This window comes from Cervus elaphus, chromosome 27 (genome assembly GCF_910594005.1).
Source record: "Cervus elaphus chromosome 27, mCerEla1.1, whole genome shotgun sequence".
Classification (NCBI taxonomy): domain Eukaryota; kingdom Metazoa; phylum Chordata; class Mammalia; order Artiodactyla; family Cervidae; genus Cervus; species Cervus elaphus.
The window spans coordinates 15,294,029-15,582,386 of record NC_057841.1 but is presented as its reverse complement, the minus strand read 5'-3'; the positions used below and the strand labels follow the sequence as shown (position 1 = coordinate 15,582,386).

Genomic DNA, 288,358 nt, shown 5'->3' with positions numbered 1-288,358 from the left:
AATTCTTCCTCACTCTCTTTTTTTGAGCCTGTACTTTAGAAAACTTGCAATTATAACTTCTTTCTCAGTCTCTTTGAAATGTATGTAAATCTTTTCAAAAGCTAAATAAGTCTCTCACCAGCTTAGCAACACAGGAATATCTTTCTCAAAGACCTGGGAACCATCTCTTTGAAATGTCATCATCAAAGAAGTGAACACCCAGTTTCTGGGAGGTGAGGCTGCGGGAGGGGTGGTAGGAGGCTAACCTGGACCGAGGCTGAGGCCTTGCTCCAAAGCTACATCCTGTCCTTCAGACAGAAGTAAAAGAAAGGAACAGGCTGACTCCACTTAAAATACTTTACCTAATACATTAGGTTAAGAATTATGTCTAACAAGTATAAACTGCAAAGTACTGGGTTCTCCTAAGTGTACAATTGAGGAATTTAGACTTCCTTTCAAATCCCACCTGTCTTAACCTCCAGCCTTTCAGAAGTAAATTAATAATTGAGTAGAGTATGTGAGGGTCCCTCAGGTGAGACCGTAAAACCTCGTCCTGTCTGCTGTGTGTGGATATTAAACATCCCCTGGCACTCTTTTACAAAGATAGAGTTAATCCTGATATGACCTTGGTCAAACTTCTTTTTTCTCTTTCATTTGTAGGTTGTAGCAGGCTCCAACTGCAGCTCATAGAACTCTGTATCGTGTGACCGTCACTTTCATGCAGTAATCATAAACTTTAAAAAAGATTTAGATATCAGTCAGAATTTTTTCAAAAATATGTACATTATACTGGTTTATTATACAGCATTTAATAAAATGCTACAATGTTATATATATGGGGCATGCATACATATTATGTTTATATACTGCTTCCCTGGTGGCTTAGAAGGTAAAGCGTCTGCCTGCAATGCAGGAGACCTGGGTTCAATCCCTGGGTTGGGAAGATCCCCTGGAGAAGGAAATGGCAAACCACTCCTGTATTCTTGCCTGGAGAATCCCATGGACGGAGGAGCCTGGTAGTCTACAATCCATGGGGTCGCAAAGAGTCAGACATGACTCAGTAACTTCACTTCACTTATACTGTATGTAATAGACAGACATAGGTTTTCATTTGAGATTACTAGAGAGATAAGTAACGCATCAAATACCTGCTTAACTATAAGTCAAATCGATGTCTCCCCATAAATGGAAATAGTTTCACAGCTTTATCTTGAAGAAAATTAATAATTAGCCATGCAAATTTTAGTAAGTGTTATGTTAGTCACTCAATCATGTCCGACTCTTTGTGCCCCATGGACTGTAGCCCGCCAGGCTTGTCTGTCCATGGAAGTCTCCAGGCAAGAATACTGGAGTCGGTAGCCTTTCTCATCTCCAGGGTATCTTCCCTACCCAGGGATTGAACCCGGGTCTCCAGCATTTCAGGCAGATTCTTTACCATCTAAGCCACCAGGGAACCCTATATGATGTAATAGAATAATATCCATATATTGAAGAAATATTAAGTCAAATCCCATAGAGGAATTGAGTATCTTTGTGGGAGGGGGGTTATGAAACTAGAACATTTTGAATAGTAAATGATCTATGATCAACAAACCTGTGATTTTAGGCACTGGCCACATTTAATTTTTTCAGATTAAGAAAAAATATAGCCTATCTGCTTAAAACAGAAAAATAAATCTCAAAGAGTATGCCTATGATCCCTGAAAGATGACACTTTAACAAGCTGTATGTTGTTTAATGGCCAGTGAACCAATAAAGTTTTCAGTAGTTCTTCCACTCACTTGTCAAATCATATCAAATTTTTCCTTAATTTTATAGATATGGTACTGTTAGTAATTACTAATTCTATCCATAAAAGAGAGAAGGTAAAACTTTGGAAAAAAACTAACATCACTGAGCGACGATTGTTAGTTAACTTTTATTTGAAGCTATCACTAGAAATTGGAGTTTTGCAAATACCTGATTAAGACTTTTCCAAAAAGTTACTTTATTAATGTTCATTCTACAATGTTTATTACATGCCTCTTTGGATTGACAAGTTGTTAATTTGATTATAAAATGTAACCATCCTCATGATTAAATGTTCTTCTGGTATAGATGATAAATTATGGACTCAGAAGCATTTACCTTTTCTTATTTGAAATATTGTTAATCATTACTCTTAATTTTCTTACAATATCCTAATTCTCACTATAATTCATAAAAGGTGCTCAAAAAAAGGCATATAGATGAGTTATAGAATGCTACTGGGAACTTTACAAGAATCTTTGCAATAGTAATACGGCAGAGACTCAAACTTCATTGTTATAATCTCTATAATTTATATCAAATAACAAATTGAAACTATTTTGTGTTAAATAAGTTGTACAATGAATGACATTTGTTCAAAGTAAAAAAAAAAAAAAAAACCTCTAAGCTTTTATGATATGCTGAAGTGTCATATAACTTAGTCTGACAGTTTGGGATTAGGCAAAAAAAAGAAAACTGAGTGATGACTATTTGTTTCCCAACCCCTGATGCATTCAGGATTGCTCAGTGAGTTTTCAGGACCTAAATCTATGTTCCAGGCCTATTTTATAGAGATTATATTTGGACTTCACTAACTGACCTGCTTTACATCACATTTTGATTTGTATTATTGTAATTGGCCGGAAAGGAATGACTGTATAAAGTAGTTACGCGGTGATCCCATTTCAGTAAGGGAAGTCTGGGTGATCAAATGGAAAGCTTATAAGCTTAAAATTAACTGAGTCTTCTGCCCCAAATGTTCTTCCCCATGTAACCTACTTTCACCATCAACTTGTCTTTCCTAAACTCTACAATCTCTCTAAGGCTTTTTCTGAGGTTTAGTTAAAATTTAGACCATATCACTCATCTTCCTCCTTGTCTTCTCCCTCCCTGCTTTTTTTTCTGTAAGCCATTTATCAGCTTCTAATTAGTTGCTGTACCCTGCTTCACATGTAGCACACGTGGCTTTTAACTGAATCTTCTCACTGCTGCTCTCTCATCCCTCCCAGCTTTGACGTCATTCATCTCACTGTCCGTCCATGTGCTTCTTTTATCCTATGTTGTAATATGTTGTTAATATCAATAGTTTAATCCAGTAGCTATCTCTTTGTTCTCATCCACTTCCTAAGTCATGTCTGACTCTCTGTGATCTCATGGACTGTAGCATACCACGCTTCCCTGTCCTTCACTATCTCCTGGAGTTTGCTCAAACTCACGTCCATTGAGTCAGTGATGCCATCCAACCATCTCATCCTCTGTCACCCTCTTCTCCCCTTACCCTCTGTCTTTCCCAGCATCAGGGTCTTTTCCAATGAGCTGGTTCTTCCCATCAGGTGGTCAAAGTATTGGAACTTCAGCTTCAGTCCTTCCAATGAATAATCAGAGTTGATTTCCTTTAGGATTGACTGGTTTGATCTCCTTGCAGCCCAAGGGACTGATACCTGGGTGGGCCTTTCCCAACATCTCCTAAGCTCGTCTTTATTTCCCACTCCAAGAAGGAGCCCCTCGTCCCAGGGTCTGCCTTGAACAGCTCCAGGTTCCACACGCGCTTCCTGGGTGAACAGCTCCAGGTACCCCATTCACTTCATTTTTCTGCAGTCTGAATTTTATATATCTCGATGTGGATGGGAGGATGGGGGTGGGGCTGTGTTATTATGCTTAGTGAACTCAGTTCTCTGGCTCAGTTTATTCTGTATTTTTTCTTGTTGTAAGGTGGGAGTGACAACTTTCCAGCCCGTTCAATGTCAGAACTGAAACTTACCTTTTTTTAAACGGCACCAAGATGGTGAATAATGGTATATTTGGGTTTCATGTATCACCATACAGAGAACGTTTGGCCATGAGCATTCTGAAATGAGGCAAGCCTCACTACACACTGCATAACATTTTAAATTCAATGACTTTCTAATACAAAACACTAAATAAATACAGGCCAGAATACTGGAGGAAGTGAGGATTTTACTTAGTATTTACTCTTCATGTGGCATGGTTTATTGTATGGTGAACACACATGCATACTCTTCTGTAGTCAGCATATATAAAAATAACTCACTAAAATTTTGCCACACATCAGGCAGTGTGCTTGGTAATGGTGATTCAAAGTGGGGAAACACATCCTGTACCCCAAAAATGTGTGTGCACTTGACCTTTGAACCACTCTACCCCTCACACAGCTGAAAATCCAAATAGTGCTATCTCTGCCTCAAAACAAAATGATTCATCCAAGGGCAGGAAGATGAAACAGTTTGGATAAAATCTGGACTCAATGTTTTTTCACTCCATATACTATTATCACTAGCAAAACACAAACTTTGCCCAACGCAAAAAACAGGAAGCTGAAAATAACCTACATTTAAGTGGACTGCAAAGTTCAAAACCATGTTGTTCAAGGATCAACTGTAATTATGTATGAAGGAAGCAAATAAGGAACAAAAGCCCTCTGCAGCCCCCCTGCCTCTATTTAGCCCAAACTTAATATCTTCCATAGTGATATTTGATAATATTAATGACATTAATTCTAATAATTCAAATGCAAAACATTATATTTCCATCCATGTTATTTAGAAAGGTCATCTCACTACCAAGCTCAGCTGAATAGCCATATGAATTTGCCAAGACGCTTGTACATGCTTCCGTGTGGGTTGTGGGCGTGTGCCGTGAAACATGGCGGCACATACACCAGAACACGAGTGAGTCCCAGCCTTGAGACCAGCCCTGGGCTCACATACACTGTGAAGCCACATTTTGAAATGCAATTCGACAACCATTTACTGGGAACCAATAACTTTACTCTGAACGTTTTCTCTATCTTTTTATTTAATAGTTGAGTCATTACTATGAAATATTCCAAGTATTTCCAGATGGGCAAACAGGGTCTGATATTTGCATTGCTAGTTTAATTAAACGACCATTCTCCATCCTCTTAAGAAAGTGAAGTCCCTCAGTCCTGTCGGACTCTTTGCAACTCCATGGACTGTAGCCCACCAGGCTCCTCCATCCATGGGATTCTCCAGGCAAGAGTACTGGAGTGGGTCGCCATTTCCTTCTCCAGGGGATCTTCCCGACCCGGGAATCGATCCTGGGTCTCCTGCATTGCAGGCAGATGCTTTACCGTCTTGAGCCACCAGGGAAGCCTGCTCCTCCATCCTCTTAGTAACCCAGTAACACAGACATCAGTGGACACATATGTGTGTTTGCATATTCTTAAGCACTGTTTCATATACTGTAAAGTAAATCTTTACTAGGGTATTTATTTTGTAAAATGGTGCCTTGCAAAAATTAGAAGGTGAAAGTTGAATAAGAGACTGGTGTATTATTCTTTCCAAAAGCATATTGACAAAATCTTCTCAAAATATTATTAGGAATAAAGTTTTGCTGACATGGCTGTTTTGTTTAATTAAGATAATTACATTTTACTTAATTAAAAATAACCAAATGCTAATTTGGTTTTCTCTTTCTTCACTGAATTATACAAAGCTTCAGTTTTCATTTTGTTCACCAGCATGTTCAGTGCTACAAGAAATTTCAAACCAAACAATTTTCCAAGTGCTAAAATTACTTTTTCCATTTGTAACTCCTTAATCTAATTTAGAAGTATGCATTTTAAAATGTGAAGATTGCAAAACACATACTGAATTTGGTCTTTGGAGCAAGACTGTCAGCTGAAAATGACCATAGAGTGAGAAAAGTCTTTTTTTTTTTTTTGGCATACTGATGAGAGTTTATGGTTTCTACTTCTGCAGATGGTAGTCTATCTTATTTCATAACCATTTTAGAGGTAAAGAAATTTTGCCATGTTTCTCTCTAGCACATATTTGTTAGACCAAGAAAAGAAATCCTAGCTCTATTTCTTACTTTTTTGCTCTTCACCTCTCTGGAGTAAGTGGAGTATCTTTCCTAGGTGCCAAAAATAAAATTAATAACTCCACCTTCTTACTCTCATAGATGACATAAACTTTATTGCTTCGAAGAAAAGAGTATCACACTCTATTTCACTGATTTCATAATTTTCTGGTTACTGTTTCCAGATGTCTCTTATCAGACTGTTCTGAAGAGAATCAGGAAGGACTTAACGGGACAGACAGTCTGACCCCTGGGGTGCTGGGCCACCTTCCCTCACAGAGAAATGTGGGACTTCTCTGCATGCTTCAGTTTTCATCATTCGGATGAGTTACGGGATTCTGTAGCTCATTATTGGCCATAAACCATGGCAAAGTGGAAAAGGAGCCTGTTGGCAGCAAGAGAACCTCAGACAGCTTGGAAAAAGAAAGGGAGCCTCTATAGTGCAAAGATGCAGTTTGGGAGCAAACAGCTCTCTGATTGTGAGCTATGCTGGGAAGATGCTAAAGAACAAGGACAGCCCTCATAAGTGCTTATAGTACATGTGGATGTTTTGTTCTACAAGTGATAGAAAGATTAATAGTTGGGCTCAGCTATAAAAGTATGTTTTCTAACTAGGGCAGACATAATAAGAGGTATTTGGGTTCCAGATTAATATTCTGTCATCAAGTGTCAATGTATTTAGGATTGTTGAATCTTTTGAGGCCCAAGGTATTTATTATGTAAAAGCAGCAACTCTTTCTTCCAAATGACCTTTGACAAATGTTGTTTTCTCTCATAATGAACTGAAGGAGTTAATAGTAAATGAAAACATAGGGCAAATTTTAACCTGCCATACTAATTTACACTTCTCTGAGTGGTCCTACAGAGCCAACTAGGATATTGATGTCTAGGCCAGCAATTTGCTAGCTTATGGAGTGTGTGTGTTAGTCGTTAAGTTATGTCTGATTCTTTGCTACCCCATGGACTGTAGCCCACCAGGCTACTCTGTCCAAGGGATTCTCCAGGCAAGAATACTAGAGTGGGTAGCCATTCACTTCTCCAGGGGATCTTCCTGACCCAATGGTCAAACCCAGGTCTTCTCCACTGCAGGCAGATTCTTTACCATCTGAGCCACGAGGGAGCGTTCAGAAAATCCAGGGACCCATCAGTCAGAGCTTCCAGTGGAGCAGGGCAGGTTTTGGGGGTTTTTTTGGCTGTACTGGGTCTTCATAGCTGTGTGCTAGCTTCCCCTAGTTGTGCCAAGTGGGGGTTACTCTCTAGCTGTGGTGCCCAGCCTTCTCATCGCAGTGGCTTCCCTTCTTGCAGAGCACGGTATAGGTGCCCAGCTTTCAATAGCTGTAGCATGAGTTTAGTTGCCTCGCAGCATGTGGGATCCTCCCAGACCAGGGATCACATCCATGTCCCCTGCGTTGGGAGGTGGATTCTTATCCACTAGACCACCAAGGGAGCCCAGGACAGTTTGATGGGTGCTTGGCTGCAGCAGGTGCCCTGAAGATCAGGCTGCCCCACTCCAAGCAGCCACTCTGGCGGCCCCAGAGCAGGGTGGCACATGATGCTCTTAGTGTAGAGCTTAGTAGCAACTGATCACAAGGGACAGAAGCCTGGCTGTGTGTGTGCACAGTCGTGTCCGACTCCGTGACCCCATGGACTGTAACTCTCCAGGCTCCTCTGTGCATGGAATTCTTCAGGCAAGAACACTGGAGTGAGTCACCATTTCCTCTTCCAGGGGATCTCCCCAACCCAAGGATGGCAGCCGCCTCTCCTGTGTCTCCTGCATTGCGGGCAGATTCCACTGAGCCACTGTGAAAGCCCTAACAGTCTGGGAGCTAGTCTTTGTCACATGTTCGCTTTAGAGCAAGCATCTAAGTTTTAAGGTATGATTGAGCAACTTGACAAAGACAGAGTGAAACAACTTCCAAGTAATCCCGTAGGAATGAGAAAGAGAGCAAGCTCTTCTGTTCTTTTGCTCAAAATCCTAACACGTTGCGTGGGAAGCATTTATTCATTGTGGTCTATCGTCTTCTAACATCTGAGGACAAAGTAACTTCTATATACACAAATTATACAATGTGGGGGGAAATGACAATAGTGTCAGGTACAGAGTGACAAGGACTAGGTAATTCAGAAACTAGTTTCTTTTCTTTAGTCTCCTTATAAAGTACTTTTGGCATGTGATTGATAGATATTGTGTTAAATCTAGGAGGAAAAGTTCCAGGAGAAAACTTAGATGTAAACTTTATCTTTTTCTTCATATCCAAAACATACATACAGAAAGAAGCAAGTGACGTCTCAAGGTCATACTGATCCAGCATTTGAAAGGACAGAGTTCAATGTCCCGCAGGGTGCACATGCCTTAAACCCAGTTCATTATGTGAAGGGCTAGAAGGAAGTAAAAAGCTTTTTCCAACTATGTGCATGCTAAGTCGCTTCAGTTGTGTCCTATTCTTTGGAACCTTTGGAACCTTAGCCCATCAGGCTCCTCTGTCCTTGGGATTCCCCAGGCAAGAATACTAGAGTGGGTTGCCATGCCGACTTCCATCTGTAAGTCATTCTAAGGCCTGAGTAGAATCATATGGTAAAGGCAGAGTCATGGTTTTGAATTTTAAAATTCTAAAGCCATTTGTGTTTCATCCATGAACATTTTTTTTTTATTTTGCTTAATTGGAGCCTGATTGCAGTTGCTAAGATTAGAAATACTACATCATTTGTACTCATTGGCATATTGCATCAATTCTCAAGTAATTTCTACATGTGTGTTCCTTACAAATCTCCATGTTAATATTGTTAAGGCCTCTCTCTGACACAAAAATTATATACAGTGTGTGTTCAGTAAACAATATCAATTAATAATGTAATTGCTCATCTAGAATTAAAATATCATCCTTATGTATATATTCTGTTTTAGTAGATACCATTGTCATGAGAGTAGAAAGTGTTCCTGATAGAAACTATATTTACTATTACATTTTTATTTTTTAAAGCCTCTATGGATTAAGAACAGAGATGATATCATACAGATAATTGATTTTAATTATTATTACAAATGTTTCATATTATTATTTTGCCTATTGTATTGCATGCAATTGCTGTTACCAAAACTCTTGAACATCACTTCAATGAATGGTTGAATTACTTCTCTCGGCAAGATATAAACGATGGATGCTGCTGGGTATTAGAATGAATGCTGAAGATTAAGTTACTATTTTACCTTCATCCTTTAGCTACATACATAGGTATACATACATAACTACATAGGTAGCCTTTCTACTCATTTAGCTTTCTATGATAAATTTTTTAACCCAAGAGAATCCTTCTTTCTTTGCTCATGATTGTCCTTCTGCTCACCTCTACTTCTCACATGGAAGTTGCCTCCCAATCTTTGATGATTATTTGGTAGTCAGTTAATGACTAATAATTAGCTACACACATATATATATTACCAAGATCTTAATTTATACAAAAACTTAAGAAAATTCATAAGTGGACACATAGGGCTTCCAGCTTCTGCATGTCATAGCTCAGCACATTTGCCTTGCATTCTAGCTAGAGCAGCCCCTGCCAAGGTGCGCTCCATCGCCCGGGTCTTTGGGACAGGACCTTGCTCCTCCATCATTCCCGCACACCTGCACTTCACCTCCCTCGGGGGCTTCTCTGTCCACTGAGGCCCTAGATTGTCACTGTCCTCCCTCGGTGAACTTACCCCAGAGGAGACAAGATTTATAGGAGCAAGCCTTCTGCCTCCTAAATACCAAAAAGATTTAGGAACCCGCAACATCAGTACGTTTTTAGGAATCCAGAAATCTGAAGCACCCTTGAATATCTTCTCTGAGATAGAAGATAAAATGCTGCTCCTCACATTCCATCACATTAAGTAGGACTTAATGGTTTGACTTGGGCTTTCCAGGTGGTGCTAAGTAGTAAAGAACCTGCCTGTCAATGCAGGAGACGTAAGAGACACAGGTTCAATCCCTGGGTCAGAAAGAATCCCTGAAGGAGGGCATGGCAACCCACTCCAGGATTCTTGCCTGGAGAATCTCATGGACTGAGAAGCCTGATGGGCTACAGTCCATAGGGTCACAGAGTCAGACACGACTGAAGCGATGTTAGCATGCAGGTACCCAGTGGTTCTACCTATATCATCTCAGATCATGAAACTTTGTGGCAGATGACAACAGGACTCATCAGTCCTATGTGCATTATTAGCCACACACACCCAATCTGGAAGCTCAGTGCCAAGTGCCAACTCAAGGAAAGTAACTTGCAGACTTGGGACACTCTCCTCCATCGTGCGGTGTAGGCACTGACCCAGTGGCTGATATGAAGTACTGCATCCCCTTGGCCTGCATACAGGAACCAGTGTCTGTCACCACCAGGCTCAGGGATTGAATTGTGGAATTTATGCTTTGCAGTCCACCTTCTTAAACTCTGCCAGTTAGAAGTTCTGATTGCTGGGGGCAGCTAGCTTCTGTCAGGTTCCATTGAGCTGATTGCTCTGACCACCATCTGATCACTTTAGGATCCTGCCAAAGTACCAGAAGGCAAGTAAAGGAGTTACAGGACCGGCAGGGATAATCAACTCCGATCATCATAAGCTTCCAGGGTGGCTGCCACACAGGAGCCGAGAGGAGGAAGTCAAGAAACAAGGACCTTCACTGGGATGTGGCACGGTGCCTGGTGATGGCTATAATTCATTGAGATGTCCGTAGTTCGTTTCAGCAATTATGCCCCAGCAAGGCAAGACGGCTAAAGACAGAGCACTTCATGAAGAGACTGTCTGCTCATTGTATTATATTAGCTCCTCTGTCAAAGATCAGTTGGCATGTTTGTGACATATGGCTTGGGTAGGAGTCTTTGATTTACTTGTCTGTTCTCCCACCAGTACCGCCCTGTCTTCACTACTTTGCTTTGTAAGAAGTCTTCAGGTTGGCTGGTGTCAGTTCTCAGACCGTCTCCGTCGGTCTGCGTCTCCAATTCTTTCTGCCTCTCCATATAAACTACAGAGTCATTTTGCCAACATTCACAAAATCATTTTCTAGGATTTTGATTGGCATTGCAATGAATCTGTAAGCCAAGTTGGGAAGAACTGGTAATCTGAACAAGGTTGAATTTTCCCATTTATGGCCACAGACTATCTCTTCCTTTATTTAGTTTTTCTTTCTCTTTGTTCTCAGAATTTTGTAGTTTTTCTCCTATAGATCCTGTATGTATTTTGTTAGATTTTTACCTAGCTATTTAATTTTGGTGGGTGCTAATGTAAGTGGTATTATGTTTTTAACTTCAAATTCCACTTGTCTTGCTAGTATATAAGAAAGTGTTTGACCTCTCTCTTTGGGGAGTGTTTATCTTAGAAAGCCTATAATTATAAACTCTCTGCTCCTTTCACATATATGTCTTTTAAAAACCTCTTTCCAGTTTTATACCTCAGGAGTGTATTTGTCAAGGACATGGTAACCATCCCTTTGAAAGGTAACTATTAATATCAAGGAAAATAGTGTAGGAGTCTCACTTAGATGGGTACCTTTCTCCAAAGTGTAAAACTACCTCCTGTCATGAAGATATGAAAAGTTTACTTTCTCTTTGGGTAAAACCAATTAGTAAACACGGATGGTCTATGATCTCTCCTCCCATGAAATTCCTGTTCCTTTTATTTCACTCAGACTCACTTGTGGCCTTTCTCTCCTATCTCAATATCCTCAAACAAGGCCTTCCTTGCCAGCTTTGCTTTGTCCAGTGCAAAGGTTTACTTTGAAAGAGATCATACTGTTTGTGGTAAAGAAGTCAGGAAAACCTTTCATAAGAAGGTAACATATAATCAGAGACACGAATCATGTGAAGGACTAACTGTTATAAAACATGAGGAAATATACTCTAGGGGGAGGAGGAAGCAGATATTCTCTGGGGCAGAAATGGGTACATGCAGTTAAAATAGATGGAGAGGAGAATAGCAACTGAGATGCAAATATTTCATCTAGTTGTTGAAGCCCTTGTAAAACATTTAACAAGGGCCATTTAAGACATTTAACGCCTTGTCTTTATGAGATAAGATGCATTTTTCACTAGGAGAACTGGCATGCTCTGATCCACTTGTAAAAGAAAATTCTGGATTCTAAGCGGAGAACAGACTGAAGGAAAGTCAAGAATGTAAGCATACAGACCATTTAGGAAGTAGTTCAGACAAGTGTCAGATCATGGAGGCTTGTGCCAGAATACTAGTAGTTAATGTGAAGTCAGATTCAGCTGTGGTTTCAAGTTAAGTGTACCAAGGTTTGCTGAAAGGCAATGTTGGATGAGAAGGAAAAATGCGAACCTAAGACACTGCTTAGTCTTCTAACTCAGGAATTGGACTTGACTGTGGTCAGTGGATCAATGATTTGGAACACAAAGCAACGTTTTGTGGAGGAAGCAGTGGATCAAGAGGATTATTGTGAACAAAACTGATTTGCAATGCCTGCTAGATATTCACATGGGATTTTCTAGTCAAAAGTTCCATCTATGCATCCGTGGAAACAGTGACAGACTTTATTTTCTTAGGCTCCAAAATCACTGCAGATTGTGATTTTAGCCATGAAATTAAAAGACGCTTGCTCCTTGGAAGAAAGGCTGTGACCAACCTAGACAACATATTAAAAAGCAGAGACATTACTTTGCCAACAAAGGTTCATCTAGTGAAAGCTATGGTTTTTCCAGTAGTCATGTATGGATGTTGAGAGTTGGACCACAAAGAAGGCTGCGTGCCAAAGAATTGATGCTTTCGAATTGTGGTGTGGAAAAGACTCTTGAGAGTCCCTTGGACAGCAAGGAAATCAGTCCTGAATATTCATTGGAAAGACTGATGCTGAAGCTGAAACTTCAATACTCTGGCCACCTGATGCAAAGAACTGACTCATTGGAAAAGACTCTGATGCTGGGAAAGATTGAAGGCAGGAGAGAAGAAAATGATGGAGGATGAAATGGTTGGATGGCATCACCAACTCTATAGACATGAGTTTGAGCAAGCTCTGGGAGTTGGTGATGGACAGGGAAGCCTGGTGTGCTGCAGTCCATGGGGTCACAAAGAGTCAGACACAGCTGAACAACTGAACTGAACAGATGCATCTGTAATCAATGAAAGCTCATGACTGGTACATGAACTTGGTGTAATTGGCTCTCTGGCTTCACAACAGTGGTGTGGGCTGGGGAGGGAGGAGGCACAGGTGTGGTGAGGTGGATTCAGTGAGTTATAGGTAATGGGGAAGATAAATCATGCAAGGAGATAATCTAAAGATACAGGAGTAACTTGTTAATATAGTCACTTTTTTTTATACATGAGTAAGTAGTCAACTCCTTTTCTAGAACTCAGAAATTTTAAGAGAAAGAAGAAACTTAAAACATGTATTTTTAAAAAAACCTAAAATTATAACTGGAAAGAAAAATAAGTGAATAGCTATTAAACATCTAAAAGTCTGTCTGTTATTTTCACAAAATGAAATATTAGTGTATTAAAAATTATATGGTAAATATTGTAAGATATAATTCAAATATCCTCTAAGGAAAATGTCTATTTTCTAATCAAATTCGGGCTTTTTATTCCTTCAATGTCCTCATAAACCAAATTGCAGATTTGGACACTAATAGCATCTTGAGCCTGTCCACTTAAATTACATTTAATATGTAAAGAAAAAGGCTAAATATTTCCCCATCAATCAAAAATAATATCTTCTTAATAGATGTCATGTCTCCAGTTATTTAGCCAGCTTGAAATCTGTATTTTCAAAATTATATACTTCTATCACACAAGGCAGGTCATTTTGGATTGAACATAATAAGATATGTATCTGAAAAAAATTTTGTTCTCTCTTTAGCATATCAATAAATATGACTAATATGTCTAAGTATGATTTAAAATATTCATTAAAAATCTTTGTTTTTGAGAAATATTCACCTAAAATCTAATCTCCAAGTATGGTGCATTTTGGCTATCTTGATTAACAATCTTCCTGTTTTTTTCCCCCACCAAATTCCATTAGGAGAAATAAAGTATGAGAAATTACAGATTTTTATGACATTTTAAACATTATTTATACTGATTAAACTGCTGCAGTAAATCTGCTCAGAGAATGAATCTTAAAAGTACTCATCACAAGAAAAACATTTTATAACTGGTGACAGATGTTCACTAGACATTTTAGTGATCGTTTTGCAATAAATACAAATATTGAAACATTATTGTATACCTGAAACTAATATAATGTTATATGTCAATTACACATCTATTAAAGAAAAAACTCAGATACAATCTACATTTGCCTGTATAAAGCATAATGGAGTCCCCCACACAAGCTTTCTGCCTGGCGCCCTTACTCTACAGAAACCATAAGTTCTGCAAAGTCTGCTGCTGCTGCTGCTGCTAAGTCACTTCAGTTGTGTCCGATTCTGTGCGACCCCATAGACAGCAGCCCCCCAAGGCTCCCCCATCCCTGGGATTCTCCAGGCAAGAACACTGGAGTGGGTTGCTGTTTCCTTTTCCAATGCATGAAAGTGAAAAGTGAAAGTGAAGTTGCTTAATCCTGTCCGACTCTTAGTGACCCCATGGACTGCAGCCTACCAGGCTCCTCCATCCATGGGATTTTCAGGCAAGAATACTGGAGTGGGGTGCCATTGCCTTCTCCATCTGCAAAGTCAGTGCACTGTTAATATCTTGTCAGAAAAGCCTTAAGTAGATGTGACACTTAATAGTGATTATTAACCTGGCATTGAACCAGTAATTAAACAATACAGTCTGAATGGAGGGGGGTGCATTGCCTACTCTTATTCAGTGATCCTTCTGATTCTAGTTCCCTAATCTAACCTTAGTTAAGACCATTATTATTTTCTGTCAGAGCTTAAGATCTAAATCATCACATAGGACATTTCTTTTTATTCTATATTCCTATTTTATTCTCAGAGAGATTTGTTGTATTCTTCAGAACTAATAAAAAGTAAAACAAAACAAAAACCAGACTCAATTCAGGTCTCAACTACCTTTATTACACTAGTTTGACAAATTCCCCAAATGGACTGGAACGTCAAATGAAACACGTTCTTTGCGTTTGAGTCCTTCCATGAGTTTTAGAGGCTTCCTATTTTCCCTGTCAGTGTATATTTTTTGTCTTGGCTCATTTAAGATATGTAGGTGATGAGGAGGTCAGGAGGGACCAAAGGGACATTCATCAAATGCCTTTTAAGTGCAATGCATTCTTCTTACTACTTTATTCTCATTGGCCCACTTAATCCTCCTTAATACTCTTACTGTCATTTTAATTAAAAAAAAAATTGAAGCTCAAAGTGTTTATGTTGCTCTGTCAAAATTACACTTTCCATTTTACAATTCTGTCTCTCCAGGGACTTTTAAAAAAGTTTACATTCTGTAGTGGACAATGAGAGATAAAGCCAGGATTTGCTGGATGAAGAGAAACTGGACATAAATTATGACTTCACTATGAATAGTTGATATCAGCTCATGAAAAGAAAACTACCTAGAAGTGCAGTAAATGAGTCTTTCTAAATGATCATGATTTATTAAGTAACTAATAAATAGCATGCTCCTGATTTCTATAACGTATTTATTCTGAAAATCTATAATGATACAAATTACCAGCCATTGACCCCCAAGAAATACTGATGAAGAGCCTTCTACAGGCCAGACCTGACCTGGGAACTGGGGGATCGATGACGTCCCTCAGAGGTAGAGTTCCCATGTTTAGAACATAAACATGAAGGATGCCGAGTTAAATTTGAACTCCAGGTCAAGAACATATAATATTTTAGTTTAAGTATGTTTACTGAAATATTGGAATGTTTTTATACTAAAAAAAATTATACATTCTTTATCTGAAGTTCAGCTTTAACTGGGCATCTCACATTTTATCTGGCATCGGTATCAAAGGACCTAAGCTGGAATCAGGAAAAATGAGAAATAATGGAATATATGTCAAACCCAAAAGATGAGTAAGAGTTAAATATACAAAGATGGGAGGGAAGGGCTTTTCGGGAAGTGATATGAACAATGATGCTGTGGCAGGAGGCACGGCAAAGAGAAGGCGCTGCGAATCGGGCCGGAATGGAGAGAGTGAGAGGGTGGGTTTTAAGGGGAACCTGCTAAGCAGAGGGCTTCCCAGGTGGTTGAGCAGTACAGAATCCACCTGCCAATGTGGGAGACACAGGAGATGCGGGTTCGAATCCCTAGGTTGGGAAGATCCCCTGGAGGAGGAAATGGCAACCCACTCGAGTTCTTGCCTGGAGAATTCCATAGACAGAGAAGCCTGGCGGGCTACAGTCCCTGGGGTCACAGAGAGTCAGACATGACTGAGTACACAATGCCCCTGCTGAACAGAAATGGGGTCTAAAGGTGAAGGTCCATGGTGGGCTTGGGGTAGGCAGCCTCTAGGGGGCCCGCAGCGATTCCTGCCTCCTTGTGTTAAAGCCCTCAGATGCTTTCGATTGCTCATAAGGAATGGAATATGCAGACGTGACCGTGGGTCGCTTCTGAGATTAGGGACAAAAAACTGTGACTTCTCTCTCACTGGGCCTTTCTCTCCTCTTCTCAACCCCTTCCCTCCCATCTCCCTTCTCTCCCCTCCTCCTCCTTCTCTTCTCTCCTCTCTTCCCCTCTCTTCTTTGCCCAGCAGAACCAGTCCATCCCACCTTGGAGTTCAGTTAACCCTTGTGTTACTTGCATACCGCTCTCTTCTCGGGGACCTCTGCTTCTGGCTGCCAGGCCACCAGGAGTTAATGGTATTCCCAGAGCACATATAATTAGTTTGGAGGCACATCACAGTCGAACAACTTGCTTTCTGTAGATTTGACTTCCCATTTAGAGGACTGCTTGAACTAGGAAAATTAGCTTGCACACATCACCAGAAAGTGCAAAGCAGGCTCTGAGAAGACACAAACATAGCCTAGCAGAGAATTCATGTTCTGCCACAAATGATCTACAAAGTATTCCTCAACCTTTCAAAAAATAAAATAAAATAAAGCTATCTTTCCCCTAAGTAGCCTTTTAAGGAATACTTTTTTCTCTAATGGTGTTACCCCATGAAATTTAGTGCCGCACTATATTGTACCTCTGTTTACATAGCGTGCTTGAAGGCTCCGCATACTATTGCCATATCTAAATTTTTTTTCACTTCCACAAGAACTGATCTTTTATCTCCCTGGAAACATCAGTCCCATTGAGACTGTTTAATATACAGAATGGTTACTCTCAATCAAAGCAGGCAAATAAAAGGCAGAAGTTTTTCAGTAAATTACACACTCCTTGTAACAGAAAAATTTCCACTGTATTATGCATGCATGCATGCTTTGCTTCAGTCATGTGCGACCCCATGGATTGTAGTCCACCAGGCTCCTCTGCCCATGGGATTCTCCAGACAAAAGTACTGGAGTGGGTTGCCATGCCCTCCTCTAAGGGATCTTCTGGACCCAGGGACTGAACCCATGTCTTTTGTCCCCAGCATTGGCAGGTAGGTTGTTTACCACTAGTGCCCCCTGGGAAGCCCCTCCATTGTATTATACATGTACTTTAAAAATCATATTTATGATGTGCAAAGTTAAGTTATATTTCTGCCATTACTGCTTGCTTTAAACTTCCTGACATTATTTCCATGATATAAAGCCTTTGCTGTGGCCAGGAGACTGTCTTGATGTGATCAGGGCCTTTGGTTGGCCCAGTGGAATCATTTGCTGGGTAAGAAGAATGAGATTTTATGTATTTTATGTCAGGCCCATCCCTGCAGTGGAGAGAAAGGTCACTCTCATCCAAACTGTTAGATTGTTGAGGACTTTCCTAGTAGTCCAGTGGTTAAGACTCCACACTCCAATGCAATGGTTGCAGGTTCAATCCCTGGTCAGGGAGCTAAGATACCACATGCAGCACAGTATAGTCAAAAAATATATTCAAAAGGAAAAGGTTGCCCTATAGATGCTGCTAGGAAATAGGAGTATCTCCTTTGGGTCACATTCTCCATCTTCAAGAGTCCTTGAGTTTGTTGATCAATGGATTCACCAAGGACCTGATACCACAGACCTTCTGCCATGTCATAGCCTCAGAAAGCTCTCTGTCCATCTGAGGCGTGAGTCAGCCACTCCAGCAGCTGATGCCATAGGTTAAGTTCCATGGGGAGCAGAGAATCCCAATCTGAAGTTAACAAAAATTAACCCCTGCTGCCTGAAAGGTGATTTCATACTGGAAAACTGAATCCTTAAATCTGATGGAAAACAAAAGTTCAGAACAAGTTCATGTACATTTAAAAAAAACTGTCTATTTGGAGAAACTCTAGATTATTACCAAGTCATGTCCTTTAAGATAGACACTGTCTATTTTGTATACATTTACTCATTCAACTAATATTTATTGTGTGACTTCTGATTGCTCAGAACACTGTTGAGCACAAAGGATACAAACAAGGGAATAAAACATTGGCCTCTCTGAGCTTGCAGACTAAAGGAAGCACAGATAACAAACATCATTTGTGGAACAGAGAAACAGCTCAGTATCAGGGAGCAACATCTGTGCCCGGATATCAGGCAAGACCTCACATCAGAGGTAGCAGTAAAGCTAAGAAATGAAGCCTGACAAAAATAAACAAGGGGGACTACATCAAACTAAAAAGCTGCTGCACTGCAAAAGAAACAGTCAACAAAATGAAAAAGCAGCTTGCGGAATAGAGAAAACATTTGAGAACTACATATCAGATAAGACCCACTCCTAGTGGCTCAGACAGTAAAGAATCTGCCTGCAATGCGGGAGACCCTAGTTGGATCCCTGGGTCAGGAAGATACCCTGGAGAAGGGAATGGCTACTCACTCCAGTCTTCTTGCCTGGAGAATTCCATGGACAGAGGAGCCTGGCTGACTACAGTCCATGAGGTTACAAAGAGTAAGACACAACTGAGCGACTAACAATTTTCACTTTCAGATAAGGGGTTAATATCCTCACATACAAGGAACTCACACAGTGCAATGGTAGAACAACAAATAACCCAATTTAAAACTGGGCAAAGGTCCGGAATAAACACCTTTTCAAAGAAGATATACAGATAGATGGAAAGCTATGAAAAGGCAAACAGGTATATAAAAAGATGTTCAACTTCACTCATCATCAGGAATTGTACATCAAAACCACAGTTAGATATCACTTCACACCTGATAGGATGGCTATCAACTAAGACAGCGATAAATTCTGGCAAGAATGTGGAGAGAAGGAATCCTTGTGCACTGTTGGTGAGAATGTAACCTGGTGGAGCCACTATGGAAAACAGCACAGAGGTTTTTGTTTGTTTGTTTCTGTTTTTTAAATAGAACTGCCATACAGTCCAGCAATCCCAATTCTGGATATATATATATCCAAAGGGAACAAAATCAGGGTTTCAGAGAGATATCTATTCCCTTGTTCATTGCAGTATTATTCACAATAACCAAAGTATAGAAATGTTTGTACCTATTGGTGGATGAATGGATAAAGAAAATGCAGAATTCATCCTTAAAAAAGAGTAACATACTTCCATTTGCAACAACATGAATGAATTTGGAGGACATTTTTTAAAGTAAACTATGCCAGATAGAATACTGCAGGGTGTAACTTCATGCAGAATCTGAAAAAAAAAAAAATGTTGAATGTATAGGAACAGAGAGTGGAACTTTGATCGCCAGGGCCTAGGGGTGATAGAAACACGGAGAGGTGGGTAAAAGGTACAAACTTTCAGTTATAAGATGAATAAGGCCTGAGATCAAATGGTGACTTGAGTTAAAAATACTGTTTTGTATAAATGAAATTTGCTAAGAGAATAAAACTTCACCTTTCCCAACAACAACAAAAAAACACAGAAGTAAATATGTGAGGTGATAGATGTGTTAACTAACTTGACCCCCAGAATCCTGTCACAAATCATGTTTGTGTAATACTTTAAATATATTACAATTTTCTATATTGATAATAAAGTTAAAAAAAAGAGAGCTTGAGTCACATTGTCCCTAAAAAGTGTGAAACAGTCAAATATACACCAAAGTATCTCCCATAGAGATTAGAATTCTCAAATTATCCATTCCTGTAAATAAAGATACATTTATTTAAAGATTGTATGGCATTGAAATGGTATCTCAGAAATTAGAAAGAAGTGATTATTACCCTGATTTAAATGCATTGATCACATCAGTTATTGAGCCACGTAATAAAGCCCAGGAATAATGAGTAACAAAGTGACCTGGTGGAGAAGCCTGGAAGGCAACTGGTCTTGGAATTTACCCAGAAAAGGAGGCCAAGGGAGTCACTAAAATCGGCAATCCAGCTGCCTCACAGCTGTAGGGAGGATGGGAAGAGATTTTAGACTACTGTAGAAATACTGCTTCTTTCATTATTTTTCCTTTTACCTGTTCTGATCTTCTGTTCTGTTTACTGGGCAAAAATGAACTCAGTACTTCATGCTTTCATTGCTTAGACTGGCTTCTACTGCTTTGCTACACTCTGCTCAACTTCTCCCACCAAGCCAGGCTGGTGAACACCTAATTGTCTTTTAAGTTATAAATGACTTTTCCCCCTGCTGTTTAGTTTCTTCCTTCCCTCCTTGATACAGGTGCACACAGTTCATCCTCCCCTGTAACATGGGAGGTCTTCCATCAATATCGAGCACTTTACTTTCGTGCATCTGTTCATTTACTCATCTCACAAATATTTAGTGACTGTTATTTACCACAGGAAACATTTTCATGCGGGCCAGGAGTGCAAAGAATGGACAACACAAACCTGATTCCTGTTGTCATGGAACTTACTTTTTTAAATGAAACATAGCCTTTCTCTGTTGTCCCTAAGAACTTATGAGTTCCATAAAAGAAAAAGCCATAAATTATTCAGTTTAATATCTCATAATTTTAATGCAGTTACTGGTCCTGGCCATAGAGAATAAATTTAAAATATTTTCAGTGATACACAATGAAAAATAGGTTTTTTTTTTTTTTTTTTCGCTTGTTTCTTTTAAAGGATAGGCACATTCAATGTAAGTTCTGCTACTGAGGATGGCAATTTATGTCTCAACAGGTATTATTATTTATTTTTTAATAATATTAACTTGAGCACTCAGAGATGTTTAGTAATTTTTCCAAAGCCACAGAGACCGGATATTGTACTGCCCATATTCAAACCCAAACCTATCAGACTCTAAAGCTCAAATGATTAGACCTCCACCACCTTCCACAGGCTGAGCACCAAAGAATTGATGCTTTTGAGCTGTTGTGCTGGGAAGACTCTTGAGAGTCCCTTGGACAGTAGGAAGATCAAACCAGTCCGTCCTAAAGAAAATCAACCCTGAATATTCATTGGAAGGACTGATGCTGAAACTGAAGCTCCAATACTTTGGGCACCTGATGTGAAGAGCCGACTCATTGGAAAAGACCCTGATGCTGGGAAAGATGGAGGGCAGGAAGAGAAGGGGACGACAGAGGACGAGATGGTTGTATGGCATCATCGACTCCATGGACATAAGTTTGAACAAACTGCAGATCATGATGGACAGAGAAGTCAGGCGTGCTGCAGTCCATGGGGTCACTAAGAGTCGGGCATGACTGAGCGACCAGACAACCACCAGCTGCCTCACTGCATTGCTGTGAAAATTGTAATAACTGTCATTTATCCTCTGAATCCACTGTTGGTTTTCTCTAGGTCTGTCTCTTAAAACTCCTGGTAATATATAACTGAATGCCGATGTGTTTATTTCCCAAGACTGCGGTAACAAAGTACCAAAAAGTGGGTATGTTTTGCGGGGTCCAAAAACAATGGAAAAGTGTTCTCTCACAGCTCTGAGAGCCAGGAGTCTGATGTCAAGGTGTCTGCATGCCTTGGCTTGTAGCTGCTCGATTCCAACCTCTGATTCCATCATCACATTGTCTTCTCTTATAGTGTATGTCCTCTCCTCTTCTCATAAGGACACCAGTCATTGGATGTAGGTCCCACTTTAACCTAGCATGATGTCAAAGAAGCTTGATTACATCTGCAAAGACCCTATCTCCAAAGAAGGTCACATCCACAGGTTTCAGAGTCAGGGCTTGAATGTGTGTTTTTTGGATACACAATTCAGCCCACTGTAGCTGGATACTACATGTGGAATGTTTTCGAGAATTTGATAATATTATTATTATTTTTTTAATGAGTTTAGTCTATTTTTTTTTTTCACAAACATTTTCCAGATGCCTTGCTCTACTCTCTCTGGTCTGTTACTTCTTTGCAGTAGAGCAGAAACTGAGCTCACTTAAGTGTGAGTACAGTTTCTGTATGATTATCCTTCCGATTAATCTCAAATCTTTAGTTTTGTATACCACAGGTCCTCACTGAGAGCTGGGAATAGCATCTAGCATATTCTAGATTTTTTCCTTTCTAGCAGATTCTTCTTCCAGCTTTTGTGTCCCTAGCACTGTAAGACTGATAAAAAAAAATATATACTCTTCTTTTTAGAGACTTTTAACTTACCATTTTATTTCTTTGCTTTATGCAGCTTAAGAAATTGGCATATGTATCCAGTGGAAAACTGGAATGTCAGATTGATTTCTCTGTACTTCATTTTCTCTGAAATTGAACCCTCAAGTTCAGAGTTCCTTGACACTTCCAAACTAAAAATAATTGTCTCTATAATATTGTGAGTTTGCCAGAAACTCTGATGACTTGTCTACTCTTGATGGCTGAAATGTTCTCAATGTGTTTTCAATGGCCCTAGCTTATACCTTGTGGGTCAGAGATAAACTAAGCAGTTTGTCATTTCCTAAATTCTTCAGAATTTTTTGAAAACTAAATTTGACAATCAAATGAAATTGTTATCCTGAATCACTAGGTTCTGAGATGGCTTGTTCTACCATAGTGAAAAATAACAAACAACAAAAAACAAAGGAATTGACAATGTTAATTCTCTAAATATCTATTATCAACTTTCTTTTCACTTGATTTTTTTCACTGTAAGGACTAGTAAATCAAATATTCCATCTAATAACATCCCTTCCAACTGGGGGTTCATACAACATAAAATTGTTTAATAAAAAAATATAGGTACAAATCCTTGAATATGGAGCATCTGCCTAAATCAAAAAACAAAAAAGAGAGAGAGAGAAGAAAATTCTTGGTATGTGGGAACTTTTTACCCCTTAAACATTCATTCTTTTCTTCCTTCCTGGAACATGCACATGAATAGCAGAACTCTTACTTCCATTCAGACAAACCTGGTGATAGAGGTCTACTGTCAGGAAGCATTTAACAAGAGGCTTCCTGTGTGCTGTTTTGGATCTGTCTGGAACCCTCTGGCCCTTATTAATTCCTTAAGAGGAGAGGCACGCCTTTCCTGGGGCTAAGGAATCCAGGCATTTCTCATTACGGTGATAAGTACCCTCTTCCTTTTTATGAGCCATATGGTAAAAGGTGATTGTTTGCAACTCTCTCTTTGATAGGAATCGTCTTATGTTTTGTAAGTCTGGAATTTTAATCTTTATCTTTGCTGAGAATATCCACCTTGTAAGACAGTATATATGCCCACGCCATGTAGATTAAAACACCTTTGCTCCATCAGAGCTTGGGTCCCCGTGTCTTTCTTTCTTTCTTTCTTTCTTTCTAGTCTCTCTCTCTCTGTCTCTCTCTCTGTCTGTCTCTCTCTCTCCCTCTCTCTCTCTCTCTCTCTGTCTCTCTCTTTCTCACTAAGTCCTTGGAGCGCGTTTGGAGCGCGGAGGCCCCAACAGTCTACCTGCTGTGAATAACAGATATAAGAGGTAGAAAAGCTTGACTGGACTCCCATATTTTAACTTGTTATTGTTCAGCCCTAAGTTGTGTCCTACTCTTTGCAACCCCGTGGACTATAGCCCTGTCCACCATTATCTCCCAGAGTTTGCTCTGGGAATTTGCTCAAGCTCATGTCCATTGAGTTGGTGATCCTGCCCTCAATCTTTCCCAGCATCAGGGGTTTTTTTTCCCATGAATTGGCTTTTTGAATCAGGTGGCCAAAGTATTTGAGCTTCAGCTTTAGCATTATTAGTCCTTGCAATGAATATTCAGGGTTGATTTTCCTTAGGATTAACTGGTTTGGTCTCCTCGCAGTCCAAGGGACTCTCAAGAGTCTTCTCCAGCACCACAGTTCGAAAGAATCAATTCATTGGCACTCAGCCTTCTTTATGGTCCAACTGTCAACATCCATACATGACTTCTAGAAAAACCACAGCTTTGACTATATGGACCTTTGTAGGCAAAGTGATGTCTCTGCATCTTAATATGCTGCTGAGATTTGTTATAGATTCTTTTCCAAAGAGCAAGCATCTTTTAACTTCATGGCTGCAGTCACCATCTGCAGTGATTTTTGGAGCCCAAGAGAAGAAAATCTGTCACTGCTTCCACTTTTTTCCCTTCTATTTGTCATGACATGATGGAACTGACACCATGGTCTTAGTTTTTGAATGCTAAATTTTAAGCCAGCTTTTTTACTCTCCTCTTTCATCCTCATCAAGAGGCTCTTTAGTTCATTTATACTTTCTCCCATTAGAGTGGTATCATCTGCATATCTGAGGTCATTGATATTTCTCCTGGCAATCTTGATTCCAGCTTGTGCTTCATCCAGTTCAGCATTTTACATGATGTAACCTGCATATAAATCAAATAAGTAGGGTGACAATATACAGCCTTGTTGTACTCCTTTCCCGATTTTGAACTAGTCATTTGTTCCAAGTCTGGTTCTAACTGTTGTTTCTTAACTGCATACAGATTTCTCAGGAGGCAGGTCAGGGAGTCTGGTATTCCCATCTCTTCAAGAATTGTCCATAGTTAGTTGTGATATGCACAGTCAAAGGCTTTAGCATAGTCAATGAGGGAGAAGTAGACATTTTTCTGGAACTCATTTGCTTTCTCTGTGATCCAATGAATGTTGGCAATTTGATCTCTGGCTCCTCTGCCTTTTGTAAACCCAGCTTGTACATCTGGAAGTTCTCAGTTCATGTATTGCTGAAACCTAGCTTGAAGGATTTTAAGCATTACCTTGCTAACATGTGAAATGAGTGCTGTTGTATAGTAGTTTGAACATTCTTTGGTATTGCCCTTCTTTGGGATTGGAATGAAAACTGACCTTTTCCAGTCCTGAGGCCCCTGCTGAGTTTTCCAAATTTGCTGGCATATTGAGTACAGTACTTTAACATCATCTTTTAGGATTTGAAATAGCTCAGCTGGAATTCTGTCACCTCTACTAGCTTTGTTTGTAGTAAAGCTTCCTAAGGGCCACTTGACTTTGCACTCCGGGATCTCTGGCTCTAGGTGAGTGACCATACCATCATGGTTGTCTGGGTCTTAATGACCTTTTTTGTATAGTTCTGTATATTCTTGCCACTTTTTAATTCTTCTGCTCTGTTATGTCCTTATCATTTCTGTCGTTTATCATGCCCATCCTTGCATAAAATGTTTCCTTAATATCTCTGGTTTTCTTGAAGAGATCTCTAGTCTTTCCCATTCTATTGTTTTCCTCTATTTCTTTGCATTGTTCATTTAAGAAGGCCTTCCTATTTCTCCTTGCTATTCTCTGGAGCTTTCAACTTACCACATGGAACAAATAAATTTTTATTGTGTGAGACACTCTTTGCTAAGGTTTTCTGTTATATAGAGGTAAATACATTACTAAACAATACAGATGTACTGTGATATATTCCTCTAATTGGGACTAGAACTCTTCTAAAACATTATTGCATTGCTATTTTCATATAGCTAATTCCTAGAATAATAAGGTGTATATATAGGTAGATATAGATATAGACACCCTTTCCCAGTTGGTCATTTTAAAAATGTATATTACCTTTCAGACTCATTAAAATGAATAATTGGCAAATGTGTTTCATATACTAAGGCCATCAATTTTTCTTCAAAGAGAGATTGTTTTCTTTACATACAGAGTCACCCACAATAAAACTACTTCTTGATAATTTGTAAAATATTAAATTCCAAACCATACATTGACAAAGTATTGTGTTGTAGGCTACAGATAATTTATGTTTAAGAAACCTAACATATAACTATTTGAACTTGATAAGGTTATGAAGTAGTAACCTAATTTACTTTATGAAACCATAACACTCAATCATAAAGAATTTTGAGGTGAAAATAGAGTTAAATTCCTTTAGGCAATAAATACTATTATAAAACAGGAAGAGGAAATCAATTTTCTAAGATTAGAATCAGAGGCTTATTAAAATATTCATTATGTATATGAGATACTCTTGTGGTCCACAAGAGTACCAGTTGAGTGACAGAAAAGACACTGAGGCCAAAAACTTGATTTTATGTAAGTGACAACTCTCAGCAGTTAAAATCAGCTTTTGTGTAACATTATGCCACATGCCAGAAAAACTCTGTCATATTACTCTCTTTTTTCCAAAGTTTTTTACTTAATTTTAATTTCATAGTAAAATCACATTGATATTGTGTGGAATAATATAATTATCTATATTATCTATCTATAATTCATAGCAAATTTGCTGGAATTTGAAAAATCACAAACTATGTGATGCATATATAGCTATGAATTGTGACAAAAGATTTCTATCATAGTCTCTGTAGCAGAGAGAAAATTATTTCTTGAAGAATTTTTACTTTGTTTCATAAGTTTTATTCCATTTAACATGCCTAGAAAAGAAATAAGGCTGACTGCATTATAAGGAGACAGCCCTGAGTGCCACTGGGGAAGAATTTTCTTCCACTAGACCCTTTAAAAAAATCAATGTAGTGGATCTTAACCAGAACCAATATAAGAAGTAAAGGAAATGATTTGCCCTTCTCTTGATAAAAGTCAATGGAAATGTCCTATGAAAAAAAACTTGAGTTCTTTTTAAGAAATGGTGCTGTAAGAACTGGACATCCATATGCTAAAAAAAAAAAAAGAAAAAATAGCCAAGAATTTACACAGTTCAAAAACATTAATCCAAGATCGATCACAAACTTACATGTAAAGTGTAAAACTATAAAACTCCTAGAAAATAGCATATGAGAAAATTCAGATGGCCTTCATTTTGGCAATGACGTTTTAGATACAACATCTAAGAATGAAATAATTGGTAAACTGGACTTAACATTTAAAAAATTTGTTCTGCAAAAGACACTGTCAAGAAAATAAAAAGACAAGACACAGATAGGGAGAAAATATTTGCAAAAGAAACATCTGGTGAAAGACGGCTATCTAAAATATATGAGGCCTCTTGAACTTTAGAATGAACATACTCTTGCCATATGATCCAGCAATTGTATTCATTGCTGTTTACCCAAATGAACTGAAAATTATGTCCACATGAAAATCTGCACATGGGTGTTAATAGCAAATTTATTCATAAATGCCCAAACTTAGAAACTAGCAGGATGTCCTTCAATAGGTAAAAGGATACATAAACTGTTGCTTGTCCAAACAACAGAATATTTTTCTGTACTAAAAAGAAATGAACTGTCCAGTGAGGAAAAGACATGGAGAAGATTTAAATGCATCTTACAAAGTGAAAGAAACTGATTTGAAAAGGCTATATACTGTATAACTACAACTCTATGACATTCTGAAAAAGGCAAAACTATAGAGACAGTGCTGGAGCAGACTTTTGAGAGTCCCTTGGGTGGCAAGGAGATCACACCAGTCCATCCTAAAGGAAATTATCCCTGGATATTCATTGGAAGGACTGATGCTGAAGCTGAAGCTCCAATACTTTGGCCACCTCATGTAAAGAGCTGATTCATTGGAAAAGACCCTGAGGCTGGGAAAGATTGAGGGCAAGAGGAGAAGGGGATGACAGAGGATGAGATGATTGCATGGCATTGCTGACTCAATGGACATGGGTCTGAGCAGGCTCCAGGAAATGGCGATGGACAGGGAAGCTGGGCATGCTGCAGTCCATGGGGTCGCAAAGAGTTGGACATGATTTAGAGACTGAACAACAGCAACAAAATTTGCCATGACGTGATGGGACCAGAAGTCATGATCTTAGTTTTTTGAATGTTGAGTTTTAAGCCAGCTTTTTCACTCTTATCTTTCAACTTCATCAAGATGCTTTTTAGTTCCTCTTTGCTTTCTGCCTTTAGGGTGGTATCATCTGCATTATCTGAGGTTATTTATATATCTCAGTTTACTGAAATTCATTTTCATTTGAAGAAATAGGCTTTATCATTATTTTACTATCATTATTTTACTTATATTTACATTATTATTACATTATATTGTTATTAATATATTATATATATATTATATAATTATATATTATAATAATTATATTTGTCTAATTATAAAATAAATATAAATAAATATTTAATATATTTATTATATATTATGTAATATATTATATATAATATATAAATATTTAATATTTATATAAATATAAATAAATATAAAAATAATAATTTATATAATATAAAACTATATAATATTATAATACTATAATATATATAATTATATTATTACATTATATTATTATTACATTATATTTACATTATTTACTTTATTATTATTTACTATCATTATTTTACATTCAATTCGATTCATTCGCTCAGTCATGTCCAACTCTTCGTGACCCCATTGACTGCAGCACGCCAGGCCTCCCTGTCCATGACCAACTCCCAGAGTTTACTCAAACTCATGTCCATTGAGTAGGTGATGCCATCCAGTCATCTCATCCTCTGTCCTCCCCTTCTCATCCCGCCTTCATTCTTTCCCAGTATCAGGGTCTATCCAAATGAGTCAATTCTTAGCATCAGGTGGCCGAAGTATTGAAGTTTCAGCTTCAGCATCAGTCCTTCCAATGAATATTCAGGACTGATTCCTTTAGGATGGACTGATTGACTCTCCCTGCAGTTCAAGGGACTCTCAAGAGTCTTCTCCAACACCACAGTTCAAAAGCATCAATTCTTCAGTGCTCAGCTTTCTTTATAGTCCAACTCTTACATCCATACATGACTCCTGGAAAAATCATAGTTTTCACTAGATGGACATTTGTTGGCAAAGTAATGTCTCTGATTTTTAATGTGCTGTCTAGGTTGGTCATAACTTTCCTTCCAAGAGTAAGTGTCTTTTAATTTCATGGCTGCAATTACCATCTGCAGTAATTTTGGAGCCCCCCAAAATAAAGTCTCTCACTGTTTCCACTGTTTCCCCTTCTATTTGCCATGAAGTGATGGGACCCGATGCCATGATCTTAATTTTTTGAATGTTGAGCTTTAAGCCAACTTCTTCACTCTTCTCTTTCACTTTCATCACGAGGCTCTTTCGTTCCTCCTCACTCTCTGCCATAAGGGTGGTGTCATCTACGTATCTGAGGTTATTGATATTTCTCCCAGCAATCTTGATTCCAGCTTGTGCTTCATCCAGTCCAGCGTTTCTCATGATGTACTCTGCAAATAAGTTAACTAAACAGGGTGACAGTATACAGCCTTGACATACTCCTTTCCCTGTTTGGAACCAGTCTGTTGGTCCTTGCCCAGTTCTAACTGTTGCTTCCTGACCTGCATACAGGTTTCTCAAGAGGCAGGTCAGCTGGTCTGGTATTCCCATCTCTTTCAGAATTTTCCACAGTTTGTTGTGATCCACACAGTCAAAGGCTCTGGCATAGTCAATAAAACAGAAATAGATGTTTTTATGGAACTCTCTTGTTTTTTTGATGATGCAGAGGATATTGGCAATTTGATCTCAGGTTCCTTTGCCTTTCCTAAAACCAGCTTGAACATCTGGAAGTTCACGGTTCACGTACTGTTGAAACCTTGCCCTGAGAATTTTAATGCCATCACATTTAGTTTATTCTAAACCGTCATATATACATATACATATATATATATATATATATGAGAGAGAGAGAGAGAGACTCATATGTAACCAGAGGAATAGAAAGAGATCCTAATTAATACCATAGACTGAAGGCATCATGTTTTACCAAATCACCAGCAAATGGTTTATTTCCACCTTTTCTGTTTATTGGAGTTGTGTGAAACAGATAAAGTAATAGGAAATTTAATATTTTAAAAAATCAGTCCAAATAATAACAATAGAAGCTATTATTTACAAAGCTCTATGTTAAATATTATACTAGTTGTTTTATTGTTAAGAAAACTGAGGTATAAAAGTTTAAATGGCTGTTCAAGGTTAAAGAGTTAGTAAGTGAAAGAACAGGGATTTTAACTTAGACCCTTGCAATCTCACTCTGACCCCACGACCAAGGCAAAGTGCACATTAATAGACTTCACACTGACTATTATTCTCACAGTGTGCTTTTCTATTTCAGATTTCTTTGGATGTTCAAATTCATTACATCCTTCCAAATGGTATCCTTTATTTGTCTGTCCTTAAATGAAATCACTTTGTAGGGTATATTATCAATTATGAAGGTGATGAATTGCTGCATTACTTTTCAAAGAGCTGCTTCAGCAGGCTGTCAAGTACAACATGTCTTCAACAAGCGCTGAGGTCACGAGTCGTCTTGTCTCAGCCCTAACAAGGACTCTTCCTTTGCTAGTGATGCAATTAATTGTCAGGTCTCATCACACGTTGTTTCCTCATAAGTAATTCAAGACAAATATCGAGTTGCATGAAAGCTCATTTTAAACAGGATTTCAACAGTCTTTTGAGACTTACTCATTGAAGCATGGTGAGCAAAACTGGATGTTCAGTTGGTACTCTTCAACACATTTAAGTATATTTCATGAAAAATATTAGACAGAGGGAGTATTATGAAAATCTGTTTAATTAAAACCAAATAAGAAAGGTTATGACGATAACCTCAAATAAGAAAGGAGCTTATGAAGACGTTGGCATAAAACTTATAATACCAAATACTGCTACAGACTTTGTATTCCCTCTTTTCTCTGCATGAATTTCTTCCTGAGATCTTTATGATACCTGCGTCCTTCTCATCATTTAGTTGTAACATTTTTTAAAATATTTATTTATTTGGCCTCATCTGGTCTCCAGGACTTCCCTGGTGGCTCAGATGGCAAATAATCTGCCTGAAATGGAAGAGACCCAGGTTTGATCACTGGGTTGGGAAAATCCACTGGAGAAGGGAATGGCTACCCACTCCAGTATTCTTGCCTGGAGAATCCCATGGACAAAGGAGCCTGGTGGGCTATAGTCCATGGGGTCTCAAAGAGTCAGACAAGACTGAGTGACTAACACTTTTACTTTTTATCCGGTCTTTAGTTGTGACATGCAATGTCTTTGGTTGAGGCCCAGGGACTCTCTGGTTGTGGCCAGAGGGCTCACTAGTTACAGCCCATGGGTTTAGTTGCCCCATTATGTGGCGGGATCTTAGTTCCCCCACTGGGGATCAAACCTACATTTGATCAAATCCCTCACACTGCAAGGCAAACCCTCAACCACTGGACTGCCATGTGTAACATTTAATGCTGATTCTTAGGGACATTTCCTTATCACCTTTCCTAAAATCATGTTCCTTTCTCATTTTATTCTCTATCACACAATTCTTTATTTCACTCCTTATGTACCATTAGGGATGGAATGTTTGTGTCCCCCTAGAATTCATGCATTGAAATCCTAACCCCCAATGTGATAGCATTAGGAGGTTGAGCCTTCTGAAGATGATTAGGTCATGAGGACAGGGCCCTCAGAGATGGGATTAGTGCCCACAGAAGAAGAAGAGACTGCAGGGAGCTGGTTCATTTTTTCTGTGATGCACTGGGGAGCCAGGAGCAGGCCCTCATCAGACACTGAATGTGCCAGCCCCTTGAACATGAACTCCTTAGCCTCCAAAACTGTGAGATATAAATGTTAAGATGTATGATTTCAGGCAGATGTATGATTTCAATTTTCCTTCTACAATACCTGATCTTAAACACTCTTTGATAAGTCATTAGCCAATTTGCCAATAATGTCCTGGTTTTCATGCTGTATTGTGATTTTTATGTAATCTGTGTCCATATCTGTATTTCATGACACATTAGCAAGAAATTTAAATATTTTTCCAACATGTTTATATGTTCATGCCACTTCATTAATCGGATTGTCAAGCAATGCAAATGTTAGTCACTCAGTCATGTCTGATTCTTTGCAATTCCATGGACTTTAGCCCACCAATCTTCTCTGTCCAGGAATTCTCCAGGCAAGAATACTGGAGTAGACATAGCCTTCTCCAGAGGATCTTCCTGACCCAGGGATCAAACCTGGGTCTCCCACATTGCAGGCAGATTCTTTACCATCTGAGCCACCAGGGAAGCCCAAAACAATGTAAAAGCCTATGAATTATTTGCATTAAAATGTATTGCTTCCTTTAATGAGTTACTGCTTTTGGTGTGATCTGAAATCATTTTTCATTGCAATTAGTGTTTCAGTGGCAGAATTATCTTAATTTATTATTTTTTTGTTTTGCATTTTATTAATTTTATCTACGTTTCCTCTCAGGTCTTTACTAAATGAATTTAGTATTCATATGTACTTTCATTTCAGAAGTTTGCAGTTTCTTTATTTTAATGATACTTTTCCTAAAATTTTCTTTTTTTTCAAATTGTAGGTCTCCCAGCCTGTTTTCACTCACATGTGACTTCAGTCCATTCCAGTGAAATCCCAAATAGGAGGAGTGTCATGGAAGAAAGTCATAATGGAAGGAGACACCAATCTTGAATAATTTTGGTAAAAGTACATAATTTTTGAATATTTTTTACATGTATATGACCACATGCTTACATCAACAGGTTCTCCTGAGGTAGCAGAAGAGAGGCCTTGTAACTTAAGCTTACTTCATTCTATGGAGAGTCCATTGCTGTCAAAGGTATTTTTTTTTTAATTTATTTATTTTTAATTGAAGGATAACTGCTTTACAATATTGTGTTGGTATCTGCTATATATCAACATGAATCAGCCATATGTATATGTATATATATATCCCCTCCTTCTAGAATCTGCCCTCACCTTCTACCCCATCCCACCCCTCTAGGCTGTCACACGGCGCAGGGCTTGAGCTCCCTGAGTAACACAGCAAATTCCCACCGGCTATTTTACATATGGTAATGTGTATGTTTCTATGCTACTCTCTACATTCCTCCCATCCTCTCCTTCCTACTGGTCACAGGTATTAAGGAGAAAAACCACAGGCCCAAAATGGAATCACTTGTTTGATAGCCCATGATACCAAAAGTATCAAATCTAGGTCTTTACTAAATGAATTTAGTATTCATATGTACTTTCATTTCAGAAGTTTGCAGTTTCTTTAATGGTACTTTTCCTAAAATTTTTTTTTTTTCAAATTGTAGGTCTCCCAGCCTGTTTTCACTCACATGTGACTTCAGTCCATTTCAGTGAAATCCCAAATAGGAGGAGTGTCATGGAAGAAAGTCATAATGGAAGGAGACACCAATCTTGAATAATTTTGGTAAAAGTACATAATTTTTGAATATTTTTTACATGTATATGACCACATGCTTACATCTACAGGTTCTCCTGAGGTAGCAGAAGAGAGGCCTTGTAACTTAAGCTTATGTCATTCTATGGAGAGTCCATAGGTAGGTATTACCTAATTGCAGTTCCAGCCTTCACCAGAAATGGAGTCTTAATCAACCAGCCTGGAATTTTCTGATTGGCACCAAGGAGGTAATCTGCCAGTGAGACCCTCTACTTCTCCTCCCAGGGAGAAGAGGCAGTCTCCAGAAATGCTGGTGATTCCTTCCCATTTCCCCCCCAAAAAGGTGTCCTGCTCTAAAAATAACTCTTCATTTTATTTTGCTAATAGCTCCCTTGCCCCACCCTTCTTCCTATAAAAGCCTTTCATTTTGCACAACCCCCTGGAGCATCCTGCTAGTTATCAGATTGAACACTGAGCAAATCATGAATTGCCTAGTGAACCCAACTAGATCTTCAAATTTACCTGGTTTAATTGTTTTTTATTTTTACAAAAGTAAAACTAAGACTAGCATCTTGTTCAGTGTATTTGATAAATAGGTATATGCTTTCTATGCTAAGCTCCAAAGACGATAAGACTCACACTTTTTTTTTTTTAATTTGTATTTTATAAACAAGTTGGAGAGAAACTTTAAGAAGATAGGTTAGAGCATCCCCAGAGAAAGAGAATCAGGCTTGGCCTTCTTGAAGTAGGAGAACTCATTTGGCCTAAGCCGTTTTGTGACTTGAGCCTGGCCACAATGCTCGCCCTATAACAGGTGTTGGCAATTAATGATCTTAAGGTAACAAAGGAATGTAAAACAGAGAAAAGGCAATGAAGTAATTGCTGTTGTTGCTCAGTCACCCAGTCATGTCCAACTCTTTGCAACCCCATGGACTGCAGCAAACCAGGCCTCCCTGTCCCTTACCATCTCCCAGAGTTTGCCCAAGTTCATGTTCATTGCAGTGATGCTGCTGTCCAGTGAAACTATAGTGCGGTGATAAAGCAGGGTCCTAGTTGCAGTCAATGGGGTCGCTATGATTCAGACACTACTGAGCGACTTCAGTTTCACTTTTCACTTCCATGCATTGGAGGAGGAAATGGCAACCCACCCTAGTATTCTTGCCTGGAGAATCCCAGGGACAGGGAAGCCTGGTGGGCTGCTGTCTATGGGATTGCACAGAGTCAGATACGACTGAAGCTACTTAGCAGCAGCAGCAGTTGCCCCTCAAGGGATAGACATAATATATCTTTGAGTTCTGCAGGAACAAAGACCCCCACCCAGGTGGAGGATGGAATGATGTTGACCATCGTGGCTTCAAACAACAAAGACTTGGATTCTGTTGACCTTTACCCCAGTAACGTGCTGAATTCTCCTCTGCTCACACCCCTTTATACATATGTATGTGCCCTTAGCTTAAACTTTCCCCAGTTCTGCTGTTCATGGAAACGTTGCTTTAATAAAGATCCAGTGTTCTTACTGAAGCCCAATTGTGCTTCCATACTCCAACACCAAATTAAATTGTTAGGTAGTTAGAATAGGAAAAAAGAATCCAGAATGTCGGTGGCTAAAAGACAAAGAAGGAAAAAGCCTGGGAAAATAGAACAAAGGAAGGTCTGAGGACCAGAGTGAGGACCTCAGGTAAAATAAACAGACCTCCTGGCTAGCCCAATTTACATAGGGCAGGCTCAGGAGGAAGAGAAAAAACATATAAAAAGAAAAGCCAAAATTGAGCCAGGGGGCTTGGCTTCTCTTCACATCTTTTGGGTTGGCCCACCCTCACTCCTTGAGGATGTTTTTTCCTTTGCTTGTCAAATAAAACTGAGCTGTAACATGGAGCTGTAACATTGGTCCATCCATCACTTCAAATTTCTGCTGTGGTGAGACAGAACCAAGGAAATTACAAACTTCCCCAACAAAATCTCGGAGACAACAATTTTGGGTAAAGTCGAAAAGAATAGCCTTACTGCTTTCCCAGGCAAAGGGGGCCTCAATGGGCTAGTGCCCTCAGAATTGTGTCTTTTGACCACAGGATGTAGTGAGGAGCATTTTAGAAGTAGATCAAGAGTCCATGATCAGCTCTTGGACATTCTTCTGTTTGGTTGATGGTGATTTAAGTGGAACATTATCAACTGGCTCTGCCAACGAGTCTGAGGTCTACATGGGCAGCCTGCAGTTAACTTCTTCCACCTGGTGGGGCTTTCAGTATCTGCAAAACAGCTCAAAGATATTGTTATTTATATCCCTTGAGGGGAAAGGAACCAGGACCTGCCCCAAGGATACACTATTGTTTCTTTTGATTCCATCCCTTCCCTAATTAGTGACTGTTTGAACAGCCCCTTGGAACTCAGGGAAGGTTTTGGAGACTGAATAAAGCCTATTTCCTGCAATCCAGAAATTCGGGACCCAGGAAGGAGGTGTGTCCAGGACCCCACAGGGTTCTGCTGGGTGTCATTACTTGTTGCAATAAATCTTTCCTCCTCCTGCTGTTCGGCTTGTTTATGGACATTGACTCAACACACACGAAGAGGTGAACCCAGTTTTCAGGTGACAAATCTATGTAACTCATTGAAAGTAATTCTACTTAAAATATGTGTTGAAAAGTTGATATATTAAAAAATGGACACAACTTTAGGAAAAATAAGAGCAAGTTTAAGAAAAGCTGAGCAAATTTTAGACTATAAACCCTTAACAAATTTTGCTTAATTTATTAGTGATTCTTAATGCCTACCATGCAGATGGAGCTCAATAAATATTTGTGACTGAGCACATTAATGAGTAAATGAGCTACAGCATTTGAAATAATTAAGAATCTAACAACCTAATATTTAATGGGCAGGAGGAGCAGACAACATGATAGAAGGAAAATATCCTTCTGATTGAGAAAAAATATAATGGGGAATATAATGTATTCACAGTAATATTAGTTTTCATTTAAAATTTTCCTTCACATAAGGGAGGGATAATGACGCATAAAGTTGTGCTGTTCAAGAGAAGAGATTCAGTTCTGGGGCTGGGTATTACAGTGAACAATACATAGTGTAAGGCGAGCAGAAGTAACGCAGCTTAGATTAGGAGTAGGCCTTCCTACTTGGTAAGATTATCAGGCCACCTAGATACAACCAATTAGCCAATTAGGACCAATTAGCTTTCACTTAATACTGACCGCTCGTTGCCAATTAGGAAATTAGGAACGGGGCGGAAACCCCCAGGAAAGTCCCGCTCGCCCAGAAGTATTGACCAATGAAATTGCTTTGCAAACGTGTAACCAATCCGCTTCTCACCCTATAAATTTGTGTAACAGCTTGGGCTGGGGGCTCTCTGACTCACACCACTGCGTTGGTTGTGGGCGGAGAGTCCTGGCTCGAGTCAGTAATAAACTTCCCTTCCTGCGAGTTGCATTGTCTTGGAGGCCTTCTCCCTTCCCGCTGGGGGATTCGGACATCAGGCATAACAATAGAGAGCTATCAGAAAACTAATCAGTGGCCAAAGCAGAGATGAAAGTTATCCGCGTCTCTGGTAAACCGAGGTGTCTCCATAGGAAACAGCGCTACATTTTCCCAATTGTAGTAAGTCCCCTGCGTATGAATGAGCTCTGTCCCAAGAGTGCATTCATAAGTCCAGTTTGTTTGTAAACCCAACAAAGTTAGCCTACGTACCCAACTAACACAATTAGCCGTGCAGTACTGCCCCATGCTCTGCCCAGTTGCTCAGTCATGTCCCAGTCTGTTGCAGGCCCATGGGCTGTAGCCCACCAGGCTCCTCTGTCAATCTGGTTTGGATTTTCCAGACGAGAACACTGGAGTGAGTTGACATTTCCTTCTCCAGGGTGTCTTCCTGACCCAGGCATTGAACCCATGTCTCCGGCTTTGCAGGCAGATTCTTTACCACTGAGCCACTGGGGAAGCTGCAGTACTGAACTCTAAGAGGTTTATGGTACTTTTTACACAAATAATACATCAAAAACAATGTATTAGATTGTTTATGATTAGATGTATTAATGATGTATTAATATATTAATTAATCATTAATGTGTTAATGATTAGATGTATTAATCTTAGAGTACAGTACCTTGAAAAGTACAGTAATAAAGAACAAGAGCTGGCTTACAGGGGCTGGCATTGAGTGAACAGGCAAGAAGAGTTACTGACTGGAGGAGGGAGCGGAGATGAGAGATGATGGAGCTGAAGGATTATCAGCCAAAGGAGATGAGGGGCAAGCTGAAAACTCACTCACACCTGTCTTTGATAGCACAGGTTCTAATTCCTTGCTGGATTCAATTCTGTCTACTCTCTTGAAAAAAAGGTCTAGTGATATCTGAATAGTTCTGTAAAAGCCACATCATCACTGCATTTATGCTTGCTTCCAAACATCCTGGGCTTGAAATAAAGGTACTGTACTGCTATGCTCTACACAGTACCGCACAATAAAGCACACAAAAGCACCACCGCCTGTAGGGGACGCACACGTGTGACAGGGTACGCCAGACACATGAACTAACTTACATGGCTGGACATGCAAGTGCATGTTTGCTTCTTTGAAAATTTGCAATTTGAAGGTTCATATGTAGGGGACTTACTGCTCTATGCTTCCCTTTTCTCAGGTATATAAACCCATACTCCTTAATGGTATCTTTCCCAAACTATTTAACTCTAACTTTGTAGTCACATCTGTTATTATTATGGTCATGTTTTTGTGTTTAAGGCATGAGTGCATGCGTGCTCAGTCGATATGTTCTGTCCAACTCTTCAGGCCCCCACGGACTGTAGACCACCAGGTTCCTCTGTCCATGGGATTTCCCAGGCAAGAATATTGGAGTGGGTTGCCATTTCCTTCTCCTGGGGATCTTCCCAATCCAGGGATCAAACCCGCATGTCCTGAGCTTCGTACACTGGCAGGCAGATTCTTTACCACTCCACCACCTGGGAAATCCGTTTAAGGCATAATTATGTTCATTTTAAAATGGCAGCCACATAGCTAGGTCAAAGGGTTTCTCTCCAATGTGCCAGCTTCAGGATTCAAGAGTGTGTAAATATGTTTTTGTGTGACCCAATGTGATGGGAAAGGAGTATAGAGGTGATCTAAATCTCTGATTCTCTCTTCCTCTTCTTCTGAGCTCCACCTCCACTGGCATTGAGAGAATTGGAAAAGGGGGCAAAGACAGTGAGTGCAGCCTCATTCTGTTAGTTCTTGATGCTTCCCTGGTTAACATAATAATCGGAAGGAAGGTAGATTATAATTATTATGAATATACTTCTTTGCTGAAAGTTTCCTCTCACAGTGGGAGCTTGACTCTATTAGTAGCAGGTTTGATTTTCTGTTCACTTATATCCTTTTGAGATTTACAGTCAACTTACAAGCCAGTAATCTGCATGAAAGTGTTAGTTGCTCAGTCTTTGTGATCCCATGCACTATAGACTGCTAGGCTCCTCTGTCCATGGAGTTCTCCAAACAAGAATACTGGAGAGGGTTGCCATTGCCTTCTCCAGGGCATCTTCCCTGACTCAGGGATTGAACCTGGGTCTCCTGTGTTGCAGGCAGATTCTTTATTATCTGAGCCACCAGGGAAGCCCAGTAATCTGCATGGTTGGGTGTTTGCCCCCAGTTGAGAGTCCAGTCATTCATTTTCAGAGACAAGTATTGTCTGTGATCAGGACTGGAGTTTTCCCCAGAGTAAACAGGAGGAACGGACAGGACACAGAATATGCAGAATGTTAATGAGGACACCTGACTATGGAATCTAATTTGGAGGGAGGAAAAGAGGTGTAAAGTTGTTAGGTTCAACAAAGGAAAATTCTGTTGATGCTGATAAATTATTCAAATTTGAGTTCTTTGCATGAAATTTTGAAAATTCTATTTTATAAGTAGTAAGTAAGATCAACTAACACTTTCACTTTTCAAGTAAGGTCTAGAATCTTGTTTGTCAAACTGTTGCTGGGGGCCCAGCATCACCTAGGAGCTTTTTATAAATGTAGAATTTCCAGATGAATCAGAATCTTTATTTTAGCAAGCTCTGCAGTTGACTCAAATACACATTAAGTCTGAGAAATACTGGTCTAGAATAGCGGTTCTCAACTCTGGTTGCATAATAAAATCACTGGAGGAGTTTTAAAAGAACTCCAGATTACAAGTGAGAAAGTCTTGGGAGGCAGCCCTGGCACTGATATTTTTTAAAACCAGAATTTGACCTTGACCGTGGCTGGTAAGTAAGGAGTCATCTTTCTGAAGACAGAAAGCGTCAAAGTGTTGGATGGCTCATCTACTTGGATTTTCAAGTTACTGAATTACCACATTCTAACCAAATCCAGCCAGTTGTGACCATGTGGAGATTGTTGATCTTGCTGTTGCTCTTGCTTGTTCTTGGTCAGTTGTGTCCAACTCTTTTGTGACCCCCATGGACTGTAGCCCACTGGGCTCCTCTGTCCGTGGGATTTCCCAGGCAAGAATACTGGAGTGGGTTGCCATTTCCTCCTCCAGGGGATCTTTCTGACCCAGGGATCAAACCCAAGTCTCTTGCATTTGGCAGGTGGATTCTTTACCACTGAGCTACCAGAGGAAGAACAGCCATGTGGAGATACAGATTGTCAGAGGCAAGAAATCTGCTTTTCATAAGAAATATGTTTTAAAATTGTGGTTAAAATGGCAAAGAAAAAATAGGCTCACTAGGAAATACACAGACAATAGTTTAGATTTTGACATGGAAAGAATAGAAGTTATGAACCTTCTGGAGTATCAGCACACCAAAGCTGTCTCTCTTTTCCAACAGCTGAGTCACTTTAAGTTTATAGTTACATAGAGTGGCAGTGAGTAAAATAGCTGAAGATTTTATAGGGGTCAGGATAGTCACATTGACTTTAGCATTTTCTTCACTCTGGATCCACAATGATCAGTGGTGATCAGGGGAAAATGTGGCAGAAATTAGAGGAATTCAAAGAAGACTCATGCTTCTGTCTTCAGTGGATGTAAAATTTTTCTCTGTGGCATTTATATATATATTTATGTTATATTAGCATAAATTATTACATAATATATTAACTTATTTACGTTAATATATATGTGCATATAAATTAATATAAGTAAGTGTTCATTTATATATTTGTTTGTATATGTTTGTGAGCTCCAGGCACATAAAACTGAATTATATACATGATATTAGAGGCCAAGTTTAAGTAGAATATGACTGCCTTCCAGCATTTAACAGACCAATGGCAACATAAATGTAAACAGGGGACAGTCCAAATTCCAAAAAAGAATGATCAATATTATCAAATGCCACATCAAGATGTCAAATAAAATGAGGACTTAAAATTGTGTAAGAAGTTCCAAATCAGAAGGTCAAAAGGATTTTCCTATAGTGATGCTAACTGAAACCACTCTGCAGTAGAGAGATGAATGGTGAGATGAGATTCTGGAGACAGGAATTATAGATTATACTTTCAGTGAGCAAAACTCTGAAAGGAAGGGGAGAAATAGAGCCAACAATGAGATGGGAAGACAATGAATGCTTGAAGGATGGCTTATTTTCTTAAAATTAGTTATTGAACCAACAGGGAAAGATAAGTTCGACCACAACCTTTCTGGCACCAGGCATCCGTTTTGTGGAAGATAATTATTCCATGGATGTGCAGGGAGGCAGGATAGTTTGGGGATGATTCAAATGCATTACATTTATTATGTACTTTACTTCTCATCTAATGCCACTGCTGATCTGACAGGAGGTACTGGTCCATGACTGCGGGGGTTGGGGACCCCCGAGTTAGACAACAGTGACTGACCAGATGTGCCCTGGATCCAGATGACAGATGAGGGGGTGAGCCTTAGAGAGGGTCCAGGCTCTTTCTTCTTCTGGGAAAAGGAAAAAGGGAAGGCTGAGCAGGGCTGCAACTAAATTATCTGGACGCAGAGAAGTACGTCAACAAGAGGCTTTTCTTGCCTCTGTCTGAGATGACATTTGACTTATTTTGTCACCACCCTAGTTTTCACCACCATTGCCTCTAACCTAGACTGTTGCAATTGTCTCATAACCATTCTGCTTGCTTTTAACTTCATCTCTCTTCTCTCTTTTCTCAATGCTGAATCCAGAGTAACAATAAAATTGAGCCTGATCACATGACCCCTCTGGACAAGACCCTCAAAATATTTTATTAACATAGTCAGAGTCCACATGGTGACCTATTTGATATGCCGGTGTTCTACCCCCACACCCACCCCTGGCTCACAGGAGCCATTTGCTTCTCTTCTTTGGTTCCCTGGCTCCAGCCATAGCGGTCTTTGTTCAGGCCTTCAGCTGTGCTTCACTATCACCCAGGACTTTGCACTTGATGTTCCCTCTCCCTGGAAAGCTCCTCCCAAGAATCATAGCTCAGCTTCTTCACTCCCCCAGACACTGCAATCACTGAGGCCTTTTCAGGACACTATGTCTAAAAATTCTTCAATGTTCCTCTGTTGACATTTTCTATCCCAATTGCCTGAATCACATTTTCAGTTTAGGCTAGCTACTCAAGGAGATCAGACCAGTCAATCCTAAAGAATATCAACCATGAATATTCATTGGAAGGACTGATGCTGAAGCTGAAGTTCCAATACTCTGGCCACCTGATGCGAAGAGCCAACTCATTAGAAAAGACCCTGATGCTGGGAAAGATTGAAGATAGGAGAAGAAGGGGACAACAGAAGATGAGATGATTGGATGGCACCCCAACTCAATGAAAATGAGTTTAGGCAAACTCCAGGAGATGGTGAAGGACAGGGAGGCCTGGCATGTTGCAGTCCATGAAGTCGCAAAGAGTTGGACATGAATTATAGACTGAGCAATAACGATGTGAACGATGTAACAAACAACTTGTTTTCCTAAAGTGCCTTGTGTTTTGTCCGACTCCACCATGAGAGTAAGGATTCTTATCTCTTACTCACGGGTCCATCCTCAGCTCCTACACTGGTGACTGGTATGGTTGGCACTCAGTACACATTTGTTGTGTGAATTGTGAATAGACAGTTGAGGGCTTGAGTTCCCTGGGGACAAGTTAAAGGTTGCCTGAAGTGTAGTGATGGTCATTTTAGGCTAGAAATGGACATTTTAGGTTAGAAATACACATACTTGTATAATGTCTCTCACCAAGTTTAATGCTCAGGAGCTGACAGTGAAGGATATAAGCTCCTTGACAATGTTAATCAGGATTGCCCAAGCACACATATGATGCAGACCACACATGCAAGCCATATATGTAATTTGAGTTTTTAATTTTTTCCAGCTTAATTGGGGTATGATTAACTAATAAAAATGTATATTTAAGGTGTACAATATGATGATTTGATATGTGTATGTATGTATACATACTCATATATACACATTGTGAATTAATTATCACAACCAATGTAGTTAATGTGATTTTACATTCTTGTTTTATACTAAGTCAGTGAATTCTGGTATGTATTTCATACATACAGCATATTTCAATTCAGAGTAGTCATATATCATGTGCCAAATATGGTTAGTGGCTGCCATTTCAGGTGATGTAGAGTTAGACAAATGTGGCATTGGAATTGGTTGGTTCTAACTGAAAGGTATGATATAGAGGCAACTAAGTATGAAAAGAAGACAGCCATTGGAATGACACAATAGAAAACCAACAGCACCAGTAGGCGGAATGAGTGGGACAGAAGGGAATTATGAAAGGAATTCCAAATTCTGGCAAAGGACAAGTCCATGAGATTAAAGCATGGGAGCCTGTGATCAGAGACTATCTGAAACATGAGATGGAAATGAAAGTTGTTATAGGACAAAAAGTACAATTGAGAAGCAACGATGGTCCAGGAGGATGAGAGGTGCCATGAACAAGATTGTTGCTGAGGTCCTCAGTGAATGTGGGTGGAGGCGACAGGCTTTCAAGTCTGTAGATGACAACAGTGGCGTCTGGAAGACTTCAGCACAGGATGAAATGAAAATCTTTTATAAGTGTTAATGTGGGTTCTAGAGGTGACTAACAGAATTCATCAACTTGACAGACGGGGAGTGATAAGAAAGGGCAGAGTGTAACAGTAGGGGAAATATTAGAATAGCATTGAAGACAATTAGCTGCAACAGTAAGGGTAGCCCAGATTGGAAGACCAAAGCATACCTGTCATTAAATCAGAAGATGGGACTATTTGATTATATCTCGATAAGGATATTCCCTGGCTGGCTGTGAAGGAGAATTTTTCCTCAAATAAGCTGGCACCGTCACACTACTTTAATCTTTTCACATCCTACAGTTCTTCCCAAGGGCAGAAGTACTCTCAAATAATGGCACTTAGATAGCCAAGATGAACTACTTAAGTCTGAGAAGCTTTATCAAGGCAACTCTCTTGTAGAATTCAGAGTATATTTATTATCCTTGATGTCACTTTTCATATTACCTCTTTCAGAAGCTTCTTTAAAGGGATAAAGCAGGCCCCAACTGAGTCCTGAGTCTCAGAAGAACTTGTCTGAGACTTTAAAGGAGAATCTTAATTCTTAAAGCTGTAAGGCAAGAAAGAAAAAAAGTCAGTACTTGCATGGGAATATCTTCTTTATTTGCCTAAGAAGACTGAACTAGTTGTGAAAGGAATCTTAAATTCTTCATTCAACTTGTTCATTATTCAATATTCATTCAACGAACATTTCCTAAATTTTAGCTAGTTATCAGGCTCACTGCAAGCTTTCACAGTGATGAAAAAGACAAAATCCCTCTCAACGAGATTCATAGTGAAGCCGGAGACTGACAATTAACTAGGGAATTAAAACAGAATGTGGAGGGACAGTCAAAGGGGTCCAGGGACGTGTGGGTTGTAGGTTCATAGAGACAGAACATCATCTCAACCACCATATGGCCCCCTCCCAAGTAACCAACACTGCAGAGCATGCACTGAGCATAAGAACGTAGAAGAGACCACCATACAGCACGTCAGCGCAGAAGGACTGCCTAACGCGCCTTTCTCATCTCTGTTTTTTGCCTAAAATCTCCTCTTCCTGTATTTAATCATGATGGTGTGATCACTCATCTAGAGCCAGACATCCTGGAGTGCAAAGTCAAGTGGGCCTTAGGAAGCATCACTATGAACAAAGCTAGTGGGGGTGATGGAATTCCAGTTGAGCTATTTCAAATCCTGGAAGATGATGCTGTGAAAGTGCTGCACTCAATATGCCAGCAAATTTGGAAAACTCAGCAATGGCCACAGAACTGGAAAAGGTCAGTTTTCATTCCAATTCCAAAGAATAGCAATGCCAAATAATGTTCAAAATACTGCACAATTGCACTCATCTCACACACTACAAAGTAATGATCAAAATTCTCCAAGCAAGGCTCCAATGGTACATGAACCAAGAACTTCCAGATGCTCAAACTGGATTTAGAAAAGGCAGAGGAACTGGAGATCAATTTGCCAACATCTGTTGGATCATCAAAAAAGAGAATTCCAGAAAAACATCTACTTCTGCTTTATTGACTACACCAAAGCCTTTGACTGTGTGGATCACAACAAACTGTGGGAAATTCTTAAAGAGATGGGAATACCAGACCACCTTATGTGACTCCCAAGAAATCTGTTTGCAGGTCAAAAGCAACAGCTAGAACTGGACATGAAACAACAGACTGGTTCCAAATGGGAAAGGAGTACATCAAGGCTGTATATTGTCACCCTGCTTATTTAACTTATATGCAGAGTACATCATGCGAAATGCCAGGCTGGATGAAGCACAAGCTGGAATCAAGATTGCCGGGAGAAATATCACTAACCTCAGATATGCAGATGACACCACCCTTATGGCAGAAAGTGAAGAGGAACTAAAGAGTCTCAATGAAAGTGAAAGAGGAGAGTGAAAAAGATGGCTTAAAACTCAACATTCAGAAAACTAAGATCATGGCATCTGGTCGCATCACTTCAATGCAAATAAATGGGGAAACGATGGAAACAGTGAGAGACTTTATTTTGGGGGGCTCCAAAATCAGTGCAGATGGTGACTGAAGCCATGAAATTTAAAGACGCTTGCTCCTTGGAAGGAAAGTTATGACCAAACTAGACAGCATATTAAAAAGCAGAGACATTACTTTGCCAACAAAGGTCTCTCTAGTCAAAGCTCTGGTTTTTCCAGTAGTCATGTATGGATGTGAGAGTTGGACCATAAAAAAGGCTGAGAGCTGAAGAATTGATGCTTTTGAACTATGGTGTTGGAAAAGCCTCTTGAGAGTCCCTTGGACTGCAAGGAGATCCAACCAGTCTATCCTAAAGGAAATCAGTCCTGAATGTTCATTGGAAGGACTGATGCTGAAGCTGAAACTCCAATACTTTGGCCACCTGTTGCAAAGAACTGACCCATTGGAAAAGACCCTGATTCTGGGAAAGATTGAAGGCAGGAAGAGAAGGGGATGACAGAGGAGGAATGGTTGGATGGCATCACTGACTCAGTGGACATGAGTTTGAGCAGGCTCGGGGAGTTGGTGATGACAGGGAGGCCTGGCCTGCTGCAGTCCACGGGGTCGCAAAGAGTCAGACACGACTGAGCAACTAAACTGACTGACTAAAAATTTCCTCTTCCTGTAGGAGTCATCACAACTCTGCCTCTAAAAAATTCTCAGATTCTCTCCTCCCTCATCCACATACCACCTCAAAATCCAATTTCACTCACACTCCTTTCAAGAAGACAACTCTCAACTAAGAGAAGGAGGTCTGCAGCTCTGCTGCACATTAGAAGCACCTCAGGAATGCTTGCAATGCCCTCTGCCCAGGGTCACCCCAGATCAATTAAAATAGAATCTCTGGGGGTGGTAGTCAGGCTCCAATATATATATGTTTAGCAGTTCCCCAGGTTCTTCCAATGTTCTGGCAAGGCTGAAAGCCACTGCCTTAGCATATTCACCAAGCCCAAACCTGTTGAAATTCAAACCATGTCTTCTTGTGCCTCAGGATGACTTCTGTAACAAACTCAAATTCATGGATCCCCCAAACAGTCCTGGTCATATATGTTGGTGTTCCAAGGTCAGATGAAGACAGAATCGTGCAGCTTTGAGACTAAGTGGAGTCAAAGCTGGTCTTGCAATTTCCGGTCTGGGCAGCAGTGGAGAATGTAAATGCAGCTAGTTACATATAATTCATAATATGTTTGTAACACCTAAGGGTGACTGGAGTACCTAACCAGAAAATACCCAGGTTGTTTTAGAAACTTAAGGTTGCTTGTTTTTTAAGAAGAATGCAATCAATTGTATTATATTTTTGAAATGAAACAATCAGAGTTCACAGAACGCTGTGGAAGAATTATCAACCCTAATGGAGTATGTTTCTGGATGATATTTAAATTGAGAGAATATCACAAAGTATTATGCTCTATTTGACTTCCCTGGTGGCTCAGATGGTAAAGCGTCTGTCTACAATGTGGGAGACCTGGGTTCGATCCCTGGGTTCAGAAGATCCCCTGGAGAAGGAAATGGCAACCCACTCCAGTACTATTGCCTGAAAAATCCCATGGATAGAGGAGCCTGGTAGGCTATAGTCCATGGGGTCGCAAAGAGTCGGACATGACTGGTGTCATAGACACTATGCTCTATTTGGGGAGAGATTGAGATCAGACTGTGAAGTAGACAGGTCATGTTCTCTTTTAAAAGATATCTTTTATTTTTCCACCTTCAACCCCACATTCTTTTAACCATTGAATCTTCAAATCTCAGTACTATTCTAAAAGGAATAATGCTTTCCCCCAAGCATTTTCATGTGGGAGCTTTAAAAAAAAGCTAAAGAAAAATAATTATTATTTTGTATTTGAGGAGCCCAAGTGAGTTCCACCCTTCCATCAGGATCTTACCAGCGTTCAGCAACACAAAACATGTTCCTCAAATTTCCTCACACTATAATTTTATGTACTTTTCTTTATTATTCTCCAAGATGTGTTAGAATTTCCACCATTTTTTTTTACAAATCTTTTATGCATTTCTTCCCAATAAAGTTGTAAAATAAAGCCACTCTGATGCTTCTATCCATGTGGGATTTTTGCACCCAGGGTGTAAATGTAGAGCTGTGAGTTTGGTTTTAGCAAACAATGTATGTGTCATACCTTGTAATTCTTTCGTGGCTTTGGTTTGACATTAAAATAGGAGAGGTAGCACACTCAGAGCTCCGTTACCTTTTACACCAGGCATGCAATGTTCTCCGAGAAGACGAATGACTGGATTCCATTCTGGTTATTAAAGTGAGGTTTATAATGCTGCTCAACAGAAGTGCATTTAATAGCATTTTCATTATATTCAAATCATTCCCAGAGTTATACACTTAAAAAGTAAATGAAGTGTAGTTCTGTAGAGAATTACTCCTGTGTGAATTCAGGCAAGGTAAGAATAGTATATTATTCTTAATGGAAAATCTTGAATACATATTTGAGCTATAAATACATGTAAAGATGAATGATATGTTTTCCAAGGGTATTTTACTGTGAAGTTAAAGGTGGTTAAGGCAAAAGTTTATAAAGAAATTTGAAAATTTCTTATGGAAAATGGGTGGCATACTCTTCAATTCCTGTAGCCTTATTGCAGCCCATCCCTCAAGTCGCTCCATTTGCTCCAGAAAACACCTGCTTTGTGTGTGGCTTGATGTTCACATGCTGAGTGATGGTATTTCTCCTGCTTCCCCAGGGACACATGTCATTTGGGCTCCCAGGAAGACTCTTCATGCATGTCTATGCATAATATTTTCTCTTACTTTTTGCTTTTGTTCTTTGGGACTAGGTAAAATCCTTCCACATAATCAGCCCTAAAAAGCTAGTAATCATGTAACATAAAGAATTAAGGCCCAATAAAGCTGGAGGAAAAAAAAAATACAATGTAAATAATAAAAAACAGGATAAAGAGAGAGAAAAGTTGTTTTGTTGTCTCCACAATATAAATTATGATATTGATCATCCAAAGATGGGAATTATATGAAAGAGGAGTGAATTTTGTAAATTTAAATAAAGGGATGATTAAAAGTTAACCTCAAATTGACAAATCATGTATATTTTTCTTGTTTTTACAATTTAAAAGTCACCTTTAATCATAAATAATAGGTAAAAGTATAACAAAATAAGACTTCATGGGATTACTTAATATCCAGTGGCAAAGTGTGTTGCTCTGTCTTATCTGTCAATTCCTTCTGCTTAGAATTATGGCAGCATATTTGTAAGTAAATTTCAGTTTGTAGAATTATATGAAAACTTCAGTATTTTTCATTCTGGCTTCTTGCATCAGTCATGTTAACCTGTATTGACTTATAATCTGGAAGAAATTAGATCAGGCCAAATAGAAGTGAGGCTGTTGGTCAGAAAACAAACTAAAAAAAGAATTGAAAATATGACCCACAACACTATTCTTTATAACAGCAATGCCCTCTACCACTAGTTGTTTATAACTGTGAAACCCGCAAGACTATAGAAAATGTGTTTTCCAAAGCTGAGTCTCTTAAGAAAGCTCATTGCAATTTTTATTTTGAAAAGAGACTCTATTATAGAATTGAGCCTGATGTACAAGGTGGTAAACACATGTTTGGTCAAGGAAAAATATTTACAGTAAAAGAGTACCTAAGTGTCAGGATTCAGTATTTAAAAATTACATTGAAATTAAGATGCATTTAAAGTTTTTCAGTCAAAAATTTAACAAATATATGATCTAAAATAACTTCAGCTTTATGTTAGTTTTTTCTTTAATTTTTAGAGCAATTTCAATGATATGCTCTAAAGTGCATCTAAAGCTATAGTTTAGGCCTATTTAGAAGAATGTCTTTGCCTTAATATTCTTCAGTATTATTTTTAGTATTATTTTTTATTCTGTTTATCCTAACAATTTTTTATACTACATTTGGGTTGTATATGATTGAACAAATATGAGCAGTTATAATCTGAATTTATGTTATTCTAACCCCATGAAAAACATGGATGAACTTTTGCTTAGGAATAAATTTTAGTTTTCTAATAAAAATATCAATATAATTTTGATAATTAGATCTTTTTTGGATAGCATTATTAACATTCAGACTATGAGATTACAATCATCCCTTGAACAACACAGATTTGACCTGGGAGGGTCCACCTATACTCAGATTCTTTTCAGTAGTAAATACTACATGATTCGTGGTTGATTGAATCCCTGGATGGCAAGATTGATTGATCCCAGACGTAGAGGAACCACATATTCAGAGGGCTGACTGTAAGTCATATGCAGGTTTTTGACTGCACAGAGGTTCAGCACCCCAATCCCTATGTTGGTAAACGGTCAACAGTAGTATTCCATTTCTTTCTTTTTTTAATAATCTTGGGTTTTCATTTTGTTCTTTGGTTGTTTGTTTTAGATTTCACATATAAGAGAGATCATATGGTATTTGTCTTTCTGTCTGACTTGTTTCCGTTAAGATGATGCCCTTTAGGTCCACGCATGTTGTCATAAATGACAAAGTTTCATTCTTTTCTATGGCTGAATGATATACCACAGTTTTTTTAATCCATTTGCCCATTGATGAACACTTAGGTTGTTTTCATGTCTTGACTATTGTAAATAATGCCGCAATGAATGTGCATTGGAGGTGCATATATCTTTTTAAGTCAGTCATTTTGCTTTCTTCAGATATACTAAAAAATGGAATTTCTGGATGGTTGTTCTATGTTTAATTTTTTTAAGAACATCCAAACTGTTTTTCATAGTGACTGCACCAATTTACATCTCCATCAACAGTACACTATGACTCCCTTTCTCCTTGTCCTCAACAACACTTGTTACTTCTTGTCTTTTTGATAAAAGCCATTCTAACAGGTGTGAGGTGATATCTCACACAAGACCTGAAACCATAAAACTCCTAGAAGAAAATATAAGTGGTAAGCTTCTGACATAGGTCTTGGTGATGATTTTTTTTCATCTAACATCAAAAACAAGAGCAAAAATCAATAAGTGGGATAATCTCAAACCAAAAGAACTTCTACACAGCAAAGGAAGGCATTTACAAAGTGAAAAGACTATCTACTAAATGGGAGAAAATGTTTGCAAGTCACATACCTGATATGCAATATCAGGCTAATATCCAAAATACATAAAGCACTCCTGCAACTCAATAACAAAACAAAAGAAAACAATTCAAATAAAAAATGGCAGAAGATCTAAATAGACTTTTTTCTCAAAGAAAGACAAACAGATGGCTGAAAGGTATATAAAAAGGTGCTCAACATTGTTAATCATCAGGGAAATATAAATCAAATCCATTTATTTCTAAGGCAAGTGATACTAGCAATTTTGAAAACTTCTTCAGATTCAAATTGCTAAAGTATGAATGTCTCATATGTGTTCATCTCATTATATTACAAATTTATTAGTTATACTTTGCATATTGATTAGAAACAATAAGGGTTATCTTTTGAGTCCAGTTTTAATGGTTTCATTGAAAAATACACTGAGAAAAGAAGGTATTCTATTGAATTTATTTAAAAGCTTTGGTTACTAAATCCTTTATATTTTTATGATATTAGAATTCTGTTCTATATCAAATGAAGCCATATACAATTTTTATTGCATGGTTAGCAGTAGCTAAAAGAAAAAATTAAATCACTTAAAAAAAAATTTATCCAAGACCTGGTGAATCAAGAAAACAACAACAACAACAAAAAAAAAAAAACCAGACTTTCAAAAGAGGTGGCAGCATATCATGCAAAGTAAATATAGTTACTGAAAAGATTTAGCATGCAATAGTAGGTTCCATTTGAATTTTTAAAATATATTCCTCTGGTTGTCCAATTGTACAAAGAAGCTGAAATCAATGCTGAGATTTACATCTCCATCCTCTCAGTACCCAGTTTGTCCGATAGAGCAATATGGCACTTTTTAAAAGTGCATCAATACTCAGTCCACCAGGGTTTAACATATCATTTGGGCTATGCAATGCATTATTCCCTAGGTTTGCAACAAGTTAATAATGCTGTTCCCAAAAAGTCCTCAACACTCATGGGAGGAATTTATGTGAGGGTATTCCCTGTATTTCAAAAGTCCACTTTATACCACTTCACTTTTACAAAAGATCTACATTAGTACCTGTTTGTAATAGCCAAACAAAATCCAGAAAGGATTTTCATCTTTACCAAAAAATCGGAAAAAGTGTAAATAGCATTCGGCATTCATCTTGTAGCAGCTGATGCAGGGCAGTAGATACCCCAAATCCTGAGAGTGACTCCTCCAATCTCCTTCCCAAGATACTGCACTCAGCATCTTAGTAACAACATCAAGCTGCCATAGCTTTGAGCTGCATCTGTGAGCATCTATGCTTTATCTTGATTTATTTGTGTCTCCTAGTAAGATGTGTCCTAAGGTAATTGCTTCTTTGCTTTATGCCATTTGGGCTTATAAAAGGCTTCATAGAAACACTACTTTCTGATAGTAGGGAAACCCATACTTAGAAAATCAAGTTGAATATGATTTTAGCTATATCATTTTACTGAGCTATTGCTTTTTGGGTTTGATAACTGCAAGACCTAGAAAATAGGGGTCACTTTTACATGGTATCTCATCTAATGTTAAAAACCATGTGGAGACCTGGAACTGTGTTGCATTTCATGCTGTCCTCTCTGGACTGATGGGGTCCAATTTAGTTTCAATGGAGTCAGTTGAAACTTTCAATGGAAAATTTTCAACCTAGTTAAATGAAAGACTGAACAATTAACTCTCAAGTAAATGTATATACGTATGTGTGTATGTATATATTTCTTAAACATTTTCTGATTAAATACATGTGAGTCTCAGTAATAGTGTAAGTACAAATTAAACAAAAAATTGTTTTCATCATTTTTCTCTATTGGTTCCCTAGTCCCTGCTGCTGCTGCTGCTAAGTCGCTTCAGTTGTGTAGCCTAACCCTAATTCTAACCCAGTTTGCATTTTAAAACCCTTCTTCCCTTGCAAGGATTTCACAAACAAGAATTAATCTGATGTATTAACTGGTGAAATTAATCAGGATCTTTTTCACTAAACCAGAACATGTGGTCATCCATTCATATCTATCTGTTGTTCAATTAGTTGCCTTGGAAATTTTAAGCACTTGATATACTTGGCAAAGATAATCATGACTTCCATCCTTCCACTGTGATTATCTGTAAACCAAGATGGGTTGAAGGGGTCTCGTATCTGGACTAACTTTAGACAGATTTCTTCCTGACAATATGCCCTTGACTCCCTTAGAAATTTCAGTTGAGAAACCTTGTGATTGCTCATTCTTTCTCTGCTCTTGTGAGATGGAAATCTTCTACAACCCAGAAATGTTTTGCTCAAAGACCTGGGAGTTACCTCTATGGAATCTAGTCATATAAGATAATGCACCTACTTCCCAGTCTCTGAGAAGGCAGCAGCCCAAGATTGTTCAGTTCAGTTCAGTTCAGTTTCTCAATAGTGTCTGACTCTTTGCGACCCCATGGACTGCAGCACGCCAGGCTTCCCTGTCCATCACCATCTCCCTGAGCTTGCTCAAACATGTCCATTGAGTCGGTGATGCCATCCAACCATCTCACCCTCTGTCGTCCCCTTCTCCTCCCGCCTTCATTCTTTCCAAGCATCAGGGTCTTTTCAAATGAGTCAGCTCTTCACATCAGGTAGCCAGAGTATTGGAGTTTCAGCTTCAGCATCAGTCCTTCCAATGAACACTCAGGACTGATCTCCTTCAGGATGGACTGGTTGGAACTCCTTGCAGTACAAGAGACTCTCAAGAGTCTTCTCCAACACCACAGTTCAAAAATATGTAAATCTATGGCTGATTCATATCAATGTATGACAAAACCCACTGAAATGTTGTGAAGTAATTAGCCTCCAACTAATAAAAAAAATAAATAAAAAAATTTAAAAAAAAAATCAATTCTTCAGCACTCAGCTTTCTTTATAGTGCAACTCTCACATCCATACATGACTACTGGAAAAAGCATAGCTTTGACTACATGGACCATTATTGCCAAAGTAATGTCTCTGCTTTGTAATATGCTATCTAGGTTGGTCATAGCTTTTTTTCTAAGGAGCAAGTGTCTTTAAATTTCATGGCTTCAGTCACCATCTGCAGTGATTTTAGAGCCCAAAAAAATAATTATTAACAAGATTCTTAACATGTGACAATTAGCAAACACAGGTGGCCTCGTCAGGTTGACCAGACTTCCCCCTAATGTCCTCTAGCACTTTTACATAAACTCACTCTGGCAATTAAAATTTCTTCTTCCATCCAGCAGAGTTGAGTTCAATCTCTCTTCTCCTATAAAAATCTTGAGTAGAAGACTTGACCTTATTGAAATAGTCTTGAATAAAGTCATCCTTGACACTTTTAACAAGTGTCCAATGCAGTTTTGCTTTTGCATCAGTTACTTAGTTTTTTCTCTCTCCTGTTTTTGCACTATTTACACATACATTGTTGCCTGTCTTTTTTATCTATCTCAATATTTTTGAAAAAATTTTAATAAGAACTGTGATTTGCAGGTTGCATCTCTTGAAACCAAACTAAATGAATGAATAAAAAATAAAGGGAAAAGAGAAATGAGGCAAGCTCCCAATGTGACTTTTGCAAAGGATACAGTATACATGTAAGAAGCTTATTAAATTATGAGTACTAATTTAATATTCTCATAGTCTAAAGGCGATGTGGAGGACAGAGGAGCCTGGCATGCTGCAGTCCATGGGGTATAAAGAGTTGGTCACAACTTAGGGAGTAAACAACAAGTCTAAAGGAGAGCTTACAAACTGGATGGTAGTAGGCTTGAGGACGGAGAAGGAAATGGCAACCCACTCCAGTGTTCTTGCCTGGAGAACCCCAGGGACAGTGGAGCCGGGTGGGCTGCCGTCTATGGGGTCGCACAGATTGGACACGACCGAAGCAGCTTAGCAGCAGCAGCAGCAGGCTTGAGGATAGATTTTATTTGACCCTCTCAGTGCACCAGAAACCAGACACATTTTCACATAGTGAAGTGAAGTAAACGTCTCTCAGTCGTGTCCAACTCTTTGTGAGCCCATGGTCTATACAGTCCATGGAATTCTCCAGGCCAGAAAAATGGAGTGGGTAGCCTAGCCCTTCTCCAGCAGATCTTCCCAACCCAGGAATTGAACTGGGATCACCTGCATTGCAAGTGGATTCTTTACCAATTGAGCTATCAGGGAAGCCCAATTTTGTTTCCCATAAATTTCACTTAAACTTTCAGGTTTCTAGCGTCTTAAGCAAGTTGTGTAATTTCCCAACCCTAGATATGCATTCCAGCAAGGCAGAGGAGTCAACTGAGGAAACAGAATAACAATAGCCTTCATTTAGAGGTAACTTATAAAAGATCTGGGGGTTCCCTGGTGGCTCAGGGCTTCCCAGGCGGCACTAGTGGTAAAGAACCCACCTGGCAATGCTGGAGACGTAAGCAAAGAGTCGGACGTGACTAAAACAACTTAGCACATAGCACTGGTGGCTGAGAAGGTAAAGAATCTCCCTGCAATGCGGGAGACCCAGGTTCAATGCTGGAGTCAGGAAGATCCCCTGGAAAAGGAAATGGCTAACCACTCCAGTATTTTTGCCTGGGGAATTTCATGACAGAGAAACCTGGGAAGCTATAGTCACAAATATTCGGACATGACTGAGCATCAAGCTGTATTGAGCATGTAATATATTCATTTCTGCCAAATACTTAAAGTAATAATTGACCTCTGATGAAATATTTTGAGTTTCTGGTTTCTAAGAAATATACACTTTATTTTTCTTGGCTTTTTAATATGTCAACAAAGCTAATAAGCTTTTAGACCACTCATATTTTATACAGAATTTTAAAGTGGTTTTCCTTTTTTACTAATTTTTTTCCATGTAACAAAATACATTTACTAGCATAATTTGTTATCATATCATTTTATTGATAATAACCCTTATGTTTTTATACATTTCCATTTCTCTTTTATTTTGAGATAAGAGTGACTAAGGTTAATTCTGGACTTAATACTTGTTGTTAAATAAGTAGTGAACACTTTAATAAACAAGACTGATTATAGTTGGTGTGTGTGTGTGCTGTTTTCATTAGAGGCAAGCTAAACCAGCATGTTTTTAGCTGGTTTCTTATTCCTTTCACAGAACACTGGCTTCAAGTCAAGGTTCCACCCATCATTAGTTGAATAAATTTAGACAAATCACTTAAGCCCACTCAGTCCTGTTTCCTCACAGTAAAATAAAGAGGCTGAACTACACACGCTCTGAATTTCCTCAAGTTCTAAAATAAGATCACATACTATGGAGATTATTGCCACATTGAATGTTCATGTATCCGGACAAGAGAGAGTTCTGAAGGGAGGCAAAGGCTTGGTGCAGGGCCTGTGGCCTGTATGCTCAGTCACTGGACCATGTCAGACTCTCAGCGACCCCGTGGACTGTAGTCCACCAGACTCCTCTGTCGGTGGAATTTTACAGGCAAGAATACTGGAGTGGAGTTGCCATTTCCTTCTGCAGGGACTCTTCCAGACCCAGGGATCTAACCCGCGTTTCCGTGTCTCCTGAATTGGCAGGCGGATTCTTTACCCCTAGGGTCACCTGGGAAACCCCCATGCCTGCTATGCTGCTAATACTTCAGCATGAAATATAAAGTTTACTGTTGGTTTTTTGGGCTTCCCTTGTAGCTCAGCTGGTAAAGAATCTGCCCACAATGAGGGAGACCCTGGTTCACTTACTGGGCCTTCCTGGGTTAGGAAGATCCTCTGGAGAAGGGATAGGCTACCCTCTCCAGTGTTCCTGGGCTTCCCTGGTGCCTCAGCTGGTAAAGAATCTGCCCACAATGCAGGAGACTTGGGTTCCATCCCTGGGTTCGTGAAGAGCCAGACACAGATTTTTTAATTACAGAATTTTTGCTACTGATTTTTTAAATTATGTTTAAGGTGTTTTTTTTTTTTTTATTCTGTATTTCTAAGAGCATTTATCATGGATAGAATCTGGTTTTAGTAAATGCATTTCTGCACTAAGATAATATTTTGTTAATGTAGCAAAATATATATTTCCTAATGTCAAATAATTTTTACATGTTTTAACTGGGATAAGGAGGAGGAGAAGGGGATGACAGAGAATGAGATGGTGGGATGGCATCACCGACTCGATGGACATGAGTTTGAGCAAGCTCCGGGAGTTGGTAATGGACAGGGAAGCCTGGCGTACTGCAGTCCATGGGGTCGCAAAGAGACAGACATGACTGAGCAACTGAACTGAACTGGGATAAATGCTATATAATATAATTAGGTTTTACAAATGTGATTTGCTGGCTTATATTCATTAACATTCTAATATTGACAGTTTTTACACTTACATTTTTCTTGACCTTGGAACATAAATTTTCTTTTTCCTACTGTTTTTGGTATAAAAGTTATACAAGGATTATAAGGCAAGTTGCAGGTGTGTGTGTATTTGTGTGTGTGTGTGTGTTTATTCATAATCACTGGATAAATGCTACAACAGTGATGATTATATGTTATTCATATTTTAAGGTTCAAATCACCTGTTTGAGCTATCACTAGAATTTGAGTGATTTATCTTAGTTCACCAATTTTTCAATGGTTATAAATATATTCTTGTTTTTTATTAAATTCTGACTCAATTTGTATAAGCTGTAGTATCATCTTTAGAGAACTACTGCCCAAAACTTTTTTTCTTCTAACTAAAGTATAATTGACTTACTATCTTAGTTTCAGGTAAACACCACTGTGATTTGATATTTTTAAAGGTTACACTCAATATAAAGTTATTATAAAATGTTGGCTATATTTCCTGTGCTGTACATTATATCCTTGTATCTTATACCTACTAGTTTGTACCTCTTAATCCTCTTCCCTTATATTGTTGCTCCCTACCAGCCTTGATCCCTCTGGTTTATTTGCTTTATTTTTTAGATTCCACCTATAAATGAAAACATAAAGTGTTTGTCTTTCTCTATCTGATTTATTCTATTAAGCATAATACCCTTCATGTCCAACCATGTTGTTGGAAATGGCAAAGATTTCATTATTTATGGCTCAGTAGCATTCCATTATGTAATGTATACCCATCTGTTGATGGGCAGTTAGGTTTCTTCCGTATCTGGGCTCTGTGAGAGACCTCATTATTACCATAAGGGCTGAAATAATTCAGAGGTAGTCACATTTTCTATCACATTCTCACTTACCTGTCAGTATTTGTAAGTACAGAAGGTGGAGGAATAATGGAAAGCAACAGTGGATTTTCTAAGGTTAATTCACTGGTGACTCCAACTGAAGCTGGATACCTTCTATTTTTTACCAAAGTAAATAAACAGGCTTCAGTATCTGGTCTGCAGCCAGTGATTTGGTGAATGTGTGTTTGCCCTTCCTGACAAGTCTTGAAACCACAATAGAAGGTGTTTGGCGTTTATACCTGGCAAGTCCAACAGTACACTTCCATTCACTGTGCTGTCTCAGGTTCCCATTGATCCGTGACTATATCCACAGCTTAGTCTGAAAGAAACTGAAGTGTTTTCATCACTGAAATAATATGAAACCAAATCATTCCATTGATGATAACATATTGCTAGATCATAAAGAACAAAGAGGGGAGAAGTGAATCCCATGAAAATATTGGATCTTAATATATTTTCTGTGCAGAGAAGAGGGTTACAATAATCTAGAATGATCTGGGTGTTACTTTTATACTATAGAGGAAGATATGCCACTATCACTTTAAAAGACATACATCTCTTGTTAGACCTTTTTGGATTTTAGAAGAAATAAACCCTAAAGTTAAGCATATTACACATGATATGACATGTGGTCTAAAGTGCTGTACTTTGATTTGAACACAGAACAAGGAAAAAGCAAATGTACCTATATGATTCACACTTGAATGTGAGCAGTTTGCACATTTGGACCTTATCATTGAACCAACAGGATTGGTTGATGTGTGTTTGATGGACAGACTATTGTATGCAAGTTTTGCCAGGGACTTATATCTGAACCCTAGTGACTGTACATAGGTTTGTGTGGTCAAAACTATGGTTTTTTCCAGTAGCCATGTGCAGATGTGAGAGCTGAACCATGAAGAATTGATGCTTTTGAATTGTGGTGTTGGAGAAGACTCTTGAGAGTCCCTTGGACTACAAGGAAATCAAACCAGTCAATCCTAAAGGAAGTCAGTCCTGAATATTCGTGGGAAGGACTGATGCTGAAGATGAAGCTCCAATACTTTGGCCACCTCATATAAAGAGTCAACTTATTTATACAACCCTTTTAGGACCCAAAAGTTTCACAGAAGTTTCCATTTTAACTCCCCATCTTGCAATTGAGAGCGCTCATGCCTTTTCTTTCCCCTGCTTGGGTTTTAAAATCCACTAATCACTTTCTGTATCACTGCCCTTCTCCACCAAGACAGGATTACCTGCCCTCCTCATCAAGTTGGGAACCCACCGTTCTTGCTCGATGACCTCTTCACTACTGATAACTCTCACTTCCCTTTCTTTCTGGCAAGCATGTGTTGTCATTGACGTTTAGTCGCTAAGTCATGTCAGACTCTTTTGCGACCCCATAGACTATGGGGCTCCTCTGTCTGTAGGATTTTCCAGGCAAGAATACTGGGGTGGGTTGCCATTTCCTTCTCCAGGGGATCTTCCTGACCAAGGGATCAAACCCATGTCTTCTTTTTGGCAGGTGGATTCTTTACCACTGAGCCTCCAAGGAAGCTCCTCTGGCAAGTATTGTTGCTGTTCAGTCACTAAGTCAAGTCAACTCTTTGCGACCCCGTGGACTGCAGCATGCCAGGCTCAAACTCATGTCCATTGAGTCGATGATGCCATCTAACCATCTGATCCTCTGCTGCTTCTTCTCCTCTGCCTTCAATCTTTCCCAGCATCAGGGTCTTTTCAATGAGTCAGCTCTTAACATCAGGTGGCCAAAGTATTGGAGCTTCAGCATCAATCTTTCCAGTGAATATTCAGGGCTGATCTCCTTTAAGATTAAGTGGTTTGGTTTCCTTGCTGTCCAAGGGACTCTGAAGAGTCTTCTTCGGGACTACAATTGAAAAGCATCAGTTCTTTGGTGCTCAGCTTTCTTTATGGTCCAGCTGTCACATCTGTACATGACTACTGGAAAAAACCATAACTGACTATACAGAACTTTGTTGGCAAAGTGATGTCTCTGCTTTTTACTATGCTCTCTAGCTTTGTAATAGCTTTTCTTCCAAGAAGAAAGCGTACTTTAATGTCATGGCTTCAGTCACCATCTGCAGTGATTTTGGAGCTCAAGAAAATAAAGTCTCTCACTGTTTCCATTGTTTCCCCATCTATTTGCCATGAAGGGATGGGACCAGATGCCATTATATTAGTTTTTTGAATGCTGAGTTTTAAACCAGCGTTTGCACTCTTCTCTTTCACCCTCAAGAGACATGAAAATATTTTTTATCAAATTAATATTTAGTTAGCTTTTGTAGGTATTTTATAGAATTGTTTGAATGTTGTGCTGTTCAGCTGTGAGATGACTCATGTCTTTCCAGCACATCAGACCTTTTTAATACTCATCTATATTTTATTTGCATTACTAAAGGTTACATGTAGAATTCATAAAGCTACACAGTGATGCTGTGTCTAGATCTAAGGTATAGTACATATAATCACGGTGATTATAATAAAACATTCTGATTATATAACATTCTATGTAACATCCCATTATATAACATTCTGATTTTAATGCAGAGCTTAATATGACTTAATAATAAATTTTAAATTACCAATTTAAATGCATTTAGAAATCAGGAGTCTATTGTCAAATCTTATGACTCTATTCAAAAACAAAGTATAACAGGATTACTTAGTTGTAGCATATTTTCTTAAAACTAAAATTGTAGGCACTGTTTATCTAGAGTTTGAAAAGTACTGTTTAGTGCATCTACCCTCAAATGCATGCTTAGTTGCTTCAGTTGTGTCCAGCTCTTCATGACCCCATGGACTGTAGACCACCAGGGTCCTCTGTCCATGGGATTTTCCAGGCAAGAATACTGGAGTGGGTTGCCATTTCGTTCTTCACAATCTCAAATAACATAGTTATTTTGGCATATTGCTGTTATAAATTATTCCTTATAATTTATTATAAGAGACCTGGAGCTTTAGAGGCTATAGTATAACTGCTATGTAAAATCTGTAATACTCAAGTACACAAAATAGATGTAAACGCACACATATTAGAAAGGCTAAATGAAGGTCTCTTAGAGATTTTTTTTCTTAAAATGATGTTTCCTGGAACTGTCTTGAAAACAAGATTCTAAACACATTAACCATGATTGGACAGTTTACAGAAGCACTAATAGTGAAGGGCAAATAAAGTGCCTTTTCTTTTCTAACTAAATATTAAGTTAGCTCAACTTCAGCGTTGCCTGAGTTGCAATATGCATTATAGAATACAGAGCTAATTGCCTTAGTGTTTCAACCCTCCAAGCAGTGCAGATGTTATGCAAATGTTTTAGTGCTCATTTTCAGAAAGTAAACAATTGTGGTAAATTTTGCAAGGGTATTTTCTTTTTTCGCATTAGCACTAAACTTCCTAAAATTGTTGTTAGCTACAATGTTAGTGCTCAAATAAATTGAAATTTTTGTGGGGCAAAAACCTGTCAGATATGGAAGTAAAATGGATCTTTTTTTTTTCTAATTGTGAAATCCTATTATATTAGAAAGCAATGATGGAGTTAAATAGAACAATTAGTATCACATAGGCACCCTAATTTGATGAAACACGTTATTGGTATCCACAGACAAGAAGAACCCACTCCAGTATTCTTGCTTGGGAAATTCCATGGACAGAGGAGCCTGGTGGGCTACAGTCCATGGGGTTGCAAGAGTTGGACATGACTTAGCAGCTAAACCACCACCACCATCATCTTTAATAAGTATATAATACACACAGGTTTATTTCTTCACATGAAAATTATACTTAGAAAGCTTTTAAGATTTTTCATAATCCTGTGTTTATTTTGTGTTGACAACAAAGATGAATTTAGGAAAAATTTCCATTATTACTAAATTCTCATAAGGATGACTTTGGAATTCAGTAGCAAACTAATTTGTAATCATTTGTAAGTATATCATCCATGTGGCTTAGAAATCTGAATCTTAACCATGTATAAAAATTCCTCTCCTAGGAAGGTAGTGTCAATATTTCTTGATGGTGGGAATTTGATGGGGTTTCCTATTGCTGCTATAACAAATGACGACAAGCTTGAAGGCTTAAACTCATTATTTTAGGTTTCTGCAGCTCAAAAATTCCAAATTCAAGATGTCAGAGGGCCCAGTGCTCCTTCTGAAGTCTCTAGGGGATGTTCTGTTTCCTTGTCTTTCCCCAGTTTCTAGAGGTCGACTGCGTTCCTTGACTTCCAGCTCATTCCTCCCTCCTCAAAGCCAGCAAAATAAATCTTCAGAGCCCTCTCTCGTTTCTGTCCTTTGCTTCCATTGTCACACCTCATTTTCCCCCTCACCCATTTCCTTAGGAGGATTACATTGGGCCCATCCAGGTCATCCAGAATATTCTCCCTATCCCAAGAAACTTAGGGACTTCCCTGATGGTCCAGTGACTAAGACTCCATGCTCTCAATGTGAGGGGCCCAGATTCAATCCCTGGTCAGGGCACTAGATCCCACAGACCACAACTAAATGATCCTGCCTGCCACAGTGAAGACAGGAGATCCCATGTGCTGCGAGCAAGACCTGGTGCAGTCAAATAACAAATAATACGCTTTAAAAATAAACAGCTAAATGAATATTATTAGGAGATTTAGCTTAGGCATGTCTGCAAAATCTCTTTTCCATGTATAGCGGGTAGCCTCCGAAAGATTTGTCTACCTGGAACTTCAGAATATGACTTTATTTGGAATGAAGATCTTTGTAGATGTAATTAAAGATCCCAAAATGAGATCATTGAAGATGAGAGTGAGCTCTAATTCCAGTGAGGAGAATCCTTATAAATGATGGAGAAGTATTCATTAGACCCAAAGAGTGGAAGGGGGTGGGATAAACTCTCCCTTGGAGACTCCAGAGGATTCAACCCTGCTAGCATCTTCATTTCAGACTCTGATCACCTTACCCATAAGAGAATACGTTTCTGTTGTTCAGAGCCCCGCAGGTTGATCATTATTATGGAAGTCCTAGGAAGCTAATATACCATTTAAGGTTACATAACACAGGATCTGGGGATTACAGGATGTGTATATTTTTCAAGGAGCATTGTTCTGTGTACCACAAAGTACAAATACCCTACCAAATTTGAGAAATTGCACTTGCGTTCTGATGTGTTATGTTGTCCTGTTTCTGTCTCATCAGCAGAGATGGATGCTTAAAAACAAGGTCTTCGCATCTCCTTTCTTGGGTGATAATGATGTGATTGATATTCAAACGCAACTAGTTTCCAGTAAAGAATGTTATTCCCTATGAAACAGTTTTCTAAAGGGCTGATGATGACAAAAGTTTGGTGAGATCACACTGGAAGATACATATTCTGAAATCTTTGTGTACTGGCTCTATAATATAGAAATATTTACCATTCTCTTTGGACTGGTCCTTAACTGCAAGAACAGTGAAATTCATGGAAAGTAGTTTATTAACTGAAATTCTCTGAACAAGACAAGCCCCAGTATCATTTCCATGTTTTCTTTATGAGCTTGGATTGATTTAAGCAAAAGTCAGGCTTAACTATTTCTCCGTTTGTTTTCCAGAAGTTAATAGCTGCATCTAAAAGGCCTGAACTTTAATTTGGCAGTGAGTTATTATGAAATCTTCCACAGGACTCCACAGTGTTAGGTTTTTTTGTTCACAATTTCACTTTATTAAAAGTCTTAATAGTAATTATAAATCTCTGTTAAATCTAAGCAGAGATCTTTTCCGTACTAGACAAAGATATTTATTGACTAGTAGATCAAATAGAATGGATTTGAAATACTATCAATAGCAAAATTACAGTTGTTATTTTATGTGTTGAATTTGAATAACCACAAATCAACAGTAAAAAATTACAGACGTCCTTTGCAAAAGATGCTTAAACACTGGTTTATCCAGTTTGCCAATAGTTCACTACAGGTGTTTCCAATTTAATCAGACATCTTTTCACAACTACCAATTAAGTCTTTTTGTTGGGTTTACAAGATAATAGCTAAAGGCAAACCACTCCTGTAGGTATTCACGTCCCCACTTACGTCTTCAAACAATAATGACATATATACATGGAAAATAAAATATGCTTTCTCACTGCTTAATGTTGGACAATACAAGGTAATTCAAACAGACATATTTAAGCACAGTTAAGTAATAAATACCACATACAGACATAGCCTGAGAATTAAGCATTTAATACTTGTGACTATAATTTCTTGCTGCCTTGAATTTCTTTTCAGAAGAGACATGAAGTATAAGAGTTTTCTGTAGATTCTATTTATAGTTGCCTGTTACAAGAACATATGGAATGTTATGACTAATTGAACTTAATTGAATTACAAGGGGCTCACTGTTTCTCAGAAATGTCATTATCTTTTGGGCATGTAGTAATAGATAACCAGCAAGAGAGTCATGAAAGCATTCTGCCAAGACCAAATACTGCCTCTACTTCAAATAATACTGATTTTTTGGAAGAGAGGTCATCTTGTGATGTAGAACCAAAAATATTAGATTACTTTAAAAATGAATGAAATAGACAAAATCTATGATGTTATTTTAGTTTTTCTGTGATTTAGGACAGAAATTTCCAGAAGTACAGAAATATTTATACTACATTAAATCTCTTCTGAATATTGCAATGTTTTCCTTTTAAAAATCACATGAATCAAATACCATGCATATCGCTAGATCACTGGACTACATGCAGATGTTTTGATATGTTCGCAGAAGTATAAACCTCTAGGTACTCACAAGGCTCAGTAGTACATACTTACTACTGTGTGTACAATAGTATATATTTGATCACTTAAATGTTTTCCCCTGTATTGTTATTCCAATGTGGATGACCTAATTTTCCTTGATTGAAATAAAGTGTCACTAATTACAGAGCAACTTCTTAAAAATACATCTAAAAAAAAAAAAAATACATCTAGATGTATGCATCTTTTAAGCTAATAAAAGTCATCATCAAGGAAGAAGTTGATCCATGCTTGCTCATATAATTATTAATAAGTTAAAATTAGATACAAGTAACACCTAGTATATTACTCTGCAAAAATGCAGTGTAAGAAAAGTGAGTTTACATAGAATTTCTTATTTTACCGACATTATTTTTTAAGACACTTCCTTTTGTTAAAAAAAGGAAAAACACATTTTTATTTTGTAATGGAATATAGCCGATGTTGTGATAGTTTCAGGTCAACAGGGAAGGGACTCAGCCATACACATGCATGTCTCCATTCTCCACCAAACCCCGCTCCCATCCAGGCTGCCACATAACATGGAGCAGAGTTCCCCGTGCCCCACAGTATGCCCTTATTGGTTATCCACTTTAAATATAGCAGAGTGCACATACCCATCCCAAACTCCCTAACTATCCCTTCCCCTCATCTTTCCCAAAACCAACCATAAGTTCACTGAGATGCTTTCTTTTGAATATTACAAATATAAGGGAGTAAAAGTAAAATAAAAGAAGCATGGAAACAAGATTCCCAGAGGAAGAGGAGGAAAAAATAAAAGGAAGGCTAGAAAGATGACAGAAGGTAGAGTCATTAACAAGAAAAGCAAGAAGAAAATAATTCCTGAACCAACAGTGAGTGGCTGTGCCGTGCTGACTCACTCAGTTCGTGTCCGGCTCTTTGGCAACACATGGACTTTAGCCCGCCAGGCTCCTCTGTCCATGGGGATTCTCCAGGCAAGAATACTGGAGTGGGTTGCCATGCCCTCCTCCAGGGGATCTTCCCAACCCAGGGATGGAACCCAGGTTTCCTGCATTGCAGGCAGTTTCTTTACCATCTGTGCCACCAGGGAAGCCCTCATCCATTATTGGGTGTTTTTAAATACCTGTTTAATTATACAAATATCGCCTTACTTTCTCCCTTACTTTGCTAGGGCTGCTGTAACAGAGTATGACAATCTGAGTGGCCTGAAAAGAGAAATTGATTTTCTCATAATTCTGGAGGCTAGAAGTCTAAGATCAAAATATCAGCAGGGTTGGTTCCTTCTGTTTCAGATCCCTCTTCTTGGCCTGTTGATGGCTGTGTTCTGCCTATGTCTTTACATCTTCTGTCTATATCCGTATGTGTCCAGATTTCCTTTTCCTGTGAGGATACCAGTCATATTGGATTAGGAACCATCCTAATGGCTTCATTTTAACTTAATTACCTCTTTAAAGATCCTATCTCCAGAAATTATGGGCTTCCCTGGTGGCTCAGAGGTTAAAGTGTCTGCCTGCAATGTGGGAGACCTGGGTTCAATCCCTGAGTCGGGAAGATCCCCTGGAGAAGAAAATGGCAACCCACTCCAGTATTTTTGCCTGGAGAATCCCATGGATGCAGGAGCCTGGTGGGTTCATGGGGTCGCAAAGAGTCGGACATGACTGAGTGACTTCACTTCCACTTTTTTCACTTTTCTCTAGAAAAGTTTACATTCTGAGATACTAAGGGTTAATACTTCAACATATGAATTTGGGGAGAGACAGAATTCAATTCATTTATATTTTCCCTGAAATCATGTAGGATGGCATAATGCATAATATTAATAATGTGTATTAAAAGTGTAACATAAAGATTTAATCCAATTATTTGGATAGTTTCAGAATGAAAAAGCCATACTGATTACTTAAAAATAATAACAATTAACTCACAAGTTCTAAATCAGTTAAAAACATGATGTGGTTTTTTGTTGTTGTTTTTTTCTTAATAACTTCCCTCTCTTCCAGTTTTCTCTGTTGTCATGGTTTAAAGTCACAGGAAGTGCATGGAATAACAACAAGTTTACACATTTGTTGTTAAGTAAAACCTTTGTAAGAGTCACTGCAGACCTTTAGCAAATTATTGCTGAGCTGTGGCATTACAGGCACTGGGAAAAATTCAATCATTTTCTGCTATATTCAGTTAGAAAAAAAAGAAACCCTAAAATATGATTCCTGAATAGACTTTCTTGAAAGAATACCATCATATATAATAGTGTTATTGTTTGGCATTATTTCCTACAGAGAATTGGTTTGGATAGAAATAATATGAGCTAAAATACGAAGATTTTTCAATGATATTCCTTGTTGTTAAATGAACAGCATTATGTCATGTTTATAAAGTACTAAAAACACTTAAAAATATCTAATGCTACTGCTGCTGCTAAGTCACTTCAGTTGTGTCCGACTCTGTGCGACCCCATAGACGGCAGCCCACCAGGCTCCTCCATCCCTGGGATTCTCCAGTCAAGAACACTGGAGTGGGGTGCCATTTCCTTCTCCAAAAAATACCTAATACCTTTAAATAATTATCATTTCTGTGAATAGAAGACAAGATATTATGGCATATTTTAATTACTATGAGTGAATCACTTAACAGACTTATGTAGATCATTTCTAATAAGTGTTAAAAGAATAATAAAACCATAATTTACCTTTGTCATCGACAAATAAGACAAATGATCAGCCTTAGTATAAGTTTATTTTCTTATTTTCTGTATTACATGATTCAAACATCTTGCAAAGCTTTTCAGAATCATAAAAAGCAACTAATCGATTAATTGATAAACTCGAATTTCAGATTTGTGGAGAGCTGAGATCATGTAACCCAAAAAACCCACTTTTTTTTTTAACTGGAGGATAGTTGCTTCACCATGTGTTATTTTCTGCTGTCGAGCAACATGAATCAGCTGTAAGTATACATATATCCTCTCCCTCCCAAGCCTCCCTCCACCACTTTTATTTTCAAATGAAGAAACCAAGGACTATACGGGTTGACTCCCTGATCAGTAATAGAAGAGGTGCCATGAAAGACAGAAATGGGAATTTTATATAGCTCACCGTTTCTAAGAGTTTATGCATAAAAAGATACGAGAAAGTCAAAGTGAAAGTCTCTCAGTCATGTCCGAATCTTTTTGTGACACCATGGACTATACAGTCCATGGAATTCTCCAAACCAGAATACTGGAGTGGGTAGCCATTCCCTTCACTACGGGATCTTTCCAACCCAGGGATCGAACCCAGGTCTCCTACACTGCAGGCAGTTATGTTACACATTAAATAAGCAAACATAATCATGGCAAAATGAGCAACTGCCATAAATAAGCCATTTTAAATAATATGTATTCTGTTTGTAAGAACATGAATGGAACATGTGAACACAATTTTTGTCAAACAAACCAAAATCTCATTTCTAAACTATTTTCTAAATTTCGGGGGTAGTGTATCACAGCATACTTTTTAATGCTGTCTCAGCTACTAAAGAAGTAAATGGCAAAATGCAGAGATTTTAATAGTTTAATCCAGCTTTACATTTGAAAGATATCACATTATATGGTTTATCAAAGATCAGTGTATTGAAAACTCTCAGGATTGGAAGAAATCATTCAGGTCATCTAGTTACTCCCCACCCAGTTGCTGACAAGTTTCTCAGTGACTGAACTGCAAAAAGACCATTTGGGTTTTATTTTTCCTTATGACATGTATATGGGCGGCAAATAGTTGTTTGAATTTTGGAAAGATTAAATTAACTTCATCCAAAATGCCTTTCAACTTTGTTTCAGAATTCACTTAGAAACTCCTGAAATAAAATACATAGGAACTCCTTACTATCTTAACTCTTCTAGTTGCCATAACAACTTCTGAAAATTTCCCAAAAGTCTATGTCTGCTATGACAAATCTGCTCGTTCTTGCAAGAGCAAACATTTGAATTGTGTGAGTCTAAGTGAGAGTCTGCTGGGTGAGCTACCTCCGGATCTCAACTGTACCCTAATGGGATCGAGTCTTCTATTCCTGGGTGTGAATTATCATTTGTATAGGCTCCTCATTTTTAAGTTAAAAAGAAAGTCTTATACAGACTATAAAATCCTGGGGGGAAAGTAGATGAGCCAAAGAAGCCTAGGAAAAAATTCAATAATAGAAACTTTGGTATCAAAATTTATTGAGAGAGGTATGGTGCTGAGCTTAGTCATGCAGTCATGTCCAACTCTCTGTGACCCCAGTTACTATAGCCTGCTAGGGTTCTCTGTCCATAGGATTCCCCAGGCAAGAATACTGGAGTAAGATTGCCATTTCCTACTCCAGGGTATCTTCTCGAAACAGGAAGGGAATCCGTGTCACCTGTGTTTCCTGCAATGCAGGTGGATTTTTTTATCACCCAGCCACTAGGGGAGCCCGAGAGGTGTATGTATGCCTAAAAACCATAAGCTCCACCATGCAGGATACTTGAGCACTGTGTAATATTTCTGAAGTACCAGATGAACATTGTTGCAGAAGATTGAGAAGCCATAGGCAGGGTGTTTGCCAAGGAGCATCTTGCTGATAGAGCAGAAAGTGTTGGAGGATAGAAAAAGAAGATAAAACAAAGTGAGATGATTGAAAGGACTGAGCCACAGAGCAACTTTCAAATGACTTGGGAGATTGTAGTATAGTCCATGACTGTAATTTGAAGATCACACATGAAGCAACTTATTTAGAATATAATACTACATCATACTTTCCTGGTAACAAGTTAGCTACATTGCAGATAGTCTAATTTGATGGAAAGGTCTGTTTGGAAACAAATGTCGCCTTTTCTGATCATTTCAGAAGATTAAAAGTAGTGGCACCTTCAGTGCTCAAGCATAGTCTCATCCTTGCTCTAGTATAGAAATTGTGAAGATAGAAGTTAAACCTTTGTTAGTATCACACTCCCAAAACTCCAGACCCTTAAATTAATGTTGAGAGGGTACTTCCTGTTATAGAGTATTCAAATCATAAAGCCTAAATGAGAAAGGAGATTATTTAACATTAGAGAAATTTGTAGCACAATAGGAAAATCTTACAAGTAGCATTCTTTGATAATATGTAACTCTTCATGAACTTATTGATTTGGGGAGGAGTTCCCAATCAATGGAGGGGCTTCCCAGGTGGCTCAGTGGTAAGGAATCTGTGTGCCAATGCAGGAGATGCAAGCTCATTCCCTGGGTCAGAAAGATCCTCTGGAGAAGGAAATGGCAACCTACTCCAATATTCTTGCCTAGAAAATCCTATGGACAGAAGAAGCCTGGTGGGCTACATTCCATAGGGTCAAAAAGAATCGGATACAACTAAGCATCCACTGATTTATGGAGGTGATAAATGAATTGTTTGCCTCCTAATACATGATTGTTGAAACCTTTGGGACCAGATTGTCTTACAACCATCCCAGCATATTCTATAAGCAGTGTCTGCTTCAGGGTACTGATAGAGATGATATGGATTCAATGAAGGATTCACAAAAGAGTTTTGGCATCGAGGAGACATTCAAGATTGAAAATTTCACAGCAAAATGCAGAGAATGGGAGAAAAATGTTTTTACCATTTTCTTGCTGATTTCCAAGTTGTTTGGGTATAGTCTGACTGCTTCACTCTCAAAGGATTAAATATATCTTATATTAATATCTTCTGGAAAGGCCAGGACTTAGTGAACAGTGAAAATGTGGCAGAACTGTCAGATCTGATAATAAAGCACTCCCTCCTAATGTATTCATTTTCATGCTCATCACTGATCGGAGGAAGAGGAAGATAAGTAGCTATGAATACTAGATGCCAAAAATTTAGCTGAAATTTTGGGTTATGCAAAAATGATCTTGTTAGTGAGCACAATTATAATATGAGCAGATGTGTCATATTAAAAAAAAATACACTGTAATGACAAGTTGGTCTTCTATCAGGGTTCTCTGAGTTATCATAGTCAAGTATATGGGTTTCTTGGGTTTGGTCATGGATGAACCTTCAGTCAGCACTGTTGACCCACCTCCCTCACTGGAATGAACTTTAACCAGCTGCCTGTACACACAGCTACTGATTCCTTCAGCTCTGCCCTCTCAATGACTTATTTTGCTAAGTTGCTTCAGTCCTGTCTGACTCTTTGCACCCCTATGGACTATCACCCTCCAGGCTTCTCTGTCCATGCGATTCTCAGGGCAAGAATACTGGAGTGGGCTGCCATTTTCTTCTCCAGGGGATCTTCCTGATACAGGAATTGAATTCATGTCTTCTGTGTCTCCTGCTTTGGCAGGAAGGTTCTTTACCACTAGCGCCACCTGGGAAGCCATGTACTCTCATTACCAAGCCTCATTTAAACAACCCCTCTATCGATAAGGGGCAGTTTTGCTCCCTGTTATTTGAATTCCTTATCTGTTCTTATCATGATATTTTGATTTTTAATAACAGATTTGAATGACCATCCATCACAGTTTATGACTGTTGTCCCTATGTAATTTTAATATCATACCACTTACATTCAAAACATGGAGTTTATGTCTTAAAATACATAGTTATTACAGTTATAGCATATATTTGTTGCAGCTTAGAGAAAAAATGGATTTGTGCTTGATACTGTGTACAGGATCATGTTATGCAAAAAATAATAACCATCAAAGTCCGTTAATTGAAAAATAATAGTTTAAGTTGTGTTCTACAACTCCTCTGTGGGTTTTTATATAGGTATTTCACAATGTTCTCAAGATATGTGAAGAAATTTGGCATTTTGTATGGACTGGAATGGAGAAGGAAATGGCAACCCACTCCAGTATTCTTACCTGGGAAATCCCATGGACAGAGAAGCCTGGTAGGCTATAGTTCATGGGGTCACAAAGAGTCCAACATGACTGAGCAAACACACACACATGTACAGACTGGAAATGTGTTATTTTTCCTATTTAAGTGAATGGTATATAAAAGCTCACTATCTAAAAATTCATCATCCAGTCTATTTTCAGGAACTGATTAATTATAATAAATGAGGAATATTTGGGCTACCATTTGGTAAGGAGGTGAACAATAGATTGAAAGAGTATTCATTGATTTTTATATATTTCACAGAGCATTACTGAGTTTGTTTTGTTCATAGAAACAAGGTACAATAGGGAGAAAGTCTAATCCTTCTAATCCACTATTTCTGACTCAGAAGTAAAATCACCGGTCAGCATCCTTAGATGAAATTGAGGAATGAATTGTGTTTATATATCATCAAATTAGAGCAGTGTTTGTATTTATCTGATTTGTGTTACATACTATTTTCTCTTTTAATTACAAAACCAACAAGGGCAAATTTATTAATCTTCTTGGAAAGAAAATTATTTTGTTTGTTTTTTAATCTGGCATAGATTAACAAGTCTACTTGTATGTCTAACAGAGAGATAATTGTTATAAAAATATAATGAGTTATCAAGATTAGTATTATTTCACTACCATCATACGCTGACACAGCTTTCACTTAAGTGCACAGAATAAATGAATAGATCTCTTCTGTGAGAAAGATTCAGCTGGGCTTTTATTTGATCATTCTGTTGCCTGTAATAAACCAGGGCTTATTCAAATAGAGTGAGCCAGCTCTTCTCTTTAAAGCTGAATTAGGAAGCATTTGAACAGTGGGTGAAAGCTTCGAGATTGCATCTAGCATGCGCTGCCTCCATTGGTGGGAAAAAAACTAATGCCAATTGAGGACATAGATAAGGAAGAGCTGGATGACTCTGAGAAATTAACAATGCTTCTTCCTTTTTCTTTAAAGTGGAGATTTGAATTTTCTTTGTAACAGTATTCACATTTGAGATTGAGCATATAAATGTTGAATTTTTTCAAATTTCATAAATATTTAACTGAGGGAATAATAAAGAAGTATACTCATCACACTAAACAAGAATACAACTGATGCTTGATAGGGGCCAAGTCTCGAGAAGTTATGGCCAATTTGTGATCCAATTTATCATTCATTTCTCTTCACTTGAAGTGGATATGTATGTAGATCATAGATATGTATCAGTTCGGTTCAGTCCAGTTACTCAGTCATGTCGGACTCTTTGCCACCCCATGGACTGCAGTACGCCAGGCCTCCCTGTCCGTCACCAACTCCTAGGGCTTACTCAAACTCATGTCCATTGAGTCAGTGATGCCATCCAACCATTCATCCTCTGTCGTCCCCTTCTCTTCCTGCCTTCAGTCTTTCCCAGCATCAGGGTCTTTTCTAGTGAGTCAGTTCTTTGCATCAGGTGGCTAAAGTATTGTAGTTTCAACTTCAGCATCAGTCCTTCCAATGAGTATTCAGGACTGATTTCCTTTAGGATAGACTGGTTGGATCTCCTTGCAGTCCAAGGGACTCTCAAGAGTCTTCTCCAACACCACAGTTCAAAAGCACCAATTCTTCAGCACTCAGCTTTCTTTATAGTCCAACTCTCACATCCATGCATGACTACTAGAAAAACCATACCTTTGACCAGATGGATCTTTGTTGGCAAAGTAATGTTTCTGCTTTTTAATATGCTGTCTAGAGTAATCATAGCTTTCCTTCCAAGGAGCAATCATCTTTTAATTTCATGGCTACAGTCACCATCTGCAGTGATTTTGGAGCCGAAAAAATAAAGTTTCTCACTGTTTCCATTGTTTCCCCATCTATTTGCCATGAAATGATTGGACTGGATGTCATGATAGCAAGGAATTATCTTTAATATTAAAATATAAAACATCCAATATATTCTTAAAATATAGCCTATACCTAAGCTATATTTTTTTTCTTTGACAAGAATTGATGACTCGTCTATTAGAACAAATCAAATTCTGGCAGGGAGTGCCACTCATACATGATTACCAATATGCTGTCTTCCCACTAAACCAGTATGCTAACATTCACCAAATAGATTTAGTGATCATGCATTTCAAGTTTTGAATTGAAACTTGATGAGTCCAAATAATTCATTACAGAGTACAAATGGTGATAACAAACCACCGTTTCCTCTATTTCTTTATAACTATTTTCCTTTAAGCAATAAACCTATTTAGAAGAAAAGGCAATTTACAAGAGTCTGGGTAAACTCCGGGAGTTGGTGATGGACAGGGAGGCATGGCGTGCTGCGGTTCATGGGTCAGACATGGGTCAGACATGGGTCGCAAAGAGTCAGACACGACTGAGCAACTAAACTGAACTGAATCAATTTTTAAAAGTCATGAGGAAGGTATTTAATCTGTTCACGTAAATCTATAAAACAGAGAAGAGATAAAATATTAATTTTATGGTGTTCTGTTTTCTAAACTTGAACTTATTGGGGCTTCCTAAGTGGATCAGTGGTAAAGAATCCTTCTGTCAATGCAGGAGACATGGATGGGATTCCTGGATCCAGAAGATCCCCTGGAGAAGGAAACAGCAACAGACTCCTTGCCTGGGAAACCCCATGGACAGAGGAGCCTGCTGGGCTACATGTAGTCCATGGGATCACAAAAGAGTCGGGCATGACTTAGCAATTAAACAACAACATATATATGTGTCACTTCACTTATTCAATTATTTGTTCAATTATTCATATAGCTTGTCAGTCAATATCTGGTGACCGCTTCCACGTGTTAGCTATGGTGCTATGTTGTTGTTCAGTTGCTCTGTTCTGTCCAACTCTTTGCAACCGCATGGACGGCAGCATGCCAGGCTTTCCTGTCCTTCACCATCTCCTGGAGCTTACCCAAACTCATGTCCGTTGAGTCAGCGATGCCATCCAACCACCTCATCCTCTGTCGGCCCCTTCCCCTCCTGCCTTCAATCTTTCCCAGTATCAGGGCCTTTTCCAATGAGTCAATTCTTCACATCAGGTAGCCAAAGCTTTGGAGTTTCAGCTTTAGCATCAGTCCTTCCAAAGAATGTTCAGGACTGATTTCCTTTAGGATTGACTGGTTTGATCTCCTTGCAGTCCAAAGGACTCTCAAGAGTCTTCAACACCACTAGTGAAGTAGAACATGTTTAAACATGTTCTTAATGGTCACATATAGTTCATTTTTTTTATAAATTGCTACTTGGGGCTGTTTTCAACTAAAGGCAGAAACTTGCAAATAACTTATAAAAATACTTTTCATATTTACCGCTTGTTAATGCGTGCATTTTGCACATTTTCTTTCCCAGTTTGTAGTTTTCCTTTCAATTTTGTTTGTGATGTTTTTGACGTTCACCTTCTCGGGTATGTCACCATATCTACTGGCTCTTTCTTTTATACACTCAAAAGCTGGTTATTTTACATTTGGTACTGTACCTAGAAATCCTGTACCATCACTATAGCATATAACCATCTACATTTTCTTTTTATGTTTTGGGTTGTTTTTTTTTTCCTTCACATTTTAAGTCTTTGGTCTCACTGAAACTTATGTTGGCATAAGACATGCAGTAGGGTCTCTTTCTCACTCTAATGATTAGCCAGGCAATCCAGCACTATTTGGCAAAAAGCAAAGAAGAACTAAAGAAACTCTTGATGAAAGTGAAAGAGCAGAGTGAAAAAGTTGGCTTAAAACTCAACATTCAGAAAACTAAGATCATGGCATCTGGTCCCATCACTTCATGGGAAATAGATGGGGAAACAACGGAAACAGTGAGACCCTTTATTTTCTTGGGCTCCACAATCACTGCAGATGGTGACTGCAGCCATGAAATTAAAAGACACTTACTCCTTGGAAGGAAAGCTATGATCTATCTAGAGAGCATATGTAAAAGCTAAGACATTACTTTGCCAACAAAGGTCCATTTAGTCAAAGCTATGGTTTTTCTAGTAGTCATATATGGATGTGAGTGTTGGACTATAAAGAAAGCTGATCTTTGAAGAATTGATGCTTTTGAACTGTGGTGTTGGAGAAGACTCTTGAGAGTCTCTTGAACTGCAAGGAGATCCAATCAGTCCATCCTAAAGGAGAGCAGTCTTGGGTGTTCATTGGAAGGACTGATGTTGAACCTGAAACTCCAATACTTTGCGCACCTGATGTGAAGAACTGACTCATTTGAAAAGACCCTGATGCTGGGAAAGACTGAAGTCAGGAGGAGAAGGGGACGACAGAGGATGAGATGGCTGGATGGCATCACCAACTCCATGACCATGAGTCTGAGCAAGCTCCAGGAGTTGGTGATGGACAGGGAAGCCTGGCAGGCTGCCATCCAGGCGGTCACAAGGAGTCCGACATGACTGAGTGACTGAACTGAACTGAAACAGGCACAGCTTTGCCCTTAATTTTTTGAAAGAGGATTCAGGGGAAAAAAAAAAAAAAAGGCAGCCGTGTGTTTCTGAGTGATTCCATGGGCGCTGCACACTGGCTCTGCAGCGAGACTTGCCTGGCAAGAGCCCCCCGACTTCGCCCCCCGCCCCGTACACACACACACAAGAGTCCCAAGACTCTGGGGCTATGCATGGTGACATAAACGTAAAGTATACTACATGCTTGATCTTTTGAATTTACCAGACTTGGGCAATGTAACAAATAGGCGATCTCAATATAGGTACTCAACATAGATTCTAATATAGAGGTGAACTCAGAGTAGGCAAGTACCAATTTCCCCATCATCAGCTCAACATGGGTCCCATTGGGCTAAAGTCAAGATGTGAGCTGGGCTGTTTCTTTCTGGAAACTTTAGGGCAGGAGCTATTTCTTTGTTCTTTCCAGTTGTTGGCAATGAGATCTCCATTTCCTCCGTGGCTGAAGTCATTTCTCATCTTCCAGAATCCACCCACATTCCTTGGCTCATGGCTCTTTCCACTTCAAAGCAAATAATAGAGTCAAATCCTTCTCTTGTCCATCTCTCCTGTCCCTTCCATTACCATATCTCTCTGACCAACCCTCTTGCTTTCCTCTACCATTTTTCAGGATCAAAGTGATTATGTTGGGCTCACTTGGGTGAGTATAATGTGCCAATCTTAAAGTCAGATGACTATCAGCTTTAACCATCTGCAATCTTAATTCCCTTCAACCATGATGCAAAATGTATTAATAGATTTCAGAGGTTAGATCATGATATTGATATCTTTGCAGAGCCATTGTTCCACCTATCACAATATTTCTGTTCATTTCAGCATATATATTTTAGGCAGATACAACTGTTTACTAATTCTTGAACCTAAAAATTCTTCTGGGAATTGACAAAACTTATTTCAAAATAGTCCCTCCTAATTTCATTGTAGACTGTTCTCCAATATATGAAGTGATTCTGTTTTGTTAATTATTTTGTGTCAATAATTACTTTTTGTATTTAAAATGACTTTTCAGAGCTTCTTCTATTGGTATTGACCTTGAAGTAGTATTTACTGGATTATATTTTATAGTACTATCCTACAACCTATTCATAAAACATTTTATCTTTATACTTATTACTGGAATGAAGTTCACGGTTCACATATTGCTGAAGCCTGGGTTGTAGAATGTTGAGCATTACTTTTTCAGTAATTTATGAATTTTTAAAATTTATTTTCAGCAGTACATGAGCTGTGAACTTCCAGATGTTCAAGCTAGTTTTAGAAAAGGCAGAGAAACCAGAGACCAAATTGCCAACATCCTCTGGATCATCGAAAAAGCAAGAGAGTTCCAGAAAAACATCTATTTCTGCTTTATTGACTATGCCAAAGCCTTTGACTGTGTGGATCACAATAAACTGTGGAAAATTCTGAAAGAGATGGGAATGCCAGACCATCTAACCTGTCTCTTGAGAAACCTGTATGCAGGTCAGGAAGCAACAGTTAGAACTGGACATGGAACAACAGACTGGTTCCAAATAGGAAAAGGAGTACGTCAAGGCTGTATATTGTCACCCTGCTAATTTAACTTATATGCAGAGGACATCATGAGAAATGCTGGGCTGGAAGAAGCACAAGCTGCAATCAAGATTGCCAGGAGAAATGTCACTAACCTCAGATATGCAGACAACGCTACCCTTATGGCAGAAAGTGAGGAAGAACTAAAAAGCCTCTTGATGAAAGTGAAGGAGGAGAGTGAGAAAGTTGGCTTAAAGCTCAACATTAATAATACTAAGATCATGGCATCTGGTCCCATCACTTCATGGGAAATAGATGGGGAAACATTGGAAACAGTGAGAAACTATTTTTGGGGGGCTCCAAAATCGCTGCAGATGGTGATTGAAGCCATGAAATTAAAAGACGCTTACTAGACAGCATATTAAAAAGCAGAGACATTACTTTGCCAACAAATGTCCATCTAGTTAAGGTTATGGTTTTTCCAGTGGTCGTGTATGGATGTGAGAGTTGGACTGAGAAGAAAGCTGAGCACGGAAGAATCGATGCCTTTGAACTGTGGTGTTGGAGAAGACTCTTGAGAGTCCCTTGGACTGCAAGGAGATCCAACCAGTCCATCCTAAAGGAGAGCAGTCCTGGGTTTTCGTTGGAAGGACTGATGATGAAGCTGAAACTCCAATACTTTGGCCACTGCATGTGAAGAGTTGACTCATTTGAAAAGACCGTGATGCTGGGAAAGATTGAGGGCGGGAGGAGAAGGGGACGACAGAGGATGGCTGGTTGGCATCACTGAATCAATGGACATGGGTTTGGGTAAACTCTGGAAGTTGGTGATGGACAGGGAGGCCTGGCATGCTGTGATTCATGGGGTCGCAAAGAGTCGGACACGACTGAGCGACTGAACTGAACTGAACTAGAATGAATTTGTCATCATAACCTTTATTAATACTTATACTTTTAGTCTTCTTTATAATATCAGATATTTAGAGTTTCTCTTTCACTTTACCATTATTTTTCATTAGTAATTAATTATTCAACATCATATGAACCCCCTCAAAGAGACTGAAAACAGCACCTTCTATTAACAACATATATATATATATATCTTATATATATATACACACACATATATATATATGTATCTTTATCATAGAAGTATTTTCTACCTTCCTTATGGAGCTTCTAGAAAACCACTTACCTTAAAGCTATTCTTACTTGAGGTGGAGACATTTTGACAGGGTTTAATCAGTGCAGTGATATGACTAAAGAATGTTCTCAGAATCTTGACCTTGTGGAGAAGGAATGGTGTGGCTCCATCTACTGTTTGGAGATAAGACAGTTTGCTATTGCCGTAGTCCAGCTGAAAAGTATGAAAGGATTCAATAAACCTTCTGAGGTCAAGGTAGGAGGAGTTAATGACTTCATTCATGATAAACGGGAAGAAAAAGAGTCAAAGATGATTTTCAGGTTAGTGCCTAACTCACTGATGATGAGTCCTCATATATAAGGTAAGAGGAAAAGCAGGTTTTGGGGGGTTGGATAAATTCATTTGGGGACATACCCCGGTTGTGTTATGAATGAGAAATAAAAGAGTCAAGATATGAATTTGAGACTCTATGAATTCAGTCCTTAAAAGCAATTAATATTACTCAGGAGGAACAAACAGAGGAAGAAAAGAATAAACAGAGAATATTGCAGAACACTAATATTTAAAGTATGGGTGGAAAAGAGAGAATATAAGAAAGCATATGCAGTATAAATGCTCAGGATGGCATTTTATAGTGGAGGCATAAACAAATTCCAAAAGAGAGGATCTTCTTTCTGTCAGATAGTTCAGATAGGTCAAGTAATTTGAAAACTGAAATGTAACTGTAGGAGTTAGTAAAGCTCAGGAACTAGTAGATTTTATAATCCATAGGAGAAGGTCTTAGAAAGTTTAAGTAACATACTCAAGGTCACAGAGCCAATAAATCAGGGAATATAATTTTAGTGAACATTATTGAATCTTTTTAGTGAATATTATTATTGAAACTTTATCTTTGGACTTTACTTTCACCACCAGACACATCCACAACTGGGCACCTCTTCCACATTCCTTTATTCCTTTATTCCTTCCGGAGCTATTTGTCCACCCTTCTCCAGTAGCATATTGGACCCCTACTGACCTGGAGGATTCATTTTTCAGTGTCATATCTTTTTCCCTTTTCATACTGTTACAGTAAACAAATAAACAACCAAATGAACAAAAGTAAGGCAGGGAAGTAATAAGTATTTATTAGTTCTTGTGGGAAGACTTTTCTAAACTTGAAAGCTTTAGAAGGAAACTAGAGAAAAAAAGATATATTTTCATAAAAATTGATAACATTCACATATGAAACAATAATAGCAACCTAAGAAGAAACATAGATTCTTTAAATGATATATTTATACCATCTAAATTTTAATTTAAAATGTACTAAGCTCCCACCAACTTTTCTTTAAAACATCTATGATGACTCAGAAACACCAAATCTCACAAGAACACTGAAAACTACAAAACATTGCAATAATCTGAGAGGAAGTACAAGACCTACGGGGCTGAATTGAGAATCACAATTGGCAGCTGACATGAGCTTTGCCAATTGGAGCAGATGGTATGAATATGATTTGGTTCTGTGCCACAACCTCCCCCTGGTAAGAGATCAGAATCAATGCCAACAAAAAACTTGGAAACTGCCCTCCTACTGCATAGATATAAGATTTTCTGAGGATCATAGTCTACCTGCTTTCCAGTTGCTGCTCCGTCTCAAGTACCACTCATTATGCATAATGTAAGATTTTTCACGGAAGAATGAAAACAGACACTAGAATTGATTGATTGTATCCTGTGAGGTGTTGAACCAGCATGTTGTGCTTCAAGCTGTACCTTAGTGGGGATTAGAGTTTTTTCCTGAATTCCTTTAGCCTAGTGACAGAAAAAGATGTCATAGGTTTTTCTGAGACTATTGTACTTCAATCAAGCAGTATTATACTATGTAAATATCTCCTAGCCCAGAAAATGGATCTAGCGATCTCAATCTATTGTATACAAATGGAGAAGCTCAGGTTTGCTTGTTTTTTTTTCTTCCCTCCTAAACTGGGTGGTGTGAGAGCTTTCTGTTTAGAACACAACAAATGCTATAAACAGTCTTATGCTAAAACAGTCTTCCTTACCCCATTGGATTGAGCCACACAAAACTCCGCCAAATTGCCGCTTGAATATAAAAACGTAAGGCTTCCGTCCAGCAATCCTTTGCTGATGCTATCTAAGTGTACCCAGTGGACAGTGAGTAAACACAGGGTAAGCCATAACATTTTTTTTTTTCTAGAAGCACTAAATGTGCTAGACAACTCTTCATTCCAAGACAAGTAAACAGGATCAAAAACCTACGAGACTCAAAAACAAAGAACAATAAATAAGGAATAAAGTGGTTTTAAGATTCAGAGAAAGATTTTGCCTACAAAATTTGTTTAGTTTTATGAAGTCATAAAATCAGTTATCCTCTATGATCACACAGTCTGGTTATTCCAAGTGTTATGAGCCATTATTGCCTCAGCGCCTGATTTTCATCACCAAGACCTCAAAACTCTGATTTCCTCTCCTTTCTTCCTCTAACTCCTTTTTTCAATTGTTACTTCTTTTCCAGTACAGACTCCAGGGTCTTTTCCATGAGCTTATTCTTGTGAATAACTTCAGCTCTTCTTTTCTTTATTTAAATTAATTTCTACTGGAGTATAGTTGATGTACAATGTTGTGCTAGTTTCCATTGTACTGTAAGGCGAAACAACGACACGTGCACACAACCCTCCTTTCGGATTTCCTTCCCACTGAGGTGGGAGCACTGACTTAGGTGGGAGCACTAACCACAGTTCCCCGAGCTGTAGGCAGGGTCTCCTTAGGTACCTAATTTGTACAAAGTATCCGTAGTGTGTACCTGTCAGTCCCAACCATCTCACCACCTCCTTTCCCCCCTGGTATCCATGTGTTTGTTCTCTCCATCTGTGTGTTTCTGCTTTGCAAATAAGATCACCTGTACCATTTTTCTAAATTCCACCTATATACATTAATATAGAATATCTGTTTTACTCTTTCTGACATATTTCACTCTGTATAACAGTCTCCAGGTCCACCCACTTCTCTACACATGACCCCATTTCATTCCTTTTTATGGCTAAGTAATGTTTCATTGTATATGTGTACCACACTTTCTTTATCCGCTCCACTGTTGATGGACATAATTTAGATTGTCTCCATGTCCTGGCTGTTATCAATAGTGCTGCTGTGAACACAGGTGTGCATTTATTTTTTTTGAATTATTATTTTCTCTGTGTATATGCCCCAGTGGTTAACCTCAGCTTTCTTTCTCACTCATTGTAGTGACCTGGAATAGGTTCAGAGTGGAATAGACCCAACAGCTGCATTTTTGAATCCTAAACTAGGTCTTCAGAATGATTTTACAAAAAGCTAATTGCAAAGGGCATAAAAATAAATCATATGTATCTTGTATCTACATTACATGTAAATATATCATATACGTGATCTTATACATGTACTACATGTATGTATGCATTTATTTTCATCCTGTTTTCTTTTTCTTGCTTCTTCCACACAATAGAGTGATGTTGTATGTATCTTCTCCACTCTTACATGTCTCTCAATTTCCCCTTCCCTCTTAGCACAGGACCTTGCTTTACAAATTAAATAGTGCCGATCAGATGGAAACACATTCCACTTTGTATCACCAAACTTAAAGATGATCACTAATGTTATGAGAATTTATTTATTCCTATAGTAGATGGCAAAGTGCCTTTCCTGTCCAAGGAATGGCACACAATATGAGCAGTGCCACAGCCAAGAGGAACTGGACATTTTAGATTATGGCCGTTAGCTGTTGTGGGGATGGGTGAATGTCACTAGCATCTGCTGGCTGGAAATCAGTGAAACAAGAAGTTCTAAAATGTTCAGGGAAGTCCCCTCATTGAAAACGTCTCATCTCCTGCCACACCTTTCAAATGTTTCTCTGGAATTCAAACATGTGTAAAAATCTGTTTCTAATGATGTGAGTGTGGAACATAGGTTTAGGTGTAGCCCATCATTTTTTGCAGCTGCGTAATCTGCTGAGCACTCCAGAGTGAAGCTACCATAAATATCAAGAGAAATTTTAATTTCTTATTTTAAATATGTATGTGTGTGTGTTTGCATGCTCAGTCACGTCCAACTCTTTGTGACCCCATGGACTGTAGCCCACGAGGCTCCTCTGTCCATGGGATTTCCCAGGTAAGAATACTGGAGTGCATTGCCATTTCCTTCTCCAAAGGATCTTCTGGACCCAGGGATTGAATCTGAGTCTCTTGCATCTCTTGCATTGGCAGGTGGAATCTTTACCACTGTGCCACCTGGGAAGCCCATAATAAATTTGTAGTGTGTCAGGAAATGATAAAGGCTATAGAAAAAACTAATGCAAAGTAAGGGGAGTGAGGATTCTAGATAGAGATTTGTAATTTAAATGGGTTGTCAGCATAGACCTAATTGAGAAAGTAACTTTTGATCTAATATTTGGGGAAGTGGTAGATTTAGCCATTTATTAATGAAAGGATGCTAATGAAGTTGATCCTAAAGGAAATGAGTCCTGAGTACTCATTGGAAGGACTGATGCTGAAGCTGAAACTCCAATACTTTGGCCACCTGAAGCAAAGAACTGACTCACTGGAAAAGACCCTGATGCCAGGAAAGATTGAAGGCAGGAGGAAAAGGGATGAGATGGTTGGATGGCATCACCGACTCCATGGACATGAGTTTGAGCAAGCTCCAGGAGCTGATGATGGACAAGGAAGCCTGGCATGCTGCAGTCCATGGGGTTGCAAAGAGTTGGACATAATTGAACTGAATTGAACTGAATGAAAGGATGTAAAAGAAGAAATAACTACTAATAACAACCTCACACCATGCCGTCTAATATCTAAGTGATGATAGTCGTGAATAGCTCTTATTCCTAGTATAGTTAATAGTATAGTCTTAGTGTGAAAGTAGCGCATGCCCTAAAAGAATCTTTACAATTAAACTATTTGTCACAAGAAAGATGATTTCTGTGCAAACATGAAAATGTTTAGTCTTTTACAGTGCTGTGCTTAGCCACTCAGTCCTGTCCAACTCTTGGTGACCCCATGGACTGCAGCCCTCCAGGCTCTTCTGTCCATGGGATTCTCCAGGAAAGAATACTGGAGTGGGTTGCTGTGCTCTCCTCTGGGGGATCTTCCCAACCCAGGGATGGAACCCAGGTCTCCCACGCTGCAGGCAGATACCTTACCATCAAGCCACCAGGGGAGCCCAAGATTATTGGAGTGGGTAGACTATCCATTCTCCAAGGGATCTTCCTAACCCAGAACTCACACTGGGGTCTCCTGCATTGCAGGAAGGTTCTTTACCAGCTGAGCCAATAGGGAAGCCCATATTTTACAGTAAAATATACCATAATAGTGAAAGTTGAGAATAATCAAAATATCCATTCAAAAATAAAATATTATAAGGGAACTATAATTTTTAATTCAAAGCTGTTTAATAAACTTTAAATAGAATATAAATGTTAAGCAACTTTCCTTTATAGTTAAGAGTTCGAAATTGTCTTAATGTAAAGAGCAATAATAAAATATTTCTAGATAGGCATTTAAAATTTAATTTATAAAGTAGCTATAAAGTATTCCTCTTTATTTTTCTTTTATATAGTTAGATATTTATATTCTATTCATATTTTTAAATTTAATTTTATGTTGTGTTTTATTATATAAGCATAATACATATATGACATTATTATGCATCATTGTACTTTAGTTCTTAAGTATGTAAGGACTGTGACTACCTGAAATCAAATGTTTATAGACACACAATTGAAATTTTCATTAATCAATGGGATTATTTCTATTGTAACATTTTTATTAAAAAGTAGAAGACTACTCATTCATTTAAATAATATATTTGCCAATTGCAGAAGATTGAGACTGCAGAATAAATCCAATATTTATAAAGATTAAATTTCAGATTAAATCTTTTTTTTTCAAGTTGACTGTGGATGTATTGAGTGGTGACGTAAAGAATGGGGAGATGGCACCCGTCTATGAAGCCTTACAAATGAGAAGTAGGAGAACCATCTGTTTTGGAGAAGATTGCATTTTACCCATCAATTAAATGTTTGTAAGCACTGCAAAACTTTCTCAAAGGATGTCTGTGCTCCTCATAGTACATGTCATTTATGAAGAAATCAAATATAACTATTCATAAAAGAAATGTGTGGATATGTACAATTTTGAATTTTTTTTTCTTAACAAGACCTCAAAATGAAGCATTGTTGAAAGAATAGCAAAATGCAAAAGGAAGAAATGTTTGATTGTCTATTATTTAATGGACCCCCAAGAGAGGTTACCAATTTGAATACTCTCTTTTATCATGGCAGCACAATTTTTAGTAAATAAATAAATAAGATAAAATTTTCTGTGAATCTTACAGGCTAATTAATGTTAATCTTAAGTAATCTAATTAATGTTCATTTTACAGTTTGCCTACCAATCTCAAACAAAGTTGCTTCTTTAAATATAAAAATAGTAGCAAATATATTTGTGATTGAGATGAAGCTGATTATTAACTCATGCTAATCAAAATTATTTTCTTTCAGAAGGAAAGTACATCTTTTTTATAGTAAGTGATATTTCTATTAATATTGTCTGTAGAACATCAAACCTCTGAAGGAAATGTCTCAAAATCCAATAGTTTGGCTTCTTATAGAATAAAATATGGACGTGACTGATTAAATTGTTCAACGTTCATTTACATATTTCACCATTAACTGGGGCTTCCCCAATGACTCAGTGGTAAAGAACTCAATCACTCTTAAGTTACTGAGAGTGGTATCCCACTGCATATGTTGTCTTTAAGTGGAGTTTAAATTTTTTTGTCTCCAAAATATTTATATTTTCCCAAATTATTCCAACATGACATTGTTATATTTTACTTGCTAATGTACAGTGTATACACTGTGTATTTAAGCAATATTCTTAAGCAGTCTTTTTGTTTTTTGCAATAGTGCACCATACTTAATAATACTAAACACAGATATGTTCTTCTTGATCATTTTATAATACTTTACCGTTTTACTTTTCAGTCACCCATTTTTTTTTAAGTATCTTTGATTAAACACACTTCATTATTTAATTTACTTAACCATTTCATTCACTTACCAAGTACAGCTCTTTTTGTAAAATATTTTCTAGGTATGAGAATAGTTGATGACACACCATTGCGTTATCTCAAAAAGTCTAGGATCTTCCAAATGAAGAGAACCCTTAAAAGGACAATGGAGGCAGTGTCTGGGTAATTGTGTAGCTTGGGCTTCACAAGCTCATGGTGAATTTAATGAGTTCCTTGTGCTTTTAACAATAAGAAAATTGAGCCATTGTGTATTTCCATAGGGGTTCATCTGTTTGGGCTGAAAAGCAGTTTAACAATGTTTAACACAGACTGTGACTTACATCTTAATCATATTTTTCATAGTCTTATCTATCTTAGCTATGATAATAGAATTTGTTGTCTAAACTGACTAAACCCATTAAAGAGTAGGCCTTTTTAACATGTAAATTTATTTTTTTACTGTTGGTTCCTCTTTATTTTTTAATTTTATTTTGAATAAAAATGGTACAAATTTAGATATTAGTAATGACATGTTGAGTGCTTTAAAAGAATTTTTGATGAATTCCAATTATTTTGTATATAGTAAATGAATATCAATTTGGGTGGTTGTTGTCCAGCCACACATGTTAACATTTTAAAAATATTTTGGAGAAAAATTTTTGATAAATTCTAATCATTCTGTATGCGATAAATGAATATTTATTTGAGGAAATGGCTTAAGTTTATATATTCAGTTCTTTGTCACTATAACATACTTCATTTACAAATAAGACAACACTCATATATTAATATTTGTACATAATTTAGGAAATACTTATGAAAGTTTATGTGAATTATGAAATTTGATATTCTTTTAAATAAATGTAAGATGATTTCAAGCTGGAACAAAGTATTTGGAGAGGGAGTTAGTATAAAAAAATAAGATTTTTTTATAGACTATTCAAGAAATAAATATCAGTATTTTACATTGTAAAGTGTTGGTCTTAATGTTATAAACTTGATCTAGACACTTCTTATTTACTTCACAGGAAATCTCTTTTTTGGATTGGCTTCACATATTAGTTATAAAAGTTTTCACTCCTTCAAATGTAACCTTCTAAATGAGAAATATTTATTAATAGGAAGGGAGTTCTGTGAATGGATGCTGAAAGAAGGTAGCTTTAAAATTAGATAAACTGGGCTGCCGTCTATGGGGTCACACAGAGTTGGACACGACTGACATGGCTTAGCAGCAGCAGCATGCAAATTTCAAGTAATTGATCAAAATTTTATTGGTTTTATGGATTGTTCATATAGTCTACAAGTGGCTAAGTAAAATGGGGGAAATCAATAATTTACTCAGTTGGCACTATTTCCTTCGGAAACAATTGCCTGGAGAATCCCCACAGACAGACGAGCCGAGTGGGTTACAGTCCGCAGGACTGCAAAGAGTCAGACACAAGTGAAGCGACTTACCACAAACACGTGCCTTTTGAAACAAGGGAAACGTTCAATAATTCAGTAAGTGGCCCTGATAATCTGCCACTTTCTACACAGTCATTATGTTGATTAATTAAAAGTGGACAGAAGTTCCACCAAAAGTGGGTTTAAAATGATTTAAACTTGCTAAATGTTTTGACGATACAATATTGGAAGATAAATAGATTCTAGACATCTGCTTACATCATTGTGCTGTTAACAGTGATGTATTGTGTACTTATATTTTTTCCCAGAAGGTAGATCTCATATTAAGTGTTTTTACCACATAAATAAGTGAAAAACAGTTATTTAATGAGACTATTCAAGACTGAAAAATTGCGGCAATTCAGGCATTTTTTTTTCACATCTAGTAAATGTATAAATGGGTATAATTTTGTGAAAAATTATTTGGTAATATGCCTAGAAGTTTGGGACTTCCCAAGCGACACAGTGGTAAAGAATTCACCTGCCAATTCAGGAGACACAGAAAACAAGGATTCGATCCCTGGGTTGGGAAGATCCCCTGGAGTAGGAAATGACAACCTACTGTAGTATTCTTGCCTGAAAAATTCCATGGACAGAGGAGCTGGCAGGCTACAGTCCTTGGGGTCTCAAAGAGTCAGACATGACCGAGCACACACATGCACACATGCTTTCAACTCAGTAGTTAAACTGCAAGGATGTTATCATGGTAGTGATGTGAAATGATATATGCCCAAGAGTAATTATTGCAGAATTATTTTGATAATAAAAAAACAGAAAGAATCTGATTTCCACAAAAAAATTGTTGAAATGAGCTTGTAGAAGACTTAATATAATGGGGAAACCCAGTATAATATTATTTAAATATTAGATATGTGTATTATATTTTTAAAATAAAAGAATAAAAGTGAGCTAGGTTTTTAAAAAACCAGGCAAATATTCATTTCTATTTAATGTTTTAAAAAGTTATCTGTCCCAAAAGCTCTCTGTGTTTCTGTAAAACCAGGATCGTAGCACTTGGTGTTGGAAACAGCAAGCAGAGTGTGCTGAGATTCAGATAATGAAATGATAGGCGTGGATGGGACAAAAGTTAGGAGCAGGTGGTGTCAGACCCAGGGTGGATGGGAGTGTAACACCTGGTCAGTGAGAACACAGTTACCAACACAGAGACACAGTATCTGGATAGAAATTTTAGGCATTGTCATAGACAAGCAGAACTGCGGTGTGTAGGGAGACAGGAGTTTAATCAGTGGTTTAAGGTTAAATAATGTGGGGCTTGTCCTCCAGACCCAAGACATAACATAAACATATTACTTAAACCAAAGTGTGATGGGATGGGCGTCACACTGTTCCTTGATGATTTCCCTGAGCTCCTTGTATCCTTCCACACGGACAGAGTGGGAGAGTAAGCATGTGGGGAGAGAAAACTAGAACTGAGGATGATTTTGTTCATCTCTCTTTTTTCCCTTCTCTCCTTCCTTTTTTTATTCTTCTAACTCTCTAGTCTTTTTTCTCTCCTTCCATCTTTTTTTCCTCTCTTCCCTTTTTCCTTCTACTTTTTAATATTATCTTCAAAATCAGTATGTTTTACACTTAGAGCACATATTAATTTGAACCGTCTACGTGTTACATGCTAAGAGACCTGTATACTCTATGTGGCATTTTTTTTCCTCCACTTGATAGCTCTTAGTCATGGTCCTGAAGAGGATTTAAAGCTATGCTTTGCTTTGGGCTTTGTTTTGTTTTCTATTCTTGGTGATGCCATGCAGCATGTGAGATCTTAGCTGCCCAACCAGGGATCAAACCGGTGCCCCCTGCATCAGAAGCTCAGAGTCTAAACCTCTGGACCACCAGGTAAGTCCTATGCTTTGCTTTTTAAAAGCTCCTCCATAAGATCCCATTTTATGGATGTTACAAATTGGACATAAATGGTTCTCAGTGCAAAAGGAAAAATTAAGGAAACATGCTACATTATAAATGAGATGAAATATTTCCACTTTATAGTTGAGGAAATTGAATTTCAGATAAGTTAAATAACCAGAAGGAAGTCACAGGACAGCTTAACAGATCAGTACACAATTCCTTCATTTTTACTTGAGAATTCAGATTGGAAATCCAAACAGATTGACTGATTTCAATCCTAACTAGAAAAAGTTTGATATAATCATCATCTATATTTCTAGTGGTGATTTATGAGCCATTATGTTATTCTGGCAATTACTACTTTCTCATAAATGTTAACAATATGAATGTCGGCAACGTAATATCTCTCTATATAATATCTATTTATATCTATATCAATATAATATAATATCTCACAATGTTAACAATATATTTCTTATGAAGTACAGTTATTTTCCTCAGAAATGCTTCAGATTTGGTTCTGATACATTTGGGTTAATTCATGTACTCAGCATTGAAAAATGAGAGTTGAAATAAATTATCTGCTAGAAATGCAAATTAAGTCCAAAATGTATGCTGAGAAATACACCCAACGCAGAATGATTAGATAAGCCACGCAGTGACGAGGATCAAGCGAGCTGCAGTCGCTGAGGAAAGTGCTGGCATTAGCCCAGAGAGCTGAACTGGCTGGAACTGCGTCTGCCAAGGTTCACCGACATAAGACTTACGCCTACTCTGCTTCTGTAGTGGGCGGAGCAGCAGTATCCTTGGATGCACATGTGTCCTCCACTGGATCAAGCGCTTTGCTCTATTTGAATAGACAGGCTTCCTTTCACAACTCGCCATTATTAATAATAATTATTATTAATTATAACTAATAATTAATAGTTACTATTAGTACTAGAATTGCTTTTTAAAACCTGAATATCTGAAACTACTTTTTCATATAGAGATGAAAACTTTAGGATTTCGGGGAAGATTGTACTAGGGTTTTGTAATACCATTTTTATTCCTTTTCTGAGTACATGAAAATGCATGTGCTTATTTTACAAGCAATGGAAAAGGGAAAATCTAATATAATTAGGTGCCTATTATGCTGCCAGACACCAAGGTAAGATATTAACTGCTAACTGCACACTGTTTTTCTTCAATCAGGATTCTTTTATGTACCTCCATGAATAGCAAACCGCTAATAAGACTAATCAATCCCAAAAGTATATTAGGACAGACACTCCCCACCCACAAAACTCCAAATCCATGGAGTTGTATTTTAGTAGGAGCCTTTTGTTGACTGAGCCTATAGTTACTGACAAGCTCAAAGGAATAACTGAAAGCTTGAAATCTGTGGACTTGGGTAAGAAAAATCTTATAGATGAAGATGAAATCCTTTATGGTCATAAAACTCAAGAGGCTACCTGACTTAAACATTGCCTTAGCCCTTACAATTATTTGCAGTGTGCTTTTAATGTTAAAAGACAAAAGGAAAAGGTTTTATACAATAAAAGTGACATCAGTCAAGCACTTAAAGTTTTCAGTTTATAAATGTTTTAACATCAATCATAATATCACAACAATTGCGCCTCAGTAAAATGCCATATCGGAGAAGGCAATGGCAACCCAGTCCAGTACTCTTGCCTGGAAAACCCCATGGACAGAGGAGCCTGGTAGGCTACAGTCCATTGGCTTGTGAAGAGTCGGATACGACTGAGCGACTTTACTTTCACTTTTCACTATCATGCACTGGAGAAGGAAATGGCAACCCACTCCAGTGTTCTTGCCTGGAGAATCCCAGGGACGGGGGAGCCTGGTGGGCTGCCGTCTATGGGGTCGCACAGAGTCGGACACGACTAAAGCGATTTAGCAGCAGCAGCAAAATGCCACATGTTATATATGAAGACTTTAGAATGAAACGATTATGTTAACCTAAAGATAGTGCTATCTTCTCTTTTTAATAGACATCTATTATAATTACTGATTTGAATCTGGAGAAACTAAGGCATAAAGTACTCTTTCATTCAAAAGTCAATGATGTATTTATCAACACCGTCACGATAATGCAGTTTTCATTTTAATCTTTTATCGGTTGAACAACTTGTAAAAAAAGGTTAAAGATGTGTTGCATTATGTGCTCAGTCGTGTTCAACTCTGCAACTGCGTAGACTGTGGCCTGCCAAGCTCCTCTGTCCATGGAATTTCCCAGGCAAGAATACTGGAGTGGTTTGCCATTTTCTACTTCAAGGGATCTTCCCAACCTAGGAATCGAACTCACATCTCCTGTACTGTCAGGCAGGTTCTTTACTTAACTTGAGCTACCTGAGAAGCCCTTAAGATACATTCTGCTAAAATGGAAAATTATCATTTGATAATATCTAGAGTTTCATGATACTTGATAATTCAGTTCACTCGTCTATGTATAGTAAGGTGATATTGAAAGTGGATGTGAAATTATATTTAATAGACAATAAACTATAAGCAAACACTTCATGACCAATTCAGTTTTAAGACCTGATTGTGTAAAAAATGAAAAGGCAATTAGCTTTATAGATTTATTCCACAGTGAGAAATATTGAATGGCTGATTTTTCTCAAAGAACAGTGTTGTAAAAATTAGTTTACAGAAATTATGAAACACTCCATTCTCAGTAAGAAATAAGTAAGATTTTTTAAAATGTTGTACAAGATTTAAAGATAAATGTATAAAGCAATAATAAATCTGTTCGATTCAGTTCAGTTCAGTTCAGTTCAGTCGCTCAGTCGTGTCCAACTCTTTGTGACCCCATGAACCACAGCACGCCAGGCCTCCCTGTCCATCACCAACTCCCATTACCCAAACTCATGTCTATTGAGTCAGTGATGCCATCCAACCATCTCATCCTCTGTTGTCCCCTTCTCCTCCTGCCCCCAATCCCTCCCAGCATCAGGGTCTTTTCAAATGAGTCAGCTCTTCGCATCAGGTGGCCAAAGTATTGCAGTTTCAGCTTCAACATCAGTCCTTCCAATGAATATTCAGAATTGATTTCCTTTAGGATGGACTGGATTGATCTCCTTGCAGTCCGAGGACTCTCAAGAGTCTTCTCCAACACCACAGTTCAAAAGCATGAATTCTTCAGTGCTCAGCTTTCTTTATAGTCCAACTCTCACATCCATACTTTACACATAATTTGTAAAGATATACTTTGTAACAGTAACAACATAGAGGAGATCAGGAAGACAGAATTGTGCAGGTACATGGATGTTGTGTGCTATTGAAATTAAGTTGGTATCTATTTGAACTGGACTGTTACAACTTTAGTATGATAAATATAATTCCATGGAAAGCACAGATGAAATATTTTAAAAATATGCACAAGATGAAAAGAGAAGGGAAACAAAAGATTTACTAAAAAAAATCAACTAAACACAAAAGAAGGCATTAATATAAGAAATGAGAGTAAAAAAAAAAGAAAAGGAATAAACTATGACATACAGAAAACAAATAGCAACATTGCAGATGTATTTCTTCCTTATCAGGAATTGCTGTAACAGAAATGAATTAAACTCTCCAACCAAAAGGCAGGGATTGGTAAAATGAATTTTTAAAAAATTGATTCAAATATATGCTGTCTATAAGAGGGTTGTTTTATATCCAAAGACACAAAAAATTAAAACTGCAAAGTTGGAATAACATATTATATGCAAATAGTAACCAAAAAAGAGAGAGAATGACTATACCAATATCAAGCAAAACAGATTGTTAGGAAAAAGGTTACAAAGAAGAACATCATATGTTGATAAAAGTGTCAATTCATCAAGAATATATAAGGATTAAAAACATATGCAACAGGAAGACTATGGGAAGATGGCAGAGTTGTAAGCACCAGAAAACTGAGCGACTTTACTTTCACTTTTCACTATCATGCATTGGAGAAGGAAATGGCAACCCACTCCAGTGTTCTTGCCTGGAGAATCCCAGGGACGGGGGAGCCTGGTGGGCTGCCGTCTATGGGGTCGCACAAATTTTGGTCCCCACCAAAATTTTGGAACAATTTTGGAACTCTGGAGTCTATTGAAGGATTGAAAATTTCCAAGGGAAGACCCCATCATTTACAATAGGTATAGATTCAACCTAGAATTACTCTCAGTCTCTGGGACTTAATACAGATGACGTGTGTTAGGAAATCATAAGTATACTTATTTGGGGGGCTGATGAATAATTTGTCATCTTACAGACTTCATGCTGGTATCCAAGACAGTTAAAAGGAGAGTCTCTTCCTTTTTTTTGAAGTTTGCTAATGTGATTGCTGGCTTCCCAAGTGGCTCAGAGGTAAAGAATCCACCTGTCAACGCAAGGAGATGCAGGTTTAATCCCTGGGTCGGGAAGACCTTCTGGAGAGGAAAATGGCAACCCACTCCAGTATTCTTGCCTGGGGAATCACATGGACAGTGAAGCCTAGCAGGCTGTAGTCTATGGGGTCACCAAAGTGTTGGACACAACTTGGCAGCTAACAGCAACAACAATGTGATAGCAATAATAGCATTGCTTTTATACTAATCTTAGTATTTAAATTTAAAGTATATTTTAAAGAAATAATTTCCTAAATTGAGATAATATTGTAGGGAGAAACAATAAAAAAAAAATCTCTGATAGTAAAAAACAAGAACACTCTATTCACACAACTAGATATCTTATAGTAAGACTTACATGTTCTTTCAACCCCTGACAAGGTGATTATATCAATACATTTTTTTAAATTTACTATTTTCTTAAGGTTTTGTACTGACCATAAAATTAAGTCTGAGTTTGTATATGTACACACACATGCATGTAAAAGACACACAGAAAAATACAGATATAAAATATTTTCCTGTAATTTTTGTAAATATTTTACCTTTTTCCAGGTACTGTATCATTTGCATTTGCCATTTTTCTCCTTAAATTAATGCCTAAGCCAGGAAAATACAACTATCCATGTTTTAAAGGGACTTCCTAGGTGGATCAGTGGTGAAGAATCTGCCTGCCTGTTTGGGAGATGCAGGAGACGCAGGTTCGATTCCTGGGTCAGGAAAATCCCCTGGAGTAGGAAAGGGCAACCCACTCCAGTATGCTTGCTGGGAAAATTCCATGGACAGAGGAGCCTGGTGAGCTACAGTCCTCGGGGTTGCAAAAGAGTTGGACATGACTTAGCAACCAAACAACACAGATGTCTTAAAGATATGGAATCAGGGGGGTTAAACGAATTGTCCAAATTCATACAGTTAGCATTGAGCAAAAACTCTTGGATCTGTACCCTTTTTCCCTTCATCACCTTGTCTCTCCCATCTTCCTCTCACCAGTCCGATCTTACTGCCCTAGCCCTGTGGCTCCTCTTTCTTACGATTGATGGGCGCACAGCTGACTTTGTCGTCTTCTTGTCTGAGAAAGCATCTGTTGGTCACCCTGAAGCTGCTGGCGCACTGGTGGGTTTGCCCCAAGGCTCAGTGCAGATGGCAGGATCGCTGATGGAGACGGGTACAAATGTCAGCCACGAGGAGAGCTTCTGCCCTTGTGTTTCTGGTCCCAAATCCTCTTGGAGGACTTCTCCGACTTTTGAGAACACTGGCTGTTTATGAGGCAGCCACTGGGTGGGGCAAAAGTGCGTACTGAGTAAGAGGACATTGACTTCTTTGACAAGTATAATAAAGACAAAAGTGTTTTACCAAGTTCATTTTTTGAAGCAAATTGGAAAGTTCACATTCAGATTCCAAGTTAAGATCTCATTTTCGTTTTCTAGCATGCTGCTGCTGCTAAGTCACTTCAGTCATGTCCAACTCTGTGCAACCCCATAGATGGCGGCCCACCAGACTCCCCCGTCCCTGGGATTCTCCAGGCAAGAACACTGGAGTGGGTTGCCATTTCCTTCTCCAATGCATGATAGTGAAAAGTGAAAGTGAAGTCGCTCAGTCATGTCCAACTCTGAGCAACCCCATGGACTGCAGCCTACCAGGCTCCTCCATCCATGGGATTCTCCAGGCAAGAGTGCTGGAGTGGGTTGCCATTGCCTTCTCCAGTTATCTAGCATACCTCCTCTATAATGTTTTATTAATTACATATATCTTTATACATAACGGACAAACTGCAGCCCTCCAGGCTCCGCTGGCCATGGAATTCTCCAGCCAAGAATACTAGACTAGGTAGCCATTCCCTTCTCCAGGGGTTCTTCATGATCCAGGGATCAAACCTGAGTCTCCTGCATTGCAGGCAGATTCTTTGCCATCTGAGCCACCAGGGAAGCCCTTATACATGTGAAAGGCACACACATACAAACATACACCCCACACAGTTTAAGGACTAGACGTGATCATTCATTTGTGTAGCAGGATGTAGAATACCAAGTTATATTTCCATTGATAGTAAATTTTTTTCTCTAATAGATCTTATCTGCTAGGCATTTCTTTTTTATACCTTTCTGAGTGTGTATATTGTAATTCTACTCCTGTGGGGCAATTTAAAAAATGATAGTTTATGGCATTTTTCCTCTAACTTCTGTTGCTTTGTGATTGTTGTAGTTACATTCATCAGACACCACATTCATATGCAGCAATATAATTGGGGCCGTTCAGTATCTATCATCACTTAAAGAGAATGAAGGGGAATTAGCCCTTAGCTAGAGTGTTTAGAGAGGGAAAGAGTGAGCCTTCGTGTTTAAAAACAGATGAGTCATTTGCTACCTTCAGATTTCTTGCAGGATTTGCGCCTCGTCTGATTTTTCTTGAGACTGGAGAAAATGCTTGTAACCATGAAGAATTTAAATGAGCACATTAGACAAATGCTATATTCAGGTGGAATATAGTATCATATAGCAGTCCATTTAAAAGATTCAATCCCTGAAACTCCATTACAATGAAGTTTCATCCCTTCAGATTTTTCAGATGTCTAGACAATGTGGAAAAATTGCTTAAAAAAGAGGCTCACATATAAAAGAAGGCCCCCCTTTTCCTGTATGTTTATAACAAGTTTGGAAGTAACAGCTGAAAATGATAATATTAATACAGCAAACATGCAGTGTCAAACCTGAAATTAGACTATTTAGTGATATTTCTAGTTTTTTTTTTAAATTTTGTGTTTTATTTTTGTCAGAGAAGTAAGACTACTCTCTTAAATGTGAAGAGAAGGGTACAGAGATAATTAAAGCATTCAGTTTGGAAAAAGAAAAGAAAGCAAGGTTGATGATATTTTTTCTTTTCTTCATAATTTTTCTTCTCATTTGTTTATTGTCAAAAATATCAGCTTTAAATGGCTTCCCTGGTGGCTCAGTGGTAAAGAATCTACCTGCCAATGCAGGAGACGTGGGTTCGATCCCTGAGTCAGGAAGATCCCCTGGAGAAGGAAATGGGAACCCACTCCAGTATTCTTGCCTGGAGAATCCCATGGCAGAGGAGCTTGGCAGACTACAGTTCATAGGGCTGCAAAAGACTCGGACGTGAGTTAGTGACTAAACAACAATCAGCTTTAAGATGATGTATTTCAGAAGTCCCTTTACTTTCTTTTTTTAGAATTCTTTCTTCTATGGTATTGGGATTTAGAATAACAGGATACATACATAGTGAGCAAGCAAGAGATTCAGCTTTTCCATATTCATCTCATTTTGCTTAAGTATGTTATTAAAAGTGTTGGAAAATAGGCAAAAATTGCATTGAGCAATCAGACATGCTGTACGCAACTGTTTTCCCTGTTCTATTGCAACAGAATGGATAAAGCAACACCTTAGCATGATTATCCCTCAGTCTCATGACCACTAAGTAATCTCACAGGATGGTTCAGTAACAACTTCGTGAGTCAGGATGATGCAATTCTAAAATAGAAACAAAATGACTCGTCCAAATATATCACAGAAATGCTGTATCAAGACATGGGTCAGGAAAACCAGAAAACAAATGAGGCTTTAGGGAAATAATAATACTTAAAATCATGCAAATCCCATTTCTTGACCTATGTGCCTGGCCCTGTACTAACAGGTTCATATTCATTATGTCTGGTCCCCTTAATTCTGAAATACAGGTTTTATTTTACTTTTTAAAAATTTAGCAGGTTGGAAAGCAGCAGAGTGAGAAAGTGCTGTTAGCCCAAGATTACCCAGAAATTGAGTGACTAAGGGAAGGTTCCAGAGTGCATTTATTGTGACTATGAAATTGAAAGTAAGGAAACAGATATTTTGAACTTATTCAGTGCCCTTCAGTTTACAAAGTGTCACCATTTTACCATTCGATTCCTTCAGGAACTCTGGGAGATACAAATATCATTACCCTGTTGTAGACATAAATAAATAGAAACTCAAAATAACAATAATCACATGCCCAATAAAAGACAGAGCCTAAGGTAGGAAATGGTATCAGTGCTCTATCAAGTCAGACCAGCTGACTTGGAGAACTGGCTGAAAGTAAAGAACATAAATACATAGGGAAAAGAAAGACAGACATTCCGGAGGCCAATTGAGATGAGGATTCCTGGCTTTTTATATTTATCTTTTTTTCTAGGGGTTACTTGAAGAAATGCACCCGGAGGGGAACCATGGGAAGAAAAATATTTGAAGAAATAAAGGTGGCTTACAAGGGCTTTGTGTGCTGCCACAGTTTGGGAGGAACTAAAGCTGTCCGTGGTTAAAGGAGTCACAGACTTATCAGGAGAAAAGTCCTGGGTCTGAAGGCCGCTGCCATGGGTTCCAGGCAAGTCTCAGACACTAGCAAGTTAAAAGATTTGGGTGAAGAAAAAGATCAGGGGGGTGGGGGCGGTCCCTTGTCCTCTTGAAACTTATTTCCCTACATGTGAAATGACAAGGTTGAATTACATAATGACTAATAGATTTACCAACTCTAAAAATTTTGACCCTAGAATCTAATTATATTTCAAGTCTTATTAGGAAGCGATCATTGATAAGCTTCTTGGGCTTCAGAAATGGCGCTAGTGGTAAAGAATCTGTCTGCCAAAGCAGGAGACATAAGAAACGCAGGTTCAATCCCTGGATTGGGAAGATCCCATGGGGGAGGGCATGGCAACCCCCTCCAGTACTCTTGCCTGCAGAGTCCCATGGACAGAGGAGCCTGGTGGGCTATGGTCCATAGGGTCGCAAAGATTTGGACATGACGCAAGCAACAGCACGCACGCATGCGCACCACTGCCAAGGGACGAACCCATGGGCTCTCCAAAGAAGGGAGAAGTCCCAGGCCCCATGCTGTCTGGAGCCTGTGCCAAACCTTTGTCGACCTAAATGAAAAGATAAACTGAGGCAAACTCCAGTTGCCGGAAATTAAGTTTAGCTGGGAATAGCAGAGGAGTTGCAGTTTGGAAAATGCAAGATGTAGCAAGCTATAGACAAGTCTGTTGAGGGTTTGGGGTGAGCTGTATCTAGGGCAAGAAGTGCAAAGAGCGGCTGGACCAGCCAGATCCAAGCAGGAAGTTCATTGACTTAGACATGGGGAGAGATTCCTGGTGGGTGTGCACTGGTCAGGGGATAAACTTTGGTCTGTAAACTAGGCACTTACCAGAAATCAGTCTCTCAGGTTTTTTTGTTGTTTGTTTGTTTTTGCTTTTAATTTTTTGTCTGCTCAGCATGAGCAACCTCACTTCCCCAACCAGGGGTCGAGTTCATGGCCCCTGTAGTGGAAGGGCAGGGTCTTCACCACTGCAGCACTAGGGAAGCCCATCTCTCGGTTCTTAAGTTCTGCTTTCCTGCGGGTGAGTTTGTGAGAGTCCCCATTTGATATCCTCCAGTCTCATTCTAGATTGAAATTCTTTCACACCTGCAACATCACAGCTGGTAGTAATAATAGTATGAGGCTGTTACTTTATTCTGACTTATCTGCCTTGCAGTTAATTCACGTTTAAAAAAAAAAAAAAGATTCTGAGGAAATAGATCAAAGAAAAAAATAAGATGCAAAAGATACCTCTTGATTTTAAAGCCCCAGGTTTTAGACTACAGGTTTGAATGAACAAACAGGTAACAGCACATTCTTTAAGACAATTGAACTGTGTTTCTGGACATGCTGTTTTCCTCCCGGATTGTCTGGTCATCCAAACTTTAGGAGAAGCCATCCTCTCCAATCAAATGCTGATCAGCTCCCATCTCTGCTCTTAAATTTAACAATAACAAAGGAAAGGACCCTCCGCTTTTGAAACTGACTCAATTGTTTATCCCTTTGTTTCTTCTGAGAGCATAATAGAAACCAGGGATAGGTTTTCCGGATGCCCCAAAGAAACAATTCCTCTGCCATTCCAAAATACATCTAGATCAGTGATTCAAGCATTTATGTATTGAAATCTACATTATCTAAACATAAATTGGGCTTCCCTGGTGGTTCAGTGGTTAAGAGTTCACCTGTCAATGTAGGAGTTGCAGGTTCGATCCCTGGCTTGGGAAGATCCCCTGGAGAAGGAAATGGCAACCCACTCCAGTATTCTTGCCTGGGAAATCCCATGGACAGAGGAGCCTGGGTGGGCTACAGTTCATGGGGTCGCAAAGGAGTCAGACATGACTTAGGAACTAAAGAACTGTTGTAGTTAGTAACATGAATTGCTTCATTTTATCTCCTTTATTTTTCTGTTGGGGCAATATATTTATTTTTTTAGTTATTGTAAGTGTGTAGAAGGGTTTAGTATGTTTTTTTTTAATTGAAGCAGAGTTGATTTACAGTGTTGTGTTAATTTATGCTATACAGTGAAGTGACTCAGCTATACACATACATATCGCCCATTCCTTTTTATCTTCTTTTCCATCATGATTTATACCAGGAGTTCAGATATAGGTCCTTGTGCTGTATGCTGGACCTTGTTTTTTTTTATCCATTCTTAATGTAAACAGTTTGCATCTACTAATCATACACTCTCAGTCCATTCCTCCCCTTCCGCCCTTCCCCTTTGGCAACCTCACGCCTGTTCTCCATGCCTGTGAGTCTGTTTCTCTTGTAGACAGGTTCATCCGTGCCATAGTTTAGATTCCACATATAAGTGATATCATATGGTATTTGTCTTTCTCTTTCAGATTTATTTCACTTAATGTGATAATCTCTAGGTCCATCTACGTTGCTTCAAATGGCATGATAGTTTATTATCTAGGAACTTTATCAGAATATTAAATGATCATTATAAACCATTTAATATAAAAGGAATCTTTGGGTCTTACAGAAGTTTGGCCCACTGGCGTGAAATAACTCACATTATTGACTAGGAGGCACTTTCCAGGTTGGATGGATGATGCCTCCCTTAGCTCCAGTGTTCCTTTAATCCTTGATTAACCATCTCCTTGATTTCCCAGGATTAGAAGGTCAACTGATTTTTTAATTATTCACAGACAGATTGAAAGCTCAGGGGCAAAAATGTCTGAAGTCAGTGTGGATCCCTTTCCAAAGCTGACAATAATCTGCTCAGCTAACATTTACTGAAAACACACATGAAAAGTTGGGTTCCAAGTCAACCCACAGTCACTGTGTCAAGACGGCTATCCTGATGGTTGATGGGGAAAGAAGAGACATGAACATAAAGCATCAAGGCATGGGTGTTATATCAGGAAACCAATGCCGTGCTGTGGACTCACAGGAGAAAGAGTTCTTACAAGGGGGTTCAGAGCAGGGTTTATGAAAGAAATAACATTTGAATAGAGACTTAAAGGTCGCGTGGGGTTTGATATAGTAGGAGAGCACACAGTCTGAGCAAAGTTAATTGGCATAAAAATGTGGCCACGTTCAGGGAATAAAAAGTAGTCAATCCAGGCAGCGGCATGTGCTTGTGGATGGAGCTGCTGGGTGGGACCTGGCAGGGTGTGGAGAGTCCTGAAAGCCACAGGCCACGAATGCTGACCTGTCTCTTTCGACAATAGGGACATCCTATATATTTTGAGGAGAAAATACTGGCAACATCCAAACTAGTTTAGAAAAATGAGTAGCAGCAGGGGAAGGGATTAAAGAGAGGAGCCAATACAAAGGACAGGGACAGTGAGGCTCATGGAGAGCTGCTTCTATCATCCAGCAGTTAGATGATGCAAGTTCGGGACCAAGGAAGGCAGACAGGAGTGAAAATGCTATTTCGTACCGCATGTGGGTGGTGAGGGAAGTCTAGGAGATGTGGGTTTGATCCCTGAGTCCGGAAGATCCCTGGAGGAGAGCATGGCAACCCACTCCATTATTCCTGCCTGGAGATTCTCATGGACAGGGAAGCCTGGCAGGCTAACAGTTCATAGGGTCACAGAGTCGGACACGGCTTAGCGACTAAACCACCACCAACACTGTGCTATTTCTACACTGAATTTCTCTTTATCTCCTGATTATCTCTACCTGGGGATCATCACTGAAAACAGTCAAGCTGAAGTCCCCATGATAAGTAAAGTGAGATGTTTGGGTTCTGACTTCATTTTCTGGAAAAGGGTCCTCTGCACTTTACAGATGGAGACAGCTGCTATAAATCATGTGGAATCAAATAGCACATTTTAAATTTCTTAAACTGGAATTAATTAAAGTTAAAACATACAAATGTGAGTGAATAAATATAGAAAAACAATTTTAAGCTCAACAGCAAATTCCTGATGCTTAAAAATCAGTTCCATATTTAAAGTTGCTTTCCATCACGATAGCAATGATTATATAAAATGTAAGATTAAGATCGAATGCAAAGAGTGAAACTCCAGTATAAGTGGCTCCAACAATGTAAATCACAGAGATCACAGACAAGAATTAAGTTCTGTACACCACATCTTGGCTTCTAACATATTAACAGATACTACGATGTCTCTGAAGTAGAGTCTTCCAATTTTAGTGACTTTTAACATTTGCCTAGTCCTAGGCAGCTTAGTGATGGGATTTTAAGAGCACCTCTGTCTAGTAGAAACAAATTGGAAGGGAAACTACTTTAAAAAGGTGCTACTCAAACAAATTGGATAGGATGTATTTAAATTTAATTTTATTTGTATTTGTTATTGGTTAGGGAGAGTTGAGGAGGATCCCTTCCTTGAGGGTCTGGGTTCTTGGTAAAGACACAAAGAAGCAAGTTTATTGAAGAAAGAACACCTCAAGGAAGAGGTGGTCCAAGCTAAGTGAGGCACTAGTCCCCAAGTGATGAGGTATGGGGGTTTTCAAAACAGGGCTCTTGCATATTCATCTAGGTGGGCAAGGACCGACAGTCTTATTGATAGTTGAAAGTTCCATAACATCAGGCTGCATTGGGCATGTCTTTCTCATAGTTCAGTCTGTTATAATCAAATTTAAGTATGTGCAGAATATTTATGAGTCCTTAATGGGTTCCAGGCTCCCTAAGGTCACTTGAGGACACAAGTCACTTGAGGAGTTGGAGAAGTCCCTGTGGTTAGTTTGTATCCACTGTGAGGCTAGGGTACTTGCACTGGATTTAGAACAGTGTGGTTATTTTGTAGCATATCCGTTAGCTCTTCTGGGCTGCATTGGAGTGTGTCTAAGGTGAGGTTTAGAGATCACCTAGAATCTTTTTTGGCTATGCTACTCCTTATTGTTCATGCCTAACTTCCAACCTAACATATTTAATACACTTTCAAATGTTAAATTTTAAAAGTGAATAAATACATTTATACTATGCTTCCTTATAACCTATTCAGAGATTCTGAGTTCCTATGAAAGGGAAATGGAACCTGCAAAAATAAAAATTGTTGATGCATTTAGGTAGGTAAACTGCAATGATGGAGAGAACCCAAAGGAAAACAAACCAAAAAGATAGAAGTCTGCTTGTCTTTCAGATGATGTTTCGGGGAGGATCAGCAGGTTCTGAGCCACAAAACCATTCAGTGTCAAAGACAAACAAGGGTTCTACCATGTTTACCATGTAGCTTCTAAGATGTCCCCGGACACGGTCTTTTCAGACCTGGGAAGGAGGAGGGCAGGGCAGTGGAGGCAGGGATTTCCTCTTGAGTAAGTGAGGCAAAATTTACACACACCAGTCCCACACACACTCCATCCAGGAGCATTTGGGATCTTGACCTTGTGCAGCTCCAGGCAGTCTAACAAATGCCCAAAAAAGAGTAAGATCAATATTATTTGGCAGCTGCCTGTCTTGGCTACATACATAGACATTGCAGATATTTTTCACCCTTTACCTGTATTCCTATTATCATTATGATTCAATAAAGACAAATAAAATTTCAGTAACAATTGAGAATTAATACTTCCAAAGAATCACCCTTTGGGTGGTCAATGAAAACTCAAGAAAGTTCTTTAAGAATTGAAGATAATGCCATGAAGGTAAAGATCATATGTCTTCCATTGACATAAATAATTGTTTAGTGAGAAAAGAATAGGAGTTACCACCTGAATAGAGGGTACTTTTCGTCCAGGGGCTAACACCAGATGTTGCACTAAGAGAAATAAAGCTCCCACAACACAATTTCTTGATACTGTACCATGGAGCGGGAATGTCTTCCTGACCCATCTGGCGAGTAGTTTCTGCCCTGAAACATGGAGATGAAGAGCTTGTGTGATTCTCTCCAGCCAGTGGACTGTAACTGCAGGTGCTACTCCCCATACAAATGTCTAATTACCTCTAGGATCATTTTCTCTTATTCACATCCTGTTGCCTAAAGTTACACAGGTTAAACATGTTGCCAATCCTTGAGTGTTATTCTTAAAAAAAAAAAAAAAGGAAGAAGCAGCACATATGAGTGTTTAATACATTGTTTTCAGGTCACCTGATTTTTTTTTAAAACTGTTCTATTTATGGTTTATATTGCCCCCAGTGGTTTGAGAAGTTCATTAATAAACTATTTTTTTTCCCCTCAGATATATCCATTTGCTCCATTTCCCCTATACCAAATGTCTTTGTTGATTTTCTGTAACAGTTTATGGTCAGGCACTAACTTCCTTGCTGCTAATTTCACTGTAAATTTCATTGTGGTACCAGACCCCTCTGGACTGCCCTCTAGCAGATCAATACACTGAATTTATATTTGTTACAGAGCTATTAGCACTAGCAGCAGCAGGGTAATTAACTTCCCAAACCGAGATAGCATTCCCCATCTGCTTTATTAATAGCATGTATATCTTGAAGAAATAATTTCTATTTGCATCTAACCCATCAAAGAAACGAGTGGCCAAATTCCAAAGTCCATGTGAATTCTGGACATTAGGGACATAATTTCTTGGCAGAAGATAGTTTTAAGATATATTAGGAAAGGAGTGAGTTGCAGAATCTATAAATTGCCCATCAGGGGAAGGGCTACACAGAGGATTAAAATATAGAGGCCACATGGAAGAAAGAGTTCTGTATTAAATACCACTGAGAATTTAGATCATCCTTTCAGAAATAGGAGAGTCCATCCCTATTTAAATGACCATGGAATTCACTTAAAGGTCAATGTTCACATTGGCAAAGCAAAGGCCAATGAGTTCTCACTGACAAAATAATTTGCCCCTTGTAATTTAGGACATAACTATCTTGTTTGAAAAATATGCTATATTCTTTATGACACAGGACAAATTGCAGTGTCTTTCATATATTTGTACTTGTTTATTTTTTGTGATGTTTTACATATTAAAGCAATAGAAATTAATATTTAACCATAATTCATTTACTGACTGAGATCCTATGCTATGCAAAATTATATTCTAAGTTCTTTGAATATAAACAAAGAATATTACCTGCTTTCTATAACTGCAGTTCTAGTGGGGATAAGACAAGAAATATTCTGAAGCAAAAATTCCAAAATGCAAAAATCTCACCACTATCTATGAATGGGTGGTCTGTGATTGAATGGGACTCAGGAAATAATTATCCTGAACTTTAACACAATCATACAGGTTGGGATTGACACTTGTAATTTAAGAAATATAATTCCATCAAAGAAGAAAAAGAACCTCATCTATTCTTAAATAATGTTTGCTTGATATTATCTTTCTGGATGGATTAAGGATATTTTATTTTTAATGTAAATATGGGATCTTTGAAACAGGTCTTTGAAAAAATTTCTCTGTATAACCATTTCAAAAGCTCTGTTTAAAAATGAGAAAATTCTTTGTATCAAATTCATGCTGCGTTTTGGGCTTCCCTGATAGCTCAGTCAGTAAAGAATCCGCCTGCAGTGTGGGAGACCCCAGTTTGATTCCTGGGTCAGGAAGATCCGCTGCAGAAGGGATAGGCCTCCCACTCCAGTCTTCTTGGGTTTTTCTTGAGGCTCAGCTGGTAAAGAATCTGCCTGCAATGCAGGAAACCTGGGTTCAATTCCTGGGTTGGGAACATCCCCTGGAGAAAGGAAAGGCTCCCCACTCCCGTATTCTGGCCTGGAGAATTCCATGGACTATCCACGGACTCACAAAGAGTCGGATAGGACTGAGCGATGTTCACGTTCTTGCTGCTTTTTCTGTAATGAGTTTCTGTTGTCATTTGAACATATTTTCCTTTCCTGCTTTGTTTTTGGAATAATTCTATCTTAGTAGTTTTAAACAACTCATATAATTCTATGCTTAAATCAGATCATCTCTTGAGTTTTGTCTAACCATCACTTTGCTTCAGATCACATCCTGGTTCAATGGGTGTTTTGTTTAATAAATGTTGTTCAGCCTTCCATACGAGTCAAGTGCACCTGAGGAGTTTGTTGTCTACCTAGGGGATGATGAGAATTCCTCAGGTGTCAGGAGGACCCTGGAGCAGGAAATGGCAACCCACTCCAGTATTCTTGCCTGGGAAATCCCATGGACAGAGGAGCCAGGCCGGCTGCGGTCCATGGGATCGCAGAGTCAGACAGGACTGAGCTGGCACACGCAGGAAGACACAGAAATGTACGGCCTTTGCTAATTAGCTGTAACTTAATAAATGCCCAAGTTCTGTTTCCTTATTGCCGCTCGCATAGCTATCTTGTAGCTTCTTATGTCATTATGGCCCACTTTTCAATACGACGGTGCCTTAATATCCAGTGTAGCAAATCTAATCCTACGGTTTATTGTGGGCAGCCCCAGTTGGTCTGCTTTGAACGCTTCCCTCCCTTCGTATGAATGGAAGTTATAGTTTTGCCCCGCTGGTGGCCTGCATCACCTCAATTTGTTCCGGCAATCGGAGGCAGCTGCTCTGTGTGAAAGGCACGCGGCCCGCTGAGAAGCGCGTTAGGAGTGACCTCGGGCTGAATGGGCCGGCGCAGCCCTCTCTGCGCGGCCGGCCGAGCGTGCGCGGGCGGGCCTGCTCGATGCAGCGCGGGGCCGCGGTGTCAGGCGAGGCTCGGGCGCCTTTCGCTCGCTCGCTCTCTTCTTTTCTTCCTTGAAAAATGAAACAGGATAGTGGACAGGCTGGGATAATCTTAGCAACATCTGTTGCCTTTCACAGGGGTCTTAGCTGGGGACAATAAGTTTCAGCAAAGGCCTGAGTTCCTGTTGACGGGGAAAATAAAAGCGCTCTGCTGAAAGGACTGTGGACACGTCGCCCCACTCACAGTTCAGGGCTTTTGTGTCTTCTGTCAGAACGGGTGGGAAGAAAGGGTTTTGTGTTTTTTTCTTTTTTTTTTCCCCCCCTCTTTTCCTGGCAAAACTGCCAGAAGGGAAAAAAAAAAATGCTTTCACAATTAATGCTTAAAGAATGGTGGAAAAGTTACATCTCTCAATACTTCCATCTTCAGCTCAGTCAATCAGAAGTGTGGGAGAATGTATGTTTGGCATTCTTTTACATCTGTTCCTTTCCAGATTCCTGATTAACTTTTTTTTGGGGGGGGGGGGTGTTTTTTATTTTTCTTGATTAACTTTTATACTAAGTCCAGACAGTTTGGGGGGCAATTGCTAGGTTCTTACTTTTTTTTTTTTGAAATGAGTATTTCACACATTATTTATTTTTTCCCTTAAATTTAATCTGTTCATCTGACGCCCATTACCTTACTTTAGGCAGCAGGAAGCATTCAGTTTAGATAATTTTTATAGGGACAGTTACCTGCTTCTTTTGCAAGATGCTTTTTCAGAGCAATTTTGTTCAATTTTAACCATGACATCCTTTCCAACAAATGAGATGTGATGCAGCTGATATGTGTGTGCCTCCTGCAGCCTTCTGTTTCTTCAGACCAACAAATGAACAGATGAAAGGGAATCCCAATATCTCAACTTTTATTGATGGTATATGTCTTTGGAATCCTTCACATGATTTTGGAGGAAAAAAAAAACCTATAGAAAGAAAAATCTATAGATGTAGATTTATGTCTATTAAGAGATTGATAGATTTGGGTAGACCTCAATGACTATGATCCATGTTCTACTATAAAAAGGAAATGCTAATATTTCTGAAAATATCTGCATTTATAAACATTTCTTTAGAAGACATAAGGGGTCCTTCAATAATGGGTCTTGTACAAACACAGTACATTCATGCATGACATATTTAAGAGCTGCTTTAAATGTTCTTTAAATGTATTAATTTAAATGGGTTTAATGTATCTTATCCCCAAATTAAAAATTTTATGCTTCAAAGTCTTTAAAAATATTGCTTTTAGTTTAATTGCATTATTATATTTCCAATACTGTTTATAGATGTGTGAGTAAAATATAAAACTGTAGCACTGTAACAATGGTTTCTATGACTCTCATTAATGTTTAACAAGTTTTCCTATTTTTAAGCCAAAAGTAAAAATAACAAAACAAATTCAGTATAAGAAGTAGAATTTAGGAATATAAAGATCATGTGTTATAAGTATGGAAAAATATGTTGGACATAATTGAAATAATTGTATTTTTCAAAGAAAGAAATCCTTACAAATTGAGTATTAATTAACATCCAAATTACCCAGTTAAGAGAGGGACAGCTAAAGTTACTTAAGAGTATTTCATAACTAGTCTTCATGAAATAGAATAAGACATATTTTGTTATTCTTGCTTCTGGCACTAGTGGTAAAGAATCTGCCTGCCAGTGCAGGAGACATAAGAGACATGGGTTTGATTCCTGGGTCGAAAAGATCCCCTGGAGAAGGAAATAGCAAACCATTCCAGTATTCTTGCCTGGAAAATCCCATGGGCAAAGGAGCCTGGCAGGCTACAATCCATGGGATCTCAAAGAGTCGGACATGACTGAAGCGACTTAACTTGGTACTTATTCTTACTTTTAATAAAGTTGTCACTCTAATAGATTTATCTAACTGCTAGATGCCATTCAAGCCAACCATGGAAAGCCTTGATGTGTGTGTGTGTGTGTGTGTGTGTGTGTGTGTGTGCGCGCGCGCGCAGTCGTGTCTGACTCTTTCCGACCCCATGGACTGTAGCCCACCATGGCTCCCCGTCCATTGTACTTTTCAGGCAAGATTACTGGAGTGGGTTGCCATTTCCTACTCCAGGAAAAGCTTGACAGCATAAGTTAAATGAGAAAAAGACAAAAAAGAAAAAAATCAAAAGCCATTTGCCAACTCACATACACAGCCCAATGGGTGGTGTGGAGGTTTTCCAGGTAATGCAAGGATTCAGCTGTGTAGCATGAGTTTTCCATTCACTCTGAATATACCATGTAGATAACTTCCACGCATAAGAAGTACAAGATCTAATTATGTCTAATGGGTAAATGGGAGGAAAAAAAAAAAGCTTTGGACTTTGAAACCTGCCTATCTGCATATCTTGTGCTATGGATTGGCTTCCCAGGTGGCACTGCAAGTGGTAAAGAATCCGCCTACCAATGCAGAAGACACAGGGGACACAGGTTTGATCCCTGGGTTGGGAAGATCCTCTTGAGGAGGAAATGGCAACCCACTCTAATCCTGAACAATCACATGGACAGAGGACACTGGCGGGCTATAATCCACGGGGTTGTAAAGAGTTGACCGAGCATGCACGCAGGCACATGTGCTATGGACTAAATGTTTGTGCTTCCCCCCCAAGTTCATATGAAAGTGAAAATGTTAATCACTTAGTCGTCTCGGACTCTTTGGGACCACCAGGCTCCTCTGTCCATGGAATTTTCCAGACACGAATACTGGAGTGGGGAGCCGTTTTGTTCTTCAGGGGACTTACCTGACCCAGGGATCGAATCTGGCTCTCCTGTACTGCAGGCAGATTCTTCACTGTCTGAGCCACTAGGAAAGCCCAGAATCCATATGTTGAGACCCTAATCCCCCATGTGATGGTGTTTGAAGGCAGAGCCTTTGGGATATCATTGGACTTGGGTGGGGTTGGGGTGAAGCCCTCACGATGGGGTTGGTGACCACATTAGAGGATGAAGCCAGACCTTTCCTCACCCGTGAGGACACTGCAATTAGATGGCCGTCTACTCCCGGGAAGAGAGTTCTCACCAGCACTGGACCTGTCCACACACTGATTTCACACGTGGAGTCCCCAGACAACACAAGAGAAATTAGCCTTTGTTGTGGACACCCCTCAGACTAGGGTATTTTTTCTTTTAAGTTTTTTTTTTTTTTTTTTAATGTTGACCATTTAAAAGCTCTTTATTGAATTTGTTACAGTGTTGCTCCGGTTTTCGTTTTTTGACCATGAGCCATGTAGGATCTTAGCTCCTCCATCAGGGACTGAACCTGCGCCCCCTGCACTGGAAGGTGAGGTCTTAACCATTGGATCACCAGGGAAGCCCCTAGGTTTTTTTCTTTCAGAAGTGGGAGCAGACTAAGACATTTTACCTTCAACAATAGGAACTATAAATTTACACACCTATGACGGCCTGACAGTGAATTAAGGAGTAAGCTGACTGTGGCAAGACGGAGTGTATGTGCCCATCTCAAGGGAACAGAAAGGCTTCACATTGCTTTACAGTATGAACCCGGAGCTGTGGTCAGATTTCCAGTGTGTAGAAGGCGGAGGGAATTCCCTGGCAGTCCAGTGACTAGGACTCCATGCTGCCTCGACCAGGGGCCCAGGTTCAATCCCTGGTTGGGGAACTAAGACCCCTCAAGCTGTGTGGCACAGCCAGATATGTAGTCAACATTTATGAAAAAAGGAAGAGAAGTCAGAAACAGAGATATGTACATATAATCTTCCAGTAACAAACCCTGAAAGACACACGCAAAAATAAACTCACTCTGTGGGCCCAACTTGACTGCTGGTTGGGTGTGATGAGAGGGGCGTTGACTTGACCCACCTTGGTTAAACAAACGAAAACACCTGAAACATTGTTTGCCTTGCTCTGTTGTGTGTTCATTCAAACATGACTCTCATATTAGGAAAATCTGCAAGGCTGGTTAAGGAGCTGTCATTCAGAAATTTAGAAAGATATATTTTGTCTTAATCTATAGGGAATATTTAAACATTTAAAGATTACCTAGTAATTTTCTAACAAGTAATAGAGCTATTTTTATTCATTACCTATGATTTAAATAAACTTATGTAGCTGTTTAACTTTTGGGGGAACTACTTGATATTTCATTCGATAAAGGAACTGAATTATCTGTCAATATAGATTGTAACATCAAATTACTTTCTTGCCATGAGCTATTCATTTGACCTTATAGTTTTCCAAAATATAGGCTTTTTACCCTAAAATGATGGACTCATTCAAGTCTTATTGTTCTAAGAATTAGAATGATGATTTACGTTAGTAGATTTACGTTACATTGACACCTTAAATAAAATTTTAAGGTGCGATATGGAAAGCCATGTCTACAGAATTATTTGTGAAAGTACATTCCATTCATATCATTATAAATCCACAACAATCCAAACTATTAAAAAAATGTCAAATTAAAAGTGACAATGACTACAACCAAATTATTTTTCCACTGCTTAGAAAAGCTATGAAATAACAAAAATCCTTCTTGGTATTTGACATGCAAAATAGTGAATAATTATGTCCGCATATCTAGGATTTTTAGGAATCCTGCATTGGATGTTGCTGTGTCGACCAACTGGCATGCTTTCATTACTGGGTTTTGATTCTTCTTTTTTTTTTTTGATGTGGACCATTTTTAAAGTCTTTATTGAATGTGTTACAATATTGCATCTGCTTTGTTTAGTTTTTTTTTTTTTGGCCACAAGGCATGTGGGATCTTAGTTGCCCAACCAAGGATCAAACCTGTACACCCTGCATTGGAAGGAGAAGTCTTAAACACTGGACTGCCAGGGAAGCCCCATGGGTTTTGATTCTTATTCACATACCTGGAGTTTGTCATGAGATTATGAACCAATCTCCTTATCTTCCTGAATTTCAGTTTCATAGTTGATAAAATGAGGGAATATGCTTAAGGGTCATCGAATGTATCTTATTAAGTCATTTCACGCATAAGCTATTATCTTCTGTGACTGGTGGTAATTCAGTTGCTTACTGAGGCCCCTTAACCCTCTCAGACCATAATTTGTATCCACAGATTTTTTGGAAGATGATCTTTAAGTTCCTCACGATATGTATAACATTTTCCTGTCAGCATTAAAGCTAAAAAGCCCTAACCAAATAAATGTGGCATAGCAAGCATTGATTTCCACTGCCACATCTTCTCACACAAACACACAAATGGATTAGAAAATACCGCGCCTTATTTTGTCCCTAAGGACTGTGTATGTTGGTCCTCACATACGGCATCAGTCGTGAGTTAGTTTCCTTCTTCACTCTTTTGTAGTGGGAGACCCTCATTAGCTTGGGGTGCAGAGTGACCATTTGGCCAGATGGGTGAGGAAGTGAAGGAAAAATGCTGATGGTATCCCTTTTTAATCACTCAATCCTGAAAGTGAAAAGTGAAACCACTTACAGTTCACAGAGATAATGACTGCTTTAGACATCACCTTTGTCAATGGAGTAGTTCCAGCTCATAAAAAGACTGTGCTTCTTAAGCACAAGTACCTTCTAGGGTGGCAGCTCTTCAGGATTTCATTAAGCATGCTTACCTGCCTTTGAAAAAAACTGGCTCATTTCATCTCCTCTTTCTTCCTAAGGTATATTGTTTCCTCTTCCTGGATTTGCTTTCTGAATATGAATCTAGCCTCAAAGACACATACGCCTGAGAGTCGTACTCTTGGTTCCATGCAGAGGCTGGAAGTAGGCTCATTCATCCATGCACATTTCACGTGTGTTCAGTTCAGTTCAGTCGCTCAGTCGTGTCCGACTCTTTGCAACCCCATGAAACGCAGCACACCAGGCCTCCCTGTCCATCACCAACTCCCGGAGTTTACTCAAACTCATGTCCATCGAGTCGGTGATGCCATCCAGCCATCTCATCTCATCTGTTGTCCCCTTCTCCTCCTGCCCCCAGTCCTTCCCAGCATCAGGGTCTTTTCGAATGAGTCAACTCTTCACATGAGGTGGCCAAAGTACTGGAGTTTCAGCTTCAGCATCAGACCTTCCAATGAACACCCAGGACTGATCTCCTTTAGGATGGACTGGTTGGACCTCCTTGCAGTCCAAGGGACTCTCAAGAGTCTTCTCCAACACCACAGTTCAAAAGCATCCATTTTTCCGCACTCAGCTTTCTTCACAGTCCAACTCTTACATCCATATATGACCACTGGAAAAACCATAGCCTTGACTAGATGTACCTTTGTTGGCAAAGTAATGTCTCTGCTTTTTAATATGCTATCTAGGTTGGTCATAACTTTCCTTCCAAGGAGTAAGCGTCTTTTAACTTCATGGCTGCAGTCACCATCTGCAGTGATTTTGGAGCATGTGTTAGGAGAACACTAAATATAATTGAGTGGCACCAGCTATAAAGCCTGCAGAACCCAGGGCAAGCCAGCTCTCTGGGTCTGTACATCAGGTTAGTCAACAGGCGGAGAAACGGGGTCCCAGCCCAGGTGAACAAGAGAACGCATGCTTAGGGAGCCCTTTCTGTCTAGGCGAGCAGAGGATTCTGTGTAAGAATCTCATTTTATGTAAAAAAACAAAAATCCCCTGTGAAATCCGATTGCTCCTTGGAGACTGTTCTCCAGGGGATCTTCCCCACCCAGGGATCAAACCCACGTCTTCTTGGTAGGCAGAGTCTTTACAACTAAACCACCTGGGAAGCCTGGTTTATGTTTTTGCTGCTGCTAAGTCGCTTCAGTCGTGTCTGACTTGTCGAGACCCCATGGACTGCAGCCTACCAGGCTCCTCTGTCCATGGGATTCTCCAGGCAAGAGTACTGGAGTGGGGTGCCATTGCCTTCTCCAGGGTTATGTTTTTAGGACTCTCCAATAATAAGTGTCTTCCTCCTTCAAATCTTGTACCTTTCTGCTTACTGTCCTCTTACTGAGTTTAGCCTCATCTCTCCTTTTTAAATAGTTCTGCATGGTCCTGGAATATTCTGTGGGAACTTGGCCTTACTTTCCTTTGTAATTCCTGCAATTTGTGGCATCAAACCTGGTACACAGCACATACTCAATAAATACTTCTGAAATGAGTTTATTGTGAAAATCCACTTAATTTTTTTTCCCCCAGAAGATTCTCTGGTTTATCACAGAGTGATAGAGCAGTGTTTAGCAGAAATTTGCATTATCACTTTTCTCTATGATGGTTTTAGATGGTTTTTATGGAAAGACTATAATTCAAGAGACAACACAGGCCTAGCTATATTATTTCCGGTAATTTTCATTTGAGATGCTTTTTAAAAAGTAGTTTGTGTTCTAACTATTCTAAATCCAGAGATACAATTGCACAGCCACGGTATCATACACGATTTAAATAAGTAAGAGTTCCCTTGCCTTGGCGTTTAACACCAAATCCAGATCAGATGTTTATCTCTTTGAGCTTGTTCGTCAGAAAGAAAATGTTGATAAATTTGACATGTAGCACCAGAAAACTCTCCTTATTTAAAATGATAACCAAGCACCCACAATATCCCAGATATTCTCAAGTCCCATGAAGAAGCCTTCAATATCTGAAGAGTTCTGGAAAGACAGCCTGACAACTTCCTTTGCCTAGAACAGGGAAAAAAAGGAATCCTTCATTTTTGCTTTTGCAGCCCTCCCTGTGTCTTTTTGTTTCCATTTTCCTTCTTTTTTTCTAAGTAGTTGGGGTGAGGAGTAAACTACCAGTAATCTAAAGCACAATATATACAAGTAGGCAGATTTAAAAGTCTGAACTTTTTGTTTCTGCTTTCCTGTTTCACCATGAGATCTCACCATTCTTTTTTAAAACATTTTCCCTTTTTTTGATGTGGACCATTTTTAAAGTCTTTATTGAATTTGTTACAACATTGCTCCTGTTTCATGTTTTGGTGTTTTTGGCCACGGGGCATGTGGCATCTTAGCCCCCAGACCTGGGATCAAACCCACACCCCCTGCAATGGATGGTGAAGTCTTAACCACTGGACCATCAGGGAAGTCCCAGTGCTTATCATTCTTGTGTGGCAAAGTTCTCCATACTGTGTATTTGAAGGGAATGGAAACCTCAGTATTGGTCCATCTGCATCATTGCATCACCTCGGAAATCTGAGTACCACCCACTGGGATGCATCTACCTTATTGTAGGTGAGTTTACAAAGGACTTTTGATTTTTTTTCTTTCTCATTTTATTTACACTATCAAGGATTTTCATGCTTGGGCACTTTTATTGCTTAATATGAGATCTTAGACCACTCAGCCTGAGGGCGGTTTTCAGTGAGAACTTACTGTTCTTACTGTGGCTCCTGAAAGGTCCACTGGCCTCCTTCTCACCCTTGGTGTTGTTCAGTCACTAAGTCATGCCCGACTCTTTGTGACCCCATGCACTGCAGCCAGAGCTTCCAGGTCCTTCACTGTCTCCCGGAGTTTGCTCAGATTCACGTCCATTGAGTTAGTGATGCCATCTAAACATCTCATCCTTTGTTGCCCCTTCTCCTCCTTCCCTCCTCACCCTGGAGAATATTTAAGGAGATGATTCCTTAGACCCCATTAGACATCCTTGCCTTCTGTGCTGTCTCAGCAGCTCCCTTGCTCCATGAATATCTTCAAGCCCTTTAACTAACTAGTATACTCTCCAAGAGAGTATATTAAAAAGCAGAGACATTACTTTGCCAACAAAAGTCCATCTAGTCAAGGCTATGGTTTTTCCAGTAGTCATGTATGGATGTGAGAGTTGGACTATAAAGAAAGCTGAGCACTGAAGAATTGATGCTTTTGAACTGTGGTGTTGGAGAAGACTCTTGAGAGTCCCTTGGACTGCAGGGAGATCCAACCAGTCCATCCTGAAGGAGATCAGTCCTGGGTGTTCATTGGAAGGACTGATGCTGAAGCTGAAACTCCAATACTCTGGCTACCTGATGTGAAGAGCTGACTCATTTGAAAAGACCTGATGCTGGGAAAGATTGAAGGTGGGAGGAGAAGGGGATGACAGAGGGTGAGATGGTTGGATGGCATCACTGACTCAAAGGACATGAGCTTGAGTAAGCTCTGAGAGTTGGTGATGGACAAGGAGGCCTGGTGTGTTGTGGTTCATGGGGTCGCAAAGAGTCAGACACAACTGAACAACTGAACTGATACTAATACTCTCCAAGTATTCACTTTTGGACAGACTGACTGTGTAAATAATAAACAAGGAGCCCTTGAGAGCACCTTAAGCAGAAAAATTGTATCATTGCATACTTGGGATTAGCCCTGGTTAGTACCTGTGATGGGCACACTCACCAGTGAGATGTTGTTGGGGGTGGTGGGGCACTGATATCATGATGCTGATACTAGCAAACATCTTTATTCTCTCCGTGATCATTTATGCTGTTACTGATAACTGCATTCAAGATATCTTTAAATCTACTTCTATTTTCTGATTGTATCTAAGAGATTTTCATGCACTAATGCCACAACTAGAGTCCAGGCTACTATTTTTCTCACCTGGATTTCTACAGTAATTTCCTAAACACTTCCTCACCTTCAGTGCCAAGCTGACTTAAATCAACTGCCAGGGTGTCGCCTTCTTGTGCAATTATCATCACAATCTCCCTTCATAAGACTCTTCATGCTCCCATATTGCTTTCATGGTACAACCCAAATGTTGGCTCCTCCCATTGGAGACTTTTTGTTCATGTTATGTGCTCCCATGCCCGATACTCTGCTTACCTCATCACAGTGCTCATCCTGGTGTAGGGAGATGTACCCACCTTCTTATTTTCACAACAGGTTGGAAGGTTCCTGAAGATAAGAACTGCACCTTGACCTTAGTGTTCTCACCCTTTAGACTAAGGATCACGCAGCAGGCATTGTTACTATTTACCAAGTTAGTGAAGGACAAAAAAGATCTAGGAGTCTGTCCTACTTAGTCCTTCCCTTTCTAGAAAATGCACGTGAACCTAATTAGATGAAATAGATTGATGAATACAGACATACTCAGGGAAACTCTAAGCATCACATAATGAAAAGATACATTTTAATGATTATCCACACCTCTATATGGGGAGAGATTTTTCACAGGAAACTATAAATGATCTTTTTGAGAGCTTGCCTTAGGTGAGACCTTCTTACCTTCTGCCACATCTATGTTTTCCTGCCCAGGGCTCCCCAGAATTGCTGGAAATATGCAGACCTCATGATTAGCTCTTTTCTGCCCTCAGCTGCCAGATACTCAAGCCACATCTCTGGTTTCATAGTAAGATCAGGATGGAACGAATATGAATATAATTGAACCATCAATCTCATCAGAAACCTTGTACTTTTGCATTGAATTTCCTTTGGGAGATAAAAAGTGTAGGGAAATACTTTCCATAACAACAGGAATTATGGCAAAGTTCTGTTACCTCTTCTGATTCCTCCTTCTCCAAAAGAGAGCTTTATTGATTTAATCAAGAGTGAAAGTACATTGAAAGTATTTTTTTAAAGTAGGAAAGAAAGGGGGCACATTGATTTGTGTACATTATATGACAGTAAAGAAACAAAACCTTTAACTGAGAGGATTTTTAAAAGATTGTTATATATTAGAATGTAAGTATTAAAGCATAAATTTGGAGATAATGGAAGCATGACATTTCATAAATAAGCATCTGCAGTGATGACTTACGTTTGTATTTCATAGACTCCTAAACATTTGGTATCATCTTGGGATTTATCTAGTACAGTGTCTTTTTATTTGTGTTTCTCAGGAAACGAGCTTCTCTAATTAACCAAAATTTATCGGAAGAGGAGAAAGGATCTAAAAACCATGTCCTTGGACTTGACCACAGTGTAAACCTGTGGAATATTTCCTTTATTTATTGTTCCTAACGTTGGGCTTCCTCCTAAAAATAAAACACAAACACCTTCCAGGGACCTAGAAGACCCTGCAATATTTGTCTCTTGCCCACCACTCCAGTATAACCCATCTTGACTTTCCCCCTTGCGTTGGGCTCTGTTTCCCAAATACACCCAACTCTTTCCTCCTCCAGACCTTCTGCCTTCTCAGGACGTTTGTCCTTGCTTGTTCTGCCCAGGCTATTTTCCTTCAGAGCTTCTCAAGTCCAACTCATTCTCATCACCATGTCTCAGCTTAAGCGCCTCCTCCCCAGATGAATAGATATCCCTCAGTTACTGTCGGAAGCACCCTCTGTTCTTACCCTTGCCTTCTGCACTGCACTCGATGGGAGAGGAACCTAGATCTTCCTCTACGAGGAACAGAACCAGAACTAGTGTTCTAGGTAACTCACCCCTTCTAGAATCTAGGTCAAGGTTACAGTTTCTGTTAGGGGAAGCACACTCGCTAAAACCACCTACCCTGGCCAGGCACCATCATACCTATTTTCATGAGTTATCTTACGACAGGAGACCCTAGTAAGGAACACAGAACTAAGAAGCCACCACCACCTGGAAGAGCTCAGGAAGGGTAAAAAGGAGACGGCACATGTCCTACCACCTCCCAGAATCCTTCTCGCTGGCATCCATCTTGGCTGAGCAATGCATGTGCCCCCAGGAAGGACCCTGAGTCAGAATGATCGGCCAAAGACCACCCAGAAACTACTCCCATCACCAGGTAACCGGGGACTGACAGCAGCTCCCCTGGGTTCCTTTACCCCCCTGCTCTCCGCCCCGGGCCCCTTCCCAGTAAAGTTTCTTGCTCTGTCAGCATGTGTGTCTCTTCCGACAATTCATTTCCACGTGTTAGACAGGAGCCACTCTCGGGCCCTGGAAGTGGTCCCCTTTCTGGTGCCAGTTTAAGGGTATTTTTTAAAAAGAAAGGCAAGGAGTCTGGAAACATCTGGTTCAGGATGAAAGCCCAAACTGATGATCAGTATTTCTAAACTGATGATCAGTATTTCTGCAGAGGACCAGAAAATAAAAAATCAAGGACAATTTTAGGAAAAGTATGACCAAAATAACACCAAAAAAAAAAAAAAATCTGCATTTCCTTCCGTTTTCATATGTGGTGGCTGTTGATTATAATAAGCTATTAAATATATATGGTATAGTGCCAAATTCCTGATCCCACATTATCCCTTACAGATGAAAGAGCCAGGCAGCCAATGAGCTGGTTAAAAACTGGCAGGTGGGCTCAGATTTGTGTTAATACTGGATGGGATACAACCATTTCACTTCTTGTATTCAACAAATATTTGCTGTGGGTTAAACATGTGTTGTGTCTTAATCATGCTGAATATTAATCTTTGCCTTCCTGAAATGTTTGGTCCAGAGCAATTATAAGAATAGGTTCCATCCCAGAAGCAAATTCATTTACACAAAGGAAGGCCACAAGGAAAATGTAAAGTTCGAGACTGTGGAATATTAGACGGAATAATTGAGGATTTTCGCAGAGAATCCTTCAAGTCAAAGTCCTTCAAGATGAAGCCAAGGTTTAATGTTCGGCTACCGATGGTGGAGTTGAAAGCAAAGTACACCCTGGGAAACCCAAGGCGGTATCTATGCAAGATATAAAGAGGTCTGTTCTAAAGGTACAGAGTTTGAGGGATGGCTGGCAGGTGAATGGAAATGGACCATGAAATGGTAATCCAAGCTGACCTGGAGAGGTTTGGGGTTGAAGACACAACTTTTAAAATGAAGCAATTGTAAGTAAGTAGCATAGCCAGCCATGGTATTTGGAAATGAATACGCTTTAAAAAGGTTTGCTGTTAGAATGATTAGCACAGAATCCAGTTTTAAAGACTAAGTAGACGAGAGAGGGAAAAAAAAAAAAAAAACCTAGCTAAACGGACTAGAGGAGCTAGACTGGGGGGAGGGTAAGTGTGCCTGAGGGATACAGGACGCAGAGGGGCTTACACGGACGAGCCATGCCCACAAGCCGGGTATCCGGAGAATCACTGTTACGGATGGATGGGAGACGCAGGGCCAGTTCCATTGACAGACTGAGAAAAATGAAAACGAACGCGTTTGGAAACGATCTGCTCACCTTCCTAACCCCTACGACGGAACAGCTAGGCATCAGACTAAATCAAGCACCAGAGCAGAACAACATAAAGCGTGCTCAACTCTACAGGCGGCGGCGCGTCCTAAAAAGAAGACGAGACCCCCTTGCCCACCTCGCGAGGGTCCTCTCTCCCACCCAGCGCGTAAATCACACACCTCGGAAGTTTTGCATTAGCCAGCCCAGCAGGGGAGGAAATTTTCTGCAAGTACAGAAAGCAGAACTAGGGCAGTCCGAGGAGATTGAAAGGGCAAAACTATCACGCAAGAAAACTGTAAGTTCTGATTAGTTTTATGACTTTGCCTTCATGCCTCAGGAGCTCCATTGATCACGGCTTCCGCGACAGGTTGGGGGTGAGGAGGGGAGGGCGCTGGAAAAAAAAAAAAAAAATTCTCCAAACTCTCCTCCAGCTCGGCGTTTTCAGATGCAAATACCTCGCCGGGAGATGGATGGGCTGCTGCCCCTCCTACTTCCATCGCTCTCCTGGATTTTCCTGCGAAGGACTCGGTCTGCGCGGAGCTGTCAGAAGGGCGGTGGAGGAGGGGTACGCGGGGGGTGCGCGCGCGGGGGTGCGCGCGCGGGCGGCGGAGCGGCTGCGGTGCCAAGAACCCTCACTCGGGCTCCGGGAGGTGCCGGAGTGTCGGCGGCTCCGGGTCCCGCCACGCACGGCGCTGTCTACCGGCGCGGGCCGCCGACCACCCGGTCCTCCCCGCCGCCCGCCCACCCGGCCCGGCCCAGCGCGCCCTCTCCGCCTCTTCTGCGCCCGCCCACTCGCCCCCCTCGCCCTCTCTCCGGACGCGCGCCCGCCGCTCGCTCGTTCCGGACCTAGCGTCTGAGCCGCCCCGGGGAGCCGGCCGAGCCGGCGGGACCGGGGCGCTGGGGGCCCGCGCCGGGTCCCCGCAGCCCGCGTCCCGCGGAGAGGGCTGTGATCGGAGCGGGCGCCGGCCGCAGCGGGTGCCGAGCGGGCGCCGCGGGTCCGCCCCGTGCGCCCCACCGCGCGCCCTGGGTCCCCAGGAGCCCGCGGGCGCCCGGCTGCTGAGCGCGCGCCCTTTCGGATGCCAACGCCCAGGTGGCTGGCGCGGGACGCCGCGGAGAGGGCAGCGAGCCCCCAGGTGAGTGGGTGCGCCTGCGGGGGGCCCGGGGAAGGCGCCGCGGGGCACAAGTGCGCCCTCCGGTGCGCCCGGGGAAGCGGGACTCCGCGGCGGGCGGAAAGCGGGCGGGGAGATCCGCGCGGAGTTTCCTTGGCGTCCCCAAGTTACTGCTCGGTGGCCCTGAGATGCTGCTCCGCCGGGCAGGGCGGGCGGGCGGGCGAAGGGAGCCGGGCCCGGCAAGCTGGTGCTGACGGACACCGGGTGCGACGCGAGTTGGCGAGTTGAGCGAGCAGATCCCGGCGTTGTCCAGGTGCAGGGGAGCACGCAGTCCGGTCCGCTGTCCTCCACCGGGAGCATGAGGGGCTGTTGTTGACCCGGGATACAGGCTGGCAAAACTCCGCGCTGGCCGGGCGGCCGGCTCCTGCGGCGGTCTGAGACTGCGAGGGGGCGTGTGCCCGCGCGTCCGTCCGACCGGCTGCGTGTACTGCGTTTACCCTTCTGGACGGTGGAGCTCCTGTAAGGGTGTTTGGCTTTTTCCTGTAATTAGTATTCTGCTGGTGCCCTGCATCCGCAGGGCTGGCCTCTGCGAGGCATCCCGCCTCCGCTCCGCCCGGCGGTACCCTAGGTTCCGCGCGGCGTTCTAAGGGTGCCCTGCTTCTCTGACTGGTGGACTTCGTGGGCGCACCTGGTCCGCGGCTGGTTGCGGGTACTGAGGCTCCTGGCATGGATGCACAAGGAAGGACCCATGGTCTTTATTGGCTTCACCTTTTAGATCGTTAACCTCGAGGATTTCTTAGATATAGTGCAGGTGAGTGGAGATTGGTACTGAATTACTCAGCAGTGGGCAGGTGGGAACCTGTGAAGAAACCAGCAAGGACTGGGTAGCTTTGGAGATCTGAACACTGAAGCCCGAATATACTTACAACGCGTTCGCAAGAAATATCTTCTCTTGACAGGAGCACTTATTAGGTGAAACATCTTTAAGTAAAGACTCGCCCTTCATAATTCCTGTAACCCGGCAGAAATTCAGATTATTTTGCATTCAAAAGTAGACAAACAGAACTTTATGGGGGAAAATAGGGGGAAAAAAAAAAAGTAATGTGTTAATATATGGCTTGAGGTAAGTGACAGTATGCATTAAAAAAATTCAGGTTAGCAGCACGAAAATGTATATTTTAAGAGTTTAGGGGCAGTATTAGCCTTTTTGGTTGTTGTTCTTTAAAGGAAAGTTCATATTGATATGCTGTCCGGCAGCGATATCAGAATAGTTCTAAGTGTGTCTTTATAAAGACAAGTTGGTAGTGAAGAGCTAAGGAAGAAAGTAATTGTATTGGAAGCTTTCAGTAACTCACCAGATTTACTTCTTTCCGGAAGAAACTAGTTAGATTTTGTTTACACAAGCTGTTCTCTTGTTAGTACATAAAGGGCAATCCATTAAGAATCCTTTTGTTCATTTTGGGGCTCTTTGGGACAGTATGGATTAAAATGCTAAAGAATTGAGGCAGATAGTCAAACTGGCAACTTTATAGACGTCTGGCTTGTTATGCTAGAGTTTCATATGGAGTGGAGTGGCAGAAGCAATTAGGTAGCATCCAGCCTTAATAGTCTTATCTGGTAAAACTAGCTGTGAAAGTCTGTCTGTGGAAAGAAAAATAAAGAAAACAAAAATCAGTAGTGCAGACCATCACCCTGCTCGAAGCCATTAAGGTTTGCAGCCTTAAGAAAAGGGCATTGTGCTCTTACAACCTGAGATATTATTGTAATTAAGGGCTGCAATAGGTCATTAGAATTGTGTTAACAATTGGCTGACAGGCTCACACCTCTTCTTAAGTAGGCTTTTATTGATTTAATAGCACAGGCTTTTCCCTTTCTTATAGAAGGGTAATTGTAAAGCATCTGTATTATTGTGGTTTACCCTTGAATTGACTCTAGTTTTTAGTGTCCAGTGAAGGAGAGAGGATCAGGTGCATCCTGAGTGGGTCACTGTTCTGCCTCCCTATGTCTAAAAATCCACCCACTCTCTGTCCTCCTTTTTAGTTTTTTTGAGGGCAGAGCTGATAACAACTTCCAGAATGTAAAGTGGTATGAGGAAGTGACTACAGTCTTTGTAGTCAAGTTCAATACTTTGTCAGTCTTTTAAAAATCTTTTGTAAGGTATCATCAGTTGTTCAGTGTTGTTAACATGTATGCTTCAGTGATTTCCATCCTTCTTTGATTTTATACGATTTTGCATTTACTGCCTTAGTAGCTCCTATCACATCACAATTCTCTCTCTCACATGCAAAAAAAGGTTTTTTACTGGCTTGGAGGGCTTCAGAGCCTTTAGCTGAAATTGGGAGTCTCAGAAACTTCTAAAATAGCTGAGGCACCATCGTTGATTGCAAAAGGACAGTGATGGGAGCTTTTCTCCTTTGCATGAAGGACTCAGTTGCTTCTAAATGGGGTGATGAAGGGGAGCTGAGGACAAGGAAGGCATGTGATCAGAGTCCTGTGTGTGACCATCTCCTCAGCCTCTGACAAGCAGAGTTGATCTAGCTGCAACCAGCAGTACTCGAGTGCCTCCTCTGGGAATTTGCTGGTTTTGCAGAAAGATACCCTTGCAAACATCCCCCCCCCCCCCCCCCCCCCCCCCCCCGGTTCTGCGAGACTCCTCACGGACAAAATTATCAGTGCAGATGAATATGCAGGCATGCATGTCTTTACGTTCATTTCAGATTTTCATTCTGGTAGAAATTTCTGTTTGACTGTTTTGCAGACTGTTTATTGAAACATGATGCCTTTTATTGAAGTCGTGTAAATGCAAGGGTAAATTAAAAGTGAAAATTGATCCCGCTGAGATATGTTGCAAAAGTACAAAGACACAAGCCCTGTGAGTATGAGTTGACCATTTTGATGCTATATAGAGAGCTCAGAAGGACTGTGCTCTGTCACTTTCTTTGTAATTTACATCGGCTGCTTCTAGTTAATTGTAAACAGTTGTTGTTTTCTCTTTTTCATTCCTTTCACCCATGGCAGAAGTTATTTGTGCTTCGTGGCAATTGACTCTGTAATCCACTTAGAGAAGTTTTCATTCCATGTCTGATAACCAGAGGCAGGCTACTGGCTGTGTGATTCATTTCCAGGGCCCCTGCCTGAATATTTAGGCCAGTTAACGGTAGGAGGTTGTGGTCTGTGGTTGTAATGTTATCTGGCCCAGGGAGCTAATGGGTTTGATCACAGTTTCTTTATGTGAGAAGTCACATATCACAGAGGGTCCCCAGCCTCACTAATTAAAATGTAAAGAATTATGCCTTTTAAGTAGAAAAGAAGAGGGCTGCTTCATCAGTATTAAAATTATTGAAGTTAATGCTAAACTTTAATGGTATAGAGATGAAACAAATGATAGTATATCTCTATACTAAAAGCTGAAGATGAAATATTAAATCTAGAATGATTATCATGGGTAGTTAGGAACAGAGGAGCATCTTGAAATACAGGACTTATAGCAACAACTAGATAACCATCCATGTACATTCTTATATCCTAAGGTATTTTATTGAGAAATTGGAATTTACCCAATTTCTAAAACAGCCAATGGAATATTATTCAAATGTCAGTGCAGATAGTTAACTACCATAGCATTACAGCGTTGTAGGAAGTTATTATGGATGCTAGAGTTGTTTCGACGGGAAAAGGCAATTTTAAAATTGGGTACTGCTCACTCTGTTTTTGATAATATATAAACATGCAATCCTGAACAAGAGATCTCTTGAGTATCCCGTTTACATTCTATACTCTCTCTTGTCCATTCTGAGTGGAATCCTTGATGTTCCCCTACTTTGAAAATTCAAGCTCATGGTTATATTAAAAATTTGAGTAAATTCTGAAGGTAATAAATTAGATCTTAATGATCAGATTGAGAAATATTTAACAAATACTTTAAATGATCACTGCATCCCAGTCATGCCCAATTCCATCTGTAACTAGCCGTGTGACCTTGGCCACTGCACAGCCATAGGCTTCGTTTTCGTTAGTAAAGAAAGAAAAGACTGCCATAGGTTCTTCTAATGCGTCTTCTATCAATACTTTTGTGGTTCTACCTCTTGAGTGGGTTGGAGATTTATTTATTTTTCCCCAACATGAATGCTCAAGAAAAGCAAGCGTTTACCTCCTTCAGCACTGAATGACCCTCATTCTCTCTCTCTCTTAGATGTCATCTCTGAAAGCTCTGTTTGTGTGTGATAGTTGGAACTGACGTGTGGCCATAGCTCTTGAAGTGCTCCTTGCCCTTGGATTACTTTCTGTTGTAACTCATGGTGTCTGCTCACTGACGAAGGGGAGGTTAGAACAGATCATTCCCCGCTTTTGTGTTCCCCAAAATGTGTTCAGTGGATCTACTGTAAAAACAAGTGAACATAACAGTGAACCAGTATGATCCTTTTTACAAAGCAGCGCACTCTACCTTTGTGGCAATAGTGAGGACCTGTGTGGAGACCAGTGGCTGCTGTCCTGGGGAAAGCAAGGGCAGATGAAGGTCTTTAATGGAGATATGAAATCAGAAGGCAGTCTCTCCTTGTTGAGTTTAAATAATACCATTTAATACCCAAGGAGTATCCAAAACGGAGCAGGCTTCTTTCGTCAAACTACAGAGCTCATTCATGAAGGTTGTGCGTAAAACTGGTGATATGGTCAGAGTACCCTCTGACTATTGCTCTGAAGTGCACTTTTAAGCATGGATGTTGTTCAGTCTTCATAAGCATGCATTAAAAACATGTTGCTTGTCAAAATGCATCAGGTTGGCCAAAAAGGTTGTTCAGGTTTTCCCATAAACTGAACAACCTTTTTGGCCAGCCCAGCAGTTCGACTTGAAAGCAATCCTGGAAATGACAGTTTCCTCCCAAAAGGCCAGCAGCAAGATTTTTTTTTTTTTTCCTCTCCCATTTTGTTATTGTTACAACTGTGATTTCTTGTACTATAAACCATCCAACAAAACATCTCAGGGAATGTTCTAACGGTGTTTGGCGGTTACCTGTTAGGGATTTCTCTGATTCTTGTGGAGTATTTTCTATCAAGTTCACTGTCAGTCCTTAAATGGCATTCTTACCTTTGTTTTTATAGAAAGTGCAAATTACTGAATTTATTCTAAAACACTCATGTTCCACGTAATTGTGAACTGGACCGTGTTTTTTATTTTTTTCCTTTTGGCCGAGTTGTGCTGCCTGCAGGATCTTAGTTCTTCGACCAGGGATCGAACCTGCACCGAGGTGTGGAGTCTTAACCACTGGACCACCAGGGAAGTCCCAAACTGGTCCCATTTTTAAAAGAGAGGCAGGCTGTCTTTTAGCCTTTAAATTACCAGTAGGTAGTATACTACCTGTTAATATGTTATGAAGTAAGTATATTTCACAACAGTTGCAGAAGACTTGTATCTGATGCAACTCCAGACTCACAGAGGTTGAGCATCTGTTCCTTGCCTGTGATTGAGAGAAACTGATGGTATAGAGTCTTAAACTGAGGTAAGCCATTGGTTTATTCATATTGCACTGCAAAAAACATTTCTAGTTTAACTAAGTGCCAGAAAACCTAAGCTAGTAATATTCTATCTTCTTTTAATATAACTGATAGTCATAGTTTATAGCTCCTTATTTCTAGAAGGCAGATAGTCCTGTGTGCCTTTTAAAAAAGCAGTTTAGCAAATATAAATTAGTTGGTAATTAGGCATGTGCTTTAACTACTCTTATGGTTCTATATTAATGTGAGTGGTTGAATAGGATACATTTTATGCTACTTGTAGTGTTTTTAGCATGCCGTCTTTAATTTAGATGGAAAAGGCTCTGTAAGATTTGCCCTTTTGCTCATTGATGCATTAAAAATACATTTTTTGTTATGAAAGGTTTTTTTAGTCATTGTTTGTTTTTAGGTCTGAACAAACATTTAATTAAGAGCATGATGGTCACTTGATCTGATTTTTGAAAGTAGTTTCACAGAGGTGTTAGTGGAGCAGAAAACAAGAAAATTTTATAATGATGAATTCATTTGGGTAAAATAATATTAGGTATTAAGGTTAAATGAATAATAAACTATCTACTTGGAAATAATTCTTTGCCACTTAGTTGAACAGAAATAATTGGAACAAAAAGGTAGCATGATAAAGTAATTTCAGGTCAACAAATGATGTTGATTTAGTAAATAGCACTTGACTGATTCTTACCTCTATCTCTCTTTTTTCTTTTTTGCTCCAGTCCATTTAAGATTTCCTTTGTGAGGCTTCATTTTGCATTCTTTTGACTAAAGTGCTTTGTGCTGCTCACAGTATTATTTGTGGTGATTTTCATGTATTTTTGGTTTGGCAAAAAAAAAAAAAAAAAAAAAGAGAGAGAGAAAGACCTAACTAATGTTACAAATTTTAAAAATGACAAATTTTAGCTTTAAAATATCAGAGCAAAAACAAAGTTTTAAATGTTACCCAGAGTTTTTAGATTTTAGATTAATTACCAATCCAGTAGCCATCTCCAGTTTTTTTTTTTTTTTGAAATGTCTGTGCTTGGCCTCTATTCAGCTCTTCTCTCCTCAGAGACAACCTATCCCTGCTGTTTTTGTCCCCAGTGTTATAATGGTGAACATCTGTAACTGTCCAGAAGTTGTCACAGATCTGTAGATGTTACCTAATTGTATACTAATACATTCTTTTTCTGCACTCTGAGTTGGTCATAGTGACCCGGGCAGCAGTCCTGACTTCCAGAGGGCCATCCTTTTAAGTTTTCCCTCGGGACACATGTCGGCCCATGACACAGCTTGGGTGCAGAGGTCTCTGCTCATTTCTGATGTAACATCCCTTGGTTAACTCCTACCTGTATAGGAAAGTGAGATAGGAGAGGAGGCAGAAGAGGACACAGAAGTCTGAGGAAGGGTGTGGATTTCTGTTTTGGGACACAGGTTTGTGAGGCTGTGTTTAACCCATTGTGCAAAAAGTCAACAATTGAAATGTGTTGGGTGCTCAAGTTCATTTATGTGGAAAAGATGTTACTGTGGTTGGTGCCTTTAGACGTGTTGACATTTGTGTGAAGATGGGAAGCCTGTATGGTGAGGTTATGGACAGGAAATCTCAAGGTCAAGTCTCGATTACTTCTGTTTGATGACTGCAGATAACTGAAGGTTTTTCCTGAGGCTTCAGGGCCCTTCCTGTCTTTCATGGTGACCCAGCTCATCCATGGAGGGTGAGCTGGTTTGAGCTGTTGTTCTGGCCTTTACCTCGAAAACCAAATCTGACCGGAAAGCAAGGCAAGGATTTGGGGGGACAGGTGAAGAAAAGGGGACATCGGACCCTTGCCACACCACTTCATCCTACTGTTATCAAGGGTATGTTCCTGGCACGGTTTGTAGCCTCTGCAAGGTATTTATGTACATATCATGAAACACCCTACTCAGATCACTACCCTTCACATGTGATTTTGTGATTTTTACCAGCACACTGTACAGAGGGTGTTCTAGAGGCATTTATGTGCCTCATTAAAGAGAATCTCATCCTCCAGGAATGTACACAATGCCAGTTGAAGTATCCTTATACTCTCTTGTAGACCTTCAAGAAAAGTAAAGGAAATTTGGCTCAAGAGACTGGCAAATACTTCAAATCCTGCACAGAAATGTAATGGGATTGTTCTCAAAGTGATTGTGACTTCTGAGCATGGTAGAGTAGTCAAGGATTTCCATGTTGACGTCTATGGTTAAGTTTTCATATTAAGCATGAGAGTGATTATAATGAAAAGAAACATTCCATAGACATTTTTTGAATGTCAATTCCAGGGCCTCCTTCTCTTCTGGATACTAGGATCCAGAGATAGGGTAAATCATCCCTGTTCATCAAGGTTTCTGTTAATACTAACTGCTCTTAAAACCCTTGATTTAAATAGGAAAGTTCAGAATTCTCAGGTATCTTTCCTCTGCAGATATTGTCATGTCAATGACTGAAATAACTCATGGCGTTTTCTGTCACTTTGTTGTTTTATGTGTTCTAGCTTGTTCCATCACTCCACAGTCTTGTATGGAAAATAAATAATCAAGAGGCAAAAGAGTAATTTAAACATGTTAAAATTCATGCTCAATTCTGTAAATACGTCAAATGCTTCCTTTATATTCCTGTGGCTTTCCTTAATCTCTCTACCCTTTACCTTTAATTATTAACAGTGTGTACTTTTTCATAACTGAAAAAAGACAACAAAAGCAATTTTATATAATTAAGACCTGTACAAACAGACTTTATAAAATGATATAGCTCAACTCCCACATTTTGCAAATGTGGAACATGAAGTCCCAAAGGGATCCAAGGTCATTACAGCAAATGATGGAGGGTCGTGTGATCTATTTCCAGTCCAGATTATGTTTCTTTCTTATCAGTGAACATCCTGAGTGAACTCAAATAAAGTTATCCAATACCAATACCAGTCTTTCACTTATAAGAATGACAGAGAATATGGCTTTAGGAAAGAAAACATTACATTTTTTTTTTTTTTAAGTATTTTGTTGCCATTGTTTGTATGTATCTAGATGCTTTGTTTTATAATCTGTGTAGTTGTCCAGGCACTGTGACTAGAACTATTAAGTATGTTTTCATTCAATTTGCTTACAAAACAGAAACTCTCAGACTTTGAGAATGATCTCATGATCGGGTCGGGGGGAGCAGGGAGGAGGAAGGATGGGGGAAGGAAAATGGTTAGGGAGTTTGGGATGGACATGTACACACTGCTATACTTAATGTGGGGAACCAACAAGGACCTACTTATAGCACAAGGAACTCTGCTCAATGTTATGATGCAGCCTGGATGGGAGGGGGTCTTAGGGAAGAAGAGATACATGCATATGTGTGGCTGAGTACCTTCACTGTTCACTTGAAATATCACAACATTGTTAATTGGCTATACCCCAATACAAAATCAAAAGTTAAAAAATGTTTTCACTAAGTGTTAAGAGTTTTCTGAAACATTTTATTATAAATAATATGAAAATGAAAACATCACAAACTAATTTGAACATAAGTAGTATCAAACTTAAAATGTATAATTTTTAAGTTTGATACTACTTATGTTACATATATATGTGTGTGTGTGTGTTTGTGTGTGTATATATATATATATATATATATATATATATATATATATATATTTAGTGTTTTTAGTTTTTGCCAGGGACTATCCTTAGCTTTTTATGATTTGCTTATTTAATCCTATGAATTAGATGAAATTATTAACATTTTCATTCTATAAGTGGGAGGCTTGAAGATTCATCTCTGGAACTCTGGAACTTATTGTCTTAGAATTTAAGCATCTTTTCCAAAATTGCATAGCTGAGACATGACAGACTCAGATTTGAATTTATATCTGAGGCAGATGCCCACAGACTTTACCAGCATTTAATTATAAGTATGTATCTTAGTCGCTCAGTTGTGTCCCACTCTCTGCAACCCCATGGACTGTAGCCCTCCAGGCTCCTCTGTCCAAGGGATTCTCCAGGCAATAATACTGGAGTGGGTTGCCATTTCCTTCTCCAGGGGATCTAACTGACCCAGGGATTGAACCTAGGTCTCCTGCATTGCAGGCAGATTCCTTACCATCTGGGCCACCAAGGAATTCCAATTTAATTATAAGAACTCCCCAAATCTAGAATTCTGAAAAAATTCATTTGCTGTCTAATTTTTTGGAGGTTGGGTACAATTTCACACAGAAACAGTGTTATCAAGTTCCCTTAATTGATAGAGTAGCCTAAATTGACACAGAATTGAAACAGAAGAACTATACAGAAAAGATCTTCACACCCAGATAATCACAAAGGTGTGATCACTCACATAGAGCCAGATATCCTGGAATGCCAAGTCAAGTGGGCCTTAGGAAGCATCACTACAAACAAAGCTAGTGGAGGTGATGGAATTCCAGTTGAGCTATTTCAAATCCTAAAAGATGATGCTGTGAAAGTGCTTTACTCAATATGCCAGCAAATTTGGAAAACTCAGCAGTGGCCAGTTTTCATTCAAATCCCAAAGAAAGGTCAGTTTTCATTCCAGTCCCAAAGAAAGGCAGTGCCAAAGAATGCTCAAACTACCACACAGTTGCACTCATCTCACTGGCTAGTAATGCTCAAAATTCTCCAAGCCAGGCTTCAATAATATGTGAACCATGAACTTCCAGATGTTCAAGCTGGATTTTGAAAAGGGAGAGGAACCAGAGATCAAATTGCCAACATCCGTTGGATCATCGAAAAAGCTAGAGAGTTCCAGAAAAACATCTACTTCTACTTTATTGACTATGTCAAAGTCTTTGACTGTGTGGATCACAACAAACTGGAAAAATCCTCGAGAGATGGAAGTGCCAGACCAGCTGACCTGTCTCTTGAGAAATCAGTATGTAGGTCAGGAAGCAACAGTTAGAACTGGACATGAAGCAACAGACTGTTTCCAAATGGGGAAAGGAGTACATCAAGGTTGTATATTGTCACCCTGCTTATTTAACTTCTATGCAGAGTACATCATGAGAAATGCTGGGCTGGATGAAGCACAAGCTGGAGTCAAGATTGCTGATCAATAACCTCAGATCAAGATCAATAACCTCAGATACGCAGATGACACTACTCTTATGGCAGAAAGTGAAGAACTAAAGAGCCTCTTGATGAAAGTGAAAGAGGAGAGTGAAAAAGTTGGCTTTAAGCTCACCATTCAGAAAACTAAGATCATGGCATCCCGTCCCATCAATTCATGGGAAATAGATGGGGAAACAGTGGAAACAATGACAGGCTTTATATTTTTGGGCTCCAAAATCACTGCAGATGGTGACTGCAGCCATGAAATTAAAAGACGCTTGCTCCTTGGAAGAAAAGCTATGACCAACCTAGACAGCATATTAAAAAGCAGAGACATTACTTAGCCAACAAAGGTCCGTCTAGTCAAGGCTATGGTTTTTCCAGTAGTCATGTATGGATGTGAGAGTTGGACTATAAGGAAAGCTGAGCAGTGAAGAATTGATGCTTTTGAAGTGTGGTGTTGGAGAAGACTCTTGAGAGTCCCTTGGACTCCAGGGAGAGCCAACCAGTCCATCCTAAATGAAATCAGTCCTGAATATTCATTGGCAGGACGGATGCTGAAGCTGAAACTCCAATACTTTGGCCATCTGATGTGAAGAACTAGCTCATTTGAAAAGACCTGGATGCTGGGAAAGATTGAAGGTTGGAGGAGAAGTGGCTGACAGAAGATCAGATGGTTGAATGGCATCACCATCTCACTGGACATGAGCTTGAGTGAGCTCTGAGAGTTGGTGATGGACAGGGAGGCCTGGCGTGCTGCAGTCCATGGGGTGGCAAAGAGTTGGACAGGACTGAGCGACTGAACTGAACTGAAATTGACATCATTTGGCGATATTGCATTTTAAAATATTTGGTCTTAGGGACCAAAGTATTTCTGCTGTAGTTTTTACGAGCAGTTTCCTTCTTTCTTGAGGAATGAGAGCCATGAATCTTGAAATGTTCTTTGGCCAAAGGGTTCCCATTGCTGGACTCAGTCTGGTCACCACGACCCTAGGTCACCCCTCCCCCATCCCCAGGAACCTGGTTTTTGAAGGAAGTCCCGTTGCTTCTTACTAAAGGCCACTTACCAGGAGTGCCTGGCCCCAATTCCCGATCGGCATATACAAATCCGTACACCAGCACACCATTTCCTTGTTTAAGTGTTTACCTGTCTTTTTTTAACTGCAGGTAACTTGTCTCTCAGGTGGGTTAGCTCAGACCAGGGTACAGAGAACTTCCACCCTAGGTGAGGGTCATTCATCCAACAGAATATCAGTAAATCGCCCTAAGTTCCTTCTTGCTTGTAATTCTAAGTGTAGAACAACTCGCCTTTCTAGAGTGATTTTCAAATGAACCAAATTCATTTTTGATCATCAGATGGGAGGTCTGGATTCTGGGAGATGGTATTCAGTGCACAGACTGCAGTGAATATGCTCCAGTAATAGTTTATCATTCGTGGGGGTTCTCAGAACATAGCAGTTAGCTGTATGTGGAGCTATCCTGGAATGTCCTAAATTTCAAAATGTTATCGCAGTATCTTTAATAGGAGTATGTTCATTTGAATAGAGCTTCAAGTCTATGCAACCTGTTTTTTCCAGTTGTGTGGACCATTTTAACATGTTTAATACAGTTCACCTTCCTTCTACTATATATGGCATGTTCTGTAAGCAATTTGACTGTCAGAAATCATCTGATGAATAGCAGACATTTCTGTTACAGGAGAGAAGGGAGAAAGATGGAAAAGTTGGCACAGAGAGTATTTTCTGCTTTGATAATGAGATATCTTGTGGCTTCATGTTGTTAAGACTATTTTTCTCCTCTCAAAAATTGAAAGCAAATCTTATTTGCCTTAATTATCCTATTGTTGATTTATTTATAGGTAGCCAAATGAATTCATAACCCAAAGTGCAGCAGTGATTTAAGTGAGCACTTGGTCATAAATTCTCATTCCTCTGTGTTTTGGGGTGTGTGTTGGCAAGTTGGCATTGTAAACTGATTATCTCTTGCATTATCAGAATTTAGTAGCTGAAATAACTAGACCTTAGGATGCAAGATTTTCGCTGCTGCTAAAACACACCTCTTAGGTGTGCGGAACCGAGAATCAGGCTCACATATAGTCGAATTTGCTCACCCCTCTGATGATCAGTATAATTCAATCCTGTCATTGTTGACAGAGAAAGGCCCTACTATGCACAAGCCATGCTGTAAGAGGTTCAGTAAATATTTATAAAGTGACAAATACCTTCAGTGCAGTAGAATAACCAAACATGCTCCACAGCAGACATGACAATAAGTTTGAAGGTTAGAAATTGGAAACCACTGAGCTTTTCAGCTGATCACAATCAAATCAGAACACATCAAAACAGCTGGTGTTCGGTGGCTTAGAATCAATCAACCGGTTTTGAAGCATCTCATACTTCTTTCTCTTTACAGTTTCACAGGAGAGATTTAAACTAGCATATGTCCTTTCCATTTGGTTAAATCCCTGCTTTGAGCTGCTTGGCTTTCATATTCTAATACCAACAAATGAAACTGTGATAGAAAAGGACAAAAAAAAAAATGCCTAGCATTAAAAAGATTTTTTTTTTAACCGATGGGTTTCTCCATTTGTATTAAATAAACCATATGCTCCCAGTGAGAATGCCCTAGAAGAACCAGGAAAATTTTAAGGTTGCGTTAGGGAATCAGGATATTTCTGCATCAGCAGTATCTATGTCATTTGTGAATACGGCCACAGCTTTTGCAGTTTTCTGTTTTATCATTATATTTTAATGATAATGCAAATAATGATATCTTGGACGATCAAGAGTGAGTGAGTACCAACAAAGACCTGCTGTAGAGCGTGAGGTTCTCTGCTCAGTGTTACGTGACCAGCCTGGATGGGAGAGGAGTTTGGGGGAGAATGGATACATGCATGTGTTTCGCTGAGTCCCTTCACTGATCGTCTGAAACTACCACAACCCTGTTAATTGGCCGTACTCCAATGCACAATATTTTTGGTGTTAAAAACAAAGTAAAAAAAAAAAGAATGAGTTAGTAAGTGCAAGTTAAAAGTTATTTCCGTGTTTCGGTTTCTGACACCCGCTCTTCTCTTTGTTCTGGTAGGTACCTATTACACCATTCTTGGGCGAAGGTTATTCAGCACTTGTGACCTCTCCCCTTCGAACTCTCTACAAATTATTGTCTCTGCTCTCCCAGCTGACACCCTGCCGGAGGCAAGAGCTACTAAGCCAGCTGGAACTGTGCCTTCTCTCTTGTCAAGGTTTTTTTCTTACACAGGAAAAAGAAAGAAAAAAAAAAAGATGAAGTTGGGCAAAGTGGAGTTCTGCCATTTCCTGCAGCTGATCGCGCTTTTCCTGTGTTTTTCGGGGATGAGTCAAGCGGAGCTCTCAAGGTCCGGATCCAAGCCCTATTTCCAATCAGGGAGGTCACGCACGAAGCGCAGCTGGGTGTGGAATCAATTCTTCGTGCTGGAGGAGTACATGGGTTCAGACCCCCTCTATGTAGGAAAGGTAGGGTATTTGGCTATTCCAAGTCACAAACAATCCTTGTGAATGTCTGTGGTTGAATGGAGAGCGGCTCATTTTTCTCTGGAGATGAGAAACGCAAAGCTGTCACGAGGTTTCTGGCATTGGTTAGCCAGGCTGGCACAGTCACCCAGGTGTTACTCATCCCGTGAAGCCACAGTTTAGGGAGTGATGCTTTATTCCAAGGTCCAGGCGAGACTCGTATTCACGTCTCATTTACCATGATGGCGGCATGGTAGTAAAGCTGTCGTTTCCAAAATTAGAGCAGGAATGCTCACTCAACAGCGGTCCCCAGTGTTTTTGGTGCTTGGAACTGGTTTCATGAAAGACAGGTTTTCCTTCCGACAAGGATGGGGGACATGGTTTGGGGATGATTCAAGGGCATAACACTTATTGTCTGCTCAGTTTCTCATCTAATGTTGCCACTGATGGACAGGATGTGTTGGTCCATGGTCCAGAGGCCGGGGACCCCTGTACTAATAAATGAAGACTGGTGGGTTCTATGAGCCAATAGATTTTTGAAATTCTTTCTGGGAGTTAACGAGGCTAATAATGCTCATACTAACTTGAGGCTTACTATCCTGTTCGGAAACTTGCAGTTGAAAATGGCAAAAGTGTAATTATGGAGATGGCTGTTTCTAAATCATGAGCAGTTCAAATCTACATTTCTAAGTGGTGGTCTTGTTTTAATGGACTATTAAAATTTCCTTTTTAAAATTAACATTTTGGTTAAAAATGAATGTGAACAGAGGTCCACGAGAAGTGATGTTAGAAGAATGGTGGGCAGTTTGGGGTGTATTTATTTGGCGGCCAAGTGGTGCCCAAGTGGAGATTCTTTACCATTGCTGCTTTCTGTCTGCATGTTTGCGTAGTGGTTTCCATTCGAGCACTTTCTGAGTTGAAGGGTGCACTTCAGGGCACGTGGCCTTTCCCCGACCATCCTGGTACCATGTTCCCAGTTCCTAGTTTGATGCAGGTTTGACTGTGTTCGTGTCTGTGAAGATGTCCTGAGAGTTTCAACTTGGTGCTGAGCCCTGGTGAAGGGTTTCTATAAGTAGAATATGTTTGTAAGACATCTATACATCTGCATGTCTGCTCTTCCGTTTTATGCATCTATTCCTGGTAAAGTGAAGCCCAGCATACTGATGAATTTATCCCTGAGTGGATTTTCAACTGTGAATGATTGAAGGAGAATCTTCGGTATTTGTTTCACGGTTCATTGTTTCATTTGAATAGACCTTGAGTAAGAGTGAAGTATCTGTTTTTGTTGGTAGGTGTCTACATAAGTCAAGGTGATCTTTATTATATATATCTTCTTATTTTTCTTTAAATGCCTCTATATTGTACAAATACTGATACTGTGTTGTAACAAAGGAATTCAGATACGTTAAAGATTTCTAGGGACGTGGATTAGGAAATTTTCTAGCCTATCATAGCATGTTTCTGTCCTGATGAAGGATTTGCATGCATGTGTGCTAAGTTGCTTTAGTCGTGTCCGACTCTTTGCGACCCCATGGATTGTAGCCTGCCAGGCTCCTCTGTCCATGGGATTCTTTAGGTAAGAATCCTGGAGCAGGTTGCTGTGGCTTCCTCCAGGGGATCATCCCAACCCAGAGATCAAACCCTTGTCTCTTATGTCTCCTGCATTGGTAGGTGGGTTCTTTATCACTAGCACCACCTGGGAAGCCCAAGAAAGGATGTACACAAGTTATTGTGTGTGTGTGTGTGTGTGCATATCTATATTTTCAGAGCCAGTCTGCTTTTATCAATAGCACCATCATTTATACTTACTATGTATAAATCTTTCCATCACTCTTATTTTCTTGTAAATCAAGTGAAAGCATTAACCATATGCAATGTTAGTGACCTAGAATTTAGCTCATAATGTCATTCATTTTTAATGATGAGAAATTCATCAAATTCGGTTGAATGGATAGGTCTATAATAATTCATGTATTTCATAAAGGACCAGTGAAAAGTGAAAGTGTTAGTAGCTCAGTCATGTCCGACTGTTGGTGACCCCATGGACTATAGTTCGTGTGGCTCCTCTGTCCATGGAATTCTCCAGGCAAGAGTACTGGGGTGGGTAGCCATGCCTCTCTCCAGGTGATTTTCCCAACCCGGGGATCAAACCAGGTCTCCTGCATTGCAGGCAGATTGTTTACTGTCTGAGCTACCAGGGAAGCCCAAAGGATCAGTAGTTATTAGTTATTATAGTAGTTATTACTACTATCAGTAGTTATCAGTAATGAAAGTGAAAGTCACTCAGTCGTGTCCGACTCTTTGCGACCCCATGGACTCTATAGTCCATGGACTTCTCCAGGCCAGAATACTGGAGTGGGTAGCCTTTCCCTTCTCCAGGGCATCTTCCCAACCCAGAGATCGAAGCCAGGTCTCTAGCACGGCAGGTGGATTCTTTACCAGCTGAGCCACAAGGGAAACACAGTAGAAATCATACTTTTGCACAAATGTAAAATTTTCTAAACATGACTAAAACATTCCCACTAATTTGGTTTTAAATGGAGTTGCTTGAGTGAGACTGACATTTGGAAATCAAGATAATTTAAAATTTAAAAAAAAACTCATGTTTTAATTTTTATAACGTTCACCATAACAATTCAGACTGCTTCTATCAAGATAATCTGTGTTAAGTCAATTTCAAGTTTTGAATGCATGTCTCTAGGTTACTTAAGTTCCAAATACATGCAAAAGTCCTGGGCAATGCCGTTGCTGTTTTTCTATTAATAAGAAATGGTGTGGTTCCTTGATTAGGTAGGAAATATTCTGTGCTTTCCTTTCAGTTAATTAGAGACAATCGTCTAGCAGACTTGATGCAGCAGGAAACAAGTTTGTGCTTGTCTCTTGAAGGCTGTGTATTGGGAGTTCAACAGTGCTCTTCACAGTAAGATATTCAGGATGGAAACAGGTTTTAAAAAACACTTAACTGATTAAAATACAGAAAAAGGGCAATAAAGTAATTTGAGATGGAGAGAGAATTTATAGAGAGGACAGACAAATGAACGTGAATAATCTAGACTTTCTGTGTGAGATGATGAAATGAGTCTTTTTAGGTTAGTGTCCTGAATGGGCAGAGTTAAAGGGAAATTTTGACCTCAGTACAATTTCTATCACTTGGATGTGTACAGTTGATATATATATACACACATAAATATATTCTTTTCATTTTTTTTTTTTCCTACCTTGAGGGAGGCTATGACCAGTTTTCAAAGACAGAATAGAAAGTTCTAGATTAATATGCAGAAGAATAGATAGGCAGATAATGGATTTCACAAATGCATATTTAACATATGTTGGTTAGATGGCTACACTCTGAGTCTTCCTGAGAAAATCGAGCTGTTTAGGTAATTTGGAAAATGTAAATGTTGACCTTGATAAACTTGATAGCTTAATTTAATCACAAAATGAATATGTATTGTATGCATCAAATTGACTTAGGTCTGATTGCTGACTCGGGCATTTCCTATTAGTTCTATGACTTAGGTTAAGTTGCCTAATGTTACTAAATTATAGTTTCCTCATCTTTAAAGTAGGAATAATGATATCTGTAAATCAAGGTGGTTTTTTTTTTTGTTTGTTTTTACTGAGAAATAATGAGATAAAATATTTGGAATATAAATTAATCTAGACATCATATTTATCTATTTCACTACATACTAATTATAAATTAACCAGGTTGTGGATAATCTCTTGTGTTATATGTCCAGTGTTATAGTTGTGATCCTTCAGATGAAAGGAGGCATTATTTTATGTCTTAAGTAGTATTTAAACTTATTGCAATTAATTATGGGATTGGTCCATATTGGATGTGCTTGGCGATACATGTCTTGTATAGGATAAGACTATGACATACATATGTGGGTAAATGATTCAGTCCTTAAACACACGGACTTCAAATGTCAGATCATGTCTAACATTTTTTTACCTTCAAAGTTGAAGACGATGTTAATGGCTGATGGCCAACAAGATCAGCTAAATTAGTCTACAGTTAAATAAAATTTGATCTTTAAGGTAGGATAGTGAAGTCACAAGATGGCCATCATGTTTTATTTTAGCCAATTTCCTGATTTTGATAACTCAAGATGAAAATAGAACAGTCTGTTGAAAGGGACCAGGAGTTCTTCCAGAATCCTCCGTAAGAGGCCTCCAGGACACACTTCTGGGCTGGGTTAGAATCTGACCTTTACAATGAGCATCTCATTGTTTTCTTGTGATTCAAATTGACAAGCCGCTGAGTCTTAGGTAAGCAGTCATTACTCTGATGGAGCTCTTTTTGTAAGTTAAAGTATAATTGATGTATTTGTGCTCTGTTGTATCTGACTCTTTGCCATCCCCATGGAATGTATCCTGCCACGCTCCTTTGTCCATGAAATTTTCCAGGCTAGGATACTGAAGTGGGTTGCCATTTCCTTCTCCAGGGAAATCTTCCTGACCCACGGATTGTCCCGTGTCTCCTGCATTGGGAGATGGGTTCTTTACCACTGGCGTCACGTGGGAAGCCCCATAGTTAACATACTGCACTGTATTATTTTCAGGTATACTGTATAATGATTCGCTCTTTGTATAAATTGAGAAATGATGACCACAGTATGCCTAGCTGACATCCATTGCTCTACAGAGTTAGAAATTCTTTTTGTGTGTGTTGAGAACTTTTAAGATCCATTCTCTGCACAACTTTCAAATGTGCAATACAGTATTATTAACCAGTCACTGTGCTGTATGGAGCTCCGTTTTAAAGCATAGTAAGTAGTGCATCTTTCCTTCCGAGGAGTATTTTCTTGCCTGTGCAGCAGGGCACATGGATCTTAGTTCCCCTACTGGGGATGGAACCTGCGCCCCCTTTACTGGAAGTGCAGAGTCTTAACCACTAGACCTCCAGGGAGGTCCCCAAGAGTATTTCTTAATTACAACTGTGTCTGTTTTCTTGTCCTGTCGTGGGAAGGATGAAGGTAGAGATGCCCTTTTCTCTTCTTCCTGTGAATTTAACATCACCCTGCCTTGGCTCTTTGAAGTGCATGGGAAGTAGCTGTGTCCAGCCACCTGATCGCATCACACTGCAGTTTTCTAGCCCTGTCTTTTCCTCACCTTGGCATTTCTCACTTACCATCCCCTCACCATCTGACAAAAAAAAATCTGTCTACAAAACCACTGAGCCTGAGTCTGGTATTAAGTGTTTTCCGTCTCTGCTCAGGGTAATGGGCTGCCAGGCCTTCGCTCTGCTCCGGGCCATCACTTTCACTGAAATGTGTGTTTCGTGCTTCTTCCACAGTCTGCTTCTCGAGCTGTTAACATCACTCTTACCTTTTCTGCTACTCCCCTTTCGTCCCCCCCCATTCAGGGAGAATTTATGCCTCTTACCCTAGTCAGAGTCAAAGACATAGGAATGCAGCCTGGGATTCACCCTGCTCTCAATTTCACCTGGCTTGAAAGTGTTGCTGAGCATCTTTGATGCATTTAATTACACCTCACAGCCATATCTCTCACTGAGAGATTTCTCTGTCTCCTGATCCCTGAAGCTCTGCTCACTGTTCCAGAAAAGAAACTTTCCTCTTGAAGAGAGATTGTGTTAAGAGAATTGGGTTACAAATCAGATTCCTTCATGGGGGTAAGTTTATATGAGAATCACAAAAAGAAAATAATCCCAAATATTAAGAACTTAGGGAAGAACATACATGTTCACCTGGGTGTTTCCATAACACCTTATTGAAAAACCCAAATGAACTTTTTGGCTAACCCCGTATATCATAGTAAAAATTACATTTTGTAGATTTCAGAGGGAAAACAGCAAAGCATCCTCTAAATATGTAGATTACCTGAAATTGGCTCCCATCTTAAAAGAAAACAAATAGTTTGTTCTGTGTATGCATAGGAAACCCATTTTCATAACAGTTTTATAACCAGGGTGAATTGTGAAGACCCTGGCTTTTATCTTCTTGTTACTTCACTGGTAGAAATGTGGAACTCCTGGTGGCTTCAAAAGAAATTTGGACATGGATAAGCTCTGTGGGATGCAAATAAGTTCAGACTCTTAGAAATATTTTTTGGCAGTTATTTTTAGCTCTTATAAAACTCTGGAATGACTATAAAGTAGTAAATGTGTTTTCTCCACATAAAATCAACAACCCAAAGTCTTTGTGTGTTCTTTCAAAACCATAATGAAAATAATATATATCAGATTTTGCTACTAAAATGCAGAAACATACCATTAATTCAGTTTCATATGGCCTATTTTCTCTTCAAAGTTATCTTAGGTTAGAAATGAAGGTTGTAATTAGCTACCAAATACTTTACAGGTGAGGCTACACAGCCAGAAGTTGGAGGATGAGGAGTTGCAGTTATAAACCTAATTATAGTCAAACTTGGGCTTCCCAGATGGTTCAGTGGTAGAGAATCTACCTGCTGATGCAGGCGGTGCAGGAGGTGCAGGTTCGATCCTTGCATCGAGAATATCCTCTGGAGGACGAAATGGCAACCCACTCCAGTATTCTTGCCTGGAGAATTCCATGGACAGAGGAGCCTGGTGGAGTATAGTCCATGGGGTCACAAAGAGTTGGACACAACTGAGTGACTGAATATACACAGACACTCAAACTAGAGATAGTCTAGATTGGCTCTAAATTTTCTGATTGTTTGTGTTGATCAGGATCATTTAAAGTGCCGTCTTCTAAATCCTATATATATGTGTTAGTATGCTGTAATGTTCTTTATCTTTCTGGCTTACTTCACTCTGTATAATGGGCTCCAGTTTCATCCATCTCATTAGAACTGATTCAAATGAATTCTTTTTAATGGCTGAGTAATATTCCATGATGTATATGTACCACAGCTTCCTTATCCATTTGTCTGCTGATGGGCATCTAGGTTGCTTCCATGTCCTGGCTATTATAAACAGTGCTGCGATGAACATTGGGGTGCACTTGTCTCTTTCAGATCTGGTTTCCTCAGTGTGTGTGTCCATATATATGGGATTTAGAAAGATGGTAATGATAACCCTATATGCAAAACAGAAAAAGAGACACAGATGTACAGAACAGACTTTTGGACTCTGTGGGAGAAGGCGAGGGTGGGATGTTTCAAGAGAACAGCATCGAAACATATATATTATCTAGGGTGAAACAGATCACCAGCCCAGGTTGGATGCATGAGACAAGTGCTTGGGCCTGGTGCACTGGGAAGACCCAGAGGGATCGGGTAGAGAGGGAGGTGGGAGCGGGGATCGGGATGGGGAATACATGTAAAACCATGGCTGATTCATGTCAATGTGTGACAAAAACCACTACAATATTGTAAAGTAATTAGCCTCCAACTAATAAAAATAAATGAAAAAAAATAAATAAAATGCCATCTTCTCTAATGTGTGTCTTTGCACACACTTGTCACCCATTTGGTGAGAGTAGGAGCAAAAGTTATGAAAAACTAAATTCAGTCTATAATAGTTGGGTTTTAATATTTATGTTGAATTTCTAAATGCAAAGACCAGATTCCAGCTAAAAGGATGACACTGGGCTTTTCTAAAGAAAAGTGTAATTGACCAGCTGTATATGCCATGCTCACTGATACACAGCCAATGTCTGTGACTCACCAAGATAAATGATAGAATTAGATAAGCACAGGGCAGGTGCTGAGGCTTTGCTGGTTTAAGCATATATGGATGAGTGCTAGCGTGGGAGGGATTTCATCCTAATCGTTTCATCTGATTTATATTGATTATCTGTCACAGTGATCGTGATCACTGGAGACAAACCATAGTTTGTAGAACTATGCTTAACATCTTTGGCATGCTGAGCAGCCTCGCATGTGTTTTCTTTCTTCCGCTTCCTTCTCTTCTTCAAATACATATTAAGTACCTGCTCTATGTTAGGTACTGTGTTAGAGTTAAAGTAAAGCCTCTCCATCCTAACATTGTTTGGTTGATAAACCAACCAGGTAACAGGTGGAGATGGAAAGGAGTCAGTTCCACAGCTGATCTGTAGCTGCGGAGGTGGATAACCAGAGGCACAATTCATAGATCTGTGAACAAAGGCTTGCACGAGGATACCTGGAAACACTCTGTGATTTCACGATTCAGTCTCCAAATCAGAGGCGAGAAAAAAAGGAATTATCTCCCTAGAGAGTAGGACAGAATCTTCTAAAACTATATTGGGGGAAGCTTTATATAGCGAAAAGATAAGTAAGCAGAAACCCTGGGTTATACTGTCAAGTTCCTTATTATTGTGGGCTCTGAAATGCATAAATTTCAGTCTTCGCATCTGTAAAATAGAGATCAACTAGGTAAAATTTTGAAACCATCTTGAAGTCATTTCAGACTTACACATAGGTTGCAAAGTATCATTTCAGGACCCAGCTTCTCCGAATGACAGTATCATACATGACTAATGACTACACCTATTGGGCTTCCTGGATGGCTCAGCAGGTGAAGAATCTGCCAGTCGTGCAGGAGACACAGGAAATGTGGTTTGATTCCTGGGTTGGGAAGGTCCCCTGGAGAGGGGAATGGCTACCCACTCCAGTATTCTTGACTGGATAATTCCATGGACAGAGGAGCTTGGCAGGCTACAGTTCATGGGGTCGTAAAGAGTTAGACACAACTGGGTCCCTGAGCTTGTACACATGCAGTGATTATACCTATTATTTAAACTATGAAGTTAACATGGATGTAGTACTCTTTACTTATCAACAGGTCACATTCAGAATTTTCCAGTTGTTACAGTCAAGTGACTTTTCTGGTAGAAACCAATCCTGGATCATATCTTGCTTTTGTCTTGTCTCTCTAGTCTGCTGTCCTTGACTGGTGATTTGGTAGAGTCTCTCACAGTCGGGGTTAGTTTCATGTTTCTTCCTAATGTAGACGTGTCAGGAGATGTAGTTTGGGCAGGAATGCCACAGAAATGGTACAGTACCCTGCTCACTGCTTCTTCTCAGGAGACGCAGGCTGCTAATATGGCTCATTCTTACAGATGTTGACTTTGATCACTTCGTCAAGGTGGTGCCTGCCATGTTCTTCTACTGAAAAAAATCTGAAAGTTTTGAAAACCTGAAGGAGGTATAGAATTATCTAAGTTGCCATTATGGATTAGGATAAATATTACTGGTGATTTGAGGGATATGCATTGAATGGCTCATTAAGGTCCATTGTCCATTTTTAGGATGGGGTTGTGGGTTTATCTGAAACGTGGATGAAATTTAAATCTAAAATGCTGTCAGGTAATAGCCATACTTTTATGTAGTAATTGATCTTGTTTCTCAAAAGCACATCCATTTAGGATGTCTCAGAGAAATTGATCTTGGTTTTTTTTTCTTACGAAGCATGTGAGACTACTCTCTGTTGTTTAGGATTCCAAGAAGATGTCTACTAATCTATATTTAAATAAGAACTTTCTTCCTCATTGCTTACAAAATGTAAAGAACTGTTTTATACTGTAGAGTGTGCCACAAAGTATTTAACCCTCATCATTATAAATAAAACATTGCTTTGGAAAATAATAGGTATAGTTGGCTAAGGTAAAAGAGAATGCAATTGAATGTTTTACATTTTAATATATTCATAAGAGAGCTGAAGTCTAAACAATGAATTGTATTCTGTTTAATGTTGGAAAAGATTTAGTAATGATTTCTGCTAATAATTATTCATAGAGTCAATAACATTTCTGATTCATAGTCAGTACTGATTAAATCTTCAGAAAGGCCTTGAACTCACAAGGAGTTCAAGGAAGGAGGGGTTCTTATATTGGAGATGATGCATTTGGAAGTGCAGTAAGTAGAGTAAGGGAACAATCATTAGAGATAAAATTCAGTAGTGTTAGAGGGCCAGTCTGGAAAGTAAATTTCTGGAAATACATTGTTTTACTTCTATGAAAATAGTTTTGTTTTCCTTCAAAGTATCAGATTTAGTTGCAATACTATCAAGGTCTTTTGACATGTTTTGCAACCTTTTTCCTTTAAAAATGCATATATTCAACAGAGAATAGATATATTTATGTGGACTATCAAGTTATTAATATTAAATGCTATTTCCTAAATTTTACTAAATCTTGAAACTGAACATTGAATAACATGGCATGATAATTAACAGAGACATTAAAATGGTATTTAGCTGGGACACAGAAATATTAGAAATGAACCCTGGAACAGAATTTTCCAGAATAGAGTATGGAAAAATAATGAACTGTTGAGAGTCTAGAAAGAAAAAATTTTGGACTTTTATTCAATTAAAAATAAACTCATCTGTAAAAAATGCTAGTTTTTGGTATATGAAGTACACATAAAACTCAAGGAGTTTTAACTGATAAAAGTGCAGCTTCAAACAAGTGGGGAGACCATTAGCTCATCCCTGAAGGGGTTATAAAGACATTAGGAATGTTTGTAGCTGGTTGGCCGTACACTGCTGTCCTTCACTGAGCTGGTGGGAAAAGATGGAGCAAGTAGGGTCAAGCATCAGCTTAGCCTACTCTTGTACATCATGGCTTGTTGTTGTTCAGCCTCTCAGTCGTGTCCAACTCTTTCTGAACCCATGAACTGCAGCACGTCTGTCTTCCCTGTCCTTCACTATCTCCCAGAGTTTGCTCACATTCATGTGCCCGGTGTTGATGATGTCATCCAACCATCTCACTGTTCTGACACCCTCTTCTCCTCCTGCCCTCGAGTTTTACCAGCATTAGGTTTTTCCCCAATGAATCAACTCTTTGCCTGAGGTGTCCAAAATATTGGAACTTCAGCTTCAGCATCAGTCCTTCCATGGCTTAACATTCAACATAAGAGAAGGTCTGAACTCATTCCCACAAATAACAGTTAGGGAAAAGGAACTGGCCAGGAAAATACTTGTGTTGGCCTCAACCAGTCTTAATTCTTCTCAGACCAAAAGCCTGAGGATTTTCATCTCTCCTGTCACCACACAAATAACAATGACCAAGAGATGTGGACTCTTACACAAAACTGGGGAAACAGACTCTTGGAGGGCACAAGCAAAACCTTGTGAGCACCAGGACCCAGGAGAAAGGAGCAGTGACCCCACAACAGACTGACTCAGGCTTACTTGTGAGTGTCCAGGAGTCTCTGGAGGAGGTGTGGTTTGGAGGTGGCCTGCTGCTGGATCGGGGCACTGAGTGCGGCATTGCATGCATGGGAACTTTTGAAGGAGGTGGCCATTATCTTCATTACCTCCACCATTGTTTAGTCTCAGGTCAAACAACAGGGAGGAAACATAGCCCCACCCATCAACAGAAATTTGGATTAAAGATTTACTGAGCCCCACCCATCAGAACAGGACCCTTTTTCCCCCCACAGTCTCTCCCATCAGGAAGCTTCCATAAGCTTCTTATCCTTATCCCTCAAAGGGCAGACAGAATGGAAACCACAATCACAGAAAACTAATCAAGCTGATCACATGGACCACAGCCTTGTCTAACTCAGTGAAACTTTGAGCCATGCCGTGTAGGGCCACCCATCATGGACGGATGGGTCATGGTGGAGAGTTCTGACAAAACGTGGTCCACTGGAGAAGGGAATGGCAAACCATGGCAAACCACTTCAGTATTCTTGCCTTGAGAACCCCATGAACAGTATGAAAAGGCCAAAAAGATAGGACACTGGAAGATGAACTCCCCAGGTCGGCAGGTGCGTGAAATGCTACTGGAGGAGAGTGAAGAAACACCTCCAGAAAAGAATGAAGAGGCAGAGCCAAAGCGAAAACAACGCCCAGTTGTGGATGTGATTGGTGATGGAAGTAAATCCAATGCTGTAAAGAGCAATATTACATAGGAACCTGGAATGTTAGGTCCATGAATGAAGGTTAATGAGAAGTGGTCAAACAGGAATGGCAAGAGTGAACATTGACATTTTAGAAATCAGTGAACTAAAATAGACTGGAATGGGCAAATTTAATTCAGATGACCATTGTGTTTACTACTGTGGACAAGAATCCCTTAGAAGAAATGGAGTAGCCATCAAAGTCAACCAAAGAGTCTAAAATGCAGTACTCGGAGGCAAATGACAAAATGATCTCTGTTTGTTTCCAAGGCAAACCATTCAATATGGTAATCCAAGTCTATGCCCAACCAGTAATGCTGGAGAAGCTGAAATTGAACAGTTCTATGAAGACCTACAAGACCTTCTAGAAATAACACCCAAAAAAGATGTCATTTTCATCATAGGGGACTGGACTGCAAAAATAGGAAGTCAAGAAATACCTGGGGTAACAGGCACATTTGGCCTTGGAGTACAAAATGAAGCAAGGCAAAGGCTAGCAGAGATTTGCCAAGAGAACACACTGGTCATAGCAAACACCCTCTTCCAACAACACAAGAGAAGACTCTACACATGGACATCACAAGATGGTCAATATCAAAATCAGATTGATTATATTCTTTGCAGCCAAAAATGGAGAAGCTCTATACAGTCAGCAAACACAAGACTGGGAGCTGACTGTGGCTCAGATATGAACTCCTTTATTGCCAAAATCAGACTTAAACTGAAGAAAGTAGGGAAAACCACTAGACTATTCAGGTATGACCTAAATCAAATCCCTTATGATTTTATAGTGGAAATGAGAAATAGATTCAAGGGATTAGATCTGATAGAGTGCCTGATGAACTATGGACGGAGGTTCGTAACATTGTACAGAAGGCAGTGATCAAGATCATCCCTAAGAAAAACAAATGCAAAAGGCAAAATGGTTGTCTGAGGAGGTCTTACAAATAGCCGTGAAAAAAAGAGAAGCAAAAAGCAAAGGAGAAAAGGAAAGACATTCCCATTTGAATGCAGATTTCCAAAGAATAGCAAGGAGAGATAAGAAAGCCTTCCTCAGTGACCATTGCAAAGAAATAGAGGAAAACAATAGGATGGGAAAGACTAGAGATCTCTTCAAAAAATTAGAGATACCAAGGGAACATTTCATGCAAAGATGGGCACAATAAAGGACAGAAATGGTATGGACCTAACAGAAGCAGAGATATTAAGAAGAGAAGGGAAGAATACACAGGAGAACTATACAAAAAAGATCTTTATGACGCAGATTACCACGATGGTGTGATCACCGACCTAGAGCCAGACATCCTGGAATGTGAAGTCAAGTGGGCCTTCGGAAGCATCACTATGAACAAAGCTAATGGAAGTGATGGAATTCCAGTTGTGCTATTTCAAATCCTGAAAGATGATGCTGTGAAAGTGCTGCACTCAATATGCCAGCAAATATGGCAAAGTCAGCAGTGGCCACAGAACTGGAAAAGGTCAGTTTTCATTCTAATCCCAAAGAAGGTCAATGCCAAAGAATGTTCAAACTACCTCACAATTGCACTTATCTCTCATGCCAGCAAAGTAATGCTCAAAATTCTTCTAGCTAGGCTTCAATAGTACGTAAACTGTGAACTTCCAGATGTTCAAGTTGGATTTAGAAAAGGCAGTGGAACCAGAGATCAAATTGCCAATATCCATTGGATCATTGAAAAAGCAAGAGAGTTTCAGAAAAAACATCTAATTCTGCTTTATTGATTACACCAAAGTCTTTGCATGGATCACAACAAACTGTGGCAAATTCTGAAAGAGATGGGAATACCAGACCACTTGACCTGCCTCCTGAGAAGTCTGTATGCAGATGAAGAAGCAACAGTTAGAACCTAACATAGAACAAAAGACTGGTTCAAATTGGGAAAAAGGTACATCAAGGCTGTATATTGTCTCCCTGCTTCTTTAACTTTTATGTGGAGTACATCATGAGAAATGCCGGGATGGATGAAGCACAAGCTGGAATCAAGATTGCTGGGAGAAATATCAATAACCTCAGCTATTGCAGATGACACTATCCTTATGGCAGAAATCGAAGAACTAAAGAGCCTCTTGATGAAAGTGAAAGAGGAGAGTGAAAGAGCTGGCTTAAAACTCAACATTCAGAAAAGTAAGATCATGGTACATGGTCTCATCACTCCATGGCAAATAGAGGGAGAAACAATGGAAACAGTGACAGACTTTATTTTGGGGCTCCAAAATCACTGCAGATGGTGACTGCAGCCATGAAGTGAAATGAATATACGCTTGCTCCTTGGAAGAAAAGCTATGACCAACCTAGACAGCATATTGAAAAGCAGAGAAATTACTTTGCTGACAAAGGCCTGTCTAGTCAAAGCTGTGATTTTTCCAGTAGTCATGTTTGGATGTGAGATTTGGACTATAAAGAAAGCTGAGCACCAAAGAGTTTATGCTTTTGAACTGTGTTGTTGGAGAAGATTCTTGAGAGTCCCTTGGACTGCAAGGAGATCAAATCAGTCAATCCTGAAGGAAATCAGTCGTGAATATTCATTGGAAGGACTGATGCTAAGCTGAAGCTCCAAAACTTTGGCCACCTGATGTGAAGAACTAACTCATTTGAGAAGACCCTGAAGCTGGGAAAGATTGAAGGCAGAAGGAGAAGGGGAAACAAAGGATGAATTGTTGGATGGCATCATTGACTTGATGGACATGAGTTTGAGCAAGCTCCAGGGGTTGGTGATGAAAAGGGAGGCCTGGCGTACTCCTGTCCATGGGGTCGCAAATAGTTGGACACAACTGAGTGAGTGAACTGAAGAGATGTTGGGGAAAAATCCAAGAGAGTATAAGGAGGCCCTCTTCATTTCTAGTTCAGCTCGAATTCTGTCTGCTGTAAGATAAATGCAGAAGAGTAATTTCTCAAGATGGGGCTATGTCACAGGAATGGTAATTACCATAACCAAAATGATTAACATCATTCCAGCAAGTTTTGTGTGTAAACAGTGCACAATTATCTGATAAGAATGCTTCCCTTAGGATATTTACTTATCTTCTTAGTTAAAATGCTGACATGTTTTAAGGTATTTAACTAAAAACACACAATCAGGATTTGGACAACACATACATAATGCTCAACAGATGCGAGTTTGAAAGATTTGTGATGATCACTGGTGGAATTAGTCAAACCAGGCTTAAATTAGATTTTTCTGATTTGTGAGTCTTTTAAGGGTCCACATTGGAGCAGAATCTTCGTACAGTGTAAAAGATTACACTTTCGGTTCTCTGAAGTGAAGAAATGAAAGAGTCGGCATTTTCTTTTTGATAACATATCTGAGAAACTCAGGTTTGTATTTCATATACTCTCCCCTTGCACAGTTTATGTAAGTTTCTCAGTTGAATCCTAACAGCTGAATTTAGATGGCTAATTGATTTTGCTTATTCTGTAGAAGCAGATAATAGTGAGCTCAAGTCATTGGGATTCAGTGTATGATAATTATGTCTAAGAAAAGTGAAGATTAGATGGTTGGATGGCATCACGCACTAAATGGACGTGAGTTTGAGCAAACCCAGGAGATAGTGAGGGACAGAGAAGCCTGGGATTCTGCAGTTCATGGGATTGCAAAGAGTCAGACAGGGCTTAGCGACTGAACCACAAAGAAAAGTGAAGTTGCCAATAGTTAAAGATGATGAACCATCAGTAGTTAAAGAAACAGATGAGAAATAATCGGATGACTGTAAAACATTGAGAGAGCTTATTTGTAATACTGAAATCACACAGACACTGCATGAAGAAACACGGAGCCTTGTCTAAAATGAAAGTAACTTGAATTGTGCAGTAGATACACAACCTTGGAAAAGTGGTTTTTACAGAGATTCATGTCAAATGATGGGATAGTATTGTGAAGCTTGACATTGAAAGTAAAAATACGAGCCTTATTACAAAGGGTAGGGGTCTTGTTGGTTAATCATTGTAGCACCTGCAAATAGACTTCTGGCTGAAACACAACAGCTGTGTTCATGAATTTGGGAGAGTGGTTGTGGAGTGTAATGATCTGAAACAAAACTGTTTTTTTCCATTGATTAGATCATTTGTTGGAAATGTGAGTACAATTGATGATGGAAAAAACATACAAATGAGTAAGGAGTAAGGGTTAGTGTCAGAGGAAGAAGTGCGTTTTATTTCAGATCCAATTAAGATTTCACAGTGGGACTTATGATTAAAAACAAAAGGGACTGATGTTCACATGATTAATGTCACATTACGTGTGTGTGTGTGTGTGTGTGTGTTTGTATATATATATATATATTTTTTTTCAGTGCTACTCTTCACACTATCTATGGCTTCTGACTTGTGTCTAAGTTCGATTTCTCTGTAAACTCTGGGCACACTGATCAAGCTATGTTTTCACAGCACTCTATTTTTAACCTTATATCCAAAGTTAAAGAATGTATAGGAGAAACAGAAACTTAAGTGGGGGAAGGAGTTTAAGCAGCTCCAGAGGCTTCAACAGTCATGCAATAGCTCTTTTTGTTATTTTTTCAAGCAATGGCTGTGGAGCCCTGTACCAAGGTCACAGGATAAAAATCTCTGAAAGTGACCAAGCCCCATAGCAACTGTGGTCCAGGGCAGGATTAAACCTCAGTAATTTACAACTGATCCAGTCAGTTCAAAAGAGAAAAATCAAGATTTTTGTTCCCCTTACTATGAATTTTGTCATAACACAAGACATGATTGCATTACCCACTGGGTGGGCCAAAAAGTTTGTTTGGGTTTCCATAGGTATGATGTTAAGGAAAAACGCAAATGAACATTTTGGCCATCCCAATGTTATTTTTGTTGTTGTTAGCATTATTATCTCTTGAAGAAAATAGGAAAAAAATTAGGGTTTGGACTAATAGATGTGATCAATAAAGTAACTAGTGAATATTCTAAAAGGAAGCTGTAGTAAAACTGCATGTTAACTAGGAAAGCCAAAATCAATTTCTCCAAATACTGTTTTCCTCGGGTAAAAGTGATAAATGAGGGGCCTGTTCTCTCTTCAGCAGACTCTGATAGCTTCCTGCACATGCCGCTGGTATTTGCTTTCTCTTACCTGTCCCTTCAGGCTCTCAGCATTCTGCTTTCATTTTAAAAGTTAAAGTAGTCTTTTTCTTAGATATTTTGTTTGTATTCTAACAGATTGTTTACTGACAATGTCATTCTAAACTTTGCATAAACACTGCCTATATAACTATAGAGTATCACACACTGTTCCAATAAGTTCAGGGGCACGTTTAGGGCAGGGTTAAGAAATCTGAATACTCTGGCCTAAGCAGGTCTCCAGGCTGAGCGCCTGTTGCATCCGTAACCCATCGCCCAGCTGTGTGGCCTGGACGTGGCATTTTCCACATGTTTCTGACTCTGGAGCATGTGTGCTCCAAGTGTGCATGATTTCCTCAGGGCTGTATTGGGAGAGTCTAACGCTACTGCCGTTTCTCAGAGTTATTCAAGGATACAGGCTAGTCCACTGGAAAGACATGGGGCACAGGAGATAGACCAGGGTTTGAATGATAGTTTCCCCATCCTGATGACCCAGAATCACAGACTTGACCTTCCCTAGAATTCCTGTGATGGCCACAGCTCTGTTTTGAAGTCTGCCATAAACTCAGCTGAAGCAAAAAGATGAAAAGGAATGGAGGAAGGAGGTAGGTTATTTTGGGCTTTCTCAAATGTTCAGTGCAAAAGAGAGCAGGAAGATTTCAGTTGGCTGCCTTGTAAGAAACATGTAGAGAATAAAAGGGAATGGGGATAGAGCTGCCGTATGACCCAACCATCCCACTGGTGGGCATACACACTGAGGAAACCAGAATTGAAATAGACATATGTACCCCAATGCTCATTGCAGTACTATTTACAATAGCTAGGACATGGAAGCAACCTAGATGTTCCATAAGGAAGTCGTGGAACATACATGCAATGGGATATTACTCAGCCATAAAAAGGAACATATTTCAGTCAGTTCTAATGAGGTGGATGAAACTGGAGCCTATTATACAGAGTGAAGTAGTCAGAAAGAGAAAGAGACGTTACTGTATATTAATGCATATATATATGGAATGTAGAAAGATGGTAATGAGGATCCAACACGCAGTAGGGCAAAGGAGACACAGATGTAAAGAACAGACTTTTGGACTCAGTGGGAGAAGATGAGTTTGGGATGATTTGATAGACTAGCATTGAAACACGTGTATTACCATATGTAAAACAGATGACCACTGCAAGTTCGCTGCATGAAGCAGGGAACCCAAAGTCAGTGTTCTGGGACAACCCAGAGGGATAGGGTGGGGATGGAGGTGGGAGGGGGGTTCAGGATGGGGGCACAGATGTATCCCTGTGACTGATTCATGTAGATGTATGGCAAAAACCATCACAATATTGTAAAGTAATAATTCTCCAATTAAAATAAATTTAAAAGAAAGGAAATAGGGATTAGATCCCATAAATAAGGGCTTTAGAAAAGGAAGTTTTTTGTTTTGTTTTGTATCCCTAGGGAATTGGAAATTATGTGACAGTTTTCATGCTTACCTTGAGGTATATTACCTAATACAAATGGTAGTGAATTGGTGCATTAAGGCAGTGCATCTGGAGGAAGTTTAGCCTAGTTAGTTGTTAAATCCTAACAGATTCATAAATCAAGGAGATGCGAACGTGAACCTCACCATCACTGCTTGGTGAGGAATTATATCATCCCTCAGCATCTGCAGGGGATCGGTCCTAGAATCTCCCCTCCCCCATCCCAAGGATCCCAAATCTGAGGGTGCTCAAGTCCCCTACATAAAATGGCCTACTACAGTTGGCCCTCCTTCTTTCTGGGTTTCGAAGCTGGCTGAATCCCTGGGGATGTGTGAGCTGTGGATTCAGAGGGTCACGTACACAGCTGCTATCAACTTAACTCTGAAAAGTGGGTTCGATAATGTGTGTGCTTAGCTGCTCAGTCGTGTCCCACTCTATGTGATCCCATGGATGGTAGCCTGCCAGGCTCCTCTGTCCATGGATTCTCCAGGCAAGTATACCGGGGTGGGTTGCTATTTCCTCCTTGAGGGGATCTTCCTGACCCAGGGATTGAACCCGTGTCTCCTGTGTTTCCTGCATTGCAGGAGTATTCTTTACCTGCTGAACCATTGGGGTTTATTAATAGTCTTATGTAACACAGTTGTTGGACTGAAGATAATCTATGTCGAGTACTTCATCTTTGCTACATAGGAAGCACTCCTGGAGGGTTAGCTGTTAATAGTGATCCATATTTTTACTTTCTAGTCCGTTACTTTGTAGTCCATTTCTGTGATTGACCTGCATCAAGTGTCATGGTTTCAAAGCAACCTGTAGTCTCAGGAGTAATTCAAGCGAGATCCCTCACGTTGGCCCACTTTGTGACCACAGACAAGTCCTTCGAGTGTCCTCTTCTTCTGTGCTCCTCTGTCACGAATGGATGCTTGTTGCCAGATCTCCACTGAGTTGGGGTCAGGACCTCCAACAGATAATATCTGTTAAACTGCTTTGAAATGTGTTAAATACTAAACACTAAATAACAGTTATTTTTGATGGGAAAAGCAGTTGTGAGTTACATTTATAAAATATTAGAAACAACTCACAACACACACATTCATTTTCGGTCATTACTGATGAATACTTGGACAGTCTCTTTTGATCATTATTGATGAGTCATACTTGATATATATCCTAAAAACACTTCCAGGATTTGGCTGCTGTTTAAATTTTACATATTCAGAATCAAATCAGATTTAAATTTCATAGGACAGCTTTTCAAACCACAGATTTGAAGAAAGGGCAGGACACACACACACATACACACAGTTGTTTTATTCTCAAATACTTTCCACAACTAGAAAGCTAATGACATCTTTGAGAATTTCCCAGGAGGCAAGAGATTCCAGTGCTATTAGGATTTTACTGAAGAAAAGTAATGCTTAATGGAACTAGATAAAGCTTGTTAATCTCTCAGTTAATTTCCTTTTTTTTCCTTTTTTTTTTTTTAACGATTATGCCTTTAGTCTGAAGTTTGGCTCAGGCCTCTCGCTAAGGTTTACCCAACCTACTACACTCCATTAAGTTCTGAATTCAGAAATGGAGTTTGATTAATTTGATTTTGTTCCAAATACTAGTAGCATTTAAGCACCTCTGGCTTATGTGTTGAGAATTAATCCCGTTTGCCTAACATTTTTGGAGTAGTGAAATTCTGATATTTTGAGGGAGGAGAGGGGATTGAACGTCTTGATATAATTTGATATTTGGAGAAACAGGTATGTTTGGTATGTGTGTGTCATTGGAAAGATAAACAAGGAGAAACTATCTTGCATTTCTGATGGTCTTAAACACCGATGGAGGGACACAGAGGGTACATGTTGGTAAGTATTGCTAGTCTTTTAGGAATTGCCACTGGAGAGGAATCAGTTCAGGTAGGCAGGTGTTCATGTAGTATAATTAAAGTCCGAGGGAAAAAGAGAACCAGAGGTTATTTTCCTTTTTTTTAAAAAAAAATAAATAAAAGGCAGGATACTGAAATCATCCAAAGGATATGTGGTACAGAGGAAGCGGGGCTTCTTAACATGCAGTTTCACAACATAAAGCTGAAGAAATGCTTCTGTCACTAAGCATCTCTTCACATATGAAAATAATCAGATCAGTTGACTATATCCAAATGAACACCACCTGAGTTTAAGGGCAACCTATACATATGAATGTGAAACCCCTCAAGATGTCTTGATAAAATGAATGTTAAACTCATCCAGAAGCTCATAGGAGGCTTATTATAAAGTCTCTATGGTGAGGCTTGTCTTTAGGTGAAAAGGAAAAAAACAAAACACAAAACTCTCCAGTTTGGAGCAAATCTATCCATCCAAATAGTAGTACCTAGTGGAGTGGAGAATACATTTTCTGGCTTCACAAACTTCACTACAGTTTAGGATCCTGTAACTTAGGAGTAATCTTTTGCCTTTAGCCCCTGTGTTATATGATGTGAGAATGCTAATAAGAATTCATACCCACAGACCACCAAAGTATAACTAAATAATTCAACCTAGAAATGTGTATAAAATATGGTACATAAGTATACCATGTTCTTATGTTAAAAAACAAGTATACATAAGGATATTACGAATATTGCCTTGTTGGTGGTGTAACCATGTCTGCACAGAGAATCTAAATTCTCTCATAGTTTCTGCTTTTGATCATATCTCAATGGAAGGTGTCTTAGTCATTAGTGATTTTAGTCACTTAGTGATTTCAGTGTGTATGTTTCTGGGAGTCAGTGACTTTTCCTTTGTATTTACTTCATACTGATCTACAGCAAAATGCTAAGCATACTTAAGTGTCTACCATTATTATTTTTCTATCAAGAGCTGGTTCCATGCTGATTCAAAAACTTATCACGCTGAACTCAGAACATGATGGGTTAAGTAACAAGACCCAAATAGGAAAAATGACAGAGAAATTGGTGCATTTTTATTCCCAGCAATACATGCCATCCTTGATGTTTTTCTACTGTCAGAACTTGCACGAGTGAGAACGAGCCACCGGTTTAAATTCTGCGCCCTGTGCATCTCACCCTTACGGAGGCTCTTCCTCTCGGGGAAACACAAGGTCAAGGTTAGCACTTGCCTCAACTGAGAGTGCTTTTGTCTTTAGATTTATATCCTCAATAGTCTTGCTTCTGGGCTTCCCTGATAGCTCAGCTGCTAAAGAATCCACTTGCAATGCAGGAGACTCCGGTTCAATTCCTGGGTCAGGAAGATCCGCTGGCAAAGGGATAAGCTACCCACTCCAGTATTCTTGGGCTTCCCTTGTGGCTCAGCTGGTAAAGAATCCGCCTGCCGTGTTGGAGACCTGGGTTTGACCCCTGGGTTGGGAAGATCCCCTGGAGAAGGGATAGGCTACCCAATCCAGTATTCTGGCCTGGAGAATTCCATGGACTGTTCAGTCCATGGGATCGCAAAGAGTCAGACGACTGCACAGTTTTCACGTTCACTTTCAGTCTTGCTTCTAGTCTTGGCGTTTTGGCCGATAAACCAATAAGATTTTCCTTCCCAAATCTCTGACCCTGATCCGGTTGTATTGGGTTGGCCAAACAGTTCTTTCAGGTTTTTCATAAGATCTTACAGAAAAAACCTGAAACAAACTTCTTGGCCAATGCAAGTTATGGTTCTCCTTCTGAGTCACACATAGTCCTCACCAGTGCCTTTTGGAAGTCAGTGGAGCTAGAAAACAGAGATAAGTAACTGCCCCAAATGGAGATAGAATGGGAGGAATTGACAGTCTCTTTAGTGTTTTAGAGGAACATCTGCCAAACTTGAGTTTAATTCTGTCTTATGGTGACATCATTGTCATTTTCTGAGAGAATCAATTCTGAATACTCACATTGGTGGTGCTCAGAACGCTTTGCTTAGATTGGCCCTGTTCAGCCTTTCATTTGGTTAGCTATTTCAGATGTACTAAATTTTATGTCAACCACAGTTAGTAGATAATAAAAAGTCATTGAGAAAAGAAAAATTGATTTACATAAGAAATCAGGTGAACATTTACATTTTTCTCTAAAATATCATGAATGTAATCTGACTGTACATATACATTTCATGCAAATATACATATAACTATACTATATGCATTTTATATACTTGAACGTGGATTCTTGGTACAAATTTAGAGCTATTTCACTTAAGAAAAAATAATTTTGTGTTTACAAGTCGATCTTGTAGATGTTTTAGAAGTCTATATTATCAGAAGGGAATGCAGAACAGCGTATGTGTGATTCAGGTCCTTTTCATTTTCGCTTTTCCCTGTTCCTTTCCTCCCTCCCTCCCTCCCTCTCTCCCTTACCATTCCTCCACCACATTTCAGTATCCGTCTGCCACTTACAAGAAAGAGGTACTATCATAAATAGGGCAAACCACCTTGGTTTGGACCTAGTGGTTGATTTCTGCTCGTAGGTACATGAGGATGACAGAAGTGTTAAAATGGAGCAAAATCTTCCATTGATGCATGGCTATGTATGGGTAGTTGATTTTCAGTACTTATTGTAATTATGTTCTGCAAAGTTGCCATGAACTCTGAATGAGCAAATACTGAACCACTGATCATGGGGTAACACATGGAGTTAGGTTCTTCTGAGCCTATGTCATTTCCATCAAGTGGTCAGCATATAGCCTTGTTTGGTATGTGTTTCTGTTTAAAGACACCTTATTTTATATATAATAAATAACTTATTTGTGATATATATGGATATATATGTATATCCATATATATATAGTTGATCATTAACATTGAATTCACAGACAGCAGCTCTAACAGGAGTTAGCTTGACACATATATTTTCCCCCCTAAAGCACATCACAGCCCTCTTGTCCCTACGAACACTAGCTAGCACTTAAGCATGGCACTTGAGGACCACTTTAAATAGCAAAAACACCAATAGAAAGTGCAAACATACACACAAAATAGTGACACTAAAGAGACAATAAAATAAACACTTATTTACATTATAAGGGCTGAAACGAAAGCCAGAGTGTTTAACCTTAGTTAGGAATGGGGAAACTGGGAGATTCAAACTTTTTGCTGCTTGGCTCATGCCCAGAAATGACTGCAAATAAATAAATGGTCATCAGTTGGCAAATTCATGGTGAATTTGTGATGACAGAATCAGGAATAACAAAGTTTAACTGTATCTATGTGAGCAAAGATGTAGAAATTCTAAGCAGAGCCAATTTGGGAGTAGGGATCATGACTGAAACTGGAGGGAGGGAGGCTCCATGAGTAGATTGAAGCTTCTATCCTACGGGGGGACCCTGGCAAGAGCAAGTAAATAAAAGTAGAGCGTGGCAGATGCTGACAGATTATCTAGAGATAAATGCATAAGGGCATGGATATAAAGAGTGTCCTTAGAGGGGTTGTAAGTCTTTAAAGGGTGGTCAGCTTCACTGAATGTGGTATTTTTACAGAGTCCAAAGGGAGATATAGAATTTACCAACCTGGGAAAAGTAAATCCAAGCAGAGGAAACAACAAAAGAGACATGAGTCATGTTTTGGCCCACGATGCATGGGCACTTGCACATCCAATTACTAGGCAACTAATCTCCCTAAATAGACAAACCAGGGGGAAAGTAAATTAATGATGTTGAAGGTAAACTAACAGTAAGATCATGACAAAGCCAGGACAGCAATAGTTGAAAATTCTGAAGAGCTCCAAATGTCACAGATGATAAAGCACCCTCTCTGAAAACAGCAGAATTTTCTGTTCATTGCCTGTGCATATATGCTATAGCAAGTTGGCAGAAACACTGCACTGTGTCATGGCAACCGGATTTCTTGTAGAATGTTGAGTTAGTCTATAAATGATAATTGCATCCTAGCTTTCGCTTGTGAATACCAAATTTAGTCAGGTACCAGCACCAGCCCTTAGTGTGGTGCAGAGGGTTTCTATGGAAAATGGTGTGGTACAGGTGGAAATTCTCACCCCTCTCTTATGGGCCCTCAAGAGGATGTTGGTGGGTTGAAGCAGACATCTTGAGGACCCCTGGCTTAGACTTTGGAATGAGTGATTGCAAGTGTGTGAAGCCGCATTCTATCAGTCTTATTTTGTTTGGTGGAAATTCTGAGCAGAACCAATCAGGGAGTGGGGATAATGACCGAAAGAGAAGATGGAGCAAGACTCCAAGAGTAGATTGGAGCTTCTGTCCTGGGTCGGGGGCACTGGCAAGAGCAAATAAATATAGAGTGTGGTGGATGCTGGCAGATCATCTAGAGAAAAATATGTAAGGGAATGAATATAAAGAGTGTCCATAGAGAGGATATAATCTTCTAAATGGTGGTCAGCTTCACTGAATGTGGTGTTTTTTGCAGAGCCTGCAGGGAGGTGTAGAGTGAACCAAGTGGGCAAAACTGGGGAAAGTCAATCCAAGCAGAGGAAGCAACAAAAGAGAGGCGTATAGGGGAGAGTGGCCTGATACGTTTGAAGCAAAAGAAAGGGCAGGTGTGGGTGGCGAGGAGTGAATAACATATGAGCACAGAGAGGAAAGTGGGGTCAGCAGACCTGGCCTCCTTTGTAACTGCTCTTAGTGAAGGGTTCTTTGATGTAATGGCAATGCTGTTGACATATACATATTAAAAGAAAAAGTCACTGGAAACACGTCCCCATGACTGCTGTAGATATATTGCCCTTGACCTTGCAAGATGTGTGATTTCTCGTCCAGCAAAAACAACTTGACAAGAAGTTCTGGTAGCGTCTTTTGACATCCTCTTATTACTAAACCTTTTTTTTGTGTGTTGCCATATTTTTCTTTATCTTCCAATTTATTTTTAATTTTTTTGGAGTATAGTTGCTTTACAATGGTGTTAGTTTTTGCCATACAGCAAAGTGAATCAGCTGTAAGTATGCATGTATCCCCTCGTGTTTTAGATTTCCTTCCTATTTGGTCACCACAGAGCAGTGAGTAGTTCTCTGTGCTATATGAGAACCCAGTAGGTTCTCATTAGGTATTTATTTTATACATAGTATCAATGGTGTGTATTCCATACTCATTATTCTAATGTTGCCCTTACTTCATTTATTTCGTATCCTTATAAGCTGTCCTAAATCCCTCTGGAGCAAGGTATTCAGTAGACACACAGGTGGAGAAATAGATAATAAGGAAATTGAACTTGTGTTCTTTTATGATATTTGCAGGGACCACAGTTCAATGACTGGCTTTTGGATTGATCTTCAGTTAACTAGGGTTTGGTTACTTTATTGCATCAATCCACTTAAAAGCAGTGCATTTAAATTATGATTTTGCCAAATGCAATGTGTTGTATCTAATGTAATTTTCAGGCAACTAGTTATTAGACAACGTGTGCATGAAATACGCATATGTGCTGTATGAAATATGTCACATAAAAATGTATGTATTTGTATTGGCTAATTCTCAGACCAAAGGGACACATGTAGCATACAGTTCTGTATAAAGACAGCGTGAATACTGGATAGTTTTCTTAAAATACACTAGCAGTCTGGTAGAGATTATGTACTGTGTTCAGTGCAGTTTAGTAAAAGTACATCTGGTAAAAGTGATAATATGAAATTCATTGTGTCATTCTTGAGGCAAACTGTGGTCAGTTAAGAACTACATCCTCTAACTCAAAACTTACAGAAGATAGGTTAACAATAAATTCTTAGCCAGCATTCCAAGACAGCTCTGCCCAAGGTAGTAGATGCTATATCATGTGTGAGAGAAAATCCTAAATTTTTGGAAAGAAGCTCAAATGACAAGACTTGGTGAAAAAAATACCCAGTGGTATTTAGGGAACCTCATATATGTCATTTTCCTAGTAGCTTTGGTTTTAGAGTTCATTGTATATATTATGGAGGAAGTGTTTATTAATTTTACTCTGATTTTAATACTCTGAGAAGACATGAAAGTTGTAATTATAAAGTACTTTGATTTAGAAGAGTTATTTTCTATGCAAGGAAACAGAACCGAGTTTACCACAAAATTAAACTTTTAAATATAAGAAAATGTTTGATCATAAAGAGCAACAGAAATTTTTAAAGCAATATAATAAGATACTGAGCATTTAGTGTAAAATGTGTTATAACTGTAGTGTTCATTGCAAGTACATGACTCTCCTGTATTGATATGTAGAGTCTAGTTCCCTAGGTCCAGAGATATCACTGGAATTTAAGTAAATGGTGGCACTTCCTCGATGGCTCAGCCTGCAGTGCAGGAGACGCAGATTTGATCCCTGGGTCGGAAGGAACCCTTGGGGAAAGAAATGGCAACCAAATCCAGTATTCTTGCCTGAAAAAATCCCATGGGCAGAGAACCCTGTCGGGCTACAGCACAAAGGGTCCCAAGAATCGGATAGGACTAAGCAACCAAGTCCAGGAGTAAATGGTGGGAGTAAATCTGAGTTCATGCTTTCCATTAATATAGCTGTAACATGAATCGGTAAGGATGAAATTTTCACTGTGGCATTTAACACATATCCAGGCTGGTGTTTCTACAGTGATTGTACCTGATTGTAAAGTAGAGGTGAATGAGGAAGTATTTTTCAAACTCAACATTTTGACATGATATATGACGTTTCTGCAGCATACCTAGCCTTGAAAAAGATGATAACCAGAAAAAGATATGAGTTCTGTGGGTTCTAAAGCTTCCCAAGGGGAAAAAAAATGTAACAGTTGCTTTTTGGGTGTTTCACAAAATTGTAGTTGCTCTGCTAAGCCTACCATTCCCCCCTGATCCTGGATCTTAGAAATGGCCTGTACAGGTGTGTGGCCTCAAAGCTTAGGGTGCATTAACTTCAGAGTAAACCCACCTCTGCATAGCATAGCAAACCATACATTTTTACTAAAAATGTTTAACTGAATATGTTAACATAATGTCTCCGAAGGGATTGGGTTCTTGTTCAAAATGATAGTGTCAAAGGATAGCTTTCGGGATTGATAACTTGGGGGGTCAGATCATTTCCTTGGTTTCATGCCCATCGATGAAAACTCATTATTCCTGACAAAAGACAGTTACATTTTAAGTGTTTTTATCAAAACAAATTAAAGATCTTTATCATTAGCAACATTTATTGACATATGCAGGTTGAAAGTCATGCATGAAAACACTTGGGAAATTTTTACCAAAAATCATGTGTTTTTGAGTAGAAATTTGATATATGTGTATGTATATGCATGCTTATATAAATAGAAAGCTTTTCTTGCAAAGCATCTTATTCATGTTTTAAATTCATTGAATTATGTGACATATTTAGGTGTTCAGTGGGATAAGCAAGATGACTATTTGGGGGAAGTAGTTATTAACTTCTGAGCTGTTGTTTCTGTTGCTGCTGGTGTGGCTCAAAGTGCGGTCTGGCTGCTCGCTGCTCAAAAGCCAAGATTTGAGAGGCAAGGTTGGTGACTGCTTTATTCTGGAGACCGGCTGCGAGAGGCGAGAGGACAGCCTCAGGTCCAAAGGCTGACTCCCCCAGCAGTCAGTGGGCAAGAGCTTTTAGTGGGTTGTTTCAGGGATACTTCAATGGAGGCTACGTGCAGAAATAGCACAGTCAGCTCTGACAGTCACCTTGAACTTGCTCATCAGTGGTCTGATCAGCGTCTTCTTGATTGTTTTGAGTCCAGTTAATCTTTAGTTCCAGAGTGGATTTGTTCCCATGTTTTTAAGGCCAGTTCCTGCAGCGGTGGCAGCTTGTCACAGCTCCACTCAGGTCGTATGTAGTTAATTCCTTCCACTTGGTAGGAGTTTTAGGATATACAGAACAGCTCAAGGACATGGCCTGTCTACAGCCTTTTAGAAACTAAAGGTCCTTCACTTTACTTAATGACTAAAGTATTATTATTTTGTCCTATTTGCTTTCTTTGCTTTGCATTTTTCTCACTTCTCTGATTAAACTTGTTCTCTGGCTTAAAGATTTTCTACAAAACAAAAGAGAGGCAGAGACCATGGGCCGGCGAGGACCACTGGGTCCTGGTCTCTCTCACTGCCGTGGAGGTCATTTTGGTGTCAGTTCAGTATAATTTCACAAGGATTTCCATACTATTTGCCATTCATTCCACGAGATACAACAGAAATTTTCTTACAGGTGTGAGGATGTAGAGTGATTATCCAACGCAAGTCACACATTTGGAAGAATTCTTAGTCTAAATTTCAGGAGGTTGGGACCAAGTGATTAAGAGTGTAGACAGAGGAAAAACAAAATTAGAGCTGCTTTAATTTTGAATTCTCTACTGTAAAAGACTGGATGGGCTGTCCTGATACATAAGGGCAGGGACAGGAGTGTAAAAAGCCAGAGCTGTAATTCCCTGCTTACTGGACTGGCTCTTCTCTTGGGTGGGTTCTTTAAGGGAGGACCTTTGCCTTTCATTTTTGCATTCTCAGCCCTGAGCAGATGGTCTGATACGTTTCACAGATGAGTATGGCTAAGGAACTACAGTTTCTGAGTAGACTGGATCGAATAGGACTCTGCACTCAGTAGGCATCTGGGTGGCATATTTCCTGAGTAAGTTGGTGAAACTCAAGGCAAAGGACGTAACCAGTTAGTGTGAAGAAGAGAGAAAAGTAAGTCACATTGGCTCTTTAGGGGGATAGATCTTAGTGAGATGAAAGCCCTGAAATCGTGCCTTAAAAATCTTAAGCAAGAAGAAAGGCAGATATTAGCTGTAAGGATGTTTGGTTTTTTGATATGTTTCCTGAACTCTGATCTTTGAACAGACAGGAAATGAGTGTGTATAATCGGGATTGATTCAGATTCATCAAGTATTAAACTGTCTGGAATAAATATGGCTGGTTTGGTGCAGAATTGGGTATAAGATGAGTACCTGAAATAACATAATGTTCTTCAATGAAGATTTATTAAATACCACTTATGAATATAGGTCTCACCCCTCATTCCCTTTAAGTGCAGTGGAATTTTTATTACTTAGAGCTATTTCTGCTAGACTGTGTACCAGATTCTACATTGTTGGCTCAAATCATCAAAGAGGTTTAAATACTAAACAGTTTTAAAACAGAGGAGCACTGGGGGTCATTATCACTAAATTTAAGCTAAGGTGATTTATCAGGTCTGCTCATCCTGGGTATGGTGGTGGTTTAGTCACTAAGTCGTGTCCATCTCTTGTGACCCAGTGGACTATATATAGCCCATCAAGTTCCTCTGTCTATGGGATTTTCCAGGCAAGAATACTGGAGTGGGTTGCCATATCCTTCTGCAATAAGACACACCAAAATGTGAAATTAAAAAAAGAGAAAGTGGGGGTAGGGTGGGTAGAGAAGAGGGAAGAAAGGGAGGGAGGGATGAAGGAAGGAATAAATCCTATTTGCCACGTTGCGGGTAGCGTTCACTTTGGCAGCTGTAAGCCTTGGTGAGTGGTATGAGCAGGTATATTTAGAGATAATTTAGTTCAGAACTCATCGGGGCCATCAGCTCGTCTGTTCAACTGGTACAAATGCTCAGGGTTCTGGTGGCTCACAGTTTCTTGCAAGTCACTGCTCCCCTGACTGGATAGACCTTTCTCACAACGCTGTTTGCCAGACATCTGTGTAATCTACGGAATAGCATTTGTTGTTCAGTCACTGAGTTATGTCTGACCCTTTGTGACCCCATGTGCTGCAGCATGCCAGGCTTCCCTGTCCTTCACTATTTCCTAGATTTTGCTCAAACTCACAACTCATATCCATTGAGTTGGTGATGCCATCTGATCAACTCATCCTCTGTCGCCCCTTATCTCCTCCTGCCTTCAATCTTTCCTAGCATCAGGGTCTTTTCCAATGAGTTGGCTCTTTGCATCAGGTGGCCAAAACCTGTTGGAGCTTCAGCTTCAGCATCAGTCCTTCCTATGAATATCCAGGGTTGATTTCCCTTAGGATTGACTGGTTTGATCTCCTTGCAGTCCAAGGGACTCTCAAGAGTCTTCTCCAGGATCACAGTTTGAAAGCATTAATTTTTGGTACTTAGCCTTCTTTATGGTCCAACTTTCGCTTCATAGTGAGTGCTGTTTCTGTGTGTCCTTCGGGAAGAAAGAGAAGCAGAGTTATCCCTGCTTTCTTTAAGATGGAAACTGTCTCCAGATGGTTAGCCAGTTAGTGAGAGTCAAAGTTTCTAACATGAATCTGGACAGATCCACCTTCTCCTCAAGTTCAGATTTTACATGTAGCTAAGAAAATTGGCCTGGTTGAAAACCAAATCCGATACTCAAGAAGCTATAGAAAAGGAGGAATTCGTGGTCTGTAATGGTCCTATAAGAAGTCATGTCATCATGAATATTTTTTAGGATGTGCGTTCATTTACTCTTGGGTTATTTATGAAGTCCGTGGGCTGTGCACCCCTGGGGCTGACTGTGTACTGGGGATATAAATAGGCAAAGAGTAAAGAATGGTTCTTGTCCTTTGGGTCACAGCACAGTGAGGAAACTTACAGATAATCTAAGTGTTGTCTGATTGTGGGTTTTATAGTGTGGAGTGGACGGTGAAGGAAAGAGCAGTAAAAGAAGCCTGGGGAGATCAGACAGGCCTTTAAAGAGGGGGTAATATTTCAGCTGAGCCTTGAAGGATGAGAAACTCCCTGAATAAATGGGACGAGAGAAAAAGATTTCTTGTCTCAAAGGAGCAGCCAGGGCAAAGGCATGGAGATGTGAGAAAACCAGTTTGTTATAAAGGGTCTGTGATTGATTTAGATGGCCAAAGAAAGGCAGAAAGGAGAATTGACGCAGCCATGAATCAAGAGCCATATCATTAATATTTTTGCTAAGGAATTTTTTTCATGTTTTTTATTTTTGTCTTTTAGTACAGTTGGGGGATGGTTGTGAGCCTATCTGAATTTCATAAATGCCAACTGCTAGTGTCAAAGGGTTTTAGATCGAAGGGGTCAAGAATGGAGGCAGAAGGTCAGTTCAGTGATGGTTAACAATTCCAGGTAAGAGGTGGTGGAGCCTGAAATGAGGTCCTGGGAGGCAGGATAAAAAGGATAACGTGAATAGCAGTTGTTTGGAAAGTGAAGTCACTATGCTGCTGCTGCTGCTAAGACGCGTCAGTCGTGTCCAACTCTATGTGACCCGGTAGACGGCAGCCCACCAGGCTCCCCCGTCCCTGGGATTCTCCAGGCAAGAACATTGGAGTGGGTTGAGTCATTATGAAATGTTTCCAATTAAGTGTGGAGTGGAGAAGGTTGGGAATGATACAGAAAAAGGAAGAGAGGTGGCCTTTTTCACCCTGAATATTCTTTGGAAGGACTGATGCTGAAGCTGAAGCTCTAATATTTGGCCACCTGATGTGAAGAGCTGACTCACTGGAAGAGACCCTGATTCTGGGAAAGATTGAGGGCAGGAGGAGAAGTGGGTGACAGAGGATGAGATGGTTGGATGATGGCATCACTGACTCAAATGACATGAATTTGAGCAAACTCCAGGAGATAGTGAAGGACAGGGAAGCCTGGTATGCTTCAGCCCATGAGGTTGCAAAGAGTTGGACATGACTTAGCGACTGGACAATAAGAACATCTACAGCATCAACCAAGTGCCTTCCACGTAGTTAGTTAGTGCTGTATTGTGCACGAGAAATCCAGTGCTTCTGGCTCAAGACAGGAAATATCAGGTTAAGTTGCAGTTTGAAAGTATTGAATAATTTGAAGTCCCCTGAAGAATATCCACATGGAGATATTCCTTAATGAATCACTCAAATCCCTAAGCAGGAAAGGTGAGTGAGAGAAGCAGTTTATTGAACCTGGATGATGGTGAAGCAAGTAGGATTGATGACTCAGTGAAGAAGCAACTGAGTTTTTTAAGCTTAGTTATTAGCAGGGCCCTTTGGGAGTGAAGGGCGAAAAAAAAAAAAAAAAGTACAATATACCAATTTTTATTTTCTCCCCCTTTTCTTCCTTCTTTTTCCCTCTCACCCAAACCATCAGAAATACTTTTTAAAATATTGCACTAAATGATCTGAGTGCTCTCTTAATAAAACCTATTTATGAAAGGTAATTGATCAGCTCAAAATGTTCCCACATAATTACGAATCATCACATACTGTAATGAATAACTGTGGGTATATGTAGTAGTGCATTATTTAAAGATGTGGAACAGAAAAAAAAAAGGTTTACAAAAGGGCTTTTGGAAATGTGAAAAAATGAAGATTTCAGTTTCTTGCTTGAGCAACAAACCTTATAAGTTGTAAAGTGCTTTAAGAAGGATTTAACCTAAGACCAAGGAGTGACACTTCTGTCTTTAGCCCCTGCGCTTATGTTCTCTCTTTGAAACATAAAACATGTTTGACTGTATGTATTTCTATGTGTGTGTATGTGTGTGTACATGCATCTATATTTACGTGTGTATATTTCAGTGTTACACATCTAATGTTTGTGCTTGGCATACATATAAATTAGTAAAATAATTACATCTGAGACGCTATCCTTTCTACATGGTATTCTTTTTAAAATTTTTTAAAAATTAATTTTTATTACAGTATATCTGCTTTATTTTACATGGTATTCTTAATCAAATAGTTTATGTGTTAGTCGCTTAGTCGTGTCCAGCTCTTTGCAACCCCACAGACTCTCGCCTGCCAGGTTTCTCTGTCCATGGAATCCTCCAGGCAAGAATGCTGCAGTGGATTGCCATTCCTTTCTCCAGAAATCAAATAGTTTACTAACGTAATAAAACCTGATCCCTATTTAGTGTTGTGTAGTTTGTAAAACCCACTCCAGTACCCTTGCCTGGAAAATCCCTTGAATGGAGGAGCCTGGTAGGCTACAGTCCATGGGGCCGCAAAGAGTCGGACACGACTGAGCGACTTCACTTTCTTTTAATACATTATCTCACTTGAGTCTCACAGTAGCTCTTTGAGACTGGGGCAAACATTATCATTAGTTAACTTCTTCATAGGAGGAAATTAAAGATGAAAGAAAGTTCTGTAGGTAAGTAATAAGCAATGGGGCCCTGCCTTGACTCCAAGCATTCTGGTCACAGACCATATGCCCCTCTCATCACTGTCCATTTAAACTCATGCTAGACATTCCACTAGAATTCTTAGGGGCCATGTTAAGTGATCCAATATATAATACTAATTTAATGTTTACTCTGGGATTCTGTAAACAAATCCATAATTTGTTTACAATGTGACAGAATTACTGGGAAAGCAGATACAACTTCACTAGTTTGGATTCCTTCTGCACTAATAGTTGTGTGTGTACTCAGCGCTCAGCTGTGTCTGACTCTTCATAGACCCGTGGACTGTAGCTCGCCAGGCTCCTCTGTCCATGGGATTCTCCAGGCAGGAATGCTGGAGTGGGGTACCATTTGCCTACTCCAGGGGATCTCCCCGCGTCTTCTGCGTCTCCTGCATTGGCAGGTGGGTTCTTTACCACTCACACCACCTGGGAAGCCCCTGATAGTTCTCTGAATGCTCCAGTTCTCCTCATCCTTCTCTGTTTCTCTTTGGCCTTTATTTTAAATTGATTTTGCCGAGTTTTAATTCAGTGGCATTTGACTAAAAAACCTTTTCTCTGTTTAGTACACTGATTTGTTTATACGGTACTGGATATTAAGTTTTGAAAATGACATTAACTGTTTTGTGGTGGTGTGTTAGCCAGTTTTCTTAGGTGCTCCTGAAGCTGACATTCTGGGTATGAGAAAATGGCTCTTAGAAGCTCCGGCTGCCTTCCGCGGAGCACCAGGATGTTTGCTCGGCCAGTGCGTTCTTAAGAGTGGCCAAACATATGGACGACATCGTAGAGAAGTGGAAAAAAAGAGGCAGAAAAGGAAAAGGAAGGGTTTTCTGGTTTCTATCCTCTGGAGAACTGATTTGATGTGCCCTCTAGGGCTCAAAGGGAAGTTAGTGTCTGTAGAGTACAGTGTAAGGAATCAAATACCTCAGCCTTGAAAAAGCTCTGGTGTTACCCCTTCGAGAACCTTGTAGGTAAAACAGTAGGCAGTATTCCACCCTACGTCTGTGTATCATTTATGTTTTAGTTTTCTTGCTTTGTATTAAAAAGCAAGTATACACAATGCAGATGGGAGAATGTGTGTATCTTCTTCCTAAGGGGATAAGCATAGGAATAAGATTGTATCCTGGAATGATACATTTTTCCAGCTTTGTGGCAGCAATGTTGCATTGTAATTTTGTAGTTCTGAGCCCTGCAGAGCTGTGGATAAGAGGGCATGCTTCGCTATTTTCATACCCTATTTCCAGAGGCTCTCTCATCTGTGCAGACTGATTCTGTTTGACCTGTACTAAAACTCAGCTATTTACTGATTTCTATTTAAAAAAGAAATCTGTAAGCATTTTTTTAAACTATAAACAATTTTTGCAATATTCAAAAAAGTTATTACATTTAAGTGAAGCCATGGGAGGGGGCAGGGCTTTCAACACTGCAGCGAACCAGTCCTCGTCTGAAACGCTGTCCTTGGCTAACCCATATCTGAGACCGTCCTTGAAGGGTCTTTTCCTTCCTCCCTGAATCATCCAGCTTCTGGTTTTTCTTTCCCTTTCATGTGTACTGCAGGATTTAACAATTATTCTTCACAACTTGAGTGTTTGTAAGGAAGGAAGGGGTGGGTGTCTCAGTTTCCATCCCACAAAGTTTTGAGACATCTTTTTTTTTTTTGCATAAGTGTGCACATTGTAGGCGGCGCTAGTGGGGAAGAACCCACCTGTCAGTGCAGGAGACCTAATGACGAGGGTTCGATCCCTGGGTCGGGAAGATCCCCTGGAGGAGGGCATGACAACCCACTCCAGTATTCTTGCCTGGAGAGTCCCATGGACAGAGGAGCCTGGCGGGCTACAGTCCATAGGGTCGCAAAGAGTCTGGCACCACTGAAGCGACTTAGCACTCACACATGAGAAATTTCAGTGAATATACTTATTTCCATGTAATTATAAAAAAAATATTTTTCACTGCATTAAAAGCCTGTCTAACAGTCCTAGTCCAGTCTATAGATTGGCCCTGCAAGAATTAGGGTTTTTGCTGATGGTGGTAATGATAAACTGCTTACAACATGTGATCACACTACTTGTCACCAGAGGAGACTGTCACTCAGCGGGATTGCAACGGAGACTTGATTTTGTAAAGAAAGTAAAAATAAGATCATCTTAAAAGATGTTCTGGAGAAAACGCATGCCTGGGCGGTACTAAACAATATCCTGTCACTTGTTGAAGCTGGTGGCAGAGTGTTTTCTTGAGTGACATAATATTCAATGCATCATGTGCTCTTTTCATTTTTACTTGACGTGCCTTGATTTTCATGTTAGATAAATGCAAAGTAGGAATAATTTTGGTATGAAATCTGATGGATTTGATTGTAGAAAGCCTTAGGCAATGTGTTCTTGTCTGTCGCGTTCCAGGGCAGAAGGGGGTTGGTGTAGGAGATTATGGGAGAATTACAAATAGGAAATAGAGAAGAACCAAACAGCGTATTCTCTCAATTATAAGGTGCATCCCCCCCCCACCCCTACATTTTGCCTTCAGAAAGTGGGATGCCTCATACAATAAGGACATCTTAAAATGATACCATACAGATTTCTTGTTCTTTTGTGGCAGAATATGTGATTATGGGGCACCTAACGGTCATTGAGCTTATGCCACGGAGGACCTTGATGCTAAACTGGTCTTTACTTTTGAAAGTATTAAGAAGCCATCCATGATCTTGAGCTGGAGAGCAATGAAGCTGTTAATGTTCTAATAAGATGCAGGGGACAATCACCTAATAATAATATGTGTTAGAGATGTTTTAAGAGGGGAGACTAGTTGAGAGTCTGTGCATTTTGGGGATGGTATGATTTGCTTCACTGTTAATGTGTATGAGAAATAATGAAATCCTGATTCAGGGCAGTGATGGGCGAGGTAGAGACAATAGTAGACGTGGCTCTTGAGGTGGATAGTTCCGGTCTGTCATGCGCTCTTAACTACTGTCAACATTTTAGAATGCTTTCTTAGTTTTATAGTTCTATTTATATAGTGATTGTGTAACCATAATATATAATCTTTTGCATGCTTAGCATTTTCCATGATATTTCTCATCTACTGTGAACTTTTTTCTAAAAATCCTTCAAAAGCATTATTGAATGGATGCATAAAAGATACATGATTGAATGTTTAAATTATTTTCAGTCTTTGCCATATTAAAGGGAATGATTCAGTGGAATGCTTGTATATAGATCTTTGCATGAATGATGGTTTTCTTAAGATAGACTACAAGAAGCAGAATTAGTTAAATATTGAAAGCTCTCTCAAAAAAAATTGGGAATTGACAACTGTTTGGGGGAGGGGATGAAAGTATCAGGAGGCATCAGGGGAAAAAAAAAAGAAAAGCTCAGAAATTCAGTAGCTATAAACTGACATTTGCATTACTAATTGTTGGTTTTTTTTGTATCAGGGAATACGAGAATCTAAGATCTTTAAGGTCATTCAGTTCTTAGGATGGGAGGTGAGGAGGGGGCAGCGTGGTATAGATGAGATCCGGTAAAATACAGACTTTGCTGCTGGCAAGATCTAAGACTGAAGTTTGACCCTTTTAGGTAAGTTTAGACACAGCACTTAATCCTGTTAAATAACACTTTCCTTGTGTGTAAAATTAGGCCAATAATGCCACTGCAGAAGTTTGTTAGGAGAATTAAAGGCCCTTTGGCCATGTGTCTGGCACATAATTACACTCAATAAATATTAGCTCTCACTATTAGCATTTGAAAAGAGAGCTATAAAACAATATGTGAAGCAGAGCGGATAGAAGTCAGGATTGCACATATAAAGCGATAAAGTAAGTGTTCAGTTCAATTCACTCAGTCGTGTCCGACTCTGCGACCCCATGAACCGCAGCACGCCAGGCCTCCCTGTCCATCACCAACTCCTGGAGTTTACTCAAACCCATGTCCATCGAGTCAGTGATGCCATCCAACCATCTCATCCTCTGTCGTTCCCTTCTCCTCCTGCTCTCAATCTTTCCCAGCATCAGGGTCTTTTCCAATGAGTCAGCTCTTCGCATCAGGTGGCCAAAGTATTGGAGTTTCAGCTTTAACATCAGTCCTTCCAATGAATAACCAGGACTGATCTCCTTTAGGAAGGACTGGTTGGATCTCCTTGCAGTCCAAAGTAAGTGTAAGAATACACAGAAAGGAATAGAGGATACAGTCTTTAATAGGAGTGATGGGGCTTTGAGTTAGTCTGGATCTGATCGTCAGCAGGAACATTTTCTGTCATTTCTTCACCTTGGTTAAAATGGTCCCTTCCCACATAGTATTGCAATCCAGAACCCACTGGTCTCAGTGATTACTAATAATTGTTTTATATTTGACATGTGACCATACATGTTTATTCTGGTGTGGACTTCTTTTTTATTTAAATCACAGATAATGTACAAAAAAAAAGAAAAAGATTCAGCCAGCACTTTTAAAATTAATTTTTTGGATCAGTAACAAAGGAAGTTTTACTTAATAGAAGCAACATAGAAAACTAGGGGGGATATACCCACCCCTAATGATGTCCTCCAGAAATGTTTCCTTGCATTAATATCCCTCAGTAGCAGGCTTCTACCAGAATATCATTATCATCACAGCACTGCTGCAAGGAGTTTGGGGTGATTCAAATTGAAATAGAATAATACATCTAATCCATGTATCTGTAATGTGATGTGATGAAACCCAGGGAAAATGTATAACATTTTAAACCTCACAGAGAGCAAATGGGTTTTCTTAGTGTGTATATTTGTAAGTGATACTAATTGAATTTGTGCATAAGATATCAGACAGATTCTAAGTATTATTAACAACACTTCCTTTAACATATACACTCCTTTCTGACAGTTGTGTTTAGGTTAGCAAACTGTTTTGTTGTACCCTTTAATGTTACTTTCTGTAAGCTCAGGACATAGATTTTTTAAATTAAAAAAACTAATTAGTTCTGTTGAGTTCTTTTAACCAAATTGCAAGCTGAGGTCAGAAGGAAGAAGTTTTCCTCTCCCCTTCTAGGTTCTGCTGGCTGGTCTAAGCATTAAATTCGTTTGAGACAGATTGACAGAAAATCAGACAAATTTAAAATAGAGGGGAGAGACCCAGAAGAACTTGCCACAAGGGCTAAAACCCTCACCGTAACTACCATCTTCAGTTAAAGGCAAAAGAGGATGTTGAAGGTAGTGGTTTGGGACTTCAAAGGGGAGAACTTTTCCATAAACAACGCATGTTCGATGAGCAGATGTTTGCTGGGCCAGGCAGAAGGGCTGGTGTATAGAGTGGTCTCTGGACTTCAGGTCCTATCTAGTTCCCCCCACTGCACACCCACCTCATTCTTTGCAGGCATGTTTGGTTATAGCTCTATTTGGGGAGCAGACCCCCTATCTGAATTGTTTTAGGCAGTTAGAGGACAGGTCAAAGCTTCTTCCTGAGTCTTTTGAGTCTAGTTTTCAGCTCAAAATAATCCTCATGACAGAGAGACACTTCGGGCTGCCAAGTTTTTCTCCCCTACGTTCCTATAGCTTTATTAACTTTATTACATTTCTTTACAGACACTTTTCACCTTTAGGGCATTAAACACAAATCCAGACTCTCAGCGGCAGAAGGGTAAGGCATCCCTTGGTTGCCTTGGGTGCTGAGAAGGTTCACAAGAGACTTGACTTCCCTCATTTATTTTTAAATCATAATGTTATTTAGAGGAGGAAAAAATGTGTCTTCTCCTTAGGTCACCTGAGTCAAAATATAGCCTTCTTATTTCTTATACCTGCTTTGTTTCCCATGAGACAATTACATACCCCATGGAGGGACCTGACTTGGAAAATGGGTTTGTTTTTGATTTAGGAAGATTTTGTGTTTGTTGAAATTATTCTAGGAATTCTTTGAAGGCAAATTATTGCCTCAGCTCTGCAGACATGCTAATTTTTGCTTTTTTATCTAATTAATGAACCTGTTTGCCTTTCAAGATGATGTCATTAGTCAAATGGAAGAATATTTTCCTCCACTTCTGTATTCCTTTCTTCCCTCTTGGTGTGTGAATCTTGGATTAGGTGTATAATAGCGTGGTCTGGAGATCTTTTAAAAGCAATGATAATGATAAAGTCCATGGGCACATACTCTGATGGAACTATCCTGTGGGGTATGTGTGTGTGTGTGTGTGCACGTGTGTGTGCAGGCATGCTCGGTTGTATCCGGCTCTTTGCCTCTCCAGGGACTGTAGCCTGCCAGGCTCCTCTGTCCATGGGATTATCCTGGCAAGGATACTGGAGTGGGTTGCCGTTCCCTTCTCCGATTCTGCGGTGGGTCTGGGCATCTCACCACATGGGTGAACGGAAGACACTTGCCCTGGGCGTGCAAAACTTGAGGGGGTTGTGTAAGAAGAAACACATCAAACTTTGGCTCCCGGGCTCAGGGAGTTAAGGCCCTTCTGCTTCTTCCTGTTTTCCAAATAAACCCCACAGAGAATCCTCCTTACCCTTGTGACTGGTTCATTCACTGTGTGAAGTGTCTAGAAATTAAAGGCTTTGGGAGCATGGGAAAAATAAGACTGTATCAGGTGTGGACGGAAGGAAACAAGCGGCATTCCGCCTGGGGAAATGTCTTTGAAGAGCTTTGCCTCCTGCAGCTTCTTCCTAGTGGCTTCCCCTGCTGATCTCCAGCCCTCTGATCTCGCCTCTCTCACCAAATTGTGCAAATGTGCTTCCCACCGCCTGTGCCCCTGCCGGAGGAGGCCTGGGGTGTGTGAGCACAGATGTCCTCGGACAGCCAGGCTGTGCCACGCATTAGTCAGTGAGTGAGTTACCTGCATCTGGGGGACAGACGCTGAGTCAGGGATGTGCCTTTCGGGGATGTATTGGAGTGGTTCTCAGAATCAAAATTGGTGATGAAGGGAGGGAGGGAGGGCTGGGCAGCGGGAGGGGGTGAACTGTGGTGAAGTTGCAGCCTTGAAGGGGGATGGTCTCCGGGGATGTGTGCAACTGGCAAGGCTCTTCAAAGTCGACCTGGATCAGGGGAGCAGGAGGAGCTTGAAATCAGCCAGTCATTGCCTGGGGGATGCCTCCGAGAAAGAAGTATTACCTTCGGCAAAGTGGCTCTCTTTGCCATCTTTTGCAATTTGCCAGACTGGTAAATATCCCGCAGGTGAGGGACAGTTTTTAGGAAGAACTTAGCTGAGAAGCATCAGCTCCTGGCACTCCCAGCGTTTCCTGGGGTCAGGTAGGAAGTGAACCTGGGCGGTCACTGCCATGACACCCCCTGATGACTAGCCCCGCCCCCGGCTTGAGGTAGTCCGTTCAGGGGGCAACTCCTATAGCTCATATTTGACCTCTTTTCTTGGTGGGATTTACAGGAAGGTCAGTAAGATGAACTGCAGCCCCTGATGCTGTAGGTGGTCTCCAGGTTCCAAGCAGTACGCACCATTTTCCTCTCATCACCCAGCCTGCCTCAGGCTGAGGTTCCTGCCCTTGTCCTTTTAGCATCAAAATGGGGCAAGAGAGTATCAGAGTCACCCAAGGGCCCAGATGCTGAGCCTATTCCTACTGTCTCCTTCGTGCAACAGAAGCGTGCCTCCTGCTGCTGGTCAGGATGGATTACACCTACCAGGATGCAATGCTTCTCTTTGTGCATTGGTCCCTTGGTGCTGGGAGTCCAGGGACAAGGCAGAGAGCACTCTGAACCTGGTGGAATCACCTCGCTCTTGAAACAGAAGCATCAGTAGGAATGAGGATAACACGGGCATTCCCACTGTAATTCTAGTTCCTGGTCTTGTGTATTCTGCTTGCCCCAGGAAGCTCTGTGATGTTTAAGGAGGCGTCTCCCTCCAATAGAGGGTGTTTTCCTACAGCAAGTGGTAAGGACTCAAGAGAGACTGACTCCAGCACTTCCAGTAGTTGAAGTGGGCGCTGCAGCCCAGCCTTTGGGGTGAAGTGGGATGGGATGGGTGACCCACTGTGGATCCCCTAGAGGGGCATCTCAGGTGTGAGAAGAGCCTCTGAGGTTTGAAATCATAAGTATTTTCTTTCCACTCCCAGTTTGTTTGCTTATTGTTGTTCAGGGGCTGAGTTGAGTCTGACTCTGTGGTATTTCTGATATTTTTATCGTAAGCATATGGCAGATGAAATTGTTAATTTTTTTGAGTAGACATGCAGTGTTTCTGTGGAAAAATTCTGCTCAACCTCCATTTCAAGAAGCAAAATTTAAAGTCATCCTCCTGAGAAGAGAGCTGAAACCTTCCAAGGGTTTGCTCTCTAACTGCTTCTGTTTTATGACTTGGCATTTAGGCGGCAGCCAAGAAGTGGAGAACACTGCGCTCTCACAATGAAATTGGAGTGACGAGGAGTTTTGATCAGTAAGAAGCTGACTCCAGGCAGATTTTCTTGCAGTTGGTTGAAAGTTGTGGCTGTGTGTCCTGGAGACAGCAACCGAGAGATGATGAGATGTGTGCCGTGGAGCTTTCTCTAGGGAGTGGCATGTAGCACGTGGAATGAAAATGCTTTTCTGAGTTGTTATCAGTCAGTCCCTGGTGAAAAAGCTAAGACTCTTCACATGAAGCTCCGAGTAACCACGCCATAGGCATGAGTGTAGAACTTTTTGAAACGAAATCGAGATTTCCCCCACCAAGGAAGGCAGGTACTTCCATGGTACAGTTCTATGTGGACGTACACGTATGGATAGAAAGTGACCTTTTATGCAATACTTACAAACACATTACTTCATTTTATCCTCACTTCAGGATTTAAGGCTAAGTGGACACTGAGGATGCTGACTGGTTGTTGCTGTTGTTTGGTCAGCAAATCGTGTCCGACTCTTACAGACCCCATGGACTGCAGACTCCAGGCTTCTTTGTCCCTCATCATCTCCTGGAGTTTGCCCAAGCTTATGTCCAATGAGTCTTTGATGCCATCCAACCATCCCATCCTCTGTTGCCCCTTGTCCTCTTGCCTTCAATCTTTCCCAGCATTGGGGTCTTTTCCAATGAATCAGCTCTTCACATCAGGTGGCCAAAGTATGGAAACTTCAACTTTAGCGTCAGGCCTTTCAATGAATATTCAGGGTTGATTTCCTTTAGGATTGACTGGTTTGATCTCCTTGCTGTCCGAGGGACTCTCAAGAGGCTTCTCCAGCACCACATTTCGAAAGCATCAATTCTTCAGCTCTCTACCTTCTTTATTGTGTAGCTCTTATAAATGTACATGACTACTGGAAAGACCATAGCCTTGACTGATCTATAACTAGCAATAAACTGGGATTTAGGTGCGACCAAGGCAGCAAGACAGCATATTAAAAAGCAGAGACATTACTTTGCCAACAAAGGTTCGTCTAATCAAGGCTATGGTTTTTCCAGTAGTCATGTATGGATGTGAAAGTTGGACTGTAAAGAAAGCTGAGCACCGAAGAATTGATGCCTTTGAACTGTGGTGTTGCAGAAGACTCTTGAGAGTCCCTTGGACTGCAAGGAGACCCAACCAGTCCCTCCTAAAGGAGATCAGTCCTGGGTGTTCATTGGAGGGACTGATGCTGAAGCTGAAGCTCCAATACTTTGGCCACCTGATGCGAAGAGCTGACTCATTGGAAAAGACCCTGATGCTGGGAGGGATTGGGGGCAGGAGGAGACGGGGGCAACAGAGGATGAGATGGCTGGATGGCATCACCAATTCGATGGACGTGAGTTTGAGTAAACTCCGGGAGTTGGTGATGAACAGGGAGGCCTGGCGTGCTGTGGTTCATGGGGTTGCAAAGAGTCGGACAAGAATAAGCGACTGAACTGAACTGAAGGCAGCAAGATACGGAGCGGAGTAGAGATTCAATAGACATACCTCTGGTTCCTTTGCATGGACCTAGCTGTTGATACCACTCTGCTGCTTAGTATGGACTGAGACCCAGAATGGATGTCTGTTGCCACTGCATTAGGGTGAACTTTTCCTGAGGATAAAAATAATCATAGTAGTCCTTCCTTTTTAAAATACACTGTTTTTTTGTTTGTTTGTTTGTTTTAAGAGCTGTTCTAGGGAATTTTAATCTTTTGTTAAGTACTTCTGTATCATATTCTTTTCCTTTATTACTTTGTGAGTGTGTGTGTGAAGGTCACTCAGTTGTGTCCAACTCTCTGTGACCCCACGGACTACAGTCCATGGAATTCTCCAGGCCAGAATACTGGAGTGGGGAGCCTTTCCCTTCTCCAGGGGATCTTCCCAACCCAGGGATTGAACCCAGGTGTCCCATACTGCAGGCAGATTCTTTGCCAACTGAGCCACAAGGGAAGCCCAAGAATACTGGAGTGGGTAGCCTATCCCTTCTCCAGCAGATCCTCCCCACCCAGGAATTGAACCTGGGTCTCCTGCATTGCAGGTGGATTCTTTAATCAACTAAGAGATCACGGAAGCCCTTTATGTGTAGTAATGAAGGGCTTCCCAGGTGGCACTAGTGGTGAAGAACCCAACCAGCCAATGTAGTAGACATAAGAGCCATGGGTTCGATCCCTGGGTTGGGAAGATTCCCTGGAGAAGGAAATGACAACCCACTTCAGTATTCTTGCCTGAAGAATCCCAGGGACAGAGGAGTCTGGCGGACTATAGTCCATAGCGTTGCAAAGAGTCGGACACAAATGAGGCGAGTTAGCATGCACGCACGTGGTAATTAATACCTATACTTCTTAAAGCATGCATCTTCCTCAAAGATGCTTCACAAGAAAATTGTGTTCCATTACCCTGGAGCACAATGATAATTATAAATTAGGAATATTTCAACCAGAAAAAAAATGACTCTTAAACTTGTTTTCATCTGTGATATTTCTTCAGCAGCTTGATAATTACATGGTATCCAGTGGTATGTGGAAAATATCTATTTAAAAGCATAATGAGAAAAGAAAACTTGCATGTAATGTGTATATTCAAGCAGTTTTTCCCTTGCTAATTATTGTTTAAATCTGCCCTCCATACTTATTATTTTAACCTTGTGAAAGTTTACAAAAGTAAACTGCATGAGTTCTAACAATCTGTAACACAGTTTTAAACTTTAAAAAAAAATCTATAATAAGTAAATCAGCAGTAGAAAACTTACCTTAGAAATCTTTTGCCTAATGTTCAATATATAAACCATTCTCTGATGGATTAATATGCTGTTCAAAGGAACATATGCATATTTTGTGTTCAGCCATCATTACTCCATTTTTTGTACACAAATGTAGCAGCATAAACTTTTATTTCTATAATATGCATTTTTCATTTTTTCTATTCAAATATTCATTACAGAAAAATTAAATATAACATTAATTATTTCCATCATCATATTTAGTCAGTGAGGATCACGGAGGCTTTCTTTTTTAGCTTTATATTTTTAGTGTCAAAACTTTCGTGATAAGCGTTATCTTTCATGATAAACATTCTGTTTCATCTTATGACTATAGTGGTCTTTTTTTGTGATAAAGTAATGTTTTCAAAAGCAAAACATTAATAAGTGCAGTCCTGACATTATAGTAATTTATTAATCATACCCTTCTGCATCGTCTCAAGTAGTTGTCACAATTGTTCAATGAAGTTCAAGTGCAGGTATTTTATAGAGGAGGGGAACCAGGAGAGTAAAGACAAGATCAACAGTCAGGTCAGAAAACAAGCAGAGTGGAACATGTTCATAGAAGGAAGAAAAGTGGGTCAGTAAATTGAATTGATTTTTTTACCTCAGTAGATTGAGGAATATTTTCCATTTTTAGATGGATCACAGTGATAGATCAGGTAATTTGTATCAGGTCCTAGTTGATTAAATAAATGCAAGAAAAATGTCAGAATGCAGTGCATTGATCTGTTGTTGTTGTTGTTCTTTATAATCTTAAATTGAAAACGTAGTGTTAGTTGCTCAGTGGTGTTCGACTCTTTGCAACCCCATGGAGCCCACCAGGCTCTTCTGTCCCTGGAATTCTCTAGGCAAGAATACTGGAGTGGGTTGCCATTCCCTTCTTCAGGGGATCTTTCTGACCCAGTGATCAAACCTGGGTCTCCCACATTGCAAGCAGATTCTTTAATCAAGAACATGGTATTCTGCCATCTGAGAACATCCAGTGGTCTATAAACCCTCTTTAAGCCCCTGTGTCTGTGTCTGTGTGGAGTACTGTATAAGACTTAGGGAAGCAAGAATAAGAAAGCATGCCTGTCCCTGCAGGCCTCTGTCTCTTGGGGACACAAAGGTATCAATGTGCAAGTATTACCCTGGGCACAGAAAACAAGGTGTCTGAATTCCCTCTCCCTGGTTTCAGAGGATTAGGGAGAACAAACCAGAGATACAGGATGTTTTTTGTTTAGTTTCTTTTCTTCCTACTTAATGCTATTAAAACTTAAAAGGATAGAAATTGAAATAAAACAAGCACTACTGTTTCCCAAAGTGAATTATAAATTTACAAAATTTACTACAATAGTCTGTTAAGTATGTGGAATATGGTGATAAAGAGGACCCAGCTCTTAGGGTAGGAAAACAATTAAATCAGATTTTCAGTAGAAAGCAGAATTAAAGGCATTTTGTCAGAGAAATGCAAACAACATGTCTTGGGGGTGGGGTTGAATAGGATTGTTAAGGTTTCAGTAAAAGGGAGCTTACGTTGTGTCGAGCTGGGTGTTAGATGCTGGATGAGATGATGGAGGCCGGGTCTGTAAAGAGATGGAGATGCTGGCTCTGATCCAGCTGCGGTCACTGGTCCTGGGTGCCTGGGGCGTAGAGAGCCCTCTAGGGTATGGGAAGGAGACCCGGGGGGCTGGCCTGTGGCCACGTGGAGCCCTGTGCTTAAGATCTGGGGCTAAACCCAGAGACCATGGGAAGCAATTAGATATATTTGATCAAGGGTGTGACTCACTCAATGCTATACGTCAGTATAGTTTTAGGAAGATCATTGCTGACGTGCAGTGTAACAGCATAGATGATGGTGAGCTATTCAAAGTGAATAGTAGCTGGGGAGTTTTGTTATAGCCCAAGGGGGAAGATTTTAAGATTCCAAGTTGGAATTATTGTTCAGAAAGACTGAGGAAAGGGTTGATGCATTAGAGGTGATGAGTGCGTAATTCCATTGAGTGGGGGATGATAGAGTCATAGTGGATTATTATTATTGTTTTTTAACTGGAGAATAATTGCTTTACAATGGTTTCTGCTGTCCAGTGTGAGTCAGCTCTATGTACACATATATCCCTCCCTCGTGAGCCCCCCTCCCACCCCTCCAGGTCATCACAGAGCTCTGAGCTGAGCTTCCCCTGCTAGACAGCAGCCTCCCACTAGCTCTCTGTTTTATGCATGGCAGTGTATCTATGTCAGTGTTCCTCTCTCCATTCGTCCCATCTTTTCCTCACTGCTGCTGCTGCTGCTGAGTCGCTTCAGTCGTGTCCGACTCTGTGACCCCACCGACGGCAGCCCACCAGGCTCCGCCCTCCCTGGGATTCTCCAGGCAAGATTATTAAACAGATTATACTTCAGGCACATGTGAGGTGTGCTTTGCATCCTGGCCTGGGTAGATTTTGATGGAATCCGACAGTTTCGTGTTTCTTACATTGTTACCAAACACAGAGGTGACCCAGGGACATTGGATTTGCATGATACTTGGATCACCTCCCTGCTTATTTGTTCGCCTTATCATGAGCTGGACTCAGCCAAGAGATGTGTGCTCCTCACTGTGTGTGCTCGTTTGCCAAAAAAAAAGAAAAATGTAAATATTTACTTTTGGAGCCACAACAAATATTTTGAAAAAGATTTAGGGACACAGACAGTAAAAATGAGTGTTTTCTGGTGATGAATCAAGATTTTGTTATTGTTTAGATGAATCCAAAGATGTTTATGGGGATATTGGCAAATGAAATAGGCAAAACATCATGAGTTCTACTCTGCTCCGAGTAGAGTAAAAATCTTTGTTTTTTATTGTGTTTTTCATTTATTGCTAATTTGTTCACTTACCATTTTGGGACCACAGACATTTCTTCCTGGCCAGAGGTTTTCACTGTGGAGAGTCCTCCTCTAGGCTGTAATGATCATTTACAGAGACTGTGCAGCCGTGTTTGTGTGTGTGTGGAGGGGGTGGGGGGACTGCAGTGACACACATCTTAACTCAGATTGCCTTTCCGTAGTTTCTCAGCATTTTTCTTTGCTGAGCATGCTTCTTCAGCACAGAGGGTAGTAGTTTTTCCTAACAGTATCGGTTTCACTTCACCTGTTAAGGTTAGTATAGTGGGCGAAGCCTCACAGATTTAGTGTGTGAATCATTGATACTTTCATCTCCGTCTTAACATTTCCTAGTTGATCCTTTACTCTCAACCGCAGATGCTTCTGCTAACCCCACAAGGACACCAGGTTAGACTCACGCGTTTTTATGCTTGTGAATTTTGGCAGTGGTTACGAGCCTAGCGATGGTCCCAGCTAGGAGGAAAATGTCAGTGATGGGGAGGGTGGTAGATTTCAGGGCTCCGGCAATAGATGTGTGTGCGCGCGTGTGCGTGTTTGTGTGTGTGTGTGGGATGGGTTGGTGATGGTGGTGGCAGTTAGAGGTGGAAGAGAAGAATGCTGATCCTTGAATGACTGGGAAAACAAGCAATATGAACCGTTTTTTACCTTTCGGCTCTTTCGCTGTCAGTAATGGAGAACAACTAATGATATCGAATAATGTCAAATATGGTGTCAGAGCTCAGGCTGAAGGTCAGTCAGGATTTCATGTGTTTCCTTTATGGAGAGGAAGCCGTCCTCCCTTAGCTGAACACCCTGGGAACATCGGATCACCACACTGTGAAGGCAGCCATCAGTTGATAGGAATTAGTTAAATGAATCGCAAGGGCTGGTCCCGTGAATGGGAGCCCATACCTTTGATTAAAGATGCAGCCTGGGTGTTACTTATGTATTTCTATGGTCAGAAGCTCTTTCTAATATTTCACACTACCATCAGCAATAGTGTAGAGACCCTCTGCTGACCCAGAGAGGAACAGATGAGCAAGGAGGGGCTGAGAGAGGGGCTGTGGGAGGTGCGTGCAGTGGGGGACTCTGCTTCGCGCTCCTGCTTGGTCACTTCAGTCGTGTCTGACTCTTTGCGACCCCGTGGCCTGTAGCCCGCCAGGCTCCTCTGTCCATGGGATTCTCCAGGCGAGAATACTCGAGTGGGCAGCCATTCGCTTCTCCAGGGGATCTTCCCGACCCAGGGATTGAACCTGCGTCTCCTGCCTTGACAGATGGATTCTTTACCACTGAGCCACCAGGCGAGCCCCGGCTTTATTCTCCCCTGTTATCTTCTTTTGTCTCTGGACTCAGTTCATCATGTTGTTGAGTGTGGTGGAGTCTCCTGCTGTTCTGTGATGTCAGAAAGGTCCCTTCTGGCACATTGTGAAGCGTGTGGCTGTAAACCCCTGGAAGCATTGACCGTCTTTAAAATCTGGGTGGGGGGTGGGCGATCTGGTGGGTTGCTTTATTCTGCCCCGAGTTCCCCTTTGTAGTGGCTTTTAATGTCCCCCCCTCACAGGACACAGCCCGTCCCCCAGAGGCAGGATCCCAGTGCAGGCGTGGAGGACGGGCTTTCCGCCAGCCCGACGTTTTCAGACTCCTGTGCATGCTGCGTGCTGAGCCCCATCAGGCATGTCCGGCTCTTTGCGACCCCGTGGACTGTAGCCCGCCAGGCTCCTCTGTCCATGGGATGCTCCAGACAAGAATACTGGAGTAGGTTACCATGCCCTCCTCCAGGGGATCTTCCAGACCTGGGATCGAACCCGCATCTCTCACGCCTCCTGCATTGGCAGCTTCTTTACCACTAGCGCCACCTGCAGGGAGGCAGGTCACGTTGGTCACGTGACCTCAGGCCCTTCTCTGCCTCAGTTTCATTAAAAGGATAATGAAGGCATTCAGTGTGAGCATGGGATGGGTTACTCTGTAGAGAATATTAACAGTAGTTCCTGGAACACAGGGAGTGCTCAATAAGTCAAACTTTAGGGATTTTTAGTTTGCCTCATATAAGTTTTTGCATATGTACATAATAGACACCCTGAGAATGACTTAAGAAAATTAAATAATTCATTATATTTCAAGAACACATCTTCTCCATATGCTGGATAATCTTGCTGCGGAGTGATTCACTCGCTAATGCCTCCCTGAACAAAGCTAAATTAAAACTTGTGCCAGAAATTAATTTTTTTATATCATTTTGTCCTGGCTGAAAACTACAGAAACTAAAGGATGAATCAGGTACTTAAGTATTTTGAAACCGAGTATAAACACAGCTGTTACAGTGAAATGGAAGGATCACTTAGAGAAATTCATGGTACAAACGCGGTATCCTCAACAGCTAAAGATGGACATGGACTGGGTACCCACTTACCTAAATAGTTTCCCATATCCTATATTTTTTGCGCTTTGTCTTTTTCTTGTGATGGCAGGGGATTCTTTACCACTGAGCCACCTGGGAAGCCCCATGCACCTTGTCTTTTAAAGAGTGCCAGCATAGTTCCGCAGGGCAGCCTTGCTATTTGGTAAATTGGGTTTTCGCCTTTGTATTAATTGCAGGCCAGAATCACAGCGGCTTCTGAGGATGAAAGATTGTTGAAATTCCAGAGTGCGTGCTGCATTTCTCAGGTTATGAAGTTCAGGGAAAGATGTAATTATTTCCGAGTTTCCTCAGGTTCCTCTGTTCGACATAATGTTCTGACATACACAGAAGGGACAGCTCCAGATATGAAATGCAAATCAGGAGGGGCTGCCCCTGCAGCCGGAGCCGGGGTTAATCATGCAAATCTAATGCAGTGCTTGGTATTTCAAGAAAGGTTTTAGTTGAAGTCTCAAGCACATATTGATTTAAAATTCCTACTTCAGAGAGCAGTGTAATTTTTTTTTTTTCCCCAGCTTCAAATTTTAAAACATAGAACAGGATTTGGAGACCCATTTAGTGACTGGACAGCCATCCGTACTTAATAAGCATGAGAAGTTGTGGGGGTGTGAGGGAAGGGTACCTGAAAAGGATGTGATGATTTCTAAGCATTTTATATAATATATTAGATCTAAACTTACTAATGTGCTCGAACAAGTCCCTTTGCTTGGAATATGATTGAATCGACCAATTGTACATGTTTACTGAATAGCTGCTCTGGTCAGAGAAGATGGCTAAAACTGGCGAGGACAGATAGCGAGTTTCTAACTTTGGGAATAATATAAAATTCCTTTGGAGGTGAGGCTGGGTACCAGAAGAAATGCAATTGTCTTGCTCACAAGTGCAAGCTGACACATTCTAAATGGCCTTTTCCACTGTGCACGATATAAGTCCGCTTATCTTTCCAGGAACAATAAAATCTCGTGTGCTGCTGCCTGACATAAGAATTATTTTTACATATCTCCATATCGCTGACTCTCTTGTAAGTTAATCTCATCTCACATGAATTTTTCACCAGCTTCACTCTGATGTTGATAAAGGAGATGGTTCCATCAAATACATCTTGTCAGGCGAAGGGGCAAGTTCCATTTTCATTATTGATGAGAACACTGGGGATATTCATGCTACAAAGAGACTGGACCGCGAGGAGCAAGCCTACTACACGCTTCGAGCCCAGGCATTGGACCGGCTCACCAACAAGCCCGTGGAACCCGAGTCCGAGTTTGTCATCAAGATTCAGGACATCAACGACAACGAACCCAAGTTCCTGGACGGCCCGTACACGGCAGGGGTTCCCGAAATGTCACCTGTGGGTGAGTAAGCCCAAGTTGGTCTTGCACTATCTGATTTGGGGAGGTTTGTGTTTAAAATTAAATCATCATAAGTACCGGAAAAATAATCACATTAATATTTGTATAGAAATTACTATCTTGAGTGAGGGAATGTTTGAGATGTGTTAGTAGCCGGTGTCTAAATTCTACTTTTTGACACATTATTTTATTTGTACGGAAATTCAGAAATTCTTTTACACTGCTCAATGTCTTCAAGAAATTACCTAGGTCTTACCGTCCCTTTTCAATTTAATATTTAAAATTTAAAAATGAGGGAATCCCCCAGCAGACCAGTGGTTAGAATTCAGTGCTTTCACTGCCCAGACTCTGGGTTTGATCCTTGGTAGGGGAACTAAGATCCCACAGGCTGTGTGGGACAGCTTGCCAACCCCACTCCCCCTCAAAAAAAAGTTAAAATTATGCTTAAGAGGTTTAAAAAAAAAAACCTTCCAAATAAACTTAGTATCAAACCAAAAAAAAAAAAAAAAATCCAGACACATCCTTGTGATGATTTGGTTATCTTTCTCCCCATGTTAGGGTAATAATTCACTATTCTAAGCATATCTCTAGGGCCAGGTTATCAGGTAGACTACCAGTGGAGCCAGGCTTAACATTTGGTCTTTTTCTTATAGAGTGTGCTTCAGCCCATAAATGTCCATCCACCTGCCACCACTAATCTTGTTGTAATTTCTCCAGGAATTTAGATGCATGAGAATTTATACTCAAATGTATACTGTTTATAATGATGGTAAAGTGATACTCAGTGTGAGATATATGAAAGAATAATGAAGGCCCTTTTACCAAAAGGGCTTCTGATCATTGCTCCATGACTAGAAAAATAGAAAGTAGATTACCTTTAGTATATACTGTATTTCAAATACTATTAAATTCTCTTTTTTAAATTCCAGTTGTTTAGGTACCTTTGGAATAGTTTTCAGCCAGTATGTAACTGAGATATGGATGATCTTACAAGATAATAAAAAAAAATTATGAGGCTGGAACAGAGACCAGTTGATTTATATATTTTATTTCCTATTGTTTATGGTATTGAAGGAGGAAGTTTATTTAAAATAATAATGGAGCTTGTATTTTTACACCTATTTCAACTCAGGTCTTTAACTTGAAAGTTTTGTGTATATGTGCTCAGTCATGTCTGACTCTTTGAGACCCCAGGGATTGTAGCCCAGGTTCTTCTTCTGTCCGTGGGATTTCTCAGTCAAGAATGCTGGCATGGGTTGCCATTTCCTGCTCGAAGGTATCTTCCTGACTCAGGGATTGAACCTGTGTCTCTTGTTTCTCTTGCATTGGCTGGCAGATTCTTAACCACTGCGTCACCTGGGAAACCCTGATAATTTTACCAATGTGATATAATACTTGACTGACTGTGATTTGTTTTATTGATTGATTGTGATTTGTTTTACTTGAAATAAAGGTCATTGCATTCATTCCAGCTTTTCATCTGTATATCCGCTATGCAGGGAACTGGAATTGCAAAGATGTGTGTTACATGGTGCCCTTTAGGGAAATCACAATTTAGTGACCCTGAATTTCTGTTCCTATCAGATGGGAGAGGGAACATTATTTTGGGACTGTGACTCTGGCTGCTAAAGAAATACAAACTGAAAATGAACCAAGGGTGCTTGAGGTCAGGAAAAGTTCTGAACCACAGTGGCAGCAGCTGCCTATAATTATCTTTTGTGTAAACATTCTTTGACCAAACAGGCTTATTCACACCCTCTCAATACCACCCACACCTTCAGAATGCTTCCTGCTGCTCTCATTTAATGACAGAAACAACAACAGCTATGAGGACAGCAACAATCACAAGATTTGGGAGGTTTTAGAGAAAAGAGCAGGCACATTGTCCTCCCCGAAGGAAGTAGTAATGTTTAGAGAAACAGGTTTTGAGGTGTGTGTAAGCAATTCAGTTCAATGCTGCAATTCTCCTGGGCATTTTTGGTGGGCTTGATAAGGCTTTCCTTTCCTAAGTAGAAGATTGCGGTGCAAATTGGCTTAATGGGAGCTTTTTGTTCTAGCGGTTGAATAATGCACTGTAATTTTAGTTCCACTGGACCACTCTGATATCAAACAATATGACTATTATACACATGTGTAAGTTATTTTAGCTATTTGATCGATTCCAGCAGGCTCAGGACTTTTTAGAAAATGATTTTCAAATGTCTTCAGAATTTATTTGACACTGAGAGAGTTCACTGGATTAAATATCCAAACTTGAGCTAAGCACAGGAAATGCTTATATACAACATATCCTATGGATTTATCATGATTCTGTTTATCAAAGTGTTTACTTGTAACTAAATAGTTATAGTAGCCACTAAATAGTGTGGTATATGCAACACAAGGCTTCTGTGTTTATTATTCAGGGCTATCTTTTTTTTTTGTTCATTGTATACTAACAAATAATAAGATTTGAGACCCTCATAGTCCACTAGGATTGCTTATTTGTTGCCAGAAAGGCATAGATAAGCACAAGAATGGGTGTGTGTGTCGGTGTGACTGAATGTGTGTGTAAATTATTTAATGAACACTTCAGAAAAATAATATATACAACAAAATTTACTGAGGTATAGGTTTCATTATTTTGTTGCAAGTTGTTTTCCAGTGAAGTAGGAAGTGGGTACTTAGACATATCACCAGAGTAAATATTGCTGTGAAGATGGTGAATTATAGAGGAAATTGAGAATATCATTCATTGATCCTAACATTTTAAGATAGTCAAAATCTAGTTGTTAAAAAGATTTTTAAATATACATTATTCACCATGTGGTCCTGCCAAGCAGCCACATGGCACAATCTCCTAAGTCTACCAAATAAAAAAGATAAAACTTCAGAATTTAAAAAATGACTCTCACAATTTTTACCCAATTTGAAAGGAAATGAAATCAGTTAGGGAAATCATAATGTGGAAAAGAGAAAAGATTTGTAGTAAGATCAGCATTTAATGACTTATTTAAGGAATTTCGAAAGGAAGATCTACATAGGAATAGATCTAAAACAGATGTTAGATGAAAAATGCTGTGTTTTCAAGAATTTGTTAGAAAGCAACTTGAGCCTTGAAAGAATACATAAAAAAGGGAGTTGTCCCATGCCCATCAACTAGGACATAAATGTTAAAATAGCCTGTGCTTACATATTTAAGCTAAGCAAATGTGGGTAGCTAATATTTTAAGATGAGATTCCAAGTGGAGATAAAAAACAACAGATCACACTAAATGCTTTCTATCTGGAATAAGGAAATGCATAGTAAAAGGAAGAAGCAATATGACATTCTGTCATACAAAACGTAGAAAAGCAACCAATGTTGTGATTTTTCAAGTTATCATGCTTTTTCTCCTTTGGGAGGGTTTGGTTTCAGTGTTCATTTCATGCTTTTGTTATGAGTCAATTAGTGAAAACAAATGAAAAAAACTACTGAGAGAGTTAAATACCAGTTAAATACCAGTTAACTGTACCAATCTAATATTCTTTATGAACTCACTCCGTTACTGAGGTTTCCGTTTCTGTCGCTATAGCAGTTGGGTTGCCCCATGATTTGAGGGTCAAGGTGCTAGAATCTGTCATGCTGCTTTTTTAGACTGTGATTGAGACTTAGAGATTGCTCTTGATAAAAAACTTGCTACTAGACCTTGATGGATGAGATGCCTAAAAGTCGAGTCCCACCCAATTCTGAGAATATATCCCTGTCTAACTTGGCATTGTCAGTCCTATTTTTTTTAACCAACATCTTTTCGTATCCCTTAAGTATTTCTGAGGAATTATCATTTATCATCTTTTGGAGTTTGTCTTAGACAGAAAAATGTATCCATTTTTCACATACCTGAGAAAAAGAAAAATGAACACAGGAAAGCATCTTTATATCTTTACGCTAATGTAGCATCTTTAGCGTTTGGTAATTTTTCTTGTTTTATTGCATTTGGGAGTTTTTAATTCATTGGTTTTTGGATTGTCATGTAGGGACCTCAGTGGTACAGGTGACAGCGACGGATGCTGACGATCCTACATATGGCAACAGCGCTCGAGTGGTCTACAGCATCCTTCAGGGTCAGCCATACTTCTCAGTGGAGCCCAAAACAGGTAAAAATTGACACGCGACTCTCCTTGTAAAGTCGTTATTTCTTTCTTGGCATAGAATTAATAATAGTTATTTTGGTTCAGTGTAGTTGAAACTGATGACACTCTATTTTTATTGTGCATTTTTCAAAATGTGTACCATGGTAATACACAGCATGTTATTTATAGAGCCATCAACACCTTTTAAAAATATTTTACTACATTATCAAAATTTCTATCAAAATTAAGCAAAATATTAGATATTGAAAAGTTTTTCAGCTGCTGTCTCTTGACTTGATAAGAAAACGTTGAATATTTACCTCTGCAATGTTTCGATTTGTTTTCTTTAATTAACTCACATAGGAATTACACACAGTAGAAATTTAAATCTTCAGCAAAATCTCCCTGCCATGCAGTAGAATATATAGTGTTACAGCTTCTCCTTCCAGAGGCTGGCTTTCTCAGGGAAATTAGTTGAAACATAACAATTAGGATGATGATCTGCTAAATCAAAAACTAAATTAAATGACTTTTTTTCATTTTAGAAGAAAAAAAATATGGGTTGCAAAACTGCCTGGATAGAAAATGCGGTTGTTTGGCTAGATGTTCTGTTTCGCTTTGAAGATGAAATGGTTTACATTCAGTAAGGCTATAATTTGGAGCACTGTTTTCTTTGTTATAAAATAATATTTTATCTATTACGCTTCTCTGGCTATTGGTACAGGGCAGCATGGGTGGGTGTGAACCCTTGCTTTTATTCACCACTGAAAAAAATCCAAAATTTCTCTGTATTTTAGTAATTTTGTCTTTATCATGGAGAAGAATGCCTCCTCAAATATCCAAGTTTATGATCTTGAATCACTGATGATACTTATGATCCTAAAATACTTACGATCCTAAAATATTCATATTTTAATGCCATTCACCACCCTGTTTTCCATATTATAAAAAATGGCAGTATTCATTCATTCTCAAATCACTGTGTGGGGAGTACATATTTTAAATATGTTTTGAGAATGACAGCTATAATGTACAAAAACAGACAGATTCAAGGCCAGTTCATCGTTCATTAGAATGTCCACAGAGGCCACATTGCGTGTTTTATACCAGTGTCGTGATGAAGTTTGGAAGCTGCCTGAAGAGTCTGACAGAGGAGTAATACTTCTGATTGAGCAAGTATTGAAGGGGAAGTAAATGAAAGTCTCTGCTTTATGATCTGAATCCTGTGAATGTAAAGTTGTGCTCGTGGCTGATTTAATGATAGATCTGAGAACCTCAATTCAGACACCCACCTGTTCCCTTATATATCTACTCTGAAGCCTAGAAAGACATTGACAAGTCTCTGACAATTTGCTCACAAATTATATACCTCTCGCGTTACATAACTGGTCCAAAACTAGCTTGTACTAATCCTAAGGGCTAAATATTTTGCTGCTACTAGTGACTGGCTTGTGATTTTAGCTTTGTGTAAGATAATAGGTGTCCCATAGGCTCTGTGTAGGTAAAACCTCCCCTGTGGGCAACTGGACAGTAGTCTGTATCCTGACATCACATGAGTAGAACTTCAAACTTCATTTTAACTTTCAGTCTCAAGGATCGCGTATTAGAGGAGATGAGCTTTTTGTTTAGTTTTGTTTTGTTAGAGTTTTTAATGGTCTAGTCATGGTAATCATTGGGACTTCTGTTTCTCTAGTCATCAGTGCAGAGATATTAGAGGACTATAGAGAATGCATTTTTCCCCCCAAAATTCTGTTTTTCTGACAAAAATGAATGGAAATTTTTCATGAATTACATATACAAAGAGCCACGTAGAGTTTGAGGTAGTCTTCCTGAGTTGATGTATGATCCTTATCTTTGTGAGAAATAGCATTCTTTTCCACATCTTTCGATATCAGCATTTTTGAGAAGCATGTAAAACTTTTGACATGAAAAACGCTGAAAATATGCTGGATCAATATTATGTAAAATAGGCCTAGGAAATCACTATTAAATGTATCTCTGAAAGTTTAACTTTTTTCTTTTTTAAAAAAGGAATATTAGTAATATTAATAATATCCATTACTTTTTATTAATCACATATCATTAACTTAGCCTGAGTAAAATTTCTGAGCATGTAATTCTTCTGTAGCTCTACTTACAGGTCAGATGACCAGAGGGTAAGTGTGTTTTCTACCTTAATTTCCCTGTCCACAAAACAAGAATGTGAATAGCTGCAAAAAACAATGTTGACAGTTCAACAAGCAAAGAGAACGGACCTTGGAACAAGATGATGTAGCCTTAAAAGGGCCATTCAGCTTCCCATCACCTGTCTTCATAATGGCCCCCAATTTACTGGGAGATTAAGGATTATTCTAGTATGTTTATCTACTCTAAAACCTGAAAGCAAATAGGTCACATTTTTCAATGTGACAGGATTGGCTACATGGTGTGCTGTTTGAAATGAAACTGCAGGCTTCCTGTTCTAACATTAGTAAGATTTCCAGTGCCATCAGGAGAGCAGAATCCAAACACAGGGCCAGTGGGACTGCACAGAACACCAAAGCTGTAGGCCTTGGGAAATGGGTGGAGAGTTAAATATCAAATATCACTTAGGAGTTCTTTGTTAAACTTGGAGGTGTTTAACTGCATCATGCATTGCCTGCGTCCTTGTTCTGTCCTAGTTTTAGGTAAGTACTACAGTCATAACAGCGTGCTTCCCTCATAGCTCAGTTGGTAAGGAATCCGCCTGCAGTGCAGGAGACCCCAGTTCGATTCCCGGGTCAGGAAGATCCCCTGGAGAAGGGACAGGCTACCCACTCCGGTATTCTTGGGCTTCCTTGTGGCTCAGCTGGTAAAGAATCTGCCTGCAATGTGGGAGACCTGAGTTCAAACCCTGGGTTGGGAAGATCCCCTGGAGAAGGGAAAGGCTACCCACTCTAGTAGTCTGACCTGGAGAATTCCATGGACTGTATAGTCCCTGCTGTTGCAAAAAGAGTCGGACACGACTAAGCGACTTTCACTTTCACAGTCGTAACTCAGCGCTCCTTCCACCCTCGTGGGTGTTCTGTCCTGTGTCCTGGCTCGCGGTGTGGAGGAGCCTCCGCGCTGTGAGGGCTTTCTGAGGATGTCCGCTCACAGCTTACGGCAGTCCCTTCCTCAGTGCTTTCTGCTTCATGTGATGCCAGCTCTGAAATCCTTTGATGTTCCAGAACCTTCCGTCTTCACTACTGTTGGCTCTTCTCCGTCTTTTTATGGTTCTATTAAATGCTTCCATGAGTTTGACAAGCTCCAGGAGTTGGTGATGGACAGAGAAGCCTGGCGTGCCCCAGTCCCTGGGGTTGCAAAGAGGCGGACACAACTAAGTAACAGAACCGATAGGCTTCACTTACAGGGAGGGAAACCAAATAATACAAGTCGTAAACAGAAAATCTAGGGAAAAAAACCCACAAATTTATTAGGCAGAGATTTACCTGAACATCTAATGTATATTGAACCCACACAACATGAAAAGCCCAGCCCCATGTTACCGGGCTTATGTGGTTGCCTAGATTCCTGAGACTAACCCAGAGCTTGACTGAGTAGGCTGCATGCATCTGTAATTGTTTGGTTCCCTAAACTGGGGCAGACTTCAGAAGTGGCTCTTGTCTGTTACATGTAGTACACATACAAATTCTTAAGGAAATTCCATGACAATATGCTTGAAAGAAAGTTGGTGGCTGGTAGGACATTAGAAAATCATCTGAAAATTTATTCCCAGACTAAAATCTCGCCAGTTGTTGAAAAATGGCAGTGATAAATTTGCTTCACACATAATACATTTTGTGAACATCAGTTATAAATATAAAAGTAAATGAGAAATTATTATTCAGAAAGCCAAAATCTGGGCCAGTCTCTTTTTCTAAAGAGATGCAGGGTATATTCTTTTCATCATAAATGGCTTAAAATTATTGATTATTAAAACAATGCTATTATCTCCCATGAAAGCCTCATAGAACTGTAAGGCTATGACTAGACAAGACTGGCTTTTACCACTTTAGGAACACAGCATAAACAATTTTCTCTGTGAGTGTGTGTGTCTATATAATATTCACCAAAATGCAGATCCTGTCCAGTTTATGAGAATTATTTTCCAAATATGGACAGCTTAGACTCAAAAGTAAAAAGCTCGCAAAAGCCATAGAACTAGAAATCTATTATGTTTGAATATTCTTATTTAACTTCAATTCTCACCTAGTTATTTCTCTCTTGTAAAAAAAAATGTTTAATAATTGAGGTATTTGGAAATTACCTTTGCCCCCTGCATTTCTTTGCAAACTCAGTGATGATTTTTTGCTTTGGAAAAGTGTTATTTATAGGATCACTTGTAAAGAGACAATTAGAAGTGTGAAAAATAAGTGAGTAACTTTGACTACCAGACTTCTCCCCTGATAATTCTGTTTTCTTTCATATAATACCACTGAGCAAAACCATGAGAAGATAAGGCAGCTGTGTTTTCTTTGCTGGTTAATTGAGATGCTATGGACCTTTCTCCATTATAATAGCTGTGCAGGATGCAAACTCATTTAAACATACTGAGAAATTAAAAATGAAAACGGGGTAGGAAATTGTTTTAGAATTTCATTAGTATTTTATCATCTGTATGAAACACTATTAATTATGTGTTTAATGTGAAACATGCTCTTAAATATCATCTTATGAAATGCATTATCAAATATTCAAGATTGTCAATGCTTAATTTATTTTAAAAATATTATAAATAAATACAGTTATGATAGGAAGAAAGAAGAAGAGAAAGAAAAATGGTAAGAAAAGGAAGAAAAGTAAGGAAGACATAGAGAAGTAGAGATGTGTAAGTCCCAGGACTCTTGGAGATTGTTAAGCTTGGTTAACAGTGAGTCTTATTGAGGTCAATATTCAATGTCTTAAATTTTAGAGTTAAGGGAAGTATTGAAGAACAGACATGAAATATTCATAGAATCATTATGGTTCTAAGAAGAATATCTACATCTCAGACAGTTTTCAGTGAACCAAATGGGTATATGACTCTGCTTTTTCTGATGATGATTGTGATATTTTAGAGATTCTCTGTAAGCAGTGTGCACATAACCAAAAGAGTTCAGCGGAGTTAAAGTGACCTTGTATCGCTGTGGTTATAGCAGAAGCGTCCAGTGTAGTGTATTAGAACAAGTGATTGTTAAAACAGCAGTGACAATACCTCGCCTGTGTGCTAAGTAGCTTCAGTCCTGTCCAACTCTTTGTGACCCCTGTACTATAGCCCACCAGGCTCCTCTGTGCATGGGACTTCTCCAGGCAGGAATAGTGGAGTGGGTTGCCGTTCCCTACTCCAGGGGATATTCCTAACCCAGGGATTGGACCCACATCTCTTATGTCTCCTGAATTGGCAGGTGGCAATAGATGGCCTACTCAAATGTAATTTAAATGCTTAAAATATTGATGTGTTGTAGGTGTATGTGTGTATATATGTGTATGTGTGTGTTTGTATTTGATAGGTACGGCTCAGAACTAAACAGAAATGTGGCTTCTTAAGACAGTATGAGTGTTATTTAACTAGGAATCTTAACATACTGGAACCAATAACATATTGTTTAAATTATTCTTCAATTATTAAAAGATATTTTCATCTCTTTCCCACTGCTAGAGTAGTTACCAAACTGTAGGATATTGTGATGAATAGGGCAGACCAAGTATAGTATAATACAGGCTTGTAACATACTTAGGGCTGAAATATACACAGACCATTATTATATGTGTCTGTTGAAGAGTCAGCATTTAAATAATTTAAATTGGCAACTTTTAAAAACGTTTTATAAATTTGGAAGGTATAAAGACATTTTTATGCCAAACATGCAGAAAAAAGAATGTTTATTCCAATTTGTTTACAATCATTTTCTTCCTAAAGAACCATCCTCTATCAGACAGCCCAGTTTTGCTCCTGAGAAGTCCATGATACCAGAGTTCCTGTCCCTCAGGTCTGAGTCATGGGAGATTTAAATTCTGACTTAAATTCTAAAAGTTAGAATCTTTTAACAAAGTAGATTGATGCACAAAAGAGTTCCAGTTGTGTAGGTAAGACATTATCAGAAATGATGAAAGTACAAGAAATGATTAAGTAGGATTCTAGCCTCCTTACTGTATCTAATTAGCAAAGATGACCTGCTGTTTCTAGTTTCAAGATCTGTATAGAGCAATATCGAATAGATGCGTTTTCATTTGTTATGATCTCTGTGTGCGTATACTGAGTCCTCTCTGCGACCCCAGGGGCCGTAGCCCACCAGGCTCCTCTGTCCTTGGAATTCTCCAGGCAGGAATACTGGAGTGGGTTGCCATGCCCTTCTCCAGGGGATCTTCCAGACCCAAGGATTGAACCTAAATCTCCCTCATTGCGGACAGATTCTTTACCATCTGAGCCACCAGGGAAGCCCAAGTATATTATATTAAGTATATTATTATTTTATATACATGTGTGCCTGCTCAGTTGCTAGGTAGTGTCTGACTCTTGGCGAGCCTCTGAAATGTAGCCGGCCTGGCTCCACTGTTGGTGGAATTTTCCAAGCAAGAATACTGGAGTGGGTGGCCATTTCCTCCTCCAGGAGATCTTCCTGACCCAGGGATTGAACCCATGTCTACTGCATTGGCAGGTGGATTCTTTACCAGTGGGTGACCATAGCCAAACTAAATTTTATCTCATAATTATTCTATTGTCTCATATATTTATATAATAATTGGTTATTAATATAAAACCACTAATTTACTGCAGCAGTGATTGTTGTTCAAGCTTTCTTATCAAACAGCATGGAGTTCTGAAGTCAGTTTATTATAGCTCTGAAGTCTTCAAGGCTCTCCTTATTAAATGCAATTTATTAGACAGAAACAGCAAAGCACATTGATGTTTTTAGTATCTTGATTTTCATGAACACAGTCACTCTCATCGTTAATACTTTTTCTCAGGTTTTTATACTAACAGACACAACCTAAAGTCATCCAGTAACATAGTTTGGAATGGTGTTTTGTTTGTTAAACATAAATGACACATTCTTTCATTTAGAGAATATGTAGTTACTTTGCTGGGAGAGTAGTAGGGACAATAGCTGAAAGGGTTTATGGTGATTTCACGTCACTGGGAATTAAGATGTTGGAGAGGGTGAGAGAGAAAAAGATTCATAGTCATATATTTTACAGGCAACTGCCCAGTCTTCTAGAGTAGATTTTATTTAAGCTGGTATTTTTGAGTCATATTTCCATAAAACCTAGAGATAATGCTCTCCACCCTGGTCTTCTACATTACAGTGATTTCTGTGTTTTGTAATGTTTATATAGCTGTTATATTTTTTTGGACTTTAATATGTTTTAAAGTTATTAAAAGTAAACAAAACAGCAGGAGGCAACGACTCGAGCTATTTCTACCTATATCAGTGTTCTTCACTAGTATAAATGCAGCGATTCATGATGCGTTTTACTGGGATTTGAAATTTTTCAGGAGTCATCAAGACCGCCCTTCCAAACATGGATAGAGAGGCTAAAGACCAGTATTTGCTTGTTATTCAGGCAAAGGATATGGTTGGTCAAAACGGAGGGCTCTCTGGAACCACCTCGGTCACCGTGACCCTCACTGATGTCAACGACAACCCTCCTCGCTTTCCTCGAAGTAAGCTGTTCTGAGGCATGTGGCGGGCATGCTCGCTTTCCTTTCCAGATTATAGGAATGTCTTTAAAAAGGAATTTTCCTAAATATGTCTCAAATAGTTAATCTCAATTACATTCTCCCCCAATTTTATTTTATCAGGGACTTGATTTTTAATTCAGTAATATGAAATAATAAAGGTATTGGAAGCAAATAAGAGCAATTATACCTTGTATTCTGTCTTAAATGTATTTTTTTTCTTTTGGTTCACTTTGAATACTAGACAGTTATTAAGTTTGTTTATGTATTACTCTTTTTTAGCCAAAGACATGCTGCTCTTTACATTCTGTAAGCTCTGAGGTTTTTTCCAATTATAAATAGTAACATTCAAATACACTTCATAAATTCTATATACTAGAAGTACTGCTTTATTTTGTAAAGATTAAAAAGTACTGAACTTTCTCATTCTGCACTTTTTTTTAACCAGTTCATGAACCTTGAACATTGCTTTTGCTATCTACCACATCTTTTTTATGCAAACATTCAGTGTTTCTAAAGAAACCAGTCCAAAGAACCAGAAAACCATATTCCCTCAGTTTAGTTCCTTTGAGCAATGTGACATTTTCTTTAACCAAGTAAAAGGAAAAAAAAGAAAATTTTTCTTAGATAGAGGTGTCCTAATTGTAAAAAAAAAAAAAAAAAAAGGCATTTCATCTTATTCTCTCAATTGTCCTTTTTTTCTTTTTTGTAAGTATATGTGGTATTCTTTTGAAAACTCAAGAAAGTAAGAAGAATCGTGTAGACTACAGTATCCTTAAATGCCTTTCTGAGAGGCTTATGTCTAACAAGGACACTTTCTCGGGAGATATGACTGTCACCATGTTTTCCTTCAAACACTGCTTCTTTAGATGTTTTATTCTTATTTTACATATTTTTGATATTTATGTTATTGTAAAACAGACATTTTGATACCTCCTGGCAAAATAAAGTTATCCTAAGTTTAGCATTAAAAAAACCCCAAAGAATCTAGCCTTAATTGTGTTCTTAATTGCTTACAATGGGGGAAGAGAGGAAGACAAGAATAAACAAAACAATGTGATTATATTTGGCTCGTAAAAGAATTAGCTGTTTCTTTTCTTTAACTAGAGAAATAAGAATTGACACAGATATTTTGGGATTTCAGTTGTCATGGTTTGATAAGACAGAGCATGAGTTTTCTAGCTTATTAAACACTCTCTTACTAAAGTGAAGAAAGCCAAAAATATATCATTAACTTTTTCATTTTGACTGGGATTTTCTTTGTCTACCCTTTAGTTACTATTGTAAGCTTGAAATTTTTGGATTTTCCTAAGAAACTTATAAATATGTGGCAGGGGTCACTCAAAAATGATGTTGTGATCATTTTTTAAAAATCAGTTAACAAAATGTATAGAATTGCAAACACCAAGGGTTCTTAGTCTAGCATGTAGTACCTTCATTTGGATACAATTTGCTTCCTCTGTTTCTCTCAAAGAGTTTCCTTTCTTTTTTCTTCATAAGAAAGTGCAAATGCATCACAGTTAGCAGCCAAAAGGAAATGGAAAAGGGTGAGGAAGCAGGAGAAAGTAGATGATTAGAGGGAAGTGTTGAAGGGGCATTTCCTGCTTTCAAAGGGTTCTTCACCGGCCTCCCAAGCTGGTTTTCTTTCTTTTTTTTTGAGTTGAGGGATGGTGAAGAGTTTTTACAAAAGAAAGTTTGAAAAAGTTACTCTTCCTTTTTTGCTTCTCTTTCTTCCTGTTCAAATAACATAGTCTCTGCTCTTGTACTGTTATATGCCCCAACTGAGTTTAATGTACAAGTCATAACTATTGCCTTTTATCAACTTCCTTTTCCAGTTTTCTGAAACTTTTTCAGTAAAAGATACTATTGTGGAAATTCCAGCATTAAGTAATGAGAACTAGTTAGGCTCATTTTTTGCCCATTTGAAGTCTAAGCTATACTATTTTAATTTTAAAATATTTATATATATTAATTGCATATTAATTATCTATAGTCAAGTCTCAATGTTAATTCTGTTTACAATTTAAATTTTATTTTTGTCATTAAAGGTAAGTATATTTCTCACCACTAGAAATACTGGTATGGAATACTTCTTATGCTTTTCCCCAGGCTGTCTTTGACATATTGATTATTATGTAATCATTTCCTTGGATTTTTTAAAGCTGTATGAAACTTGCCATTTGTCTCATATTGCCTTATCATCTTATTTTATAAAGACATAAAAGCAAATTAAGCAAAGAGGGTTCAAGATAGCCAGATAATTAAATTTTATTGGTTAGTTTGGTATAAGGTTTTGTTCATTTCTTCTTCTTCATTTCACAGGGTCGTACCAATATAACGTCCCAGAATCATTGCCAGTGGCTTCCGTTGTGGCCAGAATTAGAGCTGCTGATGCAGATATAGGAGCTAATGCTGAAATGGATTACAAAATTGTGGATGGTGATGGATTAGGGATTTTCAAGATTGCCGTTGACAAAGATACACAGGAAGGAATCATTACTATACAGAAGGTAATATTTTCTTTGTTTTTATTTCTTGTGAGGATGATATCATAGAGGATTACTGAAAAGCCATATCTGCTTTGATGGAATAATGTAGTAGACACATTGAATGGGAGCATAGAACCATTGTTATTTTATGTTTAGGGGTTAAAAGCTACTCATTTAGTTACAAGTGTTAGCATTGTAGAGAAAAAATTGGGTAACATTTGTAATTAAAGTCTATCAGTTCTATTCTCTGAGTAAACCCACAGCCCTTATCCATAGCTCTGTAACAGTAGGACTTAACTGGCAAATATGCTATTTAAAGTGATCTACTTGAAGACATGAATATTCTTCTTTGTTGACTAATAATGAAACCCTAAAATCAGCGAAACGGGCTTCCTAGGTGGTTCAGTGGTAAAGAATATGCCAGGCAATGTAGGAGACAAAGGAGATGCAGATTTGATCCCCGATACCCTGGAGGTGGAAATGGCAACCCACTCCAGTATTCTTGCCTGGAAAATCCCATGGACAGAGGAGCCTGGCAGGCTACAGTCCATGGGGCCACAAGAGTCAGACATGATTTAGCAACTAAACCACCAGCTGTATTATCAGCTATTCTTTTTTAATATTTATACTAATTAAAGTACTTGAAAAATTTATACAGAGCATGGAAAATTCGTGAAACCTATCATAAAAAAATTAGTGCAAAGGAGATTTTTAAAAATCATTATAATCCAAAATAAAGACTATTTGCAAATTAGCTTCCAACTCTAATTAGATTTGGGGTAAAATAAGCTCCCTCTTTTCGGTATAGACATGATCTTTGACAAACGTTTAAAAAAATAAGTCAAAAGAAATTGTTTCAGAATATAATAATATTTTCTCAAATGTGTGAAACACTAAAAATTAAAGCATATGTGAAAATGCCTACACTCAAGACTCTGGGATTCTATGCTAGTGTGACAATCCAGGTGTATAATTGTGTAATCAACATCCCCCAATAATTAACACACATCAACAAAGAAAGTTATGTTTTAGTTGTTACAGGAAAACATATGTTTGATTTCAGGCCAATGGGCAAAACATTTCTGCAATTATTTCCAGTGGACAGCTGCTGTTTTAGCTCAGCTGGTGACAATCTGTGTAAAAAAGTTTTAATAACTAGGATAGGCCAACTGTTGGTAAATGTTTTATTTGTTGTCTTAAATGAAAGGAATGCACTAGAATGCAGTGCTGTTCAAAGATTTCAAAGACTCATCTGAAACCAATCTGCTCATATTCAAGAAATTTTAAATATATATCGGAATTGTTTTATTGAATACATACATGTATTTCATATATCATGTTAAGATAGCATAAATCATTGAAGAAATAAACACAAATACATGTATTTGATATGAGATATTTCAGTAATAGAAAAATTTTATACTCAATTTCTTAATATCTAGAAGTTTCAGAGAATTGTTTTTTTTTTTTTTTTAAAAACCTATAAGAAAACTGTACAAAAATGCATTTAATCTCACAGCATAATATTCATGGAAAAATAAGGTAAGACTTACTGATAACTTACAATGATATAAAAGTAACCGATAGTTAATACTACTGTTCTAGATAGTGGTTAGTATCTGCTAGGATTCATTTTGGGTAATTTAAAGGCTTCATCTTAACTTGCCTTCTCAACATCTCATGAAGGTATTTAGTACAATGAACATATGGAATCATTATAAAATGTGGAACAAAAGAATGAACAGATAATGTTTGGTATTTCCAAATTATAGAATCTTGTGCATCATCAAAATGATGTGATATTTTCTTACTGTATTAGCTAATACAAGAAATGATTATGTAAAATATTACATAAAAAGCAGTATCCAAAATTTTATAGACCCTTTGTTACAAATTTTTTTTCATTTTTATAGAATACAGGATTGCAGGAGAACATTAAAATGTTAACCATAACTGTTTCTGGATCTTCACTAATTTTCAATATATATATGCATTAGTTATAATTATAATATTATTAGGCTTATAAGAATATTAAGTAGCCAAATCAAAATATGTTTAATTGACAGCACTTTGTGATCTATTTTGAGTATTGATAAAAATTATTTTCTAAATGCAGACATATATCACAGAGATGTCAGATAGTGGGCTAAAATGTAGTATATCGTTGAGCTGTCTAAGGTATTAAAAAAGACATTATCTTCTGCCTAATGAATTAAGACTCAAAAACATTCCAAATTCTATAAGCATTTAGATTAATGGATTTTTTATTTTTGATACAGAAGATTTCCTACCCATGCACAGTCAACTGAGTAATGTTTTATACCTAATAAATGCCCAATAATTGATAAGGATTTATCAATTCATCATATGAGAAGTTAGCTAAATGCTTCAATAATTTCTTATGCTAAATATGGAATCAAAATTGTGTTATTTTTAGTTTAAATTATTGACAACTAAAAATGAGTTTTATTTACTCCAATGGCTTCTAATATATGAATATTGTCTAATTTTTATTAGACAATTTTTGTTAGTCTAATTTTTTTTACTGTTTCTTCTCCTTAGTTTTCTGATGTAATGTCAGTGATTGTCTTTGAATAATTAAGCACATTCGGTGTACAGGATAATCTTGAGAAATAATGATGGTAGAACATTTTGCAGCTTTACCATTGTGGCATAGATAACCAGTAAAATATTTAATATTTAATAAAGAGAATCTTGTTCATTTTGAACTCCATAAAGTGTAGAACCAGGTCAATCGTCTAGATATCAAGGGTCAAGAATTCATATTTAGGTTAAATTCAGAGCTTCTTAAAAAAAATCCCTTGAGAACTCAGGTGTTGACTGCTAACATGATGTTATGTGTCATATTGGGTCTAGTAAAACAGTGTATAGAAACATTAATGTAGACTACAAAATGAGTAATGGTGTATTGCTCGAGATGGTTGGTTAAGCTTGCTCTGCTTTACTAATGGGAAAGATTGATCTGATGTGGGTTTTCCACATCTTATTGGGATAAAACGATTATGTTCAGAAAGCAAAATAGTCTTCAGTAACAGATAATATGAGACTAAACTGTATAGTTTTGTGACATTGTAATGACTGTTAACTCGTTATAAGAGAATGTATGTGTATTAAGACAGGGTATCCGAAGCCTTGTATATGAAAAAACTAAAATTTAAATAGATAGACCTATAGTGTTTATAATATGCAGGTAATATCCACATAGAAATAATCGGCAGTAATCATCTCTTAGTTTTCTTCATGCTAAAGATCTTTAGCATTAGCAAATGTTGCTTGATGCGGCTTTGCTTGTGACTCAACCTGCCAATGCAGGAGACACCAGTTTGATCCTTGGGTAAGAAAGATCCCTGGAGAAGGAAATGGAAACCCACTCTACTATTCTTGCCTGGGAAATCCCATGGACAGAGGAGCCTGGCAGGCTTCAGTTCAGTCACTCAGTTGTGTCTGACTCTCTGTGACCCCATGGACTGCAGCACGTCAGGCCTCCCTGTCCATCACCAACTCTCAGAGTTTACCCAAACTCATGTACATCGAGTTAGTCATGCCGTCAAACCATCTCATCCTTTGTCGCCCCCTTCTCCTCTAGCCTTCATTCTTTCCCAGCATCAGGGTCTTTTCAAATGAGTCAGCTCTTCGCGTCAGGTGGCCAAAGTATTGGAGTTTCAGCTTCAACATTACTCCTTCCAATGAACATTCACAACTGATTTCCTTTAGGATGGGCTGGTTGGATCTCCTTGCAGTCCAAGGGACTCTCAAAAGTCTTCTCCAACACCGCAGTTCAAAAGCATCAATTCTTCAGCGCTCAGCTTTCTTTATAGTCCAACTCTCACATCCATACATGACTACTGGAAAAACCATAGCCTTGACTAGACAGACCTTTGTTGGCAAAGTAATGTCTCTGCTTTTTAATAAGCTGTCTAGCTTGGTCATAACTTTTCTTCCAAGGAGTAAGAGTCTTTTTATTTCATGGCTGCAGTCACCATCTGCAGTGATTTTGGAACCCAAAAAAATAAAGTCTGGGGTTGTAAAAGAGTCGAACAAGACTTAGTGACTAAATAGCAACAGCGTTGCTTCACATTTTCCTCCTACCCTCTTTCTCCACACAGTTCTGCATAAATAATAGATAATCAGGGTAATTACCTGGTATACATCAAACTAATTTTTATTTCCAAAGCTCCCTCCACCCACAAATTCCTTTTTAAAAATTATAATTTTCACTGTCTGCTAATGCATTCTAATGCCTAACCAACCCAACACAGAGTTCTTACCAATACTGAAATAAACAAATGTAAAACATGGCTCCTCTAAAAGTTAATTATAAACAGTGGAAATTGTATATTTACTTTGCACGTCAAGCTTAGTGATCAGCAAACTTGTTTCACTTGACAAAATTGCTTATGGTATTATATATTAATCTAGTTTTTAGAGGAAAAACTATGAAGTCATAATTCTTTTTTCACTTTGAGCAGTTATTTATTCAAAAATGCAATTCACTTTTTCTGTGCAGTGACTACACCTAACACTGTAGCTCAGCATTAGTTTTGCATTAATCCAGGCCTTCTCCTTTCTCAAAACCTCAAATAAAGCTCATATTCTGACTGCTTTCTTGGACATTAGAGAGCTATTTTTGGACCCCCTAGAATTATTCAGACTCATGTTTGCTAGATGCATGTCCCACTACTCCTAGTTTTATGCAATGGTCTGGAGTAGACACTAAGCCACTTAATTCCTAGAAGCAACATCAATTTTCTTCTGGGTCTTTGAATATTTCCTTCTGCTGTTGGACTCTTCTGGGCTCAGCCACCCCTGCGCACTTATTCTTCCTCATCTTTCAAGACTGGAAATCGCTCCCATTCTTCCTTCTTTAAACCAAATAGGTAAACAGAGGTTGTAAAATTGTCTGTACAACAATTTGTCTTTCTAGTTCAAGGAAGGGTGTATGTGCACATATGCTTTTCACTGTTGGGCAGTGGTCTAGTAAAAATGTAATACAGTAGGCTTTTTTTTTTTTTTTAATTTTTTTGTAGATGTTAGCTATGGTCACAATGATTTGGGTAAATAGCCAAGGTCCTATAGAAGTGCCCAAGTGAGCCCAGGCCCCATCTGCCGGCCAACTGGTCAGTCCCTGCTAGTCACTCAAAGATTTGAACATGAACTGAGGAAGAAGCTGCACAGTGGATCAGTAGTGTTATTCTGCAGGTAAACGGGAAAGGGGGCTTTCTTATGGAGGTAACCACCTGTGCAGAGGTTCGTGTCCGACTCTTTGCCACCCTGTGGACTGTAGCCCACCAGGCTCCTCTGTCCATGGGATTCTCCAGGCAAGAACACTGGAGTGGGTTGCTATTTCCTTCTCCAGGGAATCTTCCCGACCCAGGGATCGAACCTGGGTCTCCCGCATCACAGGTAGATGCTTTACCCTCTGAGCCACCACGGAAGCCCATATCATATGAGATAGAGGATATCATATGGCATGTTAAGCTCAAAGAGCAAAAGTAGGGCCGGTTTCCTGGAGTACGGTGTGGAAGGGGGTGTTGGTACCAGATGAAGCGTAGTATATGTGAAAGGGCGTCTTTATGCCTCTTTTGCAAGGACCCTGTTACATATGTACAATGCTTTGCAAACAATGGCTTATAAATAATAAAGGGTATTTTACTTTTAGCTATGATAAAATACACTCTGGAGTAGAAAGTTATATGTTCTGATTTCTCTTGAACCCTTATTATTGGGACTGTCATTCTAATTCATTGAGCATTTCTCTTCTTTTCAAAGCTCTGAATTGTAATGATATTTATTTAAACATTTATTTAAAATGTTACCACTTTTCCTGGCCTGTCAAGTAGCACACTTTTTTTATTTTTTAATTTTCTTTAAATTTAAATCCTTGAAGTTTCTCTAGTCTTGTCCTTTCTTGATCCAGAATAGATCTGGTGTATGTTTGTTTGTTTCTATTCTCTTTGACATTCCCCTGAGATTCGTTATCACTGCTTCACTCCAAAACTATTTTTTTATTGTTTCTGAGCTCACAATCTGAATTTTAGTTTTTTAATTTTTAAATCTAACCTTTTAAAATTATTTTTTAGAAATTGCTATTCAAAACTCAACACCATTTTATTTTTCATTATTCTAGCTAGTTTGTAAAGAAGCTACTTTACTATAAAGTATTTTATACCTTCAGTTCAGTCGCTCAGTCATGTCCGACTCTGCAACCCCATCAACTGCAGCACGCTAGGCCTCCCTGTCCATCACCAACTCCTGGAGTCCACCCAAACCCATGTCCATTGAGTTGGTGATATCATCCAACCATCTCATCCTCTGTCGTCCCCTTCTCTGCCTGGCCTCAATCTTTCCCAGCATCTGGGTCTTTTCCAATGAGTCAGCTCTTCGCATCAGGTGGCCAAAGTATTGGAGTTTCAGCTTCAACATCAGTCCTTCCAGTGAACACCCAGGACTGATCTTTAGGATGGACTGGTTGGGTCTCCTTGCAAGCCAAGGGACTCTCAAGAGTCTTCTCCATACCACAGTTCAAAAGCATCAATTTTTCGGTGCTCAGCTTTCTTCATAGTCCATCTCTCACATTCATACATGACCACTGGAAAAACCATAGCCTTGACCAGATGGACCTTTGTTGACAAAGTAATACCTTATATAGTATAAATACTTTATATAGTATAAAATAGTACTTTACTATTAAGACAGAGTGGTACAACAAATTGAAAGGAAGTGGTAAAATAGCCATTGATAAAGTTATATATTTAGAAAACTCTAAAAGAATGTATTGAAAAAGTATTAGAATTCAGGAGAGCTTTTACTAATGAGAACTACAAAGTGAAGTGAAGTGAACTCTCTCAGTGTCCGACTCTTTGCGACCCCATGGACTATAGCCCACCAGGCTCCTCTGTCCATGGGATTCTCCAGGCAAGAATACTGGAGTGGGTTGCCATTTCCTTCTCCAGGGGATCTTCCCGACCCAGGGATCAAACCCAGGTCTCCTGCATTGCAGGCAGACGCTTTAACCTCTGAGCCAGTAGCTTCATTATAGTTCATGAGAAGAGGTGTATGAACTCTTGTCTTCAATCCAACCACATGGATTTAACCATCTAGGGACTACATGTGGAGTATCCATCCTTCTTGTCTGTATCCCTAACCCTTCTGTGTTATTTTTTATTATTTTTTAAAATTTTATAAACTGTGAGCAGTGTGAGCTCACAAAGGCAGTCTTTACTCCCAAATCCAAGTGATTTTCCATCATGAAAGTGAAAGTGTCCTACTCTTTGCAACCCCATGGACGACTGTACAGACCATGGAATTCTCCAGGCCAGAATTCTGGAGTGGGTAGCCTTTCCCTTCTCTAGGGGATCTTCCCGACCCAGGGATCAAACCCAGGTCTCCCACATTGCAGGCTGATTCTTTTCCATCATGACACCAACACTATTTTGGCTCTCAATTTCAGAAGAGTATATTATGTTTTTTTGTTTTTAACTAAAGTCACTCTGTCTTTGGAGTGGTTTTCTCAGAATAAAGGAAGTCTCTTAAGATATGCTGATTCCTTCTGCCAAGAAATAGCAATTGTTTATGGCCCTCAAGGACAGGATTTTGATTTTCAGTTTTCCTTACCAAGATTTCAGTAAAGTGGGGGTGTATATTCTGTTCTAGGTAAAATATTTCCAGAGCCACCTCAGAGTGATCAGAGTCTGAGAAAACAATTGAGTCCCATAAATTCACTGTTTTTTTCATGACCAGATAATAGTAGAATCATTTCTGAAATTTAGAATAGATTTCTGAATCTGAGTCACAAAAGCATTCTGACTAAAACCAAGAAATTCTGAAAGAAGACAAAGCTTTCTTCCATTATTCTCAGAATATCTTAAGATTTTCAGAGATAAATAAGAGAATGTTGTGGGCAATCCATTAAAAAATGATCATTTGTTGAAAAGTTTTCCAGGCTCTCCTAACTTTAGGAAAACATTTACAACCAAGCACTGCTAGGATGTTGACGAGCACTTTGTTCAAGACCTGTTTGTTCTGATTGTGTGTGTCTTAAAATACTACTTCACATTTGGATAATAGTGTTCTTATGTCCATTTAGGTAGAGCCATTTCTATTGGAATTAGGTTATTTTGTACCTGTGAACCATGCTTGATAATCATCTGAGCCTATTTTCTTTCTACCCTATAGTATAATAAAACTCTAGTCCATTGCTTTTTCATAAACAATGCACCATCATGGTTACAATGAGATTCATTCTAGTTTGAGCAAGTTATTATCCTATTTTGAAACATCTATGTATACTGTACTTTGCATACGGGTAAATTTAAGGGCAGGGAGAAAGAAAAACAGTCTTTTTCTAAAGCATACATTAGTTAGAAAAAGAAAAATAAGGACAGAATTGTGAAAGACTACCTTCAGTTATATGGGATTCCCTGGTGGCTCAGTCGGTAAAGAATCTGCAAGAGACCTGGGTTTGATCCTAGAATTCGGAAGACCCTCTGGAGAAAGACGTGGCAACCCACTCCAGTATTCTTACCTGGGAAATCCCATGGACAGAGGAGCCTGGCAGGGCTACGATCTATGGGGTCACGAGAGGCAGATGTGAGTAGTCCACCACCATCACCACCTACGGTTATGCTATTACTGTCCTAATGTCTGATACAGAAAATGTTTATTTGTATGATCAAATATGCAGAAGCCACAAGGCTAAAGATGTGTATGGCTATTACCAGATAATCATTTCTTTTAGAATTCAGTGATCCTTTCTGTACATTTAGACATGATTATATATTTTTTAAGTATATTTTAGATAATAGCAGAACCATAGTGTTAAATAGTTAAAGCAAAGTAGAGTCTACTTCTGTGGCCACTTATGAATGCTTTGATGATAAGCTTTATAACCAGTTACCTAGGACTTCAACATCCACAATGCGTGAACTTAAGTATTATACCATGTTGAGTGAAAACCATGTCTTTCTTTCCACCTAGAATTCTTTCTGTTTACATTTCTCCATCATAATTTACAATGTAGGAACTTTAGTCTTTCATTTTTCCTTTGGGTATGGCAATCTTACCTCTAATGTACTTCAGTTTTCAGTGTAAAATCTCAGTTGGGATTACATATGGGCTTTGCTTCTATAAAATAGATTTTATGTAGAGTTACAGTACAGTAAAAAAAAAAATGAGCATTTTCAAAATGCAGTTCCTATGAAGGATAAGCGCACATCCAGTTTGTGGCCCAGGGATGGCTTGTGTGGAGGCACATATATTGTCAAATAACATATTTAAGGTTGCTCAGGCCCATTCTACTGCTCTGTCTTCATAATCTCCTCATATTCATACTCTCAAAAAGGCTGAATGGACTCAAAACCATCAACTAACAGAGCATTCCTTCGGAGGCACTGACCCCCACGGCTGGCCTCCATCCCCTGCGGGGGAGGCAGGGTTAGAATATGCCGTTTTCCTGGCTGGCTTCCATCCCTGCGGGGGAGGAAGGGTTAGAACATGCTGTTTCCTGTTGACTTACTCAGCTGCACAGACTTCTGAGCTCTGGGTCTGCTGTCTTGTTATTGAGACGTGTCCTTGTCTGCTGCTTGCAGTAATGAGGGGCTAATGCTCAGAGTCAAGTGTGTATTTCAGTATTTCATAAATGCTGCTGATGTGTGGTGGAGAAAAATGAAACCAGCAACATTTCCAATTTATTTTTTTTCTTTTCATTACATTTTTTTTCCTTTCAAAGATGTTATTTAATTAAGCCTGCTGCTGTGGATGCACGTTTCTCAAAATGGAGCAAAGATCTCCGTGCCCTTTGACTGTGGAAAAGCATACATTTTGGGTTTTAGTTTTGAAGGCTGGATGTGATAAGATTAACACAGTAACTAATTTAGTGAATGTCTGATTTTCAGATTAATATTTTCCAATTTGTTCAACCCGTTGTTGCTGTGTATCAGAAGTTGATCCTAACATCATTTTAATCTTTATGAACGTGGGTGCGTGCATAGAGACTGTTACCTGCTTATTAAGGTATAAATGTACTTGTTTTTGAATAGTCAAGATTAGAGATGAATTTAAGTTCTTAAAAAAGAAGAAATCAACTGTTCTCGAAGAAAGTTGATAGTAATGTGAATGTCAGCACATGATAGACTAAGGGACTAAGACTCTGTTCCTTAGTAGTATTTTCTGTTTTCTTTGATTTTGGCAGTTATCAGAGTAATCTTTTCAGAATATGTGTATGTCAAAGACATTTTCCAATGAGTCTTTTATGTTTTGTGTGGGTTTGTTTTTTTTTTTTTTTTTGGCTCAGGACAAGTCATAGATAAAATACAGTTTTCCTTCTTTTTCCCTGGTTGTTGTTCCCTAGATTAGTTTCAATGGGTAGGATTTAAGGAAAAATATTTAAGAAATAGATAAGAGAGGATTTTGTGATTATGTAAGGAAAGTTGGAGAGAGAATTTAAGGATAAAATTAATAATTCTAGTATGGGCAACTAGATGAAAAATGTGCTGTACCTTCAGAATGGGAGTGTGGAGGTGATTAAAATGTAATATTACTTTTGCGTTACCTGTGACATCTAGGTAACTGTTTCTAGAATGTCATGAATAAGGGTTTTATCTCAAAGGAGAAGTCTAGAGTACAGAGTTACGTTTGGGAGTCATAGCATATGCATGGCAATGAAAATGAAGGGGACAATTGGGAACACCATAAAGTATGCATATAAAATGAGGAAAAGGATTTTTGAGCTATTACTTGGTGAAACTGACAGACTTCAGTTAATAGGGCAGAGAAAGATTCAGAAAAAGCATTTTTTTGTAGTCATCTCAGATTAAGGTATTTTAAGAGAATTTAAAAATAACTGATCAAGAAAGGAAATAAAAACTCATATTTAGATCAATAAAAGGATTTGCATATATTGTCAATAGAGGGAGGTGATTGTTGGATCCTGGAATCTGTGTCCTATAGTAAAAACAGGGCATAGTCCATAAGGCAATGATTAGAATAGAATCATTAAAAAAAAAAAATAGAATCATTGTATGGATGTGAGAGTTGGACTCTAAAGAAAGCTGAGCACTGAGGAATTGATGCTTTTGAACTGTGGTGTCGGAGAAGACTCTTGAGAGTCCCTTGGACAGCAAGGAGATCCAACCAGTCCATCCTAAAGGAAATCAGTCCTGAATGTTCATTGGAAGGACTGATGTTGAAGCTGAAATTCCAATACTTTGGCCACTTGATGTGAATAACTGAGTCATTTGAAAAGACCCTGATGCTGGGAGGGATTGAAGGCAGGAGGAGAAGCAGACGGCAGAGGATGAGATGGTTGGATGGCATCACTGACTCAATGGACATGAGTTTGAGTAAGCTCTGGGAGTTGGTGATGGACAGGGAGGCCTGGCGTGCTACAGTCCATGGGGTCACAAAGAGTCGGACATGACTGAGTGACTTGCAGTGACTGAACTGAAGAATAGAGGGCCTGGAGTTGATGGAAATTTCCATGTATAGTCTGACCTCTCTGCCATTAGCTTATTTGGTTAAGTCTATTTTTGTTCATTTTCCTTTTATATTTGGCCATCAGATATCAAAAAGTGAAGTCACCCACTCTTATTCTCTTCCTTTTTGTGGTTGTATCAGCTGCTACCCAACAAATCACCCCAAAGCTAGTGCTTTAAAACAGTGTTTTTAAGGTTGTGATTTCATGGGTCAGGATTTGGTGGGGTTCAGCAGAGTGGTTTTTTGGTGGTCTTACGTGAGCTCCTCTGTAGAGGTAGCTGTCTGTTTGCCGGGATGGTAAGAAGGGATGGAAGCATGCCTCCTATCAGCCAGTAGCTAATCTGAGTTTGTTCCATGAATGGCAGGAACAGAAGCTGCAAGTTTTCTGAAGCTGATTTCCATAATTGACCCTACATCACTTCTACTACTTATATTGATTGAAGCAGGACTGGGTGGCTCAGATTCAAGGAGTGAGGAGGTGAAGCACATGGAAAGAGAGAGGCTATATTGTAGGGACCTCTCATGGTTCACTGGTCAACACTTCACCGTGCCAGTGCCGGGGGTAGAGGTTCAGTCTTGGTCAGGGAACTAAGATCTCATGTGCCATGCACTACAGCAAGAAACCAAAAAACAAAAGAAATACTGTGGATACTGTGAAAGAAGAAGAAAGATCTTGGGTCCCAGTTCTTCTCCAGAGAAACTAAAAAACCTTCAGGTTACATTTACATGAAATGGCAAAAGTAAGGGTGACTCTCAGGTCAGCTGACTTCCACTGTAATCTCTCCCCTGTCAGTATGACTCACAAAGTAGTCATGTGGCTCAAGACAGTTTAATAGTTGCCATTATTTCATAAAGATGCCCTGAGAAACATAACTGTGTTTGGGTCGGAACTGGGTCTGGCTTCCCTGAAAGTGATGGAGCTCCTTTCACTGAAGTTTGTGGTCCAGTCGGTAGTGCATGCTGGGAAATATGGACATCAGCAAGTGGGGAATCTATCTGAGCTGTACTGTGAATCAGGTTTTTGATGTTGGGCAGAAATACAGTCATTTTTGCAAGGCTTGTTTTCTAAACTTCTGTTTATGAAATTCAAACAGCCTACCTAAATTCACTCTTAGAACTATACCCTGCACAGGATAAGAACTGTATAAATATGTATTGTTCTTGGGGAATATATTCAGCAACTTATGGTACTACCTCTTTTTTAGACAGTGCAATTAGCAATTTGAAATGTAAACACATTTAGTTGATAGTCAAAGTTTTTTAAAAAATGTTTTACAAAATGGAGATGTGTTAGGTATACCTGCTTGAGTTGCTGTTTAAAAAATATTCAGTGATCTTTAAATCTAGGTTAAAATGTTAATGTAAGTACTTATGGAGGTCAGAGGGCACTTGTGAAGCTAGATAATAAAAATAATAATTCTTGATATATGTATACTTATTTTATTCCTAATATCTTGACATGATTTAATGTCTTAGGCTTAAACATTCCTGCAACTATTCATAATAGCGTTCTTAGGGTCCCAGTTTACCTGTAAGTGCTAGATACTTTTTATGTAAATAATCTTATAAAATATGACTGTATCAAGCCCAAGAGAAGTAGCTGTTAACATATGGAGTTTTTTGAAAGTTAAAATAATGACCCTTATAAAATTATAAAATGGGCATAGACCCACCCATTAATTTTTTACTGCTTATTCTGTATTTGCTTTTATGTATTTTGCTATAAGGGGTTTCCTCAATGGCTTAGCAGGTGAAGAGTCTGCCTGCAATGCAGGAGATGCAAGAGAATGGCTACCTACTTCAGTTCAGTTCAGTCGCTCAGTCTTTACAACCCCATGGACTGCAGCATGCCAGGCCTCCCTGTCCATCACCAACTCCCTGTCCATCACCAACATCATCGAGTTGATGATGCCATCCATCATCTTATCCTCTGTTGTCCCCTTTTCCTCCTGCCTTCAATCTTTCCCAGCATCAGGGTCTTTTCAAATGAGTCAGTTCTTCGCATCAGGTGGCCAAAGCATTGGAGTTTCAGCTTTAGCATCAGTCCTTCAAAGAATATTTAGGACTGATCTCCTTTAGGATGGACTGGTTGGATCCCCTTGCATACAAGAGTCTTCTCTCTCAAGAGTCTTCTCTAGCACCACAGTTCAAAAGCATCAATTCTTTGGCACTCAGCTTTCTTTAGTATTTTGCCTGAAAAAAATCCCATGGACAGAGGAGCCTGGTGGGCTGTAATCCAAAAGGTGGCAAAGAGTTGGACATGACTGAGTGACTAAGCACATTTTGCTACATTTCAAATAATTTGTTCTTAAATTTTTTTGTTTCCTTCATTCAGCAGGCAGTGAATATCTATCTTACCTGTCTCAGACAATTGTTACCTGCTGGAGAGATGTAAGATTTTACATTTGGCTTCTATCATAGATCTCAAAATCTAGCACAGTGAGACAGGAAAGAGTCAGTACCTTGTAGAGGACACCCGCAGAGCTGGCAAAACTTTCAGAGCTCTTGTTTTTCTCCCCCTTAACCCCTGAACATCTGTGAAGGCATCAACAGTGACACAGTGGTAAAGAATGCGCCTGCCAACACAGGAGACACAAGAGATGTGTTTTCCATTCCTGGGTTGGGAAGATCCCCTGGAGCAGGAAAAGGCAACCCGCTCAAGTATTCTTACCTGAAAAATCCCATGGACAGAGGAGCCTGGCAGGCTACAGTCCATGAGGTCGCGAAGAGTTGGACACGACTTGGCGACTGAACAATATATGTTATTGTCCAGTCACCAAGTCATGTCTGATTCTTTGTGACCCAATGAACTGCAGCACACCAGGCTTCTTTGTCCTTCACTATCTCCCGGAGTTTGCTCAGACTCATGTACCTTGAGTCAGTGATGCCATCCAACCGTCTCATCCTCTGTCGTCCCCTTCTCCTCTCGCCCTCATTCTTTCCCAGCATCAGGATCTTTTCCAGTGAGCTGACTGTTGGTATCAGGTGGCCAGAGTATTGGAGCTTCAGCCTCAGCATTGGTCCTTCCAATTACTATTCAGGGGTATTTCCTTTAAGATTGACTCGTTTGATCTCCTCGCTGTCCAAGGGACTTTCAGGAGTCTTCTCCAGCACCACAGTTCAAAAGTGTCAGTTCTTCGGCGCTCAGCCTTCTTTATGGTCCAACTCTCACATCCATACATGACTCCTGGAAAAACCATAGCTTTGACTATACAGACCTTTGTCGGCAAAGTGATGTCTCTGCTTTTTAATACACTGTATAAGTTTTTCATAGCTTTTCTTATAAGGAGCAGGCATCCTTTAATTTCGTGGCTGCAGTCACCGTCTGCCTTGATTTTGGAGCCCAAGAAAATGAAATCTGACCCTGTTTCTACATTTTCCTCATCTGTTTGCCATGGAGTGATAGGACTGGATGCCATGATCTTAGTTTTTTGAATGCTGAGTTTTAAGCCAGCTTTTTCACTCTTCCTTTTCACCTTCATCATGAGTCTCTTTAGTTCTACTTCACTTTCTGCCATTAAAGTGGTGTCATCTACGTATCTGAGGTTGTTGATATTCCTCCCAGCAATCTTGATTCCAACATGTGCTTCATCCAGCCTGGTATTTCACATGATGTACTCTGCTTATGAGTTAAATATAATTATTTTTAACTTATTAGTTAAATATATTTATTATTATATATAATAGTTTGGAACACACCTTTCCCTTGATGCTTTCTCTATAAAAAATAACTTAGTGCCCAAATCTGGATATAGGTTTTGTGGTTCACAGACATTTTAAGACAAAAGCTGTGTGTAGTGATAAAAGTCACTTGCAACTGTCAAAGCATAAATGTCACTGGACAAAGTTAAACATTAAGGCAGATTTCAAGGATATTGTAGTTAGGGGAGAAATATTACAAAGACTTGAAGAATTTTTAAGGGCTGGAGTATGTGTGTGTAGAATGGGGTGAGTGTAGATCACAGCTGTATTTGTTTTACACAAAGGAAACGTATATTTTCTTGTGTTTTCATGATAGCGGGTAGTTTTATAACTTGGAGCAAGACTCCTGCTGAAAGTTGATTCTAAGAAAAGGGAGGTCAGGAGTGAGGAGAAGTCTTGTTTGCATTTGGTCAACCTGAGGGCACAATTCAGGGAAAGGAGAAAGGAAGGCTGCAGTGTAGTCATGCATAATAATGGCGTGTTGTGCTTTTGGAAAAGGGAAAAGCTTTAGCACTCTTAAACTGTTTAAATGTACAAAATTGTTCTTTGCTGAGAAAGCTTTTCCAGGGTTGTAGATTACTTCTGATTAATTTACAGTCAGATAATCGTCAAGGGCAAGTTATGATTGTGGGTTCTTTTTCCATTGGTACAGTCTCATCGAAGCCCATTGACTTAGTAAAAATGATTTATATTGATTTGATCAAGAAGTAGGGAGGATATTGAAAGCAACAGGGTCTAATGTTTTGATCCAAAGGACAGCTGAAAGCGCCAGAGAAAGAAATGCTTTTAAGGATGATGAACGGTCTCCGTGCTTCTGTACAAAATCAGTATTAAACGTAAGACACTAAATATATAGACAGGGACCCCCGTGTACACTAACACACAGAACAGCCCTGGGGTCCATGTGATGGTTTCAGGAACAGATTGAAGAATTTCCAGAAGGATGTAACTTGGATCAGTTCCTGAAACATCAACAGTAGCACTGACCAAAAGTACAAGCCCTAAAAGAAGGTCACTGAGTTTCATGAGAGCGTGTTTGGCTGTAGACCAGAAACCAAGCTATAAAAAGAAGAAAGTAAGTTCAGTGCAGAGATTTTATTAAATGAATTCAAGATGCTGTTTTAACTAAGGTTTTACTGTTAAGGAAGCTGATGGTGGCTGGGAGAAACTGATAAGACTCCACTGTTTATGACAGTTAATGATTTTTAATTCAGAAGATGAATATTATAGACTAATTTTGCCAAAGACATAGGCCTAGGTGTCCTGGGGAGAAACAGAAGAAAAAGTGTAATCTTTACTTTCCATTTGATTTGCTCGTAATCTAGAAGGAAATAATGGCACTAATAATGGCAGTGTCCGGTAGTAACAGCAAATGCTGACGCAGTGATTTGCTGTGTGTCCATCACTGTTCGAGATGCTTTACATTTATGAATAAAGTACAGCAACCCCACTTGCTTGGTGAGGTAGCAGCTACCAAGATGTGATGATGTCATCCAACACAGGATGCTTATTGCTCTTCGGGTTTGGAGAATGCCTATTTGTTCTAGCAGAAAGGGAATGGGTGGTGGGCAGACATGGCTCAGAATTTTCATAGCATGTCTGCCCCTAAGTACATATATAACCTTGGTCTTTCACTGGAGCTTTTTGCTAGTTTCAATAGTACCAACTTTTACTTAGTTTTAATAGTATCAACCTTGCATCTTTTAAAATGCACTTTAAAGGTGTGCCTAAAACTTTCTGTTTGAAGGTACCTCTCTCTCAATATAAAGAAGTCTTAGTGTAAGTCTTATTATGAAATCACTCATAAAGAAGATGGGTTTCCCAGGTGCGCTAGTGGTTAAAGAATCAACCTGCCAATGCACAAGACATAAGATACACAGGTTCGATCCTTAGGTTGGGAAGATCCCGTGGAGTAGGAAGTGGCACCCCACTCCAGCTAGCCATCCAGTGCTCTTGCTTGGAAAATTCCATGGGCAGAGGAGCCTGGAGGGCTACAAGCTATAGTACACACAGACACACACACACACACACATACAGACACACACACTCACAATCTCCAAAAGATTCCCATAAGAGAAATGGAAGACAGAGTTCCATGAGAAGGCGGGAACAGCAGATGATACACACTGGAAACGTACCAAGTGTGCTGTATGTAGTGAATAATTCATTTTACTTGGAGTAAAAAGGGTGGGAGGAAGAGGTGTGAACCTCTAGTCTGGAGAGAGAAGCTTATTATCTGGGGCTTCTTAGACCAGGGATTGGCAAACAGCTGCCTGCTTGTTTCTAGACAGCTCAAGAGCTAAGGATTGTTTTATGTTTTTAAATGATTGGAAAAAAGAATCCAAAGATAAAGAATGTTGCATGACATGTGAAAGTTACATAGAATTCAGATTTTAGTGCCTGTAAATGAAGTGTTATTGGCACACAGCCAAGCTAGTTCATTTTCATGTGGCAGAGAACCATAGTGCCTGCAAAGTCTAATTATTTACTGTCTGGTCTTTACAGGAAAAGGTTGCTGACCACTGTCTTAGTTATTATGCTTGCTTTTTCATCCCAAAGTTCATCATCTTCTGATGGCAATAAATTTACACAATGCTGTTTCATTATTTAGGAGGGACTATGGCCAACAAGCAGCTTTCCTTTTAGTGTCTCCAACACAGATGACACTCGACAGATAAAGCAGCTTCTCTATGGCATTGCTAACTTGGGTCTAAGTGATGGAATTTTGAGTTCAGATTCTTAGGAATCCTTCATAATTTCTTGCTCTTTTGGGCTGCGGCATGAACAGTGTTTTGGTCAGATTTCCAAATATATCTAGTCTCCAGTGGTATGTAGTTTCAAGTATTGAATAGACTGTGTTTAAATAGTACCTTTATCTCCTTCCCTTCCCTTCTTCTTTCCCTGGTCGTTATTTTAATTTTCATTCCCCAAGTATAGCTTTGCTCATGAAATTTAATCAGTTCAGTTGCTCAATCGTGTCTGATTCTTTGTGACCCTATGGACTGCAGCACGCCAGGCTTCCGCTTCCCTGCCCATCACCAACTCCTGGAGATTACTCAAACTCATGTCCTTTGAGTCCGTGATGCCATCCAACCATCTTATCCTCTGTCATCCCCTTCTCCTCCTGCCTTCAATCTTTCCCAGCATCAGGGTCTTTACAGATGACTCAGTTCTTCGCATCAGGTGGCCAAAGTATTGGAGTTTCAGCTTCAGCATCAGTCCTTCCAATGAATATTCAGGACTGATTTCCTTTAGGATTGACTGGTTTGATCTTGCAGTCCAAGAGTCTTCTCCAACACCACAGTTCAGAAGCATCAATTCTTTGGCGCTCAGCTTTCTTTATATTCCAACTCTCACATCCATACGTGACTGCTGGAGAAACCATAGCTTTGACTAGATGGACCTTTGTTGGTGACGTCTTCTAGTTATGGGATATATTGCTTATGTAGAAATCAATCAGAAGGAGAAAGCAGGAATTAACATTTTACTGCAAAAGTCATTTCTTCAATTTGCCATCTATCACACCACACCCCTCTTTGAAAACTGGCTTATTGTGATTTGCTCTGAAAATCATTCTGCGTGGCAGTTCCTTCTGTCTGGAATCTTGATTCATGGGCCCTCATAAGAATTCTTTTATGGTTCTATTTTCATAATAGCTTTTAGGCAGCCAATCTTCATGCATGATCCTGTGTTTCTTTATGACTTGGCAGCATCCAGATGTCTTTACTGCATCTTGTTGCCTTTTAGACACATTAAAAAAAAATTTGCCGTAAAATAATTGCATTCATTTGTGCAGGAAATGTTAAATTATTCTTTCATGAGTCAGTCAAACTTTTACTTGAATACAGAAAGACTTGCTGTCCCTTTTGGTAAACCTGCATGAATATCTTAAAAGTTGTGGTTTTGAAATGATTGAAAAGGAGATGTTAAACAGGGTTTTTTCTTTTTTTTTTTTAAACCTCATCTTATCTTCATAGTCACATAATATATAAAAATAAGATTTTTCTCATAACTTACCAGTTTTATAAGTAATATAAGAACAACTTGAATAGGTTCATCCAAGCTATGTGTATGTTGAGAGTGTCTTAAGTAAATGTATTTGGGTAAATAAGAATGCTTTGTTTTATTTTTAGCAGAACCCAAATTAAGTATTGGATTGCATGTATGGGCCCAAGAAAATTTTAATGAGGAAGTCAAGTTTCTTGGGTTTCCGTCATAGCTCAGTCGGTAAAGAATCTGCCTGAAATGCAGGAGACACGGGTTCGATTCCTGGGTTGGGAAGCTCCCTTGGAGAAGGAAATGCAACCCACTCCAGTATTCTTGCCTGGAGAATCCCATGGACAGAGGAGCCTGGTGGGCTACAGTCCATGGGGTTGCAGGAGTCAGACATGACTTAACGACTAAACCACCACCAAACCATCAAGTTTCTTAGAAGAGTATTTGCATCACAATGACCTGAAGAACCTTTTAAAAATACGAATGTTTGTGACTCACCCTGGATCTGCTGAACCAAAAATCTTCTTGGAAGGGGCTAGGAAGGTATTAGAAAGTTCCCCAAGTGGTTCTGATTCTCACTTTTGGCTGACAACCATTGGGCTAGAAATATTTTTGGAGAGACCAAAAAAAGGTAGCCTCAAAACATGGTTTTGGTGCTCGGGCTTAGTTGCTCTGTGGCACGTGGGATCTTCCCAGGTCAGAGATCAGACCCGTGCCTCCTGTATGGGCAGGCAGATTCTTCACCACTGAGCCACGAGGGAGGTTCCCTGCATTTTCATATGAAACCTCAGAGAAGAATTAACATTTGGTTTTCCCGTGGTAATTATATGAAGTTTTTCTGGTCAAGAAAAACAGTATACATTTCTTCCCCCATCTCTCACTTCAACCTTCCGGATTCTCAGGAGCAAAGATTCAGTTCATTTTCAAGGTTCCTGAGGTCTGGATATCTGGATTCTATCGTTTTCTAATTCATTAAGAATTTATCGATGCTTTTCAATGTGTCAAATTCTGAATAGGCCCTGAGTATGCTAGTACTGAAGAAAACAGTCTAGAATTTAAAATCTACTAGACGAGGCAGATGTTAAGCAGATAAACAATTCAGTAAATGCTCTCTGGCCCAGATATTATAAACCTATTTTTTTTGTATTGGTTTAAGGTATATACATGTTAATATATTTTATGTAAGTAGTATATATAAATTTTTATGTCTCATATAGCATATACACATATACATAGAGTGTGTTATTAAGTGTATATACATTTTATATTTATATATTGCCATCATTTTTATTAGCCTCACATCCTTCTGGAATGAATTGGAATGTATACATACCTATATGTGTGTGCACACATATGCCCGTACACATGATGATGAGTTTAGACTACAGTTCTACAGCAATACATTTAGCTAATTTTTCTCACTGATTTTTTTAAATTAAATAACATGTAAAATGACAAATATATTGTTTTTTGTAAGGTTTGTGTTTTTTTTCACTTGGGGTATAGTTGCTTTACAATACATTATTTTTTATATGTGCTGCGACTTCTGTTGGTTTCTTTCTAAAATTTTTGCTTTTATAGCATTAAATGTAACAGTTATCCTGGGACAGTGTTTCAGTGGCAAGATAGATTGAAAGTCCCAACAAGCTGGAACTCTCTATACTTCTTGAAGAAAGAGAAGCGTGCTGTTGTCACAAATAGCTTCCACGTGTCAGGCCTATGACCCTTTTTTTTTTTCACAGATGGTGCTTCACAAGTACACTTCACTGCCCTTAAAACATTTTTAAAGCTACCATATGGTTTGACTCAGGTCAGTGTATTTGAGAAAAATGTTAGCATGTTAATCCTGTTCAAACATGATAGAAGAGAGATTGTAACTGTCAACCATTTAATATAAATAGAGACTGTGTGTACTGATGGTGGAATATTGAAGGAAGAAACAATGGTGCTCCATCAAGAAGAGTCAGCTATGTACACACTTGTGTATTTAAAATGGATCACCAACAGGTTCCCACTGCATAGCACATGGAGCTGTGCTCAGCGTTACCGTGCATCCTGGATGGGAGAGGGGTTTAGGGGAGAATGGATCCATGCACACGTATGGCTGAGTCCTTTCACCTGAAACTATCACACTGCTGTTAATCACTGTACCCCAATACAAAATAAAAAGTTAAAAAAAGAAGAATCAGCCATGTTTTCTGGCTATATAACTACAGTACGCCACCTCTTTTGATGCAGGTGCATTTGGTACACTTGAAAGTTTAGGATGGTAAGTGTGTGTGCTAAGTCACTGCAGTCTTGTCTGACTCTGTGTGACCCTGTGGACCGCACAGGCTCCTCTGTCCATGGGATGCTCCAGGCAAGAATACTGGAGTGGGTTGCCATGCCCTCCTCCAGGGGATCTTCCTGACCCAGGGATTGAAACCACATCTCTTAAATCTTCTTCATTGAAGGCAGGTTCTTTACCACTAGTGCCACCCGGGAAGTCTTAGGATTGTAAAGGAGTCCCCTAAATCAATGAAAATGACGTTGTATATGAGAAATTCAACTGAAAGTATCTTTTTCCCCCTTTGCAAAATGCATTCCTGGATAGTGCAGTGAAATTACATGGTTGATGAATACTACCTTGAGGTCCCTGCTGGAAAAGATTTTTATATCATATCAGTTGTTGTTCCAGTAATATTCTAAAGACCTGCATTTACTCATGAGATGTACTACACAGAGTGGATTAAGTTAGCTCAAAAGCACTTACCATTGTCTGTGAGCCAGAAAGCCACAAGGATTCTGATTGACATTATTATTTATTGTTTTTGAATGCTGATGGTACATTTTCCTAGTAGAGTCTGCACTGTGCTTATTGACATGCATACGTGAAAAGGCTCTGCTTTTCTGAGTATTTAATGGGCAATTTAATTTTCTTAGCAACTTTCTTTACAGGACTTGGATTTTGAAGCCAAAACAAGTTACACGCTACGGATAGAAGCTGCAAACAAAGATGCCGACCCCCGCTTTCTGAGCTTGGGACCTTTCAGCGACACGACAACCGTGAAGATAATCGTGGAAGACGTGGACGAGCCCCCTGTGTTTTCCGCACCCCTGTACCCCATGGAGGTGTCGGAAGCCACCCAAGTTGGGAATATTATTGGCACCGTAGCAGCTCACGACCCAGATTCTTCCAACAGCCCAGTGAGGTAAGAGCTCACTGCTCTCCTTTTCAATAATTCTGTAACAGTGTGCCCTTGTTCACGACTCATGTCTCTACATCATGATGCTTTGGGATCGTGAGTGCTCAGCCGCTTCTATTGTGTCTGGTTCACTCTTTGTGATCCTATGGACTGTAGCCAGCCAGGCTCCTCTGTCCATGGGATTCTCCAGGCAAGAATAGTGAAGCGGGTTGCCAGGCCCTCCTTCAGGGGATCTTCCCAGCCTGGGGATTGAAGCCACATTCCCTGTGGCTCCTGTATTGGAGGCAGATTCTTTACCACTGAGCCGCTGGGGAAGCTTTGGGGTTATAGCAGTTAGAAATCAGTTATATATATGTATTGAGCCATCACGGCAGAAGTGAAACAGGATCAGAACCCCTCAACATTTTACTAATTTTAAAATATGTCACCTGATTATCCAAGGCCACTATTGTGTGGCAATGTTGTATCTTTTTTTTTTTTTTTTAATTTATTTGTTTGTTTGCCTCTGGCGGGCCTTAGTTGCAGTCTGTGGGATCTTCAGTTGCAGTGTGCAGGATCTTTTAGTTGCAGCATGTGGGATCTAGTTCCCTGACCAGGGATTGAACTTGAGCCTCCTGCGGTGGGAGCATGGAGTCTTAGCCACTGGACCACTAGGGAAGTCCTGCAATACTGTATCTTTAGGCACCATTATCATCCACAAGCAGAGCTGATGTTACTCTTCAGCCCATTATCCAGAGCACTTTTTCAACACAAACTGTGTTCAAAGAGAAAATGATGTGTGTCCTCGTTGTAGGATAAATGTTTATGTTAGAAAACTAATTTTATAAGCAATTTAAATTGGGGATTGATTTCTCAACAGATCCTTTTTTATATTGGTCTGTATGGATAGTATGTGTTTGTTAGTCTAATCTGCTTATTAAAATAATACCTTATTTATATACAAGGACTATTTTAAAGTGTTCTTTCAATAGGCCTGTATAGAGAGTAGAAACATTGTTATAACCAACCCTGTAGGACTAACAATAATGATATGTAAGCATTCCAAAATATCACAGCATGACAGTTCACACTTTTTACCTATAGTCTTATATATAATCTAAGAGCTACATACATATTTTTGTATATGTATGTGTTCACATGTGTACATATGATAAAGTATGTTTTTTCAAGTAAATATTTAATATCTAAGTATATAGTATATACTAGAAATTAGATTGTATTTCATGTCTTAATTTGGGTTCATAAGTAACACATTTTTAGTTCATGGTTTGAATTTTGATTATAAAATCTATAAGGTGGGCTTCCCTGGTAGCTCAGCTGGTAAAGAATCCACCCGCAATGCCAGTTCAATTCCTGGGTCAGGAAGATCCCCTGGAGGAGGGATAGGCTACCCACTCCAGTATTCTTGGGCTTCCCTTGTGGCTCAGCTGGTATAGAATCTGCCTGCAATGCGGGAGACCTGAGTTCAGTCCCTGAGTTGGGAAGATCCCCTGAAGAAGGGAAAGGCTGCTGCTGCTGCTAAGTCACTTCAGTCGTGTCCGACTCTGTGCGACCCGATAGACGGAAACCCATCAGGCTCCCCCGTCCCTGGGATTCTCCAGGCAAGAACACTGGAGTGGGTCGCCATTTCCTTCTCCAGTGCATGAAAGTGAAAAGTGAAAGTGAAGTCGCTCAGTCGTGTCCGACTCTTCTCGACCCCATGGACTGCAGCCCACCAGGCTCCTCCGTCCATGAGATTTTCCAGGCAAGAGTACTGGAGTGGGCTGCCATTGCCTTCTCTGAGGGAAAGGCTACCCACTCCAATATTCTGGCCTGGAGAACTCCATGGACTGTATAGTCCACGGGGCCCCAAAGAGGCAGACACAACTGAGCGACTTGTACTTTCATGTTTCACAAAAACTAGTGAAAGTCTTATATTGAGATATGTTCAGCTAACCACTGATTGAACTTCTGGTATAACTGATGTTTAATAATGCTAAGTGGTCTTGAGCTAACTTATGAACTAAGTCTGGACATTGATTGCAGAGTGTCATGAAAAACATCAACACATTAGACAATGATTTTTAGTTAAGAAGAGCTCATAATCCTCTGTTTCCCTAAAATAATAGGTATTTAGGCTTATTTTTATAATATAAATTATTACACACACTTAATAATTAAATATCAATTTATCATTAATATACAAATAATAATCAGCATATATATATATGTACAGGTATGTATATGTAATTAAATTAGTGCTCTTTTTTCCTTCCCTTTTGTTTGACATTAATATCATAGTCTAGTAAAGAATTGTATAAAATAACTTACTTCAAAAGTGAAGTCATAGTCATTGCTTCTCTGTCTATATAACAAATTCAGGCTATGTAGTAGCTGTATTATTTTTAAAACAGTGATCATAAACCATTTCTAAGAATATAACCTTCTGTACACTAGAATATCTATGAGTTGCAGATGCACTCAGATGGAATAAGCCTTCTCTTCCCTGTAAAAGCCCAGCCTGTATTGTCAGAAAGTTCCCTGACTTAAGTTCAGCTCCATCCACTGAGTCCTATTAATGTGCACAGACGTGAATTTGGGCTTTGTTATAGCATTGCAATACCAGTGACATACTTGTCTTCTCCTCTATGAACAAACAACCTCAGTACAATCGTAGTCATAGCTCAGGTGCTCAGGAGAGCCTGACTTCTGCTTAAATCACTTAATTTAATGGGAAGAAAGAGAGAAGGCTTTCATGAAATTGAGGATTGGAAAAACAGACATAGTAATATACATGATAATTCAGTACTTCAGCTAGTGAGAGGATTTAAGAAAATTTTGGTTTATTGGTATTTTATAATTTTTTCTTTATCCATTTCCATGTGTATCATTCTGTTAGAGCCTTTCAGAGTAAATATTTCACTTTTAATAATATTTTATTTGGAAAAAATGCAGTTTTATAATTTGAGGAAGGAGAAGGGAGAGTAGGAGCAAGTGGGTAGTGACTTGGTGTTGGAAATGAAGTGAGTTCCATGTCTGTTCCTGGAGCACAGAGAAAGAAAAGGCCAAAGGGTGGACTCTGCTGAATTTGGAGGTAAAGACTTCTGTGTCCTCCATCAGCTGGCCAGCACTGTATCTTTACCTCATTTTTAGTTTCTTAAAACTAATAAAGGTGATCCTGAAATTTCAGGTCAGTGCTTCTTACATCCTTTTCTAATCTCTAAATCTCACAAATAAGCATTTTGTTCAAAGTTGAATTAAATGTTGAATTAAATGTTATTTTGTGTATGCCTGTGAATATATCTTTTGCTTTTTGAAAATTAATTTCTTGACTTAGATTTATGCTCATATTCTTGCAACATTGCTTTGCCTTACTCTTTAAAAAAAAAAAAATAATAAGGTCAGCACAATCACTCATAGCTTATTTGTTTCTGGACTTCTCTCTCACATATTTCTCTTTCCCGATCCATTTATAATGGTCATTAAGAGGCCAGTCTCCTCATTGTGTAGTTCAGTGAGTTGAGGGGAACTTCTAGAAATAATATTCTCTAGAAGATTGGTTTACTTCTGCTGTTTGCTGAGTGCCTTTAGGGGATCTTTCCATATAACCCAGTGAAAAGGAAAAGCAGCACACATTCAGTCCTTGCTCAACCCCAAATATTTTGAATATTAAGGGAGAAAGGGAAAGTAACTGATGCTTTTAAACTGTCAGTCATGACTGAAATATTAGGAAGTATTATCCCTGTACATTGCTACTATTATAGTTTATTGTTTTCATGCCATTTTTATTTCAAGGTCAGTAAAGTCAATGAAGGAAGACCTATTTTATAAGGAACTATATTGGCAATCTACTGAAGGTTGTGTTGTATTCACATATTTTCCAAGATATTGTAGTAAATATTGCATAGTTGTTTAATGGACATAAACATGTATTTGCATTGGGCACTCAAGTAACTATCAAAATATAAGCCCTTCATCTACAGACACCAGCGGATGAGTAGATTACAGTCTGCTGAGATCCTAGGAAAAGTGAATCTCCAGGTTGAGATGGAAGCTGAAGACTCTTACAATTATGAACTTTCTGCTCATGTACCTTTCAGGATATTGTAGTTCTCAGAGGAATGGAAAATCTGTATTTGTTTCCTCATAATTGTTTAAAATTAGGCCAGATAATATTTGAATTGTAAAAGAGTATGGGAAAGTGGATAATTAGTGTTTGAATTCATTGACATTCTTTGTGGCATGATACTGAAATCTAGCATATGCTGTTTGTGTTTGGAATATTTTCTGATATATGGGGCAAGAAATTAGAATTCTAAAAAGAAATGCATTTACTTACCTCCAGCAAGGTAAATGGAGGTCTTCTTCCCATATGATCCATGCCTTGCCCAACATTTTTGTTTTTTTTTTTTTAACATACTCCACTAATGTTGCAACTTAAAGCTCTGCACATCTGCCCTTCCCTTAAAAGAATATCAGGGCATCTATGTTACTCCTGAAACCTTACCGTTTTAACAGTTTAGAAGTATAGTCACAACAGGGTGAAAGACTAAATGAACCTGGAGCCCAGTGATGCACTGGAGTATACCAGCTTTGTGAATTTGTGTGTCTTTGTTACAGCTTGCACACCATCCAGAGGGCTTACCCGGCCACCACTGCATGTAGATTCTGTTTCCTCTGTCCTGATGTGAAAACTAGAAGCCAAAACTGGAAATTAGGTGATTGAGATTATTTAGGAAAAAAAGAGTATTTTTGGAAACAAAAGTGGGTAATGGAGGGCCAGAATGTTTCTGACATTTTGTTTTTCATGCATTGGCTTACCATTTCATGTAAAATTTGGCTCCAGGTACCAAACATCAGGCTTCATCAACTGAACTTGGAAAGATAGATTTGTGTTCTGCTGATTCTGATCATTTTTCGGAATAGGAAAAGCTTCGTTCTGTGTTTCTCATCAGTAAGATGGGAAAAACTATAAGAGCAGCCTCATGTCTAGAGGACTATTAATTCTTCATGTCAGCATTCACAGACTGATCAATGAATCACGTACATTGATTAAGAACCTGCTTTGTGCACGACACTGGAAAAATACAGAAAAAAACAGATGAATAAAACATTTCCTCTAACCTCAAGGAACTTAGAATCTTGTTGAAGAAACAAGAGTCCGTAGAAGTTAAACAGTACATGGTGGGGAAGGTGCCAGAGTTCTCACAGGGCCAATTGTGAGAAAAGTACTAATCACTCCAAGTTCACTGGACATGCGACCTCATTTGAAGGAGTGATAGCCTAGGCTGGACTTTGAGGGGTGGCAGGATTTGGGCCAGCCAAAAATATTATGTAAGGTCTATTTGTGTTTGAGGTATGCCTGTGTGTGTGTTCAGCCACTCAGTCACTCCTGAGTCTTTAGGACCGCCCACCAGGCTCCTCTGTCCATGGGATTCTCCAGGCAAGAATACTGCAGTGGGTTGCCATTCCCTTCTCCAGGGCATCTTTCCGACCCGGGGATCAAATCTGTGTCTCCTGCATCGGCAAGTGGATTCTTTACCACTGGACCACCTGGGAAGTCCATGTTTTAGGCAGCTGTATCCTTACAGTCTGATGCTATATGATGAAATGAGCACACTTATTGCTACAGGCAGTTGAGCAAGCCCGAAATCCCTCTGCCTAAAATAGCCAATGAGTTGAAACATGATATTACAAAGATCAGATGCGAAGAAGCGTGATTAAGGAGTCATGGATGACAGGGCAGGGGCATGGATTGGGAGATTGGGATGGACATGTGTACACTACCATGTGTAAAATAAATAGCTAGGGGGATGCTCAGCTTGGCTCAGCTCAGCCCAGCCCTCTGTGATGACCCAGAAGGGTGGGATGATGAGTGGGTGGGAGGAGGGTCCAGGAGGAAGAGGGATATATGTATACATTTCATTGTACACTGTACAGACTAGCATAACATTGTAAAGCAACTATACTCCAACTTAAAGTAATGGAGATCATTTTTGGCATTTCTGACAATCCCAATACAGAACTAGAGTCGTATTTATGTTCAAGGATCATAATACTACTTACCAGCAGCCTCTTTTGGTATTCCTGGTGTGGTATGTCCTCAGATGAAAGGTGATAAAATTGTATCAGATATTACAGTATGTAGTGTGACTAGTCTGAGCACAAGTTGGGTGTTTGAATAATTCACTGTGTATTTTAAGCGGCTTGTATGCATGCATACATTTGTACATTTTAATCTAAATTACATGTGAATTTCTCACAGAATTAACGGGAAAGTTGAACAGCCAGTCTTTAGAAAAGAGAGGAGGAAGGTTTCTCTGTAAATATGAGGAGCAAGAATGTGCGGACAGTCTCTTCTGAACGAGACAAAGGAGGAAACATTGGCCACTTTTTTTTTTCCTCATGGCTCTGTTAAGAAAGTTTTTTGGGGGGTCCTGTCTTAGGACACGTGTCCTCTTACCCAGGAAGTCCTGGGCCTCTTCATTGTGAGTCCCATCAAGGTTGCGTTGGATTGAGAAGATTGAAATTCCTGAAGGAAAACTGAGTTACCTTTGTTAGAAGATGGGGATGAAGCTGCAAACAGTGGCATCACTAAGTACTGAACTCAACAGCTTATCTTGAAGTAATTTATTTCTCATTAAAGCCCTAGAAGGCAAGCATTAACATTCCATGGTTTATAAATAAACATGACTCCAGTCACACAGTTAGAAAATGTGGTTCTAGAATTTTAGCAGGTTCTGTATCAAAACCTGTACACTGCTGACAGCAGCACACACACACATACATGCGCTTGTAAATTACTTAAGAGATTGAGGTTTCAACTCAAACAATTCAGTTATTTCTATTGATCAGATTTGTCGATGCTTATTTATTATGTTACCTTTTCCACCTGGGGAGTAGCACTGATGCCTTCGTGTTCATCCAGCCTGCTCACCTGTATATTCCCTTTGTGACTATCGACGTGCTTGTCAATAGCTGGGTGACAAGCGTGCTGCTTGTGAATACGGAGAGGACCGTTTTAATTGATCTCCATAGCTTATTGAACAGCAGCACCGATAACTACAGGCATTTTTTAGGACTGATTTTGTTGCAGATGTGCAGAACACGGGGGATATTCAGGTATAGAAGACGCAATCCCAGCCCACTTGTTATCTCGCAGGAGGAGAGATCTTAGTGAAAACTTAGAAAAAAGTTCCAATGTTAAATCTGGAAATGAGAAATCATCTTGTAAAATATTCTCATTTTGCAGATAAAGAATACAGATGGTGAATGAAGAGTCCAACTTGGTACAGTAGGTTTGTGGCAGGGTCCTGGCTATAAATATTACCTTTTAATGCCCAGTCTGTGGTTCATGGTGGTATATATGTATATGTATATATGTATATGTATATATGTATATGTATATATGTATATGTATATATGTATATGTATATATGTATATGTATATATGTATATGTATATGGCACAGAGAGCTTGGAGTGAAGTCCCTGAGTCATATATACCACAAGGCTTCTTAAAAAGGTGCAATTTCTGAAGTATTGGGCTGGCACAAAAGTTTGTTTGGGTTTTCCGTAACGTCTTACAGAAAAATACGAATGAGTCTTTGGCCAACCTGATAATTGGGATGGCTTGGTGCTTTACTGCCAGAGGTCTGTCGTCAAGGAATAGTAGGAGTACGATAATTGGAAGGAGGAAAGATCAGAGTAAAGAAGGACCAACACAAGGAAAGGCACCAAAAAATGGAGACACACGCTGTACTGTCATTTATTCCATTAATACGTCAGTGTGACTGTCTTAGAATTTTAGATAGAGCAGTGGGGGAAAATAATGTAAAGCTGAATTCTGGAAATGTAGGTAGCAGAGACTAAAAGCTCATCTATAGGCAATACGGTGCTTACTGGAAAGATGGCACAGACAAACACTGTTCTGAATCTGGGCTCCATCAACAATCAGCTGTGAGCCTTTAAAGTCCAGTCCTGACCTACAGCAATAATGGTACCTGCTTGCCTTAGAAATTGTGCTTGGCTGGTAGAAACAAAGCTTAACACTAGTGACTTACCAATGAGAAGTCTGGCACCAGGCAGTCAAAGACTGACAATTTGGCAGGATAATGTCATCAAGGGCTTGGCTTCTTATACCAGGCACTCATCACCTTGTATTTACAAGATGCTTTTTGGATTGCTCTCTAGTGTGTTCGTATCCCAGGTGAGATAGAGGGGAAGGGGCAAAATCAAATGCCAGCTGAGTTAGCAGCTGTCTCCTATCCTTAAGGGAGTTTTGGAATGATGCTCAACCTGCAAATTTTCTTTTGCATCTCATTTGCTAAGAGTCCATGGAATTCTCCAGGCAGGAATACCGGAGTGGGTAGCTATTCCCTTCTCTAGGGGATCGTCCCTACCTAGGGATTGAATCTGGGTCTCTTGCATTGCTGGCAGATTCGTTACTGCCTGAGCCATGGGAAAGCCCACAGACATAAGGATACTGCATCTACAGGGAGGCTAGCTAGTGTAGTTTTTCAGCTGGACACAGGACTGCCTCTGACATAGCCAGGTTTCTATGAATAAGAATTAAGGGCAGGTGAACATTAAGCATGCAAGTGAAAGTGTGTTACATGACCTTACATAGCTGTTTGAGGATTAGGAAGCAATGTATATATTTTAAATTCTTAGTATATTTTAAATTCTTAGTATATTTAGGGGGAGGGACTGTTGGGGGGAAAGTTGATGAATCCACTTTTGGATATACTGACCTTTAACAGAAGATGTTGCCGGTATTTGGGGTAGTTTACGAAATCTCAGGCAAAGGATTGAGACTGGATATTGAGATTTGGAGGCGTATGCATAATAAATAGAGCAGAAACCTTAACTGCTGGTACTGCAAAAATATGGAAGCGATCTCTTTAATTGGTCACTCCAACCTACAGTGAAGGAAGTCAAGTATTTTAGGCTGTAATTTATAGAAACCAGAAGGATCACTGTGAGTGTTCAATCACCACTAACTGCAGCAGAAATTGCATTAAAGATAACTTTGGGTCATGATGAGAGAAACACCAGTCCTTTCCTTTCCTGTTCAGCCTCTAATTGACTCAGGCAATTGTTTTTCTCTGTCCCCAAACTAGTAGATCCGGAGCTAGAAAGAGCGTACATCTCTGAACTTCTTCGGAGTGTTTTTTTTTTTTCTCTCTTGGCCTCACTCAGCCCTCCCAGACTAATTCAGAGACAGTTTGCACCACTCACTCTAAAAAGTGCTATATTTTCTTTATTTCTCTTGGTTAAGGAATTTTTATTCCCCTTAGGTATCTTTATCATTAACTAATGTCTCATACAGAAATTCCCGCTTTTTGCATGTCCAGAGGGCCTGGTAGAAACTAGGAACCCCTTTAAAGCTGGGGATCCCAAGTTCTTGTGATTAAGAAGTACAGTAACTGTTGTTTGTCTACTCCTGGTCCCTGCCAGAGTCTTCCATCCCTTCTCAAGTTAATACCTCTTTCTCTTCCCCACTCTTGCCCTTGTTCCCTTCATCTTACTTGAGAACAGCAATTTGTTGGTTTCCTCCTGAATACTTCTTTTAAATTGCTGTTACCATCTTTTTAAATTCCATATATATGCGTTAGTACACTGTATTGGTCTTTATCTTTCTGGCTTACTTCACTCTGTATAATGGACTGTATTGGACTGGAGCCCATTATACAAAATGAAGTAAGCCAGAAAGATATAGCCCAATACAGTATACTAATGCATATATATGGAATTTAAAAAGATGGTAATGATAACCCTATATACAAAACAGAAAAAGAGACACAGATGTACAGAGCAGACTTTTAGACTCTGTGGGAGAAGGCGAGGGTGGGATGATCTGAGAGAATAGCATTGAAACAAGTATACTATCAAGGGTGAAACAGATCACCAGTCCAGGTTGGATGCATGAGACAAGTGCTCAGGGCTGGTGCACTGGGAAGACCCAGAGGGATGGGATGGGGAGTGAGGTGGGGGGGGGGGGGGATTGGGATGGAGAACACATGTAAATCCATGGCTGATTCATGTCAATGTATGGCAAAAACCACTACAATATTGTAAAGAAATTAGCCTCCAACTAATAAAAATAAATGGAAAAAAATAATAAAAGTGTCCGGGAGCATGAAAAAAAATGCTGTCTTTCAAAATACTTTGTTTATATACCATATTTCCTGAAGTAGAGTATCACAGGTAGATACTCCAGATTAATTGCTGAGTATGTGAATGAGTGAAAGGGAGACATAAGAATATCAGAATGATTCACAAATTATCAAATACCATATATATTTGCGTATGTGTGTGTATGGCTATTTCAGTCAGTTCAGTCGCTCAGTCGTGTCCGACTCTTTGCGACCCCATGAACCACAGCACGCCAGACCTCCCTGTCCGTCACCAACTCCCGGAGTTTACCCAAACCCATGTTCATTGAGTTGGTGATGCCATCCAACCATCTCATCCTCTGTCATGCCCTTCTCCTCCTGCCTTCAATCTTTCCCAGCATCAGGGTCTTTTCAAATGATTCAGCTCTTCGCATCAGGTGGCCCAAGTATTGAAGTTTCAGCTTCAGCATCAGTCCTTCCAATGAATATTCAGGTCTGATTTCCTTTAGGATGGACTGGTTGGATCTCCTTGCAGTCCAAGGGACTCTGAACAGTCTTCTCCAACACCGCAGTTCAAAAGCATCAATTATTCGGTGCTCAGCGTTCTTTATAGTCCACCTCTCACATCCACACATGACCACTGGTATGGCTATTTAGTGAGAGCTAAATGAGAGTTGTCAGGCTTCCCTGGTGGCTCAGTGGTAAAGAATCCACTGGCCAATGCAGAAGACCTGGGTTCGATCCCTGGGTCGGGAAGATCCCCTGGAGAAGGAAATGGCAACCCACTCCAGTATTCTTGCCTGGTGAAATCCCACGGACAGAGGAGTCTGGTGGGCTACAGTTCATGTGGTCGTAGAGTCTGGCATGACAGAGCAACTAAACAGCAACAAGAGCAAATGAGAGTTAAAACTAAAGCTACCACACAATTTATAAGTGGAAGCTGCAGAGTTTATGATTTTGAAATGATTAGTATTTGGATAGTAGAAACTCTAGTATCCATTCTTCTGAAAACTTATAGAGGCATAGGTGATAACTCTATTCCTAAAAGATTTAGGGGTTTTTCTATGAGGTGAACAGAAATTGGAGATATTTAACATATTAAATGAATTCTTGAGTTTAATGTCCTTTATTCTAATGCTGGGAAGCTTTGAGACTACTGATAATAGAGGCAGATGTTTTAGTTATTGACTTTAGTCTGTGAGGAATTACATGAACTCATTTAGAGAGCTATGTGGCAAGTTCAAGGCCTTTTTGCTTTGTAAGAATCTAGAAGTTACTTTTTTCCTGAATATGCTAACATTACCACAGTTGACTGAAAAAAAAAAAAAGGAACAATTCAGGCTTTTTAGTATTGACTCCATTGATGCATAGATATTAAATTATATTTTCTTGTCAAACATTAATTCTATTATCATTGAATTATATATATGATAATACATGTGTATATGGTCATAGGTATATATAAAGAGAATATATTAATAATGTGAAATAATGACATAAACTGGTTTGACTAAAGCAGTATTTCAGAGAAGATCTGGCTTTTCTATGTAACTGAAAATTTATGTCTGTTCTTGTTTGCATGGCTATTGTGTGGAAAGTAGATTGTAGACAATAAGAATGGAAGTATGCTGATAAAGAGTAGACTAATGCAGAATCTGAGCTTGTATGTGGTAGCTTGGAGTGACTGCACTTGAGAGCAGATATTGACAAATTGATGCAGGGACAAGAGAGAGAAATCTATGTTTTTAGCTTGAGCATCCATGTGACAGGTGATGTCATTTGCTCAGGTGGAGAAGGGTGAGGGAGGAGGGGGTGTGGGAGACCTTAGGAGACAGAACAGCAGTCTGAGAATGTCACATTGCAGTTCACATTGTTTATTTATATGTGGTTCTACTAAGCAGGTAATTCAATAAGTCAGTCTGGTTGGCCAAGGAGATTTTTATATAAATGGTAGGGGTCATCAAAATTATAGAACTGAGTTATGCTACAGGGCCATATAAGATGGAAGGAAAATTGTTTTTTTTTTTTTTTCAAAGAGAAGGGGATCTGTGGGAAAGGTTTGGGGGGAAGTAATTAAAGATCACGGAGGAGAGGGTAAACCAACTGAGGTCTTGAAAGGGGCAGATAGTAATGTAGGAGAAAACCAAAGAATAGATGGTGTTAATAAAGGCACAAGGAGAATGTGTTTTAAGGAGTTGTCAGGGGTCAATTGTTGGAAACTAGGATGAGATAAAAAGTAAGAAGAGAGAAGGGAACAATGGATTTGACAGAATGGAGGCCAACAAAGAACTTGACACAAATGGAAGAAATCTGTTTTTTTTTTTTTAATGAAAAACACATGTTTTTGATTCTAATAAAGCTTTATAGATAGAAAAGGGTCCAAACCCAAAGAAAAATGTTCTTGAGGTCAGGAGATAGGACAGACAGGTTAAATAGAATGTCTTGATTTGAATGAAGACACTTAGCTGCAATAAATAGATGGTAAGTAGAGGGTGTAGGGACTTTCAGTTAAGATGCATTTTTTCTCTCATGTTTCATGTAGCACAGATCCTGGAGGTGAGGGTGAGCACCCTTTGTACTGCCCTTGCCATTTTCAAACTAGTTCTCTTTTCCCTTCCAAACTCTCAACTCTTGGCAGAATGCATCACCACAGTTCACTCAAAACCTTTCCCATTGCTATCCACCACCAAATATACAGTAATCACATTGATTTGTTGAGTCTTTTAATACTCAGATTATTTCATCTTTCTCTACCATCACTTTTGGCATGATGATTGCTATCTGGCCTCTCACTTTCTTAGTCTTTTTGAGTTTAATGATCTGTTTCTTTGCCCCAGTTTTGTCATAGATTCTTATTCTGAGCTGCTGTTGAAAATCTCCTTCAAGCATCTACTCTCTATCTGCTACCTCCCACCTCAGCAATTCTGGATCCTGAGGAAGTCCTGCCACTTGGTGATGCTACCACGTCATGTCAATCTGCCTTCTCATATTTCCTCCATTCCCTCTTACGAGCTTAGAGACCCTGGGTCTTCTTTATCACTCCTGGGCAGATGTCTGAATCTACCCTGATCTTCTCCTTTGATTGTCCATACCTGGCTAAACCCAACCCTCTCCTTCACACACATCTGCAAACAAGCAAGACAGACAAATAGGATGACTGGCTTCACATTAAATTAATGGACATAAGTCTCAAAGGAGCAATCCACAATGTGTAGCTTATTCCATTATACTCTCCCTAGTCTATGCATTTTTGGTCTCCTCTAAAAAAAGGAATTCTCTCTGCTCCTCAAACCACCTTCTCCTTTCTGTCTTAGCTGATAATCTTGTCTCCTATGCCATCTAGAAAACAGAAGCCATTAGATAGCTTTCTAATATTCTGAATACCCAAATACCTGTTGCTGCACAAAGACAGTAATGTTTGCTGGTTTGTGGTCAATTTTTTGGTAACCTTTTTTGATGTCTTCTCTTTCCTTTTTATGTTCCTTGCATCTTGTTATAGAGCAGAGTAGTAGTAGATGATTCTATTTAATAATCATCAGTAAAGTACTCAGGAAGCATAGAATACTTTCTGAAATTGGGTGTGTGTTTATTTGTCCATTCATTTGTTTTTAAATGACAGTCCTTATTTCACCCAAGTAGAAAGATGATGAGTGCATTTGAAGATAGTCATTATTGAGCAAAGGTTGCATTTTGTATATGGAACAAAAAATAGCATAATTGAATAAGAATACAAGTAGAGCAGTAGTTTTTCACTAATGTTTGGAGAGCAGATATTTTAAGAAAATGTTTGAATAATTTGAGGGAGTTTTAAAGATTTTTATTTCATATTGGATTGTAGTTGACTTACAGTGTTGTTTCAGGTATATAGCAAAGTGGTTCAGTTATACATATATCCACTTTTTTTCCTTTAGATCCTTCCCCACAAAGACCATTGCAGGGTTTTGAGTAGAGTTCCCCGTGCTATGCAGTAGGTCCTTATTAGTTATCCATTTTATATAGTATTGTGTTTATATCAATCCCAGTGTCTCAGTTTATTCCTCCCTGCTTTCCCCTGGTAACCATAGTTTGTTTTCTGCATCTGTGACTCTATCTTCTGTTTTACTTTGCACCTTTTTTTAGATTATAAGTTATATCATTTGATACTTGTCTATCTGACTTCACTCAGTATGACAATCTGTAGGTCCATCCATGTTGCTACAAATGACATTATTCTGTCCTTTTCTATGGCTGATTAATACTTTATTGAATGTGTATACCACATCTTTATCCATTCCTCTTTTGATGGACATTTAGGCTGCTTCCATGTCTTGCTATTGTAAATAGTGCTGCAGTAAACATCAGGTATATGTATCTTATCAAATTATGGTTTTCTCCATATATATGGCCAGGAGTGGTTTTCTTTTTTTTAAGGAACCTCCATCCTGTTTTCTCTAGTGCTTGTACCAGTTTACATTCCTACCAACAGTGTACCAGGGCTCCCTTTTCTGCATGGTGCGGGGTTCATGAAACATGTCTGTGGTCCCTGAGTAAGTGATACAAAAAGAAGAAAGGTTAAGATCAGGCTGGAGTTATTAAGACACAAGATGTTATTCAGTATATGTGAATGGGTGAGTTATCTATATGTATTTCATTTTAGAGGTACCTCTAATCATGACCAGGGATACTAAATATGTTGTAAATGCTTTTTAGGAGCCACTGTTTGGAGTTTATAATGGCATATTCAAATCTACTTTGAAGATAATTATGCTAATTATACGATTGTTTTTTATTTTGTACTGTTGGACAGAAAAGCAGAGGTTACTGACAAGCAGATGATGAATCAACTAGAACATTGGTGCAGTTTTAAACTAGGCATATTCTATGTTAATATGACAGATTGTTGAGTAAGCAGAATTTGGTGATTTGATGTGCAATTAGCAAAATAAATAGAGCAAATTATAATCAGATGTAAATATTGAAGTGCTTTTTTATTTTTTTAAATATTAGGTATTCAATTGACAGAAACACAGATTTGGAGAGATACTTCAATATCGATGCCAACAGTGGAGTTATTACAACCGCCAAATCTTTGGATCGAGAGACGAACGCTGTTCACAATATCACAGTCCTTGCAATGGAGAGCCGTAAGTTGTAAGGTTTAACATTAACTTGGGATGGAGGACATTGAGAGTGGAGAATGGGCTGCCATGAATTTATAATTTCAACTTGAATTTTACTAGATACTTGTTGGAATTCAGTAAAATTTTGAAACTCCCTAATTTCAAGGTGTGAAATATACTTACATTTTCTAACTTGGTTTGCTAATACTTGAAAGTTAATGGAATGCAGTTACCATAAAATAATGGGCCTGATTTACCCTCAGCCAGTTTCTTCTTATCTCGTGGTCGTATTTCATGTGCTGCATCTACGCTGACATGGGTTGGTTCAGTAGCTTACAAAAACAGTCAACTGGTCTCTAGCCAGACACTCAAGTTTGTACATGCTCTAAACTAATTTTTATCCTTGATGAGAGAAACTTTGAGAACAATGCACAATTACATTGTATGCATGTTTATAATATGGTATATATATACATAGGTAATATGTATAGATATATTCATTTATTCATATATATATGAATTTGTGAATTCATATATTCATAGGTAATATTATAGATATATTCATACAAAAGGAACTCTAGCATCAGATAATATTGAAATTCATGGCTTCTTTGTCACTGTCTGTGTGTATATGACATTTGGATCAGAATTTCTGTTTCTGTCTTTAAAATCTGCAGTGTTATGCTTCTAGATTTTACTTGAAGCATGATCATTTCCTTATTAGATTTGCGCTTTAGAGGCAGACATTTTTGATTGATTCTAACTGTTCATAATATAAGTTTCTTAAGAAAGATGGCATTGAAGTAATAGCTTTACTCTAAGCACAAGCAGAGATCAGAGGTTGCAGGTTCAATTCCAGCCACCTGTACTAAAGTGAGTATTAAAGTGATGAGTCACAGGTTTTGGTTTTCCAGTGCATATGAAAGTTATACTAATCAGTATTCTGTGAAGTTTGCAATAAATAGCATTATGTTTAGAGAAACAACATTGACACCCTAAGAAATATTTTAATGCCAAAGATTGCTGTCATCTGAACCTTCAGATGTAAGAATATTAGGAACATCAGAGGTCACCATAACACATAATAAATATAAGTTTTGAAATACTGTGAGAATTACCAAAAATGGGACAGAGACAGGAGGTAGGTGAGCTGGTATTGTTGCAGAAATGGGACTGATGGATGTGCTTGCTGAAGAGTTGGCATACACCTTCAATTTGTAGAACACACAATCTCTACAAAGCACATTCAAGGAAAGTGCAATAGAATAAGGTGTGCCTGTAAATGAGAAAATCTTTTCCTCTTTACTAGAGAATCCATCTCAGGTGGGAAGAGGCTATGTAGCAATCACTATCCTTGACATCAATGACAACGCCCCTGAGTTTGCCATGGACTATGAGACCACTGTTTGTGAAAACGCCCAGCCAGGCCAGGTAAGAGGCTTCAGAATACCAGCCTCCTCCTTCGTGATTTCTTTAAAAATACCCAGCGGTAGCTGCCTTTGAAATCCTGCCAGCTTTAAGATGAAATATCATCAGCATGTTTCAGCAAAACCAACACTTTGATGTATAGCATAAACTAATATTAAAGGAACTTTCAAATTCTGGTTTAATTGGAATGATGAAAAAAATTCCTCCAGAAGAAAGGTAAACATTGTAAAAGCCATGGTAGATGTTAAGGGCTTAGGCTTTTTTAAAGAGAAATATAGCATGTGAAGCTTGATTGGGCCATTTCCCATGTTACACAGCGGGGCTTACATACTTTGAAGTTCCACGAATTTAGTGGAGTGTAGCTTCCTTGTGGTTTGGTCTGGTTATCCGTATTGTCAGTGTCTTGTGATGTTTCTGATAAGGTATAATCAGTTGGTATGGCTTATCTGTGAGGTTCACAAAAGTCAGTTCAAATACGCATTTTGAAAAGAACATGATTTGATTTTCAGAGCCCTTTTTAGATTGCCTTCATATCAGTATGTGTGTTAGTCACTCAGTCGTGTCTGACTTTTTGTGATTCCATGGACTGTAGCCCGTCAGACTTCTCTGTTCATGGGGTTTTCCAGGCGAGAATACTGGACTGGATTGCCATTTCCTTCTCCAGGGGAATCTTCCCCAAACCTAGGTCTCCCACATTGTGGGCAGATTGTTTCTTGTCTTAGCCACCAGGGAAGTCCTCATTTCAGTACACCGGACCCTTCCCCAGCTCATTCCCCAGGACAGTATTTATCATCAGTGTTAAGCCGCTCTGTTCTCTGCTCAAAAAACACAGCACACTGACATGCTGTCCTGTTTTACATTGTCTATTCCTTCCTAGGTTATCCAGAAAGTCAGTGCTGTCGATAAAGATGAGCCATCCAATGGCCACCAGTTTTATTTCAGCTTAACAACTGATGCAACAAACAACCACAACTTTTCATTGAAAGACAACAAAGGTAAGGTTTAACTGTTGTCACCAGAGGAGGCAACAGGTAGGCGCTTTCTAAACAGGAGAGCTTTTTCTCACTCAGGAATGCTGATGGGAGATTTTTATTTTTTTCCTCATAACAGCAAGGACATTAATTAAAGGGAAATGAGCCCCTCAAGTAATTTTTATCTATGGATTTTCCGTCATGAAGAAGAAACTGCTACTTAAATCATTTTAGGCCTAATCCAAAGAGGGAAGAGGACAGATTCATCTCTCTGTCTTTTCTTTCTGGCTATTTGCTTCCTTGTTTGTATACAAAGCTCTTTAACCAGAGTATCTAATCAGTAGAGGGTCAGCTAAATGCCTTAGTAAGGATTATATTACCTAGGCATAACTTGAGGCATTAGGAAAGTAATTGGACATAACACATTTCAATCTAAATCAACTTTGACACAGCATTTTCAGTGTCAACATCAGTTATTGTTTCATTTTTAGCATAAAAGTAATCCATGGAAATAATGTACTCTTGATGCAAAGAAATACAGAATTTAAAAGGAATAACGAATTCCCTGTCATTCCAAATCCCATTTCTCTGCTACAGAGAAAAGCAGTTTTATAAATGTCATTATAGAAACATTTTCCAAATATCTGTAGCTAGTTTCTGGTTTTGCTCAATTATATAAACACACACACACAAACTTACAGCCATATAGATAGTGTATTTAGTCACTAAGTTGTGTCTGAGTCTTACCTGACCCTATGGACTGTAGCCCACCAGGATCCTCTGTCCATGTAATTTTCCAGGCAAGAATACTGGAGTCGGTTGCTATTTCCTTCTCCAATAGATAGTATATAGACAATCATAAAAACTTTTCAAAGAAACATGAGAACTTGCTATTTATTATCTAACTGTGATGTATGTATGTGTGCGTGTGTAAACACAAAGAGAGAGGATTATCAAAAGTTCAAAGTGTTAGTCGCTCAGTCATGTCCAACTCTTTGCGACCACATGGACTATAGCCTGCTAGACTTTTCTGTTCATGGGACTCTCCAGGCAAGAATACTGGAGTGGATTGCCATTTCCTCCTCCAGGGGATATTCCCAACCCAGGGATTGAACCCAGGTCTCTCACATTACAGGCAGATTCTTTCCTTTCTGAGCCACCACAGAGGAGTATATACCCCAACAATATAGAAAGTGTAATTTTTCCAGTTTTAATATGTGATTCAAGTTTCAGAAAAACCAAATGTAGAATGTGTTAGTCCAGTCTGACTTACTAAAAAGACTTGCTTTCAGACAATGGACATTGCAAGTGCTTTTACCTGAAGCCACCAACTATTTTACTGGAGAAAATTCAGCTTTGGCCTCAAAAATTCTATCTGAAAATAATATTTTTTCTGATGCCACTCTCTGCTTAATGAGGATACTGTCTTTTCCCATTCACAACATAAAAGGAAGCACATTCTCTGTGTGGGTAATCCCAGGCTCTCTGTCTTCATCATAGTTGGAAAAGATCATTCTCAGCACCTGTACAGAGGAGAGTTTGGCCTCAGAGGGTCTGAATATTTCCCCCACCTGTCATCAGCCAGCACCACCATGATTGTTGGACCAGCACAGGAACTAAAATGGTTGGATTTTCCGGGAATTCATCCCAGCCACACAATTAAAAACTTTTCCCAAGTCAAGCCCTTGCTTATGGGAATCTTGGAGGAAAACATAAGGAACAGGAAGAAGGATCACCAGTTCAAATGTTGGGTTCCATTTTAGGGGGTACATAGAGAACATGGTGAACTTTATGATCTCTTTCCCAAGCATAGGGACATTACTACAAATTTAAAAATCACCTATCAGATATTGGACATTTCAGCATGTACTCCCCAATTTGTTGTATGTGTGTGTTATTTGATGCCAGGCATGTTAGATTACAAATCTGCAACTCTGAAAAACCTTTGTGTATCAAGTCATAAATATGTATAACATCTGATCAGTAGGGAGGCAGACTAGTGGTGTGTGTGTGTGTGTGTTAAGTTACAGAAACATGCTCAACATAATATCCTTCAACTCCATGTGTAGTTTTTAAATGAACACTCTTGAATTCTTACATTTTAAAATAAAAGATTTGTTTATATAGAAACCTACCAGCTGAACACCAAACACTTTTCTTCCTGTTACATTTGTAATTCCAGTCTCATGAGTGCATGCTCTTCTGGGCTGTTAGAGAGAGTAGATGTCAGCTGGCTCTTTGATTAGAGTATTGTTAATTCTTTGATAACACTGTATATTAAAGCACAGTAGATAAAACTATGGTCCCGGCGTTCCCTCTTTGCCATTATATTTTAATTAATTGCTATAAATTTTAAAATCACAGAAATTCCTTTATTAATTAAGGTAAGGTAACTGAACAAATTGTTAGCAGATTTAAAAAGTCTATTTCTGATATAGAAATTAAAGTTATATCATACAGCTATGTCATTCAGACTTACCACTGTTAAAAGTTTGATAGTAACTAATTGTTTAGATGAAATAAAATATTGAATATAAATTAATTTCAAATGGCCTAATTTATCACTGATAAAATGTTTTTATATACATGATGTTTTGGTAATGCTATGGGCCTTATGGATTTTTAAAAATTATATAACAATTCCTCTTTTGAATAACTTTGTGTATTCTTTTTAAAACAAGAGTGGCTTATTTTACTTGGTTGTGTATTGGGCTTGGAAATTGTCAAAGAAAGGATGGATTGGAAATTTCACCTATCTCTCCAATGACATTGCAAAAATATTTAACCTGTTAATTATTATTATCCTTTCTATAAGCATATGGTTTGAAATTTCAGATTGTAAAAATTATATCTAGTATACACTTTTTAATATGATAAATGATGGATAAACAGTTTCCTGTTTAGTTTTACTTTATAACTGTTTCTTTGGCCATAACCATGTAGCACGATGTAAGTTTTTAAAAATGTATGCAGATGAACCAGTATTTGGAAATATGGCTCTCTATCAAAAGAAGCTAAGGAGAGTGACTTTAAGTCAGATGAAGTTTGGGGGTGCAGAGTCCATCAGAAATCTTGTATTCTATACGTTTGCTCTCTTCACCCTAGACAACACAGCCTCAATCCTCACCAGGAGAAATGGTTTCCGGAGACAGGAGCAGTCTGTCTACTACCTGCCCATCTTCATCGTGGACAGCGGGTCGCCTTCGCTCAGCAGCACCAACACCCTCACCATCCGCGTGTGTGACTGTGACGCAGACGGGGTCGCCCAGACCTGCAACGCCGAGGCCTACGTCCTCCCCGCCGGGCTCAGCACGGGGGCCCTGATCGCGATTCTGGCCTGTGTCCTGACCCTGCTGGGTAGGTGCCGTTTGCGATGCTGTGTAAGAGCAGTCACAGCCGCCGGCGGTCAGGACTTCTCATACATTCTGAGAACACGTGCAGATAGTCTCACCCATGCTGTTTGGCTCACAGAGGAATGACCTTCGGCCACGCTTTCCAGTGATACGGTTAAAAGTGAAATCGTCAATTTTTATTTTGTAAACATCAGTGAAGATAAATGGCTTCTGTTGAAAATGTTGTTTTTAAAGATTTTAAAAAGCATTTACCATATCCTCCAGCCTATTTGTTTTAGAGTTCAGGAGGCCCAATGAGACTAGAGAGAATCTTTTCTATGTTATTTCGATAATATGCTTATTTTGGAAATCATGGCCTTCAGTGGAATCTAGTACTTAACTCCTTAAGACATGAACATTATGTTAGTCTCTATTCTTGCCTGTGTGTTTGAAATACATCATAATTTTTTTAAAAAGACCAATGGATATGAGGGCATAAAAAAAAGAAATGATGACTTTACATCCTGCCTCTTTTCAGAAAAGATTTAAACTACATTTTACTATTTGCAAAGCTCAAAAGATTACAATTTCAGCAGTGCAAAATTTCCCAAGAAGAATTTACATATGTAATTGTACTTTTCCATGATTACTTTATTATGTGGTTAAGCTTGATTTATAACTCATATTAGAATTGCAGTTTTATAAGAGATTATGCAGCATCCTTTTAAAAATTGGAAGGCGTCCAACATGGGCATTGGGTAATGGGTTTATTCCTTTACATTCTGTGAAGGCAAAGTGTAGTTTCCTACAGTGAGGACAGTAAGCATTTAATATTGCATCTGAGCCTGTACTCTTGTGTTTTCTTGGGGCTTAGTATAATTTGTAAATGCATTTATAGTTTTATAAAAGCAGAATTTAGCAATGAGAATCATAATTGTATAATACTTAAAAGCAAGAATTTATGGAGTTAGGTAAAAGCTAGCTTTTATGCCTGCCTCCAACATGTACTATGAGTTTGAGCAAGCTCTGGGAGTTGGTGATGGACAGGGAAGCCTGGCATGCTGCAGTCCGTGGGGTCACAAAGAGTCGGACACAACTGAGTGAGCCAACTGACTGGACATATACAAGCTCTTCACCAAGGGGAACATTAATTCTTCTAAGGCTAGCTTCTTAATCTCAAAGGAGAAAATAATATAGCTAAATTCATAAAGCTGTTGTGAAAATTAAATGATAATTCATGTGCCAACCATCTAGTGAGCATTCCATAAATTTTAAGTCTTATTGATAAAGCAAGTTCTTAACCTATTAACCAAGGTAAGACCTAATTACTAATACACTGTGGAAATAATCTCATGAAAATGGAAGTTATTTCCTTCAGCTAACCAAATCTAGAAGGGCATAAGCTATTTTTTTTCATATAGCGTCATACAGATGGCCAAAACTTTTAGAAATTCATTAGAAATGGCAAGTAATTCCCAATGAAAGTCTGAATATAATGTAAAGGACTTGAGTCAGTTTTGAAAAAGACTGGACCATTGCAAACTGCTTATTATTTCTTTACCAGATTTTAAAACATGTTAATAAGAGGTAAGTTGTATATTTATTTTATAGTAGCTGGATAACCTAGAAGGTAAATATTTTCCTTTGTGTGTGTGTGTTTAATTTTATCGGAGTATTGTTTTCTTATTTACAATGTTGTTTCAGGTGTATAGCAAAGTGAATCAGTTTTTACATCTATCTATGTCCATTCTTTTTCAGACTTCCCATGTAGCTTATTACAGAATATTGAGTGGAATTCCCTGCACTGTACAGTAGGTCCTTGTTGGTTCTGTCTTTTATAGTGGGTATATATTAATCCCAATCTCCTATTTTATCCCTTATCCCTGTGTTTCGCTTATGTAATCATAAGTTTGATTTTGAAACCTGTTAGTCTGTTTTATAAATAAGTTCATTTGCATCATTTTAAAATTAGATTCCACATATAAGTGCTATTACTTGATATGTGTCTGACTTACACATGGTCAAGAAGGCACATGAAAGTATGTCTTCTCTGGAGATATGTCTATTTAGATCTGCCCATTTTTTGATTTAGCTGTTGGGAGATTAAATCCCTTGTTAGTTGCTTATATTTAAGTTGTATGAATTTATATTAAGTTTTGTTCTTTCCCTATTTGGATCTTTAGGTCCAAGAAACTGAAGTTCTAGAACATCCCTTCTAGCTCTGGGTTCTTCAGACACAGCAGAGATTAGTTAGACTAGTGTTTATAAGGCATTGGTGGAAATCACTGTCCACTTTATGAAATCAGTGCTCTTCCGGTGTGTCCAGGGTTGGCAACTGGATGTTTAGGTTTCATGCTTCTTTTCACTTTTCTTCCCTGATAAACCAAGACCTTAACAGTTTTTTCCTCTGCTTTTAACTGTGGAGACCACTCATGATTTGATACAACAAGAAAATATTTTCCTGGCTTTATAAATGATAGTAGTACTTAAGTAAAAATATTAAATTGCAAAGAAAAAAATGAGGACAGTATGTAAAAGATGAATCTGCACTGTGATCTGAAAAGATAGAGCATAATAATATAGCAGATTCCAGTGGCTAACTTACAGTAGCAGGTGTGTTCCTCTTTCAAACAAGTGCAAACATACTAAAGAATGATTGCATTGAATGAGATGGTACTAAGTGTTAGACATTAGCTATCACTCATAGCTCAGTCAGTAAAGAATCTGCCTGCAATGCAGGAGACCCAGGTTTGATTCCTGGGTGAGGAAGATCCCCTGGAGAAGGGAATGGCAACCCCCTCCAGTATTCTTGCCTGGAGAATCCCATGGACAGAGGAGCCTGGCGGGCTACAGTCCATGGGGTCGCAAGAATTGGACAGAGCTGAGCAAGTAAGCCACCACCATGCCTACATTTCGTGTGAGAAAATTGTATATTAGAGGAGACACGCACAACATTATAAGGTGTCAGAGCCAAGCCTAAACACAGCCCAGACTTCCTCGGGGATGTCCTTTATGAGGTGTTTTTCTGTAAGTATTTTCTAGTCTGAAAGACCCGTGTGTCTCTGGGAACCACCTGTAGATCTGTATATATGGCCCGTCTGTCTGAGATTGTTTCACCTACTGGCTTTAGGACTTCTTTGGTGAACTCTGTCTAATTTAAAGTGTCCTCCACTTAACACAGTCCTAAATGTGTCCTCTCAAGCTTGGGAGTATTTTAAATGTGAGCTTATTCTTCATGGCAACCAAAATATACTAGCTGTCTTTAGGCATAAAATATTCATTGTACTTAGGTCAGTTTTTCTGTCTCATGTGAGCCTTCAATGAAATCATTCTAACTCACATATTTAATGGAGAGGAACTTTGTGATACTCCTTTTAGGGAAAGGAAAGATCAATTTCAGTTGCGATTAAACTTCTTCCTGTCCTGAGGCATGGAAAGCAGTTTCTCAACTATGCAGATGATTTGCAAATCTCTGGTTTGGTTCTTAAACATAACTAGATAGGTACAGTCATTGTTCTGTCAGACTGCTGACGTGAGAAGTCTGAAATTATCATACACTGAACAATCTTCCTGCGTCCCTGCCTCTTCTCTTGATTTGGTCCCTACTTGTGTGGCTAGATGGCATCACCGACTCGATGGATATGAGTTTGAGTAAACTCCGGGAGTTGGTGATGGACAGGGAGGCCTGGTGTGCTGTGATTCATGGGGTCGTGAAGAGTCGGACACGACTGAGCGAATGAACTGAACTGTGTGTGTTTTGAGTGGAATCGGTCAGCCTGCACTCTTCTGTATGTCCCATCCTCTGTAGCCAATCAGCCCCTAAGTGCTGTTAATTTCACTTTGATTCTTGAATCTGTGTCTTTCACTGGCTTAATACTCTTCTTGATTTTGGCCAGGGTCCATCTTTCCCCTCCTGAATTAATGGCAGTTTCCCCAGTCTCTATCATCTTCAATCTAATGGAAACACAGAGAGAGTAAGCTTTTTAAAAGCAAATGTGATTGCAACACGCCCAGCTTAAAATAAGATTTCTGTGGCTCCCCATTGCCTACAGACTAGAATCACCTTCTTTCTATGACCTGACTGCTCCCTCTCAGTAGAACCTTCTTTCTCTCCACTCACAGTGTACTTTAGTCAGATTGCAGAGTAGCACTTTGTCAGACTCACCCTGCTTTGTTTTAAACCTCTTCTTAAAAGCTTTGTTCTCTTGCTTGGAATACCCCTCCCCAGAATCCAACAAGTAGTAACTCCTTTTTGTATTCAGCACTTAACCTGCTTTGCTCCTGAGTCCAAGTGGGGTGCTGTTCCTAAGGCGGCAAACCAATCTTAAAGCATCTTTCCTGGCTGATTAATCCAAACCAGATTGTCTACTCTTCTATCTTGTCTGGTGGACCCCTGCTTTTGGGGGCAATGACTGAGCAGTATTTCATCATTGTATATATGTAGCATCTCAGAAAATCATGATCGGACACAGACTAGGCATATATCATACATGATACTGAATGAATCCATGAATGTTTGGGTGTACTCAGTAGTAGAAAAGAACATTTGATTTTTGTCATTATCCCTAACTTGTATTTCTGTTGGACCTGAATGTTCCCATTTCATAATATTCTACAGTTTTAGGCCTTTATTTGAGATCTGGCCTAAAGAGAAAAGGAAAAAAAATTATTGCAGTAGAGATTTCAAAGAGGTTTCGTTAAAATTCAGTTTAAATTTCAGTTAAGAATGCTATATTTGATATCTATCTGAATCATGCACTTGGATTTTATTAATTACAGCTCCTTATTCTTTGTGACTATAAGTAATAGGTGACTCTGCCTCGGCTGCGTGTATGCACATGTGTGTGAGCTCAGTCGTGTCCGACTTTGCGACCCCATGGACTGCAGCCTGCCAGGCTCCTCTGTCCATGGGATTCTCCAGGCAAGAATACTGGAGTGGGTTGCCATGCCTTCCTCCAGCCTATCTTCCTGACCAGGGACCGAACCCGTGTCTCCTGTATTGGCAGGCGAATTTTTTACCACTGAGCTACCTGGAAAGTGTGGGTTCATAAGTGCAAATCCAAACTTGGGCCCTCTCTTACTAGGAATCTGCCTGTATCTGATTACACAGCACATAGATCCAGGCAAAGCAGTAAGCTGACTTCTCTCATCCTTTTCATCTTTTCTTACGTGTCATTTCTAATAACACCTCTCTGTGATCACAGCCCAACTTCACTAGTAGCCCTATATTTTTCCTGTCATTTCCCTTTTTAAAACAAATTATTTCATTGCTTGAAACATCTCAGAAGCATTAAATATACTTATATAAAATCCAGATGTTCCTCACAGCCCACAAACAAGGCACCTTCTGATACCTGCTCATGTCTCAATGACATTAGACCATCTGATCCTTCACTCACCCAGTAGGAAGAACCACGTGGCCTTTCTTTCCATTATGTTCAAATGTACCACCCTGTTCCTGAGACCTTCTTCCAGCTTCCTTTACCTACTGGATTCTTACTATTCTTAGTGCCCCAGTTCAGTATTACCTTCAAAGAGGGAATGTCCTGGTTAAATTAGGTGCTCCTCACTCCCATGATTCTTTATTACAAAACCTGTGTGTTTCCTTTGTAGTGGGTATCATAGTTGATAAATGTTTATCATGCTCAAATATTTAAAAAAAAAAAAAACCTTGAAAGTAATGATCTTAATATCTCTCTTTTGTGAAACCATTATGTTCTCAAAGCCTAGCATAGGGCACCCAAGAGAAAAAATCTTTTGGGGTGAATTGGTGAATAGTACTTATTGCATTCTACTTACCTTACTACATTTGTTTTACATGTTATGCTCTTCATGAATAGGCCCAGTATCTGATATTCCACTAAATGGAAGAGAGTAGATAATCAAACACATCAACTAAATTAACTAGGGGTTATCAAAATCATATGCGTGTGAATGGGAAAGTGTATGTTTCTTTCTGTGCATCAGTTATATGATTCAAATTTTAGCAAGACCAAAGAAATAGGAACTGGAGTGTGTAAGAATTTATTACAGAAATTCAGAAAAATGACATTTTAAATGAAATCAGATAGTGCTTACTTTGTGTAGCACTATTTAAGTATGATGCAAATATAAATTCACTTCATCTTCATAAAGGTACTGTGAAATACTTTCTTTCAATATTATCTCCATTTTGGAGAGAAGGAAGCTGAAGTAGGGGGAGGTAGCAGTTATTAAAAAGCTAAGTTCTACTTGCCCATTGATGTGAATAATTATTTATAATTAATTACTCAACTTGTATTCTGATTATGCTAATAACAATTTTTCATTTAGGTTGTTTTTCACTTATACCTAATAGAGTAATAACGGTAGTAGGATAGCTGTTTCACTATTTAATATGTCATTTGGTAATTAAATCCCCCACTATAACCATAAGACCATATGCAATTACGATTTTTCTGGTATTTTCAAATCTTTTAAATCGACTGTCCAGAAGAAACACATGAGTAATTTTAACTTTTCAAGGGAACCTCATTAGAAAAAATATTTTTAAAGTGAAATAAATGCTAACAACATATTAAAGCAGTATGAACAAACTATTGTAATCTTAACATGTAATCAGTTATTATTATATGTTACTTAAAAATTGTCTTTAACATCACATGTACATTTTACACTTAGAGCAATCTGAAATAGTGATAGCCGCATTTCAAATGCTCATTCACCACCTGTGGCTGCCGCATTGAATAGTGAAGATTTAGACAGCCTTTTATGACTAATACATTCTGAATGTTTATAAAGACCATAGAGCAAATAATATTTCTTGGTGAAGGCTGACTCATCCATCAGCTCTTACTGTCATCTCTTCTGTGAGGCGTTCTCTGAGCATCCTGGCTAAATGTTCCCATCCATATATTCTTAGCATATGTTATAATGCTCTGTAACTACTGCATTATATAATAATTGCTTTTTCTTATTTAAGTTATTGAACTTAATGACAAGAGCTATCTGCATATCACCATAGTACCTTACCTGTTTGTCAGTTTAACAAACATTTATCGAAATCATCTGTCAGGTACTGTTCTTTGTGCTTTAGCTATATCTGTGTGGAATGGCATCACTGCCCTTCTAGGGCTTATAGCTTTAGAAAATCTGTGCTCTCTAAAAAATATTGTTGAATTAAATTATGCTCAGACATTTACTTTTTGGAAGTAGTCTATAAACAATGGGTTACATTTAAGAAAGTGATAGTTAACTGGTTTACATATGCACATTAAAAATCCTTTACAGATTTTTAAGGATGAGGAAAACTGACTTGAAGGTAATTTAAATGACTGTGGCTTAAAATGAGCCCCAGACTGAATGTTTAAAGTATGTTAATACATGAAAGGAAAAAGTTGTTCTTTAATAGAAGTAGCCTTATTTAGAAGTTAGTACCATTTTGTGGTCATCAGATTACATCTGCAGAATTCTATCAAGTTCTAGGTGAATTATTCTGTTGTTAGCCTCTGGGAAGTGGGTTAGAAAAGTAGGACCGAAATACTGCCAAGGTGATTCAGTAAAAACCATGTTCCGGGTTAAGTGTCTAGATGTGTATCTGACACACACCACAGTGAAGGTTGGAATCAGAGGTCACTGAAGGGAGAGATGGGGAGTTTGGGATGGACATGTGCACACTGCCGTGTTTAAAATGGATCACCAACGAGGACCCACTGTGCAGCTCAGTGCTATGTGGCAGCCTGGATGGTGAAAGGGCTTGTCTGTGTATGGCTGAGTCCCTTCATCACAGCATTGTTAATCGGTTATACCCCAATACAAAAAAAAAAAAAAAAAATTAGAGAAGAGCGCACTGACTTACAGTGTGAACTTCTGAATTTTTCTCCATCTTCTGCTTCTCTCGAGTTAGAGAGACTGGTGCTGTTCCGGTCTGCCTGCTTCTTGGCGCCCATGCGCGCCTGTATCTTCTTACAGTGAGTTGCATGACAACTTGTACTATATTTATCTGTGTATATATAGCCTCCACAGTGAGCTGCTGGGATGTGGGAATCGCTCTTGCTATATTTGGCCGGTACCCAGCACTATTTCCTACACACTGGGATACTCGGGAAATGTTGAATCGAATGTTAGGAAACTGAATTCTACAATCAGAAATGTAGGTCAACATTATGCATTTTCTGCTTGAAGAGTGTTCCAACTTCTTTTCTCACGTCTACTCTTCCCTGCCTCCCTAGTCTAATCAGAATGACTTTTTTTCTTCTAAAAACAAATCTGATCATACTGTGCTCTCCTTAACCCTTGCTAGTGCCTACATCTCCCGGCTTCCCTCCCGTGTCTGTCTTTACTCTTCACCCGTGTTGGTCTCACACTTTTGTTCACTGGTTGACTATGCCCAGAATACTCTTCCATATGGCCTCTTGACCCTCAGGCTTCAGTTATCCTCAGTTACTACTACTTCTGATCTGTTTCCCCTAATAGGTTAATATATCCTTGGTGGTGCTGGTGTCGTCACTAAGTTGTGTCTGACAGTTGCAACCCGTGGATGGTGGCCCGCCAGGCTCCTCTGTCGGGAGATTCTCCAGGCAAGGGTACTGGAGTGGGTTGCCATTTCCTTCTCCAGGAGATCTTCGTGACGTGGGGATCAAACCTGGGTCTCCTGAATTACCAGGCAGATTCTCTCCCAACTGAGCCACCAGGAAGCTCTGATATATCCTTGAAAGATCATATTTTCCTCTTTTGGAATAATTATCACTGTCTTTCTTTTACATACAGTTGTCTTTATTATTTGATGAGTATTTGTCCACCCCATTTAATTTTAAGGACTTCCCTGGTGGTGCAGATGGTAAAGTGTCTGCCTACAATGCAGGAGACCGGGGTTCTATCCCTGGGTCAGGAAGATCCCCTGGAGAAGGAAATGGCAACCCACTCCAGGATTCTTGCCTGGAGAATCCCATGGACGGAGGAGCCTGGTGGGCTGCAGTCCATGTGGTCACAAAGAGTCGGACAGGACTGAGCAACTTCACTTTACTTTAATTCGAAGTTCCATGAGGAAATGCATGTCAGCCTGTATGTGCAACATTGTATAACTATACCAAAGTCATGTACTAAATGGTTAACTCATATTTGTGAAGTGGATATATAAATTCACGAACAAGCACAATACATGTGCATGTCTAGGCTCCAGCTAGGCCTAAATCTTTCCTTTTGTCTCCACTCAGAGGTATAGTCCATATGACAGAAAGACATGTGATAAAACGTTTTAAAATATATAATCTTGTGCTTACTTAGGCAGAAAATATTCCTTTTAATACAGGGATTATCTCCATAACCACTGAAGAGCAGTTAATACTTGTTCTCCATAAAGGTTAAAATTTATTTTTTATACATGCTCAAGTAGTTAGAAATTAATATTCTTCCAAGTCATTGAAATGTTAAACTGTCTAACCTTCTAAAAGACTTCACATTTATTCTCAGCCCCAGGCAAGATTAGGGAATAAAACAAACTTCATGAGATATTAATATCCTAAATGGGTATCGTCCCCATGGGCTGGCGCACCCGTGGGTTCTTAGATTTCACCTTCCCTAAACACTGTAACTGAGGGTCAGAAGGCAGGGATGTTGGTAGTTTGAAAATACATTTACAACAGAGCATAATAAATAATTGTGAGATGTAGATAATATATGACAAGATCCATTGTACTTACATGAAGGAAAGAGAATTGAGAATTTTGAAATGTTTTGTCTTCTAAGATAGGCTTAAATGAAAATAACATCTAATTCTTGCATCTAATTCTTCCCTTCTTCATACCCTCATCACTCCTATGCCGTCGCTTCTTCCATCCTTCTGTGCTCAGTTGAACATTTGCTCCACCCCAACGCCCCAGTTTTGCTCTTCACTTTGTGTGGAGTATTTCTCATTTTCCCGTTTTCACCTGTCCACCCATCACAATTCTTTGGATACTCACCTTTCCTTTCTGTGTCTTAACTCAGTTTGACTTCTTAATGAGAAGTCTTTCTTGGTTAAACTTTCTGCTGCAATTACTTTCATTTCTAGCAGACCATATAAAAAAGTTTCAGAAACTAAAGTATATAAATCGAAATTTCCTGATGGGTCTTTCTGGGTTCTAGCAACTGTTACCCGAGTTCACAGCTTTCCTCTCTATTACCTTCTATGGACGTTCTAAGCTCACAGCAGGAGAGAAAATGCAAAGGCTTTGAAGATAGATGGGAGTACAACTCAACCCAGGTTATTATCTTGACCACAGAGAGAGTATTTCCTGTCTGAGACAAGCTGCCACTGGGAAAAGACTTACTCCAGAGAATTACCAGGAAGGTCAGCTGATATTCTGCATTCAGACCATCATCTTACTTTACTGCTTTTTTTCTCTCCCATTTCATCTTTAGGCATAGGGCTTGCCGTGAACTTGATCCGCCTTCTACTTTGCTTATTACCTAGCTTCGTTCTTGGTTTTCCCTCAGGGGAGAAACATGTCTTCACTTGCTATGTTCACAGAATTTTGAATGAATGTTCTTGTAGGTCACAGGATAACTATGAACTCATCTCTGTTGACAAGTGCCTGGCCTGCTGCTCATCTCCCTACACGATTCCCGAATCTCTTTGATCTCTTTAGTCCCCCCTGTGAGCACAGAAATTGGCTATAAGTATCACATATGGCTAGGTTCAGTTTAAGTGACTCGCCCAAGTAGTAACTACTGGGCAAATATCACGCAGCTAATATCAGGAACGAATGGACTTTTATCTAAGGCTGGCTTGACACCAAAGCTATATGTTAGTTTTCAAGTTTCATACCAGAATGTTACAATAGAAACATATCAATCTTTTGTAAACTTGTTTTTGCTGTAGCATTCTGGCATGGAGCTTGAAAACTAAAAGGCTTTGGCGTGGTGGATGTGCTAATTTTCAGAAGACAAAAAGGCACAGGGTTGGGAATCCACTTAGCAGAGAGGGCAGACACGTAGCAGAGTATTTATGGGAATAGACAGGAAAAGAATGATGTCTCATTCATTTCAAAACCATGGGTTTTGGAATTACACATCTGCTACTTTGATGAAGCCAGTTGAAAACATTCAAGTGTAGTAAATAAGATGAAAGATGAAGAGAAAAGCATTTGTGCCATAGCAACACAAGAAAGTGGGCAGAAAGCTCAGAAACGTATCTTAGTTCCTAAACTGTCGGGTGCAGATAAAGCTTGTAGGGGAGCAATGGGCCAGGGTCAAATAGGAAAGGAAATAAAAAAGGGCCACAATAAACAATTGGCTTCCCCCTATTTCCAAAGATCCCCAGTAAAATTATTTTTGTCAGTCATATTCCCACTGATGATGGAAACCAAATAGCAGACACATGCCTAAGAAAGCATATGCTTTTCATTGATGATAACAAAATTGTTTAAAATTAATACATCTTTAGATATTGCTTTTTAAAACAAATTGAGGTGAGGGCTGGAATATGCTTCACCTCTACTCATTACTTTTAATTACTCCAAATTACTTTGATGTCTTTCTTAGTTTTATATTTTTGTTCTCAAATGTGTTCTTCCTTAAAGGGTATTTTAAATATAAACTTCTTTTTTTTTTTTTTTAATTTTTTATTAGTTGGAGGCTAATTACTTCACAACATTTCAGTGGGTTTTGTCATACATTGATATGAATCAGCCATAGATTTACACGTATTCCCCATCCCGATTCCCCCTCCCACCTCCCTCTCCACCCGATTCCTCTGGGTCTTCCCAGTGCACCAGGCCCGAGCACTTGTCTCATGCATCCCACCTGGGCTGGTGATCTGTTTCACCATAGATAGTATACATGCTGTTCTTTTGAAATATCCCACCCTCACATTCTCCCACAGAGTTCAATAGTCCGTTCTGTATTTCTGTGTCTCTTTTTCTGTTTTGCATATAGGGTTATCGTTACCATCTTTCTAAATTCCATATATATGCGTTAGTATGCTGTAATGTTCTTTCTCTTTCTGGCTTACTTCACTCTGTATAAGGGGCTCCAGTTTCATCCATCTCATTAGGACTGGTTCAAATGAATTCTTTTTAACGGCTGAGTAATATTCCATGGTGTATATGTACCACAGCTTCCTTATCCATTCATCTGCTGATGGGCATCTAGGTTGCTTCCATGTCCTGGCTATTATAAACAGTGCTGCGATGAACATTGGGGTGCACGTGTCTCTTTCAGATCTGGTTTCCTCAGTGTGTATGCCCAGAAGTGGGATTGCTGGGTCATATGGCAGTTCTATTTCCAGTTTTTTAAGAAATCTCCACACTGTTTTCCATAGCGGCTGTACTAGCTTGCATTCCCACCAACAGTGTAAGAGGGTTCCCTTTTCTCCACACCCTCTCCAGCATTTATTGCTTGTAGACTTTTGGATAGCAGCCATCCTGACTGGTGTGTAATGGTACCTCATTGTGGTTTTGATTTGCATTTCTCTAATAATGAGTGATGTTGAGCATCTTTTCATGTGTTTGTTAGCCATCTGTATGTCTTCTTTGGAGAAATGTCTGTTTAGTTCTCTGGCCCATTTTTTGATTGTGTCATTTATTTTTCTGGAATTGAGCTTCAGGAGTTGCTTGTATATTTTTGAGATTAATCCTTTGTCTGTTTCTTCATTTGCTATTATTTTCTCCCAATCTGAGGGCTGTCTTTTAAACTGCTGAGAGTAATATACCTCAAACAGTAATCCAGTCAGTATACATTTTGAGACTTCTAGACCTTCCAGGAAAAAAGTTCTTGTGATTAAAAATTGTTAAAAGGATATCTTATTTGTAGCCAAAGATAACTCACTGATTTTCACTAATGATTATATAGGTTTGAATTCTAAAATTCAAGAATACCTTTCTACTTCATTTTAATTCTTAGGCCATGAAATCTAATGTGTTCCCAAGTCAACCAGCATTCAGTAACTCACAGCCAGAGCAGAGCAGTTAGCATCTTAATAGTATATACAGTTGTCCAACTGTATCTGTGGGGAACTGATTCCCAAAGTCAAAAATGCTCAAGTCCTTTATGTCAAATGGTGTAGTATTTACATATCACCCAAGTACATCTTCCCCTATACTTCAGATCATCTCTACTTATAACACCCAATACAATGTAAATGTTATGTCAGTAGTTGCAAATTCAATGTAAATGTTGTATAAATCATAGCCTAAGTGAAGCAAATTCAAGTTTTGCTCTTTGGGACTTCCTGAAATTGGAAAAAAAAAAAAAAGATTTCAATCCAAGGTTGGTTGAATCTTGGATGTGGAACCTGCAGATACAGGTCAACTGTATTTATTTATTTATTTATTTTTTAGGTCAACTGTATTTATTAAGAGGCACAAAAGTATATATTCAGTCTAGAAAAGTGAGGTAGATGATCTTATTTGCAAAGGAGAAAGAGGCATGGATGTAGAGTAGAAATGTATGGACATCAAGGGGGAAAAGGAGGATAGGATGAATTGGGACTGGTGTATACACTATTGATACTATGTATAAAGTGGATTAACTGGCAAGAACCTACTGGATAGCACATGGAACTCTATTCAATGCTCTGGGTTGACCGAAATAGGAAGGAAATCCAAAAAAAGACCAGATATATGTAAACCTATAGCTGGTTCACTTTGCTACACAGCAGAAATTAGCACCACATTGTAAAGCGACTGAACTCCAATAAAAATTAACTGACAAAAAGTATATTCAGTTTGCTTAAAAGTATAGCCAGTGTAGTTGTGTCTGTTTTCCAGTGCAAACATCTGCTTTATTATGTATGTTTTGATAAAAGAAAACCTCCTAATGTTAAAGAAATGATTGACTTCTTCAGTCAATCTTCGGCTACTGCTAAAACCTTACAACCCATAGGCATAATACCTGTAGGCATAATACATTAAAAACCCAGTTCAGTGTTTCATGCTGAAAGCGGGACTCTATTAGAGGGAAGCTTTTAATGTTTGTATAGGGTCTGACATACTGGCTTTTATTTAACAGCTGAGTTTCATAGACAAGTACTAGGCATTTCTTCAAAGAACCCAGACAAATGCTATAATCCATTTCCCTCGGAAATTGCAGTTGTTAAATTAGACCCCAAACATTCATGAATGTCACTTTGCCTTTTCAGCAATTAAAGAGTTCGAAAAAAAAAAAAAAGTCCCTTTGTGTTTCATGGCTTTGAAATTATTATATTTATCCTGAGCTGGCCCTCTCCTCTGCACTGTCAAATGCTCCAGAGGTTACATTCAAGAGGCTGACATCAGTTCTGAACAGGTATGGGGAAGGGTTTCTTGATGTATAAAAAGTGTTCGATATTAAAGGCGTTGGAGCAGTTTGAGCGTATCTACTGCTGTGAGTTCCCGCGTAAGCAGGCAGCCCATTCATTTCCCTTTAAAGGACAGAAACCCCTGAAATCCACAGCAGAGACCTGCTTTCCCCAGGATGGAGTGGGGAGCTGGTGCATTGATTGAATCTATTGCTTTGCTGTCTCCTTGTCGTAGTGTTGATCCTCCTGATCGTCACCATGAGAAGACGGAAAAAAGAGCCCCTGATTTTCGACGAGGAGAGAGATATCCGAGAAAACATCGTCCGCTACGACGACGAGGGCGGGGGCGAGGAAGACACGGAAGCCTTTGACATGGCCGCGCTCAGAAACCTCAACGTCATGAGAGACACCAAGACGCGCAGGGATGTGACCCCGGAGATCCAGTTCTTGAGTCGCCCGACTTTTAAAAGCATCCCGGATAATGTCATCTTCCGGGAATTTATTTGGGAGAGGCTGAAAGAAGCCGACGTGGATCCCTGCGCCCCGCCTTACGATTCCTTGCAGACGTACGCCTTCGAGGGGAATGGCTCGGTGGCGGAATCGCTCAGCTCCCTAGATTCCATCAGCTCAAACTCTGATCAGAACTATGACTACCTTAGTGACTGGGGGCCGCGTTTTAAACGCCTCGCAGACATGTACGGAACCGGCCCCGAGAGCTTGTACTCATAGCCCCGGGGACCTTCGTTTGAAAGGTACTGAAGGAAAGTAAAGGCAAAAAGAGAGAAAAAAATCAGCAACACAAATGACGTACAGAACCACAAGAACTCCGCTTGCTAAAGGGAAATGGTTGTAAATATTCCTCCATTTTTAACTGTTTGGGTTTCTGCCTTGGTGAAGCAAATCTTCATTAGACTTGTCCAAGGGACTGCACTGACCACAGACTCTGAGCATTTGAAGGCTTTTTTGATTAAAAAAAAAAAGAAAGAAAGAAATGCTCAGTGGTTTGTGAATAGACAGCAACTATCAGATACCTGCAAAGGCACCCGGCCTTCTGAGTGAGGAGTGCCCTGTTGTCAGTGATGGCGTTGGCAGTGAGGTGAATAAAACACGATCTGCCAGGAAAGTCCTGGAACTTCTTGCATATCAAAACTTGGGACAAATTTAATTTACAGTGATGCTTTCGGCTTGCTAGATTAGAGCATCCAGCAGAATTTTATTGCTGTGGGTTAGCAAATATATTTTATTTCGCAATATAAAAATTCTCAGAAAATCCTCCCCAGTCCTCCAATACAAGCCAATAAAATTTGGTTTAAGGCAACATAAACCGTTGTTTAGCAGATAAATCCAGAAGTGTTCCAAATAAGCAACAGGTAAATCATTCTTAAAGTTGGCAGTCTTTTTGAGATGCTTGTGTAGGTATGAAAAAAAGTTGCTGTCTATTTGTTGCCTTTTTTTATTATCTCTTCTGATTTCTACAGGAGACTACCTTTTCTTTTTTTATTTGACACATGGTGTTATATTTATTTTGGAGCTCCAATCTCCACTCAATTCGGGTCCATCTTCCTGCCTCGGAATATTAAGCTCATCAGAACATGTTGATTTTTTTTTCCAGTCTGAGCTACATGAAGGAAATGAAGCATAGAAATGGAAAGAAAGAAAAAATAAAGGTTGAGCAATTGAGCCCTATTGCTGTTCACATCTCAGAGAGGAACACAGCTACAAGGACATAGAAGTTCTCTGTCTGAGCCATTAGAATTTAGAGAACATTGGAAGGAAGTGTATTATAGAAGGAAGATTTCAGAGAGAATTGAGATTTTTCTTTGATGCAAGATTTATTTTTCAAGATCACAGGTTCTAGAAGCTCCAAAGACTTTTGAGAATTTGTTTTCCTCTCCTCTTTTGCTGTAAAAATATGGACAGATTTTTTTTTAATATATCTTAAGCAATGTAATGTTATAAATTTCAAAATCCATCTTTCAATTCTGATGCAAATATGTTCCTCAAGAATTATCCAAACAGTGTATACTTCCTGTACCAGTTTAGATGTGCCAAAGTGAGCAGAGGAAATTCAAGTGATCACATGTGTTTGAGTAAAAGAATTTTATGACTAAAATGGTATTTCTACCTAACATTATTTTCTAGATTAATACTAGTTTAATGTGAATATAGTCAAGTAAGAATGAATTTTTTTTTTCCTTTTAAAAAGGGTTTATTGATGGGTTCCTAATAAATCTACAGATAGTGGACATTGTATAAGAAATTGTGTTTCTAAAAGTGCTTTCTGAAAGACAGTGGAACCAGAGTATCAGTATTTTGATTACATGAGGAGAAACTCCGTAGGAATCTGTAAAATTGCAGCCCACCTTTCGAAATGAAGTATGTGAAAGTGGCCTTCAGCTTCATCAAAATAAATAATTCAATAAATATGATTATCTGTAGACAGTTCTTTCATTTGAATAGTTTTATAGACATTGTTTCATGACTAGACATGCTTCTTGCTGTATTAAAACACATATGCATATGAAAAACCAATTTTATAACAGTAAAGGATACTGTTCATGACTTTTAATCACATACGTTTTTCAGATTACAAAAATGAAGCATAGTACACTCACCCAAGTTCATAAAATCAGAGTGTGGTGCGGGAGTGATATAGGTGTTAAGTCAGCAAGGGGCTGAGAATACGATTGTGTAATAATCCCCTTGTCTGCACGAAGATAAAACAGTACGTTTGGATTATGATGTCACAGCTGCTGACTGTTGCATAAATGGAAGTTTGAATGTATTTTAGAAAAGGAACATCACACCATTCACCTGGCTTTCTCTCCTTTTAAAGTATATATATTTTCTTCTTTTTTCAAAAAAAAATTTCATATTTGCCAGTAAAAGATTGGGGGAAAGGCTTTAATTTAAATAAAGATTTGAAATTCTTGCATATACTCAGTTGCCATTTTGTGTGTGGAAGATGATAACAATACAGTATTGAACTTGATTCAGTGGTGTTTAAAAGAAATCTCGAGATGGCTGCAAGTATGTCCCTAATAGAGATGGAGTTTATATGAAGTATTCTAGCTAAGCTTCTTTTAATGATGGTGAATGTTATTTTAGTTCTCTTTTTTTTCTTCTGAAAATTAGGGTTATAGATGTTTATCTGACATCCTTGAGGGAGAGGCTCTGTTGTAAACCCAGAGAGTAGTCGATGAACAAAATCAGTGTTAGAGCTAGTTACAGAATTCTCCAAAAGCGTCTAAATAAATACCTATCATCTAACCACTAAAATTCAGTGGTGAACTGGAGCCAGATCAGAACAACTCCTAAGTAGCAGTTATGCATATTTCTTCCCGATTCTGCTTCTAATAACAATATCTAGTAATAATAATAATGGTAGGTCAGCCATGGTGGTAATAGTTAGACCACCAGAGAAATCAGCAAACACTACCTTTTCTTTTTTTTTTTTGAGAACTATTAATAGTTGGTAACTGTTTACTAACACTTCACTGCTTACTTTGTAAAAGGAAATCTCCTAGTTGTAAATACAGTATGAATAGAATATCAAAAATGACATGAGAGCAATATGTGCCCTGTTCTACTACTAAATACAGATTCATGTGGTCGTGACTTCCTAGTTGCAGATCCTTGGAGCTACAGGTAGAAAAGGAGGGGACCCACTTCATATGGGATGCAGAAAATGGTTGGGAAGTTAACAGTTTTACATATTTTCCATTTGTCCTTATGAGGGCACCATTAGAAACTCAAGGTATACAAAGTAATGCATATTTTGGACAATTTCGTTTCTTAAAATTAGCTGGATTTAACTTGTTACTCTCCAACTCAAAGAAATAAGCCCAGGCCTCTACTCTAGATTGTTACTGTTGCATAATTTTAAGTCAGCATAAAGAACAGAAAAACTAAACCTTTTCAAGAAAGTGGAATTTTGCAGATCAAGCCTAAACTATGATTCTGGATGTGCACTATGCTAAAGCAATATTCCAAAGTCAGCTGCAGACCAAAATTAGGAAAGCAACAAGGAGACAAGATGCTATGCAGAGGCAATGAGTAGATCTTTCTACAAGCAGTCACCTAGATGAGTCTGGTCAACTTCTTCCTATGATAGGAAGCTCAGCTGAAGCTGACTGCAGTTACAGTTAGACAACTACTAGCCACAGGCAAGAAATAATAACGTGTAGGTTATGCTACCTGCCTATTCACTCTGCCCTCTGAAAATGTCTTACATTTATTTTAACTTCACTAACAATTACATCTACTACACTGGATGATGAGCAGTCTTTGGCAATTATTCTCATGTAAATGGTATAGTTGTATAAGGTAGGAATTGTATTTGTGGTATGGTGCACATGCTCAAAGAACTTAACATGCATATAGAGTGTTAGCATCATATTCAAATATAAAATCCAGAAGATCTTAAGATAAAATTAGATATACTTGCTTTTTGCAAGAGGCAAAAAGCATCTTGTTTAAACATTTTAACATTTTTGAGCACTACTTACAAATATTAATCATCAAATTTTCCACATTATTTTGACACCGTTTGACTTCAGCCACCTGATGCAAAGAGGTGACTCATTGGAAAAGACTCTGATGCTGGGAAAGAATGAGGCAGGAGGAGAAGGGGCAACAGGCATCACTAACTCAATGGACAGGAGTCTGAGCAAGCTCTGCGAGCTAGTGAAGGACAGGGAAGCCTGGAGTGCTGCAGTTCATGGGGTCACAAAGAGTTGGACACGGCCGACTGACTGAACAACAACAACAATTGATTTTCAAACTGCCCTAGTTGCCCAAATTGTTTCTAAATCCCAATTTGAAGGTTTATTTATAGTTGATCTAATTAAAGTTGATTGCAAGAAAGCTTGGACTTACTCAACTGTTTCTGATCAGGGATGGCTGGAGACAAATGAAATGTCTGTGACAGTTAACACATAAGAAAATTCATTTTCTGTTTGTCTATGTAGTTTATTTGATCTTAACTCTGTCAGTTTAGTTCCCTCACTCAGTCGTTTCTGACTCTGCGACCCCATACACTGCAGCACACCGGGCTTCCCTGTTCATCACGAACTGCTGGAGATTACTCAAATTCATGTCCACCACTCAGGGATGCCATCCAACCATCTCATCCTCTGTTGTCCCATTCCCCTCCTGCCTTCAATCTTTCTCAGCTCAGAGTCTTTTCTAGAGAGTCAGTTCTTCGCATCAGGTGGCCAAAGTAGTGGAGCTTCAGCATCAGTCCTTCCAATGAATATTCAGGACTGATTTCCTTTAGGATGGACTGCTTGTATCTCCTTACAGTCCAAGGGATTCTTAAGAGTCTTCTCCAACACCACAGTTCAAAATCATCAGTTTTTTGGTGCTCAGCTTTCTTTTTAGTCCAACTCTCACATCCATACATGATTACTGGAAAAACCATAGCTTTGACTAGACCTTTGTTGGCAAAGTAATGTCTCTGCTTTTTAGTATGCTGTCTAGGTTGGTCATAACTTTTCTTCCAAGGAACAAGCAACTTTTAATTTCATGGCTGCAATCACCATCTGCAGTGATTTTGGAGCCCAAGAAAATAAAGTCTGTTTCCATTGTTTCCCCATTTGCCATGAAGTGATGGGACCGGATGCCATGATCTTAGTTTTCTGAATGTTGAGTTTTAAGCCAACTTTTTTTCACTCTTCTCTTTCACTTTCATCAAGAGGCTCTTTAGTTCTTACTTTCTGTCATAAGGGTGGTGTCATCTGCATATCTGAGGTTATTGATATTTCTCCCAGCAATCTTGATTTCAGCTTGTGGTTCATCCAGCCCAGCATTTCACACGATGTACTCTGCATATAAGTTAAATAAGCAGGATGACAATATGCAGCCTTGACATACTCCTTTCCTGATTTGGAACCAGTCTGTTGTTCCATGTCCAGTTTTAACTGTTGCTTCTTGGCCTACATACAGATTTCTCAGGAGGCAGGTAAGGTGGTCCGGTGTTACCAACTCTTGAAGAATTCTCCACAGTCTCTTGTGATCCACACAGTCAAAGGTTTTGGCATAGTCAGTAAAGCAGAAAGAGATGTTTTTCTGGAACTCTCTTGCTTTTTCGATGATCCAGTAGATGTTGGTAATTTGATCTCTGGTTCCTCTGCCTTTTCTAAATCTAGCTTGAACATCTGGAAGTTCACAGTTCATGTACTGTTGAAGCCTGGCTTGGAGAATTTTGAGCATTACTTTGCCAGCGTGTGAGATGAGTACAATTTTGTGGTAGTTTGAACATTCTTTGGCATTGCCTTTATTTGGGACTGGAATGAAAACTAACCTTTTCCAGTCCTGTGGCCATTGCTGAGTTGTCAAAGTTTACTGGCATATTGAGTGCAGCACTTTCACAGCATCATCTTTTAGGATTTGAAATAGCTCAACTGGAGTTCCATCACCTCCACTAGCTTTGTTTGTAGTGTTGCTTTCTCAGGCCCACTTGACTTCACATCCCAGGATGACTATCTGTAAGTGAGTTATCACACCATTGTGGTTATCTGGGTCATGAAGATCTTTTTTGTATAGTTCTGTGTATTCTTGCCACCACTTCTTAATATCTTCTGCTTCTGCTAGGTCCGTACCATTTCTCCTTTATTGTGCCCATCTTTGCATGAAATGTTCCCTTGGTATGTCTAATTATCTTGAAGAGATCTCTAGTCTTTCCCATTCTACTGTTTTCCTCTATTTCTTCCCATTGATCACTGAGGAAGGCTTTCTTGTCTCTTTTGCTATTCTTTGGAACTCTGCATTTAAATGGGTATATCTTTGCTTTTCTATAGCCAATTATTTTTAAATTATTAATATATATTGTGTATATATTCCATGGTATATGAAAGTTTAGGGAAGCTAACATAAGAAGATTAGGTGACAAGTCATCATCATAATCAAAAGGACAAGAAAGGAATAATAGCATTTCCATTTTGAGTGCAATTAAAATTGTTTCAGAGGAGTGGGATTAGCCTTTAAGAAAAATGGGAGTTATTTGAGGCTGTGACCTGGCAGGCACTATAAAGTATAATTCCAGGAGTAATTTTTCAAGCAAAAATGAGACAGCCCATGTGTGCAACATTCTTGACACTCTTTCATTATTATGCTGCCTTGTACTGGCTTGGAACTTAAAAGAACAGGTGTGTGTGTGTGTGTATGATTGAGTGACATTGGAAAATATGTCTGAAACAACCTTAAAAATAACCTAATATTATCTTGTTAATTCCAGTGTATTATTGTCATTTTGCAAATGCCTATTAAGCAATAAGACAAAGTCTGATAAGTTGAAGGGGACAATATTTTATTTGCTTAAGATTCTAAATTGGGAAAGGATTGTGGCGCTAAGGGGAGAGCATTTAGCTGAACTATCTGGATAACTGTCTTCCTCATTTTCTTTTTATTGTGTAGATGCCATCTCGTTGTCAACACAGAATGTGGAATGTGAATTATTTATTGTGGCTTGTCACCAGGCTTTGGCTTGTTGAGTATCACTCTGGTGTAAGAGGAAGCACCCCTTGTCTCTGGTTATAAAATCTGGGTCAAAGCCAGTTGCAGCACATTTTAGCTGTGCCCTGGATACCACTCTAATTCTCTGAACCTTTATATCTTTGTGATTAAAATTGAGTTAATTACCATCCTGTCTGTTTCAGAAGCTTGTGAGATGATTAAGTGAAAATGCTGTGTAAACTGTAAAGCACTGTAAAAATGTAAGACTTTATTATGGAAATTATGTAATAAGATTGATTATATTTCTTGTTAGTGGTAAACATGGATAATTTCTGGTTTGGGAAATATGCAATAAGGGGGAAAACATGCAATTAATATCCTAAGTTGGAAAAAGAGACAATTGGTATAATTAATTGAAGCAACTACTTTAAAAGTTATTTTATAAGGTCTTTCATGATTTTGGGTAAACTCTGGGAGTTGGTGATGGACAGGGAGGCCTGGCATGCTGTGGTTCACGGGGTCGCAAACAGTCGGACATGACCTAGCTACTGAACTGAACTGAAATTATAAGGTCTTTGCAGGTTGAGATTCAAACCAAACTAATTCAACTGCTAATGAGAGTTAAGCAAATCAGCATGGGCATGCTGATAGAGAATTCAGTAATTCTGTCAGGCATGACTGGTGCTTGTGTGATTAATCATTTATATACTTCAAAGAATTAGAGTAGAATAATACTGACTTAATATGAAAACCATTTTCAGTATCTTCCAATAGCCTTTTATAAATGAAGAAGCCATCAGAGATTAAAAAATAACATGCACAGGTACTACTGATTTGTTATTCTACTCATAAAATGAGCATTAAGAAATCTTCTACTCAGGAATTAGTTATCTGGTTATTCAAAGCTCACATGAACAAGCATTATAAATAAATACATTAGTAGCTATGTAACTACTGAGAATGTTGCTACAATATACACTCAAATTAACTCTTACATTTTCATTGCATTAACTAATGAAACTATGCTGCTAATGACTGATATTTTTAAAAGCAGGAAAAATTATATGATTCACTACCTTATTGCTACATGCTATATTTTTTATGAATATAAATACTATGTTTATGTATCTCAAGATCTGGAATATGTAGTGTGTTGAATATAACCAATTCTTCAAAAGTAATCAACTTTTTAAACAACAGATCAGATAACTATATAGCAATTGCATTTTGCATGTAATAATTTTTAAAATGTCAGAGGAGTGTATAATTTCCTCAGTTCTGTCTCACTGCAGCAAGTGGGCCTTAGGAAGCATCACTACAAACAAAGCTAGTGGAGGTGATAGAATTCCAGTTGAGTTATTTCAAATCCTAAAAGATGATGCTGTGAAAGTGCTGCACTCAATATGCCAGTAAATTTTGAAAACTCAGCAGTGGCCACAGGAATGGAAAAGGTCAGTTTTCATTCCAATCCCTAAGAAAGGCATTGCCAAAGAATGCTCAGACTACCACACCATTGCACTCATCTCACATGCTAGCAAAGTAATGCTCAAAATTCTCTAAACCAGGCTTCAATAGTACATGAACCATAAACTTCCAGATGCTCAAGCTGGATTTAGAAAAGGCAGAGGAACCAGAGATCAAATTACCAACATCTACTGGATCATCAAAAAAGCAAGAGAGTTCCAGAAAAACATCTACTTCTGCTTTATTGACTACGCCAAACCTTCCACCTTACCTGCCTCCTGAGACATCTGTATGCAAGTCAAGAAGCAACAGTTAAAACTGGACATGGAACAACAGACTGGTTCCAAAACAGGAAAGGAGTACATCAAGGCTGTATATTGTCACCCTGCTCATTTAACTTCTATGCAAAGTACATCTTTTGAAATGCTGGGCTGAATGAAGCACAAGCTGGAATCAGGATTGCTGGGAGAAATCTCAATAACCTCAGATATGTAAATAGCATGACCCTCATGGCAGAAAGTGAAGAACTAAAGAGCCTCTTGATGAAAGTGAAAGAGGAGAGTGCAAAAGTCGGCTTAAAACTCAGCATTCAGAAAACTAAGATCATGGCATCTGATCCCGTCACTTCATGGCAAATAGATGGGGAAACAGTGGAAACAGTGAGAGACTTTATTTTGGGGGGCTCCAAAATCACTGCAGATGGTGACTGCAGCCATGAAATTAAAAGACGCTTACTCCTTGGAAGGAAAGTTATGACCAACGTAGACAGCATATTAAAAGGCAGAGACATTATTTTGCCGACAAAAGTCCATCTAGTCAAAGCTATGGTTTTTCCAGTAATCATGTGTGGATGTGAGAGTTGGACTATAAAGAAAGAATTGATACTTTTCAACTGTGGTGATGCAGAAGACCCTCAAGAGTCCCTTGGACTGCAAAGAAGTCCAACCCGTCAATTCTAAATAAAGTGTGTCCTGAATATTCGTTGGAAGAACTGATGCTGAAGCTGAAACTCCAATAGTTTGGCCACCTGATATGAAGAACCAATTCATTGAAAAGACCCTAATGCTGGGAAAGATGGAAGCCAGGAGGAAAAGGGAGCAACAGAGGATGAGATGGTTGGATGGCATCCCCGACGCAATGGACATGAGTTTGAGTTGGACCAAGTGTTGGTGATGGACAGGGAGGTCTGGCATGCTGCAGTCCATGGGGTCACAAAGGGTCTGACACGACTGAGCGACTGAACTTATGGAGGAGAAGGACCCCCCAAAGAGAGACTGTAGCCACCTCAAGAACTCTCTAGCTCATTCTTTGAGATCCTATAGGAGCTGAATGTTTTTCTTGGGGACTGTGAGACTTTCTTTAACTTAGCTGCAGGTATTTACCCAGAAACAACATGTCTCATTCAAGATGGCTCAAGGCCCTCCCTGTTCAGGGATCAGGAGATCTATCTCTTGTCTGTTTTGGAGTACAACCCCTGCCAAGCTGTGTTGGCTCTTTAGAGCTGTCCCGAGAAATCTTATCCCCAGAGCTTAATTTTGGGGGCATTCATGAGAATGGCACTCATTTGAGTCTGAATAGATATCTGAGATCTCCCAGAGGCTCACAGGTGGACTGAGTGTCCTCCTCTGTTTTCTTCCACGGCTTGACTCATGAGTAGTGAATCCAGGAGTCGTGTCCTGGTATCTTGACTGCTGTGGGGGTAGAAAGTATTACAGGTTAGGGGCCCTTCCATATAGGCTGGTGGTGAGACTTTGGGGACCCATCTTTCCAGACTTTAACACTTGAGTCCCTGGAGAATATACTGGTGGCTCTTTAGAATCTTTTGGGTCCTGGTTGACACCCCACAAGCATATTACCTGTTGGAATTGCCCAATGGCCATGGTTTAAGACCAGAGGGACTGAGGCTCTGGATCGAGGAAGAGGTCATTGACATAAACAAAAGGTCTCCCATATAGCATCTCATAGGACTAAGCCCAACCTATTCCTTGGGGGCAATACGGGTGCAGAAGAGAGCTACTGGTAAAGCCTCCTTCCATCCCAGGGAGGTCTCCTGGGTTATCTTTTTTTATCACGGACTTTAAGAATTGGTTGGCTCTTTCTTTGTAACTTCCCTCACAGCTCAGTTGGTAAAGAATCCGCCTGCAATGGGGGAGACCCTGGTTCAATTCCTGGGTCAGGAAGATCTCCTGGAGAAAGAATAGGCTACCCACTCCAGTATTCTTGGGCTTCCTTTGTGGCTCAGCTGGTAAAGAATCTGCCTGCAATGTGGGAGACCTGGGTTCAATCCCTGGGTTGGGAAGATCCCCTGGAGAAGGGAAAGGCTACCCCTCTCCAGTATTCTGGCCTGGAGAATTCCATGGATAAATCCTTGGGGTCGCAAAGAGTCGGACATGACTGAGCCACTTTTGTTTTCGGCTCTTTATATTTTTCCTGAAGACTGAGCCCTCCAGGCACAATGAAGATAGTAATGCTCAATGCCTTAGAGACCCCTTGGGTGATGTTAGAAGTAAATGATGTCCCATTTTCACTTTGTAATGACCTTGGCAGACCAAATCTCAGAATGATTTCATGGAGCAGTTTTTTACCACTTCCTCAGCCTTCTCAGTCCAGGTAGGAAAGCCTTCAATCCATCTTGTGAATGTATCTATTATGACTAATAGGTATTTATACCCTTGAGAAACTGGCATCTGGGTGAAATCCATCTGCCAGTCCTCTTCTGGGTAGGTCCCATGTTGTTGGACAGGCCGGGCCAGCTGGGGTCTTTGAGTTCCTTGGAGGTTGTTTAATTGGCAAGTAGCATACGAGGAGACCACTTGCCTTATAGTCATTTGGAGGCCTGTTCCTCTGAAGGACCTTTCTAGTAATCTTTGGAGTGTCTTCTTCCCTAAATGTGGCAGCGTGTAAGAAGTCAACCAATTTCCACTGGAGGTTCCCAGGTCCCTCCTTTTGGACCCATCCCATACAATCTTCTCGAAAGCCCTCACTCTTAGCTTTAAGAGTCTCACCTTCAGTATATGAAGGAGTTTCTGGCAAATTAGTCTGTGGAACTAAGGTGGCAGCCCCTATTAGGTCACGGTTCTGTAACGCTGCTCTCTTAGCTGCCTGATCAGCTGCTTGGTTCCCTCATGCCACTTCCGTGCTCCCTTTCTGGTGTCCTTTACTGTGGGAGACTGAAACCTCAGCAGGCAGATGCCTGCCTCCAAGAGCCTAAGGATTTTATTACCACATTTGACTGGAGACCCTCAGGTGGTCAAGTGGCTTCTTTCTTTCCAAATAGCAGCATGTGCATGTAGCCCCAGAAAGGCATACTGTCAATGTAAATGGTTTTGTTTTTGTTTTTTTTTTTCGCAGCTCTAAAGCTCGAGTCAGGGCTATGAGCTCAGCCAATTGGGCTGAAGCACCAGGTGACAAAGGCTTAACCTCTATGGTCTCAAAATTGGAGACTACTACATATCCGGCTCTTCTTTTCCCATCCAAGACAAGGCTGCTTCCATCCGTGTACCAGATTTCCTCAGGGTTGGTCAGAGGATCTTCTGACAATCCCTCCTGGGCTTTTGTCCAGTGATCCAAGGTATCTAGACAAGAGTGAAGGGAGAGAGCCCTCTGGGGTAGGCAGGAGGGTGGCTGGGTTAAGAACCTCACAAGGGGATATAGTCAGTCCTGGATTTTCCATCAGCTCGACTTGATATCTGAGGCGCCTTTGATCAGACATCCATTAATGGCCTCTCCCATCAGGAGTTGTTTCACTTGGTGGCTGGTAAAAATAGTTTGACCCCCAAAGAGTGTTTTAAAGCGTCTTCTATCAGGTCTGCAATAGCTGCAAGATTTTGAAGGCAGGGAAACAGCTCTTCCCAATAAGGGAGTAGGACACTCAGGGACCACCAGAAACTGGTGGGAAATATTTGCCCATCCTAGCAACAAAGAAGTGCTCAGGTGAATCATTTTGTAATTGATTTTCCTGTAGCACCCAAAATGGCACAGGTTTGGGAGGAGAAGGCTCTGGAATAGTAGGTCAGGACAGAGTAGGTAGCCCCTGTGTCAACCAAGAAATTCTTGCATCTACCTGCCACCTCCAGTTGCACCCTTGGCTCCAGCCCTGCAATGGTTATGTGTGAGAGGCAGGCTGGCTGGAATGGGCCACTTCAGTCCTGCTGAACAATCATGAGGGCAGACTTGGTGCTTGACCTTGAGGTTCTTGGGTTCCGAGTGCAGAGTGCCACCCAATGTCCCAATTGATGGCATTTGTAGCAAACTGTTTTAGGAGACTTGCTGTGGTTTGGATACTCTTTGGCCCATTGCCCCACCTATCTAAAGATTAGGCATTTGCCTTGTGCTTTGTCCTTCAAGGACTCGGGGTTTGCCATAGGCCTTCCCTGGAGGGCGGCCAGCATCTGGGCATGCCTTGTCTCCTTCTTCTCTCCCTCTCCTGGGCCTTGGCCTCCCTCTCCTGTTCTCTGTTATAAAAGTTACTGATGGCTGTCTGGACTATCTCATCTAAAGATGCAGCCAGGTCCTACTGCTGTAGCTGTTTTAACTTCATCCTGATGTCTGATGCACACTGGTGCGGGAATTTGTCCTTTAAAATCACACTTATGGAGGGCCTATTTTAGACTTTCCAAAAAGGTAATGGGGTTCTCGTTGGACTCCTAAGTTATTGCTGAGACTGGGCACAGTCCCACAACTAATAGGCTTCCTCCTATTTCTATGGGTGGACTTCCTTAGGGGTGAGTTTTTCTGAAGCTTATCCTCCAGTACTGTTGCAACCCGAGAGCTGGGTGTCCCCAGGTCAGGTTGCAGATCCCCAGGCAGGTTGAGGAATGACAGCCTCCTGGAACCCCTGGGCTGGTGGATCGCTGAGCAGGTTGATGCATGACAATCTTTTGAGGACCAGATCCCTAGACAGGTCGAGGCAGGTTGACCTCCTGGGATCCCTGGACTGAAGTTGGGCATCCCCAAGGCCTCCAGCATGACCAATGCTGGGTAGGATTAAGGGGTTGTAATCTTAACTCATCGCTGGTTTGTCCACCAGGGTGGGAATAGATATGATGTAAAGTAATCTAAGTCTATGCCCTGAGGCTGGGAACCTGGTGAAACAGCCAAAAGCCTCATCCTCTTATTACTCTGAGGAAATGTAAGTCACTGATTTCCTCCCCTAGTTCTCCATAAGAGCAGTTTAGGGTGTCTCCAAAGGTAAATATCTCATTGTCATAGACCCACTTTAGGTAATAACAGAAATAATGACAGAAGAGTGGGTTATCTCATCCTGTTAGGGGCATTAGGAATATTTTAATAATAAGTGGAGTGAAGCAATGTTGCCTACAAAGGGGCAGGATCCTGGTTATAAGAGTTAGGAAGTGGTTTAAGAATAAATTGATAAGAGGCAACAAACCAGATGTTCCATAAAAGTATAGTGGAGATTTGATCCAGGGGTATGTTTGTAACTTTAGGAGAAGGGTGGTAAGTGTTTGGGCCCAAACGGCCTGCAGGGCAGATTCCCAAAGTGGAAAACATTGTCCATGGAGGCCCAATTGCCCTTGAATGGATGCCACCAACAGATGAACTACTAGCAGGCATTGTGTGTCTGTCACCTGCCCTATTGGGTTCACTGAGAGATGCTGTTGTTGCACATGTAGGAAACATGGAAGATGAAGGCCTGGATATCTAGAGGGATTGGATATTATACAGTATTTCTCTCCCAAGGGCCAGTTATTTTCTGGTTGTCCCTCAAGGAGATTGTAGAGGCATCATTGTGGGCCTGGGTGGCTGTGCTCAGAAGAGCATGAAACAGGAGGGAAGGGGGCAGGGCTCAACTTTTGAAAAAAATGGCATAGCTCAAGGGCATAACATAAACCAATTAAAATCAAATGGGTCCAAGATGACAAGTCAAATTCAACTAATCCTGGATCCTCCATCTGAAAGCTAAATGACACACCCAGAGGTGCCAGGACAGTTCCAAGTCACTGTCAAAAGACTGAGGAGTGGGTGGTTCCCTAATTGTTGGAATGACCCTCCCACTCATTAGCATATGAAATCACCCAGCCCGCAAAAACTAACCACACCACAGTCCATGGCCACTGCCCTCTCCTCTGTGATGGCCCACACCCTGTGGAGTGTGATTCTCTCTGAATCTGACAAATCCATCTCTTACCTATCGCTGTGTCTCTCACTGAATTTTCGCAATGAAACATCAGAGCCTAAGCTTCATTAGGTCCTGAAGCCAGGTGCCCTGGGTTTTGTCCAGGCTCAAGTCCCAGAAGAGGGGAGCTGTAGGACAGGAGGAAAAAGCAGGGCGCAAAAATGTGCCGAGGAATCCCCTTCATAACCTGCCAGAAAATCTGCTAAATACCTGACCTGTGCTCACAGTTTTCATTGGCCTGATCCTTGGCATAAAGAAGATTAAGGACAGAAGAACCCCCACCTGCTTGGGCAACAACTTCTAGGGCTCAGCAGAGGAAAATGGAGCCTTCAGGACACACAGGGGAGTAGGCTTTCCAGAGTCCCTCAGTTGCACCCACTGCTGCTCAGCTGTTCGTGGGGGGTGCAGGGAAGCAAGAAACAACAGACTATAAAGGAATTACAATTTTGTTCACCATATGTCCTTCCAGCCATAGGGGCGAGGACTTCCTACCCCAACCGGAGGTCCCCTGGAATCTGAGACTGAGCCACATGAGCTTTCTGCTGAGTTTGTTTTTGCTGTCGAGTTTTCTAGCATGCTGAGCTTCTTGTCACTTCCCCTGTGCTGGGTTTTCTTCACGTTCAGCTTCCACCGTGGGAGTTTTCACCGAGTTGGGCTTCTGCTGTGCTTGGCCTCCGTCATGCAGGGGCTGAGCTGAGGTTGTTTCAGCCAGGTTAAATCCAAGAAACGGCACCATATATGCCGGGGGAGTATGTAATTTCCTCGGTTCTGTCTCGCCGCAGCAAAAATCTGAAGCAACAGACAGATCAGTGTTACAGCCCCGTGTAAATGTCCTCAACTGCAGCAAAAACTTGAAGCGATGGATGGACCAGTGTTGCAGCTCCATGTTACAGCACAGTTTTATTTAGAAAGCAAAGGGAAACACATCCTCAGGAGTGAGGGTGGGCTGACCCAAAAGACGCGAAGAGAAGCCAAGTTCCCTGGCTCAATTTTCATTCCTTTTTTTATGTTTTTCCTCCTCCCCCTGAGCCTGCCCTATGTAAACTGGGCTAGCCAGGAGGGCTGTTTGCTTCACCCAAGGTTCTCACTCTGGTCCTTGGACCTTCCTTTGTTCTATTTTTGTGGGTTTTTCCCTTGTTTGTTTTTCAGTCACTGCCATTCTGGACTCCATTTTCCTAGTCTAACTACCTAACAAAAGCAAAAAAAAAAGGAAAAGGAAAAGTAACTCACTACCCAAGTTTAATATATGTTAGACTTCAAATTGCATATATTACATATCTTGTGTATTATGTACACTGAGCATACTTGCATATACATCACACATACACAATTTGAGGCTAAATGTTAAAGTGAAACTAATGGCATTTAACATTTTGTTTTAATTTTTTAAGATAACTATGACTGTCAGATCCACTGTCTACAATTATGTGAGCATGTTAAAGGAATACTGTGCATCTGTAAAGATGCTCTTTACTATAGATTTCAGAATTTCTTTCTCAAAATTTAGAGATGAGCAATTCACTTATGTAAAGTATGAAATGTAACTGTCAAAGAATCTATTAATGCCTATTTTTGAGGCTCTATTGTAATTATGTTAAAAAAATTTATTTTCTGCAGTTTCTGCTTAAATGAGTTACTTGAATACATAGATGCAAAAGAGTGTCAAAAGTGCTAATTTGATTGACTGCAAAATGGATCCTGGAAATCCAGTTAGAAAAGACCCTGATGCTGGAAAAGATTGAAGTCAGGTGAAGAAGGGGTTGACAGAGGACAAGATAGTTGGATTGCATCACCGTCTCAATAAACATGAGTTTCAGCAAGCTCTGGGATATGGTGAAGGACAAGGAAGCCTGGTGTGCTGCAGTCCATGGGGTTGCAAAGAGCTGGACACAACTGAGTGACGATCTGAACTGACTGAGCCTCGGGAATGAATCATTTAGTACAAACTGGAGGTCTGAGTATATGTCAGAACCTGATGAGATGGCTGTTGTTCAGCTCAAGAACTCCATTTCAGGCAGTCTCTTAGAGTATTAAGGATTTGAGTTGGTTTTTTTTTTTTTTTTTTTAGCTGATAGAGGAAATAAAGTACTGGTTCATAAGGATACTGGAGTGTCTATGTACAAAGTGCATAACAAGTTTGGATCAAGTCAGAAAACCCAGAGTGATAAATGCTCAGCTTATTGTTATGTTTTCTTGATGTGTGCTTTGTTATGTTAAAAAAGTTAAGAAACATTGTTGCAGATTAAGTTATTAAAAAAAAAATTCCCCCCCAAAACCTAACAACTCAAAAGACCCAAGAGACCCTGCACTGGCTGCTTCTGTTATCTTCATTCTCAACTGTGACTGTCAATGACAACGTGGCTTCCAATTTACACCTTCTGACAACTTAGTCCAGGGAATGAGTCCTGTTGTAATGAAAATTTCATGTTTCCTTCTGAGTGACTGATTTTTATATAAAATCATCTTAAGAAAAATATTCCATGGATGTGTCATTTTAAGTTTCAGAGCAATCCAACAGTATGTGATTTCAAGTTGCTTATAAAACCTGTGAATTACCCAAGAGAAGCAAGCAACATTATACCTTTTTTTAATGGAAAAAAAAAAAATGAAGCCCAGAATAATTGTAACTTATCCAAGGAAAGTTAGTAATTAAAGCTTATCATTAGTAATTAAAGCTTATTAATTTCCCACCAGGTTATTATGTGATCAGAGGGGAAAAATCTTCAAAACTATCCTCAGCTCTAAACTGGGTGAGAAAACATGTGAAATGGGGTTATAGTCACAGTCATGCAGGGAAATCTTTGTTAAGTTTTAATTATTTTCTCACCTTTATAACATCACAAGTCAAAGAGGACTGCACAGGACTTCCTGACGTTAGTAATTTGGGCAGCTGGAAATGTGAGGTGTAGAGGACTAAAGTGTTATGGATAGACACTAGAATTAGAAGCTATGACTTAGAAATGATTAGCCAGTACTGAACATACCAACTTAAATGCCACTACCAGTAACAGGCAAGAGATAGTTTAGTTACAATAATACATACGTTTGAATTGAAATCCTGTTGAAGACTATTAATACACAAATAGGCAAAGATGTTTACAGTTCCTGAACCCGTTCTAGTACCATTAAGAAGAGGTTCAGAAATTGTTTGAGTATTGGTTAAAAAATATTATTCAAATTAGCCAAAATTCAAGTCAAAAATTCCTTCCCCTCTTCAACTTTCCTAAATCTAATCATCCATTCATTTTCGAGGTGCTTACTTAGCATCTACTGTGGGATAGGTGGTCAGAGAACAGTGAGTTAGACATTACTACAGGTCTGCTAGACAGTCGTCTCTAAATGCGACTCCTGCATTACCTAATCTATAGTAAGCCATTCTTACTAAGTAATGACAGTCTTGTTAAGAAAGGTTATTCCTACAGGCTTTAGGATGCACAATTAGAATTTCTGGTTGTGACAGCCTTTGCATTACAGGATATCAGCTTCTGAAATGCCAAGGGTACAGACAGGCACCTCCATCAGACTCTCCAGCAAGGAGACCAACAAATTTTATTTTTCCTATGTAAATGCTAAAGGGTAAGGAAGGTTTTGAAGTCTTGTAATTTGTCTTTTGGAATTTGAATGTCAAAATAACTGCTAATAATGTGAATTATAAACTACTGAACAAAATAAAATCCCTGAGTCCCTGCTGATATAAACGAATGCAGAATAAAATCAGGCATAAAGAAAAGTACTTCCTGGCAGTAGAATGACAACCAATAAATATTGACAGGATAAAGAAGCTAGAAGTTATAAATGGATATTAAAACTAGAATAATAAACATTATTTACATATTTTCAAGGCTTCTTCACATGATAGTTATTAATTACAAAGGTCAAGTAATACTGTTACAGTGGAGAATCTGGGAGACACTGCCTTAATGAGCTAATGATCTCTCCAAAAACATTACATAAGAACAGATTATCATCCAGTGCCACTTGATATGGTACAGTGAAGCTATAACATCACTTCTGTGTTATTCCCAACATATGAATGACCTGTTTATAATCAAGAAAACACATGGTGTGAACCCAAATCAGCAAATAGTTTTTAAAACAGTGAATCCATATTTTTCAAAAATGTCAAGATCAGCAAATTTTTAAAAAGCTAGAGAATGTTCCAGATTAAAGGAAAATAAAGACATGCAAATGTAATGCATCTACTTTCACAGTTAGAAGACCATTTTTTCAAATGTTCTTATGTAACTACAAATGTTCTTATGTAACTTAGGTACAACCTGAAGGCCAATGTAGCTGCTGCCAGACCACAAAGTGAAATCCTTTTTCTGCATTTTGTGAATGACAAATGGAATCTTTGATAGCAATAGAAATAGAATATTAAATACAGATAGCATCATCTAGTACCCAAGATAAAATAGATAATTGAATCAAACCTACTATGAGACTTGCACAGGTACAGGGCAATGCTAATGCATACAGTGCAAGCTTGGAAGTAGTTTCTATGGCATTTGCCAAACTGTTGCTAATCACTAATTTCTTTTCCATATGATCGTGTATTTTTTGTTATAAAATCTTAAGAGATGCATTATATTTATATTTACCAATAGAATATGAGTTGACAATAGCTAATTTTCCTATAAACCCATTAATTTTTCAAGTAAGTGTCGGTATAAAGTTGATGACAAGTGTTATCACTTTTTTTTTCCCTATGATGTGAATGCCAGAGATTAACTTAGTGGGAATTTTTGTATTAAGATTATAAATTTTCTTTAGAAAATACTAACTGTGGAACTATGGCTGCCCTAACAAACATGATGATGTGATTTTTTCAGTGGTCTATTTATCTTTCATTACACTTAAAAATATTACACATTACACATTAATGTTCTAACGGTTTAAGCCATTGCTAAGTAGGTGTTTAGTTTGCTGTCAGAAGCTCTCCTAATTATTGGATAGAGCGAGTGAAGGATTTTGTGTATTTAAAATACTTAAAAAAATTTAAGTTATTATAGAATCAGAGGGTAAAATTGACAAAGTACACACTAACAAAATTCAATAAAGTGTGTGGTGTGTTTCCATACTTTATCTGTTTTAATGGTTGGTAAAAGAAAGACGACTATGATTTTATATGAAATTATTACTAATAACTTTAAACATTTCCCCTGAAGCTTAAATTATCTCCTAATCCTTGTTTACATTATCAATATGCATAACATGTGCGCATGCTCAGTTGAGTCTGATGATTTGCAACTCCATGGACTGTAGCCTGAGCTTCCCAGGTGGCTCAGTGGTAAAGAATCTGCTTGTCAATACAGGAGACACAGGTTTGATCCCTGGGTTGAGAAGAGCCCCTGGAGGAGGAAATAGTAACCCACTCCAGGATTCTTGCCTGAAGAATCCCATGGACAGAGGAGCCTGGAAGGCTACAGTCCATCGGGTTGCAAAGAGTTGGACATGACTAAGCAATTGAGCACGCACAGGACTTTAGCATGCTAGACTCCTCTGTCCATGGAATTTTCCATGTAAGAATATTGCAGTAGGTTGCCATTTCCTCCTCCAGGGCATCTTCCCGACTCAGGGGTCAACCTGCATCTCCTGCATCGGCAGGTGGATTCTTTACCACGGATCTACCTGGGAAGCCTATGCAAAATGTACCCAATAGCTTTAACTTCCATTTAATCCTTATGCCTTACATAATATTTATTAAGATATTCAATCCTAGAATTATCCTCACTGACAACATCTAATTAATAGCAAAGCTCTGGTTTCTTGAACTTGTCCCATACAAACTCCAATAATGTCTTTTCTGATATTCTCTTAATGATATGCTCAACAACTCTGAATTCTGTATTCTCCTTTGTAATGAGTAATTAAACCCAACTTTGAGGAACTAAAGGACTGTTACTGGTGGTCTTCGGCTGTTATGCTTAATAGTACTTATATTGCAGACAATGATGGGAAATGAGGAAGTAGCTGGAAGAGAATATAGGGTCAAGGGATAGTTTTTCAAAGATGGTACAACAGTGAACTCTATTTGCCATCTGATACAAGAGAGATCATTTAAGTGATATCTCTGCGGTGAGAGGTAAAGCTGTCATGTACATAAAGGTTGGCCATAGGCTCGGAAGAAGGTAGTCCATAAATAATGTTATGAGGGGAAACTGGGCATATTGCTACCAACATAGGTAGCTTGATAGAGGTGTAGCAGAAATATGTAGAAGTTTTCGTCTAATTGCTGCTATTCTTTCAGAACCAAAGGGCAGAGTTATCAACAGAAAATGGGGAGGGGGAGAGACATCTTGATGGCTAAGGAGAGAAAAGGTAGATTTCTAGGGAGAAGGAAAATGGAGAGGATTAGAGAAATAGGGTATGCACTCTGGGAGCAGTAAGGGCTCAGCACCCTGAACTTACGGATCATGACCAGACATCAAACAAAGCTCTTCTTGTCTTCCCAAACCCCAACATACTCAATATAGTTTTTAAACAAAGATGAGTATCAACCTTTTAATTCCTGATTTACTAGGGTTATCAAGTTGTTAACACACGTACACACACACATATCTTGGAATGGATCTTTCAGAGTCAGGAGAGACAGAGTGGCACCACTTGGCATAGCCACTAGGGGACCAATTACCTGAGTGATTCTGGACAAAAGATTTGACTCTCTGGCTCAAGGTTTTCATGTATGTAGTGAGCAAAACAATACAATCAACTTTTATAGATGCTAAAAATGTGAGAATACTTATAAAGCATTTAGAACAACAGCTAATGATTCACTTGTTAAATAGAAATCTTACCAAACTTAAATCATTTTTTTTCCTGAGTTGCCTGGAAAAAGTCAACTGGGTGAACCAATAAAAAGAACCTCTCTTCATGGCCTATTTAACAACATGATTATTTCTGGTGGTCATCTGGGACAGTCTTTGTGGACTAGATCACGGGTGAGTAATTTGAGTGACTTACATCATTTGTAACTGTGAAGCCATTTATGAATGAAAGAACTCTTTCCATTGGCCCAAACATTCTTACATCATTTAAAAAAAAAAAGCATATCTAGAAAAGTGTTGATAGAAACATGTTTGAAAAGTTGAAAAAAATTTCAGCTCCAGAGAATAATAAAACAGTTATTAATATGTTACTTATTTGGTGAATTATAAAGATTGAAAAATAGCTTCTTGCCTCCTTATCAGACAGAGATCAAAATTCTAAGATGGTATTGTTCAAAAACTATCAACACTCACCACCAAAATGAAGCCCCAGGGAGAATTTATTATTTTGCATGTGTCTACTGACATGTCTTTAAAAATTATTTTGAGTTATCAAAAGACAGCCCCAATGTGAAAGCCCAGATTACTACTCATCGCTGTCTGACTATTTCAGTTTTAATATTACATTTTAAATTGCTGAGATACTCTTTTAAAGCCTTTTGGGCTTACATATTTGTTTTTGTATGGCTAAAGATTTTAACAATCTGTGTTCACGGATTCTGTGAAATCTTGAAAGACCAGATCTATCGAATGAAATTTCTTTCGTCTCAAATCTATAAAAATTCAAATAACCAGACTTCTAAAAGAGATGATTTTTCTTAGGGATTTTATTGACCCTGGCACTCCAAATATATACATCTTCTTGAAAGAAGTAAACCATTGTGTGATAATTTTATTAAGAAGGCATTTGGAGATGGCAGTAATTAAAGTGGTCTAAGTTCATCTATTTCAGAAGTAAAGCAGGAAGACCAAGAAAAGAGCCTGAGAACTGCCAGGAAACTTCACAGAAAGAGCTGAGATCCACCCAGGAGAAATTCGTTTCTATTAAAATATGACAGGGCATTTAACTGCACTGATCTTCCTCTCTCTTTGGAGATACATTCGATGGGAAGTATTAGTGATGGAGTTCTTTTAACTTTAAAAACGCCATTCAAAGCTTTCCTTTGCTTCTCAAAGAATTCTGCCTTGCTTTACAGGCAATACCCACAGAGAAATAAAAGTTACTTTGTGTGATATTACATTGCATTTTACAGTCAAGGACACTGTAAGGATTTGTGAATTGTATAGAAATTAAGACATTCTTTTTCTTTCAAGAACAAATAAAAGTTTGAACAATGTCTGTTTTTGTTCTATACCAACTGCCCTGCCAAGGCTAGAGATGATGACCAAAGTATGATTATTTTAAACTTCTTGATAATCATTCATTCATTTTTGCATGTAGAGAATAAATATAGATTTAATTAGATAACTAAGTTGAAATCTTGGAGTAAAGATAATTATTTAATAACTTCAAACTCTTTGAGAGTACGTGAGCTTAGGAGATTGTCTTCAGGAAAAAAGAATTATTTTCTAAACTATAGAAAAATGCCTTTCTAAAAAATAAAGATAGGAAATATAATCTGAACAAAGAAATCAAAGGCAACTTAAAGTTATTTCAAATATTTAACTCTGAGAATTAGTTTTACTTTTGTAGCCTGCAGATACTTAAATAGTCAATGCACTATTTTATCAATATTAGACTGTGCAAACCACTGGGATTTAGAAAGTTTTTAAAGGTTTTAAACACTGCTTGAATTACTAGTGGACGACAAGAAGCTAAATGTCAAATATTCATCTCCTTATGTTTGTATGTATATGTGTTTGTATGTACTTGTTTATGTATTTACACTGTCCTTATACTAAAATTGGATTGCAAGGGTCAAGTCTTGAATAGTAAGCAAAGTAATATTTTGCAGGATAGGAGATTATCAGTCTCCTATCTCCTAAGTGTTTATAATTCAGGAAGAGTAAAGCAAACTCACACCCCTATTTACTGAATTGGGTCACATGAGTAAAAAGGGAAATATGTAAACAATATTTGTTCATAATTCCCTAAAGATATCTTGGTATTTTTTATTCCTAGGACAGACATTTATCTAATGGCATTCATGAAATGAACTTTTTTATTAAGGACTTTTTTATACCTTTAGGCATAAAATTTCATACTGCATTGAATGATCTTAAGTGAATCCTTGTTTTTCTAGGGACTTCTCGACATTGTTGATGTTACTCAGATGCTAAGTCATGTTCAAGTCTTTGTGACCCCATGGACTGAAGGACAGCTGGCTTCCCTGTCCTTCACTATCTCCCGGGGTTTGGACAATTTCATGTCCATTGTGCTGGTGATGCTATCTAACCATCTCATCCTTTGCCTCCCTCTTCTCCTTTTGCCTTCAATCTTTCTCTACATTATTAGGAAAGGAACTCCTCTGTTTTTGTCTTTCAAGTTTGTTTTGAAGCTGTGGTTATGGCTCCCTTTTAAAGGTTTCTGTTCCATATAAAGTACATACTGTCTACAGTAGAGTACCTGTTATTTTTGTGCAGAAAAACAGGATTTAATCCAGGGGTTCATAGAGCTATCTCAAAATGTATTATATTCTTTGACTACTTCTGCAGGTATCCTTAGCCTTTGACCTTCATTATCTACATGTTATTTGTGGTTTTTTCAAGCATTATACTTAAAACTAAAAAAAAAAAATCTCAAAAAATTTAATTTTTAATTGCACATAGCTTGCCAGCAACAGAAAGACATTTTAAATAATGTGTTTATACAGCCCCAGTGTCATGATACCAGAGTTTGTGCCATAACCTCTGAACAGCTCAGAAATAGGATGTTGTGTTGGCAATTGCCTCTATTCATTGGAGAACTGTTAAGTTAGATTTATTAAATTTAGTGCACTTTGGAAAATGTAAAATTGAACACCGGAGACTAAAATATAAATTGTATTCTACAAGCAAATAAATCCAGCTTTTTTTTTTTTTTTTTTTTAAATCCAGCTCTTTTGAGCCTCGAAAATAAACATAAAATACAGAGAGGGATGAAAAGAGACCATTTCGAGAGCAATCACTAGTTTTACAAGGCTGCCTGTCCGCTTAGGAAGTGAAAATATACAGAGGTTCACACAACCCATCATTCTTTTGCTCTGTCCGGTGCTCTTTCACCTTTTATAAGAGATTTTTACACTCCAGTCAGCAAAAAGCTGAATTAATAAATCTAATATTCATGCTATAAAATGTGTTAAAGAGGAATGGAGTTTGGTGCATGATGCAAGCTGCATTCTGAACCTGTGCTTACATTCTGATGGTGCAGTATCAACAAATCAGATAATCATGTAGAAGAAATTCACATCAACCTGAAGAATAATGACAAAAATTGTACAAAGAATAGTTCAGAAGTACCCAGACAGTCCATTCTTTAGAGTAGAAAACTGTGTTCTGTAGATTATGTCTGTATCCATCAGGTGTATTTCAATTCTGGATGGAATATTTTAAATTCATTTGCCCATGCAAATGCTTTAGCTCTCTGATAATCACCATGCAACAACAGTTACGTATCTAGGTATAGTGCAAAAGGTAAACACACAGTAGAAGTGCATTTCTTTTTTTAAAAATCAAGATAATTGTGATGTTAGACAACAGATAAACCCATAGAAGTTATAGGTTATACTCTGTTCTTTCTTCACACAAATATACAAATTATAAAGAGATGTACACATATCCACAGAGCTTAGAAAAAATTAGAATATGTCAAAATGTGAATTTCCAATTCAGTGGTCTTGAGAATTTTCTATAAATGTGTTTCAAAAAGTTGAAGTCCTCATTTCAATTTAAAAAGGGTTTTTCAATATATCTTTTGCATGGATCCTAAACTTACTTTATTGAAACTAGTGAGTGGTCTTCAAAAGTCCTAGTTTCAAAAGTAATTTACAGTAGGAGAAGATAGAATAATATGTTTAAGAAATTGTACCCTTTACTAAACCTTATGACAAATAAATTTGCACTTTCCTTGTACAATACATTTTATTTGGGTTAAAAAATCTGAAAGCTGGTTTAACCTGTTTGATGTTTTCAACATGACAAACTACTTCAGGAAAAAGAAGATGCCTTCTTTTGTAATCTCCTGCACTAAATAAGCATGATGACATACTTCTAAGTTGCATGTAGCATATACCTGAAGTTTATTGTTTTTTGAACAAGCAACCTAGGAGAGAAAGAGGTGAGGCTATTAACATAATTTGAATAAAAATTCTGAATGACTAACAATTCATTCAAATCTGAGTATCAAAGGAGTGAATTCCAGAATTAATATAAACATCATATAAATAAATACACATACACATTTAATTTCACATTGTATCTATAGAATAGTCCTAATACCAGGCTAGAGATATTTGGTAATGTTGTTTTATTATATGTTCTTAAAATTCTAATCCATGCAATAATGTGTATAACACTAAATGAGGACTTCCATTTCTGGTAATAGGGGAATAGTTTATATCAAGGAAGTCTTCCTATAGATAACAGTAACACAGTCTAGAAATATATGAAAATTCATTTGAAGGTACAAAAAGGTAAATCAAACTAGAGAGAATTTGGCTGTTGAAATAAAAACCTCAGATAGAAAATTTCTTTTGAAAAATATATTAACTTCATAAATGTTTGTGCCTCAAGCTTATTTCTTTTCTCATAACTCAGTTAATGATAATACTATTCATTCATGTAATCAAAGATGAAATCCTTTACTTTGCCTGCAATTACTTATTTTACTTAACCTCATTATCTAATGTGTCACCAAATTCTGTTTTACCTAGGAATGGTTTCACAACTTCAAAGTCTATATAACATCCAAAAACTATAAATAACTCATAAAACTTAACAGCAAACAAACAATCCAATTTAAAAAAGGAGAGGATCTAAGTAGACATTTTCCAAAGAAGATATATAGGTGGCCATCAGGTATATAAAGGATGCTCAACATAATTAATTATTAGGGAACTGCAAATCAAAATCACAATATCATCTCATACCTGTTGGAATGACTATTGCCCAATAGGCAAGAAATAACACTGAAAATATGAAGAGAAAGGAAATCCTTGAGCACTGTGGGTGGGAATGTAAATTGGTACAACAACTATGGAAAACAGAATGGAAGTTTCTTAAAAAATTAAAAATAGAACTACCATAGGATCCAGCATTTCCACTTATAGGTATTTACCGGAAGAAAGTAAAAACACTAATTAGCAAAGATATATATGTTCACAAGTGTATATGTTCATTTCAACATTATTTATACCAACCAAGATATGGCAACAATCAAGTGTCTACTGATGGATGAATGGATAAAGAAGTTGTGGTGTGTGTAAATGTATATATAATGGTATATAATGGAATATTACTCAGTCATAAAAACATCATGCCATTTGCCACAACACAAATGGACATTGAGACCATTATGCCAAGTGAAATCCATCACACAAAGAGACAGATACCATATAATCTCTCATATATGGGTTCTTAAAAAAATAAAAATAAAAACAAGCTCATAGATACAGACAATAGACTGCTGGTTACAAGAGACAGGGTGAAAGAAATAAGTGATTTTTTTTTTTTTAAGTTTCAAAAAAGGTGGGGGGGGGTTCCCTATTATTTCATCATAAATATCCCCAAATCTTTCTAAGAAGTAGGCCCCTCCATTTTTTTTTTTTTTTACCCCCATGGCCTTAGTGAGTCATTATTTATGGAATGATGCTCTAAGTCCTTAGACATGGATATGATTTTTTATAAACCAGTGTACAAGTTATCATTGCCACAATAATGTGAAGTGAAGGGAAGTCGCTCAGTCAAATCCGACTCTTTGCGATCCCATGGACTGTACCCTACAAGGCTCCTCTGTCCATGGAATTTTCCAGGCAAAGAGTACTGTAGTGGGCTGCCATTTCCTTCTCCAGGGATTTTCCCGACCCAGGGATCGAACCCGGGTCACCCGCATTGCAGGCAGACACTTTACCGTGTCAGCCACCAGGGAAGCTGTGTGCCAAACCACCACCTGCCTTCTCTAGCGCCTGATGACACGCGGCCTTTGGACAGGCATTCCCCTCGAGCTTTCCCGGGGCTGCTGCCATGTCTGGGCTCAGCTGGCTGCCAGTGATCTAGGTTGGCCTCACTTAGGACCACCTGGCAGATCCAGCTTGGCTCCACCTCTGTCATCCTCCAGCGTGTCTTCAAGGTGATGTGTAAGACACAGAGAGGAGACAGAAACAGACGGCCTTCTGAGCTCTGGGCTTCATTCTGTTGATCATAGAGGGTCACATGTTGAAGAAATGTACTCTGCTCATATTAGAGAAACACCAAAATCACAGACAAAGTTCACTGACAAAGATAGATGTGGTGCATTAATTACATCAGTCTACCACACTCAGTCTTTCTTACCCTTCTTGCAGCTTCTTTTCTACACTAGGGTAGCAGATAAAATACAGACATTTATTTAAATTTGGGTTTCAGATATATAACAAAGAACTTTAAGACTCTCTTGTTCCCTGGCTATAACTGAATAGGGCTTCAAAAACAGCATTTTAAAAGTAGCAGAAAATACATAACTAAAAGATAAGAACAAGACTCCCTAAGGGATTCAGAAGGGTTATTTCTAAGAAAAAATTGGATTAAAAAGTTGGCAACAGTTTAACAGTAAAGAAAACTTCCAGCGATCAGAAATTTTACTGTTGAGACCTGCTATTCCTGGGAGACTTCTTATTGCCTGGTGCTTTCAATGACTAAATGTTTCTATTTAATGATCTTGTTCCATTATTAGCATCGATGTGTTCACACTTTTAAAATGATCTTAGCTCATGGTGGGCATATCAGCAGCTGTCAACAGCAATACTTATTTATACTGAATAATCCTTTCCTTCTCTTCTATACCTTTGTGAAAGCAGTGCTTCAGGGTATATGCTCTTGGATTTCAAAAATAGTGGATTGTAAATATAAAGGGGTTCCTAAGCAAGCATATTGACAAGCACCCAAAATCCTTGCACTTGCTTTGAAGGGTATTTTATCTGTATGCAAAAAATATAAAAATGGCATAGGGTAGCAAAAATGTCATTGTTCCTTAGCTCTAGCCTACGATTTAGACTTTGATGCTTTTATGATCATGGTTTGTATATAATTATATTAAAGCACTGGAAAAATGTTATCAGTTCAAAAGCTGATATATATCATGGGTGGGGGGGGCATAAGTCTTTTGCTATGTCAATGGTAGATTTCTCAAACAGGGATGAAAGTAAACGTGTTGGTCACTAGTCATGTCCGGCTCTTTGTGACCTCATGGACTATAGCCTGCCAAGCTCCTCTGTCCATGGAATTCTCCAGGCAAGAACACTGGACTGGGTAGCTGTTCAGTTCTCAAGGGGATCTTCCTGACCCAGGGATTGAACTCAGGTCTCCTGCGCTACAGGCAGATTCTTTACCATCTTAGCCTCCAGGTGGTGATTTAGTCGCTAAATCGTGTCCAATTCTTGTGACCCCTTGGACTATAGCCCGCCAGGCTTCTCTGTCCGTGGGATTTTCCACGCAAGAATACTGGAGTGGGTTGCCATTTCCTTCTCCAGGGGATCTTCCTGACCCAGGGATCGAATCTGGGTCTCCTGCAATGCAGGCAGACTCTTTATTGACTGCATTACAAAGGAAACCCAAGATTGGATAACCACCAGGGAAGCCCCTCAAACAGGGATATGCAGTTACTAATCTATCAACTTCTTTAGAGAACTGGTGGTCCTATGGGTTCACTTCTTATCAAGCTTCTTTCATTCAGCATAAATCTTTGGATGATCATCCATGTCACTGTGTCTCTTCATACATTTTTTCTTTTACTGTTGAGTATAGTTTTATAATACTGAGAGATCATAATCCTGAGGGTAGACATCTTAGATATTTTTGGCTTGGGAATATTGCAAATAAAGCTGCTAGGAGCATTTGTGTAAATGTCTATATGGACTTATGCTTTCATCTTCTTTAAGAGTATAATAGCTATGTCATATGTAGACAGGTGACTCAGTGATAAAGAATCCACCTGCCAATGCAGAAGACCCAGTTTCAATCCCTGGGTCAGGAAGATCCCCTGGAGGTGGAAATGGCAACCCACTCCAGTATTCTTGCCTAGAGAATTCCAAGGACAGAGGAGCCTGGTGGGATAGGGTCCATGGGGTTACAAATAGTAGAATACGACTGAGCTCCCGTGCATGCCAATTGTTTTACAAATAGTGTTACACTTTTACGTAATCCCTGGCAGTGGAGGATTATTCCAGGAGCTCCATATCCTTACCAATACTTGGTATGATCAGTCTTTCTCAGTGTTAGACATTTAAATAATGTCCAGTAAGAGTTCATTGTGATTTTAATCTGCACTTATCTAACGGGTTAAGCATTAATCAAGCTATCTAATCTTCAGCGTTTTTCGTGTGCTTTGTTTTTTGCTATCCAGGTATCTTTGTTTGGTGAAAGGTCCAAGGAGGTTGTGCAGTTCACCTCATTTATTTTCTGCCTCAAACAGATCACTGTTTTCCACTGCCAGGTCTGTAGTGTTATAAAAGCCGTTATTTCCTACTTTTTTTTTTTTTATTTTGTAATTGTTTCAGGTGGGAGAGTCAATCTAGTTGCTACTATTATTCATTTTGATCAGAAGCAGTTTTTTTTTTAATTTATTATTTTTATTGGAGTATAATTGCTGTATGTTGTGCTAGTGTCTGCTGCACAATGAAGTGAATCAGCTGTATCTATCTCTCTCGCTTGCTCTCTCTTTCTCTCTCTCTCTTTCTCTCTCTCTCTCTATGCATATATCCCCTCCCTTCTACCCCACGGGCCATCCCCCCTTCCCGGTCATCACAGAATCGCGAGCCGAGCTCCTTGTGCTATGCGGCAGGTTCCCAGTAGCTCTCTATTTCATATATAGTGTTATATCTATGTCAGTCCTAATCTCTGGGTTTGCCCCACACTTTCCTTCCTCTGCTGTGCCCACGTGTCCATTCTCTATGTCTGTGTCTCTATTCCTGTCCTGCAAATAGGTTGACATGTACCATTTTTTAAGATTCCACATATACGTGTTAATGTTTTTTTTTCTCTTTCTGACTTACTTCACTCTGTATGATAGACCCAGGGCCATCGACATTTCTAAGAAGGACCCAACTAATTATTAGAGAAATGCAAATCAAAACAACAGTGTGGTATTACCTCACACCTGTCAGAATGGCCATCGTCAAAAAATCTACAAACAATAAATACTGGAGAGAGGGTAGAGAAAAAAGAACCCTCTTGCACTGTTTGTAGGAATATAAATTGATACAGCCACTATGGAGCACAGTATGGAGGTTCCTTAAAAAACTGAAACAGAACTACCATAGAACTCAGAAATCCCAGTACTGAGCATAGACCCTGAGCAAACCATAATTCAAACTGACACAGGTACCCCAATGTTCATAGACATAGACGTTTTTAAAATTTATTTATTTTTAATTGAAGGATAATTGTTTTACAATATTGTGTTGGTTTCTGCCATACATCAAGATGAATCAGTCATAAATATGTATATGTCCCCTCCCTCTTGAGATGTAGAAGTTTTTATCTGCACAATTTTTATCCTTCTTGCCATGAAGCGAATACATGTATATTTTATTTACATAGCAGTCATTTTTAGCATTTCAGTGCTTTCTTTTTCTAGTACTCTTGCCTGGAAAACTCCATGGACAGAGAAGCCTGGCGTGTATATAGTCCAGGGGGTCACAAAGAGTTGGATACAATGGAGCATGCGTGTGCGTGCGCACGCACACACACACACACACACACTTTTTGCATTACATGTTGCTCAGTCCTGCCACCTAAAAGTTCCCATGGGCTATCCCCTTCTACAGGCGGTATTATATTTTTATTTTGCTGATTCACTTTCTCAAACTTGAGATATAAATAAATTCATTTGTGGCCTCTACATTTATTTTAAGCTTCTCTGTCACTAAAGACATGGATTTACTCTCTAATACCGCAGCAGTTGTCACCCTGCACATTTGTGCTACATCCGCACACATTCCCCCAGATGCCAACTTTGGATCTATTCACAGGACTATAGTTAGCATTTGTTTCAAGTCATTGATTGTCTTCTCTAATCACTACACTTGAATAGTTTGATGTTTTCCATAGTTGACCGTATTCCCATGTGGTCCAGGAAAATGATTGGGGATTAATAATTAGCATCCATGGTCA

General features: G+C 39.3%; 1 protein-coding gene across 3 annotated transcripts; it reads left to right on the top strand.

Moving 5' to 3' along the window:
* Positions 1 to 118,241: 118,241 nt before the first annotated feature.
* Positions 118,242 to 258,681, top strand: CDH7 (cadherin 7). Of its 3 annotated transcripts, none has more exons than XM_043889448.1 (12): positions 118,242 to 118,719; positions 133,166 to 133,572; positions 184,182 to 184,476; positions 188,470 to 188,589; positions 196,043 to 196,210; positions 198,548 to 198,735; positions 220,843 to 221,096; positions 236,173 to 236,309; positions 237,595 to 237,716; positions 238,591 to 238,708; positions 241,790 to 242,041; positions 256,488 to 258,681. In XM_043889448.1, exons 2-12 carry the CDS (start codon positions 133,363 to 133,365, stop codon positions 256,979 to 256,981), a joined length of 2,358 nt encoding a protein of 785 aa, XP_043745383.1. In that variant the 5' UTR covers positions 118,242 to 118,719; positions 133,166 to 133,362; the 3' UTR covers positions 256,982 to 258,681. The 3 variants fall into 3 exon arrangements, with proteins under 3 accessions (XP_043745383.1, XP_043745384.1, XP_043745382.1); XM_043889447.1 differs by lacking the exon at positions 118,242 to 118,719 and adding an exon at positions 119,750 to 120,344; XM_043889449.1 differs by lacking the exons at positions 118,242 to 118,719; positions 133,166 to 133,572 and adding an exon at positions 119,372 to 119,557.
* Positions 258,682 to 288,358: the final 29,677 nt, after the last annotated feature.

Excerpts from the sequence above, each read along its gene's own strand:
- CDH7 (XM_043889448.1), top strand. The coding sequence starts at position 133,363 with ATGAAGTTGGGCAAAGTGGAGTTCTGCCATTTCCTGCAGCTGATCGCG. Across the intron at positions 221,097-236,172 it reads TCTTCCAACAGCCCAGTGAG|GTATTCAATTGACAGAAACA; the intron begins GTAAGAGCTCAC and ends TTTAAATATTAG. Across the intron at positions 236,310-237,594 it reads AGTCCTTGCAATGGAGAGCC|AGAATCCATCTCAGGTGGGA; the intron begins GTAAGTTGTAAG and ends CCTCTTTACTAG.